The 288,358-nt window shown below is 44.7% G+C and overlaps 1 protein-coding gene across 2 annotated transcripts; it reads right to left on the bottom strand.

Annotated features, from left to right (window-relative positions):
- Window positions 1–65,738: 65,738 nt before the first annotated feature.
- Window positions 65,739–231,865, bottom strand: LOC147710721 (uncharacterized). 2 transcript variants are annotated; one of them, XM_086921446.1, is made up of 6 exons: window positions 231,473–231,865; window positions 129,874–129,925; window positions 94,127–94,314; window positions 89,284–89,439; window positions 72,120–72,230; window positions 65,739–66,404 (listed from the first exon to the last, which is right to left on the bottom strand). In XM_086921446.1, the coding sequence occupies exons 1-6, from the start codon at window positions 231,626–231,628 to the stop codon at window positions 66,291–66,293; spliced, it is 777 nt and encodes a 258-aa protein (XP_086777572.1). In that variant the 5' UTR covers window positions 231,629–231,865; the 3' UTR covers window positions 65,739–66,290. The 2 variants fall into 2 exon arrangements, with proteins under 2 accessions (XP_086777572.1, XP_086777573.1); XM_086921447.1 differs by lacking the exon at window positions 231,473–231,865 and adding an exon at window positions 231,236–231,416.
- Window positions 231,866–288,358: the final 56,493 nt, after the last annotated feature.

Below are 288,358 nucleotides of genomic sequence, written 5' to 3' on the forward strand. Positions count from 1 at the left end.
TTGTAAATAGTGCACAATAGGAGGCATGTTTTACGCTACCAATGCGTCACAAAAAGTGACGCATCGGATGCGCAAAACTGGCTCAAGGCCTCATAAATGAGGCCCCAGATACTCCTCATATTCATGGCACTCAACCCACTTGTCATCCTCCTCGGCGTAATATGCCATAATATAGTAAAGGAGGCTTGAAGGAGATTCTAGGGGGGGAGTAACCCAAGGGCAAAAGACCACCTGAAGTATCACTGTGTACAGAAAATACCAGGATCCCAGCAATTATGTGGAAAAAATAAAAGAAATAGTAAAATATTAATACAATATTAGTGGCAGGAGCTTGCCCTTATAAAACTCCCCTAGTGCAAGGAACTCGTCTGGAAAGCGCTCCAGTCAGCGTTAAATACGAGCTGGGGATTTGACAGGCCGAGATATGCAACATACGTGAAGAGCCGGTGACTGAAAACTAAACCGGCTCTCCGCGAATGCGCACAAAGAAGAAGGCGGGGCTGAAATAGCTGCCTGTTCCCTATGCGCACCGAAGTGCGTGGCTCTGCTCCCTCGCCATAGCCCCAAGTAAAGAACACTACGGAGGGGCACCAAAGCCTCAACCCCAAAGGTAGGGTGGCATGCACAATAGAAAAGGCAGTGCAGCGCACAAGAAGCTAAATAAAGTGATTTAGAGAAACGTGTATAACGGGAAGAAGGCAAAGCGTCACTCCCGAAATGTAAAACAACCGCGCAAACCCGCACACGTTAAAGGTAGCGCAGCGCGCTATATCTAAAGCAGAAATTAACAACAAAGTATCGTAGAAACACTAGAAATAAGCATATAAGCATGTAAACAAACAAGTAAATAAAAGTCACGTATCTCGCTGCAGCAGCAGCAAAGAAAGAGGAAGTGACGACAGCTTTGTGTACTTTTATCTGTGACATTGTATACTGATTGGTGCAGACCTGGAGGGGGTTGTCCTTCTGGGGTGTGCAGTTTAAAGTTTAACTCTTTTGCTGCTGTATTGTAGTAAAGATTGGGAAGCATAATTTGACCCTCTGTGGACTGACATAGAATCGGGGATACAGACAGCTCAGCCAGAGCTGCTACCTAACAAGGTAAGAAGCATGTACAGCAATGTGCAACCCCCCTTCCCTATCTGAATTCCCCAATTAGTCTGTGTGAATCCCACTCCAGTACAGGTTTTTGTAAAGACCAGCAGTGCATTATGGGAGATGTAGTCAGTGAAACACCTATCATGACAGTAATCACACTGAACAGCTCGGGAGGAACATGGCGGCAGGCTGACGCCAGTCACAGGAGCTCAGCGAGGCGGCGGTGCACACATATGCAGAAACAGCAGGGAAATTACTTAACCCCTTTGATGCTCATGACGAGCTGAGCTCATCATGAGACACGGTTGAGCTGTGCTGATGATGAGCTGAGCTCGTCATGAACAATGGTAAATCTGGGAATACAGCACCGAGGGGGAAAACCTCTAGCAGCCAAGGTGTTAATAAAGTCCCGTTAGACCTCCGCAACCTACACGGTGAGAATGCGATGCGCTATACTTCCCTCAGCACGACACGGAGATTAAGTGGTTTTTCTCCTTTTTTCTTTCTCTTTTTGGCTTCTGACTCCCGCGCTCCATGGCGGAGATACTAGGATCCAGTAATTGCGGATGGGCAGAGAGGTGGAGCAAACGGTGCAGGAGGCCGGCTCCGTAGCGTTGGTGCGATTTGGAGAGCATCAGAGCAGGCTTTGGAGTCGGGCACGGGCTGCTCTTGCCAACACCCGGTTCCGTGGGCTGGTGTGCAGGGATCATCCACAACAAACAGGAGGAGCACTCCCAGTGTGTCTTCCGGTATTACAGCATTCCATTTCACTACATCTGAATCCGGTAAGGTGGTTCCGAGCAGGGGGGGATCAGAAACTGGATTGCATGGATCTGGATTCCACAGTAGCCCATTTAGTTATTCCCTCGAGTAGTAGGGGGGAAGTAAGGGCAGCGTTTGTTGTGCAGAGTCACTCAGAGGGGACGGAGAGGTCTAGCTTGCAGTTGGACTCAGTGCATAAGGGGAGCAGCGGCAAAGGTACAATAGGGCCAAGTACGCAGGGCCACTCGAATGGGCTATCACCCCCTAGGAGAAACAGATATCAACTAAGGTCCCAACAAGAGCCTAGGACTAAGGGAGTTCTGGACCATTTGGAGGGGTAGGTGTGACCGCATTAACTCTGTGTAAAAGAAAGAAAAAGTCTGGAGACATTAAAAAATCAAAGGGCCCTAAGGCAACTCACCCTTTTCAAAAGAATACCCCATCTCTTAAAACGTACTTCAAAATCATGGAGCAGTTTGCGGGTTCAGCCGGGGCAGTGGACACAGCCATACCTGCTCAACATAGTGCCCCCCCCCCTTGTGCTTGAAAATCTCTATGCCCTGCTAGAAAGCATTGTGAACTCAGAGAACATGGAGAGCTCAAATGGGGCACATGAGGGCTCTATTGTGAACCCACCGGCGCCTAATCATGGTGATCGTTCCTGTCACCTCAGTAACAGCGCTACTAGTAATGACACAATAACTATCCCTCTCTCTTTGGGGGGGGTCTTCACCCCTTCTTGTTCTTCCTACGGATGGTAACATGCAGGCACACGGAGGCACCAATAAGGACAAGGATAGTTTAGGTTCCCTGTTACAGACATTAAGAGGGGACCTTAAGTCCAAATTTGAGATATCTGAAGTAAATCAGAAGGGCATACACAATAAGTTTGATGAACTTGAATTAAAACTGGAGGATATATGTACTGGTACGGGATCACTTGAGCTTAAAGTTTCATACTATCGGAATCTGTCCAAGGCAACTCCAAAGATATTGACACTTTAAAAACTCAGAATCGGTCCTTACAAATGGATATGGAGAAGTTGGAAATGCATGCCCGTAGGAACAATCTAAGGATCCTGATATGTGAAATTAGAACATTTGTCCTCATACAAGGTTAAAGAAGGTTCTTTTTGCTTAGCTCTATATGGAAGGCTTACATGGGTAGGTCATGTCTTATTAGGAAATGATTAGGTCACCTAAGATAAAATTCCTCTTCTGAAATGTGAACGGACTAGGCGGAAGTAGGAAGTTACTCCGGGTTTGTGAGTTTTTGAGGAAAAGTGAAGCACATATTCACTTGTTACAACAAACTCATTTGGAAGCTATTGAATGTAAACAAGTCTTTAGCAGATTAGGTTGGGCACAGAAAGTGTTATGTTCCAAACAAAGAGGGTGCACAAGAGGGGTTGCAATAGTGGTAAGGGCAAATAAGGGGATCAAGGTAGAGAAGTGTGATACTGATCAGTCAGGGAGATGGTTGGTCTCAACTCTGTCCATATGTGGTTCACTGATCACCTGTGCTGTATATTATGGGCCCAATGAAGACAACTCCGGTCTGCTCCTGAAACTTCAGACTTGCTTGTTATATACGTCAGCCCCAGTTAAATTGGGTGGGGATTTTAATCTAGTATTCGATAAACAACTGGACCGGACCTCTAAAGCGAGATATGGTGCACCAACTAGAACACTTTCAGTGCTTAGGAATGTCATGAAAGAATATAACTTGCCTGATATCTTAAGAGTAAAAAATCATACTATTAGAGAATTTTCATTCTATAGCAAAAAGTACAAGCAGTTTTCAAGGATTGATTATTTTTTAGTAGATCAGGGTTTGCTCGCAGAGGTAGGGTCCATCAGTTATATCCGAGCGATTATTTCAGACCATTCTGCTGTGGAATTGGTCTTTAGTCTCGGGATTAAGAACACAGAGAAAAGGTGAACCTTGGAAAGGACCTTGCTGTTGGACGAAAGGGTGAAGGTGGAGTTGATTGATAGATCAGGCGATTTTTTTTAGCTTTAATATTGGCACCTCTACTGAGCAGACAGTTTTGGAATATTTGAGGGGGGTCCTAAGCTCCATGATGATCCATAAAAGAAAGTATAGCAAGGAAACAGAATTAGAGGCTCTTAAGAATATTAAGGAGAATGAGAGGAGTTGCAACAAGCAGCTTTTTCAACCAATGGACTTATCCCTCAGTTGGAGAAGGAGTTGGTGAGTTTACAGGCAGAGTTTAATGCCAGAATGGATAAGATCATGAAGGACAGGTGAGATGCTAGCAAATTACAGAACTTCGCCTATGGTGAAAAATGCGGCTCCCTCCTGGCTTGGAAATTAAGAACAGAAAGGGTAAGAAATAACATTAAGAACTTGATACAAAGGGGGTCAGGGGTAATGCTATTAGAGGATGATAAAATCAGAGAGGAGGCAAGGACTTTCATGCAGGGTCTATATCAAGATGATATCACTCATGGACCAGGCGAAGTTAGGGCCTGGTTAGATATCCGAGATCTACCCCAACTGTCCGAATCTGATAAGGGTTTTCTAGCTTCCGACATATCGGAAGGGGAGATCAGAGACCAATTGAGGAAAATGAGTCGGGGCAAAGCTACTGGCCCGACGGTTTACCAATTGAAGTCTATTCTAGCCTTTTAGAGAAGGTGGTGCCGGTATTGAAAAAACGTTTTAATAAAATATGTATACAAGGCGAAAGTATTCCCCCATCTTGGTCAGAAGCAACGGTATCACTAATACACAAACAAAATAAAGACCTTCAAAAAATCGAATCGTATAGGCCAATCTCACTTTTAAATTCTGATTTGAAGATCTTTTCAGGTATATTGGCCACTAAGATGGCCAAAATCATTAAAACAATCATACACCCGGATCAGAGAGGGTTCATACCAGGGAGGCAGCTCAATGAGCTTACCTTCCAGGTGATCGGCGCAATTGATTTCGCGGAGGAGAGGAAGTTGCCACTTACCATCATTGCAATCGACGCCGCTAAGGCGTTTGATCAGGTTAACTGGGAGTATTTATGGGAGACCATGATTAAGTTTGGTTTCCCATTAAATTTCATAGGAGCCGTTAAATCTCTTTATCTGAACTCCAGGGCGAAAGTTTTAGTTAATGGGGCGCTTACGGGGTGGTTTAGTATATTTAGAGGCACCAGGCAGGGTTGCCCCCCTGTCCCCCTATTGTTTAATGTATATATTGAACCCCTCGTTTGTGCACTTAGAATGGATCATAGCATTGTACCCTTTAAAATTGCTGATTTGGAGCTTAAAACAGCCCTATATGCAGATGTTCTTCTTCTGTGTACCTCAAATTATATTGATGCAATCCCACAGCTATTTGAAATAGCTGAGGAATTTGGTAAAATATCTGGATACAAGATTAATAGAGAAAAAACTGAGGTAATGGGGTGGAATAGTACAGATATCATACAGGGAGCCAAAGAACAGATGAGATACCTAGGGATTTATATAACCCAGAAACTGTTGGATATACCAAGGATTAGTTGGCAGAAGGTATCAAAGGAAGTTTGTAAGCTACTACTGAAGTGGGGGAGCTTGCCACTGAATATTTATGGGAGAGTTAATCTCGTAAAGATGACGATCCTACCAAAAATAACCTTTCTGTTTAACACAATTCCACTACCCTTTAACTCCAAGGACATTGCCAGTCTTCAAGGGAAGATTGGTTCTTTCATATGGGCAACCGAAACACCCAGGATAGCTTGGAAGAAATTAAGGAGAGGGCTGAAGATTGGAGGTTTAGCCTTACCTGCCCTACTTTCCTACTGTTATGCCTTCCATTTTAAGAATTTTAGAATTTTGGCAAATAAATTAGATTATTCTGCGCAGGGCATGTTATTTAGGGCAATGTTATATGATCTATTGCAGGGACAGGAATTCTTCCTTTATAAGTTTGGGGACCCCAAATTTTACAAGAAGGTCCGCCTTAAGATACTGCTGACTGCTCTTAAAAATTGGTGACATATCAGGAGAATACTGGGGCTATCATAGTATACCTTACAGGCCCGACTTGGGATTCCCCCGGGACCCCTGATTGTCTGTTAGATCAACTGTCTCAGGTGCTTTTTTTTTTTTTTTAAAACCTTTATTTCGACAAAGCAATACAAATACAGGCCTACAACCACAGGGGCTGGTCAGTAACAGCGAATAGCGAAATCAAAAATAGTACACAGCTCATCAGACGACAACCCAGGGGTTCGGCAGTGATAAAATATGCCCATACGATGTCCTTGTGATGAGAGGAGGATTAATGAAAGGTTTCACTTTTTTTTTTTTTTTTAAAACAAACATAACAACATAATTCCGAGGTGACGTTTAAAGTGTATGTGACTGTCTCAGACAGCAGGGGGAGCGACCCAGTTAAAGGCAGACGTAAAAAGGATATGGAAACACAAGGAGGGAATGAAGGGGTCAGGAGCGGACAAACAGGTGAAGTACAATAGGATATAGACGCGTGGAATGCTCGGTCATGGGGGACAAAGGAATATCAGTGGTTTGTTCAAAGGGGGGGGGTACAAATCTCTCCACGGTATGAGTTCCATTGACCCCATATCCTCCCCCATTTCTTAGGTCGCCCACGGGCGATGTACACAGTTTTCTCCCTGAACATGCACCAATCCATGTTTTCCTCCCAAGTTGAAACCAGGGGTGCCCGCTGAGACCCCCACAGCTGGGCTATGTCTCTTTTCGCAATCATGTTGCCAAGGGTGGCCCATTGAGTCTGCGCTACGCTATAGTCATTCGGCTCCCACACGTTCAGCAGACACCTCCTGGCTTCAGGCAATAACGAAATACCAGTGACCTCTTCCATAACCTCATGCACTCGTTTCCAATACGCCACCACATCAGGACATTCCCACAAGATATGAAGAAAAGTAGCAAGCATACCACAGCCTCGCCTACACAACCCATCCAGAGAGTAATCCATGCGCATCAGGCGTGGACCCATGACATACACACGGTGTAAAATCTTCAATTGCACCAGCCGGAGACGCGCCGGAATCGCAACTTCCTTAGGGGAGGATATCGCGGCCTGCCAATCTTCGTCGTCTAGCTCTAACCCGTCACCAGTCTAGGCCCCACGAAGCTGCACAAGAAGATCCGAGCGGTCATTGATTAGCTTTTTATAAATGAGGGAGATGGTACTATCTGGGACATACCCGTCAAGCACCCTGTCCTCCAAAGGAGAGGATTCTCGGATAACGGTACCGGTCGGGAAGACTGATCCAAGTGCATGACGAACCTGCAGATACCGGAAGTGCTCTCTATCGCCCAGTTTATATTCTTGTTGAAGTTCCACGAAGGATTTGATCCTATCCTTGACCCAGAGGTCTCCTACACTACTAATCCCAATAAGATCCCATTTGTCAAACCCCTTCGTCCTCCAAAGACAGCCAAGTCTCTCAGCCGCATAAAGCGGAGTGGCTCTGGTCAGCCTATCTGTCCATCCCGTGGCAGCAGTCGCAGGGCCCCACACTTGTATCGCAACCCTAGTGGGACCGGTGAGATTTTTCCCCGCCGACCTAGAGTACAGCGCCCTACTGTAGTCTCCTCCCGGCAGCTGCCATCTATCCATCTCGAATGCCGGGTTAGGGACCGGACCATACACTGCGTGGTTGATAGCACTCAGTTGTGACGCCCAATAGTACCGTTTTATATCGGGCAATGCTATACCACCGTCATACCAGGGCAAGGTCAATTTCGCAAACGCAATGCGAGGTCGCCCGCCCCATACCAGCTTCCTCTGGAGGCCCTTGATCTCCCAGAAGTAACTAGCAGGCACCAGGTCAAGCGTGTTTTGGAGGGCATACAGAAAGCGAGGGAGGGACATCATTTTAAACAAGGCCGCTCTCCCAACCGGGGACAGAGGCAATCCGCACCATGCTGCAACGTCGGACCGAAGCCGGTGGAGTGGCGGGAGCAGATTCCTCTCATATTGTACGGCTGAGTCCAAGGAGATATAAATCCCTAAGTATTTAAAGCCGTCACGCGATACCGGTATCGGACAGACACGGGGCAACAGTGGCATTTCCGCAGTGAGCGGGTAAATGCAGGATTTAGACCAATTGATGGCCAAACCCGAGTTCCTTCCAAAGGAGCGTAGTACATCAAACAACACTCCTAGGGAGTTACGAGGGGAAGTAAGGTATAACAGAATATCATCGTCGTACAACGATATACGGTCCTCAAAGTCAGAGGACCATCTAATGCCCTTAAGCGACGGTTCCCACCTGAGCCACGCGGCCAGGGGCTCAAGAGCAAGCGCGAAAAGGAGCGGTGATAACGGACAGCCCTGTCGCGTGCCTCTACCTAGGACGAAAGGCTCCGAAGTCCTACCGTTTACAACCACTTGGGCCATTGGTTGTTCATAAAGGAGTCTGACCCAGCCAATAAAATGAGGACCAAAACCGAATTTAGCGAGGGCCACCCACAAATACGGCCATTCAATCGTGTCGAAGGCCATCGAGGCGTCCAACGAAACCAAAATGGCCGACTCACAAAGTGTCCCCGCCCTTGCCAGCACACCATGAAGGCGGCGTAAATTGAGAGCCGTATTCCTGCGAGGAATGAACCCGGACTGATCAGGGTGTATCAAATCACCGATAACCGTGATCAAACGATTCGACAAAAGTTTCGCCAAAATTTTGGGCTCGACGTTCAGGAGCGAGATCGCCCTGTATGATGAGCATTTATCACGAGGCTTCCCATCTTTGTGAATAGCTACAATGGAAGCCAATCTCTGATCCCGGGGAAGAATGTCAAGATCTCGCGATTCCAAAAACATTTGGCGAAGGTGTGGCGCCATTTTGTCTGGACACAATTTGTACAGCTCTATCGGGAGACCATTCGGGCCAGAGGCCTTCCCTGAACGAAGGGAGCGGATAGCAAGCGCTATTTCATCAGTAGAAAAATCCACCTCCATAAGCTCTCCATCAGACTCCGAAAGGCTAGGCAGCGCGATATCCCTAAGTAGCAAATGTGAATCCTCCTCTGGCCTGTCCAAGACCGGCGCGTAGACCTTCTGAAAGTGCTGAGCAAACACTGCAACTATCCCATCCGGGTCCACATCCCGCTCGCAGTCCTCACTTACCACAACGGGCACCACACGATTCAACCTTTCTCTCTTATCCAGCCACGCAATCAACTTCCCGGCCTTGTCACCAACATCGTACAAACGCCCCTGCTGCTCACGACTCATCATCCTTGCCGCATCCGTCACCAGCGCCTTGTAATCGGCCTGTTTAAGGACCAAAACATGCAAACCCTCGGGTGTGACCCCAGATTCCAACTCTTCTTCCAGAGACGTGATTTCAGTCTCCAGTCTCACCACTTCCTCATTCTTGCTTTTCCTCGCGCTAGCGATCAGGGAAAGGGCTTGACCCCGAACAACTGTCTTAAAGGCCTCCCACAGGGAAACCGGAGATGACACAGACCCAGCATTCTCCACAAAATAATGGTCTACACATTTAACCACCTCAGCCCTGGTTTTCGGATTGCGTAGGTGCCAGTGGTTGATTGGGGCAACCCGGCCCCCGGCTTCCAATTGCACATCAATCGTAAGCCAGAGAGGAGAGTGATCCGAAATCCCCCGAGCAAGATGACGAATTTCCCTCACAGAGACCATCTGCACCGCTGGCACCAGGATATAATCGAGCCTAGAGAGAATCCCATGTGCTCCCGAATAGAAAGTATATTGTGCCTGCCCAGGGTGTAGGTGCCTCCAGCAATCCACTAAACCCAGCGCATTCAGGAAGTTGCTCATCCATAACTGCGACCTCAAAAGAGTCCGGGGAGGGGGGGTGGGGTGACGATCTTCGCTACCACAAACAACCGAGTTAAAATCCCCACCAACCACCAACATACCCAGAGGGAAATTCAGCACCACTCTACCCAGATCAGAAAATGTGACGGACTGTAAACCCGGCGGGACATACACAGAAAGAATAGAGATCGTCTTCCCCTCCCAGCGACCCGTAATGGCCGCGTACCGGCCTCTTTCATCTAACACAGTGTCATCTATCTCCAAGGGGAGGGAACTCCTAACCAAGACACCCGCCCCCCTCGACCCAGTAGTGAATCCTGAATGTGCCACCAGACGGTATCCCCTTCTATTCAGTGCCTGGCAAGCATTTCCTATCAGATGTGTCTCCTGCAGTAATACTATATCAGGTGAAAGACGTTTTCAGATACTGTAAAACAATCCCCCGCTTGATCCTATCACCGAGACCGTTAACATTCCAGCTCAGCACCCGCAGCCCCCTAGCCCCCATTCCAAAAACATGAGCTGCGCTCCCCCCATAGAGAAACAGACACAATGATCAAAGTGTGCAGCGGAACAGAACCTCAGGATAAACAAAGAAACGAAAAGCCCGCCCCACCCCCAGGAAAACCCGTAGAACACACCCCCCACCCTGCACCCCTGCGTTAGACCCGAAAGCCACCCCAACTTGCAGTGTGCCTGTCGCCCCATTGAACTAATCTACGAAAAGAGAGAGAAAGACCCCTTAGAGGAGGAAGAATCCCGAGCCCTCCCACCCCCTAGCAATCAACAGGTCATGCACATAATAATAATCAAACCCCCGCTGCAAGTCTGCATAGGTGGCACGCCGGTGGGGACTCACACCACCCGTTCCTCCAGGCCACCTTCAGCTCCCGTCGATCGGTCCTGTCTATCATGATGTGCCGGCAAAGTGTCGAGCCAGTCACTGGCGACCTCCGGGCGATCAAAGAAGAGCACACGCTCCTCGTATTCGATCCTCAAGCGAGCCGGGAACAGCATGGCGTACTTTAGTCCCATGTCTCTGAGGCACCTTTTCACACCGGTGAAGCTCATACGCTGTTTTTGCACCGCCTGCAGAAAGTCAGGATAAAAGCTGATCGATGCATTATCAAATTTAGTAGGTCCATTGGTACGTGACGCTTGCAGGATAGCGTCTCTATCTCGAAAATTGAAAATCCTGGCAATAATAGGCCTTGGTGCGGCTCCAGTTTAGGCCTACCACCTGGGACTCTGTGGGTACGCTCCACAGTAAAAAAGTTGCTGAGTCCCTTAGGCGCGAGATGATTCAGCACAAGATCCTCCACCAAAAGATCCGTGGAGAGCTCCGAGGAACTTTCCGGAACACCAATAATACGGACGTTGTTGCGCCTAGCCCGGCTTTCGAAGTCGTCCAGCCGATGGGCAAACAAGTCATTTGATGATCGAAGAGTACGAACCTCCACCTGTAGATCAGATACATCTGTCGTGAGGCTTGCAGTCTTAATGTCCAGCGACTTGACCCGCTCGTTGGTCTTTGCGAGGTCCGTTCTGATGAGGTTGACTTCAATTGCAACCGTGTCTATTTTTGAAGCCAGGGTCTCATACTGCTGGCCCATCGAGGTCTTCACACCGGCAATGGCGCCCATGACATCCCGCAGTGTCAAGTCTTCCATCACAGGATAGCCATCTCCAGTCTCATCCGAAACTTTACCCACTCCACCAGGGGATCCCTTCGGGCGGGCGAAGCAATCAATAGTATTGGATTGGGCTACACCCCCTCGGAATGCACCCCTGGTGGCTCTCTTCTCACTATCCGACCTGCTCACCATGTTGGGTAGCTAGCCCAGCCGGGCCGTTCGAGATCTGGTGAGAATGGCTCCCCGCAACACCAACCAGCAAAGGCAGGGATGAGGGCAAGAGAAGATGAAATGTAGGGCCAGCAGCCGGGCGAGGCCAACAGTCGCAGCAGACAGCGAGTCCCAGTAGATGATGACCAAAAACGAAACCGAAAGTACCTCAGGGGCGACAGATGGATCTCATTGGCCGTTGTTGTTCAATTGCCACCTGGGTACTTCAGAGACTCGAGGCCGCGGAGGTTCGTCGGTGTAGGCCACAAAGTTCCAAGGTGCAGAGAGTCCGTTTCCCAGCGGCCAAATCAATTTCTGAAAAAAGATATTATGTCAGCAGGGCATCAGCTAATAGAACCCGTCGTCCAAATCAGGATATGTGGCAGGATAGATGCGGGAGGTGGAAAGGGTCTCGGGAGCCCTGTGCTCACGCGTCCATCTTGGATCCGCGCGTTTCTCCTCCCCCCAACTGTCTCAGGTGCTTAAATTAGCGGGTATCAGGCTGTGGAGGGACTTATGTAAAAGCTCACAGCTTATGAGCTGGGAGTCCCTCTCCAATTTGACAAATGGGACTTTAACGAGATTTAAGTTCTATCAGTCTCTGCTTGGTGGGCAACACAATCATGGGGCAATGAAGAAGATAGTATGCCTTCTGATTTTATCTCCAGAGTGGGCTTATGGAAGCGGGAGGTCTCCTTCTGGTATAAAGCTTCTATAGAAGCAGGGGCCTGTTTGGATTCCGAGTTGGAGAATCTTTGGGGTACTGTTCTTACAGAAAACCGGGAGGAAATTCGGAAAATTTGGTGCGAATTCTACACTATGTCTCAGACAGTGATTAAACCAGCAAATCTTAGAAGGAACCTCCTGTATACCACCTATAGAGTGTATTGGACTCCGGGGAAACTATCCAAGATGAGCACAAGGTTATACTACTGCCCCAGATGTAAAGATCAGGCTGTGGGCAATCAACATATGTTCATGGGTTGTCCAATGATTGCTTCATACTGGGCTGAGGTATGTGGTTTACTGGAGGAGGTTCTATTAAGACCAATTGAACTTGCCAATACTCTGTTTTTTTTCAGACTCCCATCGGATTATTGTATGAGTACCCCCACTTCAAAATTGGTGTTTTACTTAATAGTTATTGCCAGGAGGGAAATCTGTAGCGCATGGAAATCGGAGGCCCCACCCACATTTACGGACTGTCTTAAAAATATTATCATGACGAGTCAGTCTGATATGGCCTGCGATGAATCTAGTTGTAATAAGGTCTAGGCAGCCTTGGAGACCTGGAGGATAAAATAACATCAGTCCTATGATAATGCCAGAGGTTTGTTGTCCGGTCCTCCCTAGTAACCTGCCTCTTGTTTAGTCAGGAGAACGGGAGTGGGACCAGGAGGCAGCCCTACCTCTAGGGGAACTCTGCTTGCCGGGCACAGATATATCCAGGGTGGCTATCGATCTTGCTTGTGTGGAAGGCACAGAGAGATCCCATCTAGTTTATCCGGTCTGATGGCATGTATGAGGACATAAAAAACAAGCATTTACAATGCAACGGTTTCGCCTTACAAAAAGTTAGACACGCTTTCAGTTTTAGTAGAGGAGACCCCTTGCCTCCCACTGCAGCTGAAGCATTTCAGCGCTGTGAATTAACCCCCTCCTGGGAGAGTTAGCTCTACTTTTTCAGAGAACTTTTAAGGCATCTGCAAAGTAGACTCTGGCCCAGGGCCCCAGCCTTTCAAAGGGGGTGGGAGTGAAGGGGAGGTGTGGTGTGAAAGAGCCAGCTCTGTTCTACAGATTTTTGCGCTCATCACTTAAACTATTTCCAAGATTGTCTTTAAAAATTAATCTATTTTTTAATTTATTTTTAATGTATATTACAGACATTTTGCAGACAAAATGTGTTATACAAGGAAGCCATAGCTGGATGGATTAGTGAAAGTATGAATGGATGAGTGAAGGGGTGAATGGAATGATGAGGGAAAGGATGGATAGATGAGTGAATGAGTGGAAGGATGGATGAGAGAAAGCGTAAATAAATAGATGTATGTGTGAAACGGTGGATGTATGCGTAAGGGTGGATGGATGAGTGAAAGGATGGATAGATGAGTGAAAGGGTGGATGGATAATGAGTGAAGGGTGAATGGATAATGAGAGAAAAGATGGATGGATGCATGAGTGGAATGTTGGATGAGAGTACATTAATTATTTTATTGGTGGAAGTGTAGATGGATGTGTAAAAACAGGTGGATGTATTATTGAAATGGTGGATGGATCAATAAAAGGGAGGCTGATGCATCAGTCAGTGGATGGATGAGAGAAATTATGGATGCATTGATGTATTGATAAGTGAAAGGATGAATGAATAGATAGATGGATGAGTGAAAGCGTGGATGTAAGGATGTATGAGTGACATTTCACAAAATGGGAGTGAAATTAGGAAAGCAAGAGGGGGGTTCTAGAAAGAGGGTAAGGTAGCTGAAAAAAAGGAGTTTACAGGAAAGGCAGAGGAAGAAGGCGAGTGCTCAAGGAAACTATTCACGGAACCAACTTTACTCTAGCAGCAGTCTGGCTTTTCTGATTTCTGGCAGCCCCCAGGTTCAACTCTGAAATCCAGAATTCAGGTATTTGGGGAAGGTGCCTCAACTATATCGAACCTGCAGGGCTTTAGAACACTAGATTGAGGCAAAGGTGTTGCTACTCAAGAGAGACCCCGTCACTGTAAAGAAATAAGATTCTGGGTGCCGTTACTGTCCAGAGACCACAGAGCAGATGCAAGTCTACACTTTCTGAGACTTTGATTTAGCAAAGAGTGCTTGGAACACAGCACTGGTGTTCTCAGATGTTATAGCCATGGGAGAAAATCCAGCAAAATATAACTCAGGCTGCATCACTCATGTATTTGTGGAGTCCAGAGTCAAAAAATTGAAGCGGAGTCCTTCGTAGTATGAGGAACTGTTTCAAAGTTCAAAAAAATATCCAGTGAAAGAGAACCAAGGCAGATCCATCATCAGTGTGATCTAGAGGTACTAGTCATGTTAGTTACTTCATCTTTAACAAATAGGGCCCCGTTGCTTTAAAATGTATAAATAAATGTCGCACCATGAGAAAGCAGGGTGCCTAGGGAATAACGACCCTCTACGCAGCCTTCTGTCAGGGCAGCACTGTGCTTACTGTAACATGCACAAAAATGTAAGGCTGCTGCTACTTATTATGGTTCTATTTTGAGTAAATACACTACAATCATGGCTTTTTCAATCCCCGCATTGCAACACTTTCTTTATTACCGCTCTTTATCCATGCTGCCATCTTGGAAATGATCACCCCGACATGGCTGCGGCTCTTCATGTTCAAACCTTTATTAGCCTTCTTTGTCTACCCAGAGTGGTACTGGTGGTGCTTTTCTTTCAGTGTTGCAATGCCTTTGTCTTCTCATCACACATTTCTGCAGTATTGTCTTTGTAAGGCCTTAGTCAAAACTCTTAAGATTTGCCTTTTCATGACTTCAAAGGAATCCATTCATTGCCTGACACACTAAAAGTCAAGCTGATTTTTGAAAAGATTATGCCCAAACTGCTATAATTCCATAGCCACGCCTTTCTTAATCTCGGTTTCTGCTGCGAGTTGACTTCCTTTCAGTGCTAATAAAAAAGGCCTGACCTACATACAATTTTAGGGGAATTATCTCAGTGTGAGGTAATTGAATGGGACACTCAAGAACAAACTTCAATAAAAATAAATCACCAGATGAAGTTGACAGAGTGAGGGGGAGAAGAGGAAACAGAAGATGCGCTGTCAGCCCATCAGCCTGGGCACTGGCGTGCACTAATGTATTATTCTCTGGGTGAATGTTCTTAATGTGCTGCTTTGACAAGATAATTTCCCCTCCTGACAGGTCGATAGTGGACAATTACATGCCCTGAATGGCACATTTTACAACAAAATTCTCGGTGTCAGGCACAGTGCGCAATTAAGCTTTCTCCCACACTCTAATCATGCTGAAAGGTTGGAATTACCGGGAACAGGGTGAAACTGCCACAAAAAAAATCAATGCTGTACATGTTTTTAAATATAGCAACTTATTACTAAAGTGAATTTATTGTGTGGCTGTCTCAAAAACGACTCGCCTGTGCCAGCTGAATACTGCATGCACTGAAAAGTAAGTACAGAGCGAAGTTATTTTGCGCGTCTCCTGCACACATTACATGTAATGCATATGAAGCTGTTCTAGAGGCGGATTTGGCGCTCATTTCTCGCAGCGACGCGTGCACCAGACTCCATCCCAAAATAAACAAACCACACAAGTGTCAGACCTGACAAGAGTCCAAGGGGAAAAAAAAGTTAATTTGGTGAAGTGCCCTTCGCCCCCACGTGTCTGCCAAGGGACACAAGCCGGCTTTGGGAAGGAACAGCCAAGAGGGAGACAGTGCAGCAGGAAGAGACAGCTGCAAGCTGCGCTTGGCCGGTGACTGCATTGGACCGCGGGATGTTTCAAAACGAGAGAGTAAAAGAAAGGAAAAAGTCCAGACATAGATTGAGCAAAGAGGAACTAGTACACCTCCTGATCACAGAGAAGTGTGACGAGCGGTACGTCCGAGCACACGAGGCTCTTAACGTGAACCCGGGCAATGCCAGGGAGGATGTGCCAGGGAGTACATGCACACAGGTGGATGTTTAAGGAGAGCCCTAGGGCGCTTCAGGCAGGTGCACAAGGGCATGAACCTCGATTCCAGAAGGGGTGGGTGGTAAGGGCACATGCCGGCGGCAGAGATAGGGCACAGCAGGTCCACCCGGGTACATTTATTCAGCCTTCTCGTTCTGTCAGCCCTCGCCTTTCACTATCACAAGAACCACTGCCCTAATGCAAGCACGGCTAATGTCCCCTCCCGTGATCAGTAGAGTAATAAAATAGTCCTATATGGGGTGCAGCGGGACTTGGTGCCACTGCACCTGCTGCACGACGGATAACTACCCCCCCCCCCCAATTCCTGTCATCATAGTTACCTAAAACTGTCATAGCTCCCCCCAGTGACCCAGTGATACGCCAGCATCGCAAGCTGCACCCTCGGCCATGGGAGAACCGGTTGGCTGTCAAAGTAAAATGAAAGCAAGGTGAGGGAGTAAACAGCTCACTCTCTGGGTGCGGACTGTCATTAAAGCTACACGTGGGACACTCAGTGAGTTAAACAAAACTCATCCAAGGCGGAGATCCCACGGCAGGATCCGGCTGCTCACCCCGGAGGCACTCGACGCATGCACGGGCGGGGTGCCAAAACCAAACACTGCGTAAAGCAACCCATGACGTAGTGCACACTTTACACCCTGCAATGAGACCCAGTAGGCTTTGAAACCATTTGTCGCAGTAACTACAAATAAAAGCAAGCATCGCACAAGGCACTGGATTCGGGGACCACAACGAGCCCTTCCTCGGAGGGCTACAGAGCCGTCTGAGGGCAGCACACAGCTGCGCTTGCAAAGATCACACGGCACACGGGAAGCGGTGACTGAGTCCGGCTTCGGGAGAGCACACACTGTAAACAAGGAGCACGTGCACGGGGCTTTGGCTCTTGCAGCTTCACTGTCAGAGCCCTCAGTGCTACACTGCATTCTGGTACTTGCAGTTCAGGGTTTTAGAGGATTATAAATCAAAATTAGCAATGGCATACATTAAAATAAAACGTATAAGACAGAGTTAGTTAAGCACCCTGGCACGGGACAGCGGGAGGGGGGGGGAAGGAACGCACTCACCTGGACTTCTTCCGGAGGCCGTGGTCGGCATGAAATGAGGAAAACAAACAGCAAAAAAAAAAAAAGTCAGTTCCCGGGCCGCGCTGTGATTGGCTGACGTCACGGGGGTGTCCCGGGCCGGCAGCCAATCACAGCGCGGCCCGGGAATGACGTCACGGGGGTGTCCCGGGCCGGCAGCCAATCGCAGCGCGGCCCGGGACAAAGGGGCGGGGCTTAAAAAAAGCACCAGGAACGCCCCCGAATCGCGTTTTCGAGAGAAAGCGCGATTGACAGCCTCTGTCTCCCAATGGCTAGTCTCCATTTATGGAGCTAGCCAATTGGAAACAGAGGCTGTCCTAACCTCACTATTAAAAACAACAGATTTCGATCTGGGAGGGGCTTCGCCCCTCGCCAGGTTATGAAACCTAAAAACCAAGTAATCACACTGAACAACAAGACATGTGACACACGTCAGTGATAAGCAAGCAGAGGACATTGAGATAGTGTGCCAGAAATGTACATTTATTATAGCTATGTAGGGCTGCCGGACTACTGAGCTAATATACAATTTCCGTCTACAGGCAAGACATCGCAGAGGTTTGTTCAAGACAAGGCAGGAAGGGCACCGCGGAAGGAAAGAGCAGAGGAGGCCAGTGCAAGTGCAGGGCACACCACACCACCACCGGCATCACCACCACTGCCAGCGTCACCACTACTGCTAGCCTCACCACCACTGCCAGAGTCGCCACTACTGCTAGCATCACCAGCAGCAACACCACCTGCAGTGGTTAGACCCAGGAGGCATGCTGTTGCCACACTCCAGGAAATGGAGTCGTCCTTAACCGCATCGCTGCGGCAGTTATTTTTCCGCTGTGCGGCTTTTTTCTAAAAGCCGCGTTACATGACGAGCTCAGCTCGTCATCCGCACACGACCACCGTGGCTGATGACGAGCTGAGCTAGTCATCAGCAGCGAAGGGGTTAAAAGACCCCAGGGGGGTTAAATATCTACTGTACCAGTGGGTAGCAGTAATGCTGGGTCACAGTCCACATCAGAGAGAGCACACACAGGTGCCAGATGCTGCAGGGCACGGGAAACCAGTCCACCATTTCAGGGGGAGGATCATGGTGTCTTCGCAGGGCTGGAGGCAAATCTGGTCAAGGTGCAGCGCCTGCAAGGGAAGGCAATTTGGTCGGTACAGCAGCAAATGAAACACATCAACAACAACATGGTGAGCATTGAGAAGGGCATCAGCACTATGACCTCCATGCTGGCTGAGGGCATGAGGGAGATGTCTGAGGGCATGAGGGACATGTCCCAGTCAGTCATGCTGCTGTGCAGCAAACTTGATGAGGACAGGATGGCACGGTGCAGGGAGAGGCAGAAAATGGAAAACCATACTAAAGCAGTGAACCGCCTCTAAACAGCCACTTCTCTGCAGATGCTCCTTGGCCATGCAGGAAGGGATGGCGCACTGCAGCCGTGATGTCTCTAGGGGCCTTGTGAAGGTAACGATGGCACTTGAAGTGCTGCTCACAAGTCAGGCTGCCAATACTGGTCCTGTGGATTTGGGGGAGAGTGAGGAGATGACCAGTCGCAGCTGCATCACGCCCCCTGGGACTGAGACCCGGAGGAGCAGCAGACGGCATGGGGCTGGCACTGGATCCACAGCCAGTGAGGACAGTGTGCTGATGGCATACAACAGTGTTGTGCGTAGCCGCAGACGCTATTGCAGCCCACACTTCCTGAACTGAATTGGGTGTAGTAACCCATGACTTCCTATTAGGGCTGTCACAAATGTGACTGGCAAGTTGTGCCCTTTGTGTAGTGGCGTAGTGCCCAGATATTAAAACTACATCATTTACATACAACAACTGGCCGTGACTCCTTACTCACTCAGAAATAGTTGCGTGTGATCTCTGCCCATCTTTGTCTCCCATCTGCTGCTGGCGCCACTCCTGCTGCGTTGGGCTCTGGCTCAACAAATTCGTCATCATCATTCTCAGAGTCAGTCAGTTCAACTTCTGTACCTTTCACAGTGGCAAAGTAGGGAGTGAGGATAAATGATCGCAGAGCATATGCGCTATCACCTAGGTGAGAAAGAGAGTGTAATTAATTACATACACCAACACTTTCATCATCAGTATCCATCAGGGTGTGTCACAGTGATTTACCTCTATTCAACAAGGGGGAGCAAGGGTGAGGGGCGAATTCCACTCCACTGGGGTGGGAGGTCCAGCTACAGCAAGTGCCCCAAAACGTCAGAACAAGAAGGAGCTGTGCCGTTCCTCAGAAGGAGAAAGGTTTTAGTCACACTATGTAGGTGCCACTGGTCTTAGTAAGATCACAGTTGGGCATCCATTTTGTTGGATGTAATGCCCTCAAAACCCTTGCATGTGTCATGCTTCATCATCTGGGCTGCTCCTCGTTGGGTCGGCGGTGCAATACCCAACGGGCTCACCTCTAGGAGGGGCTCTTTACCGGAGATCTTTTTCTAACAGCCGTTTGGTGAAGTGCGGGTGTGGGGCCAGGGGTGTGTAGACTTGGGAGTGAGTTAAAATAAGGCTGGGAGTACCTATAAGAAAATCCTTCTATTCTGGGGGTCTCCTGTCTTAATTAAAATGTGTGATAACTAGCACTTGGCGGAATTTGATGTTCCTGTTTCAGTGCTGGCTAGTATTTATAGTGGTCAATCAGTTCAACTTCTGTACCTTTCTCAGTGGCAAGGTTGTGCAGCATAGCATAAGTTGCAATGATTTTGCAGCAGATGATGGGTGTGTACGGACGTGCGCCTCTGCTTTTGTGGAGGCAGCGGAACATGCTTTTTAAGAGTCCAAAAGTGTGCTCCACAATGTTGCATGTTGATTTGTGTGCTACGTTGTATCGTCTCTCACTCACTCAGGGTTGATGGTTTAGGTAGGGAGTGAGGATAAATGACCGCAGAGCATAGGCGCTATCACCTAAGTGAGAAAGAGAGTGCCATTAATTACATACAACAACACATTCATCATCAGTATCAATCAGGGTGTGTCACAGTGATTTACCTAGCAGGTATCCTTCTCCAAATTCTCCCGCAGCCAGGCGTGTGTAGATTCCACTGTTCTGGAAGATGTATGAGTCGTGGGTGCTCCCTGGAAATTTGGCCACGATATCGGTGATTATGTTGGCAGGATCGCAGATTACCTGCACATTTATGGAGTGGGTGGATTTTCTGTTTCTGTAGATATACTCAGTGGCTGCAGGTAGGCAGATTGGAATGTGTATCCCATCAATGCACCCTATGACATGCGGAAACTGTGCTGTTTGGTAGAAATCAGTCTTGGTTTTCAGCAGTTCCGTCTGTGTGTTTGGGAAGCTTATGTAGTGATGCATTCTCCGCATCATGGCATCCAGGAACGTCTTAAAGAAACGGAACAGGTAAATCTGTGACACCCCACCTACCGCAGCTATCACCCCCTGGTAACTGCCAGATGCAAGTAGGTGTAGGCTACAGAGCACCTGCACATGTGGTGGTATGGCGTGCACCCTTGGTGTTGGATGCTTCAGGAGTGGGTGCAGGTCCCTTATCAGGTCCAGGATGGTGTGGGGGTGTAGCCTGTACCTTTCATGGATCTCAGCCTCAGTCAGTTGGAAGAGGGTGATGGGTTGTCTGTAAACGCACTCCTCCCGTCTCCAGATCCTCACTCCTGCTGCCTGTAGCCGTAGCCGCCTTGCAATTACATAGAAGACCGCCATAGTGATCACACTGTACCGACTCCTAAATACTGAATTTCATGCAATTCGGTATTACCGATTTTTCCTACATCTCTTTTCTCATTTTTACCAATCCTTATTTACCGATTCGGTATTTGGATGTTTGGTGATTCCGAATCGGTAAATTATGAATCGGTAATAAGGAATCGGTATTTACCGATTCCATAAGGAATCGGTATTTACCGATTCCTTATTACCGATTCCTTCCCTACATCGCGTGTGCCTATTTACTGGTTGGTAACAGTGAAATTTACCAAATTTTGCTGTTACCGACCGGTATTGGGCCACCTGCATATGGCCCATAGTGCCTTAATCAAAGTTTTACAGGGATTATTTTGTCAGGAAGGTTTTCGCTGCTCCTTACTCCTTGGCAGTGGGGCACAATTGTGCTCTAAAGAAGTTGAAGAATTTCTGAAAGACAGTGGGATGTGTTGTATCCTAGAGGTTCTGGCTAGAACCTTAGATGTAGAATGTTGTTTAAGTTCCAGATTAGTGAAAGTGTTAGACCTGTGGATGGGGTGCTCCTGAAGAACATACAACTAATCTGAATTAATGCTTTATTACAGGGTTGTACATACAAACGTTCATTTTATCACCCAGAAATAATAGTATGACTGAGCTCTTTAACAGGACCATCAAAGAGTGAATCCAGTTAGCTAGAGTCAATAGACTTGATCTACAAGAACGCTTGGTGTCATACAGACTATTTCCATATTCTGTTACTGGAAAAAGGGCATTTAAATAATTTGGGGGCAGGAAGCTACACTCTAAATTAGAACCTTGGTGAATGTTTTGGAAAACAGGCATTGGCAAAGCCAATAGGTCTAGCCTATGTAAGAGCTATTGGCTTTGCCAATATGTTTTAGCCATGTTGTACACCAGCATGGCTAAACGTTAGTGGTGTATAGGAGAGTGAAGTGTCAAAGTGGAGCAGCGTAGAGTGTAGGGCGTAGAGTGTCGTTGAGTGGGTAGAGTGGAGAAGAGTTTTAGAGTGTCAGAGTGAAGTAGAGTGTCAGAGTGTTCTAGTGTGGAGTAGAGTGTTCTAGAGTGGAGTAGCAGAGTGTTGTGTAGTGTCGTAGAGAAGAGGGTTTGGAGTAGAGTGTTGTAGAGTAGAGTGGCATAGAGCAGAGTAGATTGAAGAAGCAAAGAGTGTCAGAGTGGAGTAGTGTGTCGTAGAATAGAATTGAGTAAAGTGGCATGCAGTGGCATAAAGGGAGTTTCAGAGCATCGTAAAGTGGAGTAGTGTTGCAGTAGTGTCAGTGTCATAGAGTGGAGTGGCATATAGAGGAGTAGAGTGTCAGAGTGGAGTAGAGTTTAATAGAGTAGAAGGCTGTGGGGTGGAGTAGAGTGGCACGGCTTAAAGTACAGTGGTGCAGAGTAGATTGGCGTAGAGTGCGCTGGTTGTGAGTAAAGTGGGCAGTGCAGTGGCATAGAGGGGAGTGAACATGGTGGAGTAGAGTGGCATAGAGTGCAGTGACATAGTGTTGATTGTTTTAGACTAGTGTGGAGTGGTGCAGGGAAGAGTAATGAGGTGTCAAGTAGAGTGGCAAAGAGTGCAGTGGTGTAGAGTGGATTGCTGAAGAGTAAAGTGCATTGGTTTAGACAGCAGTAGAGTGGTGTAGAGTTGAGTGATACAGAGTAGAGTGTATTGGCATAGAAAGCAGTGGCATAGAGTAGAATGGTATAGAGAGTAGTGGCATAGAGTACAGTAGTGCAGAAAAGAATAGAGTGACCTAGATTGTAGTGACATACAGTACAGTGATGTAGAGTGGCATAAAGTGCAGTGGTGCAGAGTAGATTAGAGTGCTTATTAGTGCAGAGGCATAGAGTGGATTGATCCAGAGTAGAGTGGTGTAGAGTGCAGTTTTTTTTTAAAGTTGTTTAGTGAGTTCAGTCAACACCGAAACACAGCTTCCATTACAATATATCAAATTCATGAATAATATAATAGTACATCAAATAGTATACAGTCATTAATCGCATGGTATGTTTTCACGTCGTCCTGTATCCAGGAGGGATCACAATTTCAACTGCACCACTCAAGTTGCCCATCATAACTCTAGGTTTCTTAAAACGTTCCGACATTACAATTGCAGTTTACCATTGTACATTTTGTATGTGCATTGTTAACCATTAACTCTAGTCCCTTCGTCCTATTTACCCTAATGTTCACTCGTCCGCCTGCGCATTTTGGAGATATTGCAGCAGGGGGTCCCAATAATCTCTTGGCCTGGATGCTTGTGGTAGTTCTTCTGCATAAATCTCTAAGGTGTCACTACAATATGACATATCCTTGAGCCAGTCTTTGAATCTAGGGGGGGTGCTTACTACCCCATCTAATGGCTAAGCGTCGCTTTGCTAGTAGAAGTGCCACAGCCAAGAATGTTCTTCTTTTGACAGGTGTTATCTTATATTTACCCAGTAAGCATACCCGTGTTGCGTTAGGTATCATCTCGGATAGCATTATAGTGAGTGCCCCCATTACTTCCTCCCAGTATTTGTGTATCTGTGGGCAGGCCCACGCCGTATGTAAGAAGTCAGTCTTCAAAGCCCACGCGCTAATGTTGCAAAGTGAACCAACTCCTCCCCCCTCCCTCCACCTACTTCCCGGTCTGCCATCCTGACCCCAACTGTCCATCCTAATATATGTAGAATATTGTCTCTATGCATCCTTCCTTAATGTTGCCAAGTGAACCAGCTCCTCCCCTCTCCCTCCACCCACTTCCCGGTTTGACGCGCTAATGCTGCAAAGTGAACCAACTCCTCCCCCCTCCCTTCACCCACTTCCCGGTCTGCCATCCTGACACCAACTGTCCATCCTAATATATGTAGACTATTGTCTATATGTGTCCCTTGTATTTGTTGCGCAGCAACCAAATCAATAGGGTCTGTTCGGCCTTTCGATTAAAAACACGCGCATATTGGACACGCACGTAATCGAAATCAAGGTTCTATATATATATATATAACCATGCGCAAATGTTGCGAAGTGAACCAACTCCTCCCCCCTCCCTCCACCCACTTCCCGGTCTGCCATCCTGACACTAACTGTCCATCCTAATATATGTAGACTATTGTCTCTATGCGTCCTTCCTTAATGTTGCCAAGTGAACCAACTCCTCAACCCTCCCTCCACCCACTTCACGGTCTGCCATCCTGACACCAACTGTCCATCCTAATATATGTAGACTATTGTCTCTATGCGCCTATTGTAGTTGTTACGCAGCAACCCAATCGTTAGGGTCTGTTCGTCCTTTAGATTAAAAACACACGCGCATTTGACACGCGTGTATTTGAATCCAACGTTGGTGCCTAAGACTGTTTTGCATATTTAAACATTTGGTAAACTGTTTATGAAAGCACCTAAGACTTTATCTGCACTTTTGAACATTGCAAGTAAGACTTTTGCAGCATTTTACAAGAACGTTTACAGTGAAACTTTATTGAACCATTGCTTGAGATACTGAAGACTTTTGATGTGTAAATCCTGGATGCACATGAACATTTATGTACAGATAGAAGAATGTGTAGACAATTATGCGATACTGAGCCTCTGATTATGCTGTATCCAAGTACTTAATCAGTTGGTGAAATCAACCAAGAGAAGTATTGGTCATGCCACATTCTTCATTTTTCTTCATTTATTTTCCGGTTAGCTGCATGTGACAAAGAACGTAAACGTGGTGTTAAAGGACATACAGTGTATAGAAGGAGAGTCTGTGAAACCACAGCAACTTATTTTCTTTTTCAGGTAATTGCATGAATAAGTTAGTGCAGTAATTTAGTTCTTGCTAATAGAATGTTAAGTAAGGCTTAGTTCGACCTCAAATTGATCAGTATCCTGGTGTGTCGTTGCAGATCTCCCTCCCCGCAGTACCCTCCCTTTCCCTCCCCTCATCTGGCCATCCTGATACTCTGGTATTAAAACAATACAGAGTCGGGGCTCCCTGAAAGTGGGCTTCTTGAGGGTACTGCTCCTGAGGAACTTGAACCTTGACAGAAGAATCCGCCCACGGATTGTCATTCCTCCTGAGCAGTTCCGCCAAGATGGCGTCTTTAGACACTATTTGTAAGATTTTAGGTGAAATGCAAAAGAGATTGGAGCTTCCAGATCAGAAACTGCTGCCTTGGCTACTCATGTTGCTCAATTGCAATCTCAACGGCTCTCAGATCTTACTCTACCATCAGCTTCACAACCTATTGTTAGTACATCCTCCACGCCAACAGTCTCTGTGACTGTCCCTCAAACAGTACCTTACGGTTAGATCACAGAATGGAAGACCGAAAAGGTGAGAAAAGAAGACCAGAGTTCAGAGTTTTTTCAAGAACAAAGTGTCCCTGTACACCAAGACTCTGTAGAACCAATGGACATAGGGGGAGTTAGAAAACCTTTAACTCAAGAAGAGAAAGATCAGCGTCGTAGGGCTGGACAGTGTCTCTACTGCAGAAAAAAAGGGCATTTTGTGCGAGAGTGTCCTAATAAACCAAAAGGACTTGGAGGCAAGTTTTCGAGCAAGGAATCCGAAAAGAGTCGGGGTAACTAGGCAGCTCGAGAAAAGGACAGGAGTATTTCTCGAGATACCCTATTCAATCTCCTGAACAATTATTGGCCAATACAGTACAGTCCACAGTACCTCATCTGTCCCTTAATGTTCTATTTGAAGTGGAAACTATTCATGAACCTCTTATGGTAATGGTAGACTCCGGAGCTACCGGCAACTTCATTGATTCCACTTGGTGTCATAACTTAACTATTCCCACAGTTGTTAAGGCTCGACCAGAGAATGTTCAGGCAGTGGATGGAACATTATTAACATCAGGTCCCATCACACGAGCCACAGTATCCATCACTATGACCTGTTGCTTTCAAGATCTTTGTCATAAGGAGTGTATTAGCTTTGACCTCATCGATGCACCTCAATTTGGAATAGTTTTAGGCATGCCATGGTTACCCCTTCACAATCCGACAATTGATTGGGCCAAAAGAACCATAGACTTTACTTCGGATTGGTGTAAACATGTATGCTTACAAGAAGAACCACCCTTGCAATTGTCTGGGTCACAATTTTTATCTCACAGCTCTGATCAATCATCGGTAGACAAATAGATTGCCACAGCAGCCGAACAGAATACTATTCTAACTGTAGAACATGAACCCTTTCGAGATGTGTTCAGTGAAAGCCAAGCAGAGGTTCTACCGCCTCAAAGCACCTACGATTGCGAGATTGAATTAATACCTGGAACTAAAGTTCCGTGTAGCTGAATATACACTTTAACCGAACAGAAAAACGCTCATTTAAGAGAATACTTGGGCAAGTATCTTCAGAACGGATTTATCAGGCCATCCAAGTCCCCAGCAGCCTCTTCTCTTTTTTTACCCCAAAGAGTAATGGTGAGTTGTGCACTGCATAGATTTTCGTGCACTAAATAACATCACCGTGAAGAATCGTTTTTGCTTACCACTGATATCGGTACTACTTGACCAAGTACATGCAGCAACTATATACACCAAACTAGATCTAAGAGGTGCTTACCACCTAGTCCGTATAAGAGCTGGTGACGAGTGGAAAACTGCTTTTCGTACTCGTTATGGTCTTTTCGAGTATTGTGTAATCGCGTTTGGGCTTTGTAATGCCCCTGCTGCTTTCCAGTTCTTTTTAAATTATGTTTTAAAGGAGTATTTGGATCATTTTGTCATTGTTTATATAGATGATATTTTGATATATTCGTCCTGTCAGTCTGAACACCAAAATCATGTCAAAACAATTTTGTGCACCTTACAAAACAATGGCTTGTTTTGTAAACTATCCAAATGTGAATTTCATACTACCAAGGTGGAATTCCTGGGTTTCATTCTAACTCCAAAAGGCATCACCATGGCAGATCGGAAAATTTAATCCATTCATGAATGGCCATCTCCTACTTGTGTGAAGAATATTCAGCGATTCTTAGGATTCTCCAATTTTTATCGGCATTTTATCCACCATTTCTCCACTTTGGCTAGTCCTTTAACTAAATTGCTTCAAAAGAAGGTGGCCTTTAATTGGACTTCTGAAGCACAATTGGCTTTTGAGCAACTAAAAAAGGCTTTTACAACCGCCACAGTTCTCCAACATCCTGACCCAAGTCATCCTTTTATTGTTGAAGCAGATGCTTCTGAAACGGCAATTGGGGCCATTCTTTCACAACGTAACCAAGACTCCCACGAACTCATCCAGTGGCATATTTATCCAAAAAGTTCCTTCCTGCTGAATTAAACTATACTGTGGCGGAAAAAGAATTGTTAGCCATTCGATCCGCCTTTAAAGAATGGCGTCATCATCTCCTGTGGGCTACATTTCCGATAACAGTGTTTACTGACCATCGGAATTTACAATTCCTGCGGTGTGCTAAAGCATTGACCCCAAGACAACTACGATGGACACTTTTTTTTGCAGAATTCAATTTTGTGATCACCTTCCGTCCAGGAAGTGCAATCACTAAAGCTGACACCCTATCTGGCTTAAATGATGATGAACTTTTAAGGCCTAAACCACGACTTGCAGTACCTATGATTAACACTAGTCATATAGTAGGAGCAACTAAGACTTTTCAGTTTTTGGAAGAAGTATAAAAACAAATGCCGTTAAAAACGCTGCTCTTTTGGGTAAAACAAGAACCAGGAAGAGCATCAAAGACAATCTTCCCTTTCAAAGCAAAAGATTTTACTTGCCTCCTAACCAATTACGCCAAAAAGTGTTACGATGGAGTCATGATAATCCACTAGCTGATCATCCTGGTCAAAGAAAAACATTAGAACTAGTCCAACGAAACTTTTGGTGGCCACAATTGAAAAAGGACACCATCACCTATGTACAAAACTGCGTGATATGTATTCAAGCGAAATCTGACTATACCAAAAAGGCCGGATACCTATTACCTCTACCAACGTTTGTGGGAGGATATTTCTATGGATTTCATCACAGATCTTCCTTAAGAACAGGGTTACTCTACAATTCTGGTGATTGTAGACAGATTATCAAAGATGGCTCACTTTATAACTTGTCATGGCTGACCAACAACATCAGAACTAGTCTTGCTTTTGTTACGACATATTGTCAAAGTGCATGATCTTCCAAGGTCTATCACTTCAGACCGAGGAACACAGTTTACTTCGCGACTCTGGAAAGCTTGGTGTTCTGCTCTTCACATCCAAAGCAACCTGTCCACCAGTTTCCATCCAGAGTCGGATGGTCAAACTGAACGAGTAAATCAGGTTATAAAAAACTATCTACCATGCTATCTCTCAAAAACACAAGATTCCTGGGTAGACCTGTTATGGGAGGCCTAATTCGCTTATAACAACCTTTGCCATTCCTCAACAAAAATGTCTCAATTTTTTGCAAACCATGGATACCATCCTCGGTTTCTACCTTGTATCACACCACATTCTGAAGACAGTATGCCGGCAGTAACCTCCAAAATGAAAAACATGACTAGAGTGTTACAATGTTTGAGAGCAAATGTCATGAAAGCAAAAACAATGTACAAAAGATATGCCGACCAAAAAAGAAAATCAACAAAACGAAATGCCAATACTGCACAATGGTTTCTTAAGTTCAACAAAACAATGAATCCAACAACTGTCCTGTAAAGACCACTATTTCAGTCCTGAATAAATCTTCAAATCAAATTGCTTTTAATTTTTCATCTCGTTTTACAAAAAGTTTCACTTTCACTTTTTTTTAAAGGATTTTTTCAGTGGAAGACTTCAAAACCTATTTACAAAAGGGAGCCCCTATAAAATACTAAAGGGAATTATCTACAAAGAATTTATGAAGGAAATTTATTTGTAGGAAACTTAATAATAGAAAAAAACAAAGGGGCATATTATCGAGAAAGGACGTTACATTATCGCCGCTTTTATCGGCAGGAAACTGCTGATAAAGCGGCGATAATGGGCTTGATAATATGCTCTATGAATTCTTATTGAAGCCCATTTTAGATGTAAAGATATGTAACATGGGCTTCGATTGGAATTCCATAGAGCATATTATCAAGCCCATTATCGCCGCTTTATCGGCAGTTTCCTGCCGATAAAAGCGGCGATAATGTAACGCCCTTTCTTGATAATATGCCCCAAAAATTTTCATTCATACTGTAAAACACTGCAATCGTTCTGTGTCACAATCATACTTATGCCAAAAAACACTCACTCATATATCCAAAGATTGAAGAAAGATGAAGAAAGTGTACCTCACCCAGGACTTTTTGTTCTACTTTTTCGTGGTGGGGTACTGAATGCTACCTATTTTGCACAGGACTGCCTTAATCAATAACATAGGCCCTCCAACATCTTGAACCCTTTTCACTCAATTACAAAAGATGGAACACTAGATTGGCCTATCAAACACAGGAGGTCGACGCGTTTCGAAATCCCCTTAGTTACGGGGATTCTCCTCAGGACAGCCGGTTCCTGAGAAGCATCGAAGATCCTTGGCAGGTTTAGCGGTCAGTTTTCCTATGTTTGCCGATTTTACTTTCCGAGCCTGCAGGTAAGAATCTGCATGTTTTATTGAAATAACGAGCTTGTAGCAGAAAGGCACAAACTATCTTTGTATCAACATTGAGGTATTAATGAACGTTTGCTATAATGCCACTTACAAAGGTGCCTAAGACTGTTTTGCATATTTAAACATTTGGTAAAGAAACGCCTAAGACTTTATCTGCACTTTTGAACATTGCAAGTAAGAGTTTTGCAGCTTTTTACAAGAACATTTACAGTGAAACTTTATTGAACCATTGTTTGAGATACTGAAGACTTTTGATGTGTAAATCCTGGATGCACATGAACAATTATGTACAGATAGAAGAATGTATAGACAATTATGCGATACTGAGTCTCTGATTATGCTGTATCCAAGTTCTTAATCAGTTGGTGAAATAAACCAAGAGAAGTATTGGTCATGCCACATTCTTCAGTTTCTTCAATTATTTTCCAGTTCGCTGCATGTGACAAAGAACGTAAACGTGGTGTTAAAAGACATACAGTGTATAGAACGAAAGTCTGTGAAACCACCGCAACTTATTTTCCTTTTCAGGTAATTGCATGAATAAGTTAGTGCAGTAATTTAGTTCTTGCTAATAGAATGTTAAGTAAGGCTTAGTTCGACCACGAACTGATCAGTATCCTGGTGTGTCGTTGCAGATCTCCCTCCCCGCAGTACCCTCCCTTTCCCTCCCCCCATCTGGCCATCCTGATACTCTGGTATTAAAACAATACAGAGTCAGGGCTGCCTGCAGGTGGGCTTCTTGAGGGTACTGCTCTTAAGGAACTTGAACCTTGACACCCTCATTGACATTTTTATGTGCCTTTTAGTGCTTTCGATTAACAATATGCGCATATTCACCACACGCGTATTCGAATCCAACGTTGTGTATATAAAAACATGCGCGTATTCGAATGCAACGTTGTGTCAAAATTTCAAAGCAATCGGTGAACAAACGAACAGTTACATTTTTATTTATATAGATTACGTAGTGTAGCAATATATTATTACATATTTTCGCAGTGCCAGCTGGTACCCCAAATATTTTTTGGGTCGATCAACCACTGACCAGCATGTCTTTAAGGTCAACACTAAAGCTGTCAGTCATGGCTCATTATAAACAGTGTTTACAACGAACTAAGACTGTTGGAAAGCGGTGACCCCAGGGGTCAATAGGACTCTCCTAACCACCTGGAACCTCCTCTCCCACAATTACTGCCGAGTCTTATCGAGGGGGGAGTCCCCACCGGGGAGGACTGATTGTACACACTGTCGACACACCACACTTATGGACGGACACCACACCGTGATTCTTTATCAAGAAAGACTTTATCAAGATTAAAAGTACGGAGCAATACACAGCGATCGAGGGATCGCGAAAGTCTGGTAACGAGGGATCGGGGAAGCGGGTCAGTCTTAGGGGGCCAGCTGGCACGCCACGCACCCTGCGCACAGTTCTCAATCCTCAAACTGGGGGGTACGGGGCTGGCGATGGGACTTGCTGTCCTACTCACTTCTGGTTCAAGATGATCGTGAGGGTAGCGTCGATGGTCCAGCCGAACCAGAGAGTTCGTCAAGCCGCGACGAGGTCAGCAGGGCTTGGTCAGGAGTACTCCGTCGTACTCGTAAGCAGATGGAGCCGTGACAGCGTCAGCAGGGCTCTGATGGTTCAGGTCTCGTGTTCCGAGAAGGGGCCGCGACAGCGTCAGCAGGGCCCCGATGGTTCAGGTCTTGTGCTTCGAGAGGGAGCCGCGACAGCGTCAGCAGGGCCCCGATGGTTCCGTTCCGTAGGTTCGATGATGAGCCGCGACGACGTCAGCAGGGCTCAGTGGGTCAGAGTCTATCCTCCTCAAAGTCAGCCGCGATCAGATCAGCAGGGCTTTCTTGTCCAAGATACAACTGCAGACTAGATGGAAGGCAGGCTGTCTTATAGTACTGGAGCTCTTTGATGTCCGGACCCTCAGAGGCAGGAGGCCGGAGGTCCGAGGGCCAGGCGCCTGATTGTCTGGGCGGTTGGTTCTTTGATGCTTTGGGGCCAGGCGTCCAGGGGATCCCAGACGCCCATCAAGGCCTGGAGCCAACTCGCTAGGAGGCCCAAGGTGCGATCGAAACCAGCCCCCAGGGATAGTTCAGGGGTGTGAGGGAAACCAGTTCCTCGGGAGGGGGCCGGAGGTGCGATGGAGGTCTTGGTCTCGGGTACTTGGGGAGTCGTTTACCCCCCGGGCGGATCTGGGCGCGCCGGACGCGCAGGCTTGGCGGTGGCCAGGAGTGGCCAGGGGCTGCCGAAAGGAAAGAAGGCATTTCAAAAGACAGTGGTCCCTAGTAGTTCAGGGATTAGGCAGAATTGATGGACATACACTCAATAGTCAGTATGACCTTTGTCCAGCAGGACAGGTTTTTATTTGAAGAGATATGGAAAACATAAAAGGACTTTTTACAAGGTGGGTACAACCAGTAACCCACAGGGGACAAGACAAAACAGGGGGGTAAACTTGACGCAACAAAGGCGGTCTGTGCTAGTATCTCAGTGAACAGACAATGGTAAAGTACAAAGCATCATTGTGAACAATTTTCTATTTGTAGGGTACATATGATGCTACTATGTCGACGGCGTTTCGATGCCTACACACAGATACATGGCATCATCTTCAGGACAAAGAATTAATTTGTTTGTCTTGAAAGCATAACAGTTTTTTGGGGCCTATAAGCATACATACAGTTATATTGGGGAAACAAAAAAAGGGGAGACAAAACATAAACATTGGTCAATAACAAAAAGACTAGGCATGTATATAAATCTGACCAGTGATCATCTGTGGCATTGTGAACTGTTTGTGGCAGTTATTCATCTTTTAGGAATAGTAATTTTGTGAATTGTAACGTGGTGGCGTGACAGGCTTTTGTTTCCATGCAACCTATTGTGAATTGTTTATGACAGTGGGGACAACATTTAAAATCCGACGCAGTGACGGAACTGTGAGGGGCGACGCATGAGATTAAAAAACATTCAATGAGCTCAGAGTAGGGCCATGCAAAGTTTAAAAACGGGTGGCGAGCGGTGTAAGCGGCGAAGTGTTGGTAACCGGCGGTTATGTGTAAAGATTTTTACATGCGGTTCAGAGGCGAAAGGAGTTTGTGAATTATCATTTAGCTCTACGTGATCAATTTTAAAAGGAAAGTAGCGCGAGCATACAGATCGTGATTTACCAATATTGTGGTCCACAAAGTAGTCTGTTAAGCAGTACCTATGCTTTTGGAATCAAAGCAAGTAAGGAAAATGAAGGGTTTAGGAGCACAATAGTATCCTGCCAAAAAAGCGGGAAAATAAAAGAGTGAGTAAAAACATATTGATGGACCGGTGAGAAGGTGATGAAAAGCTCATAAAATAAAATAATTACCAAACTCGGGCAAGGGAGCCTCTAAATACGAGACCGGACCAATCGTGTCTCACTGAGAAGGAAGAAAGTAGATTTATATGAGTTATGGTCCTCGTGGGGTATGGAAATGCCGATTAGAGCATTCTGCAGGTACTTACTTCCTGGTTTGGCTGCTCCTTGTCTATGCAGGATACAAAATGGCGGGAATCGCTGTCGTGCTCGTGCCTGAGGGCTAGAGGAATTCAGAAATGAAAGAGGGACTAGTCGTGGTGAGTATGGCGGCCATGCTGGAAAGGTGTGGGAGTGTTTAGAGATAGGTAAAGGACTAATCGCAGTGAAACTGGCGGCCATGCTGGAATGGTGTGGGAGTGAGGAGAAGAGGTTATATATAAAGGACTAATCGCAGTGAAACTGGCGGCCATGCTGGAATGGTGTGGGGGTGAGGAGAAGAGGTTATATATAAAACCAAGTGCAATAAACATTTACATATTTACATGAATTATTTAAGAAATATCGCGAAACCTAGGAGGAAGTCAGGTATGTATTACAGGGTGACTGATCACAGGAGAGATGTCCAATCTTCGAGACGATTGAGGCCTGTATGGATACTGTTGGTGCGCAGTATCCAGTGAAGTTCCTCCTTGTTCAGTAACTGAGTTACGTCCGCTCCTCTGGGTGGTGGTTTTACCATGGTGATGATTGTCCATGTCAGATCATTTTCAGTGTGTCCTTTTTCTTTGAAATGTTCGACAAGAGGGGCATTTGGAGTATGGCACCGGATCCTACTACGGTGTTGTCCGATGCGTAGCTTGACCTTCTGGCTGGTTTGTCCAACATATATCATCTTGCAGGGGCAAAAAATGGCATACACCACATTGATGGAGTTACAATTAGTGAAGTGTTTTCTTTCAAAGGAAATAGTGCCAAAAGTAAATGTTTTTCCCTCAATAGTGAAGTCACACACTATGCAACTGCCACATTTTGCATGACCCGTTAGGGCAGGTAACCCCCATGCATCATTGATGGTTGTTTTCAAATTAGGCTGAGGTAGGGAAGCTCTTACCAAATGATCTTTTACATTTTTTGCTCTCTTGAATGCAAAGATAGGGTGCTCAAGATTCAGTAGTCCGGCATTTAATACAGGCCAGTGTTTCAAGATGCTTTTCTTTATGGCATTAGAGGCTGGGGTAAAAGTGGTTACACACACTAGTCTGTCTTGGTTTTTCTTTGGTTTTGGTTCTAGCAGACTCTCTCTGGGGCAGTACCAAGCCCTTTTTAAAGAACGCCTTACTAGTTTTCGAGGGTATCCCCTGTTTCTGAGTTTTATGCTGAGAGTTTTTGCCTCGGAGAAATAGTCTTCTTTGAAATAACAGTTTCTTCGAATACGAAGGAATTGTGAAAATGGGAGTGAATCTCTGAGTGCTCGGGGATGGTGACTGCTATAATTCAGCAAGGTGTTTCGTTCAGTTGGTTTTCTCTGGAGGCTGGTGGTAAGGCGTCCTTCTGTATGTTTAATTTCTAAATCTAGAAATGGAATTGAGTCTTTATTCTGGGATAGTGTGTATTTCAAGCCATTACTGTTATTGTTAAGCCAATGTAGTAGGTGTGGTAATGCTTCCGGTGAATCGTTCCAATTCATAAATATATCGTCTATATATCGTTTCCACAGGGCAATGCCACTGTGGAAAGGATTGGATTCTGTCAGTATACAAGAGGTCTCAAGATGATCCATGTAGAGAGTCGCTAGGTTGGGGGCAAAAATAGCCCCCATAGATGTTCCACGTACCTGGCCATAAAATTGACCCTCAAAAAGAAAAAAGTTTTTTGTTAAACAGATCTCCAGAAGTTGAAGAATAAAGACTGATGGGACATTGTGAGGGCGCGGACGTGTGTTAAGAACTGTCTCAATCACGCGTAGTGAATCATATTGTCTAAAAAAGAACCAAGACAGACTAGTGTGTGTAACCACTTTTACCCCAGCCTCTAATGCCATAAAGAAAAGCATCTTGAAACACTGGCCTGTATTAAATGCCGGACTACTGAATCTTGAGCACCCTATCTTTGCATTCAAGAGAGCAAAAAATGTAAAAGATCATTTGGTAAGAGCTTCCCTACCTCAGCCTAATTTGAAAACAACCATCAATGATGCATGGGGGTTACCTGCCCTAACGGGTCATGCAAAATGTGGCAGTTGCATAGTGTGTGACTTCACTATTGAGGGAAAAACATTTACTTTTGGCACTATTTCCTTTGAAAGAAAACACTTCACTAATTGTAACTCCATCAATGTGGTGTATGCCATTTTTTGCCCCTGCAAGATGATATATGTTGGACAAACCAGCCAGAAGGTCAAGCTACGCATCGGACAACACCGTAGTAGGATCCGGTGCCATACTCCAAATGCCCCTCTTGTCGAACATTTCAAAGAAAAAGGACACACTGAAAATGATCTGACATGGACAATCATCACCATGGTAAATCCACCACCCAGAGGAGCGGACGTAACTCAGTTACTGAACAAGGAGGAACTTCACTGGATACTGCGCACCAACAGTATCCATACAGGCCTCAATCGTCTCGAAGATTGGACATCTCTCCTGTGATCAGTCACCCTGTAATACATACCTGACTTCCTCCTAGGTTTCGCGATATTTCTTAAATAATTCATGTAAATATGTAAATGTTTATTGCACTTGGTTTTATATATAACCTCTTCTCCTCACCCCCACACCATTCCAGCATGGCCGCCAGTTTCACTGCGATTAGTCCTTTATATATAACCTCTTCTCCTCACTCCCACACCATTCCAGCATGGCCGCCAGTTTCACTGCGATTAGTCCTTTACCTATCTCTAAACACTCCCACACCTTTCCAGCATGGCCGCCATACTCACCACGACTAGTCCCTCTTTCATTTCTGAATTCCCCTATATCTAGCCCTCAGGCACGAGCACGACAGCGATTCCCGCCATTTTGTATCCTGCATAGACAAGGAGCAGCCAAACCAGGAAGTAAGTACCTGCAGAATGCTCTAATCAGCATTTCCATACCCCACGAGGACCATAACTCATATAAATCTACTTTCTTCCTTCTCAGTGAGACACGATTGGTCCGGTCTCGTATTTAGAGGCTCCCTTGCCCTGGCTTGGTAATTATTTTATTTTATGAGCTTTTCATCACCTTCTCACCGGTCCATCAATATGTTTTTACTCACTCTTTTATTTTCCCGCTTTTTTGGCAGGATACTATTGTGCTCCTAAACCCTTCATTTTCCTTACTTGCTTTGATTCCAAAAGCATAGGTACTGCTTAACAGACTACTTTGTGGACCACAATATTGGTAAATCACGATCTGTATGCTCGCGCTACTTTCCTTTTAAAATTGATCACGTAGAGCTAAACGATAATTCACAAACTCCTTTCGCCTCTGAACCGCATGTAAAAATCTTTACACGTAACCGCCGGTTACCAACACTTCGCCGCTTACACCGCTCGCCACCCGTTTTTAAACTTTGCATGGCCCAACTCTGAGCTCATTGAATGTTTTTTAATCTCATGCGTCGCCCCTCACAGTTCCGTCACTGCGTCGGATTTTAAATGTTGTCCCCACTGTCATAAACAATTCACAATAGGTTGCATGGAAACAAAAGCCTGTCACGCCACCACGTTACAATTCACAAAATTACTATTCCTAAAAGATGAATAACTGCCACAAACAGTTCACAATGCCACAGATGATCACTGGTCAGATTTATATACATGCCTAGTCTTTTTGTTATTGACCAATGCTTATGTTTTGTCTCCCCTTTTTTTGTTTCCCCAATATAACTGTATGTATGCTTATAGGCCCCAAAAAACTGTTATGCTTTCAAGACAAACAAATTAATTCTTTGTCCTGAAGATGATGCCATGTATCTGTGTGTAGGCATCGAAACGCCGTCGACATAGTAGCATCATATGTACCCTACAAATAGAAAATTGTTCACAATGATGCTTTGTACTTTACCATTGTCTGTTCACTGAGATACTAGCACAGACCGCCTTTGTTGCGTCAAGTTTACCCCCCTGTTTTGTCTTGTCCCCTGTGGGTTACTGGTTGTACCCACCTTGTAAAAAATCCTTTTATGTTTTCCATATCTCTTAAAATAAAAACCTGTCCTGCTGGACAAAGGTCATACTGACTATTGAGTGTATGTCCATCAATTCTGCCTAATCCCTGAACTACTAGGGACCACTGTCTTTTGAAATACGTAACTGCCCAAGGTCCCTAGTGATATTCCTTTGGGTCTCCCTTGTTCTTTGAAAAAGAAAGGAAAGAAGGCGGCCGGCCGGCCGGGGTGGCCAACATGGAGTCTGATGGTCATGTGCACGGGTGCAGGCACGCGGTCTGGGGATCGTCTCAGGTCCGGGATAGGAGTGTCATGTACAGTTCTGGGTGGCCGGAAATCAGTTCCACCCGTAGATCTGGAGCTGCGGAGATCAGCGAGGACCACGCCACGAGGCCGGGTCCAACAAAGACTGAGAGCTTTGGCGTTGAGGCTGAAGGCAGTGCAAGTTACAGTGCTTTTCAACCAATTAGCATTTGCATAATGCAGCACTTTCACCCCTAGGGGGTACCTGGTCGCTGTGAATGTGATGTATCTGTCAAAGAGCCGGGTAGAAACACACAGAAAGAGGAAAGATAATAATCATAAATTACAGAACAGGCAAAATAAAGGTCAGAAAAGAGCAGAAAGAGACTAAATAACGGGCAAAATGAAAAGAGCGTGGCAAAAATAGAGGGCAGAAGTGGGCCCAAAAAGGTAGAAAAACAAGCAGAAAGAGAGCAGAAAAGACGGCAAAAAATTAGCAGAGGAGACACAAACCCGAGGCAGCAGAGCGTAGCGGACTGCGGGCAAGCTGGACAGGAGAACTGCTCCTGGCAGTGGGAAAGATATTTTTTAAAAACTAAAAATGTACTTTACTCACTCCACTGGCTCACCTCCTCTGGTCTTCTGCTTCAGTCCCTCGGCGCTGGTGTGAACTTGAAGTAATTGAATTATCTGCCCCAATTTAGACTCTGCTCTCATGCATCTGATAATGTTCAGCAGCATGAGAGCAGTGCCAGGATTGGCTGAAGCAGGCTGCCTCTACGCTCCTGCAGGCACTGGGTGCTGTGCCCGCCCTCCACAGCTGGCTAAGGAGGTTTTTACACTGCGCATGTCAAGCTGGCTGTCACAAGACAACTAGTCAAAGTGACATGCACAGTGTTAGCTGGTGGAGTGAGCACCACTTCCCTGCTGCCAGTCAGCAACAGAGGACCTGCCCCAAACACTGACTCGTGCTGGGGAAAGGTAAAAATAAAATGGTTATAAAGTTAATTTATTAGCATTTTATTTTTCACCTTTATGACTCTGGCAGCAGAGGTTGCAACACTCCTCTGCCCTAATGCAGGGGATGCCACTGTATTTTAGGGGTGTTCTGTAAGGAGGGTGGTTAATATTTTAATGCTGTGTTTAGGGGTAGTATTTCTTGTGGTTCCGAAAAAGGCCACTATATTGTTCCCTACTATATAATGTTTTCCGTAACGTAATTACTTCATAAGGAGGAGGCTTCTAGTACTGACAGTTGGAGAGGTGTTAGTCAATGAGGTGGTAATAAAAACATCATTATTTGACTCCAAGCGTACATCTCCTCTAGTAAGATATCGTTCACCTGGGTTTGTCAGTGCCCACATGGAGCCGGTCTTTCTGTAACAGTGACCCTTCCCTCTGCCTTAGGAAAAGAAAGTCCACACAAATCTTGACCCCAGAGAGGTACTCACAAACATAATTCTGAGCAAGTGGGAAGATAAATAAATTGTCATTTTGAGTCGGGTGGCTCTGCAAGTTTCCAACCATGAGCTGGCTTAGTTGTATTCCACATGAAAATAAGCACTGGTAAAATTAGATTGATAAGCAGTGAAGAGTGAGACTGTAATTTTCCCAGTCATAGCGTAGTTATGAGATTTAAAAAGCTATTAGTTATTTATCTTTTTTTGTATGATTAAAGGAACTACACAGAGACAAATGTTAAGCAGTCAGTTAATAACTTTTAAGCATTGCAAGGAAAAACAACCCTGGTCAAAATCAAGGAATTGTTTTTTGGGAAGTGGCACTGGACACACTTTGGATTTAATCAGTGCATTTGATATTTAATTTTGCTTTTTTGGTTTGATATGTGTAGTACTTCATGACATAGATGATGACTTGGAACCTTGCTGTGTAGCAGTTTCATGTTCCCTACTAAAATGTGGTGTGTGATGGTTTGATCAGTTGCTGCCTGGTGTTTGTCCTTGGCGGCTCACTCAACGACACAGCCAACAGTAAAGTATTCGTTTAAAGAAACCTACCTTGCTTCCATGTTTTAGCTGCAACATCTTTTTGGCGACGAGTTAGCCGCCTACTCGGACCCTCTTGCATAGCACTGAATTTGTAAAATTGATTGGTGGACACGTCACACTTTCTGTGCAGCCAGGCACAAACGGAAGCTTGAATGCAGATTGGAGAGGCTACTTTTCCAAGATGGCGCCAAAGAAAGGGTTGTGTGACTTTCTAGCAGTCTCATTTTTAAAAGCTGTCATTGAGACAGTGCTGGCCCTAATGATCTTCGAGGGCCAGCATGGTGAAATGCATTGCAAGGGTTGTGTTCCATTGCCTAGCTGACGTATGTTACATGCACTACGAGATAACCATTTTATGTTAGTACCGGAACCAATTTGTGGTTGGAAGGCGTGAAAGTTGTGGCGGACATTTTAAATATCATCGGAGGTGAGTGGACCTGTTTTTAGGGGAGGCACCACTCTGAGCGTCTGTGACATTGTATCACTTTGGGGGCAGATTGACAGGACCCCTGCGCCACCAGTACGTCACTTTTTGTGTCGTACCGGTGGCATATTTCACTGCTCCATATTTACAAGGACAGGAAAAGCCACCCTGCGTGGCAAGCCACTATGCATTGGCTATTCCAGTCCTTGTAAATATGGCCCCTTTACCACGCTGCACTTTGCGTGAAAGGGGTGTTCCATGGGTTTTGCTGTGGGTGTTCCCACGCAACACCCATGGAACCAGACAAATTTCCAGATTTACGAGGATTCGTAAATCTTGAAATGTGTCAGTATGCTACGCCACCCCGAGCCGCAACGAGGAGAAATGCTTTCATGCCTCCTTGTTTTTTCTTCTTTTAATGCGTGCCGGATTCTACAGCATGCATTGAAAGAGGAAAATGCCTGTAGTGATTGTTTTTGTGCAGGAAGGTGCCCCTTCCGGCATGAAAACAATCTCCCCATGACGCAGGCATCCTTGCACCATGGAGCAAGGATGCCTGCGCCAGCCCATGGCAGCTGTTTGTGCACCAGCGCGGGGGAGAGCACAGGAATACGACATATCGTTGTGAATATGTCGCATTCCTGTGCTCTGAAAGTGACTCACAGCGGTGCAGCCAAATGGCTTGCGGAGTGCACTGAGTCTCTTTCTCGTAAATCTTCCCCTGGGTTCTATGGCCGATGTAATCCAGCATGCTTTCAGATAACATGTGTATTTGGGCAGCGTCATCCAAAGCATATCCTGTCAACGTCTTGAAAGTGGCTCAGCTGTTTTCTCCGGCACCTGGCTTAGTTTCTGTGCTCCCCACTTGCTTACTGAATGCTGATACGCAAAGCATGTGGTGATCAACGTTATTTGCACAATGGGTGGGCACAAGTTTATGCTGTGTGTCCTGTTCCAAGCCTCGTGTGTGCCCTCACATTGTGTCTTGCCAGGTTGAGGTGAGAGAGTACTCTAGCGTTGCTATGCACAGCATGCAGGTACATTTTGGGAGAAGCTTCCTTTATCAACAGTGCTGATCTGCACAGCTGAGCCACATTGATCTGCACAGCAATTCAGCAGATTGTGTGTGCTTGGCTATAATCAACTAGTATCTATAATAGGGGTGGGCGGCCAGCTACGCTCCGTGCACGGAGTGTGCGTAGTGCCGTCTCCTACGCATTTTGCGTAGCGGGCGTAGCCAGGTGGCACTACGCGTGCTCCGCAGACGGTGCGTAGCCCGCCGCCACCCGCCTCCCTCCCGCCCTCCCTAAATACTTCAATAATGGCTAGAAAGCTTTTAAAAACACTTACTTTGTCCGCCGCGTCCCCGGGGCTCCCTCTCGCCGTCCCTGGATTCGCGCCGCCATTTAGAATACTAATGCGCATGCGTGGGTGGCCGCGCATGCGCATTTCTCACGAGAAATGCGCATGCGCGGGCGCCCGCGCATGCGCATTAGTATTCGAAATGACGGCGCGAATCCAGGGACGGCGAGAGGGAGCCCCTGGGACGCGGCGGACAAGGTAAGTGTTTTTAAAAGCTTTCTAGCCATTTATTGCAGTATTTAGGGAGGGCGGGAGGGAGGCGGGCGGTGCGTAGTGGGGCTACGCGGAGTGCGAGGGTGGGCGTAGTTTTGTGCCCACTTCGCGTAGCTCCGCGTAGCCCCACTCCGCACACTACGCCCAGGGTTAATCTATAATCAGATCAAATAGTGCTTGGCAGTCTAAATAAAATTGTGTGTGTTATTGGTTATTACCGATTTGTACAGCGTAATGTTGCAGAACACACTGTGAGTTAATTGTGTTGATGACTTTGCTTTGCATTGGAAGTAAGTTTTTAGGAAAAAAAAGTCTTATTTTAACGGTTTGGTTGTTTTTACGTATTGCTGTAATTGGCCTTTGTATAAACAATGCAGGCAGCAACACTAGAAATATCTACTTTTTCATTCTCTGGGGTTTGAAGGAAGAACAATATTGAAACATCTACCTGAGATACTTATTGATGGGGATGAACAATTAGATGAATATCAAGATACTGTTAAGAAACTCAAAGTTAGGTTCGATGTTCAACCAAGCTTGGTAGTGTTGCGTCACAAATTATTTTTAAGAACTCAAAACCCAGGGAAGGATGTGGACACCTATATTACTGCACTGAGGAGACTGGTTGCGGAGAGTCAATTTGAAAACTTTGCTGATCAGTTAGTAAGAGATCAATATATATGTCACTGTAATGATAAGGCAAACGTTGCTGTCCATGGGGAATCCGACCTTAGAGGAAACAATTTTGGTGGCTAAGAGTATAGAAAGGTCACAGTTGTCAGGCAATGAACTGGAGGATAAAAATACTGAGCCAGTAGCAGTAGTTAAGGTGAGAGGAGGAAAAGCTGGTAAGGATAACAAACAGGTTGATAAGTCATGATCAGTTTTCTTTGAAAAACCCAATTCACTCTTTTCTCAACAGGGTTTTGTTTTCGGTGTGGCTGTCATGCCCACGTGAAAGGGGGTAAACAGTGTCCGGCAAAATATGTATCCTGTATATTATGCAACAGACAGGGTCATTTTGCAAAGGTGTGCGTCAATGGAACCGTATTAGGCTGTATAAGAATCATTAAACAAGCATTTAAAATGCAATATGTCTCGCCTTTGATTGAGTTAAAGCCATTTGCTTTGCTAATGGTATTGTATAGCAAAGCAAATGGCTTTAACTTAATGAAAGGCGAGACCTACTGGATTTTTGATGCTTGTTGGTTTTCCCATTCCTCTAACTCATCTGTGACTATGCCCTCAATCTCTTCAGTGTAGTTTTGGATTGCTTTCTGTAGCAACTTCCTATGGATTCTATCTTCTATCGGGGTGTCCTGTAATAATTCAGGTAGGTAGTGTGGTGGTCCCACATGAAACTCTGTAATACTGAATTATGGTCTGAGAGTATCTTGCATACGTATTTGTCATGTCTGAACTCATCCTGTATATCGTACAAACATATCCAATCTAAAATGCATGGACCGTTGAGTTAAATGAGTATTCCAGAGTACCCAGATGTATTTGGTCTCCATGCGCCATTTAGTTCCTAGTGTGTTTTCTGCTTGAGTTTCTGGAATCGGTGGGTGTGAACAGTCCAGTCTCACATTTGACATGCAGTTACAGTCCCATCACAGCAGAATCATGAGCAGCCATGAGCCCAATTTCTTGCACATATATATATATGAAGTCGGATTATTCTGTGTTGGGAGCGTATATGCCACCCATTATAATCTCCTCCCCCTACAGTCCAGCCAACCGATGATCGATGTATATTTGCCTTCCTATTCATGTGAGTCAGAGGGTGTGAATGGTGTACTAGGCCTGATCCAGATTATACTAGTGTAGGCAGAATATTGTGTTGTGATCAATTGCTCTCTCTGTCTGCGCTGAAGCATAATCCCTTCTTGTTTTGTAATATGTGTTTAACTGTCATGCCACTTGAGTCAGCAACATTGAACATTCTTGTTATGTAGACCATAACCCTTAAACAGTTGCCTCAACTCCCATTCTCCAGGCTAGTCGTGTAACTGCACTCCACCAAACTATGAAACTTAACTTAAATTGAGTCAACACTCTGCTCCGGAGTACAGGCAGTGTCTGGTTGCATTATCGTTTCTCTGTAGACACCCACCACCAACTACATGTTTGCTGACCTGTTACTGCGTCTCATTACTGTATAATTTCTTGCTTGATCATTTTGAGTATGAGTTCTAGGTCGACCTCCCAGTCGATAACACCTTGGGGTTGTTCAGTTCGCTTCATCGTAAGTCATCTACAGTTCTTGGTGTGAAGGTTGGTGGTGCCTCTCCCTCAAAATGCAATTGATCAGTTTTTGATTCATCTTCATATAAGACAGGGGATGTTGCCCTAGGGCTTTGTGGCATCTTCCTGAGGAGGTGGGGGCTGACTATTTCAATTGCTGCTCTCTTTCTCCCTCCATCTGCCTCTTCGTGTTCTCTGTGAGAAGGGGCCGGCGTCCTCCTTGTGTTTCGATCCAACCTCATAACTCAGTCCGGTCTGTGAAGACCATTGCTTTTTTGTTTGCTATGGACATCAGTTTAGCTGGAAAGAGAAGGCTATACTTCATTTTGGTAAATTTTGGGCACTTCTCTCCCTCTGTAAAGGATGTTCACTAATGTTTCACCACCACCATTCAGTCTGGAAAGATATGTACCAATTTATTTTCGACTGTGAAGATGCCCTTTTCTCTGTCTTTGTGCATGATTATTCCTCTGTCTTCTAGTATCCATGCAACTACCAGTCAAGGTGGGTTGCCAGAGGTAGGTTGTTTCACTGGTACTCTATGTGCCCTGTTTGAATCATAGACTTTAGTCAAGCCCTGAGGAGCGACCTCAATCTTTTTTTTTTGTTGAAATTTTTGAAAACCTTTATTGTGCAAATAGTAGCATACAAATACGGGCCTACAACCAATCAGGCCGGCCACGAAACATACTGAAAGGCACGGAGATCATTAAGGAGGTTTCACGGCAGTCACCTAGTATATTGCAAACAAGTAGTTCAGTCGTAAAGGAGCTGAGCGTGACCGGCAAGTGCAGGATCAAAAAGGTTAATTTTATAGTAGAAATTATAACAGGATCAATTGCAGTTTAGTCATCCGAGTGCTCATAGCAGGCCACGAATCAAGCAGCAAAACATTAAGGCATCAGTAAAAACGGTTATCAGCAATAATCTATAGCAAACAGGATAAAGATGCCCATATTTCCAATCAATACCTCAGAGCCCACCACGTGCACATAGACCACCAAATTATTGTTCATTATACATGACTGAGGAATCAGAACGGCAAAAGGAGTTACAGTCATTCTCTACACTGACCCAGGAGATAAGGAAAAGGGGGAACACTAAAAAAGGAAGAGAAGAAGGAACGCCGTGCTGCTGTACGCGCCCCCACAGCGATAGGGGCAAGCAAAGTAACTAGGGACCACGTTATTGGGGGTGGGGCGTTCAAGTCAGGATAACGGTATAAGCAATACCATATAAAGTAAGAATACCTTACCCCCTCCCCACAAGCAATCGCACCGTGGGAAACACGCACAGCCACGGCGTCCTAAGAAAAGGACACAAAAGAGCCGTAGAAACAAAGGAACGGTCAGAAAAAGACCCCAACCCACCCACCCCACCCTGCACCCCTGCAGAAGGCTACGGCCTACCCCCCCAGCAGCGTGCCTGTCGCCCTAAATAGGAGACCCGAAATATAGGGAAAGTTAGAGAGAGAGAAAAAGAGATAAAAAGGACAAAAAGGAGAGAGAACCAGGGGAGAGGAAAGCCATCGGTCGAGCAATTCGGCCCCTACCCCCGCCATTACACACATCAAGGCAGCACCAAAACGAAATCAACATAGTCTTGGGTTATCATCAATCTTCGAAGGAATCGTCCATAGTATCATGGTTGAGGGCACTCCTCGTCTCCATCCACCAACCATTAGCCCTCCGGGTCCAAAACCGGCTCACCCCTGTCCTTTCCTGGCCATCGCTACCGCGCGTGGTAGAGTAGTGGGCAGCAAACAAAACAAAGTGGAGAGGCCGTATGATCGAAGCAGGACAGACCATGGGAGCAAACCAGAGGACTCCAGCAACCAGCAGCCAAGCAAGAACTCTTTGCGGCAGTCTAGACGTTTCAGCAATGACAACGGGAACAACAAACAGTGTGGGTACAGTCTCACCTCCCAGGAAAGTAGAGTCGTCCCCGCAGGATAGCACTGAGTTCTCGCCGAGGCAGTTCGAATCGGCAATCTGCGTTGTTCCCCGATTAATCGAGCAGGAACGGGCCCCGACACGGTGCCCGAGCCCGCACCTGCCACAGTCCGGGCGACCCCGGGGTCCGGGGCCGCCGGTGTATATTCTTGCTGATGCACAGTGACAGCACTCCTCACGGCAACAGATGGGGACAAAACAGCACTCACTCTGAGTCGAGCCGCGTCCATGAGGGACGGCCAGACAGCAATGGCGGCCGTCCCTCTCTCCGGCACACAGGCGTCGGGGGCCAAGGTCGCATGCAGAGTCTTTAAGGCGTCAAGAACATCACCAAGCGTGGGCTCCCGCTCACACGACCAGACCCCCGTACACTTCAGCGGTACAGAGTCGCCACCCTGGTTCAGCCTGTGACTCAGGGCACAGGCCGCCATCTTGTGGGTCCAGTCGCGTCTTCGTGCACCTCAACTGCTGGAGCGGGCTCTTAAGCAAGGCCACCGCGGGAGCCCCCTCGAGCCTCAGGAGTGGCAATCTTGGTGCAGAAAGGAGAGCCGCCAAAAGGGGGACCGCCAGCGCCACCGCCCCACGGGCGCCTCACGCCGACTCCGGGCGCAAAGCTTCAAGATGGCCGGACAAGGTAACAAAGGGGGGAGCCTACTACACGGTCTTCCCCCATCCACGGCGTGCCGCACCTCACCACGGGTCCCTCCGGCCGCTGGACCGGGCCCGATCCGTTGCCATCGGCATAACCGCACCATGGCCTCTCCCGGCCGACCTCTCCTCTCCACCAGAGGCCGCCGTCGACACCATCTTGCCGGCTGACCTCCACAAGCTAGTCCCCGGTCTCTGCGCTGCGAAGGCCTCAGGTCAAGCAGTGGTGTAACTTCGGATCCGCTGCTCGCAGGAGCCCCCGGGACAGATGGTGAGTACAAGCTTTCCTTCGTCTTTCCGAGTATGTCGTCTCGGAGCAGGATGCATATCAGGATATATGTGTTAGGCAGGAAGGCTCACGGAGCCGAGCTACATTGCGGCCATCACGGTCGCGAGCTTGGCTCCTCCCCCCAGCTACCTCAATCTTGAGCCATCTTTCAAGGCATCCCAGCATGTTTTTAGCTGGCACAGCTGGGTTGTGATGTGAGGATAGAGCCTGGAAAACGCAGGTCAAGTCAACAACAAGGATGAACTGTGATAGATTTTGGATCCAACCACAGCCCCTCTCTATTGGCTCCATAAACAACTTTGAGTTTTCGGTTATCAGCTCCACCAACCTCAATACACACTTCACTTTAAAAAAAACAAAAAAACATTTAAAACGGATATTCTTGGAAAACAATATTTAAAGTACAACTTTCACACTGCATGCATATCCCTTGAAGTCCCTTAATTCGGCCTATAAAACTAATAGGTAAAATAAAAATGTTCATTTAAAGTGACATCTGGGGATAACACGCATTAGACATAGACGTTGTCAAATGCATCTTTTCAGGGACCGTGCAAACAGTGGGCGTGTTGTCCTCTTGAAGTTGTTATGGCCTCACAAATCCGTGTAAGTCTCCAAAGCAGAAAGGGAAGTGACAGTGCTGGGGTCAGATATTGTACAATACATGGAAGCAGCTGTGAATTGTGAACTCTGGGTGTGTAAGAGCACGAGGATCAAAAAAATGCACACTGAAAGTTCTCTTCCTACTGTAAACGAGAAACCATTACTCTTTAGACTTTTTATTGAAAACATGAAAAGAAAACTAAACCGATGCAGATAAACAAAATGAAACTGAAGATGTGATTGCATCCGACACTGCTCTTTAATTTATGAAATTACAAATTACCTGACCTTGCCCAAGTCTTCAAATATTTAACTTGCAGATATTTGACAACCTAGGGGGGCTGATGAAACTCAGAAAATACGCCTCTGTCCCCACACAGCCATGTCTTCATTGCACTGGTTCCTAGTTCAAGAGTGCATTCACTTCAAGGCACTCGGTCTCGTGCACAAAAACCATTTCAGTCTGACATCCTCTCCCTTTCCAAATGCTTCAAGCACTACCTCCGAGGTCATGAACTAAAATCCATTTTTTGTAAGGGCTGCACGTGCCGGACCATAGCTGCCCTGTAACTTGATAACTCTATCAGCGATTAAGCCAGTGGCAGAAAAGATAACAGGACAATGGGCATTTTCACAATGGACCCCAGGGGAGGGGGGGGTGGGGGGCGTGACTTGTGTTGATTTATCCACATTGTGTATGGTTTTTCCCACTCTTCGGGTACACGGGCTAGGCCTTGGGTGTAAATGTGTTTCCACGGTGGCAAAGGAGATGCAGCACCCCAGATTTCATTGGGATACACTGAAAGTGTCGTGTGCTCTCGATGCACGCCTTATATGCTTACCTTACTGCCTGGTCAGACCTTCCAGAAGAACCACTGGATTAAAAAAAAAAAGGATTTTAGGTGCATGGACACAGCTTACAGTGAAACCTAATGCCAATCTAAAGGCTCTTTCTCTAGTTTTGTCGAAAACGGTTAATGACAGAAGAACGATCCCAGAAAGCTGTTCTCCATTCCGTAATCCACAGCACTAAATTGCAATAACCCTAAATGGCAGACAAGTCTAGCAAATCTGACGGCATGCCCTTTGATACCATTCTGAGTGCCTGTGGGCTCTGATTACGTCGAGTTTAGCTCTTTCAAATAATTACAATGATTCTTAACTTCCTAGCCTCTAATTGTAACCAACAGATGGCAGTAGTGCTCTATAAGCAGTATTAATACAAAAGTTTTCAATAGCACAGAATATATATACTCGGAGGTTACAGATGTAAAACTCGAAAACTCTGCTATTGATCAACTCCCCAGGTTTCCAATATGCTTATTCACCACTGTCTGTGGGCCCGGTTTCCTGCCCTTTGAGTTATGACTGTTTTATGCTAGCAAATAGACATGGTTAATCCTAGCTATGCCATGCTTGTAAACATATATACAGCAAACAATATCCCAACTGGTATTATTTTTGGACAAGTATAAAGGATATCTATACAGCATTATCCATCAAAGAACAAGGAAACTCAATTTGATTTTCATATGTGCTCAAGGCATCATTTTATCAACATTTTTAGGCAGGATAGGACAATTATAGTTAAAGTTAATATCAGCACTGTAATTAATAAATAACAAGTGACAGCCCAAAGATGTACAAGGTGCACAGGTGCAAAAAGTGGGTGGCACTACGGCGACACAAGTGACAGTGGAAGCAGCGTGAACAGCGCATGGTGTGTAGTGAAAGAATTATATAGTGATTAAAAACAAAGTGGTTTTTCAAACAGTTCAATTTTGTTTTACAATTTGGCAATTTTTTCAAGAACCACTAAGTAAGGGGCGCCTAATATCTTGCTGGAATGTCGACGGCGTTTCGATCCATATGAGTAAGGATCATCATCAGGACTGGGGGGCTGTAAACAGTGCGTAGGAAAACGAATTGGAAGCAAAGCTTGGGTACGCGATAAGAGAAATCTCGAGGGACGTCTCGAACCTGGGTGGCTATCGTGCCCGGAATCTCATCCAAGTGCCTGGGAACAAGAGTTGAGGTCAAGGATGTCCGTAGCCGTTTGGTCTGATCAGGGTTGAGAGTAAATCTCAGGATAGGAGAAGACACCAGTCAAGTGTTGGAAAGCTGTCCGGGAGTGGCTGGAGTGATCGGTTCCCCGATCGGTGTTGCGGGGTGTTGTCCCCTCCCTACCCCACTACTGCTTCCCGGGAGCAGCTGCCCCTGACAGAATTAACAAACATGCCAACATTTTAGAAGAAGAAGGTGTGAGATTAACGGTGCTAAACAACTGGAAAGATTCAATTAAAGCAACCTTCCAAGGTTGACTAAACTGGATTACGTACATCAGGGGAGCGGACAGCTTTGCGATGCAGTACTCTCCGTGGAAGGCGTCTTCCAGGGGTTTGTGGGAATCTCCACACAGGTCCCTTGTCCCGCTCAAACCCCCATGATTCAGACGGGACCAAAGCTTCCAGCTCTGAAAGAACTTCGGAACAGAGCTCAAGCCCACAGGAACTTAGACAACCGCGATTCAACCCTGAACTCTGTGCCGCGAAATGTCATGTGCTTAGCTAGGGCCTAGCTGGTGTACAATACACCTCCACACTGGACTTTCCTGTCACTCTCTTCTCTTCCCTCTGACTGCACTATCCTTTCCGCCTTTCATCGTCCTCTAAGTAACAACCATACCGTAACAAGAAATGAATATGATTGTATACAATTTATAAAATCCTAATAAAAACCAATATAAAAAAAATGAATCAGAAAAAATTATTCCCCTATTTACTTCTAGTGAAGCAGAGGAAATTTCAGGCGGTAGACAGCCAAAAGAAAGCCATTTTTGGCTTAAAAAATCGGGAGTCTGCCGCCTGAATCGGATGTATTGGCATGCATGCATGAATCCTGGGCACCAGTATATTCTTTGATTCCTTTGTCATCGCTTCATCTTGACTTGTTCGTTAGGCAATGCATTGAGAAATTTGTTTTTTTTGTTGTTAGAAAGTCGCTTGTGCTCCATCTGTATATTGTAACAGAGACACCACGTTGTAAACAAACAAAATGGCACAAACATGTTATTGCCCAAATGTTCCTATGGACATGCTGCGTGCCGACGTGTAATATCACTGCAGGTCTCAATGCATTGCCTAACGAACAAGTCAAGATGAAGCGATGACAAAGGAATCAAAGAATATACTGGTGCCCAGGATTCATGCATGCATGCCAATACATCCGATTCAGGCGGCAGACTCCCGATTTTTTAAGCCAAAAATGGCTTTCTTTTGGCTGTCTACCGCCTGAAATTTCCTCTGCTTCACTAGAAGTAAATAGGGGAATAATTGTTTCTGATTCATTTTTTTTATATTGGTTTTTATTAGGATTTTATAAATTGTATACAATCATATTCATTTCTTGTTACGGTATGGTTGTTACTTAGAGGACGATGAAAGGCGGAAAGGATAGTGCAGTCAGAGGGAAGAGAAGAGAGTGACAGGAAAGTCCAGTGTGGAGGTGTATTGTACACCAGCTAGGCCCTAGCTAAGCACATGACATTTCGCGGCACAGAGTTCAGGGTTGAATCGCGGTTGTCTAAGTTCCTGTGGGCTTGAGCTCTGTTCCGAAGTTCTTTCAGAGCTGGAAGCTTTGGTCCCGTCTGAATCATGGGGGTTTGAGCGGGACAAGGGACCTGTCTAGAGATTCCCACAAACCCCTGGAAGACGCCTTCCACGGAGAGTACTGCATCGCAAAGCTGTCCGCTCCCCTGATGTACATATGTGCTCAAGGCATCATTTTATCAACATTTTTACGCAGGATAGGACAATTATAGTTACAGTTAATATCAGCACTGTAATTAATAAATAACAAGAGACAGCCCAAAGATGTACAAGGTGCACAAGTGCAAAAAGTGGGTGACACTACCGCGACACAAGTGACAGTGGAAGCAGCGTGAACGGCGCAAGGTGTGTAGTGAAAGAATTATATAGTGATTAAAAACAAAGTGGTTTTCAAACAGTTCAATTTTGTTTTACAATTTGGCAATTTTTTCAAGAACCACTAAGTAAGGGGCGCCTAATATCTTGCTGGAATGTCGACGGCGTTTCGATCCATATGAGTAAGGATCATCATCAGGACTGGGGGGCTGTAAACAGTGCGTAGGAAAACGAATTGGAAGCAAAGCTTGGGTACGCGATAAGAGAAATCTCGAGGGACGTCTCGAACCTGGGTGGCTATCGTGCCCGGAATCTCATCCAAGTGCCTGGGAACAAGAGTTGAGGTCAAGGATGTCCGTAGCCGTTTGGTCTGATCAGGGTTGAGAGTAAATCTCAGGATAGGAGAAGACACCAGTCAAGTGTTGGAAAGCTGTCCGGGAGTGGCTGGAGTGATCGGTTCCCCGATTGGTGTTGCGGGGTGTTGTCCCCTCCCTACCCCACTACTGCTTCCCGGGAGCAGCTGCCCCTGACAGAATTAACAAACATGCCAACATTTTAGAAGAAGAAGGTGTGAGATTAATGGTGCTAAACAACTGGAAAGATTCAATTAAAGCAACCTTCCAAGGTTGACTAAACTGGATTACGTATATCAGGGGAGCGGACAGCTTTGCGATGCAGTACTCTCCGCGGAAGGCGTCTTCCAGGGGTTTGTGGGAATCTCTAGACAGGTCCCTTGTCCCGCTCAAACCCCCATGATTCAGACGGGACCAAAGCTTCCAGCTCTGAAAGAACTTCGGAACAGAGCTCAAGCCCACAGGAACTTAGACAACCGCGATTCAACCCTGAACTCTGTGCCGCGAAATGTCATGTGCTTAGCTAGGGCCTAGCTGGTGTACAATACACCTCCACACTGGACTTTCCTGTCACTCTCTTCTCTTCCCTCTGACTGCACTATCCTTTCCGCCTTTCATCGTCCTCTAAGTAACAACCATACCGTAACAAGAAATGAATATGATTGTATACAATTTATAAAATCCTAATAAAAACCAATATAAAAAAAATGAATCAGAAAAAATTATTCCCCTATTTACTTCTAGTGAAGCAGAGGAAATTTCAGGCGGTAGACAGCCAAAAGAAAGCCATTTTTGGCTTAAAAAATCGGGAGTCTGCCGCCTGAATCGGATGTATTGGCATGCATGCATGAATCCTGGGCACCAGTATATTCTTTGATTCCTTTGTCATCGCTTCATCTTGACTTGTTCGTTAGGCAATGCATTGAGACCTGCAGTGATATTACACGTCGGCACGCAGCATGTCCATAGGAACATTTGGGCAATAACATGTTTGTGCCATTTTGTTTGTTTACAACGTGGTGTCTCTGTTACAATATACAGATGGAGCACAAGCGACTTTCTAACAAAAAAAAACAAATTTCGCTGAAATCCGATTGCTGCATGTACAGAACATTGTTAGTGATAAGCAATAGATTGATTTATATATTTTTTTGATACATTTTATTCGATTTTGACAAAGGAAATACAAATAAATCAAAACATCATGAACAAATACAAATCTCATGTACAGTCTCATTCCTCCCCCCACCCGTTGCCCACCGCAATTCAAACCTTATTAAAAGCCATAGAATCCAAAGTTGATGGCAACCCATAGTGCTCCCACCATTTACCCTAAATTTTAGAGAATTTCTTCAGACAATATAGATCTTTTCCTCCAGCTTAGCACACCAGTCCATGTCAGCACGCCATTACTTTAACTTCGGGGGTCTGGTTGCTTTCAGGATTGTGCTGTCTCTGTTGGCTGCCAGGGCTGCCAATCCTACCAGAGCGCTATCTCCCCGAGACTCCCCCAAATCATCCATTATACACAACAGTGCCACTTTCGGAGTCAGTTGGATTGAGGTGTCCAGGATCGCCAGAGGGCGGTGTTATTCCCTTTGTTTAACATTCACGAGGCACGTTACTTGAGATTACTTTTTGGAGAGGCATTTATTTGGTTAATCCCGCAGAGAGCCTAGGACATTTATGTCCATTTTTTAAACAATTGCATTTGAATGTTTGGTGGCCATGTGTGGAGAGGCAAGGTGAGGAATTTGCTGATAAATGTGTAGTTTGTTTACTGTCCAATAAGCATTGGAAGAAAGGTCAGGATACTCCTTTATTGGCTGTACTGACAGTGTTTGGGACAAAATGACATCAGATTTTGCTGGGCCAATTGTTGCACTAAATTTTGTATGGGCGTGGGGGTGCACACCTTTAGCAAATTGATCTGCATTTGTTTAACACAAAAGTAACCTAAAGAGTCTAATGGTAATTCACGGCTGCACGTCCTATCAACACACGCCAACTAAACTGGTAATCCTAACAGGTACGCAAACCTGAATGCTGTGAGCACTGTCCACTTTGAACGAAAAAGTCCTAAACTGAACCATACATAATATAATCAGCACTTAACATAATGTATACTTTTCTTTGAGGTTTATTTCTCTGTACATAATGTAATTATATTGCATTACATAGGGTACCGAGCGTAAACTCCTATACATAGATTTGCTTTACAAAAAACATATCCAATCCAATGTAAAGTTTCACGGCAGCTCAAAAAACATGAACATTAAGAAAACAAACTTCGATGCTATGCATAGAAAGTTGCTTGTATTATTCAAACCGTGCCCGATGCATTTCGGGACTGCAAGGTCCCTTCCTCAGGGGCATGTCTTAACAACTAGTCAAATAGAGAATGCGAGATGTCTATGTAAATACGAAATGCAGATGACAGAAATCCGCTTCGTGATACGAAGTCAAACGGAATGAAAAGGTGGGCCCTCGGCCGCCCCGCCCGCATGGCGGTGCAGCGATCCCCTCTCCCCTTGCCTCCCGGTGGTGGGGGGCGTGATCTCCCGGCATCCAATGGTTACGCGGGAGGTGTGCGCCACACCACCGGTTGGCCGGCGCCCGATCCCAGACCCGGAAGGCGTGGTACAGACTTCTGGGTCAGAGAGGCGGGCGGCGAGGGGCGGGGGGAGGGGGCGGCCCGCCCTCTCCCCGCGTCCCCGGGAATAAAGGAGGGGGGAGCGCTCAGGTGGCCCTTCTTGTCGCCTGACGCTCCCCCACACTGGTCCTGCCCCGTGCCTCCTAATTTTCTGTTCTTATCTTTCAGGTCAAGGATTGCCGCTGGAGTGTGTGTGAGCATGACATTAGAAGCAGACAGTCGGAGCGTGGATCGTACATGCCGGAGCGTTCCTTTGGTTTTCCGGTGTACAGTGGATGTGTGGAGTAGAACACGCAGGCCGTCAACGGTAAGAGGAGAGCGGGGGGCTCGCATTTCATTGCTTCGTGTGGCCGCCAGGTGGGCCTACGTTAGAGTTTGGCCACCCCTAACAATCGGAATAGCCGGTGTGTTGCGGTCGCAGTTGCGTGGTGCCCATAGCCCCCTGCGTATCCTCCGTCTGGTGAAGGTACAAGGTGCACGGGTTTGCGAATCAGAGCAGTAAGAGTGTCGGACAGTAGACAGCAAAATGCCGGGAGCTAAGGGGGCTAAGGGGACGAAAATGGAGATGATGTTGCAAGCCTTGATGCGTAGAATGAATGCCATTGATAAGAGACTGGGTAAGGTTGATAGCCTAGAGGCTTGCGTGATGGAGAGGATTGATGATATTGCAGGCCCAAACGGCAGATTACCGCGCCTTTGCCCGATGGGGAGCAAGACCAAGAGATCGAGGCGCAGTGCACCCGCTCCTGCCCCTATGGCTGTTTCCACTACCCCCGAGCTGGTAGTCCCGGCTCCCGTGGCACCGGCTCCTGCCTTGCCATCAGGGGTCCCTCCTGTCGGGCCGGCCCCGCCTGCCCCCGTTTGGCCGCTTCCATTGCCTCCCGTGCTGGCACTCATAGGGCCCCCCCCGCCGGTGGTGCCGGCAGCAGTGCCGGATTCTGAAGCTCCGATCCCGCCCGAGCTAACTGCCCAGATAGCGGCTATACTTCCTTGGCTACAAAAGGGGGGTATGATGCCCTCAACGCTGGATCATACCGCTGAGGCGGCCAAGATGGTACAAAAGATTAGGGCAGCAACAGTTGCGAGTGAGGCTGCGGGCTCCTCCTCTTCTTCTGCAGGTATAAATCCCGCCCAACCAAATGGAAGCGACGGTGGACCGGCTCCAGTGTCCGGTAATGGTAAGGAGGTGGCTTTGCCTCTCTTGGGGGACGGTTCGATTTAGCGCAACATGTTTCTCGGGCGGTGAAAGAAATGATTTGGGCGGGAAAGTATATTTATATTTTCTCTCTGTTATTGGACAATAGGGAAATGGAGAATGCCAAAATACTTAAAGAATGGATGCACCCCAGTGAATGGAGAGTACAGTGTGCTAAGTTTAGGGTGGAGGAAACTCTGGTTAATTGGATCAGGGCCTTCTCCATCCTTACGGCTATCACTGTTGAACGCCCTCCTAATGTACTGGCAGCGATGGCTTGCTACCAGAGCAGGATTGTAGGGTGGAGCGAGCAGTACCCTGGGGAGGCATGGAAGGAATATGATGTAAATTTCAGGAAATCTAAGGAATTTGACTTGTCATTGACATGGGACAAGGTTGACTCGCTGTCATGGCATAAGCAGTTCTCGGGGAACACGGCCCCCGCCCAGCCCACTAGTGTAGCCAATGTGTTCCTCGCAAAACCCCCAGCAGCCCTTTCGGGCAGCACAGGGGAATGAGTTCCCAGGGAAGAATTGGGGGGGGCGGCGGGGAAAGGAAGGGTGTGTGTTGGGACTTTAATAAGCGCTCCTGTACTAGGCCGGCCGGCACATGTAGATTCAGACATGCCTGTGCAATTTGCGGTCACACCTCCCATCCGAAACAACATGCAGATCGAGAAATGGCAATCAAAGTCAGAGAGGAGGGAAGAAACCAGAATAGTGTAGAAGGCACGGTTGGCTCCTCTCCCATTGACGTCCTGGCAATGATCCCATGGTTGAAGAGATACCCAGACCACGCAGCGGCTGCTCTACTACAGGAAGGTTTCTCCCAAGGTTTCCAGATCCCAGCAGGGGGATACACAGGCAGCGCGCATTGTAAGAATCAGTTATCGGTACAGCATAACCCTGCAGTAGGGATTGCTAAGATTGAAAAGGAGCTGTCCATGGGCAGGATAGCTGGGCCATTCCTGGAAGTGCCAGTGCCCGACTTTGTGTGTTCACCATTGGGTGTAGTCCCCAAGAAAGAAAAGGGCGAGTTTAGACTGATTCACAACTTATCGGCACCAAGAGTGGCATCCCTGAATGATGCTATAGATGAGGGTATTTGCAGTGTGAAGTACACTTTGTTTGACCAAGCAGTGGAGCTATTGCAGGGGTTGGGGCGGGCACACTAATGGCTAAATTGGACATTGAATCACCCTTTCGTCTATTACCGGTGCATTCTTTGGACCACCACCTCCTTGGTTTCGCCTTTGAAGGCAAATTTTACATGGATAAATGCATGCCTATGGGTTGTTCGATTTCATGTGCATACTTTGAGACTTTTAGCTCTTTTTTAGAGTGGGTCATGAGACAGTCCACGGGCCACAAACAGTTCATGCATTATTTGGACGACTTCCTTTTCCTGGGAGCGGTGGGGACTCGGGAATGTGCCTGGGCATTGCAGGAATTTTGCGTGCTCATGCGGGCTTTCGGGGTTCCGCTAGCGCCTGGGAAGACGGTTGGCCCGTCCACCTGTTTGGAATTCCTGGATATCGACATTGACTCATTGGAAGGGTGCTTCAGGTTACCCAAAGACAAAGTGTTTAAGTTTAAGGCGGCCCTGTGCCAGTGCCTACTCAAAGACAAGGTTACCTTACTGCAGCTACAGGAGACGGTGGGTCAACTGAACTTTGCATTGCGGGTCATCCCAATGGCACGCCCCTTCTCTCGGTCGATTGACCAAGCCATGAAGGGATTGAGAGAGAAACATCACCGCACTAGGTTGTCATCCGAGGTTCGCCAGGATATGCGGATATGGACGGCATTCCTGGAGGACTTTAATGGCAGGATAGTGTGACCCGGCCCTCCCACGACATCAGCAGAGTTGGGTTTATGGACAGACGCTGCTGGTAGCATGGGCTTTGGCGCCATCCTGGGGACCAAGTGGGTCGCCCAGAGATGGCCTGAGGAGTGGGGGTCGTGGGGTTTGACCACCAACATCGGATTCCTGGAACTATTCCCGATATGGGTAGCATTGATGGTTTGGCCGCAGCACCTTAGCAATCAGTCAGCGGTGTTCTGGTTGGATAACATGAGCGTGGTAGAATGCATTAACCAACAAGCGACACAGTGTCCATTCATACTGCGCTTGGTAAAGGAGATTGTGCTACAATGTTTGAAATGGAATGTGATTTTCAGAGACAAACATATGCCAGGCGTTGTCAATAATGCAGCTGACGCCCTTTCTCGCTTTAAAATGCAGGTATTCAGGGAGCAGCTTCCAGCAGCAGACCCCTCGCCAGCACCTTTTCCGGTTGCTCTCTGGCGGATTGGTGCCCCAGACTACCGCACCTCGTGGCATCTAGCTTAGCCCCCAGGACCCAGACAGCATACGAAGGGGCATTCTTGTCTTACTGTACTTTCTTGGGGCACAAGTGGGAGGCTAGCTGGGCGCAGGACAGTTTTGCTGCATACCTAGAGTTGATGCACAGGGAAGGGCGCTCAGTGGCAGCTTCAAATAGGCACAGGGCGGCAGTTTCCTTCTTCGCACAAGCCAAGGGCATCAGGGACCCTACGAACACGTTTGTAGTGCGCAAGGCGTTGAGAGGCTGGCGTCGCATACAGGGACACTCGACAGATGCGAGAAAGCCGATTGGGCTGGTAAGGCTCACAGCCCTATTGTTGGCACTCCAGGGCGTCTGTAGCTCAACATGGGAGGTGCTGCTTTTCAAAGCTGCGTTCTCACTAGCGTTTTATGGAGCTCTAAGAATAGGCGAGCTGGTAGCAGCGTCAAAGGGTGACAAACTGGGCGGCCTTCAAGTGGCCTGTGTGGTGATCCAGGAAGATACAATGTGGGTGACAATTCATAGATTGAAAACCGACCAGGAGGGACGGGGAGACCATAGTGCTCCACCGGGGCTCGGACCAACCCTTGTTGCCCGGTCTCGGATGTAGAGGCTTGTATAAGGCAGCGAGAGGGTACGCTGGGGGGCACTATTGTGTCACACGGATGGTACGCCATTGACCAGGTATCAGTTTAGGAGAGTCCTGGAGCTGGCGGTCGCAAAAGCAGGCCTGGATCTTACGGACTTTGGTACCCATTCTTTCAGAATTGGGGCAGTAACTGAGGCAGTTGTAAGGGGACTCCCAGTCGAAAATGTTAAAAGGATTGGGAGATGGTCGTCTGAATGTTACAAACGTTATGTACATATTGACATGTTATAACATGGCGAGATGACTCATGCTTGGTATTTTCTGGTTTTGCAGTTTCTCGAACCTGTCACGAGGGGGAGGAACTCGCCGAATGTCGGCAAGAAACAACAGCATCGCAACACAAGCAACAAGAAGATCAACAGACATTGGTGACTTGTAAGTGTGAGCGGGAAATCCGTTACGTTCGCGGATTTTGCGGATTTTTGGGAAATCCGCAATCCGCGAATTTTGCGGATTTCCCGCAAAATCCGCAAAAAAAAATCCGCGAATGTAACGGGTTCAAACGTTGAACCCCCACTCATGCAACTATTTTACAATGGCGCCAGCAAGCTGCCAGCGCCGTTGTAAAATAGTTACAAAGTTAGCTTGCACAGGAATCACTAGATAAAACGAAGCAGGTGCTGCTTTATTTTATCTAAGTGCTTCCTGTGCAAGCTAACTTTGTAACTATTTTACAACGGCGCTGGCAGCTTGCTGGCGCCATTGTAAAATAGTTGCATGGCTGGGCACAGGTCTGCAGCTCACTCAAGGGACCCCTGCGCCCTTCGGGGCGATTGCATAGTAACACACACAATGTCGCTCGAACTAGTTGATGCTCAAATTCAGTGACTCATTCATTAGCCCAAAAACAATCGTGAGCGTCGTCGAGGCTGGACAGGTGTGCCTTCTTCCCAAATCTACTGTGGAAAATCAGCTGTGATGCTGGATAGGCTTTGCATCCTTGACTTTCACGAGCGCAATACCTGTGCTGTTCCTGTGACCAGGAGCTTCTTTCTCTTCATCTGCTGAACTGATCTTTCTCTGACCTTTTATTTACACAAGAGGCACATACCCTACTGGGCACATTGTGTTCGCACGGGTTTCTGCAAGTTCGCACGCGTTTTGTACAATTTCGCAATTTGCGAAATTGTACAAAACCCTCGCGAACTTGCAGAAACCTGTGCGAACATAAAAAAAAAAATCCGCAAATTCGCGGGGATTCGCGGATTTTGCGGATTGAGAGTTCGCAAATCCGCAAAATTCGCAAACGCGAGATTCGCAAAATTCGCCCATACTTAGTGACTTGGATTGTGGGCCACTCTTATGTGCGGCGCGCAAAAAAGTGTTTCTTTCAGGTGAAAGGAAGAGGAGGGCTGAGGAAAAGGGGTTCTCCATTTCCTTCTTTGGGAGGGGAGGCTTAGGCATCAGACAGTTCAAAGACTACTTTCTGGAACTAATCTCAGCAACCCTCCCCCCGTCAGTGGTGATACTTCACCTGGGGGAGAACGATTTGGCCAATCTAGGGAGGCGCATCCTGATGGAAGAAATCATCTCCACTGCGGGATCAACACACGGTTAGACAAATTATTTCGAGCCCCCGGTTGCAGACGATTCCTCACGGGTGTATTTGGGGAGAGCATTTCTACCTGCAGGACGGGGTGCACTTGACTGAGGCTGGGAATGTCCTGTGGTCGAATAACATATTAGCATGGCTAGAGGGATTTGCGAAGTGAATATGACCTTTCTTAGGAGTAGGAAGGGGGGAGGCCAGATCGTCGGGTAACAATGCTTGCCTGTGGCGGTAAGGTCATGACCGGTGAGCAGCTATTTTAAGGTCTGAGTGGGCGGCATCATCCTTTGGAGGTGTCCGCCCAGGGGGAGGAAGGGTCACTGGCACCTCCTAGAACTCCACTGGTTAAATGGAGTTCACAGGGTGGACCGAGTAATTAACGGGCTCGGCTGCATGGGTGGACCGAGTAATTAACGGGCTCGGCTGCATGGGTGGACCGTGTAATTAACGGGCTCGGCTGCACGGGTGGACCGGGTAATTAACGTGCCCGGCTGCGCATGCGCACCTGCGGTAAGGGCGCAGCTTGTAAGACCAGACACGTTAGATTTGGTTAGGAAACAAGCTGTATTAGAATCTTGTTAAGGTTAGCCGATCACATTTGTCGATATGATTGTATCTAATGTTCCTGAATATTTTTGCATACAAAATTGTATATTTTGTTTAACAATTTTATTATTTTGTATCTTAATAAATACGGCAGGGTCAATGTGTTCTGGGTTGATGTGGGTACACAGGGAGAGGGGCGGTAGCCGTCACTGACCATGTTAATAATCCATGCTGAACGAAGTGAGCAGGTCTGCAATAACCAGGTGGGTGAGCACCTGGTACCCGTGCTGCCCGCTCCTGCTACCGCCAACTGTTGCAGTGCCGCACAATATGTGGCGTTTAATAGTTTTGATAGATTCTTTTTACAAAATAGGTGTACTGTGATTTTATGGAATACATGAGTACTGAAGTAGTGATGGGACTTTTGTCTATGATTGGGAAAACCATCTAAAGAAATAGTAAGATAATTGTGTTCAGTTTGTCTCTAAGAAGATCGAAAGTTTTATTGGGCCTGAGCATAAGATTAAACATTATACAGTGTGTGTGTGTGTGTGTGTGTATATATATATATATATATATATATATGTTGATGTGGGTGTAGCAAAATAACCCTCGTAGCACAGCTAGTGTTTCCCCCTTCAGATTGATAAAAGGTAGAGAAGTTAAGACAAGCGTAGTACCTGCCCGACAGGACAAAAAGAAAATTGAAGAGAAAGATTTGTCTGGGGTTGATTACCATTCGTCAAGGGATGTTTTCAAGAGTTACAGTTACACAGAACAAGATGAAGTATTTTGACAGCAATCATGGTGTGAGGTCATACAAGAACGGGTTAGGCTCCTGGGTTAATGTTGAAAAATTTGAAGGCAAGAAAAAAGAAATCTGATTTTAATTACATGAGACCCCTTCAGATTTTAAGAACTGCCCATAATTCTATCGTGCTGGCTGATGGCAGGCAGTTGTCTATATCTCACTTGGTGTAACTGGATGCAGAAGGTTTGCCAAAACATGACCTCATTCCTCGACAGCAAGTCTTACAATTGTGTCCTGAATGTGTTTGCAGCAAGGGTAGCTCTGAGTACACTCAGGTAGCTACTGATGACTTCCCAGAGATGTCTGGAAATCCAACTATTTCAGAGCGATGCACTCCTCATGACAGTAATCTTGCGAGATCTTCCTTGGGAGGTCGGGATGAGAGGGTCCTTGACGTGTGTGCTGATACAAAGTATCTTGATGCGGGTATTGACATTAATGGGGCTATGAATAACTGTAATGTTAGTCAATCTTCTGGGGCCGGTCCCAATGTTTAGACACGTAGTAGTTGCATGAAGAGAAAGAAAGGTGTTCTCTATAGTAATTGCGTTTTAATTTACGTTTATTTGTGTTTTCGGATCTTTGCTTAGGAAGAGGAGTTGTGTCTTTTTAATTCCTTGTGAACTTTGATATTAAAATCTCAGTGTTTTGTAAGTTTCATTTATAGATAGTTGTCTCGAGATTAGCTGTTTGTTTACTTCTGCCATTTTAATTCGAGACCTCGAGCTGCACTGCTGTTGAGGGTTACATAGGTCCTTACTGGATGCATGCGGACGCGCTCTCATGCTCCCTAATAAATCTTTATATCTTCTTACCAACAAATCTGCCACAACGTCTTGTGAATACGAGCTCGGAGTTCACTACACATACCTTCTTTGACATCTGCATAGTGTATTAGCGAAAGTAAAGGCATGCACGACTACTCAGACAAAAAACACGATCTCGTACGCTTAAACTACATAAGGAGAATGCAAATTCTAAAGAAATCGTAAAAAACAAAAGAAAAATACATATGCACATCAATTAGAACCAGAAAAGGAGAACCTAAATAAAACAGTCAAATAAAAATTCAAACTCAGTAGTCTTGCTAACAAAAAACATGAAAATGAAGACTGTTCTTACACAATCTAAAAAAAGAGTTGCTTACTTAGGCCTAAGTCTAAACTGGCCTGCAGATGAAAGCTGTGTTTTGTATTCTTCCATCCAGTCCCAGTGGCACCAACCCTACGTGCATGCAGTGAATCAATAAAACTGTGAAGAGCACAAAGTCGAGTTACATAGTGATAGCCATGTGGTAAATAGTGTGGAATCTTCTTTTCGAGGAATGCGTTTATGGCAGTGCAGAGGTTACTTAAATAGGGCCATTTGGCTCATAAGTTGAGTGAAGAATTCTCTAGCTAAAAATAATTCTCATGTGATTCTAGTGAGAAAACACCATGGCAGTTGATAAGCAGTGTAGAGATTGCTTATTTTATTTCGTTAAGGAGAGATGGAAGAGCTGCTTGAATGATTGAAAAAATCAAGACAACCCTCAAAATATAAAACAAAAGCCATCCATCAACTTCAGCTTTCTTCTTCCCTGGAGAAAGACGGTTTTCACTTCCTTTCCTGCTCAGAATGTCCTACAGCCTCTGTTCAGGACCCCAGATGCAAGACAATCCGTCAGGGACTTTATAACCCAATTCTCAAAGAGTAGGATCTGCACTTGCACAGTTACACCCATTTAGGGGTACAGATTGTAGTTCACAAAACTTTCTTGAAGAATGCATGGACACTCGCAGTTGCCACAGGTTTGGAGGCATACGTCACTAAAACATTTTTGCCTGTGGTCCTGCCTTTCTACGGGCCAAATTGAATTCGTTGTACAAATCAAATCAATTATGCTTGCTGAAATTATATTGCTTTTGTGAAGTGGCACCCTTCATTTGTACTTTTTACCCACTGGGATTTCCCCCCGTTTATAAAATAACCTTTCTGGACACCATCCCCAGTTCGGCAGATTTTATCTCCCCCTCCGACCCTGGAAAATGGCATGCTGTTATCTTACGTAGGAATACAGGGCAGGAATAGATTTCCGACCATTCCTAGGGAGGGAAGGGATTTGGAAGAAAGATTGACAGTACCCTAGATTCCCTGGTTTGTGGGTGTTTCTAAATATTCCAGGAAAACCACACCCACACTCATCTTCCTTGGAGTGGGACTTATTGTCACTGTATCTTATACTATTGGCGGATGAGCAATGGGCGATATTATGCCCGAGTAAAAAGATTTAGGAATCAAAGGTCACCTTTTGTGATAACTTAACACTCATAAATCCATTTTTTGCAAGTGTAGAACAGATTTACACACTCAAATGGTTTTCAGAATAAGGCTGCATACCTTTCCACCAAACAGTTCCAGGGTGCACCGGCCTATGTTTTAATAAGAGAAACTCTGGACAGTGTGCCACATCAGCATAAAGTCAGCATGCAATTCAAAGTCTCTTTTGACTTGGGCAAGAGCCAGTCAAGCCTCCTGTAACTGCCTTGGCAGAGGGCAGTGAGTTCGTTCCCTACAATCCAGTTGGTGGCTATCCAGCAGCTGAGCTGTAAAGCCATAAACACTAGATGTATTGCATTTGAAATTGCCGTGCTTAACTCATTCTGTATTTTATCTTTGCATGTGATCGAAACAAATGCATTTAACTTCAATGACCCCCCAACCTTCGCCATTTCTTTCCACATGAACAATCTGCTCCGGGCTCAACTTTGAACATTGAGTAGAATAAATAACTATTCTTATGTTTAAAATTTGCATATCCACGACCGCTAACGTGGCAGCAGTAACCAAGAGACTGCTAAGGGTTGACATGTAAATTCAGCAGTTCGGTAGAGTTCACTCCTACCTAGCACTGAAGTAAACAAGTAAAAATATGTTTTGAGCATGGGCAGGTTCAGGCCAGCCAAGGCTGTTTGCTTCTGAAAAGCAAAAATCACAGCGGGTCAGAAGGGGAGAATGGGGGCCTTCCGGCCTGAGTCCAGTGTGCCTGGATAGAGACAATCTGCTTTGGAAGGCCCATTCTAATTATGGTGAACCATCCAATACAAAAGATGCAGTAAGTGCCTCTTTGAGGACGGTCCTCCAACAAGGACCAGGTATTGGCAGAGTTGGTGAAAGCTCCAAGGACTGTTAGTCAGCAGTTCTCGTGCCACAGTGGGGACCTTGCCATTTGTGCAGAGGCTTCTGTGCCGACTAACTCTAAAGAAGGTCCGCAAACCATATTGTTGCAGCAATGGGAATTAAGAGTCACGCTTTAGTATAAAGATTGAAGAGATGGCAGATGACCATGTGGTGGGAGAAAGGGTCATTATAGGGAGGCAGAGTACATAGGAGGGGCAGCGTAACATACAGGTCTACAGCTGGAGCAGCTAAGGAGAAAAGAAGCACATTGAATGAGAGACATAAATGGACACTTTAGAGCAAGTCGGATCCTAACAGACAAAGCCTAAATGAGAAAAAAACAGAGGGGGAGAGGCTGAAGATGATGGGCTGTGAAAAAAATATTATAAGAGTCCCTGCACAAGTTGGGAAATTTGCTTCCTGAACCAAAACCTTGATGTATGAGTACTTCATAGTAGGATTCGTTTGCTTCAAACTGTATGCTGAACTAACACATCTGTATGTTGCTATCACTCACAAAGCACCCCACCAATCCATACGAATGTTACAATTAATAACCACTCCCCCAGCAGGAGGCTTGTGACCAGAGCAATTGTTGACTATTTTGATTACATTACACATCAAGGTCAAGAGGTTTCAGTGCAGTCAAATCAACCGCCCCAATAATTGCAACATATCATAGAAAGAACTGGCTGTCGATACAAATTGGAGATATCACACCAATAGCATGGTACATCCGTAAAAATGGTCTTCCAATTTATGACAGACCCTATTGGTGTGATATCTCCCATTTGTTTTGGCAGACAGTTCTTTCTGTGATATTTTTGACCATTTTAATTGGACAGGTCATAGAGTGTTCTGGAAAAGTTTTTCAGAGTTGGCTTTAAGGAGAGGGTCCGATTCATGACTTTTTTCAGGCTAACCCCTGATTATCTGAATACTCACATATAGCACCACTGTACGGACATTCCTCTCGCGGGGATATCCTAAACATGTGGTATGACTTACCCCCAAAATGGACCCTTGATGAACAACCACGTCTCACACAAGAACTCCTGAATGTGTTCTTTTCTACATAAACATCAATCCTTTTCCTGTTTGTCGGTGTTGATTTGTGTGTTGTCCAGCTAGTTTTCTGAGCAGGATGATCAACCGAACAAAAATGGAAAAGGCTGACTGGATATGCAAAGATTAAGGTGGGATTTTATTCCTTTGCGCTCGCTCCCCACTTTGTAGCACTTCATTACTTGGTAATTTCTTACAAATGGGCATCATGTTCCCAATTTTTAAACCTCTCAGACTACAGGGATGAGGTTGTGCCCTCATATGAAAGAACATCAGTACATTGAGTCCCATTACGAAAACTTAAATTCTGAGACCACACCACTTATACCATTTTCGTATCACTCTTTTAGAGGAGAGTCATAGGCATTCACTCACAGAAAGATAAACTTCTGCAGGTTAATTGAGAGGACAGATTATTCTTAAAGGTAGGCTCCTTCTCACAAAAAAGCCTTCTCAAGTTCTGTGGCCACTGCATTGCATTCTCACTGCAGCTGTATACATCTTCAGACACCATAGTAAAGAATACCATCAAGGCCTCATTTTTATCCTGTTACTCAAGCAACCTCTATTCAAATCAGTTCATTTAACCAACCAAAAGAGGATGCCAGTCTTAGCTTTGGGAGCAGAATGGCTCTTTTCAAGTTCCCATAAAAATAATGCTCGAATAAGAAATTACAGATGCAGTTTTTTTTAGGTAGATCAGTGCAAGTAAAACACAGAAGAAGCCAAGTCACAGAGATCATTTTAAGTTTAACACACAGCATAATTCTCTCAAAATACTTTTAAAGAGACTGGATGTTTCCTGAAAATATCACATAAAAATACTTTATTATTCCTGCCTCCTCATGCCATGGGTGCTACGTGACATCAATGCAGGACACAGGGCTAGTGCCAGCGGTCTCCTGTTCTAGATTTTTGTTCGTTTGTGACCCTTTTGTCTAAATTTCTCACCTCGAGCGTAAATATACATTTTAAAATACTAAGTGCTGTCTTACTGCTGACATCATTGATAATCATTTGACTAGGATACTGTGCAGCAGAACCACATGTAAGTTCGAGATAGTAGGCAGGATGACTACCAGGGCACAGTCTCCCCTTTCCAGTTCAGAAAAGTGCCAGTGTCCTTTTCACCAAGTCTCCCGAGGAGTGAGATAATGCACGGAATGGCTTCCTCCACACTCATATCAGCCTGAAAAAAGAGAAATAAGATTTAAAAATATCTAAACATTGGGGCATAAGATATAAGAATATGTTTCTTGCAGGAAACATCGGTTCTTTAGGAAGGCAGTTTTGTGCAGGAGTTTCCTATGACATAATTCATGGATCTTGGAGGTAGCGGAATGTGTTGCAAAGTGTTTCATTAAAGTGTTGCAAAAATGTGCAAGCTTTTTGAAGTTTGCAAATTTTGTTTAAACAAGTTGCAGTAAACAAGGTACTGCATAAGAAGGTTTTATGTGAAATTACCGTGCAGAACCCCACCTTTTGTAGTAGACTCTCCCCAGAAAAGGTTTTGATACAAATTATTTAAAAAAAAAAATTCTGGTAAAAACATTTTTGTGGTAATTCTGTCTATCAGGCAAAGTTTTGTGAAGGTGAAAAAGTATTTGAGTTCACAAAAGTTCACATAACCCTCCCGCTAACACCCCTTTGTTAGAGACTTTTCGTGGCAAGGGGTAACTGTTTCGATTCGTACCAGCATCCATTGTCTAGTCATTGTGCATTTCATAGACTGCACAAACAGAGAAGTCCCTGTCTAGTTTATAATATCTTCACCATGCCTGAAAGGGTCTATTAAAGCATAAAGTTCTTAGGAAAGAATTCACAGGGTAAAAGGGGAATTACTTACCCTTAAAAAATTCTCCGATGTGGAATATCTCCAGGTAGGGGATCTCCCTGTTACTTAGTAATCTTGATATTGTATGTTTTACATATCTGATTAATGTACTTATGTTATGCTTTCTTTTAACATACACTCCATACTGAGGACTCACCTGTGGCAGAACATGGAATATTGGTGGCTGACTACTCCTGGTCAGTTGCAGGCTGACCTGCTCAATGCAGCTAAATTCTCTTATTTCATCTACATTGCAGGCTCTAGGGCGGTGCGACCGGTGCCACTGCACCGGGGGCTGACTTTGGGTGGGGGAGCCTTGTTTGAAAGTATATTATGGTTTTAAAAGCATCCGCTGCCTGGTCCTTGCCTCCAGCAATTTCGAGGCAGCAATAAAAATATCAAGATATCTCCAGTGATTAATGTTATTCCTGGAGAGAGACCAGTGTTTTTAGTGGAAGTATTGACTCATCGGAAGGTAGTGCAGAATGTTAATTTGCCTGCTGCCAAGAATATGTACCATGCAGATCACAAAGTACATATAATGTAAATAGGTCAGTGTGCTACTGCTTTCGTCAGAGAGATCCTTTTGTTACTCACAGTTTATAAGTTAACATCCTGATATAGAACCGTGACCTATTAAATGTCATCAAAGACCTGCATGCAAACTGAAAGCTATAGATTAGAGTGGTATGAATTTTTCCCAGTGGTTCGTCCGACAGTTGCAAAAAGGCTTAATTTGGGTAGAAATCAGTTCTTATTATTAAAGAGAACCTCCAACCTTGGTGTTACGTTTTAAATTCTGAGTTTGTGCTTCTCCGGACCAAGCACTCTTAAACTATACTGCCTACCAGTATGGATGACATATAACTCCTACACCTTGTAGGCTTCTGTCTTGTGTAAAATTTCTTTACACAGATTTACAGATGTATGATTGATTGTCTTTGTGTAATGTGTGCATGATGTTAAGTGCTCCAGGCACCCTACATTGGTATGAGTGGCGCTTTAAAATTTATTACATGCATTTGAGGGAGAAAGTGGTATGGAGACTTGAGGGGCACGGTCGGAGGGTAGTACTGAGGAAATTCATTGCTGAGGTGGTCATTGAGGGTCCAACAAAACATTGTCGCACCAGACGTCACCAGCGCTAAAGCCGACCCTGCTTGGATGTGAATTGTTTTACCACATTCCCTTTAATGGTTCGTGAGCAGAGAGAAATTCACTCCCAGCTTAAACAGGAAACAAGACATTTTTTTTAACTTCTGACATTTGCTCAGTGCCGGCTCCTCCGCTAAGGTAGAAGAGCGTCGCCTCACTGCTCAATAGGATAACTGAAATGATAACACCCTATTGTTATTATCATTTTAGTTTTCCTATTAGAGTCAGTGGCCTGTGGGGCGGCTGCAGCTGGGCATAGCAGAGAGAGGAGTGGTTTGCACTCTTTAAGGGAGCAAGACTGCTTGGCCTGCCCTCTCGGGCCGCCCAAGCAGTCATGTGCACTTTGCATGTTCCCTACTAGGCTGCATTACTCAAGCTGGTGAGGAACATGCAAATCCTCCCAGGCCCAGTTCGAGCGCCGAGCCGTGGTGCTCAGACAAATCTGGCTCAGGGAAGCCTTGGAGCTTCCTGCTGCTGACCAGAGCCAGGGTAAAGAAGATAGAGGAGAGACACGGCCGTCCGTAGCAAGGTAAGTGTTTTTTTGTTTTTTTGCTAGTGCCAAATCAACATTTTGCAATGACTGAGAGGTAGTTGGTACTTGACAATAGAGCCGGGCACACGTAGATAGGAGGAGTAATTAACTGATAGAAACACACAAGAAAAAGCTCATAGATAGTGTTGGATGAGTCTCGATATTTCCTGAAAATGAAGAATGTTCATTCTAGGGGTGTGGTGTGGAGGTCAAGCAAGATGTCAGTATTTCATCGAGCAGGAATGGCAGATACCTGATATTTCCTCAGCTTCCCTCAATAGTTTTGCCTCCAGAACCTGCAGCCTGATAAGGGTTTTACCCAAAGAGAATAGTGGCAGGATTCCCAATAAATGAGCTGTGCAGTTGCTGCAAGGAGGAGGGCGGCAGGCCTACACTGTCCCCTCCAGTGGTTTCCGGTGTTCTGCACCGGCACTTAATTGTCAACACTGGCGCTTGTGACAGTCTGCCACAAGGCGACACTGTCTGGCCTATTTAGAGAGGACTACAACAATTCATTATTAAGTCAATATACATTAAAATGACTATTACCTTGCTGTGAAAGCCATTTGTATAGCTTTGGGGGCCAAGAATAGTGTGAATTGTTACACTTGTAGGAGTGTGATGGTTAGTAGTTGTATTGGCACGGTCATTGGCAGCGCAGACAGGGGCAATGTGTGGTGCAAGCTGCAGTTGCCTCCTGACAAGAGCTTTGCACTTTTTTTTTTTTTTTTATAAATTAAGTACTGGTCCCCTTCAGCATAGATCAGACTAAGTGTGACACACTAGTTCCTTGTCCCACACTCAGACTGCTGCAGTTCACTCACATCTTTGTTGAGAGTCTGTTGGTCAGGAACTCTGCTGGAGGCGTTATAACTTCGCGCATAGGCTCTTACGGGCAGGAATCAAATGTCTGGCCATGGAATCCCACACTTAATAAACAATAATAGAACAAGAAGTTCTAAAGCATGCCATACTACTCTTTAGGGGCATATATTCACCAGGCATCTTTTTCAATCATATGAGACCATTATTTCCCATACACAGCAACACATGCTCTCATGTGGTGCAACTGTAGACTAATAAATGATGACACCTACCTTTATCGGGGAGTACTACCATGGCTGCGTCCTATGACCTAATATTGTGGATGAAATGGAGGTTTTATATATGGGCCATTAAAGATTCCTCCCCCCCCCATATATTAAAAAGTCGCTAATAGAATCTCCAAGTATGGTTCAGATTCACTTCCCATTTAAAATAATTTTTTGCTAGGCTAATAACTTTGGTGAAGTGTGACTAGTCAATACGTACTTTAGCCTTCGTTTAGCATGTGAGGCTAAGTTTCAGCAAGCCAAGTTTTGAGCAGATTCTTCCAGTGGAGAAAGAGATATGGGGGTAAGGCGAAGTGGTTGTCATCTTAAACCCATAGAAAAGTATGCTTTCTGCTACAGCAAAAACTCTTATTTAGAGATCTGAGGGATCCTAAAATTCTTCAGTGTGTGGATGAAAGTTTAAATACTGAGAAGACTTCCTCGGCTGAATATCATCAATTTGATGGAGAAAACAGAGGCAGTAAATTGTATTAAGTTTTTAATGTTTCCTTCAAAGATTGGAAGATTTCCAGGTTTTCAAACTCCACATTAGGGTCTGAATTTCTACCAACTGTAGTTCTGGTGGGTGTTGGGACAGGATAAAAACCCCTGTACCTCCAAAACATTTTTTACATATGGATATTATCATGGAGCCATTTGATATGAGAGTTCAGGAGAGGCATGTCATTGCTTATTCCATTTGTGATCTATGTAATCTACTCTATGATGGCATCAATTTCATTTGAAAGGTCATTGATGTCGTTGGAGAGGTTATCAATTATGTCATGTCTGAGGTCATAAACAGTGAATGGCAGGGGCCACCGTTATGGTGTACGTTTATTACCAGTGGCAGATTCTAGGGGATATTGTTTTTTTAAAAGAAATCTATTTTGGGGGAGGGTAGGACCCCCTTCTCAAGCCTCAATCCTTGTCAGGGTGAACCACAAAAGTCATTACATTAACTTGTGCCTAACCCTCTGGTAGCTTGGCACAAAAGCAGTCAGGCTTAACTTGCAGCCAATGTGTTAAGTATTTTTGCAGTACTCAAACGGTCATTAAGTGAAAACCCAGCACAAGAAAACTCCCACACCAATTTAGAAAAATAGAGAAATTCCTAAGCAATAAAATGACGCTATAATGAATTAAATCCAATCAGTAGAACCGGAGTTATGAATTTATAATGTTTTTAGTGAAAAATAGCACCTAAAAGATCAAAGTGCCAATTGGTGACACATACTCGGGTGAGAACGGGGGAAGGGTATAAGCTATGGCCGACCGCAATGGAGCGCAGTCTGGATACATGAAGTTGATCAGACCCTGTCTTAGCTTCCTCTGGACTTAGAAGAAATTTTGAAGAAAAATGTCTGAGAAGGTGAAGTTCAGCAGGGCAAGGCAGCCTGCGTTGTCCTAGGAGGAAAGTCGTTGTCGGAAAGTCACTGGACGAAGTCACTGTGAAGACGTTCTCACTTTTTTAAAGTTGAAAATCTTCAGCAAGACAAAGCCGCAGACTACAGATAACAAAGGCTCCACCCACAGATTTTGTGCCATGTGCCACTCCAACAGGGGCAACATTCAAATGCAGGCCAGCAAGCATCACACAAGCCAGTGATCCACACTCATTCAGCATTTAGACAAGAGAGTGGAATGCAAGGTGAGCCTAAGTCTATCTCTGTGGATGGAGCATCTCCTGCTGAAAGCACCTTCTGATTCAGGGGTTTTAAGTGAGATTTACAGGAATTTCAGGAGCTCAGATGACATTTTTCAAAATAACCAACTATTCCACTTTGTGAGGATTTCCGCTTATTCCGTTTAATGTGAACTATTTTGTGACAATCCAGCTCTAGTGACTAGAAAGCGGACGCAAGGCAAATCTTTGTCTTTGGAAGCCCAAAGTGGCCACACTTCACTGCCCAAACCTCTGCCCTGGTCACATGTGTCACTTCATATCATTTATAGTGTCACAGAAAGCCTGAAGCTTGAAACGTATACCTTCGCCATCACTATAAAAATAAGGGCTTCCAATGGTGGGCAATGGATCAATAGGTTTAACTGTAGTGTTTATAAAGCAGTCATCCCTATAAATTTCTGCAAAGTCAATTATGGTTCTCCCATTCATTGAGCTAGACAAGAGGAGGCTTTAGAAAATTCATAATTAGGGCTACCTCCCCTGCACAGACAGTACAGGCCGATGTTGAACCTTTCGCAGAACAAAAAGCAAAATCCTAACACCTCTGTGGTCGAGGTGCCACACGGCAATGCATTCCTTTCACTCTGCTTAAGAAAGGCACTTACTATACTGCCACCCATATCAGTCTTCACCCAGCCAGGGTGCAGCGACATGCAGAGGATGCCCTCCGATTTCAGATCTGCAGCAAGGCACCGCGTCACCATGTTCAGTGCAGTCTATGGAAGAAAAAGGTGGCGTGAGTGAGCATAACTAGGCAGCAGTAACAAACCGCCCGAATCCCCACTCCTCCTCCCCGAGCGCCGCTACTCACTCCACTAGATGGGCAGTCCCCGCTACTCACTCCACTAGAAGGGCAATCCCGCTACTCACTCCACTAGAAGGGCAATCCCGCTACTCACTCCACTAGAAGGGCAATCCCGCTACTCACTCCACTAGAAGGGCAATCCCGCTACTCACTCCACTAGATGGACAGTTCCCGCCACTCACTCCACTAAAAGGCCAGTCCCGCTACTCAATCCACTAGAAGGGCAGTTCCTGCTACTCACTCCACTAGATGGGCAGCTCCTCCTACTCACTCCACTAGATGGGCAGCTCCTGTTACTCTACTAGATGGGCAGTTCCGCTATTCACACCACTAGAAGGGAAGTCCCCACTACTCACTCCATTAGAAGGGCAATTCCCGCTATTCACCCCACTAGATGAGCCATTCCCGCTACTCACTCCACTTGATGGGCAGTTCCCGCTACTCACTCCACTAGATGGCAGCTCCTGCTACTCACTCTACTAGATGGGCAGCTCCTGCTACTCACTCTACTAGATGGGCAGTTCCGCTATTCACACCACTAGAAGGGAAGTCCCCGCTACTCACTCCACTAGAAGGGCAGTTCCGACTACGCACATCACCCAATGGGCAGTTCCTGTTACTCACTTCACTAAATGAGCAGTTCCTGCTACTCATTCCACTAGATGGGCAGTTCCTGCTACTCACTCCACTAGATGGGCAGTTCCTGCTACTCACTCCACTAGATGGGCAGCTCCTCCTACTCACTCTACTAGATGGGCAGTTCCGCTATTCACACCACTAGAAGGGAAGTCCCCGCTACTCACTCCATTAGAAGGGCAGTTCCCGCTACTCACCCCACTAGATGAGCCATTCCCGCTACTCACTCCACTTGATGGGCAGTTCCCGCTACTCACTCCACTAGATGGTCAGTTCAAGCTACTCACTTCACTTGATGGGCAGTTCCCGCTACTCACTCCACTAGATGGGCAGTTCCTGCTACTCACTCCACTAGATGGGCAGCTCCTGCTATTCACTCTACTAGATGGGCATTTCCGCTATTCACACCACTAGATGGTCAGTTCAAGCTACTCTCTCCACTAGATGGTCAGTTCAAGCTACTCACTCCACTAGATGGGCAGTTCCACCTGTGTTCATCAATACCTTTAATCTTAACTCTAAGGGGCTTGCAATTCATATCGCAAAGTAGCCACATTTAACCTGCATATAGTAGAGGGGTAAGTATATGCAGTAAGAAATAGGCCTGGGATAACCAAAGCACAACATACTGGAATTAAAGGAATTTTTGTGCTATTGGTTTGACTGGCCCCATATTTTAATGGTTAAAAAATGTGGCAATTTGTTGCATGGCTGTGCTGGCAGCTGCGCTTTTCATTTCCCATATTTTGCCAGTTCACTATTTCAAAGGAGAGCTGGGCATGGTATTGTTATGATAAAGTTTAAGGCATTCTTTTTCGCACCATATTTACAAATCATATACATTTTAAATTTAAGGCGATTTTGACCTTTATGTTTGGTTTAGGGAAAAAAGCACTGACATTTATTTACAATATACCAGATAACAAAGACAATGTTTTTTCAACAACTTTGGCTTTCTGAACTTTATACAATACTTTAATGTAATGACGATAAAAACATGATCTAGTTCTTGGAGTATAGTTGATTTGGGAAAAGTCTAAAGTTGATTAGCGTGTGATTGAAGAGTTCATGATGCCAGTCCTTTAAACGTTCATTTATTGTAGGTATTGAAGTCTTAAATTCGTTTCTGGATTATTGTGTTTATCTTATATCGATCGTCAATTTTAATAAATGAATGTATGCAATATTCGTATGCCACAGTGAAGCTGAGTTGAGAAACGCTTTTTTGCATGAGTTATGATATGTCCACTCATTACTGAAGACTGATTTCACAATTTCTGAAGACATTTCTGAATACTAATTTTAATAGATATTTTTTATTAAATCAACCAAGAACGATATTGAACTTTGAGTACGTCCTGGAGGTGTTCTGTTGATTTCTATTTTATCAGCATTGGGGTCTGTGGTGTTATCACATTAGAGAGCAGCTCTGTGTAGGTCCATATTCCTTAAAGTATTGTATTGCAATTGCATTTTATGTAGCAATATCTATTTCTGATCAGGAACGGAAGCACGTCAATTTAAGGGTAGAACACTGAACCATGGAGGAGTGCTTGGATGAAAGTGCTGAATTGCTGTGTGATCTATGTGAGTAGTATTTTTGTGTCATGTGTGGCTGACCATAATGGTGTGCTTATCCCAGATTAACAATGCAACTAAGCATTTAGTGGAGGGAAAAGAATTGAGGGATAGAGCGCATGTGCTTTCCATTAATCTACTGTTGTGCTCGGTTGAAACTGTCTCGATTGAGTCTACATGGGAACAGTTGATACAGCAGTCAGGGTAGATGTTATATGTAATCACCGAGGAATAACAGGTGAACAACACACATGCATGTACTGGATCAAGGCAGCAGGATAAAATGCCCTGCACTGAGGCAGTCATGGCCGATACTCTATTATGTAGTCAGATTAACACAAATGGAAGAGGGAAGGAGGAGCGCGGTACAGGCACTGGCCCAGTTCTGGGTGTTAGGTTACTTAATTTTTCCTAAAAATAGTAAATGTTTAGAAGAGAAAATGAGTAAACACTGATAGCAGGTCCTTGAACTGCCATCGTCCTCCATCACAGAAATGCCAGTCTGTTTTCTATGTCCATGTCAGCATGAAAACAGTACACCGAATAGAGGGGGGCACAGCAAAGTGATAAAAGAATCTTAAAAGTGTCTGCATTACTCACCAAAAAGTAGGTTTATACTTTACTTTCACCCAGCTCTGTTAATTAAAGTAATGGCTTAGGGACAAAGCTTCTTGATGAAGAATCTTTATATAGTGATGAAAGTAAATCAAATGCGAAGGCTGTTCTATCTCTAACCACCCCTCCCCCCCCCCCCAATCTGGTGTGATCCTTGCAGGTTGCCTGTAAGTTTCTGCTTCAATCTGGCTATACAGCTTTTTCGAGCCTTGAAACACGGTATCTGCTACACATGCCTAGTCATGGCACGTGAGCACAAGAGGGTATCCAGAGGGAATCTCACCATATGGCGGGGGTTGGGGTTAGGTGATCAGGGTAGCTGATGGACACAGTGGGCTAGGGATCACCTCATGATTGGGCATGCCATTTGTAAATACACGCACTAAACAATTAGTCACACTTTTGGATAAAATGACACCTAATACACAGAGGCGTGATGTTATTATATATGCAACACTGCATGTGTTTTGAATGGAAGAAGGAAGGGCCCAGGGCTTTGTCTGCCTCACTTTCAACTCTGACACTCCCTCCCTCGTCTCCAGATCATCCCAACTTTCAAAGGACTCCAATTTGCTTCGTCAATTAAGAACAAAGACAACGGTCGAGACCAGGTAGAGTGAGGCACAGAGACAGGGAGCAGGCCTTACATGGCATTAAACTTCAGAGCCGGGCTTATAAAATGTGATCACAGTACGTACTAATAGCATTCAACACATTTAATCGTGAGATTCTTTTAAAGAGATTTAATTTTATCAGTGTCATTGTCGCGGCACTCACTTCTATTGGATTATTCACCAGAAACTACAGTGCCATCTTTCCTCTCTGCCTCCACATCAGAAAGCTGAAAGCTTATTCAGGGTGCAACCTAAATGAGTCTTCTGGTTAAGAAGATTTTATTTCTTTGGAGTATCCTGTCTAAGCTGTGTACATGATACTCCACTTCTCTTTACTACTCTTCTCTACTGTAAAACTTTAATTCCCTGCATACCTACTGCTTGGCACAAGTCAAGCTACAGATGGTCCAGAACAAAGAAAGGGAAACCTGTGTATTGCTAAAGAGGGTTTGAATTACTGCAAATATGGCACATATGGTTTGGTTGTCAGTATCAAATTTCAAATCTTCGCTCTGGCTCACACAATTGGGAGCGGTCTGATATGCCCAAGAAGACACAAGCATTGTCAGAAGCTAGTACACTTTTTTGGCTCCACAGCAGCACAGGAACTAGTTTTTGCATGTTCTAAATTTTTTTAAAAAAGCTTGTGGTAGTGGGGGTTCCTTCGAGCGTTCAGTGAGCTGTCCAGTTTAAACATCTACCATTCCATATGAGTCATTCTCAAATTACAGGGTTTTTCGCAGGGCATCAGATACACCTGTTGAAAGATTGCTTCAATCATATGGCCCAGGATTGGCAGCTCTACATGGCAATATCTAGTGCACAGTACTTTTTCTCATCTTTTGTGTCTTGTACCTAGGCACTTTAAGCTAAGTCCTAGAGCCTAATGGCTATAATGTGTCCTTTGTAGCAGGCACAACTGTAAAGACATGAGTAAGGGGACAGAGCTGGCCTCTGTTGTATGTACATGTAAATGTACATGTATTTATATAGCGCAAATCGCCCACATCGCAAGCATCTATGCGCTTGCTTAGGGAACCCGTCCTGGTATTCCCCTGTGAGATACCCCGGCAGGGTATCCACAAGGTGAAAGCCAGGCATCCCGCCACGAGGGGCCATTGTGGAGATTAAGCAAGCTATTGCCCAGAGTCGCAGAGTGTGAACCCGTGAGTCCAGTAGGCACCGGAGCGAGAATTATCGAGTCCGTGGAATTATTGAGCCCAACCCCCGTCGGGGCGGGGAATTGAACCCTGGTCCGGGGCCGATCTCAGCTTCCGGGTCTGCCGCCTCTAACCCCTGAGCCACACTTCTCCACTGTTCAAGTTGGCTGCCCGGTGATCCACTTTGCCAACAGCAGGGAAACACTGCGATCAGTGTAGCAGGTTTTGGTACAGGCACTGACCTTATAACCAGGTAAGCAGTTCAAAAAGAATCAAAAATGGTAATGGTATTGATAGGGTTGTACACAAGGGACTCAGTAGTAGGAGTTGACAGAGTGGCACGATTCAGAAAGGGGATTTTTGTCAATCAATCAATCAAGAATGTATAAAGTGCAGCAAATCACCTGTGAGTGTCTTGAGGCATTGTGGTTGTTTACTGCTTTGTGGTCATCGGCTCATTCGAACAGCCGGGGCTTGAGGTCGTTCATGATTTGCTGGCTCGATGAGGCGGTCCTTAGGTGCAGTGGCAGGCCGTTCCAAGATTTGGCCGCCAGGTGTGAGAGTATTGTTTAAGTGCCCTGCAGACGTTGGCTCTTCTTCTTGTTTCATGTTTGGTATTATATTGTAAATATTGCATCTTTTTGTAACTTTTGTAGCTCTCTTAGCCATTGTACCCCCTTCTCCCCATGAAAGGTTGCATGTTGTATGGTTGTGATATGTCTGATATGATGAATGACTCCTTTATTGATCTACTGTCGAATATGTTTTATATGTTTGCTTTTTGAATATGGAAAAAAAAAAACAAAAAAAAAAAAGTTTTCCTTGATGATAAAATCACAAATAATAATAAAAGCTATTGACTAGCCCACGGTCTTGAATGTTGTTTCAAGTACTGTGTTTGAACTTATATTACTTTTCTGTTATCAGTACTGGCAATTCTCTTTTGTTATTTACTATGACGGCTCAGCCATACTGATTAGAGCCAACCCTTAGTTGCTTGTCAGGTGTGAGAGGGAGCATCCTCCACTGTTGATTTAGCAGATTTGCTAGAGGATGTCTGCGAGGAAGAGGGAGGCGGATTGAAGGTGCCTGGTCGGTTGGTGGAAATTCAAGCGTTTGTTGATGTATCCTGGTCCTTTATTGTACAAGGCTTTGTATGCATGGGTCAACATTTTTTTAACTGGAATCTCTTCTGGATAGGTATCTAGTGTAGCTTCTTGAGTTGCGGTATGATGTTGGTCTGTCTAGGGACGTCGAGGATGAGTCTTGCAGCTGAGTTTTAGATTGTCTGAAGTGTATTACCTTAGTCGAGCCTGATGGTGAGGAGGGCCTGAGGGGCAGACAGAAGAAACTATGTTTACCCATTTCTTTATAGATGGGCTGCTGTCCAAGATGTTTCCAAAGCTGCGGGCATTGTATTTTGGGGCAGGGGATGGGCTGAGTTCGGCAGGACACCATGCGTTGTTCCATGGTGAGGTGTTGTTTCCAAAGATCAGGACTTCCATCTTGTCAGAGTTGCGCTTGAGACAGTTGTCCTTCGTCCAGTCAGCGATGTTCATCATACAGCTGTGGAAGTTGGTTCTGGTGGTGGATGGGTGTTCGGACAGCAACAGAATGAGCTGGGTGCCATCGGCAGAGAAGATTATGTTGAGTCCATGCGATCTGATGGTGTTGGCCAACGGGGTCATGTACGTTTTGAAGAGGATGGGGCTGAGGAATGATCCTTGGGAGATGCTACAGATGATCTTGGGTTTCAAGGTGAATGGTGGGAGATGGATTCTCTGGGTCCTTCCGGTGAGGTTTGAGGCAATCCATTTGAGGGCGTCTCCCTGATTTCCGATGAGGTGGAGTCTGTTGATCAGGATGTGATGGGAGATGGTGTCAAAAATGGTTGACAGGCCCAGGAGGAGGAGGGCTGTTCTTTCGCTGGAGTTCAGGAGGGTCCCGATGCCATCGGTGGCTGCGATCAGAACTGTCTGCATTCTGTGGCTGGCTCGAAATCCAGATTGGAAGGGGTCCAGGAAGTTGATGTGTTCCAGGTGTTCGTGAGCTGCTGGTTGATTGCCTTCTCGAAAACCTTTGATGGAAAGGGGGACAGGGAGATGGGTCGATAGTTCTTTGGTTCTGCTAGGTCGGCGAATAGGTTTCTTCAGGAGTGGCCTCACTCCCCCAGGTTTCCAGTGCTCAGGGAAGAGGCCGAGTTGATGGAGGTGTTCAGGACCCTCATTAGCTTGTCACCAATCGTCTTGTTTCTGAGGTTGAAGACATGATTTGGACAAGGGTCCATGGGTGCTTTTGAGTGCACAGAGTTCATGATGGAGATTGTAGTTTGAGTTGTGAGAGGGTCAAAATGAGGGAGCAGGTGGTCAGGATTAGTGTTCGTGTGTGAGCAGACTAATGCTGTCGGCGGATGGGGGTTTGAAGGTTTCTTAGAGGACTTAGATCTTGCCGTGAAAGAAGTCTGCCCGAGTGTCACACAATTCTTCAGAAGGGGAGATGCAACTCTCATCTGCTGTGGGGTTGGAGAATTCCTTCATGATGGCGAAGAGCTCCTTGCTGTGGTTTGTGCTGGATTCTATGAGGTCTGCTTGGGCATTCTTTTTTGTTTCTTTCAGGCACGGGTGGTAATGGTTGAGTGCCATTTTGAAGGCGGTATGGTCTTCTGTCTCTTTGCTGGTGCGCCTCTTCCTTTCAATATGCCGGCAATCACATTTGGTGGATTTCAGCTCTGCGGTGAACCAGCTGGTTCTTCTGGTCTGTCCTATGGATTTGGCTGGCTTGGTGATGCAATTGTGTTGGTGCACTCTGTGATCCACTAGGAGAAGTTCTTAGCTGCCTGGGTTGGATGTTGCGTCTGGGAGGTGGGAGTAGAGAGTGTTGTTCCACTGGTCTTCTGATATCTTTTTCCTGTTTCTGCGTGTGGAGCTGTGGGGCATGGAGCCGGTGCTGGTTGGTTCTGAGATGGTAAAGTGGATGCTATAGTGGTAAGTTCAGGTGAGCTGTGAGACGTGGTTGTCGTACTTGACTCTGTTACTGGATGTAAAAATGAGGTAGAGCCTGTGTCTTGCAATGTGGGTGGAGTCGGTTACAAGTTGCTTGAGGCCAATGCTGCTCAAGCTTTTCAGGAGGTCAGTTGTGTTGGTGGTGAAGCGGCAGTGCTGACAGGAAAATGATTCCCTGGTTGTGCGTGGAGATGTGCAGCAGCACTGGTTGTTGTCAATGCGCCCAGGATCCAGGGCTTGAAGGTGTGTGTAGCTGTGTGGGGTGGGAGAGCCAGGGTTCTTAGCGCTGGGCGTAGTCTAGGCATGAACGAGCGCAGACGAACTTGCCTTTGGCACGTCCACGCTGCGTCCTCCTTATATAGTCCTGGGAGGCAGGAGGAAAAGCAGCGGGAAATACCAGCGGGAGCAGCGCCAAACAAAAACAATGAGAACATTGCAGAGCAGAACTGACAGTTACAGAAAAAAATCTTAAAATAAAGACTTTTAGTCCGAGTCAAATAACCAGCCAGCAATACCATGTCAGCAGGCGAGCAGGCAATCTGACCAAGAGGCCAGGAGCTGCTCACTGGAGCCGCGCTGTGAGCTCTACCTGAGACCTGGGAGGTGGGAGGGTATTTCAGGAGGTGGGAAGCGGGAGGGAAAGGCACAGGAAGAAATGGCAGAGTGCCGACAAAAACAAACCAATGGAAACTGTGCAGAACAGAGCTGACAGAGCAAAATCACACTACAAATGGGGAAAACAGAAATGTTGCACCCTAAAATAAAGACTTTTAGTCCGAGTCAAGTAGCCAGCTAGCTATACAGTAGCAGCGAGGGAGCAGGCACGTTGACCAGGAGGTCAGGAGCTGCTCCAGACCTCTGAGTGTGACAGACAAAGGAGTTGGGCCAGACGAGCAGACTAAGACAGTGGGGGTGCAGGGGAAGAGCGGGGGGACTAAAGGCATCAGTTACGGGGACACAAAGAATGGTGAAGGTAGTATAGGTAATAGAGAAAGTAAAGGAAAGGCAGAGTGGAAAAGAGGTGGACAATAACAAGATCAAAGAATTGACTTGGCGATGCAGCGAGCGCAAGGTAAATAGTTTTATTTATTTATTTACTTACTTTACTCCTGGATGTCGTATGTCCGACTCCACTACCTCCCACCCTGCCCTTCCCGCCCTGCCTCACTGCCCCGCAGCACTCCCTCTGTGAACCGCATGATATCTACAAACGAAAAAATATGCAATGGGAGGTACATAAAGGTTTTTAAGTTGAGTACGAGTTAAGCCAGAAGGCCGAAGGTACCAGTCACAACTGAGAATTAGACATCAGTGTTATTAATATATTCGAGTTCTGTTAGAAAATCCCACAAAGGTGTGTGGCATGTTTAAGAATATTGGCGTGATACAAAAGTCACATGTCACATTTGAGGGGTATGCATGGGTGAGGCAAGAGGATGAGTTCAGGGCTCGCCTGGCGGCAGATGCAGAAGGCAAATGGGGGGATCTTTATAATGATTTGTGCTCCATAACATGGGTCAGGTGATGCCAGCTCCCACAGTGTTTACAGCTAGCGGGCGGGTGTGTGTGTTTCAGTACATTCAAGGGTGTCACACCAAAAGGGGGGTTGGATCAGTGGGTAGAAGTAGAGTAGGTCAGTCAGGGGCATGTTGGGAATTTAAAGGGTTTCTTGTACAAGGAAGTATTGAAAATGTTGTCATGACACCCACATTTGGGAGGGATCCCAGTGGGCAAAGGCAGCAACCGCCCGCAAGGGGAGGGGGGCGGCTCTGGGACCCACAGGAAACTGCTCTTATGCCGGTTAAACTGCAGAGGTTAACATACTAGATAGAGAAGTATGACAAACCAGAGGATGCAGATTTGTTGAGGGAGGGATTTGACTAGGGATTTCCACTGGGAAATAAGTGACCACGAGAGAGACAGTGGGTGGAAAAAGTACAATCTGTGAAAGAACAGCCACAGGTGGTGAGGGTTAAGCTTCAGAAAGAGATATGGGAGGGTAGGATGACAGGCCTTTATGAGGGGTGGCCATTAGACACTTTGATAGTGTTCCTGATAAGAGTAGTCCCAAAAAAGAGAAGGGCCACTTCTGGCAGATACAACAGTTATGGTAGCCAGAGGGAAAATCATTGAAAAATTACATAGTGAACGAATGGTCATCTGTGTCCTAAATATTGGTTAATGTGGGAATTGAACTGGTGAATTCAATCAGTAGGGAATGGAGCGCAGATGGTGGAGAGCGACAGTAAGTAGGCTTTCCACTTGCTACCAGCACACACACCCTTGGTATTGAGCACCTAGGCATACACTTCAAAGGGAAGTGATATGAGGCTAAAGCACCGCCCATGGGCTACGCTATCTAGTGTGCCTTGTTCAAGCAATTCAGCACCTTTCTGCAGTGTTTATTCATGTTTGTGACAGGACACTGGACAGTAACGCTTTACTTGGAGGACTTCTTTTTTGTGGGGCCCTTAGGCTTGATAAACGGTCAGCAGATTCTGATGGAGGATGTGGGGGTGCCCCTGGCAGATGAAATAACAGAGGGCCCTGACTCAGTGATGATGTTATTGAGGAAAAAGATTGACACAGTGAGGATGGAAGCAAGGTTATAAAAGGACAAGAGAATGACAATTATCGCTCTTATTGGCACCATGCTGGACAAGAAAAAGGTACAGGTGAGAGTGGTGTAGGCACTGATGGGGCATTTGAATATCGTCTGCGTTGTACGAACATGCCGTACAACAGGTTGAGATTGTCAGCAGGGGTGAAGGAATATTTGAGGATGTAGCAAGCATGTTTGGAACAGTTTGACTTTGGGGGACAGGACAGATTGGAATATGCAAGTATTCTCGGATGCAGCCGGTGGTGCTGCTTTTGGGCTCTATTGGAAGAGGCTTTGGTGTGTGGAGCAATGACCCCAGGGAGAATGGAGAGAGGAGTATCACTTTCTGTGGTGGCTCTGTGGAGGTATCAATTTGTTAATAAAATCGTTTTTTAAAATTTGGACAGCATGGCAGTGGTACTCGTGGTAAAAAGGCAGTCAGCCAGAGACATGCAGATACTCAGGCTTTTTTAAGATTCGTATTGGGCTGCCTGAAGCACAAAATTCTCTTCAGAGTCAGCATGTCCTGGGGATTAACAATAAAATAGGAGATGCTCTGTCCGTTTCGCAGTGGCAAAGGTTCCATATGCTTGCTTTGGATTAGGATGGAGATAAGACACCAGTGCCTCAGGAGTCATGGCAGAAAGTTGTCAGAGGATTCTGCAACTGGTATCAGGATTACTGGCGCATTCCACAAGACAAACATAAGTGCTGGCGGGAAAACAAATATAAGGATTGCTCCTGCATGCAAGCAGTTGCAATTTTGCACCTCCCTGTGCATGGGATCAATGCCAGCCCTTTCGGTTCCCAGCATTGCACACTGGGTGCCCTGGGTGGGCTCCAGGGAACTCAGCATGGAGAGGCGTGGCCCGAGGAATGGGGGCCCCAGAGCTGAAATCAGCATGGGGAGTGGGGGCCGCATGGCCTCCCTTACTCCAGTTGGGTAGGCATTTATAGCAAAACTGTGGACTGTTCTTGGAAAAAATTAGGTTCTATTCTGGCCCTGATGCTCATTTCACAGTAATGAAACCTCAATGGGAAGCACTTACAAATATAGACATAGCAGGTGCCCCAGTTGAAGCTCCTCTTCAGTAAAGCACAAACAATAATAACTTCTTGGACTTCGCAAAGGCAAAGCAAGTGTTTCCTCTCATATGCCACGCTGAAAAACTATATGAAATCCTTAATGGAGGTGAATACATTGTTGATCTTTTGGAGCACAATCTGATCTGTAGTGACTGCGATGAGTGGTTTCTTTGCTCTCATCAGGAGAAAAGAGTCATGGTTCTTCTTTTTAAATACTCTGAGTATGTAAATGCCCAAAATCCATAGCACCACGCACACACCCACTCATAAATACACACAGGTACTCCCACATCCACACACAGACCCACACAGGCACTGACAGACCCACTCACACACCCACTGACGTACCCACATTGGCACTCACACACGCATTCACAGATCCATACAGCCACCCACAAAACCGGTTACACACCAACACAGCTACTTATGCACTCACAGACTCATACAGCCACTAACAACCCCACTCAATGACTCATACAGCTACTAACACACCCACTCAGACCCATTCAGCCACTCACAGACCCATACCACTCACATACCCTTTTACCGACCCATACAGCCACTCGCACACCCAATCACCAACCCATACAGCCACTCACACACTCACTCTCAAAGGTTACAGTTAGGAAATATAATTTGTAAAAACCTTAGAAATTCACACAAAAAAACAAAGGTTACAGAGATGTTACAGTTTTAAAATAGTAGTAAATAAACCATTAGAAATGTACTGAAAAAAACCTACAGGTTACAGGAACGTTATAGTTAGATCATCCCTCAGCACCACCCTGTTCAACATCTACATGACCCCCCCCCTCGCAGACGTCATCAAATCCCAGGGATTCAACATAATCTCCTATGCAGACCACACTCAACTGATTCTCTCACTCTCTGAGGATCCCTCCAACTCCAGAACCAACTTTTGCAAAGCCATTACCAATGCAGCCAAATGGATGAGAGAAATATGACTCCAACTCAACTCTGACGAAACTGAAATACTGATCTCTGGGAGGAACACCTCTGCATGGGACCACAGCTGGTGACCTGCAGAACTCTAGCCCACACCGACTGACCACTCACACAACCTCTGCATCATTTTTGACAGCTAGCTGACCATGATACGACAAGTTAATGCAGTCACCTCCTCCTGCTTTCACACATTTTGCATGCTCAACAGAATCTTCAGATGGATCCCAACCAACACCAGAAAGACCGTCACTCAGGCCATTCTCATTAGCTGCCTCGAATCCAGCAGCACCCTCTTTGCCGGCATCTCCACCCAGCTCCTCAGAACACTCCAGACCAGCGTTTCCCAAACTGTGATCCGCGGACCCCCAGGGGTCCGTGACACATTCTCAGGGGGTCCGCAGGACTTGATTGCCTACTGTCCTTGTAAAAAACTAAACGCCCATCGCCCTCATAGCACTTAAGAGGTGTGAATGTTGCTGGCGCCAGGGCGTTAAGATACAATACAATGCGTTATTGCCCTTATTTTACTACTCGTTTCTGCCCGTCACCCAAAGCTGAGCATGCGTTTCCTCCTCGGTTTGTGGCCAGGCCCAGGGCATTTTGCATATGTCCCCATTTGCGCTGAAAGTGAGGCACAGCTGTGCCTCGTCTGCCGAGACTGAAGAGCATTAGAGGCTGGAGCACCTCGAACGGGCAGGAGGGCGTTTCTCCGTTTGGAACTTCATGTAAGGGTTTCACTTGTGTGTACGTATTTACAGTAAAAGCGCACGCTCGCCTTTGGGACCTTATAAGGCAGGGTTAGTCCTGCAGCACATTATCAAGTTACGCTACGTTAGACGAGATTAATGCACTTTTGATAACGTACTGATGTCTTCAGGTTTAGTAATGGCAGCTGCAGCGTGGCCTAGCAGGTCACGTTATCATTCAATCACCCAGCTCTCAATACCGAGGTATTCCAGCCTCCTAATCGGCCTGATGGGAATCTGTTTATTTTAAATACAAGCGCCAGAATGAAGATGAGCAGAGATGTAGTCACTACAAATAGCATCATGGGACGGCATGTTTTTATATTTATGCAAGGGAGATAGGCTAAGTGACTGTAATAACTAAAGGGAATAATAGCTGTTTAAGTCTAAGAGGAGCACTTGCAAAAGGCAGCAAGATTTTTTATGCTTCAACTGTATGAAGGTTTACTGGTTGAACCTGGAGGAACCAGTCGCTAGGGTCTACAGGGAACTACGAGCTGCCCCTGTGTAAAACACCTATTTGTGTATGCCTGAATGGTTGTGGTATATGCTCCCTTATAAGGACCACTTAATAGACACTGACTTCGAAGAAAAGGCACTATAAAACATTTAAAGTGGGCCCCCAGCCTTCATCAAGAGGAAGCTAGAAGCACCAAGCATTGTCATAGTCGGTAGGCCCGGCACTGTCTGCGAGTTTTGTTTGTCACTGCTTATTTTGTTCTCTGCAAAACTTTGTTAGGGGGCTACCGGGGGACAAGTCAATATTAAAAAATCTTTGGTTGGAGGCTTTTGTGTCAAGAAATACACATGTATTAGAGTCCCTGGAAATAAGTACTATGCGCAAATTACAGCGTGAGATTAGCTAAAGTGGGCTGGCACACTGACTTGTGAATGGCGCAACTGTCCAAAAAAGTATTACTACAACCAAAATCTTTGCAAACGCGAGACCTGGAAGGCATTAAAGACTGCAAGAAAGAGGGGGGGAAAAAGTGAGAGGTAAGTAAGTATTATGAAAGAAGGTCGACTTTGTCAATAGACGGAAAGGTGGGCGAGTAGTGTCTGGGGAGAAGGGAAACGAGGGCATAAAGGGACAAAGGGTGAACAGAAGAAGATAATGATGCACAATCGCGGCCGAATTTCAGTGTAATTTTGAGTGACATTCAAATACTATGAGTGACACTTCAAGCATGCATAGGTTATCACAAGCACTTACCCACTTTAAACTGCATCAGTGTGAGTTCATGGCGCTCTGCTCCAGCCTCAGGCCATTCCTTCTGCAGTGCACACCAGGCGCGCAACGCCCATTGGGCTCAAAGTGCTTCAGTCCCCCCCTCCCCCCCCCCTGTTGTGTGTGGCAGCCCGGGCAGAGACAGCTTCCCGGGCTTACACACAGCCGCACCCAAGTACTTCACAGGTCTTTAAAAGACAATTTGCTTGTTAATGAGGCCAAGATGCAGCACCATCCTTCCCATTAAAAAGTTTTGATTTTTGCATATTTTTCAATATATAATAATAAAAGCTTTAGTAATGGAAACATTTATTTGGTGTGTACTTGTTTGTGTATTTTTTGCGAATTACTGTTTTAATTTTTTGAAATTTAAATTGTACAAATTGCTTGGGGGTCCCCAGCTTTCAGTAGTGACTCAGTGGGGGTCCTCAGGAGTCAAAAGTTTGGGAACCACTGCTCCAGACCATACAGAACACTGCAGCCAGACTTATCCTGGACCTCGCCAAACAAACCCACATCACCCCCACCTGAGAGACCCCACTGGCTCCCTATTCAGGAAAAATGCTAGTTCAAGATCCTCACACAGGCCTAAAAGCCCTCCATGACCTAGGACCTGCCTACCTCAACCATCGACTGAACTTCCAACAACCCTTAGACACCTGCATTCCTCTTCACTAACGCTCACACACATCCCACGCATCCGTCGCAGCTGTGGCCGCTCCTTTTCCTACATTGCTGCCAAGACCTAGAACCACCTTCCTCTCTAGCTCCGTAAAGCCGCCCTATCACTGACAGACTTCAGAAAGAGACTCAAGACCTTGCTCTTCACTTTGCAAATGCTGTTTGTTTGACCTAGAGAGGCGCATGTGGAAGTGAGAAAATATGTATTCATGGTAATACTCCCTCCACCTTCTTTTATCAACTGGGACATAACTCTGAAATACACATCTGTCCGGTGAAATCAGGGACATCTGGTCACATTGCTTGTAAACCCCACTTCACTGTAATGCTGTATGCAGCCTTCAAGGAGGCTTAGGAGGTTAAGGTCACTGGTTCTATGTTCAATGATGATGTAATGTTCTTAATTCCAAAAGCTGGCAAGAAGTGGTTCAAGTGTTATATTAACAGGCCATTGTCCTTAATAAATGTGGATATGAAAACCGTGGCTAAGGTTCTTGCCAATAGATTGGGGGAAATCATCCTATCCTTCATTCACAATTCACAAGTCTGGTTCATACCAAGGTAGTCGCCCAGGAACCATTTAAGAACCTTTGCTCATCTTTGTGGAAATTGAAACAACAATCCAACACCAAAATCGCCCATGAAAGGCTGCTGCATGCTTTGAGTGGAAATCTCTCTTTCAGATCATGGAGAGGTTCAGCCATAAACAATAGTTCATTTTGAAGATCAATTGGTTTTGCAACTTGTCCTTTGCCCAAATGAACTGTGCCAGGGATTTCTAGCATGACCTGTAATATCCTCTGGGGAACCACGGAAGCCAGCATCCATCCCGCAGTTATATCTACAAACAGACGGAATATCAACACACACCAACCAATTTAACCAGCTCTTTGGGCACTGCCAGATTGTCCTAAAGGCCAGTCCTGTCATGTGTCTTTGTTGAGCCATGAAGAAAGCTGCCATCTTTCACAATGTACATGTTTCTTAGGTTGCCTTCCCTTTCACTCAGTCTTTTACACACATTTTTGTGCGTGGCAATGTTGGATTTGCATCTCTGAAACTGCTTCACCAACAGATTCCACTTTGTGAGGCCATTATAATGACTCCTTGAACACCATGTACAAGGCCTCGACACACCTTGTGCAAATGCCATTCTATTTTTCATCCACAAGCCGACCCGGCTTTATATAGACCATAACAATGCTGGCATGCCTAGGAACTAGCAAGGATGCTTTTTTATTATAAACAAGCATTTCTGGTTTAGGTAGAGGAGTGCTTTATGATCATTGGTGAGGTCTCTACATGCTGAAGCATCAGCCCAGCAGCTTGCTGATATCTCTGCTAAGGGTGCCCAGCTCATGACCACGATGGGGACTTGCATTATTTCCTTCCAGGTAACAGGGATTGGATCATCCAGTACGGGGGTGTTTGGCAGAACAAACACACACACTAGATACTTAGGTTAGGGGACACATGGTAGAAGTACGCCAGATTTCTATATTGTGTTATATGCCTGCATAAATACATTGTCTTACACGAAGATGGAACTTTTTATTTTGTTCACAGTCGTAGTACTTCTATAAACTTTCATTTGCTTCTATCTATTGATCATTGCAGCACATATATTTTATACAAGAATCACATTGGTTCAATAAATAGAACACGTCCCACTGCGTATTCCTTGTACATTTCTCTGAGAGCAAGTGAGCACGAGTGACTGAGGGTTCTAGATCTGTTACCACAATTCCTGGGGGGGGGATCAGGGTTGTCATGATCAGTGATTGCCAAAACCATTCGCTACTCCACTAGGTCTAGGGGGGCATATGGTGGCACTGTGAGCTAGCTTGCTATAGAACAACATATCCCAAGGGGATACGTAGATTCAGTCTGGCACCATCCCAACGGTTATGCTGTCCAAAAACACGCAGTTCCTACCAGAGAGTGGAAATTACATGACAGTCTGACCCTGTAAATCATACCATAATAAGACACTTGATTGCAGCTTTGGAGCATCATGATGCCTATGCATATGCCAGGAAAATATATTTACCTTTGCGACTCTATAGGGGTAAACCTTGAGGAATATTTCTCCCTCGTGCACCAGATGCATGGAGCCAGAGATGGAAGACATGTTAATGATCGCTGCCCGGTGCCATCCCATACCATCGTGTTGCTTAGCTGCCTTCCTCAGAAGCGGGAGAAATGCCTGTGAAAAAAAGGAAACAAAATGTTTTTTGCGTGGACGTACAATATAAAAAAAAAAGGAGTCACCCATAAACCTATTGAGGACCTGGGTATAACTTGTAACAAGAAAACAGCTAACGGTATACCCACCCAAATGCATTACAGCGCTACCCATCAAGTGCAAACATGTGTCTTGTGTTGGGCACTAGAAAAGAAAAGAGTGCGCAAGGATTCTAGAAAGCCAAATGGGGGACTAAAGTAACTGTGACTGACTCTGCCTCTGCACTACCCGCTTTTCTGAGGCCCAGTCATATGGTCACCTGACCTGACATGTCACTGGCTCTGCCCTACCAGCCTTTCAAATGCACCAGTACAGTGGTATGCAAAGGCTGTTCATATTTACTGAACGTGTCCTAGGCTGGCAGCCCTCGCGGAGCAGAGGAGGGGTGGGGAAGAGCAACAGACAGGAAACCCAACGCAATGCCATTGGAAAGCAGGGCAGGAGAGAATGCTGGGTCTGTGGCCAGAAAGAGGGGAGGACGCAGCATGACAAGAGGAAAGTGACCACCAGAGAGAGGGGCGAGGCGCCGGAGAGGAGATTAAGGGACGGGGAAGGGAGGACAGGAAGAGGAAGTTCGGGAAAAGAGGCGGATGCTCGCCGAGAGCGGAGCATGAGAGCAGCCAGAGAGACAGAAGTACTGAGACAGCAATGGGGAGCAGGGCTGGAGAGCCGAGCTGCGGTCCGGAGGGCGGAGCGGCCAGGCACCGGAGCAGAGGAATGGGTGAGTGAGCGCCGAGCTCTCCGCCCCACCCCAAAACAAGCTGTCAGCCTAAAAGTGGCAAACACATGACAACTGCATGTGTGCGGTGTGACCTCTACCGCTCAACCTCCCCCACCCAGGCAGTGCTGCTGCTATCTGACAGCTGCCGGAAACTTTGCACGGAACTGTCAAATCAGATGGCTGCACAAATACAGAGAACGCCAAGCTTCTCTTGTGTGCGCTAGAAGACTCCATCCCCCTCCCTAATCCGTAGTAGAGAGTCTCAATGTCGAAGGATTAGATGATAGCCCATGCTTTCATTTCTTCAATCATTCAGGTGCGTTTCTCCCGTCAATAAACTTGAAATGAAGCCAAACTACAACTCCCAGCGTGCACTGTGCGTGCAGGTTAAAAACAAGTATCAAGCCACCATTGAAAACCAGTGGTGCGCGCGCACCACAAAGGAGCAGGGCCGGGAATCGAAAGTAGTGGTGCGCGCGCACCACAGAGGAGCAGGGGGAGGGAGCAAGGCGAACGTGCGCTGCTGGGCGTGCTGGCCAGCGTCGGGAATGGGCGGAGCAAAGGCGGGACATGCTGGCTAAAAAAAGCATGCGAAAGGCAATGCCAGCAGCGGAAAGCTGCTCACACGCACAAGCGTGTGAGCAGCTTTCAAAAACACCATACAAAAGGGCTCTGGCTGCACAAGCAGTTCTGCGCACTGCAACGCAGGCGCGAACCCTAAAAAAGAAGAAGCCAGTGCAGCTGAAGACGCTGAATAAGACTAAAGGTCCACATACCGAAAAAAAGACTAGTGCACTAACCATGAATCCAGTGTACAGTTAAAATCAATGTTATAACTAGGTGGAAAAAAAAGAAATTAGACTAACAGAGCCTGTACAGGGTGGCTTCAATAACAGAATTTATGGTTCACCATTTATACAAAATCTATTTTTGAACAAAGACGTATAATACATCATAAAAAAGGAAAAATAAACATGATAGACAAAATACAAACAATTCCGAATAGTTTAATCAATCTCTAGGACAATTTACAAACATATAAAAATGTAATCTATCCCCATGAATATTAGGCTAAAGAAAGGGCTTATAATCTAAAAGAGTTATTCATCGAAAGAAAGAAACAAATATCTGAATACATTACATTAGATTGAATATTCCGTCAGTATGTTTTTAACAGAATACCATTAAATCAAAAGGGCATCAAATAGCATATACCACATTACTAGATCTACAATTAGTGAATTGTTGTAAATGATAGGAAATATTGCCATGCTTAAATTTCTTTGTGTAGAACGTATGGACACACACTGACAAGTTTTTGCATTTGTAGTCCTGTGATCTGCGGTAAAGCCCAACTGGAAGTGATAATGGCCCCAACAGTCGAATTGCGTTTGTATCGACTTGCTGTCAGTCCACCAATAAACTTATTAAGTAAGATCATCAAAAGAAACTGGATAATGCTCCATTTTCATCAGCTATTCTCGGACCCCCCTCTATTTTCTTACAAAAGAGTATGTAACCGGGGAGATCGTTTAGTCCACGTTTAGTCCATGCCTTAACTTGGACTTCAAAGGAAAATGTCAAAAATCACACTTTCACTTCCAGTTGGGGTTTACCGCAGATTACAGGACATTAGAAATGCCAAAACTGTTCAATGTGTGACAAAAATAAATTTAAACATAGCAATATTACTTATCATTTAAAACAGTTCATTAATTGTAGATCTAGCAATGTGGTATACGATATTTGATAACCTTGTGGCCGTAAATATGGGGGCCGAACATCACAAATTATTTCTGCCTACACTGATGTGAACTCTACACTGGAATGACGGTTAGAGCACCAGTGTTTTAGAGTGTGTGAATCTTTAGCTGTATTTAGCGTCTCCTGCTTTACAGGTCTTCCCCTTTCTATCCTCTGCCCCTGTGCGCTCTAGTCTTTTTGAGCACCCGACACGAGACGCATGTTTTTTCGTGACTCTCTGAGCACCTTATGCGGGCCGACTCATTTGAACATTCTAGTCTTCCCTGAGTATTTCATGTCATATGCATGCCTCATTCCCCTTTTTATTTCTGGATGCCGGCACCACTTTATTGACATGATTTTCTCATGCTCTCTGGTTTGGCATTTTTCATTAATACTGGATTATCTACTTACAGTACTTTTTGCTTCCTTTAGAGTTTAGACCAATGCCATTTCCTTGGATATTACCATTTATTCATTTTGTCTTTTTCTTCTGTCTTTTGATCATGTAATATATTTTCTTTAATAAAATATTAAGGGCCATATGTATCAAAATCTTCTTTTGCGATTCTCAAATAGCGCTTTTTGTGAATCGCTATTTGAGAATCGCAAAACGCTATGTAAGTAGGATTTGCAAATAATTTTGCAAATCCTACATATTCCTTAATTGCGAATTGCAAATTGCGATTCCAACTAAGGAATACCTCCCCATTCATTCCTATTGGCCTAAAGGCCCATAGGAATGAATGGGAAGACATTCTCAATTTGCGATTCTCAATTAGAGAATCGCAAATTGAGAATGCAATTTCAAGGGTGCTAGGGTGTCAAAAGGACACCCTGCTGCACCCCTGAAATGTGCATGTGTGCACATGTGGCACTCATACATGCCCTAAGGGCATGTATGTGCGCCACATGGCACTTTGAAAAATGCAAAAAAGTGCATTTTTCAGAGAAATCGCAAATTACCACCAACTTGAAGTTGGTGATAATTTGCGATTCCTTAAGGTCAAATTGCACTTTTTCTATGTTGCTTACATTGCATTCAAGGAACTGCAGTTTGGGATTCCTTAAATGCAAATCGCAAAATAGGGAATCGCACATTTTGCGATTCCTTATTGTGCAAGGCGGTTTTCCTTTCATACATACCACTGAGCCCAAATGCGATCGCAAACGCCGAAATTCTATGAATTTCGGCTTTTGCATTCGCAATTTGGAATGATACTTATGGCCCATAATGAATAGTTGTTTGTTTGAATTATACCTATAGGGAATTGTTTTCTTGTTACAGTTTGGAGCGGACACAACGCCATGGCCTACATGCACTCAACTTAAACTCAACTCCAAAGAAATTTGCAACAAGAACAAATATAACACTAAATCTATTTTGGCTTATTCAATCTGTCACACACAGAGTGAGTTTTGAAATACCCTAGGGGTTCAAAAACCTGCTGCTCAGATCTTTGTTTATCCATTAATATCCAGCGTATATTAATGGTAAGATAACTGGTGGTTAATGCACATGCTGGCAAGATCTGCATACTGTCTGGTCACAGGTTTGATGGATTTGCAAAGGTTTTCGCTGTTTTTGAAAATGGTACGGGCTTGCAAAGGGAGCCAATGGAGTTCCATCAGGGTGGGGTGATGTGATCATATTTCTTCAGGCCTTGGATGAGACTTGCTGCAGCGTGTAGGATGCCCTTCAGGGGAATTAGCTTGTGTATGTGGTTTTGAAGAGATAATTCATTTCTCTTGCACATGCCATCAAAGATTAAACTAATATGGCTTTTGAGGTCATATTGTGGGATGAGAACCTGTTGCTCCAGAGCAGTTACCACTGGTGTTAATTTTTCCCTGCAGGGTTCCAAACCTCCGGTGGCGGTCCAAGGTTCTCATTTTACCTGCCTCCATCAGAACACTGCAGTCTGCTATTACAGTTTGATTACCTGCGATGTGTCTTAGATATAAATCGTACCCCAGAAATCCCCCGGAACAAAGGATGACCAACCTCTCCAGCATATGGAGGAAGTACCCTCATCCCTGGACTATTGAGGAAGACTTGTTTCACAGTACACCATTCATCTTCTGCAGAACATCCAGAGAAAAGTAGAGTCCATGACTCATTGAATGTATACATATTCCATCCAATGACACAGGCAGTGTCTTGGAAGGCCAACTGCCTCTCACCTTGGTGACCATGAGTTGTGCCACTGTGTTAGTTTCATAGACTTGTAGCATGGCCTCCATTGTGACCTGCTCTAGGCTGCCCATAATGTTTATGCCGGCGTTGTTGATCAAGCAGTTTAAGCCATTCTCTCCCACCAGAGCCTCTACTTGATGAACCAATGCTTGGCGGCTTTCTTCATTGACCACATCTGCAGTATGTAGAGAAAACAGACAGCGTCATGAAACAGAATTTGTAAGATCACCATAGCATATACGATGTGAGAACTATAAATAAAAGCTGGAAAGAGAAAAGATGACACGTGTGACAGAAAAATGCATGCCACATTAGCTATTATGGTCACAACAGCATTGACATACTGGTCTGTCGGTAGCCTCACTGTACTGGTCAGGGGGTCATTTGATTGCAATCATGCCTCCCTACAATGTTTGCATTCCCCAGCGAGGCAACCCTGGAGGTCAGGATAACCAGGAAGATCGTACTGAGATCACTGGACATCAAATCAACTGTGCCAGTCCATCAAAGAAAATCACGGTTAGATGCTAACATAGCTTAAACCATCTGTAACCGGAAAGCGTGGATTTTTACTCTTAATTACAAGGATACTGGAATCTGAGTTGAAATCCAAAATAGTATTTCTAATCGATGGAAGCACCAGGGACAAAATCACTGCACTTTGGGGCAAACAGCGTTCAAAGAGGGAAGCATGCTCTTAGGCACAACCTGGAAAGTTCCACCCCACACATTGTTTTGGCCATTCAATAACCCTTAATACATAATGCAACAATCATTCAGTCATTTTCTTTCTTCCAACGTAACTTCTGAAATGCTTTCCAACTTCGACTGTTGTTAATACTCTTAAAGTGGAAGAGAGGCCATAACATCTTTCAATGTCCCAGACCAATCGAGAAGCATTTTCACACTTTTGAAAACTAAGAGGAGGCTGAAGTTCAGATCCCGGGTTAAAAACATAAAAACATTGAATCACCCCGTCAAACCAGGCACAGCACTATTCATGACAGAATTTCTGACCTCATTATCTATAGACCTTGCTCAACATCATAGGCTGTGGGTAGAGTTCCAACCTTACAGAAACATATAATCATCATTCCATTTCCTACTAAATTAATTGCAGACACTCAAAACCTAACTTACCATCAGCCAACCTTTAATCTACATTTCCTTTGCAAAATCTTAGACAAAAGCGAGCTTTAAAAATACTTCCCCATAGGCAATAAGTTTGTTTTCCTTGTGGCATGCTCAGAATTGGAGTGGTATGTGTGAATAACTGTATGATAAAATAAGAATTTCAGTTATTGAAATAAAAATGAGGAATCATGAAAAGAAAACATTGAAACTTCATTATGTCCTGTGTAACCTGTTGGCCCTTATCAAGGGCAACATACCTAGTTTCTGAATATTTATCTTACCTAACCCTCAGAATGACTACCTGGTCTTAAATGTTCATTTCTTAAAAGGATTTCCATTAAATCAATACTTCTTTGGCGAAAATTTAAAGTGGAGAGGAACACAGTCGAGATGAATAACCACTACTGAAAACACCTAGAAACAGTTATCCTTGTGAAAGTACAGTTTCTCTTTTTCTGCCTATATGTTGTTCCTAAGGACTTTTTCAGGAAAGTTCCAGCGGTCTCAAGATCAGTTGTGAAAGGACATTTGCTTCTCATTTAAAAATTCAGGTAATATCCACCCACTCATATGAAAAAGATGACGCCTCAATTCTTATTATTTGTGACCCACATCTAGCTTGCTTTTTCCAGGTATAAAAAAAAAAATCACAGAAAAAGTGGTTATAGTTCAATTTCAAACTCAGTCAGAAGAATATAATTTACTAGTCAATGTCAATTTTGTCCTAAGCATTCTGAAGAGGTCTACCATTTTTCAGGCGATGGACGTCTTGCTTCAGGCTACTGATGATGTTGTACTTGCATGCTTATGCTACTGGCTTTCACAGCAATACTAATGTTCATTTGGCTTGGTTCATGGGCTTAAGAAGTGAAATCCTACTCTAATTTTCAACCATTCGCTTTGTATAGAGATAGGGTAATCGAGAGCCTCCCACACATTATTGTTTGTGCCATACAGTGTGCCTAAGGGACAAAATACAGTTTTCATGGTCTCTACCATGTACAGGGAGGCATCAGGGGATCCAGTGGCCCTTCTTGATGGTCTTGGAGAGTTCAATCTATTCTTGTGCACAGCTTTGATGCAGCTGGCCTTTAAGCACAATATAAATCTCATGAAGATGATGACGCAGGTTTGAGACTCAATCCCCTACAACAGTGTAGTTACTTATAGCCAAATGAAAAAATGTCTTAGCCTCTATCTGGGCTAACTCGTTCGGTAATAAGTGACATGGTACCTTCACCAGTGGATTCAGAAAGATTTTTACTAGATTTTAAATTATCAGTGCACATAAAAGGGCCAATTGACAAACCATTGTTAGTCTCTTCAAAGATGGAGCAAGACTTCTGCCAAGATTGATCATTTTTTCGCTCTGCTGTTACTTCTCTGGTGTACGCAGAAAAGACAATGTGCAGTACTGATGTGCACATAAATGTGGTAAACACGGGGGAGGAGCCAAGATGGCCGCGGAGACGGACGTGTGATCTCCCGGCTCCCCGAGCCCTTGCTTCCCGCACAACAATCCTGCTCCCTATCCTGTACTTGTGCACCGGCGGATTGATGGGGGAAGTTTCCTGATTCCGGAGGTGTCCCTCCGGTGTCTCTACCCGCCCGGCTGCCTGAGAAACGTCGAGAGTTGCGTAGGGGATGACCCTGGCCCTGGACCCGGGACCTGCTTCACAAAGCGCCGCCAGCGACTGCCGTGGCCACAGGGGCCGATTACCTTGGGGCGGTGCAGACCTCCTGGGCTGGCCGACGGGAGAATTGCCTTTTATGATAGGCGCTCTGGTGACTGTGACTGCTTGCCGTCGGTAAACCTGACTTGCTCCTTCCCACGGAGAAAAGCGGTGGGATACCAACTCATTGTTTCTCGCATGCCGAGGGCGCCTCAGTAGCCATAACCCCCTCACTGCCTCGCCTTTCCTGTGTCGGTCGGCAAAGAGCCCCCCCCATTGTTTGCACCCTGCGAATGCGGACCTGTCCTGCCTCGGGGGAGCGGATCATTTTCTCCAGGCGCCGGCTCTGCCTAAAATCGCTGTATGCTCGATGGTGGGATCATGAGAGGCGGCTCCTCTGTGGTAATGGCGGGTGGCGCCCTGGCTTCTGCCCGACAGTTCCGGCTTGCATCTACTTGGGGAGCTGACTTGACTGAAGAGGCTCATACCACGGAGGTAATGGAGGAACGCTCTCAAGTTACCCTCGCCTCCGTTTTCCTGGCTCTAACCGAACTGCGGTGTGAGTGGCGCACGTACTTGCTACAGCTGGAGGAGAAGGTCGATGGCTGCCTGTCTGGATCGGAATACTTCCTGCCCATCCTCTCTCCCTGCTCTGCTAAACAGCCTCCGCTGATCCCGATCAGTGAAACATTGTTGCCGGGGACGTGTGGAACTACTCAACAGCTTCGCGGTGTTCAGGAGCACGAGCTACAATGTTCCCGCTTCTGTATCGCTACAGTGTCTCTCTCCCCAACACGGAGAGCAACCCCTGCCACGGAGTTCAAGGGGCTGCTGCTACGACGTCTGCCTATCCTGCCTGACTGTGCTTCTCTTGTGGGGACTTCATTGTCTACCGTGCTGTGTGGTATTGTGGCTTTCATCATGCTGCTTTATTTAAGTACTGACTTTGGTTGGGACTGGCGAATTTTACTCAGTCCTCGGACTTTTCTCCATTGCCGAGTGTGGCCATTTAGTCCCTTTGTTCTCGTGGGGGTGGGCTCTCCCCTTCTTCTTGCAGGTTCAGGCTTCTCGGGGTGGGCGGGCGCAGGGGGACGTCCCAAATCGGGCCAGGGCTAGGCTTTACTTAATGTGATGGATGTATGGGCGGGCGGGGATCGGGTTGGGACTGCTCCGGCTTCCTTTGCCTGTTCCACCAGAATTGTTCCTCCCCTTCCGCATGACGCTGATCATTTATTCCACAACGCGATAGGGTTGCAAGTGGCTGGGAGTCCGGGAGATCGGTTACTGTGTGGCTCCTCCCCGCCTCCTTCTTTTGGGAGTGGTAGATCAGCTTGTTCTTTTCTTCCTCCCTATATTCAAGAGTGACAATTTTTCATTTCTTTTTGTCTTCTTTTTCCTTCTTTCTACATTTTCTTGCTGTCTCTTCCCCTTTCTTCCGGCTTCTCTTTCTTACTATATTTCGGGTTTATAGGGCGAAAGGCACGCTGCTAGGGGGGGGGGGGGGGTAGGCCATAGCCTCTGCATGTGTGTAGGGTGGGGGGTTATATTTCATTTTTGTTAGTTTCTATGGGACCTGTTTTTATTTCTTCTATGATTTTACCTTCTCTTGTCCATGTTCGGGCGTGCTGGGTGATGGGTGGCAGTGGAGATATGATTGGGTTGTGAGTGCTACTTTGTAGCGTAGATATTGTGAGACCATCCTGCCTGGCGGGGACTTGATTATCGATATACGAATTGCTTTGATACAGTAGCCAATGTAGTGTCCCACCTGCATGGACCTTGTTCTTCATTTCTTATTTTATTAGTACGGAACACTACGATCTGAACTCGATAGTTGCATAAAAAAACTTAAAATTTAACCTTCATTCCTCCTGTGCCACGGTACTGCGACGTTTTCTAGTTTTCCTTCTGCTGAATGTCCGCGGTTCTGCTGCATTACTGTGTCGCCATAATGTAAGCTGTAGTGCTAACTGAGAGTTCGTGGCCGGCCGGATGGTTGTAGGCCCGTATTTGTTATTTACTTCATGCACAATAAAGGTTTTCAAAAATTAAAAAAAAAAAAAGAAAAAAAAAAATGTGGTAAACACTACTTTCCTTTCTGAAGCCAGGCTCATTGCCAGGGAAACATAGTTTGATCACGTTCTACCCATATTGGGTCCTAGCAGTGTTTTTTTCTTGAATTTTGTGTTCAATTCAAATTGGGCTGAATGATCTGCAAAGTATACGTAGGAAATTGAACTACTTGGAATCTAAACTAATACTTATTGGAGATGTGTGTGTAAAACACAGCAAGCATAATTGCACTTGGACATTATCAAAATATGTTAATCTCAGATTGTGTTCTTCAAAAGGTGAAGGCATTAACACATGTTTTGTTGAGTGAGTTTACAATTACAGGAGTTCCAACAGATATTGTGTTGGCTGCAACAAGGTTGGCAAGGGAGTAGTGGTTTAGTGCATGTAAACGTTTTTGCGACTGGGAACGTTTTACACTTTTAATTTTGTGATATAATTTACTTACTTTTCATTTAAATCTTTGTATTTTTAAACCCAAAATGTGTGCAGTGCTCAGATTTTCTCAACATCACCGAACCAGAATTGTAAACGGTATAACCAAGAACAGTGATGTGACAGCTGTGACTGGGTCACACATATATCAAAACATGGTCATGTGCATATAGAAGGGCATTACCTTCCCATCAAACATCCTCGTCACAGTCCTAACACAAGGGGTCATCTCATCCCACCAACAGAATTTGGGCTATCCAAACCAAAAAACACAAAACAAAGTAATTTTGATCAGGCCCCTAAAATAAGCTCCTCCCTTTTACTGAAAGCAGGCAGAGCAGTCCCAGCTGTATCAACGCCCTGCTTTTTACAGTCTCAGGTACATATATAAAGAGGTCTATGCTTCATGCTGTGGTGAGTGAGTTTATATTTTTTATATTGTTAAATATACAGGTTTTCCTTAATCCTACCACTCTTACAAAGGTCCCCTGTGGCTGTACTTGAGCCAGGGTAGTTTCTTTAATCAAGTAAAACATGAAGGTTCTACTTTAGTGGACCAATATTGCTCACCCACCTTGTTGATACAGTGCATTCACTTTTCATGCTATTAAAGTGGAATTACTTTCTTGGTGAGCCTCTCTCCCTGTGCGGTGAGTCGAGTTTGGGGGCTACAGATGGCATTTAGTGATTGAGACCACAACTTCGTTTCAGGATGGCCGGGGTCTTGAGATCTCGGAAGGCCCCAATATCTCATCAACATAGAACACATACTCAACCATGATGTTCTGGGTAGGTTTCCTGGTAGCAAGATTGCTGTGCCTCTCAGAGCACACGTTCACTTTTTTTCTTCTCTCTCTCTCTCTCTCTCTCTCCAAAAGGTTTCTCCAGAAGGGACAATATGGCTTGTACAAAATGTAAGTACAAAATCTGTAATAAAAGCCAGTGCATAAGGGACTTATACCAAGCAGTCTTTATTAAGAGATTTTCAATCTTTTGCTTATCAAATGCATTATTTTGTTCCTGAAAATGTTTTGGCCCCAATTCTGTATCCTGGTACACCACATAGCTCTTTCAAAACATGATTTAGAGCCGAGGCTTGTGTCTAACTAAATCCCAGTGCCCCTCACAATCCACCTTATCCTCCTCCTAAGGCATAACTATCTCAGTCACCTTCCAGAGGTCAATTGCCTTGTGGGAAGTCATTTTCAAACTGTCTTCAGCATTTGCAAGGGTACAACGATTGACATATGTTTTTTTTTTAAAAACATCTAGTTACAGTGAAATAAAATTTTCTATCATCTAAATCATATATCGGTGACACTTTGTTTGTGGCGTTGAAGCCCTATTGTATATTACTCCCATCATCTCTGTTTTTCAAACTGTCTTCAGCATTTGGAAGGGTACAACGATGGACATATGGGTTTTTACAGTAGTTCACGATGGCTAGTAGATTCAATTTCACCAGACCCAAAGGATTTTTTCTTCCGACTCCTACTCTTCGTTGTTACATTCATCGTCAGGCTCAGCTCAGTTCCATTCATTGCATGTTCGACAAAAAGAGATAACTTCGAGACAAATGAGACACTGGGGTGTTATTTAATCATGTTTATGCTGGAGATGCCATCAGGAGATGTCAGGTATTTTTTTCTCTAAAGATGTTCAACTTCCCTCTTCATACTCAACCCCTGCCCCTTTTAATATAGTGATGCACCAGTCCATTGTGCTTTTAGTTGCTCCAGAAGATGTCTTAGCTCCTTAAACCTACTTGATACTGATCTTCACTTTCCCATTCACCAGAGCATACAAACATGTCTTCAATTCTGCTTATTGGGAAAACATTTCCACTTTCAAAATCGGACCTAAAATGTTGGCAACGGCCCCAGGAGTCTTCAGGTGTCCTCTGGTGGACAGTTTGCATCTACAAGACATTAGAACCTTTCCTTAGCTGGAGGATTGGGTAATCTGCGCTACTTCTTTTTCCAAGGCTTGCAATGAGGTTCAAAAGGTGTGAACAGCATTACAAAAAAGGGGGTTTTCATCAATTGGAAGTAATCCCAACCAAATCCTCAATACATCAAAGCAAATTCAGAAAATACATTGTTCAGGTCTTGCTTCACCCTCTGAGGAAGGTGAACTTGGTGAATTGTTTTGCATCTACATTGGCCAAGGCATCAGCCCAGTAGACCGGTTGTGCATACATAGTGAAATGGCAGCCTGTCTCCTGATGGTTCTCTCAACAGGTCTTCACCGTCACTGTACAAGATCACCAGGACCTTAAGTGGTGGCTGTTTCCAGGGAATCTAGATGCAAGGAGTGTCTCCAATTCCTTCCCTCCACCCCTGCAGGGTCTTTGTGCTCCAACAGAAGTAGAATATTCCTCCAACTGGAAGTAATTAGTAGGTATTTTCTATGTTCTTTTGGTCTTTGCTCTTCTTCTTTGAGCTCAAGCAGTACGAGTCAGGATGGACAATTAGGTAGCCAAAGCTTACATCACCATCAGAGAGAGTACAAGGTAGAAATGTTGGCAGCTCTAGTTTAGAAGGTGTGGCTTTGGGCAAAATTCTCTATTCCTTTACTGTAGTTTATCTCAGAAGGACTGGAAAAGAGCAATTAGATCATCTGAGTAGGATTTTCCTTCTTAATTTTCCAGTGCCGCTCTCCAGATCTTTTACAAGTAATTTCAGTCAACCCTGCTTACATAGGCTTGCCACAGAAAAGAATGCCCTTCTCTCTGAATTTTGTTTCCTCCATCTCCAAAAGTCTGAGGAACAAATTATCTGTCCATAGCTTGGCCCCAGGGTCTTCTGTACACATCCTCCAATTATATTGATAGTAAAGTTTCTTCAGAAAATAAGAGAGGACAAAGCAGCAGTACTGTTAGTTGATCATTATTGGCCAGGTCAGCCTTGGTATCCACAGTTGATACAGATCTTAGTTGGGCCACACTGGATAGTTCCAGTAATAAACTTAATAAACTTGCCTCTTCTATCCTATCTCCAGATATTCCAGTTTCCTTCCTCTGGTATCTTAACTTGGGAGTTTGTACCTTAAGAAGCTAATACTATAAAGGCAAAGATGGTCAAAAGAGGTTGCTATTCATATTCAATGAACGAGACAGCAGAACCCCCTTAGTAGTTTTGGCAGAACCTGCCATCATTTTGAGAATTGGAATTGTTCCAAATGTTTTAAGGCAGATTCTTGTCCCTAAATAAAGATCCTACACTTTCTTCTGCCGTTAGCATTTTCTGTGATCAGGATTCAATGGACAGATATAAAAACTTTCTAAGGTTCTTCTTTAGACTCAATTTATTAACTTATCTTTTCTCTCTTCAAAAGCTTTTTAACAGATAACTGTAGATTCCCCTGTTTCTCTTAGAATTTACCACTGGTTCTGCAAAAATTACCGTTTGAACATCTAGTTACAGTGAAATAAAATTTTCTATCATCTAAATCATATAAATCGGTGACACTTTGTTTGTGGAGTTGAAGCCCTATTGTATATTAATCCCATCATCTCTGTTTTTCCCAAAGAAGCTGATTCTCTGGTGAGATCCAGTTTTTGCCTAAGATCTCCTCATATTGTCACTGTTACTATTTAGTTTTGGCAGTTTTCATTCCCAATACTTCCTCTGAAGAGTAGGAATGATAATAGAGATTATCTGTTCAAATGTTCAAAGGGTTCTTTCTATACATTTGCCAAGGACAGCTGCTTTTCCTAAGGTAAGATCTGTTTCTGTTAACTTGATATAGTAGGTCAAGACCGAGGCCCAACTACAGCAATGCAGCCATAAATAGTATATGGATCAAGTTGTCTAACTCTATGTCATACCATAGGTTGTGCTCTACCAATCCAGGGCCAGATGGTAGCTTTATTAGGGCAATTTCCAATTACTGGGTGACTTTGAAAGGGGCCATAGGTAAGAGAGTACTGTAATGCTGCTATGTGGTCAACCCTTTCCCCATACAGCAAACGTTTATGACAAGATATATACATACAATTCAGATAGGAGATAATTAATCAAATTTTAGTTCTTAGTATGGTGATAAAATCAACACCATTAAGATGGTACTAATAGTATTAAGTAAACAAAAAGTCAGTCAGTGTGAGTGGTATGTAAAGAGACATTGTAAATTTAATTACACAAGAAATAACACCAGTATAAACAATAAACATTATTAAATGAATGGCTTATTTAATGTGGTCCTAATGAACACAGGATTCCACATAACTGCTATCTATCTTTTTGCTTCCGATATCAATGCGCACACTTTTATTTTTCAATCCTGTTTTCTTTCTAAATCGACTTAAGGTAGGAAGATTTGAGCTCTTAGGTTAATTTTTGACCTGCTTGTCAAGTTACTTTGCAGAATGCTTCCTCTCCACTGTCCTTGATGCTTACAGCCCAACTTAGCTTTGAAGGATTTGCTGGGCAGAATGTGTCTGACTCTGCATCAAGGGACAAAAGGAACTTCAGGTTTGCACTTAAATCTAGTGAGTTGGTGGAGTGTTATGTTGTGCTTACCTTTATTCTTTGTGTTTTGCTTTAAGGCTCGCGTTAGAGCGAGCCACCTTGTAGAATGTTAATTACTGCTCTTAGATTCGTATTCCATGAGAGGCCAGTTGAAGCCTTCCTGAGCTACTGTATAGCTGTGCTTCCTGGCTCCACCTGTTTTATCGTTTATCTCAATAAACCTTATGAGATATAACCTGCCTCCATCTCTACTTTACAATTGGCGACGATCGGGATCGACACCCTGCATCATACAACCTTGGATTTTTTTTTTTTCTACTCTTCATTTCCTCGTCTAACAAAGAAGAAGAGAATCGTTTTACAGCTCTACTATTTATTGAGCCATCTACATTCAACGATTCAAACTGGTTCGTATATTTACATTTCATTGTAACTGAGACTCACTGATTTCCAGACGCCGGTTGGTTGCGCAGGCCGGCATTTTTCAATCTGGAGCCGAGTTCCAAGCGCGATCTCTATACGCGCGACCACAGAATGCCTTACGTCTGACACACGCTCTTAGTTTTATCGCGTGATGACGTATTTGCGCTAAGGTCACGTTGCGTAACCCTGCGTGGCGGCCATTTTAAGTTGGTCGAGTAAATATCGGAAAATCAGTTACCGAGACTCTGTCACCGAAGGAACTCATAAAAAAAAAATATATAATCGACAAACGAACCTTATTGAACCAGCGCTATATAACCGGCGCTAGTCTATCCTTGGCTCACAACATTTGGATAACATTAATTCAGAAGGAGGTTAAAGATAAACAGGTGAGACTGTCGGGGCACTTGTTTTCCTTGTTAATCAACCAAGTGTTGTGTTTTAAAACGGGGTTACTACACAAACTCCTCACATATTTTTATATATATGGATTCTGGGGATCAATCCCAAAGTGAAAGTGGTTCTGAGGTAGTAATGGCTCAACAAAGCTTTGTTATTAGTCCCCCCCAACCCTTTTGGGCTACTGGTTCACAACCAGACATGAAGTGGGTGGAGTGGAAAGAGTATTTTAATAATTACATCTGTGCTATTGATGAGAATGCTAAAATGAAGCCGGAGCAAAAGAAAAGAATACTTCTACATTCCTTGGGTCCCAAAGGATTAATAACATATTCACGTATGCAGAAGTTAGCTGATGCTGATTCAAGTGAATTTGACAATGCCATTGCTGATATGGACAGATATTTCGCACCTAAAGTGTGTATAGGTGTTGTGAGACACAAATTCTTCTAAAGAAAACAGAAAAAGGATGAATTGGTAGATGAATGGGTTGATGACCTTAAAAAACTTGCTATTGATTGTAAATTTGGAGACTTACATGACAAACTTATTCGAGATCAGCTGGTTATGCACAACGACAATTCTCCTATTCAAGATCGCCTTTGGGTAAATGGCGATGCACCTCTCGACGATGTACTTGCAATAATGAGGAAATCAGAAATGTCGGGAAGATGCGCTACTGTAGTTAAAGATACTGTTAAAGATTCTGACAAGGCGTCATCGGCTGTCTTCAAAATCCAAGGAACACCTAAATATCAGAATAAGCAAGTTTATAACAAAAGTTCTAGTCAACCTTTTAAGAGCCAAGGAATGGATAACAAGTTGGAAGATAAAAAGTGTTACCGTTGTGGTAGCAAAGAACATATGGCTTACTACAAGTCATGTCCTGCCTTACGGAAAAAGTGTAGTGTTTGTGGTCTCATTGGCCATTTTAGCAAAATGTGCCGCAGGCGTACTAATGTCAAATGTATTTGGAATGAGGATGTATGTGTTGATGGAAGTAGTGATGATGAGGATGGTTGTGTTAAGAATGTGAGAGGGAATTACATGTTGAACATTACTGAGGAAGGCAATTATATGTTGAACATTACTGATGAAGCAATGGAGGGCAAACCTATCTGTGAAGTCTCTTTTGGTGGTGTTAAAGTTAAGGTATATGCAGATTCAGGATCTCCATATACGATTGTCAACGAGGAGATATGGAAAAAGAATTTCACACAGAAAATAGGGGACAAGTTAAATGCCTCAGATGTTAGTCCGGTAAGTTATACTGGTGGTAAAATTGAACTTTTAGGCTTCAGATGGCTCATCTTCATATTTAAAGGCAGGGTGACCAGGGGCAAGTTATACATTGCAAAAAAAGGACCCTCTGTTCTGGGGTGGTATGACCAGAAAAATCTTCATATCATTTTAGACCCGAATAGCAAAGAGAAGGTACTTGTAGTAGATGAGGGCAGCAAATTGGAAGATATTTTGAAGAGCAAATTCACCAACGTAGTAAGCGGACAGTTAGGCAAGCTTAGGGGTTTTGAGCATAGAATCATGCTCAAAGGCAATGCACAACCTAAAGTGCATAAGGTTAGGCCTATTCCCCTTTTGATAAGAGACGAAGTCAAAAAGGAGATTCAGGGTCTATTAGCTAAAGGTGTTATCGAGGAGGTAGACTCTTCGGAGTGGATTAGTCCAATAGTCGTAGCGAGGAAACCCAACGGAAAAATCCGTTTATGTATTGATTTACGCCATCTTAATCAAAATATAGTGATTGAACGTTTCCCCTTGCCCAAAATTAATGAAATGGTTTCTTCCTTAAGGGGAGCGACTTGGTTTTCCACAGTAGACCTCTCCGCTGCATACCACCAGGTAGTTTTGGATCCTGAGTCTAGGCATCTAACAGCCTTCATCACACCATTTGGCTGTTTCCAATTCATAAGGATGCCATTCGGCCTTGCATCAGCCGCGGCTGTATTTCAACGCCTAATGCACAAATTGTTTGGTGACATGGATGGCATTAGTTTCTTTCAGGATGATGTTCTGATTGCTGGCAATGATAAAGAGGATCATGACACCAAGTTGTGGAAAGTTTTTAACACACTTAGTTCTGCTGGTTTGACTGTTGAACTGTCTAAATGCAAATTTGGGGAAAGAAGTGTTTCATATCTTGGCCATATAATTAGTGAGGAGGGCGTCAGACCAAAAACTTCACTAATAGAATGTATTGTCAACTCACCTGCACCTGATTCTAAAGAAGGAATCAAATCCTTTTTGGGTATGGCTGAGTATTGTGCTAAGTTCATCAAAGACTTTGCTTCAAAGGTGTATAACATCAGATCCCTATTGAAGAAAAATGTGAAATTTGAATGGTCTAAAGAGTGTGAGAAAGAGTTTTCTGGAATCAAGTGGGAATTGCAAAAAGTGAGCGCCTTGTCTAGTTTCGACCCTAATCTGGATTGTTATCTGACAACGGACGCGAGCGACAAGGGTTTGGGCGCAGTCTTATCACAGGTTGATGAGAAGGGTAAAGACAGAATAATTTTGTTTGCATCCAGGGCCCTGTCACCTGCTGAAAGCAGATACCCGATTATAGAAAGGGAAGCCTTGGCTTGCGCTTGGGCTTTAGAACACTTTCGTGCATTTGTTTGGGGGAAAATGGTTCACATTAGGACTGATCACAAACCGTTGGTCCACATTTTATCCACTGATGGCACAGCTACTGCTTCTGCCAGGTTGGCAAGGATCTCTATGCGGATGAAAGAATACATTTACGAGATCACATATGTACCTGGAAAAGACAATGTTGTCGCTGATTGCCTGTCTAGACTTCCTTCCCCCCTGGAAGAATGCGTTGATGACCCTTGGGGAAACATTAGTGTGGCATTTATTCATGATTCTGGGTTCCCAGCCATTAGCAGGGAGGATTGGTTAAGAGAACACAATGCTGACAAGGAATTGGTAGAAGTCTCAAAGTTTATTTGCCACGGCTGGCCAAAGGAGAGATTTTTATCTGGCACTGTGAAGCCGTTTTGGGAGGTACGTTCTGAATTATCATTTGAGAAAGAGGTTCTACTGAGAGGGGACTGGATTGTTCCACCTTCTGGGCTAAGGAAAAAAATCTTAGAGTTATGTCACGAGGGACATTTCGGTATAGTAAGGACTAAGCTATCTGTTAAAAATTTGTTTTGGTGGCCCAAAGTTGACAGTGAAGTGGAGACCTTTGTCAGAGGTTGCTCTGTTTGCAGCTCTGCAGACAAGTCCTTGAGGACTCTTAGACCAGCTATGAGTGATGGACTCATCCCTAGCATGCCTTGGGAAACTATCGCTGTAGATATTTTTGGTCCTGTAGGGGACCCGAAGGAATATGGGTTGGTTGCCATTGATCTGTTTACCAAGTGGCCCGTAGTGAAATTTGTGGACAGAGTGGATACTCAGACTGTGTTGAAGTTTTTGGATAAAATTTTTATAGTGGAAGGTCTACCCGTTAACATCCTAACGGACAATGGTGTACAGTTCTTGTCCAAAGTTGCCCAAGATTATTTTGCGAAATGTGGGATTACACACAAAACGACCTCTTTGTACAATCCTAGCGGGAATGGAACTGTTGAGCGCTTCAATAGGGTCATTAAGGGGATTTTGCAAGCTGCGAATTACAAAGGTTTAGATTGGAAATTGGAAATACAAAAAGCTGTGTGGTCTTACAAAGTGACTTTAAATAACTGCACAGGAGTTTCCCCTTTTGTGATGATGCGTGGCAGGTTACCTAGGTGTAAATTTAACCCCGGTTGGTTATTCAAAGATAATGTCCAGCAGTGGTCACCTATTGAGGTCAAGAAAAGTTTGGAATTAGTGCATGACAAGAGCAAAGCTTACTATGATCAGCGCCATTGCGTGAAAAATGTCATTGTAAAAACTGGTGATTGGGTCAGGATTAAGAAACCGTACAAGGTTTTGAAAGGTGAGAACAAGTTTGATTCGCCTAAACAGGTTCTTGAAGTTCTTAGGAACTCAGTCAGGTTAAGTGACGGGAAGGTTTGGAACCTGAAAGATGTGGCTTTGGATATTTGTCAAAACCATGATGTGGATGAGATTGTGAAAGGCCAACTTACTGATTTTGATTGGGTTGAGGATTACTTTCAGGGCAGCAGTTTGCAGTCCCAACTTGCGCCTAATATTTCTCTGCCTCAATTAAGGGAGGGGGATGGGGTAACCGATTCTCCTGTTTCTCATGATTGTCAGACAAATGAATTCTCACATAAACCTTGCAATATTGAACAGGAACCCAGTTCAGTTGACACTGGTCATGTGCGTGATAATGTGCCTTCCCTTCCAATTGTAAGTTCCTCTTCTGTTAACAGTGACACTGTTTCAGCACCCACATTACCTGCTGTTAAAGTTTCCAATAGGACACGAGTGTTGCCTTATTGGCTTAAGGATTATGTGAAGTAGTTTATTAATTCCCCCTTTGTTTCCTTCCTCCCTTCCCTTGTTCCCTTGCCTTTCCCTTGCAGTTCCTTTTGCCTATTATTGTGAGGGGGGGGGGATGTGTTATGTTGTGCTTACCTTTATTCTTTGTGTTTTGCTTTAAGGCTCGCGTTAGAGCGAGCCACCTTGTAGAATGTTAATTACTGCTCTTAGATTCGTATTCCATGAGAGGCCAGTTGAAGCCTTCCTGAGCTACTGTATAGCTGTGCTTCCTGGCTCCACCTGTTTTATCGTTTATCTCAATAAACCTTATGAGATATAACCTGCCTCCATCTCTACTTTACATGGAGCCTCTCATTTCTACCATTCACAGCTTCAAGCAGGGCCTTTAACACCTTGGCTGCTAGGTGTTTTCCCCTCCTATGCTGACTTTTCGTAATACCTATTAATCATGACGAGCTCAGCTCGTCATCAGCACAGCTCAACCGTGCATCATGACGAGCTGAGCTTGTCATCAGCATCGAAAGGGTTAAGGTGGCCAGTGCACTCATTATGTGAAGAAGCTTACACCCCAGGTCACACTGCATGGTTTTTGAACTGTGGAAATCAAGCACAAACTCCTCCCCATGAATTCTGCCAAACTTCACCCTTTGACCCTACCAGATGGAGTGGGGTGAGCTCCACACTTTGAAGACCACTGCCATAGAGAGTTCATGAACTCTATTTTTGGACCCCTATAGTTAATCTGAGAATGTTCATCTCAAGTCTAAAAGTTGTGAGTTTAATTCCCAGTCTTTCTTGTTATGTCTGTGTGCTTCCTAAGTCTGTGGACTGGTCAAATCACTATCTCTCTTTCATTTTTACTCACAATAGAGCCAATAAATGAAGTTTAACTTGGTTTCAACTTTCAAGAAATGTTAGGTAGCCACAGCGTATTTGCAGAGGGAGGCTAAAACACATGCTCAATAGTGGGAGGCTTCAATAGGTGAGGAGTTAGTAAATGTCAATTCTTAAAAAGATTCAATTTAGATACCTAAAGAGCCAAATAACATAAAAGAGGCCTCCCAAGCATTTAAGTGTGAATGGATGTAGGATTATTGAAGGGCGGGATACCACCAGAACCGGGCACCTCTTCCATATTTATCAGGTCCTCTCTGATCGTTTTCTGGTCATGTCAACACAAGTTTGTTATTGGAGATCCATGACTTGTATTCTATCATTTCCATTAAAGTAAAGAGAAGCAAATAATTCACTTCCCAGAGCCTGTCCTCTTGCTACCATTTTTGTGGTTCTCTAATATAGCCTCTACATTACAGCTAGATAGTGTCGCTTATTTCACTTCCAACCTAAGGTGGTTCAGTGAGTTACTTTACTAGGATTTTCCTACCTACAAGTGATCCAGTAATAGCCGTCAGCTGCCTAAGCTTCTAATGCCAGGATATCTTCCAAGTCCAATCTACTTTTTTAACTGGTTTCCCACATACTAAATAGAACCATCTTTTAAATCATTACACTGATTCATGTCCTCAAAACGCTCTCTGGTATTCTAACACCAAATACAGAGTTGCTGTAAATGTTTGTTTCATCAGGGACAAAGATGAATTTCACAGGATGCTGTCCCCACTGATGACCCTCCTCCACTTCCACAATGCAACTACACCTAAAGGTCACAGTAACCAGAGGGACGTGGGTAACTAAGATGGTAAAATACTAGTATAGTAAGAAGATTACAGCTACATGGTTAAGGCACTTAGCAGCTTCTTCCAGCCCTAAACCTTTTAAGCCTCGTGGGAAACGTGTTCACTAGCAAGTTGTGTGCTGCTACCACAGTCTGTGCATACTAGCAGAATGCAGGTATGTAAACTCCAAACAAGGCCACACACATAAGGAGTCTCATATATATATATTGTTTTTTTTTGTGGGGGGGGGGGGGGGGGGGGGAGGGAGACACTGGAAAATAAGCTGGTACATTAGTCAAATGAATGACATCGCTGATTTGCTTTCCGGCCTCCAGTACCTAAGAGGAGTCCACCTTTTCACAGCAACTTGATAACCTTCCACAGTTAAAAGCATGAAGGGGCAAGTATATTGTTGTGGACTAGAGAGAAAAAAGTTACTTAGCTGTAACACCAACTGCACATCATGGGAATTTTCATAATATGTCATTAAATGTTTAATCATGCGGTGAATCCAGAAATACTTTTCCAATATAGAGATAAGATTCCGTTTTTTAGATAACAAACTGCCTGTGTGTAGTCTCTATTTTATTTATTGTGGGAAAAGAAATTATTGCCCCATAGGCAAAAACACCCACAGAAATCTAAGAACATTTTTAAAAAGCAACTAGAACAACCTGCTATTGTTTCTCTTGTTTAAAAGGAACACGTTTAATTCAATTGCTATCATATGCATACCCTAGAGTACAGAAAAAGATTCTGTGCATTAAAGACAATCAAGGAGTCCCATTATCCCACAAAGTGTCACATACCAGTAGCTTCTCAGTTTCATGTTGCTTTCTCGTTAGGAGGCTGCCACGTGCCAATTTGTACTGTACCCTTTGTTATACTTGGCAGCAGGAAAGTTTGTTTTTTAATATAACAATGATTCCTATGATAGAGAACTGATGTTCCTGGGGAGCAGAAACCTTTTCTTCTTGATCATTCGGATTTATATTATTAATAATTGGGAAAAAGTAGCTTAGTAGTTACATTAATCATAGTCCTCATCAAGTCATAATGGCACTATTCCCTATTAGGTCCAGTTAGGTCTCAATACTTTAAACCTTAGGGCAATCCTTGGTGGCTGTAGCACAGAGCAGACAGGCTTAACTTAGAAGAAAGTTTTAAAGCATTTATCAGTACCAAAACAGTTAAAAAGTCGAAAATACAACACAACAAAAATCCCACTCCAACCTATGAAACTAGAGCTAAGATGAATGAGCAAATAGACACCAAAACGACAAAAAGCAGATGTAGAGAACCAAAGATATGTTTTTCAAAGGTGTAGATGTTTCGAGCACAAAAAAGTGCAAAGCACCAACCCTAGATATCTGGTTGCGCTGGACCAGGACAATGTTGAAAGTTAAGGCTGACCACAATGGAGCATGGGCCGGATACAGGTACCAGGTTTGATCCAGTGGAAAGTTTTACCTTCTGCCTTAATATCAGGAATGGAAGTAGAAAATCCTCAGTGGGGAAAGTGAGCAGGCTGTGGACAAGATGGGTTCCATAAGGCCAGATAGCTGTGGGACGGAGACCCGATTAAGCCATTGGCTTTTGGTAGGAAAGTTCAGGTCATGAGAAATCTGTAATTCAGGGCCAAGAAAGGTCTCTCACTAGCTGGATACTTTTGGTGCCACCTTCGGGTTACAATTTCTACCTTTTTACTTAAAACCTCTTTTGGAACTTAAAATCCTTTCATCAGGCCAAATCAGCAAGTTGAGTGCCACTGGCAGTGCGACGTCAGCGGCTGCAGTTTGACGTGGTCCGGTAATAGCCTCTCTTTCTTTTGGCAAAATATTTGCAAATGTTTCTAGGTCCCAGCTTTTAAGGTTAGGCAGGAGTATACACAGATTTATCCAGAGGGTACTGGACCTTAGGGACACCCCTTAGGAGACAGGACACACTCCCGAGGAAGCCACCAGCAGGGTCCAGGAAAGTCCAATTTGAACTGGTCAGCTGGGCTTTTCAGAAATGTGGGCTTTTTCTAGCTTTTTGTGTCCCTGTAGCTTAACATGAGGCTGGCCGACCAGCCCTTGGAATCCACTTTTCTGTCCCTGGTTCAAGTGGGATCAGGGCCAGTCCTTGGGGTTTCTCTCAACAGGTTACAGTAGGTGCAGTCCTCTTTCTGAATTCCAAAGGGGGTTCAGCAGGTGCATTCCTTCTTCTATCTTCCTAGATCCTGCAGGAATCTGAAGAAGGTATGCATGTGTGACCCTTTATGCCTGACAATAGCTTGTGGCTAAGGGAACATGGAAAAAGTTCCCAGGGACAACCTTACACATTTTGACATCTCTTTCTAGGGGTTTTGCCCTAAACAATCCCACAATGCTCTTCTCTAAAAAAATCCAACATAGCAGAATCTTTCTTCTCCTTGGCAGAGCTCTGAGCACACCACTGAGGCCTGTCTAAGGAAATGAGAAATTCCATATGTAAACCAATGCTGGAAAAGGCCCCTATCCTTTCTCCCCTCAACTGGGGTTGGTGCCACTCTGCCTACTTGGACAATGGAAAGGGCAGGCCTTAGAGTGAATTACATCCCCTTTAAGATTGTGCATTTGATGGGCACATCCCCCCCTGGCCATCCTGTCAGGAGGAGGTCACACCTCCTTCCAGCCGAGGCCCCTTTGTTTCCCCGTCCTGGAAGCCATTCACCCCTTCCAGCAGATAGCCAGGTGACAGTTGGAGATTAACTCAGAAAAGGCTAATAGAGGCTTTAGGCAGGAAAATGGCAACTTACCAAAAGTCGCACCTTCAAAATAGGAATTTAAAATCTCATTTGACCATTAGATTCGATTTTAAATTCTTATTCATTTGAGTCCTTGAATCAGGGTTCTACATTTTTCGGAACTGAAGCTATGCAAGGTAAGGTATTATAATGTAACCAATTGCTTTTCTATGGCAGAGCCGGCGTTTATCACTTCCAGAACATGTAACTTTTACTTAAGTAGACACGTCCAACTTTTTAAATACCATGCCCTATGGTCATTTAGGTCCTACTTTAGAGGTGGCTTATCATTGTTAAAAGAAAGATTTGGCCTAGCATAAGGTTTTATTTGCCAGGATAAATTTGCAGGTTTAAAATTATTTGCTTTGTCACTATAGGGGTGGCAAAATAGGTGCTGCAGACCACCAGTGACATTTAACTTACAGGCCCTGGGTACACAGAGTACCATATACTAGTGAATTACAGGTAAGTTAAATAGGTCAATAAGGGATTAGCCAATTTTTTTGAGTGCCAATTTATAGGACTGACCGTGGAGTCCATCAAGGAGTCATCAGTCTTCGAGCATTGTCCTTTGCTCCGGTCCTCTTCCTTCTCGAGTGCAGGGCTGCAGGCATGAGCAAACTCCCTTGCCCAGTTCTGGCGCTGCTCACATGCAGCATGTGAGCAGCACCCCAATTGGAGGGAGCGGCCTCACTCTGCGCTCCACAGCACACTGAAGGCCTTCACTTATCCTCAACTCAGCGGGGGAGCCGCTCCTGGATATTTGGATAATATAAATCTGTGTTTAAGCATGGTATTGTCCAGTGTAACCTAACGTTCAGGTCACCTTTTCACCAAAAACTTTGTGAATACAATTTATCAAGGGCTTTCCTACTCTCAACAAGAGAACAGATATGTCCTATTACAGAGACAGAAGAGATCAGAGCTGAGCAGTTAACTCTTGAATACCATTTGCACAAAAATACTGCCTCCTGACATGTACGAGGATGAGGCAACAACATTTTCCATAGAAAAATCTAGCATGTTAAGTTACTGAATCAATACTCATATATATTAAGTACTTCAAGTGTGCAAGTTTCACTGCCAATACATCTCTAAATTTGAACTTTTCTATGCCCAACTGACTCATTATTTCAAATCCTAATACCTCAAAAACTACTGAACGAATTTGTACCAAATCAAAACAAACTGTGGCAAAGCCAACAGGCCTAGCCTTGATCAGAATGCAATTTATTTTTCTATTTTCCTTTTAAAATCATATGAAAAAAACATTTGACTAAATAAAAAATATATATTTTAAAAAATAATAAAAGTAAAGGAGTGGCCAAGCAACCAAGCTCGGTTACTAAAGAGCGCTCATTTTGCAGCAGGTGTGCATGTGATCAGGCAAATGCAGCCACTCACAGTGCAAGACAGCGAAGAATGAAGTGGGCTGACGAGTAACCCCTGCTGTAGGTGATGATGGGTGGAAGCAAAATATAAATAGCACTTTAACAGACAAATTAATGCAGAAGGCTGACTGTAAGCCTTTGTATGGATATTTGTATTTTTATTATGAATTTTTGGGGAAATCGAGCTCGTACAGCAGCTAAGCTGGTCTCTAGGCCAGACCTAATAAGAATGCTTCCTAATTGAAATTCTACTGTAATGCTACATTTGTTGTAACTCCATCTAGTTTGCTCTTCGGATATGGTTTATAACGATTTTGTGCTGTTAAGTTCAGCTTTTGCTGGTTATTGGTATAAATTGTGAATTTACAAACAGTCCATTGGAGAGGTGAATTATGATTTTCATGGCAAAGGTGCATATCATGGTTTTTAATGGATAAATGTATGAATTATGTTTAGTCAATTATACATACACATAAACACATTTCTTAATCAAAAAATTATGAATGAAATGTTATTTACATCAGGGGATGCGGAAAAAAGATAAACTGTAAAGTCATCTAAACAGAATTGAAACCTGAGCTCTCTCCAGTGGTATTAGAAAGGGCTTATGTTGCTGAGCCAGCCTGTTGACCAAAAACATGGATGTTAACTGTCTGAAAGAGCAAACTTAGACAATGATCCTCTACTCACTGTACTGAAGGTGTCGAGTAGAAAAAAGTTGTGATAAAAATAGACATAAGATTGCTCACTTGTGTTTTTAACAGCAACCCACGTGGGTAACATTTGGACTACCAATTACATTGTGTCAGCAATGCAACTCACTTGAGATGAATGCGTAATGAGGGGATAAATGGGGATCAGTGTTGCTGTTTGTCATGTGCTGCCTTTGAGAAATGACATCAAGTCTGAAACGAGTCAGGCTTGGCGCTGCCTTTTATGTTCTTTTCACCGAAGTGTTTTTTCCTGATAATAAACCTGCAACCTCTGAGAGTGCACTTCCCCTGGGAGCAACTGTTTGTTTTTGATTAATGCGGCCGGCCCGTCTGTGAAAGTGCCCCACTGCAAGAAGGAAAAGCAAGTCCCTGGTATGTTTGGCCTATCTAATTTTGCTTACGCTAAAATGTTGTTTGAAATGTTAATGTTCTGCTTAAATAACAACTTTCTTTTCAACTGGACTTTGTACAGACTGATTCAGGCGACAGCGATGGGCACCTACTTCGCCTCCAGCTATGCCAACTTGTTTATGGGCTGGTGAGAGGAGCAGGTGTCCAATGCACCCCAATAAGACTAGAAAACATGAAGAAGGTGATCCTATGGGTCAGATTTATTGATGACCTGTTTATAAACTGGCAAGATATATGTGTATATACATATATATATATATATATATATATATATATATATATATATATATATACACACAAACACATATTTATATACACACACACACATATATACAAATATACACTCACACACATACATAAACACCTACATATATATATATACACACCTACATATATACACACAAACATGTATGTATATACACACGCACACACACACATACAGACACACATGAATGTATGTATGTGTGTGTGTATACATGCATATTTATGGGATCCTTAAACTATAGCACCAGAGAAAGCAACAGGAAGGTTATCATACCCACAATAGGATATAGTGTGAACTAAGAAAAATAACCTAAGACTGTGGCAGAGAGGGAAGAAAGAGATGACAGGAGTGATAGAGACAGAAAGAGGGAGATATTTTTCAGGTCAGAAAATTCTAATATTATTAAAAATAAGCATAACATACAATTTAAGACATGCTACAAAATAGTACCTTAACAATTAGGAATATATCTATGTAAATGCAATATTAATATAATATTAGTAACTTACATAGACATATTAGAAATAATAACATGGTTCGTTTCTTTACTAATTAAAAGGGCCATTACAGCAATAGGTAGGGTAATAAAGCGAGAGTATTCTATATTGCAATACAGTTGATAATGTAAGAATCAAGAGTCTGCCACATATTAGAAACAAAGGTGGAGGAGTCCTAATGTGGTTTTAAAAGTGAATAGTGACAGTGTCTAAGAATAAGTATCCATTCTCACTATCCATTAAAAGATAATAAATTAGCTTCTTTCCAATTAAATAAATTGATTTAATGTTGGCAGATATAAGGAAATCAATTAGCTTACAGTGATTAGGAGAAGGTTGGTGTTTGATAGCGTTGAATCTACAAATAATTATGTAAAATGATAAGTAAGGGTGCAGCTAAAAAGCTGTTCAATAATGTTCCATACCTCAGTACAAAAATTGAAAATAATTGAGTCGTAAAGCCTATGTTTTAAAGAACCCACACTATTTTTTACAATGCCAGCATGCTGATGTGTAAATTAATTTGATTTTGAACAATTTGACTGGAGTCAACAATAGATGGTGGAGCATCAAGATCAGGATTCCATTGGTTTGCTATTTTACTAAAAGGGTAGTGATTATCAAGCTTCTTATTGATTGTAGAAGCTATGTGACCTGACAGACTAAAAATGCTTACACATAGCTCCGCACCAATATTTTAGCAGAGGGCATTAACAATTGAATTACATAGCAATTCCTATTAAAGAAGATCTGATTGTGGAAGGTGATATTTAGTCCTTAAGCCACTAAAAGAATACAAAGCAGCTCCTTGGCAAATATCACTGATATAAAATATACCTGCCTGAATCCAAGAAATCCAAAAGGATATTTTTTTATTAAGTTTTAAGTTAAGATTATGCCAAAGTGAAACTTTTTTAGAAAATCGAATGTTGACGGTAAACTCATTATGAGAGGAGAGGAATGGAATTATAGCAACAGCAATGATGGGTGACATTTTACCAACTTTGAAGTTGACCATGGTGAGAAATGCAGGTAAAGTAAAGGGATGTAAAAGGTTACGTCTAATATAATCCATTTAGGAACCGACAAAGGATTAAAAGATTGAAACCATAATGAACTCGCACAATGAAAAAAGACTTACAGTATTTTTTAAACTTAGGTGGACCAATACCAAAGTTTAATTTAATGGTTTGTATTGTTTTAATACTAATGTGTGCAGGTTTGTTTTTCCACATAAAATGTTTGATTAACTGATACAACTTATTAAACAGACTGGAGGAAAATCTAAAAGGTGACATAGATTATGTGTAAAGTATTTGGGGAGTAATAGCCTTTTTATCAAATAGAAGGAATGGGGTTATGGGATCTCAGGACCATCACAAATACCTCCAAGATCGCACTCCACTGTCTGAATTCAAATAAATATGTATCAACCTATTTGGAGATGCAAAGATTTCTGAATAGTATTCACAATCATTGAATAGTTGTTATTTATGACAACATCATTTCCCACTTATATCTACGTTGTTGTAAAATCAGTCTATATTACTATATTAGAGCTTCACACAACAGTCAACTCATGGTTCAAGGTACGATACTCTTCTTCATGGCTTTTTAAATCTTGTGTGAAGAATTTATATCCCTTGTGAAACAAAATTTCAATCATGATTGTTAATATAGATGGCTGTCCCATATCGGTATCAACAGTCCTGCCATCTCGGCACATCAAATCTTCCTTAGCGAGTGATCCTGTAAGTGTGATAATACTTTCATATTCCAGCTCATGTGTTTCTTAGAAACTTGTACAGTGATTGGGGCATTCCAAAGGTCTCACTCTCCCAATCTTGTTAATGCTCGCTCTAAATATAAACAAACTGTAGCATTTTACTTACTCTGCATCAGTTCATCCCAAAGCAAAGAGTTTAGTGATTTGGACTTTGTTCATTTCAGCTTGTAACAAAAGATTAAATAGCCTCTTGCCTAGCTAGGACTTGATTATTGATCCAAACTTTAATTGAACCCGAGTAGAGAGGCTGATCTCAGCAGCCAGAAAAATTGCCTATACGTCTTTATCATGATAGAGTAGAATGGCATCAGTGCCACACAGGGCTTCACTTCTATAGCTTATTTTTGGTGAAAACTTTGTCTACACTATGTTCACTATTGAATCTAATAGTGGGCCCTTCAAAGTTTTCAAGAGTGTTACGAATGCGGATAGTAGTGTTTGGGCAATCACATGGATATACTGCTTATGAACTAGAAATGACCCATTATAATTTGTATATTCTCTGGTCCCTTCAATGAGCTTGTTGTTTAAAAACCAAGACTTCTGCTTTATATATTTTTTCCTAATTACCATCGTTTTGGTTACATTCACATACTCCTTGAGTAGCCTCCCATCAAAGTGTGAAGACTGCCACATAATATTTTTTAAATAGTCATTTAGTATACAGATTTTAGAAATGGCAGGAAATCAGTAAGTAGGCAAACTCGGCAAACATTAATACCTTTAATTTTATTTTGTTTTTATTTATTTTATATGCTTATAAAGCGCCAGACTAGACCCCCGAAGGGGTATCTCCGCGCTATAACTGCAGATGGAAATGAGAGTAAAAGTGTGTCCAGGGATAAAGTGACATTAATAGCTGGGAAACAGGTAGGTTTTTAGATTTTTTCTAAACATCATATGGTTGGTGATTGACCTCAGTTCAAGCGGCAGTGAGTTCCATAGTGTGGGTCCGGTGTAGGCCAGTGCACGGCCACCTTGTCTGGTTTTCTTAATTCTGGGAATTTTAAGTAGTTGCTGGTTACTGGAACGCAGAGAGCGTCCTGGGATGTAGGGCTGAAAGATGTCAATGAAATACTTGGGGCCCATCCCCGTTAGGCTCTTGTGTATGGTACACAGGGTCTTGAACTGAACTCGCTTCTTCACTGGAAGCCAGTGAAGCTGAGACAGTAGGGGGCAGGATGGTGTCCTGGGTGGAACATTCATGACGATCCTTGCAGCGGTGTTTTGAATAACCTGCAATTTCTTGAGTTGCTCCTCGTTGGCTCCATGGAGCAATCCATTGCAGTAGTCAACCCTACTGATAACAAGAGCCTGCACCAGAGTTTTTCTGTGGTGATCCGGAAGATAGGGGAAGACACGCCTTAGCATCCCTATAGCCCGGAAACAGGTGCCGGCTACTTGATTGACGTGGTCCTTGAAAGTGAGTTGTTGGTCAAATAATACTCCCAAGTTTCTGACCTTACTTTTGGGGGTGGGGACAGGACCCAGTTCTTGAGGCCACCAGTCTGATGACCAGTGTGTCGTCGCTTGACCGAACAACATAACTTCGGTTTTCCCGACATTACACTGCAGACAGTTTGATGACATCCAGTCTGCAATGGCTCTCATGCCATCTGCAAAAGATCTTTTTATTGCAGGTGTAAGATTTTAAAGGGAAAAAGGAGTTGGGTGTCGTCAGCGTACGACACGGGGGTGAACCCGAAAGATCTTGCTAGGTTGGCAAGGGGGGCCATAATAGATGGAAGTCAAGTAATCAAGGAGGAAACAACAGAAAAGATATCTGTATAATGAATAATCTCTTTGCTAGGGAGCCGGTGGTAATAAAGTGAGCATGGTTGTAACCGCCTCCTCAGGAAGCCTCTTTCTGAGGAGGCGCTTCGTGATGGGAGATCGAGAAGTGCTCTGGCCAGAGCTAGAATCTCACCGCCTTCAAGACAAAATGGTCTGAAAAGCAGCTTAAAATGGTTCCAGAGGATTAAGGACCAAGTCACCATTTACATAAAAGTCAAAGAGATATCACACATTGTACAGAGATTGTAGTGCAGCAGGTAGGTGATGAAGCTTATAGCGCAGCGACCATCTTGGATTGCGCATGCTTCCAACTCCAGAAAGAGGGAGTTATTAGGAGGAAGTAAAGACACATTACCGTCTGAGGGTTTTTAAGAGACAACCAGCAAGCCTTCTGCCCTTCAAGGATGAAGGCATAAAGGCCAAGCAGAGGTTACAGTTCTGATGGCACGAAGACTTTTTACATACTATAGGTTGAATACACCTAGAGGGGAGGGGCCCATAAGCAATCTAGAGCAATTTTCTTGGCACGCTCTCCCAAGAAGAGCATTCCTGGCAGATAATGTAGGTTATTAAGCAAGTGGAAAAGTTTTGTCAGATCAGTAGAGGAATGTACGGGTAAGACAAGCCTCCAGGGTAATTTATCACAAGGAAGTTTGTTGAGGATTTGTTGGCACTCGCAAAGGTATTCATTTAGGAATAATTAGCTGGTAGTAGGACTACTACATGCCAGATGTATAAAGGAAAGTACAACCTAATTGCCAACAAAATCTGTCTGAATAAGTCCTATGTGGGTTCATTCAAGGACTGGGAGTGGTGGCAAAGGATAAACAGGCTTCATAAGCCACACAATAATTACAGATGATGCCCCCTTCCTGGGAAGTGATGGTAAGGGCAGGGAAAACTAAACAAAATGGTAATATTTCAAAAGAGGAATTGCATCTTGGAAATCGAAGGGATTCGAAGAGTAATTCACCAACACTAAGTATCTGGCTGTGAGAGGTTTTCAGTAAGGTAGCCTATGCCCATTAGTAGGGGGGATTAATTTGCAGAAATTTGTTTGCCTGTTAAGGGACTTTAGTGAGAAGAAGATGAAGATGAATCACTGTACATGATCTCAGACCTGAGTGCCTGTAGTCAATTGCTCCATTTTGCTTAACAAAAATTAAAATGGCCTAAAACACACAAAGGCATTTACATTATGTTTGGTTTGTAAGCAGCATGTGTTACGGAATACTCAGTGATCGCTAGTTAATTTATAGGCTTCTATGTTTGCATATATTAAAAATAGTGGCATTCTCAGAAAAATCAAGAGTACGCTGTGAGCTGTTGCCCTTATGAGCTTCACGATGTGACTAGTGTAAAGACCAAAACACAGCATTCTATTTGGCAAACAGCCCTCCAATTGGAAGGTAAGACGGCTGTCAGATTATGTTTGGGAGGCAAAGGCCTGGGAGGGTTACTGAACCCTATGTGTGAGGGCTGGGGTCATGGGCCACTGCTTTCCCAGGGCCAGTTCTACTATAGCTCTGCAAACTGGGCCAACTACAACGTTTTCCCCAACTTCATTCTCAGTGGTAGCAATGGAGAGCGGTCACAGGCTTCTCTTAGAGGTCCTTGTGAGGTTTTTCAAGATCAACACTCAACACCACACACTGCAGCACAATAAAATAAATGTCCAGCCAAGACAAGTACTTTATTAGACAGAAAGCAAAATACTATGCACTACAATAATTGTGGAAAACACAAATTATCGGTGTGTCTCTCTTAAACTTCAAAGTGGGACTCTCCTTTCCCTCTTGATATTCTACCCACACTTCCTCTCTTTTCCTCAGTGTACTGGTTCTCAGGAATGCCTAGTCCATTATGGCTGCAGATCTCTCCACTAAATTCTCTCAGGACATACTCTCAATGGCTCCAGGTTTGCTTCAGTCTCTCACATGTGTTTGGTGACATACCTAGGGGGGGGATCATGTTGAACATTCCTGTGGTGGTGTGCTTCCTGACGGTGGGTGGGACCTTCCCACGCGATATGCAACAGTCCTCCTAAAGGCAATCATATTTCCGGCGCACATCGATTCTGCAGCAGAAACAGATACTTCTGGCATAGGCCTTCCTCTGGGTACAGACAATCGCTCAGCGTGGGAAGGCCATGGGAATTTATTTGGTCCAGTCAAGCCTCCCCAGGTGAAGGTGACTGACCATCTGCGTCTCTAAGTGTGGAGCTCTGTCAATAGCAACACTACCAGGTGACACCTGAGTCATTGTGGAAGTACACTGACCGGGTGAAGAGATCTTCGGCCTCACAGCTGCCAGGCGCTTTCTTCAGCCTTGTACGGAAATGCCTCTTTTTCCATGATCAGTCCCAAGGTTTTGGACTGATACTGCTGGGTTTTCAACTCTGAGACTGCACTGAGCCCTGCTAGCCAGACCTCAGTGCCAGTGTTCTAACGCAGTACAAAATGTATGTTGAATTGGATGCTCCCAATTAGCGCAGTCTAACTTACTTATATGTCTCTAGTATATGGCACCTAGGGCACGTAAGACAAAGTGTCACCCCTAGGGCTGCAGCACTGGCTGTGCCACCCTGTGTGTGATAAAGTTTAAAATGACTCCCAGCTTGCCACTGCAGCCTGGAAGAGTATTTTGAAACTGCTAGTTCGACTTTGCCATTTAAACAAATGGTAAATTTCCTATGTCCTTTAAAAATGTATGTACAAGTCTCCCCTAAGGAAGGCCTATGGTGCCCTAAGGCATGGAGTTGTAAATTATTAAGTAGGACATATACTTTTAGTAGGTCCTAAAAACAGAACTTCCCAATTATAATTTTTGCAGTGGAGACGTTAGTAGCTCCTTTGGCTAACACAGTTTTACAGCCTGACCCCTTAGTCCAGCTAACCTCTGAATGGGACTACTAAAATGGGTACTTCAAGGTATCAAATTAATTGTGGCATTCACTACGACTTGATGCCCAAGTCGAATTTAAAGTCACTTTTAAGGAAAGGCAACTTTTATAAAATTGCCACTCTGTTGCTCAGTTTTCCAGTCGCCTTGCACAGTTTCTGGTCACCAGACAGCCTTCTTCTCCACTGAGGAGTAATGGGAAAAACTCCTAGACTCAGAAACAATAGAAGCCTGCTACAAGGAGAGGCGTTACCTCACCCTTGCGGGAAGCCACTCAGGGTGTTGGCCCAAAAGGGGAGCATAAAAGGTAAAGCTTCCTTTGGTGGGTAAATGACAATCACACTCCTGAAGAGTTACCCCTTTGTTCAGGTAGACAGGTTGGTGGTGGGAACAGAGAGAGCGATTAGAGAGAGAGGTAACCAGTGACCAAACCTGTTTTACCATGGGCATGGAGCCTAGAGGTCGCTACACATCAAGGGTGGGCTACCAAGCTCCTAACACCCAAGGAAGGGTTTAGACATCTTCAGAGAGGGAAGAATAGTGCACTCTGGGATTGCAAGATGCCACACTTAGCCAGACGTCGTCACAGGGAGGGAGGAATCCTGGTAGCCCATTGACTAGTGACCACATCATCCTCCCAGGGCACTTTTTGGACATAAATATATCAGCTCTGGCAAACCGGAACCTCATATAACAACAGAACAGGAGAAAGTAGTGAAGAAGGACTGCCCTCTGATCCCTGGACTTGGCAAGGGAGACTGCACCGACTGCTGGACTTCTCTTTGGTAGCCCAAGGTGCCCAAGGGAGGACTGTACCTGGGGCTCCTGGCTCATGAAGAAACCTCTCCTGAGCCCCAGACAGAAGAAGTGACTCCAAGGGTCAGTTGGCTGACCCCCTGAACCAACACCAAGGCCATCAAACCTGAAGAAGCCGACTCTGGCAAGTCAATAGCCACATTCTTTGAATCACTGCTGGCTGCCGCTGAATGACCCAAGAGACCAACCCTTGTGGTCAAAAGTTGCACCCAAGTCTGCTGGACCCAGGAGGGTTACCTGAGCCCAGATTGGTCACCAAGGTCAGACACCAGCCTTCACTAAAGGATACAGCTCGATCTGCTGTGTACTGAGATTGGTAACCCAGCCGCAGTTGGCCTCCTACTGGCTCAAATAGTACTTCGAGGGACACCGACCCATGTGGCCAAATCCACCCCACCTTACCTGTGGACCAAAGAATAACCACAAGGACACCTCTGTCAACTAACCAGCACCCAGGATACCCTTTCAGCATCCTCAGCATCAGGGCCACTCCATTGAAGTATATGGCAGTCTTGATGTAAAGTGTAGGACTGGACTTTAGGGTGCTTTGTGAACAAGTAATTGTCCAAATACTCTCTTTGACCTTCTCCCTGCCAGAATTGGATGCCCCACCCGGGCCAGAGTAGCCAAACACAACTTTTGCAAACTTTGCAAGAGTTTTTAAACGTTACAGTTACCAATGCTTGCTTGTACTTTGGACTAAAAAGCTAAGATTTACACTTTGCTTAAAAATCTATATCTCTGGTCGATTTTGGTCAACTTGGTGTCTAAAAATTCTATTTTTATACACTGGGGTCAGATTTATTTCGTATTGTGTGACTTTGTTATTTCATTATTTGGTGCTTCTAAATGCTTTACAATAGTTCCTTTGTTTAAGCCTTGCTGCTCAAAGTCACATCTACCCAGGGCTGAGCTAAAGGTTTTACAAACAAGCCTGACTGGACCCAAGACAGTTTTGCAAGTTTATTACACTGTAAGGTCGCAAAACCATCCCACATAATACACCACAATTCTCACAAGCGTGTACTGCCAGGAGGCGGTGCCCACAGATCCTTGGAGTAGGGCTTGCTCCCAGGCATGTTTGGGGTCGTTTTCTACTCGCAGGGAAGGCACCACTAAATTGCAGTCTTTACTTCCTCAGGCAGTCATAACTACATGGCATGACCTAGCAGTGTTGCAGTCACACTGTGAATGTTCCAGCAGGCTGCGGGTGCCACAGGCAGCTATATATATCTCTTTTAATCAGACCAGCCAATCGAGCACACAGGCTCCAGTGCCTTGTCAGTGGTGACAGTGCTAGCTTTTCTGGCACATATTGACATGGCTGCAGTTCCACTGACAAAGCTGCTCATATCAAAATGCACTTGTGTCGATATCTCAGGTGGAACGTCTCTGGTGGACGTTCTCTTGCACCAGGAACAGCTGCTACAGCTCCTTTCAACAGTATGCTCCTATTTAAGGGTTGGTGCTTCCCTTCCCTCAAGTAGTTCTTCTTGGGTTCAAGGACAAGTCAACTATTTTTCCTTCAGATCGGGCTCTAGGTGATATTCCCATCACCTCTAGGGAGCTGGCAGACACCAGCCCTTGGGAGCGCAGCGGTCCACTGAGTACCTTCTCCTCAATTTAAGAAAACTTGAAACTGTAACAGGTCGGTCACCTGCTTTCACTTTTATACATAGTTATCAGACAGGTATATGGATTCTCAGTCTGCCAGTTCAGTACCATCTTGTGTCGGTTGCCTTTTCAAATGTCCTTTACAGGCTGTTATTCAGACTTTACTGTCAGAAGCAACACTCATGGCAAAGGCTTGGTTGTCTTCAAACTGGAGCACCCACAACAGAGGTGCGCAGAGGTCTGATCAGTCTGCACCTTGACTCTCAGCAGCCAGATCGGAAGTCGATCAGGAAGAGACAGAGGGTTGAACCACTTCTCACGACCATTCACACCCCGACAATAGAAACTGAAATCCACCCTTCACTGCTGCCATCCACCAAATGGCGGCTCTAGGATGGCTGAATCGGAAGCCCTCTATATCAGAAAGGCCTATTCACATTTCTAAGGGGAAGCTGGTCTCCTCAACAGTGCCCAAATTCCCCCTCTCCAGTCTCAGGAATGTCAGCAATACACCCCGAGTGGAAGACACAACCTCACCTCCATCTTGTGCACATAACCAGGCGAGGGCCATCCCCAATCAGACCCACTGGCTTGGGTCACTGTGGTTCACCCATACACTGATGTACTGCACTCCATTTTACTAACATAAGTGCACAAGCTGAAGCACATAGGATCTTATTGTTAGGATTCCGGGTACAGCATAAGCAACAGAACTTAGTGAGAGTGGGCAACTGGCTTCCTCTCACATAACCCAGTTAAAAAGGCCTGGTCAGACAATCACTACAAAACATGGCTTTTTGCCACCTACAGTAGAAATAGGTTTCAAGCTGCGATTCTCTTGTCACACCCCATATGACGTTTTATGTCAGCAAAGGTCCCTGCCCAACCCTATTACCTATCACGAACATCAGAGGGATGCCTTTAAGTCTAAGTACTTTTGGAAGAAATGTTTGGAAACTCTTTGTGAAGGGTTGCTTTTAGAATCAGGAAAAAAGTGTGATAAAGCAGTACTTCTCTCACAGATAAGTGGCAAGTCAGTCAAAACGTTTCACCCTGATCTGTTAGTTCTATGTTGTTTCCCAGCTTCTGCTCAATCCCTTACAAACGCCACCTATGGAACCTTTCCCACCCAGCCTCCCATGCCCAGAATATGAGAAGATTCCACGTAGCATTAAGGAAAACGCCATACATATCATTAGGAACCTGAGCTACATTACATCTAATGTATGATTGGCAAGAAAACAATCAAATATAATAGTGCATTTAAACTGTACTAAAAAATCTCAGTCCAGACCACTTACGATTGTAGGGGGGATTATTCGCACAAAGGCATGACAAAAGGGCCAGGGAACACCGTGGCTGTTCATGGAAAAGACGCAATAAGCAATTCAAAATTCATGGTTTCCTTGGATTTCATAGTAACGTGTTGTAATTCTTTATCCCAATTCTCGTGTATTTTCTCTGTGTCTATAAGTTGTCAGTGCCTCCTTAAACTTAAAGACTAAGACAAGTCATTCTAAAGTAAATCATCAAAAGTTCCTGGTTCTCTGTGCCAATGCTGCATATGTGGTTCAAGCACAAATTTGGCTAATTCAAAACTATGCCCAGCCATAGGAAGAAATGCTTTAACTGCAAGAACATTGAACACTCACTTCTGTTTTTAACAACGGTCTTAAAAGATTAAATGGCCGGAAACATATTGCTGCAATGGAAAAAGTCAAGAAAGCAAAAATTAGAAATGACTCAGGGGGTGACACCAGGCAGTCTAACAGGGAATTAAAGAGAAGAAGGGAATTACCATCGGGAACAATGTACAAAGGCTTAAATCACAAGTACTCATTGAAGTACCTTGTAAGAAGATGCAAGAAAGTGCAGAGGGGGAAAACACTTAGGGGAGAAGCATATGCATGATTTAACCTGAACAACATTCAAGGAAGGCTCATGTCCTTCAGGATAAACTATGTATACACTAGTAACTCCATAACAGATTCCAAACCTTGCAAGAGGATTAACGTTCTAGAGGTGTCCACTCCAGTGCCATATCGAAATTCTCATCTCGGCAAGGTCTTCACTCTATGTTTAGCTGTAGAGGTGTGGGGTCTTTGAAAGGGTTTTATGACCACAAAGGAAGGGTACAGAGATTCCACTTGACCAGCATCATCTCGAGTCAGCAGCTCCACGCACTAATGATCTCATCCGGTGTTGTGTACTATGATTCTCAAAGGCAGTCTTGACAGTAAAGCCACAACGATGGGGGATACTCTCCTTCCTCAGTCCATGATCTCCCTTGTCTCTCACCACCGTGCCAATGTGGCTGGGGACTACATCCTGGAAAACGTCAAGACTGCAACTCTGAAAGTCCAAATCAGAATGCTTGCTCATGCTGCTTTGGATCATTTCCTTCCCTTTGTAGAAATTACCATTTCTCAGCCTCTTTTGTTGGCTATTGTTATATGGTTAGTGGGGGGGGGGGGGTCATCAGTGTGTTCTAGTGAGCTGGATGTTGGTGGCAAAAGGGGATTGGTGGAAAGTGGGAGATTATCACAATCCTGCTACAGTTTATCAAAGAGGTATTGCTCAAGGTCAGAGATGGTAACTGCTAGTTGGATAAGGTAATCTTCAGACTGTTATGGCTGAAACAATTCTACCCGGTCCAGGATGGATTGGGTTAGCTCATTTACCACAAGACAAACCTCTTTCTTTAGTTTATATTTTTGACAGCAGTATGGAGACTTCACCTCTGGGAACTGATTGGAGGAAGTGTGAATCTTAGACAGAGATATGTCAGCTTTCACCAAACACAGCAACTAGATGGATTGGTTTCAGTCAAGCCTATACAGCACATCCCCCACCAGAAAACATTAACTAGACCTCCATGAAAACAAAATCTAAGCAGCAACAAGGAGCCACACATCTCAGGTTAGAATATGCTTCTGAAAGGATCTCACTAAAGGCCGCCTAAGAAATAAATTAGGTGCACCACTGTAGGACACCATGCCAACACAGGAGTCACAACTAGTCCTGTAAGGCATGGACAGATCTGTTTGTTTTTGCCTCTCTTGAACTTTGCAATTGTCTAGAAAAATAGGTGCTGTTCCCCACCAGCAACCACAAGCTTAAATTGAGCACTGAAGGTAGAAGGTGGATGAAGGCAGAAGGCACCTCTGTGGACAACTCACCTCTAAGAGGTTCACCTTAATACAACCATGATGTTGCATCACTCTCCAAACTTCCAAGAATCATGGCACTACAGATCCCTGCTTTTAAGGCCTACAGGTGAGGCTTGAGAGTGCACCCACACATACAGGGGTATTTGCTTCAAACCAGTATCTTCAGCTGACTCAGTAGAGGGATCCAAACTTCAGACGATAAGGCCTTTAGGCCTCGCTAAATGATGACCCTGGCACCAAGCATTCCTGGCAGCGATCAGAAGCACCATGAGAACAGATTTTGTGAGTTGCAGATACACTGAGCTGTCAGAACCGGCACAAGGCTATATCCTCTTGACACTGATATTTTAGTAAAAATAAAATTAATAACACATCCTTTTGGGGTGGAAGAGTGTTGTGGTCCTGCCCTGTCTTATCACATAGCACACAGAAGAGCAGTCAAGGCTTCTATCCCATATCAGTTACAATAGAGAACCACCTGCCTCACTATTAGGCCTACATAAAATGATCTAGTAACAGTGAAAATCTAACATGTGGCAGACTTTTGCCCCGCCCTACGTGCTTTCAGTAGCACATGCCTCTGGAAAACAAGCAAATTACCTTTCTGGAAATTATGCCAGCTTTCTCTCTGCAAACTCCACTTCCAAGAAAGGGGAGTTGAATACAAAGAAACCAGAACCCAGAACCCATTTCTCAAATCCCATTAAATCAAGGATTACTAGATGTGCCAATACAAGATTCCCAACTAAGCACTTCTAAGTTGCTCTCTGGCCTTAGGAAACACCACGTTTTTCCATCATGGATTTCCATTTAGGATCAGGAAAACTTTGAGAGATAATGTCAGAAAACAAATAACAGAAGGCTGTGTTCAATGAAACACAGCTCACAAATTTAGCCCTACTCACCAAGAGGCAGTATTCGGATATTGCTGTATGTCTTACTAAGCATCTGAAGCTCCTAGAATAGAATAAAATTGAGAATTATGAAGTTAGTCTTGAAAGGGTCCTTTAGGGTCTAATTAAAACAAAAAACATCACTATTAATGTACTTACTTTTCAATGACTTCTAATGCACCCTAGATATTTTAGCTACATTGATACACCCGGCTCTTCACAATTTAATGTCTTAAGAAAGTCATGCATTGCTCCTCGCCGAAGTTAAAGCTAGCTAATATTTTAAAATAAGATCTATGTGATGCAGAGACATAGTTGAGTCAGTATGTGTGATCGCATGGCTTTCAGAGGGGTGGAGAAAAACTACAAAATATTCTATAACTATTTAGATGGCTTTTCACCTACAGGCACCAACATATAAAATATCTGGACCGACTCAAGACTCGAGAAATAGTTGAATTTGTTTTTATTTCATTTGTAAAACACAGATTGTTGACATTTGATCGAATCAGAAAAACATAACCCACTTGCATTTGTTTAACAAGTGGCAACAAACCCACACAAATCTTTTTGAGCACATATTCATATTATCCTTCATATCTGAAGCCCATAATGTTAGTGGTGAAGTATCAGTTCCCACCGATTTGTAAAACCTTAAAGATGCATTTTTAGGTCTTGCCTAGGCAGCGCATGCGCGGTTTCTTCGAGACATTCTGCATTTAGGATATGGGCTTGAAAAACGCCCATCTTTTTCATTGATTGTTGTTGCTGTCCTTTGGAAATGCTGTCTTTTCATTGGTGAACACACTTAGTAGTCCCTCCTTTTGGAACTTAATATCCTCCCATGAGGACTGCTCCTATTACATGTGTTCTTACTGTTCCGGATATTTATACTTAGAGAGAACAATTTTTTTTAGTTTGCCTGCATCTTTACTCATTAACTGTTCTGGTTACTTGTAAAGTGAAACTTTTGTCGCTTTTGCTTGCTGTTGCTTTATCTCCAGTGCCTCCTACTCACCCCTCCCACAACGGAGTTTTGGTCGCTTCATATCCATTAATCTCCCCGAGCTCGCAGGCCACTGCTGTTTTCCTATTTTATTTTGTTTCTTTATAAATACTTTATTTACATGGCGCACCGAGCCATGGGCTCGGGGAAATTAAAAAATCAGCCATTTATCACAGTATGTTTAGACTGATAGCAGACTCGAACCGGGATCGCCACCTCACCAGCCGACAGCTCATACTGCGGTGTCATATCCTTTGTCTAGTCATGTTGCAGCGTGCAGCACCATATGTGACCAAAAGAGGTCACAAGGGACACCTAGTGCTAAGACTCCCAGCCAGGGCTGGCTCAAGCAGCTCGTTCTCCACCATGAATTCCCTCACTACCACTCCCCAACAGTGCACCTCATCTCTCCATAGCCTCTCTTTGATGTACGCATGTTTAATTTTTTAATAGTGCTACTCATTTCACTCACATTCAGTTCTGTGATCTCCATGGTACACGTTCTTTACAGCAGGCACATTAACCCTCTGTGCTACTTTACGATGAGCCAAAACTGCCACTAGACAAATATCCGAACTCTCACCAGTATGAATATTAATCAGCAATGGGGCACAACAAGCATTTCCAGAAATGGTCGGAGCTCAACTCAGCCATTATGTGAGGAACAATATTTATGTAAATGGTGGGATGTGATACTTCCCCCAAATTCCAGAAAGCACAACAAGTTAACAAATTTCTTGTAGAGGATTTAGGGAGAGTAGACTTCTCCCCTGAGAATTTTTTTAAACTTTTGCGATCAAATTTACTGGAAGGCCGCAGACCCATATAGGGCATTCATGAAATATTCCAGTACTTTCATGGTGCACCAGGCAAGCCTGGGCATTCCTAGGAGTAGATCTAATTTTTTTGGGGCGTGGCTTGAACGCAGCAACGGGGCGTGGCTTGAACGCCGCACAAGATGGCGGCTTAACTGCAGAGCTCCATCGTCGAACTCCGATACAGACAGATAATACCGGTTTTAGCGGGCGGCTCTTACCTCCGATGACAGCTATTCCTTTTAAAACATGAGGTGAGCTGCTTCCGCTGTTTTTTTTCTTTCACCAAGCCCATTGAAGATTTAATTTCAGCGCAAATCGGCCCATTTTTGTACGCGGCCGCCATTTAGTTTTTCCTTTATTCACACCTTTACCGTTTTTCAACACAATGGCTTCCACAACTGCTTTTTTCTTCAAAACCACTTTTTAAAAAACAATTTTTCTTTCTTTCAAGTATATTTTCAGTCTACAATCAGGGTGACGTCCAGTTTATTGACTCTTCAGTTTTCTCTCCTTGCCTCATGGCTCTGAGGAATCGCCATTTTACCTTTGTGGAGCAAATCGTCTTTCGTGTTTCATAGCTTACTGCTTGCTGAATATTTCCACTCTTGAGACCTCTTTTTCTTTCAGACTTCTCCTTCACTGATTTTTTCTTTACTGCTGGTTTTGAGAGTTTGGTTTCATTTCCCTCATCATTTCACCTCACACATATGGGGAAATTGCGGAAGCTTAAGCTTTCTGCTGTTAAATCTGCTACCTGTTCAGACTCTGACTCAACGCTTCATGACATGGAGGCACTTCCTTCTCAGAACTCGGATTCTTCAATTGGTGCAGTTCCGAAAATGCAGTCTTCAAGTAAACTTCCAACAACTGGGTCAACAAAAGGTCTAAAGAAGGATCCTCCTTCCCCAGGTGCTTCTGCTTCTCGACTTCTGCTTCGATGGATTGAATTCTAGAGGAAATTAGTGCACTTAAACCATTCATGGAAACAACCACTAAGACTTTACAATTTTTACATGATAAATGGTCTTCATTGGAATCCTGTGTGCTTCTTGTGGAACAGTCGACGGAATCTCTTTAGACATCCTGTTCCCGGATATCTTCTTTGGAGGCGGATATTTCATTCCTTAAGAGGCAGGCGAAGGATTTGGAAAATCGGAATCGCAGGAATAACCTTAGACATTATGGACTTTCAAAGCACATTGAAAGATCAAATCCCACTGACTTTTTTCAATCCTTTCTTCCCAAAATTTTGGATCTACCTGCTTCTTCTAATTTCAATATTCAACGTGCGCACAGACTGGGCCCGAAAGTATCTAACAGACCCCGTGGTGTCATCCTGCTGTTCCTCCAATATATTGACCTTCTCCAAGTATTGTCAGCTGCCAAGTCTAAAAAACAGATTGCTTGGAAGGGTCACCGCCTGTTCCTTTCCCAGGATGTGGCTAAAGTAACAGCAGATCGCCGAAACAAGTTTTTGGATATGCATCCCCAGTTTCGTGCTCTGAATTCCAGATTTGGTTTGCTTCATCCCTGCCTCTTCAAAGTTACCTACAAAGATAAGACTTTTGATGATCCACACGTTTTGCAGGAATTTCTTCGCCAGCAAGGAACTGACACCATAGATATTTCAAGAAATGTTAATCTGCTGGTTATAATTTGTACTTATTGAGCTGTTTCTCGTCCTATTTCACTCCTTATGTGCTTTCCTATATACGTTTATATACTCATTTCTGTATTGTTGGATATATATATAAATATATATATATATATATCGCTGTCTGGTTAATCTCCCTCTTTCTTATTTCTCTACAGGTGTGCTCCCTTCCTTTTCCTGATGTTTCCCATAAGTCATGTGAAGTGCCATATTTCATCGGATGTTCGCTGAGGTTTGCTCTCATTGTTGTTGTCGTCGTCATCTTCTGACGTCGTCACCCCCGTTTTTCGTCTTTCATCTTTAGGTATAAATTTCAGTCATCTACTTTTGACTTGTACTGTCTTCTGTTTTACTATTTTCTTCCCTTTCTTTTTCCTTTTTCTCTTTCTCTTCCTCTCTCCTTTCTGCTTTCCTTGGCTACCTTTTTATCTTTTCATTTCTATCCTATGCTCAGCCTTGCATTTTCTTTTTCTCTACAATCATGCTCTTACTTTTTTATATCTCATTTTCTCTCGACAATCTTACTTTTTTGACCTAGTAAGCATAATATGTGCTCAGATTTCCTCTATATTTCAATTTACGGGTTGTCACTTGGAACGTTAAGGGTTTAAATAATCCAATTAAAAGGCAACGGGTATTATTCCATCTAGCCAGACATAAAGCTGATGTGTCCCTTCTCCAGGAATCCCATCTTTCTGAGGCTGAGGCCTCGAAATTCAAACGCTGCTGGGTGGGTCATGTATTTAATTCCCCAGCTGCGGGTAAGAAAAATTGAGTTGGGATCTTATGCCATATAAAGTTGAATGTTTCTATTGTTTCACAGGAATGCGATGTTGATGGTCGTTGGGTGCGTGTTAAGCTAAATATAGATACAATTCTTGTTGTTATTTTTCATGTTTATGCCACTACTGGTGTTGACAAGTCCTATTGGCCTGCTGTTTCAGGAAAATTGGTTACACTTAATGATGATTATATTATTTTTGGTGGTGACTGTAACCAAATTCTTGACCCTATTTTAGACAGACATTCCAAAGTTAAGTTTTCCTCCTCTAACATGCACTCGCAGTTTACTGCCTCTATTCATAATAATGCTCTAGTTGACATTTGGAGGCTATGTCACCCTGACCATAGAGAATATACTTTTTACTCCCCTTCCCATCATTCACAGTCACGTATTGATTATATTTTTCTAAGTGAATCCCTAGCTCAACTTGCCCTCCATTCTGATATTGGATCTATTTTAATTTCAGATCATGCACCTGTTTTTGTTGATATTAATCTTATTCCCTTTTCCCCTCACCCAGGAAGATGGAGGTTTAACAATTCTTTACTCCTGGACTCCTTTTTGTACTAAATGTACTGCCCTTGCCACTGAGTTTTTCATGATTAACCAAACCCCTAATTCCCCTTTTGTTATGGTGTGGGATTCTTTCAAATCAACTGCTAGAGGTTTTATTATTAATTTCGTATCACAGAAAAAAAAGTATTTAGAAGCTCAGCCGGCCCAACTTCTGGATAAACTCAAACAACTTGAATACACTTATTCCCACTCTAATACCGATTCCTCTCTTAAAGACCTTATTGATGCCAAATTTACTTTCAATAAACTTACTACGAACGCTGCTTCGAATTCTCTATTAAAATGTAACTCCCGTTATTAAGGTGGTCAGAATAAAATGGGGAAGTTATTAGCGAACTATCTTAAAGTACGAAAGAAAGAACAAAAATTGAATCTATTCAAGGTCCCTCTGGTGTTTCCTTATTTAAGGATAAAGATATTTTAAATGAGTTTGTCGCTTTCTATAAAAATCTTTATACCCCTGAATTTTGTCCTGAGTCGGTCGATCTTCATTCCTATTTTCGAAATATTCCCCCTCCTCCTTCAGATCATGTGGACTTTCTCTCCCTAGAATCTAACATTTCTCTTGCAGAAATTTCTCATGCTGTCTCGGTATTACGCCATGGAAAAGCTCTTGGTCCTAATGGTTTCTTAATTGAATTTTACAATCACTTTGCTTCCCTTCTCTTGCCAAAACTGCTGCTTTTATTTCAATCCTTTTTTTGATTCAGGCTCATCCCGTGGTTCGTTTCAAAAAGCTCTAATTTATTTGATCCCCACAGAGGATAAAGATCATTCTCTATGTAAGAACTATCGCCCTATTTCTTAGTAAATACTGATTATAACATGTTCGCCAAAATTTTAGCTCTTAGGATGGATCCCCTTTTGCCTGATTTAATTGATCCTGAGCAATCAGGTTTTGTTAAGGGTAGACTCTCTTCTGACAATTCACTCATCTTTTTTAATATTTTATGTAGAGCCCCCTCGCTTACTCATCCTTTAGCCGCTATCTCCCTAGATGCGGAGAAAGCATTTGATAGAATAGGTTGGGATTTTATGTTTCAGGCTCTCAAGTGGGCAGGCTTTCCACCTAAATTTATCTCTCTAATCTCCTTACTTTATTCAGGCCCTCATACGTCAATTTTTGCTAATGGTATGGTTCGGACTATTTTTCACTACAGAGAGGTGTTAGACAAGGTTGTCCTTTGTCTCCTTTATTATTTGCTTTAGCCTTGGAACCCTTTCTCACTAAAATTCGTCAAGATGATAATATTTCTGGTTTTCATTTTGGCTCCCAACAAGTTAAACTTTAGGTCTATGCTGATGACATTCTTTTATATTGTTCTGATCCACAATCTTCTCTTCCTTTCCTCTTGCAACAGGTCTCTCCCTTTTCAAGAGTGTCTGGTTATTGTCTCAACGTCGATAAATGTGAAATTCTCCCTTTAAATCCTCTTTGTCAAAAGCATCTTTTTGAACATTCTGGTTTAACTTGGCAACAATCAAAGATTACATATTTGGGAATTTGGTTTGCTCCTCTCTTGTCTGATACTCTTAAAATAAACTTTGAACATATATCTAAAAAACTGAACCCTGCCATTACCCGTTGGAACCCTCTCTTTCTCTCTTGGTGGAGTCGTCTGGATTCCATTAAAATTATGTTGGCACCACTTATACTATACACCATTTCTATGATCCCTATTCATATCCAGGATCATTATTTTAAGAAAAATGATTCTATTCTACTTAAATTCTTGTGGAAAGGTAAGTGCTCCCGTATAGCCCTTGCTACCTTGAAAAAGGATAAATCTACTGGTGGTCTTAAGTTCCCTGATTTTAAAACTTATCATCAAGCTTTCTCATTGAAACAGGCGACTCGTTGGCTTTCGACTGTTCTTCCTTTTTATCCTCCTCTCTGGCTTAAACTAGAATCTTCCTTTCTTACTCCTTTCGAGTTTCACGAAATCTTATCCTTCACATCTAACATGGCCTCCCTTTGTAACCCTATCATTTCCCACTCTCGTAAACTCCTTATTCCTTTTTTATCCTCCTCTTACCCTTCTATCCATTCTACTCATTTAGAACCTATTTGGCATAATAAACAGCTTAAGATCCGTAATCGCTCCATATTCTTGAACTCTTGGTATTCCCATGGTCTGAGATGGATTTCTCAACGTATTTCTCATAATCAACCTCTTTCCTTCATTGATTTGCAATCTCAATTTTCCTTGCCTTCTTCTCGTTCACAGTATAATTTGCTTCGTCCCATTCTTGTTCAATATCTTCAATCTTTGTCTGTTAATAATGACATTCCTAATACACTTCAACCTATATCATCTGCATTGGACCATTCCCCTTCCGCTTCTTTTCTTTATAAATCTATTACATTTTCAGTTGATAGACCTAAATCTAAGATTGAGTTGGCCTGGGAAAAAGATTTATCACAGTATTGGTCAACCCCCTTTAGGACAAGATCTGGTCGAAACTTCATAAAACCTCTCGAGCTGCCAGCACCACGCAAACCCTTTTTTTCATTTATAATCGGATTTTATTTACTCCCTTTATTTTTATCGACTTTTTCCTCAGACACTCCCTCTACTTGTTGGTATTGCCCATGTCCTTCTGCTGATTTAAAGCATATGCTCTTTGATTGCCCCCCTATAATCCGGTTTTGGAAACTTGTTTGGTCCCAAATTCAAAAAATCTTTAAAATGTCATTCTCCCTTCTCTATTAATAACATTTTTCTAGGTTCTCTCTCTCCTATCTACCCTCAATCTTCACAACACTACATGCTTATAGACCTTTTCATAGCTATTGCCTTTCACCTCGTTACCTCCAACTGGAAGCAAGCTCATGATGTCACCTTTCGCTCCTGCTGGTATGCGGTTTGTTTTAACCATCGCCTTGACACTATGGCTGAGATACCCGCCACCCCCTCTCAACACACTCCCCAAGGATGGGAAACCGGAAACAGTTCTTGAACTTTTGGAAGGCGGGAAGGGAGTTACCCTTCCCGGCCGTATTTATTAAAATATGAAACAAAATTAAAACATTAAAATAACAGTTTCATATTATGTACAATTTCATTACCACATTGCGATGTTTGGCTAACCTTAACATATCCTCTAATACAAAGGTTCTCCTAGCCGAACTAACATCCTACAAAACATTTACTTGAAATTTTGAAATTGTACATCCTAACGTTTAAGGGCCAACGGCAAGGTCGTAACCGGTGTCAAGATCCCTAACCCAGACATATCCCCCTCCCTTGTGAGGGGCGGCACGGAGGCATACCTCAAGTGCAACTACCAATTTCCCTTGACTTGACGGGGGCCCCACTAAAACTCGACGCCACTTAAAGGTCGTACGAGGCTCGTGTGAGGTATCTAGAAGGTAGCGTAGACCCCCCCCCCACACCCCACACAACTTACCACATCTGCCGTCGCAGACGTCCTGGCCCCGGGAAATTCACCAGGAGGGGGCTGTAACCCCTCCTACCCATGAAGGGGCCTTGACCGCCTTCCCTTTCCTTTCGGCGACCCATCCTTAGAAGGGACCGCCTCCCCGTTGAGGGGCCAATGGCCACCTCCCCCGAGCGCCCCCATCCGTAATGGGTAACGCCCACTCATAGGGATCTTCCAATTAGTGCTCACCGATCATGACCTTACCGCCCGACCAAAATAAATACGACAATGCTAACTAAATACTAAATGACTACATCTAACCAACAGTAGCAACAACAACTTTATACAAAGCATGCGTACTGATGAACACTAAAGCAGAATTACTTTATTTGCAAAACATAACACAAATCGACCATTCTTTATTGCATACTCAAAATCTTCACGATAATACCACAACCTGTAAACGAAAATCAGAGTTATCCATCAAACTTTATTAAAACCACTCGCTGTCTTCAGGGGCTGGTGGGTGGGTCAAAATTGGCTCTTCGTTCCGTCTCGAGCTCACGTGCAGCGAGGAGGTGCAGCTTCAGAGCACAGGAACAAGAGGATGCCTTCTGGTCTTGTTTCTCCTTTTATCCGTCTTCAGGGCGGGCGTAAACCCGCCCCTGCCTGCCCCAAGGGCGTGGCCAGCCGCGTTAGTGTCTAGGCCAACCCACTCGAGGGCGGGAAAAGGCGCGCCCCGGCTACACCGCTTCGGGCATACCAGCCGAGACTCGCCTCCCGCCCAAGATGGCTTCCCGGGGGGGATCGTGGTACTCTGCCATACGTTCGGGGGGACCGATTGGTCGCCCCTTTCCATATGGCTGAGATACCCGCCACCCCCTCTCAACACACTCCCCAAGGATGGGAAACCGGAAACAGTTCTTGAACTTTTGGAAGGCGGGAAGGGAGTTACCCTTCCCGGCCGTATTTATTAAAATATGAAACAAAATTAAAACATTAAAATAACAGTTTCATATTATGTACAATTTCATTACCACATTGCGATGTTTGGCTAACCTTAACATATCCTCTAATACAAAGGTTCTCCTAGCCGAACTAACATCCTACAAAACATTTACTTGAAATTTTGAAATTGTACATCCTAACGTTTAAGGGCCAACGGCAAGGTCGTAACCGGTGTCAAGATCCCTAACCCAGACATATCCCCCTCCCTTGTGAGGGGCGGCACGGAGGCATACCTCAAGTGCAACTACCAATTTCCCTTGACTTGACGGGGGCCCCACTAAAACTCGACGCCACTTAAAGGTCGTACGAGGCTCGTGTGAGGTATCTAGAAGGTAGCGTAGACCCCCCCCCCACACCCCACACAACTTACCACATCTGCCGTCGCAGACGTCCTGGCCCCGGGAAATTCACCAGGAGGGGGCTGTAACCCCTCCTACCCATGAAGGGGCCTTGACCGCCTTCCCTTTCCTTTCGGCGACCCATCCTTAGAAGGGACCGCCTCCCCGTTGAGGGGCCAATGGCCACCTCCCCCGAGCGCCCCCATCCGTAATGGGTAACGCCCACTCATAGGGATCTTCCAATTAGTGCTCACCGATCATGACCTTACCGCCACAGGTCCGGATAGTTGACCGGCTATCCGGACCCCCCACCACACTCCTATCTAAAGGTCATGTTTTAACATCTTTAGCCAAGCTATGAAGTCTCCTATGAGTAACTCATTCCCCACCCGAGACAAATGAACACCGTCCCCCAAATACATACTGTCATCATTAATACACCCATGCGAAATAGAATGCAGTGCATTGGACCGGAACAACCTACTCACTTTGTTATTAATTTTTCTCACCGAGTGATTTAAAGCAGAAACAGAAATAGCCCCCCGCCACACTTTTCGTGGGATCATATGGGACCACGCAATTGTGCACCCTGGAACTCTCCTCGCTAACCAACTTACCGTGGAAAGCATCGCCTCCAGGAGAAGTCGTCTACCAGTGGTGACCAAATCATTGCCCCCAAGATGTACTATGACTACAGACGGCGGTGACCTCGTCCGCCCTAGCAAACCCTCGAAAAATGATTGAAACTGGTCAATACAGAGACCGCCCTTTCCATAGAAGGACACACTGTACCCGTATTCCCCAGCCACGTGCACCATGTCACCTGCCTTGAATACGTCCGCGGCACGCCTCACGTATGAGTGGCCCACGACCCACACCTCCTTTTTCACAGCCGGTGATGTCTGACCGCTGTCCCGGTGTTGGGTCGACTGCATAGTCCGCCCCGCCTCGTAGGCTTGCGTAACTGAAAACCAAACAAAACAAGAAGCGTGAGTACATCATTCCAGCTTCACAACATGTGCAAACGCACATACCTTTTATAACAATTGGAGGACCAACGCCCCACACGTTTAACTTGTTCTACATTCAGACCCCTGGCTGTAGCCTCTGTAGCAGCCCCTATCCGAAAGGAATGGGTCCCAAACTCGCCCGGGTTCAAGCCCGCAGCTGTAATTGACATCGCAAGCACCCGCTGAAACTGAAACCTTGTCAGTGGGGTGGCGTCCGCGTGTCTCAACAAGGTCCCCCCCCATGATGCCACCCTTCGTGTTAAATAATCCTCTAAACACTTCACTGGGCACATGGACGACCCGGGAATCCTGCGTATAATTATGCAGTCGCCCATCCCGCTCTGATCGGTCTTGGACCTTACAAACGAGACCGTCATTGTCTCCCCTCTGATTTGAACGTGCTCTGCGCACAGCCCTCCCGTAACATCCTGCCTGTTCCTCGCCACTAATTCGCTTACCCGCATAGCTCCATGAAATGCCAGCGTAAAAGCGGCTCGGAATAACACTGTCTCAAAGTGAGATGAACATGTTGTAGGGAGTCTGGATAATAACTGGGCCAACCTATCCAAACCTATCGGGCGTCTCTCGTCTACTCTGCGACCCTCAAGGCGTTGCCACCCACGTAGCGCTTTTTGCACAACGAAAGACGCTGTCGGGTCCTGGATCCCATGAGCCCTAGCAACAAAGGAAATGGCAGCCCAATGCCTCTGGGCCGTGGCCACCGATTTCCCTGCCAGATGTAAAGACATCAGAAAGTTCACTACCCATTCCTCCTGGCCCCAAAGCTCCTCACTAGCAGTCCCCAAAAAGGCTAAATAGGACCGGAACGCCCCTTCATATGCCTTCCTCGTCCTGGGTGCTAAACTCTCTCCCACGAGGTTACGAAGTTCGGGGCACCGAGAGACCAGAGAGCTTCGGGAAAGGGTGCCGGCTCCGGGTCCGCTGTGGGAAGAAAACCCCAGAAGGCCTGCATACGAAAACGAGAAAGGGCATCAGCCGCCTGGTTCATTACCCCCGGGACATGTCTTGCTTTGAATAGCACATTCAATTGCATACACAGTAATACGATTTCTTTAAGCAGTCTCAAAATCCATTTGCATCGTGCTGCCTGGCTATTGATACACTCAACCACGGTCATATTGTCAGACCAAAATACCACAGAGTGATCTTTGAACCCTTCGGGCCACGTTCTCAGGGCCACCAAAATGGGGAAAAGTTCCAGGAAAGCAATGTTACTTGTCAGTCCACTGTCATGCCACCATGCCGGCCATTTTTGTGCAGACCATCGGGTGCCGAAAATGGCACCAAAACCTATGCTCCTTGCCGAGTCTGTCCACAGCCCCAACTCCTCAGAGGACACGGCCGGTTTGTTCCAGACGACTCGACCATTGAAATCCGCCAGGAATGCCAACCAAATGCGCATGTCCTGGCGGACCTCTGCCGAGAGCCTTGTGCGATGATGGCCCTCCTTCAGTCCGACCATGGCTTGAGCGATCGAACGGGAAAAAGGGCGGGCCATTGGTATGACTCTTAGGGCAAAATTCAACTGTCCCACTAACTGCTGTAATTGATGCAGCTTAACCTTAGATTCACTCATACACATTTGCAGGGATGCCCTGAACTTTAACACTTTATCACCTGGTAAACGGAAACAACCTTCTCTGGAGTCTAACTCGATCCCCAGAAACTCGAGGCAAGTCGAAGGACCCACAGTCTTACCTGGTGCCAGTGGCACGCCAAACTGATTCATCAAAACACAGAATGCGGCTAAAGCCTGCCCACATTCCGGATCCCCGGCTGCCCCCAGGAACAAAAAATCATCTAGATAATGCATCACATGTTGGAAACCCGTCTTCTTTGTGAAGACCCATTGTAGGAAACTACTGAATTTCTCGAAATAGGCACAAGATATCGAGCATCCCATCGGCATACACCTATCCATGTAATATTGACCCTGAAACATGAATCCCAGGAGACGCTGATCGTCTGGATGTACCGGGAGCAACCGGAACGCTGACTCGATATCAGATTTTGCCATCAGCGCACCGGGCCCCAGGCGATTCAAAATGGCTACGGCCTCATCGAAGGATGCGTACCGCACCGAACACACTTCCGGGTCTATCGCCTCGTTTACGGAAAGACCACGTGGGGCTGATAAATTATGTATCAGCCAAAACTCACCCGGGTCCTTCTTGGGAACCACCCCTAAAGGAGAACAAACAAAGTTAGCAACCGGGGGTACACTAAACGGACCGGCGACTCGACCTCGAGTAACCTCCTTCCGGATCTTTTCCTGTACCACAGTCGTATGCTGCAAGACCGATATCTGATTTTTGCATTTTTCCACACCCTGAAAGTCCCCCACTGGGATGCGGAAACCATATGAAAACCCGTTCCGCACCACCCCAGCGGAAGCACGATCCGGGTATTCGCTGAGCCAGGGAATCATTGCCAAGGTATCAATCGGGGTAGGTAAAGGCGCCCCTCGGACTATGTTAGACCTGTTTGGCACCTCCTCTACCCCCGTTATCACCCGTTTTAGCTCTGCAGGTGGACTCAGGATGGGATGATTGCCCACACCCACTACATTCGTGTCTAAATTTGCACGACCCCTGGGGCCTAGTACATTTGCCCCTGTTAAAGTTCCAACAAACCCCCTTTTTACCTGCATTGCCGGTAGGCCTTGAGTGATTGTCGGTACCCGTACCTGAGCGAAAGGGCGTCCCCGCATACTGACGGGAGGATTCGCCCACGTTACTCCCCACCAATGGCAATTTCAACATACCAGTATCCTTCATTTTGGACCAGGACACAGAATCATAACAATCCCAAGTTAAGTTTTTATCATGTTCTTTTGCTTTTCTGAAAATATTATCATAGCAGAACCAATGATTACCCTCGTGTGATACAGAGTACCCCATGATTCGTGACTGATAAATCGGCAATTCGGGTAGCAATTCGGGCCTTCGTTCTCCCAAGATCGATGTGAAAACCCCCCACGCCTTGCCCCAATTGCCAATGTTCTCATTTACCTTAAAGGCGGCCATCTTTGCGCGCCAAACACTCGGATGCATGAGGTCCTTCTGACCCTTAACATGCTCCATCTCATAATGATCAGTAAGCAACGAGAAGATGTTTACATACTCCCCTGCCCATATCTTTTCTTTAATAGCTAAAGGGACATGCTGGCCCAACTTCTCCCTTCGAGAGGGTGCCGACTCCTCCCTCGCAATCGGCAATGGTCGCTTACCTGCACCGGACGCTGTCTCAGCGACTAAAACCGTCCCTCGTGGCTTCTCTGCGGCCGCAGCCGGCGTGGATACCGTCGCTGCTTCCCGAGTTTCACGCAGTTGCTTCATCAACACCTGCGCGTCGACAGCCGTGGTGCCCTCGCTACCTTTTCCCAACCACGCTGCTAATTGTGCCGCCAGCTCGGGCGGCATATCTTCCCCGGACACGGGTTTGACCACAACGGGAATCGGATTCCCTTCCTCTGGCACGGGAGTGGGTGCTTCGAGCGGGACACTGGGACTCGGGATGTCTCCCCCAGCTGCTCCCCTCCTGGGCCTCTTGCCTTTTCCTTCCGGGGCTGCTCCCGCCAAAGGACGTTTCGAGCCCCCTTCCTCGTCTTTATCCATTCGCCTCTTTAGGTCGGTCACCTCTTTCATGAGAACACGCAGCATCTGGTCGGTAGTCATTCGCTTTCCCGCCTTCTTCGGCATTCTCCAACAAAGTATCTGAAAAACAAACAAGAACGATTACAACGCTCAAAATTGGCTCTTCGTTCCGTCTCGAGCTCACGTGCAGCGAGGAGGTGCAGCTTCAGAGCACAGGAACAAGAGGATGCCTTCTGGTCTTGTTTCTCCTTTTATCCGTCTTCAGGGCGGGCGTAAACCCGCCCCTGCCTGCCCCAAGGGCGTGGCCAGCCGCGTTAGTGTCTAGGCCAACCCACTCGAGGGCGGGAAAAGGCGCGCCCCGGCTACACCGCTTCGGGCATACCAGCCGAGACTCGCCTCCCGCCCAAGATGGCTTCCCGGGGGGATCGTGGTACTCTGCCATACGTTCGGGGGGACCGATTGGTCGCCCCTTTCCAAAATTATGTTTCTCCCATTTCTCTGGCAATTAAACGAGACCTACTGTGGCTCCCTTTTACCAATTATTTGTCTTTAGTTGCTCCCCCAACAAATTAATCTCTACTTGGGTCAGATGAAGTTCGAAAACACCATGATTCTCCCATTGCCTTTTTGTCATTTTTACTACCGGATTATCAGTCTTTTGTTTTAGTATTATTATGCTTACAATGTTATTTCTTTATGCATAGTTTAATTGACATTGCCCTAGGTTTACTTTGATATTTAGTAATATTTCTTCATAGTATATATTTTTATTGTGTTATCTATATGGTTGTATCATTTTGACTGTTTCTTCATTTTCTGTTTTCTGTTCTCTTGATTGTAATAAACTCAAACTTAAAAAAAAAAGAATCTAATTTTCTTTAAACGTCATGAGTCAAAAATGTACTTCCACTATACCAATGTCATCAATTTTTCATCAGTGAGATCCTTATGCTAAAGAGTACATTCATTAGATAGTACCAGAAATGTACTATTGATACTTCAGCCAGCCACAGTCATGGGTACCTCTAAAAATATCCTCCTGTATAGGCGGGTCAGGATTTTGGCATTGACACGACCTATAAAATTAGTACAGCACATCTTATGAGAACATTTACTTAAAAAATCAGTTCCAACATTTTGCTATGGATCCACTCCTTATGCTAAAAATTAAGTGCATCAGGTCAGGGGCTTCAGCCAGGTGTGGTGGGGAAGTGTCCTGTGGCCCTGCCGTTGGGTATGACTGGGCTAGCGGCTTTCTCAATTAGACAGTTTGAGTACCCACAGCCAATTATGGTGTCTTAATAGAAGCATGTTAGGGCCTGCAGTTTGCCCTAGGTAACACCCCCATCCCCATGCTATTAGTGCCATTGTCCAGTAAGGCTAGAATAAACCTCCAGTATGTCAGACCAGCAGCACACTTGCTCATACAACACACATACAGTCACACACACATTCACTATATCCCTTGTACTATTTCATACATTTGTAGTCTTACACTCACACACACACAGACACCCTGCCACTCACATTTGAATTAGTCAAACTGCTTTAATTGTGTTAGAAAAGCTTGTCCTGCTGCTTCGACAATACCTGCCTTACTTTTCAGTGAAGCTTTATAAAAACGTATTCTCTATACGCCATTCAAAAATATTAATATATTGCCTTGTCAGTGTTTGTTACAAGTGTGATGTAAATGAAAAGTGCTCTTCCTTAAAATAGCTGTACAGGGCTTATATTTGTTTCACGTATGGCTCAAGCAATTACAGTATTGGAAATGAAATAATCCACTTTCTAACATGTAATATCACAGAATCCAACTGATCTTATACATGTTTTCACTTCTTCTGCTACCATGGATTTTTACAATGTAAAACAAAATCTGCATGGTTCGGAATTAAGAATTGTGATGAATGGAAAGCCAGAATTGGCTGAAGATGTCACACTGTCCTCAATCCAGCACCCACCTTGTGTCATCCCACATTCTCAGTCCACTCTCCCCTCTTGCACCAGCCCAGTTGTTGAAGATGGAATGAAGTAGGAATCTAGCACTACGGAAAGGTCATCAGAGTTTTGTAATTTATATATGTGCAGAGCAAGAGGTGTGCTCATGTAAGTGATGGGTGATGGTGAATAGAGTGAGTGAGTGGTGTGATTGTAAGGTGAAAAATATGCCGATGTGAGTGTCGTGTGGTTTGCATGAATGCTATGTGAGAGAAGGGCCCATATGAGCGTCGGGTGAGAGGAGTTTCTGCAGAGTTAGAGGACTGAGTGCAGGGTGGTGTGAGGGGTGTAACTAAGTGGTGTAAATGCAGGATGAGTGGTGTGCCTGTATGTGGTGCACGGTGGGCGGCAAGAGTGAAGGGTGATCTGCAAGAGTGACTGGTGAGTGCATGGTAAGAGGAGTTAGTGCTGAGTGAGTGCTGTGTCCCTATACGTTTTGGTAGACTATTGTCTCTGTATAAAGGCAGGCTGAGAGGTTGGTCTCATTGAGTGCAGGGTGAGAGGAGAAAGTTCAGGGTGAGTGGTGTGTCTCCAGGGTGAGTGTTGTGATTGTTTGCACAGTGTGAATGCAGGGTGAGTGCTGTGCCCATGTGAGTGAAGGGTGAGCTGTGCGAGTGGCAGGAGCACCTATGTGAGTGAACAGCGAGCGGTGTGAGATTGTGAGAGTAGGGTGAGAGGAGTGAGAACATATTTTCTAGGAACATCTTGAATAAAGGGAGACTGTATGCCTTTCAACAAAACCTTTACTGATGTACACCCGATGTAAACCTTGGACTAGTATTTCTTTTGGGCCTTCTTACTCATGTGAAGGAAGATGTAGAATTTTCTTTTTCATGGAAAAGATCTGCCCAACATCAAAATCCTTGATGGTGTGTGCTTTGGCAAAGGGCTAGATAGGGTGTTGCAATGTTGAGTAAATGCATGCGGATTGTGATAGCAAGCAGATGGGAGAAGGAGAAGCTTTTGAAGTCTACGAAGTATAGACTCAACCCTATTTTATCAGAGGCTGACATCGTGAGCTGTGAGCATTCTTCCCCTGATTTGGCCTGCTGGTTCTGGTTGCTAAAATTCTCCACGGATGACGCTGGATCCATTTGCACTGGGGTCGTTTCGGGGCCTTTTGAACACAGTGGAGGTCTCCATTTGCATGGACTGTCCTCCATTTTGGGGTCCTCCTCTTCCTAGTCCCACTTGATAACTCAATCCTCAAAATTTTGTGCAGCAATTAATGACATTTTTGAGAATGCAAACCTTCCCTTAAGTAATCCTTTATATCCAATGGCAATTGTATGCCAAGAGTGCGTGCATGCAGATACTTTGACGTCCCATGTCACAGTATTGTAAAAATCTTCCAAAAGTGCACTTTCTAAGACCACCCATCTGTCGCACAGCTAAACGGGAAATCATGCCCTTGCAGTAAACCACTTCCTTGTAGGGTATCTATTTTGCTTTCATTATCCAATGATAACACCAACACTTATATCATTAATCTTCCTGCTTGTATTATCATCACAGAGACCGCATGATTGCACGATAATACTTCATTAATATCTTCAAATGCCTCCTGCTGCCAATCCAGGCTTTCAACAGTGACACGTAGGGCCAATCATTTTCCAAAGTAGGTTCATTACATGAATTATGCCCAATGCATTTCGAGCCTCAAGGCTCTCCATGAAGAGTTTCACTGAAACAAGCAAAAAACTGCTCAACTGACTGCTCAGTTTAAGTTTACTTTATACCCAAATGATGTTTCTGCATGTATTGCCTCCCCTCATTTACTTTCCCAGTCTAAACGTTACAAAGCCTTTGTGTGCTCAATGTAAATACAAATCCCCCTGAGTGAAAAATACAAACTTTGCGAACATGTAAATCACACTATTGTCCTCAATTAATGCCCAGGGAAACGTACTTCTGGAAATACTAATAGCCAATACCTACCACAGCAGGATTAACGGTAACATGAAAACTGACCTCATTTTCTACTCTAAATGCCCTGCAATATAGAAGTACATCTTCCTTCTCCATCTTCAAATTACAAAAACTCAAAATTCCCTATGGAAATAAACTCACCACTACCCCTACCCCTACCCCTACCCAAAACATTTTATATGTGAAATCTGCATGTCTATCTTGAGACCGGGGAACATACTAATTCAAGCGGCAGACCATCACCTCACCACTCACCTCTTTAACCCAACCGGATCCGATTATCCCACCTACCCCTTCCCTTACACCCCAGTACGTTTGCCCAGTACATTTTTGTGTGAAATGTGCATGTGCGGGCGCACGCACAATTTTCACAAGCATTATCGATAGGGCGAGGAAGAGGAGGACTGTAGCCCGGGAACGCTGCAGTACAGAGGTAAGTGTTTTTAAATGTATTTTTAATTAATGTTTACTTGCTTGTTATTGGTAGTGGTGGAGGCGGGGGCTGTAGCCCGGGAACGCTGCAGTACAGAAGTAAGTGTTTTTAAATGTATTTTTAATTAATGTTTACTTACTTGTTATTGGTAGGGGTGGAGGCGGGGGCTGGCCAATTCCGCTCTGCTGTGGAGTGTGCAGAGATTTGCCTTCTCCGCGGAACGTGGAGAAGGCAGATCTCTGCACACTCCGCGGGCAGATCGGAGGTCTCCACCCGGGATTACTAAAGACCTCTCCATCGTAAAAAATGACCTTGTGATACAGGCCAAGGTAGTACTCAATCCGACCCTGAGAATAGAGAACTTGACTGTGCCTGTGCTACAGACCCTAATGAGCACTCAACCTCCAATCCTCAATAGAAGTGGAACTCCTCAGCGAATCATACAACTCTAAATTCCATCAAGCAGACACCAAGCCTGCATCCACAATATCCGTAATCCTTGACACAAATAGAATTTCTCGAACTAGCATAACGCTCAGACCACCCGCTCAATACACCACCATCCAGACACTGCACTCTACTAAAAAATGCCCTTTCTCCCTAATCTGTATGCTCCTAAACTGCAGATCTGCATGAAACATGCCATAGAAATAACTGAGACCACACTTGGGAAAGAAGTTGACACTGAATTCCTTACGGAAATCTGGCTTATCGAGCACTCAACCCAGATTCTAGGGTTTGCTCACTCCACTTGGCTACTCCATCACCAGAAGAGATAGACCAGGGTGAACGGGGACTGGCTTGTGATCATCCACAAAGAGGAAACCCAACTTAGACCCCTACAGACCAAAAACTACTCAACCTTCAAATATCTTGGAGTAGAAAGGCACCACTCACACAAAACTCCACACCATCTATCACCCACCTGGTGATTGCACACTCTTCACTGAGGAACTAACCTGCCTAGTAACTCAGTTCTCACTAACTGATTCCAGTGACGTGCTCCTGTGTGACTTCAAGCTGCACTGGAATGACACAGAAGATACCATTATCCGTAACCTAAATAGTCTACTAAAAATAAACAACCTCAAGCAACTCAGTAATAAACAGACCTATAATAAAGGTTCAACTCTAGACGCTAATACTGTTCAATCTCAAATTACACTACATATCCTTCCTAGCACCATCCAACAAGCCCACAAACTGGGCTAGGAAAATCAAGTATATATTCCACTAACGGAGCTATAATCCAGGATCAGCGATCAATTAGATTCACAACCCCTCCTTCATACCGTTGATAAACCTCACAGCCCTTGATAGCTCATCGGTGACGGATGATCTTGACTAGGTTGCACCACTCACCAAAATAGATTGAGAAAAGTTATATTCAGATCCTGGTTCAACTTAGACCTTAACAACGAAAGAAGACAACTTGGAAAGACTGAAAGGTTGTGGAGACAGAACCCCTCACTGGCGCGCCTCTCACTACTAAGATCCAAACGGCTCTCCTACAAGAAACACTTTTAGGGAAAACCCCATTTTCTTTCGTAATCAACCCACAGGCAAGACTGGCACACAAGTCAACACGGAAACTTCCCCCTACCCCCAGACTTAACTAAAAACAGGAATGACCCAAAAAAGTAAAATATAGCACGCAAACTCCTTCAACTAAAAAACAATGCTAAAGGGAGGAGACATTTAAAAGAAATAATAGCTAACTTGAAGCCCACATCACCTGCCTAATAACTCAGTTCTCACTAACTGATTCCAATGACGAGCTATGTAACTTCAACCTTCACTGGAATGACACAGTAGATGCCATTATCTGTAACCTAAATAACCTACTGGAAATCAACGACCTCAAGCAACTCTGTAATAAACAGATCCATAATAAAGGCTCAACTCCAGCTGCTAATTACTAAGAGTGAACCTGTCCCCCTTTGTTCCATCCTGCCAATCAACCGCTTGGGCCACCATCAAATACTGTTCAATCTCAAATGACACCACATATCCTTCCAAGCACTATCCATTAAGCCCACGCACTGGGCTATTCTGTGTCCCAAAGTATGGACCGTTTTTGTACTGAGCACGATCTGTAACAAAATATACATTTTCTGATTACCAACACATACACCAGTTTGTCACGTCCTCACATCAACTTAGATAGTAAACATGTAAAAACCATCATCTCTGACCAGCCAATCAAAACTCAGAACCTTTTCAACAACAGATGTTATTAAGCACCAGTTCATGATATCTAGTTCTAGCCCTCATTCTTACCATAACCATCGACAATAACTGTTCCAATTTGAATCCATCTATTTAGTCATGACAGTCATGAAGAGGAAGCTATTCAATCTCTCGGTTACTCAATATCTCCAAAATAACAATTGTTCGCTACAAGCGACCAGCGATATACGTGCTCACCTCTCTACGGAAGTAGTCCCTTCATTTGTTTGGATACTGGCATACTGCATCAGCGCCATCTTGGTCTATCTATTTAAATATAAAAGAAGTTAAAGTAGGACTAAAACCAACGTCGGATTTGTCGTCCTAGTGAATCCCTGTCGCTATATTAGAATAGGCATGTAGTTCAAAAACACTATATTGGGACTGAGACCAACCTCGGTCCACTATTTATTATAGACTGTTGTCGCCATATCAACAAGCATTTGCAATGCAATAGGTCTCGCATTTGTAGGAGTTAGAGCGATTGGCATTGTAAATGACAATGTCTTTTACCTATGTGTTTTGGTTTGGAGTGTATTGGGTGTATGTTGTGTGGAGTGGAATTATATGGGTTGTGTTGGAATTGTTAGTTGTGGAATTGTGTGGTGTGAAGTTTGACATCAGCAACCAGTAAAAAGCCAGCTAACAGGAGCTGTCTTAACATTCACCAAATGGCAAGCGGCAGGAGAAACTACCGGCTGCTTGTCAACACATACAGATTACTTGATGCCTTTTATAGGCAGCGCATGCGCTACATACGCAAGACCTAAAAAGGACAAACAGACCAGTGTGAGGAAAAAGTCCCATGTCAGCCGGCTGCCACAGGTTGCCTGGGGGCTTCGAGTGACAGAGCGGACTGTGTCTCCAATGGAAAGGTGCTTTCTGGCCCTCTAAATGAGGCAGGGGGACTGACAAACTGGGGTTTGGGGTATCCATCCCTCTTCTGTCCAGTTGTAGGAGAGGTCTTGGCAGTGCTTAATTTTTAAACAAAGAAGTGCCAATGCCCTTTTCAGGAGGCACCGCACATTGCATCCGCCGGTGCTGCCAATAATCATAGCAGTACAGCTACTAACTACGACACTTCTAGAAGTGAGACACGTCAGACTATCCCAGGCCACTGAAAGCTATAAGAATGGCTTGTGGGGAAGGTGTTAGTCATTGTTAATGTATGTAGAATTATTAACCATTTGCGGTTGTGCTCTTTCCAAAATTAGACAGACAGCGCCACCATGTGCTGGATTGTCATAAGTGCCGGTGCCAAGCACCGGAAACCGCCAGATCAAATTAAGCACTGATGCTTCTCCATAGGTGTTAGTCACAGCTATTCACCTCCATGGCCAGTAGTAACTCATTCTCTTCCAAGGCTGCACAACTGGCGGCCGTGCACCTTCACTACTTGTGATAACTATTGTGCATATTGTGTAGCCACGAAAGCCTTTGCTAGCCATTTCAGTCAACAGTTATCACGTGTCAGTGAGAGCGACGAGAAGCGACTGTAAACGGACAGCATAAGACGCATTGAGGCTTCAAACACCCCTAACCCTCCCTGGGACCTAAAAACAACACGACACAGGGGCTCTCACTTTCAGAAGGATTGATGTGCATTCTCAGTGGCGGTATACAAGTGCAAACACATACACCCACTGTCTGACACAGATTACCGCCCGCAGGCACTGACAAAGCCAGCCTGCTTTCTGACACTGTATACGCACACAAACACATCTGCATACTGACACACACACACAAACACATCTCATTACGGACACAGACACACGCACACAAACATCTGTATACAGACACGCACACAAACACATGTGCATACTGAAACACTTACACAAACACTTCTGTATACTGACACAGACACGCTCACATGGATTAAAAGACGCACACATGCGTACATCAACATGTTCACTCTGACACTCAAGCACATCTGTACCACTTCCAAACCAGTATCCACGCACAATCATGTCTACACACCTACAATCTGACAGACAGGCACTGAAAAACACTCCTTTGCGCTGAAACCTAGACAAAAGCACATGTGCACAGTCACTGAGAATCACAGTTTACGAAAGAAGCACACTCATCGGCACACAGACATCTGTTTGGACACAGAGACTCACACAACTCCATGCTCTGACACACCACACAGTGCTCAGAGGGTACACAGAATCACACACTGACAGACACGCCCTGGCACGGACGGGCGTGTGCTGCCTGTCACACATCTGTTCACACACATGCTACAGTCGGCACTACAGACACGTGTGCTCACACTCCGGCTACACAGTGTCGGCTCGCTGTCGTCATTAGTGCCAGAGGGGGCTACCCCCTGGCAGCTGCAGCCAGTGAGCCACGTACTGCAAGCACTGCACAGAGGCTCCCGCGGAGACTCGCATGCACGTCTCAGGGGAGCCCTCTAGTCTTGGGCACCCATGAGTGCCCTCCCAGTCCTGCTGCTGTGCCTCCTCCTGAGTGCCCCGCAGCCGAGAGGAGGGGCTTCGGGCACAAACAGGTGAGTGCTGTAGCACCTAGAATCCCAGGATATTCCGAGAGTCTTGGTTTACAGCGACATATGTATATGTAAAAGGACCTGGCAGCGGGAGTCCACGTGCAAGAAGTGCACCCCAGTGTGCCATGGAATGTGCGCGATTTGCATATAACAGCACTGCGTGCAAAAAAGTGTAGAGCAATGAACATGTCTTGGCAGGGAGGTTTATGAATGTGCACAGGGGAAGTGAGCACAGTGGCTGTGTGTGCAAGAAATTGTACAACAATGAGCATGTCATAGTGCTAAGGGTAATATCTCGGTGTGTGCAGGAAACGTCTTAGACAAATTGCATGAATAACAAAGAGTACAGCACTGACTATGGTGTAGAACGCGCATGTGCTGCTGCCATGTTTACATCAGGAAGAGATGTGCGACAAAAAAAAGTGCGATCTAGCGGACGAAAACTGTAGTTAGTGGCCGCTGCTTCGGAACTACACAGAAGTCAGTTTGACATCAGCAGCCAGTAAAAAGCCAGCTAACGGGAGCTGTGCCAACATTCACCAAATGGCCAGCAGCAGGAGAAACTACCGGCTGTTTGCCAACACATACAGATAACTTGATGCCTCGTAGAGGCAGCGCATGCAGTGCCTATGCGAGACCTAAAGATGAGGTTGAAATGGGTGAAATGGTTTGAGTTTATAATCTGTTATGTAGACAACAAAGTCTATTTAGGATCGAATATAAAATGCAGATGTTGAAATGTGAACATAGGGACATCTATTGGTGAAACATTCAAATCTGCTAATTATAATGGGAAGAAAGGCTGCCTACCGCACCATCATGGTCGACATGAGTTTCCAAACGAATTCTTAATGAAACAGTCGTCACCGATTTAGTTATGGCATTGGTCTACAACCATTCTCATATTTGAGTTGTTATATGGTTATCAGTGTGCTAATAGTAAGATTACCGTCCTTTCATAAAACTAATTGACTAGTCAGACTCGAATCTGTCCCCATCCCCATCACCCAATTGCTTGATTGCGGTACATTACTGTATCCTTACTATGGACTACATTACTGCTCTACTGCTCTATTGTCCTGCATTTTTCTATATGATTGATTTTAACTCACATGACTTTCGTCATGTTCTTCTTGTAAATGTATTCTCAACGCATGCAAAGTGCTCCGAAACCCTTTGGTCTAGCTAGCGCTATATAAAACTCAAATAAATAAATATAGGGTCTTCGTTGCACTGCCACTGGAAACGCTGATCAGGATTGTTGACAGTGCGGTCATTCCTTTGAGCTCCCAAGGTAACAGGATGCATCACTTAAGGATCTCCAAGTTTGCAGAGAGGAAGAAGGGAATTTATTTGTTAACTCTTCATAGTTGAGAACCTTTAAAATACTTGAACAAAGTGTAGATTGTGCACACTTCATCCCTCTCTGGAGAATTCTATTTCTGTCCTTCAGGCTCCAGCATGACCTTTGGGAGAAAGGACATTCTGACACAGTATGACTTTTATGTGAAAAAACTACAAAGTTCTGAAAGTAGTTTTCCAATGTGTTTTTCCCTCAGGATGAGGATTTAAGGAAACAGAAGATATGGTACCAAGGTATCATCAGAAAATTATGTGCTGAAATTGGCATAAAACACTCAAGGCTTTCTTGTAATCCAGTTAATTTAATAATCCAGCAGCTTTTCAATTTTCAACGGAACTGCACTTTGGGATCAGGGTGTGCAGAGAGGCAACCTTAAAAATGCAATAACCCATTTCTTCCTCTAAAGCTGCCCTGACTGCGTGTCAGCTTTCTTTATTTTTTCATTTTGGAAGGAAATAAAAGCAGAAAAATCTTGTTTAATGTTGAACAGGCAAGAAAAAGAAATGGTAAAACATTCCATGATCCCACTCATAGGTAAATATATGAAAATATTCAGTGTTTATGAATATAAATGAACCCCATATAATGAAGAACTGTAAACTTCATAAAAATGCCAGCAGTTTCACACTGAAATGTGTGAAATGGCTACAGTACTATTTGAACCTGGTCATTGTAGAGGCCATTTTTCATTGAGTTGGTGTTACTCAGTGGCTGCTGGTGACCTTTGAAAGTGGTGAGGCGTAAAAGTGTGGGATGAGTGCCTGCTGGTAAGCGAGCGTAGCAAGCAAGCCTGACCATCGTAAGGAGAACCAGGGGGGGAGTTCCCCTCTCGACAACATGTTGAAAAAGAGTGGGCAAATGGTACATTTTCAAGCATGTTTGAGAAAGCAAGAAGGTTAATAAAGCAATTGTGAAAGTGTCTTTTCAGACTCCCAAGCCTGCCAATAAATCTACTTGCACTACCGCAGATTGACTGGTGCAGTACAAAACAAATCCTTATTAATCTAAATAAATCGTACCACTCCAGAAGCACTCAGTTGTGACGTATGTAGGAACAAGAAAGAAGTTTTCACTGTAAATCTCTCAGCCTGAAAGTGACAGTCACTCTTGGGCTGGCCCGTCTGGGAATAATGCAAAAACAGCAGTTGATGGACAGAATGCAGAACAATGTCATGTCTGGGAATAGGGCAATGCCAGAAGGGCTGTCTAAAATAGCCATTGTGGAATGATGTGTTGTGATCAGCGGGTGCTGGTATCTTAATGTTAAGTGCATTAACTCAGGCACATACCACCTCTCTTTAGCTGAGCGAGTTCTTTTACAGGCTTTAAAAAGCACTAATTGTCAAGAGTCAAGGTGCTGGATTGGTACCATCAGGGGCGCACTACCTTGTGGCGATAGGTTGTGGGAGGACTGGTGCTGCTCCCCGGCAGGGCAATTCTGGGTTGTGTCGCAGCCTGACTGTTCTTTGCAGGACCAGTTTTAGCACTGATGGTGCCCAGTGAGACAATGTTTGTTGGTACGCCCCAATGACCACCACCATTGCCACGGATTCCCTCACTACCACCCTTTAACAGCGCCCCTCAAGTCTCCATAACAATTCTCCCTTAGATGCATTTGGTTAGTTTTACAGTACCACACATACCAGTGTAGGGTGTCCAAGCACTTTACATCACACACAAACATACAGAGGTAATGAATCATACATATGTAAATCAGTTTATAAGAAATGTTACATAAGACAGAGGACTTCAAGGTGTAGGATTTACAGATATACCTTGTTCTGTCCAAACTTGATTACGCCACTAGCCTCTTCCACGGATAGGCTTTAACGACCATGAATAGACTACAACGGTTTCAGAACTCGGCTGCCAGACTACTCTTGCATATTAAACCATGAGACCACATATCCCCTGCCTTGAAAGCCCTGCATTGGTTACCGGTTGTCAGAAGATCCATGTTTAAGCTTCTTTGTATCACCCACAAAGCGATACATGGAACAGGACAGCTCTTCATCAGGAATAAAATCACCAAACACATTCAACAAAGGAACCGCCGCTCTAGAGTAGCACCTCGCCTCAATCAATCAATCAATCATTTGTAACGCGCACTACATACCCGCGAGGGTGGTCTCAAGGCGCTGGGGGGCCGCTACTGATTGAACAGCCAGGTCTTGAGTATCCTCCTGAAGGTCAGCAGGTCTTGGGTCTGTCGCAAGCTCAGTGGGAGGGTGTTTCATGTCTTGGCGGCGAGGTGAGAGAAGGATCTCCCACCGGTGGTTGTTCTTTGGATTCGCGAGACGTGGCAAGTGAGAGGTCGGCAGAGCATAGCTGGGGGTTGGGGATGTAGAAGGAGAGCCGTCTGTTGAGGTAGGCTGGGCCGGTCTTGTGGAGTGGCTTCTTGTGTGCATGGGTGAGGAGCTTGAAGGATATCCTCTTGTTGACGGGGAGCCAGTGCAGGTTTCTCAGGTGGGGGGAGATGTGGCCGTGGCGTGCTACTTCAAGATTCAGTCGTGCAGAGGCGTTTTGGATGCGTTGTAGTAATTTGATGAGCTTGGTCAGGGCTCCCGCGTAGAGGGCGTTTCCGTAGTCTAGTCTGCTGCTGACGAGGGCCTGAGTGACTGTCTTTCTTGTATCTGTCGGGATCCATTTGTAGATCTTGCGAAGCGTGCGGACTGTGTTGAAGCAGGAGGAGGAGACGACGTTAACTTGCTTGGTCATTGAGAGCGTTGAGTCGAGGAAGATTCCCAGGTTGCGTGCATGGTCGGTGGGTGTCGGGGCTGCCCCCAGTGCCGTCGGCCACCAGGAGTCATCCCAGGCTGAAGGGTTGGAGCTGAGGATAAGGACCTCCGTCTTGTCAGAGTTCAGCTTCAGACGGCTGGTCTTCATCCAGTCGGCGACTGCCTTCATTCCTTCGTGGAGGTTGGCTTTGGCAGTGATGGGGTCCTTGGTGATGGAGAGGATCAGCTGAGTGTCGTCGGCGTAGGCGATTAGGTTGAGGGCGTGCTGTCGGGCTACGAGTGTAAATGTTGAACAGCGTTGGGCTGAAGGAGGATCCCTGGGGTACGCTGCAGATGATCTCGGAGGCTTTGGAACGGAATGGGGGGAGGCAGACGCTCTGGGTTCTGCCGGAGAGGAAGGATGTGGTCCAATCCAGAGCCTTGTCTCGGATCCGTGCGGCGTGCGTGTAGTGTGCAATGGCAGACGGTGACGAAGGCGGCAGAGAGGTCTAGGAGGATGAGTGCTGCACTCTCGCCGTTGTCCAGCAGAGTCCTTATGTCATCGGTGGCGGCGATGAGGGCAGTCTCAGTGCTGTGGTTGCTGCGGAACCGTGACTGGGAAGGGTCCAGGATTCTGTTTTCTTCGAGGTATCGGGTTAGCTGTCTGTTGACGGTTTTCTCGATGACCTTGGCCGGGAAGGGGAGCAGAGAGATGGGCCTGAAGTTCTTGAGGTCTCTTGGGTCTGCCTTAGGTTTTTTGAGTAGGGTGTTGATCTTGGCGCGGTTCCAGATCTCTGGGAAGGTCACGATCTCGAGGGAGAGATTGATGACGTTGCGCTGGTGGGGTGCGATTGAGCTGCTTGCTCTGTTGAAGACGTGGTGCGGGAATGGGTCTGACGGAGAGCCGGAGTGAATTGTGAGCATGGTCTTGATGGTGTCATCGATGCTCACGCTGGCCAGGCTCGCAGGGGGTCGTGGTCGATGGTGTGCGGAGGGTCTGTTGTGTTGCTGTCTGTTGGAGCTGTCTGGGTGTTGAAGCTGTCGTGGATGTCTGCTATCTTGTGGTGGAAGAAGGTGGCGAGGGAGTCGCACAGGGCTTGCGACGGTGGTATGATGTTGGTGTTGGAGATGGACTTGGAGAGTTCCTTCACGATGTTGAAGAGCTCCTTGCTTGTGTGCATTGTTATCGAGGCGGTCTTTGAAGGAGGTCCTCTTGGCCGTCCTGACGAGGTGGTGGTGGTAGGGGATGGCGTCCTTGTGTGCTGCGTGGCTGTCTGGAGTTTGTTCACTGTGCCATTTCTTCTCAAGTTTCCGGCAGGCTTGCTTGGAGGCTAGGAGTTCTGGGGTGAACCAGCTGGCCCTCTTGCTGGTGTCTCTAAGGGGGGGTTTCTTCAGCCAGGCGAGGGTGTTGGTGCAGTCCTCGATCCAGAGTCTGAGGTTATGGGCAGTGTCGGTGTTGGAGGGTTCGGTAGTTGGGCTGAGAGCAAGGTTTGCGTGTAGTTGGTCTTCTGTGATTTTGCTCCAGCAGCGGCGGGGGATCTGTTGGGTGTGGTGGGTTTCTTGAAGGCAAAGTGGATGCAGCGGTGGTCGGTCCCGAGGAGTTAGAGGTGTGGCTGACGGAGACGTGCAGGCTTGAGGAGAAGACGGGGTCGGGCGTTGTGACGAGTTGCTTCAGTCCGAGGTTGGCGAGGTTATCAATCAGGGTTGTGGAGTGGTTGTTGTTCTCAAGGTGAAAGTTCAGGTCTCCGAGGAGGATATAGTCGGTGGAGGTCAGGGCGTGCATGCTGATCAAGTCAGCAATGGAGCCGCTGAACTAGGGGCGGGGTCCGGGGAGTGGGTAGACGAGGGTGCCTCCGAGGGTGGAGTTAGGGTCTCTGTAGATCTGGAAATGCATGTGTTCTGCGGTGCTGAGCGCGTTGTTGGTGCTAGTCGAGACCCTGATGCTGTTCTTGTGGACAATGGCGATTCCTCCACAGACTCCGTTGGTGCGGTCTCTGCGGATGATCTTGTAGCCGTCTGGGATGGCTATGGCAATGTCGGGTGCGGAGGAGTCGTTAAACCAAACCAGGTCTATGTCAGGAAGGTGACGTCTGGGGATGTTGTATCGATTAGGTCCCAGAGCTCGACGGCATGCTTGCTTGCGGAGTGGGTGTTCAGTAGTATGCATCGGAGGTGGTTGGGGTCTTTCTTGGCGGGTCGTTCGTCGACTCTGAGGCTGGTGTAGCTGCAGTTCCGGCAGGTGAAGGGGCCGTGTGTGCGTTTCGGAGCGGCCTTGAAGCAGGTGTGGCTCCGTTCAGAATTGAAAGCATGCAGAGTGCTGGCGTTGTAGTGGCAGCGGTCGTCGTGGCAGGTGCGGGGGCCGGGGTTCTGGCGCTGGGCGTGGTCCAGGCGCAGACGGGCTTGCCTTAGGTGCGTCTCTGGCGTGCCAGTGGCGCGACCATGCAGCGGCCGGCATATATGGGGAGCTGGGATGGAGAATCAGCAGGAAGGCGGGGGCAGCGAGTGGGGGTTTGGGGGCTGGGCCGCAGGGAACACAGCGGAGAGGGCGGTGAGGGACAACAAATGTAACAGAAGGAAAAAGGAACACATAAACAAGGGGAAAAATTAGTGACACAGAGAGCAGAAGGGCACAAAAAAAAACAAGTGGAACAGAGGGAAGAAGGGCACAAAAAACGAGTGGAACAGAAGGCAAAAGAGGCACAAAATCGAGGTAAAAAACGAGAGGCACAGAAGGCAGACGGGCACAAAAAACAAGTGAAACAGAAGGCAAAAGGGGCACAAAAACGAGGGAAAAACGAGTGGCACAGAAGGCAAAAAGGGCACAGAAATACCGGATAAACGAGTGGCACAGAGGCAAAATACAGAATACAGAAATACAGGGGCAGCTAAGAACAGAAGGCAGAACGGGCAGAGAGGCACGGGGGCAGCGAGGGGAACAGAAGGGAAAACCTGGCAGAGAGAGCACGGGGACATGGACCACGTACAGTCAGCGGGGGAAGACAAACAACAGCAGTCACAGACACAACAATAAAAATACAGGCAATACAATAAAAGCAATAAAGCGGAGGATGAACAAACCTACCTACGGCCTACCACTGGACACCAGGGATGAGGCGCAGGTGGTAGCCTGCGAGTGGTGGAGGGCCTCGAACTAACTTAGCAGCGGCAGCTGGGGAAGGGACACACAGGCGGTGCTGTGCGGAGGGGGAGCGGCAACCTGGTAGGTCAAGGGTCGCTCCTCAAAATCCCAAGATGCAAGAAAAAAAAACATGGGTGGCACAGCCTTCTCTGTTCAAGCAGCCAAACTATGGAATCCTTTACCCCCCAACATAAGATCAATGGACAACCACCTTATCTTCAGAAAACTACTCCAGAATGGGCTTTTCCCCACAAAAGCAACATACGCAAAAAGAAATATTAAGCGCATCTCTCTGTATATAAGCATGTATTTGCACTATAGATATCTACCTATATATGTGTATTACTTTGTATCAAGATGTAGAATAATTATGTTTCGAGAAATGTTTTTTTTTAAGTATATTCAATGCACTACCCTATCTCTCACCCTATACCTCTATCAATATATCCTCTACATCCACTCTCTCATTCATTCCAAACCCCATACCACTACTATGATCCCCAAAATAACCCTTACTAGACTCTCCCCTCTCTACCCCTCCTTACATCATCAGACACTTCTTTGACTATACTGATCTCCCAAACCAAGCCTTTCTAAACTCTTCCTTCTGACTCTTCCACTCCTAAACCCTTTTTTACTAATCCCACGCCTCCTCCTACTGCTATGACCTTAACAAAAAAAAATATATATCTAAATCCTTCACTCTCTATCCCTCCGCTATCCTTTTCAATCAAAATAACAGACCAACATGTCCACTTCTTAAATTTCATATTTCACTATACTAATTCAACACTAATTCTTTATGGATTCTGGAGTAGCGTGCCACTTGCCAAAATAGCACTTCAACACCCCATCAGGGTAACAAGCGCTATATAAATGCAAACCTTTGCCCCTCTATCCCTCGGCTACCTTTCTGAATTCAAATAACGTACTAATATCCACCACTCAAATTACTTTCATATTTCACTATACTAATTTAACACTGATCCTTTATGGGTTCCGGAGTAGCGTGCTACTCGCCGAAAAAGACATTCAAAACCTTGTCAGGGGTAGTAAGCGCTATATAAATGAGATTACAAATAAATACAAACATCCATACTGGTAGACAGTATAGTTTAAGTGTGCTTGGTCTGGAGAAGCACAAACTCAGAATTTAGATTGTAACATGTTTGGGCATTTTCTTTAATAATAAAAATAGATTTCTACCAAAATAAACCCTTTTTTGCAACATTAGGATCATGAAAGACTGAGGAATAATCTTAACACTCTAATCTATACCTTGCAGTTTGCATGCAGCTCTTCCATGATAGTTAATAGCTCACAGTTCTATATTAGGATTTTTACTGATAAACTGCAAGTAACAAAAGGATCTTTCTGACAAAAGCCATAACCCACTGACCTATTTACATTATATGCACTTTGTGATCTTCATGGTACACGTTTTCTGCAGCAGGCATATTAAGCCTCTGTGCTACCTTGCCATGAGTAAAAAAAAAAATCAATAGACAAAACTCTGATGTCTTTCCAGTAAGAACATTAGTCACCGGAGTTATTGTGACATTTTTATTGTTGCCTGAACATTGCTGGAGGCCTAGAATGCAAAAGCAGGTGCTTTTAAAACTAAACACAGCGTCCCTGTCCGAAGTCGGAAACCGGTGAGACAGCCTTGGGTGCTGGTTTTGTACTATATAAAAAAAAGTCGTGCTACGTCGTGGCAGGTGTTTGGGGCCAGAGCTCCACCTGTGCCTAGGGCATAAGACCAGCTCTTGAGTGTGGAATTCTCCACAGGTGCTTCTGCGGATGGCCTTGTGCTCACTGGAGGAGCGGGGTTTATGTGACTGTGCCAATGGATGTAATTGACAAAGAATTCCTCAGTGGGAGTGTCTATCGGGTGAAGTTCAGGGAGGAGTCCAGAGGTGCACACCAAAGACATTCATCTAGCGTGCACCTGCTCCGCGCCCTCTTCCTCTTAGAGGAACACCGCCATCACCGACTGCCCCGGACCGGTGATTCGCATCCTTGCCTCGCTTAGCTTACGAGCCTCGCCCTCGCCCCGATGGCTCCACTTCAGTCTATCCATCTACCACCGTGTGCCCAGTGGCTCCTTTGCCTATCTCTAGCCGCGGGACCACACTCTATCCTGCCCACCGTTCTCTCTCGGCCCCCCTCTTCTCCGTCTGCAGCTTGAGTGATGTTGTAAAGAATAACTGAAGTGAAGGAGTCGTAGTCAGAGGTAAGGATTTGGTAGATTTATTGCAGTACAAGTACGAACCATCCTGCCTCAGCAACCGCCAGGAACAGAATGCCGAGCATGGAATGCATACAGGTAAGAGAACAGAGAATTAATACTAGCTAACATTCTAAAAGCGGAGATGAGAGGCACAACATATCTCCTCCTCTTAAAGGGAAAAAAAAAAACACTAATAAAAATAAAAAAATAAAAAGACAAAAGAAAAGGAAGAAAACAAAAAGAAACAAGAAAGGGCAAAAACAAAGGAGCAAAACACAGTAGAGAATAAGTATTTAACAAATGCATCAAATTCCAACAACAATGGAAAAATCAAAATCTTACAAAGTCATCAAATCTCCTAGGAACACGACGAGTTCTCTTAAAGGAGGACTGATTAAAATTAGGAGTCATTCCTTCTAGTGACTCTGGTACAGAAGAACATTTCTTTGAACAGGTAGATGTCAGTAGAGAAGAATTAGGTAACTGCAAAGTACCCTGGGAAAGGTCTGAAGCAGACTGAGATCCCTTGGGAAGGGAGTCCCTCCTCAAGGACACATCCCTGGAAGACTGCACATCAAAACCCCCATCCGAAACTTCATTCTTGGCATATAAAGCAATCCTGCGGAAATTCCAATTTTGTCCATTATCAAGCACGACAAGCCATTTGTGAACTTCCTTGACTCTCATCGGATCGGAAAACTTGTTCATGCCAAATTCCCTACGGCCCAATTTAATCTTGACCAAGTCACCCACTTCAACTCTACCAACTTTTCCAGGAACCACCTTGGAAACAACAGAACCTTCGCACAACCACTGCGGGACCAATTTAGTTCTGGGAACTCTTCCACGCATGCATTCAAAAGGGACTAAATCAGTAACCCCATGAGCAGTGGTATTGTAAGACCACACCATATCCTCTACAGCCCTGCCTACATCCTTTTGCCCTTGCACAGACAACTGTATGGTACCCTTGACCAAACGATTCATTCGTTCCACCAAACCATTACCTTGGGGGTTGTAAAGGGAAGTGCAGATGTGTTTAATTCCATGATTGGCCAGGAAGGAATGCATAGAGGAAGACGTAAGCTGGGTGCCATTATCTGTAATTAGTATTTTTGGGAAACTCTCCTTCAAAAACACAGACCTCAATTGCTTTATAACAGCGTCGGTGGTAATGTTCCTCATGAACTCTACACATAACCACCGAGAGGACACATCAACAAGGACTAAGGCAAACCTACAATCAGAAGCTAAGGAATCCATGGGACCAATAAAATCTAAACAGATCTTATCCCAAGGCAAATCACTTGTGCTTACGATGGAGCCCTGTGAAGGAGGAAGGATCTTCAATCTCTTTTCACTCTCTTTGCACAAAAGACAAGACTCAACCCACCTACGCACATCATCGTCAACTCCAGGCCACCAAAAATTCTTTTTAATCCTCTTAAGAGTCATGTTTTGCCCAAGATGTCCCTCATGAGCTAAACAAAAAAGTTTCTTCCTAAGGGAGAAAGGTGGGACCAACCTCTCACCACGCAAAACCAAATCATCTGACGCACCCAGACTCAGCTCTTCTTGTAATTTAACAAAGGAACGCAAGGAAGGCTTAACATTCCCTTCCCTTCTCCACCCCAAACGAATTGCATCAACTAGCTCACTAAAGTCAGAATCTTCTAAGACAGCTTGGTGCCACTCTTCTCTAGAGATGGAGTGGAACTCAGGAGAACAAGCATCCTCGAAGGCAGCAATCAAACACACGCTCTCGTCTTCAAGATCCTCACAAGCACTTCCAGAAGAAACAGGAAGACGTGACAAGCAGTCCGCTTGTGTGTTTCTCCAGCCATATATGTGCTCTAATCTATAAGTATAGTCTTGTAACTTGGCAGCAAACTTCATTAGGCGGGGAGAACCATTACTAGCCCCACCTGGAGACAGGATTTTAAGGAGGGGCTTATGGTCAGTCCTTAGACAGAACTGCATTCCCCACAGATAGGTGCGAAAGTGAGAAACGCCCCATACCGCGGCCAGGGCCTCTCTCTCAATAACAGCGTAGAGGAGTTGAGGCAGCGAGAAGCAAACGCTACAGTCCTCTCACAACCACCACACCTCTGAGATAACACGGCACCAATCCCATAAGCACTTGCATCAACTGTAACGAAAGTGTCTCTGCCTGGTTCAAAAGTTGTTAAAATGCCCGCATTAACAACGTCACTCTTAATCAGTTCAAATGCTTGAGACTGTTGAGTTCCCCATTCGAAATGCACACCCTTCCTAAGTAACATTCGTAAAGGTTCAGTTTTGTGCGAGAAGTTAGGTACAAACTTTGAGTAGTACTATACTAAACCAAGAAAATACTTTAGTTGGTCTTTGTCAGTAGGGATAGGGGCACCCTTGATTGCTCTTAAAAGATCTTCTTTGGGCTTAACACCATTCTGTGATATAGTGTACCCCAAGTAGTCAATTTCAGTTAACAAGAACTGACATTTGTCTTTTCTGAGGGTAAGACCAGCAGTTGATAAGATTTGTAAAACTTTGGACAAATTGCAATTATGCTCAAGTTCGTCTATCCCTGTAATCAAGATGTCATCTTGGAAGAAGTGGACACACTTTAAGTCTTTGAATAGAGAATGCATCATACGTTGGAAAACGCTTGCCGCAGAGGCTAAGCCAAATGGCAACCTTTTGAACTGAAACACCCCCTCAATGGTAACAAAGGCAGTAAATTTTTTTGAGTCAGGGTGTAACACAACTTGATGATAAGCGGACCTTAGGTCCAGTTTACTAAAGAATTTAACCTTGTCCATTAAGAGAACCATTTCAGAAATGTTAGGCAAGGGAAATTTGTCAACTATGATATTCTGGTTTAGGGAACGAAGGTCAACACAAAAACGGAGCTTACCATCCTTTTTCTGTGTGACTACAACTGGCGAAAGCCATTCAGAAGCTTCCACAGGTTCAATTATGTCTTGCTTTTGCATATCATCAAGCATTTCCTTAACCTCCTTTCTAACGGCAATGGGAATCCTTCTTAAAGCATGTCTAACTGGAGAAGCATTTTCTTTAACCTTAATTTCATGTAAATAACCTTTCAGCTTACCCAAAGTAGGACGGAAAACGTCAGTAAACTTAGAAAGAACATTTTCAACACTGTAGAAATCTTCAACAGCAAGTACTACATCTTCGGACCTCGGGTCCAGAATGATATGTAAATCATACTGTTGTAACCACCCAAGAATGGCTGGGCCCTCTTCAGAAATGAAAACTTTGCCAATAGCCGATCTCCCTTTAAATTGAAAAGAAGCATCCATGACTCCCATTAACTTAATAACTTTCCCTGTATAGCCTTTTGGCATGAAGTCACTGTGTAGGAGTGGAATTGTTGGCCAATACTGCTTATACATACTGTAAGGTATAATAGAAAACATGGAGCCAGGGTCAACCATCAGAGTAACAGAAACATCATTGAGAATAAAGGAAGCTCTTGGCCTTTGTAAGACAAAATGAGCATTGTCATCATCATCCACACACAAGGACATTTCTTGAGAAACAAAGTCGTCTTCGACAAAGTTAACTCTATTAAGTGCAGGAGATTTGCATACCTTGCTGATGTGGCCACGCTTACCACATTTTCTGCAAGTTTTATCTCTTGCAAAACAACCTTGAAAATCAGCAGCATGAGACATGTCACCACAACGAAAACATCCCACAAATTTCACCTTCCCACCAGGATTGTTAGAAAAAGACCTAGATTTGGGAAGAAAAACTTTTGGTTTAGAATTAACTTTGTCTATATTTAGAGCAGGTTCTTTATCCGACTTGTTGATAACATTGACAGTCTCTTCCTTCTTGATTTCCAGAAGCCGCATCTCTTCCATGCATTTGTCAGATTCTTCGACAACTTTCGCAATTGTGATGGCTTCCAACAACGTAGGGTTTTTAGCTGCCCAAAGTTTCTGTTGCATCCTTTTGTTTTTACACTGTACTATCAGTTGGTCTCTAATCATCTGGTCAGCCATAGCTCCAAAGTCACATTTAAGAGATAGCTCTCTCAGGCGAGCAACCATCTGATCAACTGTTTCTTTGCCCTTCTGGGGAGCAGTGTAGAACTTATGTCTTTGCATGACGATGTTTATTTGCTTTCCGAAATATTTTTCCAACCTCATTTTTGCTTCATTATAGGGGTTATCGATGGGTTCACCATCTGCATTTAGAAGTTCTGGCAAAAATTTAAAGACATGTTGTCCAGCTTTCCCTAAGGAATTTAATAAAATAGCCTTTTTTCTGGATGCAGGAAACCTAAGACCATCTATGGCCTCAAGGTAATTTTCAAAGAATCCTAACCACTCTTCCCATTCAGTGGTAGGAATTTCACCTTCAATGAGGAAGGCAGGTGGAGGAGAAATCGTATGATTTGCAGTAGTTGCCATGTAAATATGTAAATAAGCTTCAATATGTACTTGTTGCGGATTTAAGCTGAGGCAGGTGAGGGAAAAAAAAAATGACAAAATAAAATGTACTTGTATTAAAATAAATGTAGAAAACACTGGTAAAAAGTAGAATGTATTTTAAATGTACTTGTCCAAGAAGAAAGTGCTTAATAAGCACGATTGGATTCAATAAAGTTCCTTGCCGGTAGAAAGAAAAAAAAAACGTGGTTGGCAAATCGGCATTAAATAGAAAGTCAGATTGCCAGTAGACAGAGATGCGTGGTTGGCAAAACGAATTCAAAATGGCCGTTCGACGTTGTGCGCGATGACGTCAGGGCGCATGCGGTGTCTCAGGCGGCAGAAGCGGAAGGCGCTCTGATGGGTACTCGCGCTGGGATGTGCGCGAGAGAATGCTGGTGCCAAGAACGTTCGCGCTGTGCGTTGCTTGCGCTGTGCGCTCGAGCGCTGTGCCCACGAGCTCGAGGGATGTCGGTAAATGCCAAAAAGTGCAAAAACAGTACCTCAAGAGTGCAGACTCCGAAGGCGACAGCGGGAAGGCAAAATGGAGAACAGTCAGCGCCAACAGGAAACAACAGGGAAACGCCAACCGACAGACGTGCAGTTCAACCTCCAGGAACAGCCGAGAACACCTGCAGGAACAGCCGGGACTCCTCAATGACGGGAAGGCCAAATCGTCGCCAATATGAAGTGAAGGAGTCGTAGTCAGAGGTAAGGATTTGGTAGATTTATTGCAGTACAAGTACGAACCATCCTGCCTCAGCAACCGCCAGGAACAGAATGCCGAGCATGGAATGCATACAGGTAAGAGAACAGAGAATTAATACTAGCTAACATTCTAAAAGCGGAGATGAGAGGCACAACAATAACCATACACGGGAAATATGCTTCAAAGGTTTATTCTCAACTTAAACCCTCTTCAGTCAGCAAGGAGCAGTAGACACTACTGTCAGCAGGCATTTCCCCTTCTACAGTGCTCCTACATTCTTGACACCCCCATGACAACCATTAGAACACACAAAATGACTCAAGCAGCGCTCGAGACTGATACACAACACTTCCCCCTTACTCCAAAAAAAAAAAAAAATAAGAAAAGTTTTATTATAGATAAAGAAAAAATATACATTTTTATAAAACTGTGAGCACACAATAGTGATACACAAAATGAAAAGTAGCAACTACAACACTACTAAACTAATAACAAAGCTGACAGTTATAAATGTGTGTAATATAATCTTCAAACTTTTTAGGCTTGGTACACACACGTTTAGCTCCAGACACTCCGCCCCCCTCCCACGCCCCCCCTCTCCCAACATTTTTAAGATGATCCTGACTAGAGCATCCTGGGCTCAAGTCACAACTACGAGCACTAGGCGGTTAACTGGAAATACTAGTGGAGTCATTAGATGAACACAAATCCTTTGTGTCATCATCAACCTAGTCGTAATTCCGATCATGCTTACTATTGGTAATGGATTCTTCAATGTGTCCTTTATATAAAGCAGTTCTGTTTGCATTCCAGATCTTCCAATCACTCAAAAGAACAGAATTACATAATATTTTAATTACTGTAAGAGGAGCAGAATATTTGCTTTCACCTTTAAGCACAAGTCTCCCTCTCTTTACTTTTACAGTATCACCTACTTGCAGCCTAATTTTGCTTCTTTTACTTGAGTCAGTGCGTTTTTCTACCAACATATTTTGTTTATTCTCAAGGTATATTCGAACATCTTTTACTGACCATGAAATAGGTTCTGTACACTTCAACCAACCCATGTTGTCTTTTGTACGAGCAGATCTCCCCCTCATAAGTTCAAAAGGAGAGTGATTAGTCTATACACACTTAGTGATTCTATATGCACTCACCATTTTCCTTAATTCATCTTCCCATTCATGCTCATTGCTGAAAGCCAATTCTATGATATTTTGAATCACTCTATTGAAGCGCTTAACACTACTGTTCCCCTTGGGATAATAAAGAGATGTGGTTCTATGTACAATGCCAGTTTCCTTGATGAATGCTTTAAATTGTTCACCCACAAATTGTCCACCGTTGTCAGAAATTAAGTCCTTGGGAAGACCTTCTCTTGCAAAAACCTCCCCTAAAAATTGTAATAAACTGTCAGAATCTGCTCTTTCAACAATTTTATACCCCAGGCCTTTTTGAAAAATGATCTATTATATTAAAAAAATACTTAGGAATATTCTCTATAGTTCTGACTGGACCTAAAAATGTCTACATCTATCCTCTCCCATGGCATACTGGGAACCACAAGTAGGTTTAAATGTGACTAAGCTCTTGTCAGAGTTGATACACTCAACACATTCACAAACTACTCTTTCTATAGTCCTCATCCTGGGATCATCACCCTCCGCCTGGGACGACTCCTGGTGGCCCCCGGCACCGCTCCCAAACCAACGGACCACGCACGCAACCTGGGCTTCATCCTGGACTCCTCCCTGTCGATGACCAGACAAGTCAACGCCGTCTCATCTTCATGCTTCAACACCCTGCGCATGCTCCGCAAGATCTTCAGATGGATCCCCACTGAAACCAGAAAGACCGTCACCCAGGCACTCGTCACCAGCTGACTGGACTACGGGAGCACCCTCTATGCCGGAACCACAGCCAAACTTCAAAAAAGACTCCAACGCATCCAGAACGCATCCGCACGACTCACCTGGACATCCCCCGACACAGCCATATCACCGGACACCTGAGAGACCTACACTGGCTCCCCGTCAGCAAGAGAATCACGTTCAGACTCCTCACCCACGCACACAAGGCTCTCCACGACCTGGGCCCCAAGTACATCAACGACCGCATGACCTTCTACACGCCCACCCGCCAGCTACGATCAACCAGCCACGCCCTCGCCACCGTACCACGCATCCGCAGGGCCACCGCCGGAGGAAGATCCTTCTCCTACCTGGCAGCCAAGACTTGGAACTCCCTCCCCACCCACCTTCGGCGAACCCAAGACCATCTCTCCTTCAGGAAGCAGCTCAAGACCTGGCTGTTCGAGCAGTAACTTACCCCTCTCCCCCAGCACCTTGAGACCCTCCCGGGTGAGTAGCGCGCTTTACAAATGCCGTGATTGATTGATTGTATGATTGATTATCTCGGTCAACTCCAGGCCACCAATATGACTCCTTGATTCTACATTTAGTTTTAACTATTCCCCAATGGCCTTCATGACATAAAGTGATGACACTCTCACGAAAAGTGCTTGGAGGGACTAGTTTACCACCTCTAAGCAAAAGTCCTTCTTCAAATGATAGTTAATTCCTAACTTCCCAAAATGGTAGTAACTCAACAGATAAATTTGTCTTTTCAGGCCAGCCCTTAAGAGTATAGTCAGCTACCGCAAGTAAAATATCATCCTTGGCTACACTGCTGATCCAGTCTTCATGTTTAATGCAGGATAATTCATTGGTAAATATACCTGCCACCAACCAATTGTCCCATTCACACATTGGACTCTCACTAATTGGTAAAGGACACCTACTCAGAAAATCTGCGATCCTATTCTTGACCCCTGGTACAAATACAATGTCAAGTAACTGCACTGAAAAACGAGAAATCGTGGGTGACACAATCAAACCATAAGATGTGATTACTTTGGTAAGTGGTTTATGATCAGTCCTCACAGTGACTCTCGTGCCCCACACAAACTGTCTAAAATGTTTTAGACCCCAAACACACCCAAGGGATTCTCTTTCGATAATGGAGTATTTCTCCTCTGTAGGGGTAAGGGCCCCTGAGGCAAATGCAATTACACACTCAGTACCATTGCATTGCAATTGGGATAATACAGCCCCCAACCCTTTCCCACTAGCGTCAGTAGTTATGAAGCTCTTTAGTTTAGGATCAAAACCCTGAAGTGCTGGCGCGGAGCAGATGTCACTCTTTATCCCCTCCGTGCATGACTGACATTCATTGGACCAATTGAAAACAGAACCTTTTTTTAATAACTGTCTGATACAAAACATTTTGCTGGCAAAATTGTGCACGAATTTTAAATTCTGCCATGTTCAAAAAGGACCTAACCTCTTCTTTATTTTGAGGTGCAGGAGCCTTCTTGATAGCATCCACAGGTCTGATTTTCGACGAATTCCGCAAGCACTAATTTCATGACCTAGGTAAGTAACACTTCTTTTAGCAATTTTAACTTAGATTTGTCAGCCGCTAAACCTTTGTTATTCAACATTTGTATAACTGTAAGCAATATTTTATCATGTTCCTCTTTGTTTTTCCCCATGACAAGGATGTCATACTGGAAAAACAGGACATTCTTAATGTCTTTAAATATTAGGTGCATTATGCGCTGAAACATCGCAGCTGCTGATGCTAACCCAAAAGGAACTCGTTTGAATTGGAAAGTGCCAATGGGAGTAACAAATGCAGTGAGATGTTTACTCTGTTTAAGGAGGGAATCCTGGTGGTAAGCAGATGTTAAGTCTATTGTGGAGAACCACTCCATGTCCTTGGTGGCGGATAACAATTCAGATATCTTTGGGAGGGGAAAAACATCAATAAAAATATTTTTGTTAAGTTCTCTTAAGTCTACACATAGACAGACCCGGCCGTTGGCCTTAGGGGCTACGACAAGGGGGGCAACCCAATCTGACGACTCTACTCATTCAATAATGTCATTATCCACCAGTTTTTGAATTTCACTTATGACCTCCTCTTTTATACCAAGAGGAATACTTCTGACCTTGTGGATGCAGGAAACTGTGTTTTCTTTTAAGATTATTTCATGCGAAAAACCATTAAGTTCTCCAACACCCCCTGAAAAAACGCTGGGAAATTTGGCAGATAAATCTTCCATTACTTCCTCGTCATCCAATTTCACACTCAAAACAGGTTCAGCACTTTTAGGATCTTAACGAATTTCTAGTTCTCCTTGATCCCACCATCCTAAAACGCAGGGACCAGAGAAAGAGACATAATGTTTGCATACTGCTGGTCTCCCCTTGAATTCGAACATAAGTTTGCGAAATCCTAAAAGTTCAATAGGTTCACCCGTATAGCTTACATGGTGAATATCAGGGCTTTCTAAAACAGAAGCATTTACAGAACAGAATACGTTTTCCCATCTGTCTCTATTAACAATATAATAAGGGGACCCAGAATCTGCCATCAGGGAGACTTGAACACCTCCAACCATGATTTCGCAGACTGTTTTTTTCCTATGCTTACTACCAGTAGCAATTTCATCCCTGTCATGGAGACAACATATGATGTTGTCATCATTATCAGAAACACCATTTTATTCTTCTTGTTCACATTCCTCTACCACACATTTCACAGACTTAGAATTATGGCACATGCGTACAAAATGACCCAATATTTTACAATATGCACACTTTTGTTCTAACGCTGGGCATTTCCTATCATTAGCTAAATGAGAGGAACTGCCACAATGATAAACATTTTCTTTGACAGCAATAGTTTCATAAGATTTCTCCATGACTCTTTGTTTTGCCATTTTTCTTTTCAAATTTGTCGCTGGAACGCGGTACAAACATTTTGATGACTTTTACACAATCTTCACTATTCTCAAGCTTGCTTTCAGTAATAACGGTTTTAGCACACCTAGATGTGAGTTCTGCTTTACTGATGATGGCGCTGATTTCTCGTAAGGAGGCATCCCCCATTAATCCATAACTTATCCTGAAGGTTCTGGTTATTACAGTGCATAACCAACTGATCGCAAATTAATTCCTCCTCAATTATGCCTAATTTACATGATAAAGCAAGTCTTCTAAGAGAAGCAATATAATCTTCAATCTTTTCATATGGCTCGTTTCCTGTGATAAAAATTCAATTTATGCACAGCTTTGCAAACGGTGGGCGCAAAATATGTATTTAAATCAGCAAAAACTGTTAAACCTCCAGGTCCCAAACAATGTAGAAGAATTTTCCTTTTCCTCTCAGGGGGAAACTCTTTGATTTCGAAGGTATTTTAGTAATTAAAAAGGTAATCCCTCCATTCTTCCCATCTTTGACCTGAAAGTTCACAATCGTTGATCATAAAAGGTTGCGGAGAAGGTAGGTTCATTGTAGCTGTAGCCATCCTGAATTGATTAAATTGAATAACCAATAGAATAATAAAGTGCGCTTAAAAGAATTATTTGCGCGATGCACTATGAGATGGAGCAACCACAGGAATTAATCTAAACTCAATAATAAAATAATCCTGAGAGGTAACCCCTTTATAAAGGACACAAAATCCTAAATATAGCTGGCACGCTAAAAATACCCAATAACTATACCCAATTGGCAAAATTGTGGAAATAGAGGAGAAATATAACTAAGTAAGGAAAATAAAACAGTACCTTAATTGATATGCAAGTGTGCGTATCACCGAAGCAGGTCAGGATAAGTATTACGATATCGAGAGGCGATAAAAAAAATATTGTAATAGGAGATGCAAATAGAGGCACACTGTAGGGATAAACGCGCACAAAAATGCGCTCCGCGAGTTCCTTCTGGAGAATCTGGGAAACAAGATGGTGGCTCGTAAGGTCAGACAAACGTGACCTAACGTGATGGCGCTTTACGCTCCGGGTTGTAGAATGTGGAGGTCGTCACTCACGTTGGCAGGAAGTTGCTGGGATGTGCCAGGAAGCATCGTAACAGTCCAAGGCTTGGGCACAGAACGAGGCCGTCACTTAAATGATGCACTAACCTCGCTGTACTGCTGCGGCTGGAAATGTCACAACCAAACTGCCAGGCACGTCAGCGGAGTTCGAACTTCGGTTGAAGAACAGTGTCACAACTTTAAAAGATTCGACCAGAGACGGTTCCAAATGGCGCCTGGAAAGGGCACATTAACTCCAACATAAGTTAAACAAAATACCAATTCTGCTTGTGGGTCCAAATCGATATCCCTCATAGTACTTAGATGTCGAATCTCAATTAAAAATCCATAAAGAGCTGTCCGACAAGTCGCGCAGGGCGGTAGAGTGGTTCAACCAAGGCACAAATGACGGTTCCACAAAACACTAGATCACCTGCAGACTCCAAACAACGCTTCTGTTACCTTAGGATGAGTAGGTGTACTGTTTCAAAAGAAAGTTCCTCAATTTGTTCCACAAATAGACAGTTTTGAAGAAAAAAAATCTCCTTGTGGTGTCTCGCCAGCGTGAGTTTGTAGGGTTTATGTCCATCGTCGCCATTGTTGTAAAGAATAACCACACACGGGAAATATGCTTCAAAGGTTTATTCTCGTCAGCAGGCAGCTCTCCTTCTACAGTGCTCCTACATTCTTGACACCCCCATTGCAACTATTAGAACACAAAGAATGTCTCAAGCAGCGCTCAAGACTGATACACAGTGACACCTTTGGTTACTTTTGAGACAACCGCTGCCCTCACCTACACCTTCTTTTCACCATGATCCCACTTCTTTTCCAAGTACTGGCACCGAGTTCCTCTTTTGAGGGAGCCAACCTCACTCACAAATCCCCACAACATTCTCCATATCCCGACATTTAAAACAATAAAATACATCTGTTCCAATGCATTTTGTGCAGAGGCCAAATGATGAGCTCCTCAACTCGGATGCCACCTGTGTGTGCTTCTTTCCACCTGGACGTTGGAGTGCATGCGACTAGTGGGGGTCCTTTGATACCTGCTGCACAACCTCCCACTCCCTAAAAGAGGTATGCATGCAGCCCGCTCTGCCATGTGTCCTGTCCTGGTCTCGCTCCCGGGGTTCCATGTCGCAGAATGGTACCGTAAGTCGGAGGAACTCCTCCATCTCTGAACCCTGGGGCTGCTTATATTTTGGATCCCACAGTTGTTCTCCGCCCCACTTCTCGTTTCACATTCCACCAAAGGTGGCACCAATGAGTAATCTGACTTCCAGAATTAGCAGCTAGTAGCTTAATATACACTCAACAAAGTTTTTAAATAAATGTACAGAGACATAGTACAGACAGAAATATAGCTGTGTTTACTCAGAGGGTCACTCTACTGCGGGGAGCTTCATTCTCAGAAGCATGCAGCGCTCATTCACCTCCAACCCCAGGGAAGGCGGAGCCCTCAGAGGTCATTTTTAAAGAGGACTCAGTGAGATATCGGTTTTAGTAGGAAATTCGATGGTCAGTTGCTATTTTTAGGGTGCATTAACGTGCCCCCTGCCAGTGGACCCTTCCTGTGCCCTGATCCGTTCCCATGGTGCTGTGGAGCAATGCAAGGCATCCCTATGGACTTCAGCTGGGACCGCATAACTCTGGCCACTAGATATTTTCAATGGGAGACTTGGGGAAGGTGGGTAGGGGGGACACGCAGTGCCACAAATCAGGCGGAATGTCAAGTACTAAGTCTACAGGGAGTAGCATTTTGGAGTGGACCACAAGCAAAGATGTTTGGGGTACAAAATAGGTGCGGTCATCGCAATGTGGGATGAATGAGGTCACAAAACAGTGCTCATCTGAATCATGAATGAGGGCCTTTTTGTGTCTCAAATAATCAACATATAGAGTTTGAACTGCTGGGTGATGCATGTCCTAAATAGGGTTGGGTGAAGAATTACGATCTGCCTGTGGAGTTTGCAGAGTTTTTCCCACTCTTCGCTCCATGCGGAGTTTCAAAAAACTACGCGAAGTGACGCAGAACAGAGTTTTTTTCCTTGAGCTGTTCACCAACAGTAAGTTGCCGAATGCTTGAGAGAAAAAACGGCACGCTAGACCTCCTCCTGGCTAGATTTCTGACTGCTCGCGTTGAGAAATCTACCATTCGCGTTGAGGAAGCTGCCTCAAGTAGAATGTCTACTTGAGAGGCACAAAAAAGCAGCGCCCTCTGGCGCGACGAGTAGTGCAGTATGCACTGATTTTACAGTACAAGATAAACTCCTGGTGCTAAAGATCAGTGCGAGCAGCGAGACTTAAACTCTGCTGCTGGCGGAACTCCGAGGAGTGTGGCAGAGTTTTTCTAGCACTTTGTGGAGTTCCGCGGAGTAAAACACCACAAACTCTGCCCAGGCTTAGTCCTAAAAGCGAGGCTTTGTGAATCACAGAGGGTTGGTAATCTAATCACATTTTAAATTAGAAAGGTGTAAAAACGCAGACATATTTCTTCAGGGGCGAACTTTTAAAATTGGTGAGGCACAGAAAAGCTTGCTGAGATGCTACTGGCTGGTGTCTCTCCCAGACGAGCCAGAAAGGGAAGGAAGCTGGTTAACTTTCTGCAGAAAATCCAACCAATCCCGGAGCTGTTCTCAGCAAGAGAGCAGCTCCAGGATTAGTTGGAGATGACCAACACAGCACTCATTTTGAGGATGGGGTCATGTGCCTCCAATCCCTTAGCTGTTTTACAGCACTGGGATTTCTGGCTCTGAAGTGCGCATGTCATCCTGCAATCATGCGGAATCTGTGCTCTCAGGAGGCGGGGCGAATCTCCTCCGCCCATTAGCAGAAACCGCACCTGGTGTTTTTGACAACTATTTAAATTGTACAAAAGAAGTGGAGGTAGCTACTAAACTGAGCAGGACTAAAGAACTGAATTATCAGATATTCTAGTAGTGCATGGTAAATTCTGCCACTTATATATCGGAGGCTTCCATTTTGATCATGATTACACAAATGAACAACTTTAATATTCAACTTTTCACACCTCAGTACAAAACCCCCCATGAACAGAATCCACCATGAGCCTGCCTCTGCGGTCTTCCCCTCCACAACTGTGGCTGCCTCCCACAACATACCACCATTTTTAATGTAAAAGTCCCCGCAGACAATATAAGCTACTGACACAGCAGCATACATCGAAGGTTCATTTACGCCTCATCTTTCTCTGCATTCTAGTACCTCGAATCTTGCAACGGATGAAGTGGGCTGACCTATAGCCCAATTCTGTATAGCGGTGGTTCCCAAACTGTGCACCGCGGCACCCTGGTGCACCGTTAGAAGAAGCCAGGGGCGCCACCACAGCTTGGAAAAGTGGAAAAGGTAGCAGGTTAAAGTTTGTAGATTGTCTTTGTGGCGCTGAGTAACCCATTTGGGATTGTCGTGGGAGAGTTAAGAAAGCCCCCTGTCAGGATCTCACTCACACACATATCTGGTGCGTCCGCCTCCCAGCAGGCACTAATGAGCCATGAATGAGTGTGGAAAGCACAGCACCATGTCCCATTCACACACAAACACTGCAGCTCTACGGGGCTGCCTCCCAGCCGGCTTACAGTGCACCACCCACCCTCCCCAGCCCTCTGATAATATAACATAGCTGCCCATGGGCAAGAGCTCGAGCACCGATGGGCCCGCATTCACTATTGAAGTGCTTTACCATGAGGAGCTCCGACTAGTGCCCCTCAGGACCCGCCTCGCAGATTTCCTGTGCGAGCCACAGTGCTCCTGAATGCCGGATACTTTCTGCCCCAGAGAAGTGCACCACAGTCTGAAACCTCCCCCTCACTTCCTGGCCTGAGGCCCCCTATATTCTCCCCAGGCCCCTTAGCTGCGGTCGTCCAGATTAAAGTGTCAGAGCAGCTACAGCTGAGCCATGTGTTTGGGAGCCACTGCTGTCTGAAACTTCACTTGAGGGACCTAGTGAGTTTTCCCCTCTAGCAATGCCGGAGAGAGTTCTCAACGGAGGCCCAGCATCATTGAGAAAAAAAGTTGCTAAATTACCAAATTCACTGTGGTAGGTGTGCAGATGTCCCGGTCGCCTTCGTGTTGTGCAGAGTACCATATACCATGTATTTGGAGTGCTGGTTGCTGCTACTTGTACGTCTGGAATGCCAGAAACCGGTCCTCGGAAGTTTGTTTCCGGTCCAGGGAAGACATGGCTTGGCAGTTCGGGCTGGACTGTTCCCATGAGGCACAGGGTCAGACTGATTTGCATATAGCCATGTCTGAACTGGGGTGGCAGAGTGGGCTAAAGAACGGTGATGGATTAAACCCAGATCTTTTGACTGGGTGTGAGCATTTGATTGATTCAGATGCTCCGTCCATCACCACCCCCTTTTGTAACACTTTTGGCCACCATACGTGTGGCAGGGTATGCTCAGATGTGAGTCCCTTGCTCACTTTGCCACTGGATTCAAGCAAGCCGGTCTGAAAACGGCTGGAATGCCAGAAACCGGTCCTCGGAGGCTTGTTTCCGGTCCAGGGAAGACATGGCTTGGCAGTTCGGGCTGGACTGTTCCCATGAGGCACAGGGTCAGACTGATTTGCATATAGCCATGTCTGAACTGGGGTGGCAGAGTGGGCTAAAGAACGGTGATGGATTAAACCCAGATCTTTTGACTGGGTGTGAGTGTTTAATCAGATGCTCCGTCCATCACCACCCCCTTTTGTACCACTTGTACGTTTATGGCATGGCTTCGTGATTTCTGTGATACGGGGGACTTATGGTGATATACATATGGTTATGCTTTGGGTAATTCTTCTGTGTTATGCATTACCTAACTGCTGCGTATTTATGCCCGGATGTGTGATATATGTTGTTTTCCTCACATTTCCAGTAGCCATTGGAGAGAGGGTCTCACATTTGAAAGGAGCATACAGGAAGGAGATATCTCAAATGTAGAAGTAGTGCACAGGGGGGGGTTGTCACAGCTGGTAGTGACACAGAGAGGAAGGGTACCTCTGACTTCAGGGATAAGGGTGCATTTGAGCACCATCAGGGACTCAGACTAGGATGTGCATCAAAGCACCTTCTGGGACAGAGTAGCCGTGCATTCCAGCCATTTCAAATCAAAGACAGTGAGTACCTTTGACCATTTCCTTATGGGCCATGGTGGTGCATCTAAGCATCTTTAGGGATCAAACTGAGCATCTAGGCATCTTTACAAGAGTGATGGGCCGCTAATCATGTTCAGGGACATTGAGCTGAATCAAAACATCTTAGGCACGAGGGTAAGTCCACACTTCAGAGTTCCGTTGTGCTCCAGCTAGGTCTCTGCTCCAAAAATACCAACACATACGTACAAACAGAGAGATGCACCAAAACACATGGAGGTAAAAGGAGGTGAATAGAAGCACTAACAGAGTCACGGCACAGTGAGAGTAACACAGGCACCTGAAGACGCAGGAATGTTTCTATGCACTTACAGTCACTTAACACTTAAAAATGAAAGCAGTCTTTAATAATAAACTTTATTTTGTTACAAATATAAATTATATTATGTTCATCGGCTACATCCCAATTATTTTCATGGAAAAAAATGAAAGTACTTCTTAGTCCGGGCTTACATCCCCCCACCTGAAAAAAAGTGACATAATGGGGAGCCGCGGCCAATGGCCAATAGGTCAAGGGAGCCGCAGGTCAAAAAAGTTTGGGAACCACTGCTGTATAGTGTGTAGGGGTGGGCAATAAATTGTGCTTTGCCAGCGGAGTTGGCGAAGTTTAGTCCACTCCGCTTTAAGCACGAAACGCGGAGTTCTGGCCAAATTCCACCTACTACCACATAGAGGAGTTTCTCACATATGACTTGCAGACGGTATGTTGGTGAGCGAGATTTGGCATCGCCTAGCATGACTTTCGGTCATTACGAGGACACCGGTGAGATTTCCCCAACGTGGGTGGTTGTGGGCAGTTGCGACTGTGCGCAGTGCTTGAGCTGCTGCTCGAGCAAAATCAACTTGAGTAGTAGTGCCCTTTGGCATACCACGTGGTGCTGTTTGCACTGATTTTTGAGCATGGAACGTGCTCCCAGCACTAAAAATCAGCACAAGCATCACAACTTTCCTAATTCCGCCTGTTCGCGGATCTCTGCGGAATGTTGAAGGAACTCAGCAGAATTCCTCAGAATGAAACTCCCCGAGTTCCGCACACCCCTAACTATGGTAGACAGAAATAACATGTAAATGACTCTTAAAAAGACCAATGGAAGCAGAGGACTGACCTAAAGCCTCTATATGCATACCTTTTTATCATGAAGATTTATCCCCAGAACATGTGGCTTTTACGATTTAAATCCGTCACTAGACCATAGCTAATAACCTCTTCGCCATAAGCAAGACCCCTACAAGTGCAGTGTGCATTTGTGTTATTTGGGCTTGTTTGAAGGTGAACGCCTCCTCCCCACACCCACCCACCCACTGCTTTCTTTAAAGGATACCTTTCTTTCAGTGGCTGAGAGGGTGACCCCTGAATCCCAGAAAGTATAAGTCCTGTTTTATTCCGAACTAGCAGCCGGCCCCGACGTTGTCCGGGGTAGAAAATGTAAGTGTGTCAAACTCACATGCTGCATTTTATGCTGTCAAATGTCTCAGCCCCCAGTAATTCAGCGATGTCCTCAGTGCAGGTAGTTGAGCCCCGGCACATATAACAACAGCTTCCAGCCGGTTTCGCAAGGTTGCAGTGGGTATTTCATTCGCAGCCAACGGAGGACCTTTAATGCAGCAAAAGTGGGAAGGCGTTACAAAGCGCAGTGCACGTGGGGCCCAAATCACCTCCTCAATGCTGCTCCAACAGCCTGCTATTAAGTCCCAGCAACTTTCTCGCCTTCACGATCTGCCCGCACTCCGAGTCAGGTATCTCGGCAATCAGGCTCACAGCTTAGTCCCCACCTTCAGGGCCCCCAAGCAGCCGCACACGGGCCGCGGGTACAGACCTCCGGCAGCAGGCCGTGGCCCGAATCCCAGGCCCCCAACCACCTCTGCAGTCGTGGGCCAAAGACCGGTTCACACCCACCTACCTCAGCCCACCGTGGGCGCCACCGCTCCTCGGCCTCCGTCTCCGGGGCCCAGCGCAGTCTGCCAAACGTCACCGCACTGCCTCCACTACGGAAACGTCAGATCACCGCACCAGAGTCTTCAAAAAGGAAGCTGCAGTGCTTTTGTTTGTAGTACGCACCCATTTACACGGCCATATACGCCCACATCCATAACGCCTCGCTGCGGCCACGAGACGCCACGCCCCTTAACCTCGCCCACGACGCGCCCAGTGGAGTTAAGGTGGCGAACTTGGAGGTTGATGAGACGCCACGGCACGCCACCACACCCCACAATCACGTCACGCCCAAAAGGAACTACTTTCCCCCCTATGTTCTTTGACCTTTCGAATGTATATGGTGGCCAGATGTATAGCCTATGTCCATCTGCGGAAACTACCCTTTCCAATGGTGTATTGGGTGTTGTGTTTGGTGCTGTAGTTCTTGAGTTTATCCGCCTCAAAGGTTTCCAGTTCTCTCTTTATAATAGTAGTATAGATAATGACTATGAATCTCCGTCATTGTCCGCTCCACCCACCAAAAATACATAAGTAAATTTGGCATCCTGCTTCTCATAATGTAACAAAGCTGTATGACACACTACGGTAAAAATAGACAAATGGCACACGGACAATAAGGAACCATGGCACCCTAGCACAATAAGTTAATGTACGGTTAGACTGCAAAATCAATATTATTCAAAGGTGTTGCGGCCGATAAAGCGTGTGCATACAAGCACACCAGGCCATTGTTTCCAATTGGCAGAATCCTACCCTTCTTTTGCCAAATAATAAAATAAGCCACAAGGAAGAACACTAATCTGAACTTTTTGCTTAAAAGACCATAAAAACACAGTAAATTAAACCAACATTAAGTCATACATAATTACTCAAATCCGAATACAAGTCTACCATTACAACCCCTGGCTGCTAAAGAGTCGAATGAAAACCTGGAGAGCTTGTGGATTTAAGCATTAAGTGGCCATATTTTCTGAACGTTTTTTGCAATACTAATAGTTAAAATTATTGTTTTGACTGGGACTGTTTCCTTTGTTGTGATGAGGCAGTAATTACATCACAGATGTTCCCACTACCCTCCTAGTAGAGAAATATTTTGGTATTACATATAGTGGGCTAAAATGCAGGGAGCCAGACTGAAAAAAAGACTACTAACTTCATCACAATCAGACCAGGAACAATAGAAGCCTGGGCAAGTAGCCACTTCATCCATCCCTTCTGGTATTCGGGAGACTTAGCCCTTGGCACTACCCAGTGGCTTCCCATAAATGTCTGATGTTTGCTTCCTATAGGTAGTGCCACTGGAATTATGCGGCAGAGGAGGACCAAATTATGCAGCAGGGTCGTACAAATTATGTGGCAAGAAAAGACAAATTATGCAGGATAATGCAGCTCATTTGTACACATGGTAATGGTGTCCAGAAAAAGAGTTTGCCTTACTAGAAACAATGTAACACCTAAATACAGCAATAAGTAACTTAAAGATGAGCAGTCAAATTTTGTGAAAAGCGTTTCGGTGCGTAGGTACCTAAATCTCCATATGCTTTGTAACTTTTGAGCTCTTTGAGCTAGAAACACATTATTTGGGGCCCTGCCTATAGGCTATTTGAGCAGTCCTCTTTGGAGAGTTCTATATAAGAAAGCGACCAACCTTTCAACCCTGCTATTAAGTTGCTCAGGTGCAGTGGCCCGCACACCGGTTGGCTGTTCCCCTCCTTGCTGAGACGGCTTCATACTAACCCAAATCAAGTCTGGTTCGTTGACTGGCACTCCTTTTTTTCCCTCTTGTAGAGGATCCTCGCGTTATTCGTTGCTGCTCGGTGTAGCGTTATGGGACAAACTAGTCCTTTCAATGCACCCACAATCCTTGAGTGATATATCCCCTTGCATTATTATCAGGATCCGAACACCCTGCGTGGATTTTGCCGATTTCAAAAAACAAATTAAACATACCCTGCCCCCTTTTTGCGTTTTTTCTCTTTTTTTCTACTTTCTTGTGCCTCGGGTCTACTGAGGCACAAGATGGCTGCCAACACTTCCTGGTTTGGAGTGTTGACAGCTGATTTAGGTGCTGACGCTGGCAGGTTACGAGGGGCGCCATCTTGGGGGAAGGAATAGGGCTGCGGTCCAGTAGTTGGACGCTTCCTACCCGCCTCCCACTGGATAAAAAGATGACACCTCCCCGTCCGCGCAGCGGGCGGGCGCTGCGGGCTCGCCGGCGGCGCGCCGGCGGCGCGCCAAAGGCAAGCCCGTCTGCGCCCGTCCGCGGCAGACCTTCGCACGGGGCCACTACCCCTGCTCATTTCTCCACAAATGCTGGCCCCAAGACTCAAATCAGGTACACTAGAAGCGACCTACTCGCCCTCCGCCCCAATGCTGATAAAAACTGCCGCCATACTATGTTAATGGATTTTACTATGCCACACTGTGTGTCCTGTGGTTACTCCATTGGTGGGGGGAGGAAAGATGTAGGGAGTCTGACAAATATGAAGCTGATGTTGTTAAACTGTAGATCCCTAAAAAAACATAAGTTAGAGATATACGATTTGATATTAGAGGACAATCTTGATGTGCTCCTCTTAACGGAGACATGGTTAGATGAGGCCTCTACCCCTGAAACCCTGGAAGCAGTCCCCGCAGGATACAGCCTGCTCAGAATTGATAGAGAAAGGCAAATAGGGGGGGGGGGGGGATTGGCAATGATTTATAGAAGTGAGCTACACTGCACCTTAGAAAAGACCACACTGCCCAATTGTGAAGGTGGTTTCTTCACGATAAAAATTAACCCCAAAAATATTATTAATGGACTCCTTCTATACTGGCCCCCTGGCAAGGCTTCACAGTTCTGCAATCTTTTGACAGAACTGATAACTATGTATACACTGCGGTATAAGAAATTTCTTGTATTAGGAGATTTGAATCTTCACTTCGAAAATCCCAATTGTAAGGTGGCACAGGATGTGATAGATGCAATGAAATCTCGGTCACTTAAACTTCAATCTAAGGCCCCGTCCCATCAATGCGGCCACCTTCTAGACCCTATTTTTGCCAACTGGGAAGGAATTAAAACTGCCACGCCATTGCAAATTGTCTGGTCAGACCATTTCGCCATTCCGTTTGAAGTGGAAGTTAGCCCTCAGGACGGCAGTGGGATTAAAACTAAGTCTGTGAAACACAGAAACTGGAAGAAGTTGACGCCAGAAAATTTCAAATCTGCCTTACTTAAAGATCCTCCGCCCCCCAGCGACACCCTGCTTAAGGCCTGGGATGATTATGAGAAATGGGTGTCTAGGGCTCTCGATACAGTAGCACCCTGGTCATCCAAACCGCCCGTTAGGAAAAATAAAAGTGCCCCCTGGTTTTCTAAGGAACTTAGGGTAGCCAAAGCCAAGTGTAAAAACACTGAACGTCACTGGAGGAAAAATTATAATCCGGAGGATAAGCTGTACTATAAGAGGGAACTAAAAATCTATCATAAACTAGTCAGAACAGCCAAAGGCGCTCATTTTAAAGGGCGTATTGAATCTGCCAAAAATCCTACTAAAGAACTTTTTTTGATCTACAAGGAACTCACCACTCCAACTAGACTAGAGGCTCAGGATATCTACACTAATGAAATATGTGAAGATATCACTGATTTTTTCATTAAAAAAGTGGATTCTATACATGCCACCTTCACAGCCGGCATGCCGACTAATGACTCAGCTGTGAAAAGTGTTGGTGCTACAAGGGCCTATCTGACTCACTTTACAGTTCCTGAGAGGACAGATTTGCTCAGCATTATGAATGGTATTCAGTCCGGCTCCCCCCTCGATGTGATTGCCACCAATCGCTGTTAGGGAGTCATCGACTGCATGATTGGGCAATTTGAACACTTGATTACCCTATCCTTTCAGGAATGCCATGTGCCTGATGTATGGAAAATGGCACAAGTAATACCCCTGAAAAAAAAAAAGCTAATATACATATTTCCCAGCTACAAAACCTCCGTCCTATCTCTCTCCTTCCCTTCTGCGGGAAGGTTGTGGAGAAGATAGTAAATAGCCAACTTATGAAGTTTGTTGAGGAGAACTCTCTTCTCCATTCTACGCAGTCAGGGTTCAGAGCAGGCCACTCTACGGAGTCGGCAGCTCTATTCTCCACAGAATGTTTGAGACAACTTGCAGATGAGGGGCAGACAGCAGCGTTGGTATTATTAGATCTGAGTGCAGCTTTTGACACCGTGCTGCACTCAAAGCTGCTGTCTCGCCTCTCAGACCTGGGAGTAGATGGGCCAGCCCTGAAATGGATTGTATCCTTCTTAGAAAACAGAAGTTTTCAGGTACATTGCCCTCCTCACAAATCATCTATCCACAAACTGAGACATGGGGTTCCACAGGGCTCAAGTTTGAGCCCCACGCTATTTAATCTTTATATGGAGCTGCTAGCCCATATTGTGGAAACTTTTGGTGTGGATATCGTCACATATGCTGACGATACCAAACTCATAATTAAACTCTCCCACAATCAGGCAGAGGATGCCAGCAATTTTTCCAACTGTATGCGCTCTGTGGCAGGGTGGATGCACAACAATTGCCTACGCCTTAATGGCGAGAAAACAGAAGTGCTGATAGTGGGTAAATCCCCCTCCGCCTGGTCGCAGGCTTGGTGGCCATCAGAACTGGGCGCGTTTCCCCACCCTGCAAACTCGGTTAAAAATTTAGGAATATGGCTAGATGCGGAGCTTTCCTTTAAGCAACAAATTAGCAAAATTACGGGTAAATGTTTCGGAATCTTAAAAACTCTCCGTAAAGTTTTAGATCTTCTCCCCATCAGTGCCAGGAAGATACTCATCCATGCCCTGGTTACTCCACACTTGGATTACGGCAATGCGCTTCTTTTAGGACTAAGCCGAAAATGCCTACATCAATTACAGTGTGTCCAAAATGCCACGGCCCGCCTGGTATTGAACCTCCCTCGCAGGGCCTCTGGTAAAACAGCACTACGAAAACTTCATTGGCTCCCTATTGAGGAGCGCATTAAGTTTAAAGCTCTTTGCTTTGCCCATCGCATTGCCCAGGGAAAAGGGCCTAGTTACCTGCGCAACCTTTTGACCATCCACCGCCCCACCAGGAACCTTAGATCCGCTGGAGCGATGCTGTTTCAGCTCCCTCGCGTACATAAGACCAGGATGGGAGGTAGCTCCTTTCGCTTTCTTGCAAGTAAGCACTGGAACAATCTCCAGTTAGACTTACGCATGGAGCCCTCAGAGACAATATTCAGACTCCAACTCAAAACTTTCCTTTTTCCAAAGTAATAATGGTTTCGCAGTCCTGGATCCTTACGGGCCCCTGACCTCAGCCTCTTCGGGATACTGTAGCATTTCTTAGCACGGGGACACACTGTCATAAGTGTAACCAGGCGCTCTATAAGTGTTTTTATTATTATTAATTAGCATACAGCTCGTGCTCGGCAGGGTGCGCGGATCCTCTGCGGCCATAGATATATATGCAATTTTAATTTTGATTTTCTCAGGAACTACTGAATGGATTTACACCATTTAACCAAAAGGCACGACTCTGAACCAAGGTCTACCTTTCTGCCAAATTTGGTGCAAGTCCATTCAGCAGTTCGGGCTGTAGCTGCGACTAAAGGTTCCTATGGGAAATTGCATTTGGAAACACATTTTGGAACCCCCTTTTATCTCGGCCCCCACTTGACGAATCACCCAGAGACTTTCAGGATAGGAGCGGACTGGAGCGGGCCATAAGTTTTGAAAATTTCGTGAATATTCGTCTACCGGCGCCAAAGTTATTCCAAATAGAATGTTGCGGATTTCCTATGGATAATAAGTCCTAACTATAACTACCTACTGGCAACCGCCAGTAGGAGATATATATATATATATAATGTATACCAGTGTAAATGTTATGTGTTATATAGTCTTTTGGCTATGTCCATCTAAGCAAGTGTCATGTGACACGGCATGGGTGATTTAAACCATTACCGCAGAGCGCTCTTTATGTGATCAAGGTCACGTTATGTGGCCGAAACGCGTAATGACATTGAGTGAGCTACAATAAAAAGCACAGAAGCAAAAAGTGGAGTTCATGCCCGATTGTTTATTCGAAATAAGAAACGTAAGGGATTGAGCATTTATATATACATATACATCTATACTACTATTATAAAGAGAGAACACAAACCTTTTGGCAAGGTAAACTCGGGAACCACAGCACCAATCCACACACCCGATACATTGTACAAATTGTCAGGGTGTGCAGATGGACATAGGCTATAAAAAATAAAAATAAAACGTACATTTAGAAATGTAACTTTTAAAAAAAAAGTAGTGCCCTGAAAGTAGCGCCGGCCGCGACGCTGCTCTGGCTGTGACGTAGCGCTGGCGACGTGCCTATGACGAGGAGGAGAGACATGGAGCTGCGGTGAAGTGAGCATGGAGCTGCGGTGAAGTGAGGAGCGCGGGCGCGTTATGACGAAGAGGAGCGGCGGTGAAGTGAAGATCGCAGGTAAAAACATGGATTGCCGATGCACTCTAACATTGAGTATACAGATTGTTCGGTAACAATTCACAACAATTCAACACCAATTGACAGAAGTGACAAAAAACTCCAACAGATGCGTAAATCTTGGAGTCTTTAATGCAGAATACAGCCAGCCGACACGTGTTTCATCGCCTTCGCGATTCCTCAGGGCTGAAACAAACAATTGAATAGCATCTAGCATGTGTTTTGAATAAATGAATTTTACATACATGACCATGGTATATGGTCTTAAAAACAATAATTGCTTCCCACTGCAGTGAACATACAGTGATTCTTTTCAAATTTATTTCACTAGTGCCACCACAACACATCCGTGTCGAAAATAGGTGTATAATAACGATACTCTATATGGACGTGCTTATAAATGGTGGTGATTGTGATGGCTGTGTGTAGGGACAAAAAAATATATAATAATGTACCCGGGGCGGCAAGCAATGACAACTGTTTTACGTCGCAGCGGAAGAGTCCTATCCGTGTGCGGCTCATTCATCCTTCATGCCAATTGATTGTGAAGCAGTGAAAACATGTGTCATATCGAAAGCATACCTAGATGGCCGTGTCAACGTAAAAAAGGTCTGCATATTGGGATAAAAAGGGAAGACAAAACCGAAAGAATCTCATCACTAACTACTTCTTATGGTGGTTTTTGCGGCAAGAAGTTACCAAGGTAAGACTGTCTGCCAAGTACAGAATGCAGACTCACCGCTCAGCTGGTGATAATTCCGACCCAGCCGGGCCCTTGACCAGTGGCACTCGGTTCGAGTGTATCCAGCAACGGTTATAATCTTTGTTTCTGTGACAGAGTAAAATAATACATGTCACCATAATTGCGCAGTATTAAATAATCACCACGATGCCCTAAGGTAATCATCCCTTATATGCCCAATGTCACTATGATTATCCAACTAGTTTCAATTTATTTATAAAATACCCACGAAGAATTTCCCATTTGGTGACTGTATATCCTCGTATTTCTCATTCTATGGTGACTGTATATCCTCGTATTTCTCATTCTAAGGGATTCGGTGCGTATTATACAGTCCAGTCTAAGTTCCATCAATCTACTTACATGTTTATGTTAACAAGTAGTATAAGAGGGGCTCGGAGGTCACCCGATATATTTCACAAGGTTGTTTGATGTTCCGTTTTCGAAACGAGTACTGTTAAGAGAAATTATATTTAAGTAAAGACATTTTTATAAGTGACCGGTACTCGGTAAACTCATGCCCTGGAAGACCTTTGCTTGATCTTACCTATTAGCGTCTTGTAAGAGGATACCGGTTGCGGTCCCTATCAAGCGGACACCAGGCTGGAATCGGAAAACGAATCTGAATTAAAAACGATTCCGAATACGGAATCAATTATATACTCTCTTAGTCCCTCTGTGTTAGCGGTCGCGTGATTAACTTACCCGTGTGCCGCTCTCTCAACGTGTCTGGCGGGTTCACCTTCTCCGAGCTCTGTTCCTGTTTGGACACGTGACTGTGTCCAAACAGACGTTATATGCGTCCTGACGTGACGCGTTCCTAGGACCAGACCGAGTGTGAATGAGACAAAACGTCCATGTTGGATAGTCCGTTTAGCTCAATGTAGATAAGAGCATGTCCGTTTCGAACAGGTAGTTGATGTGAATGACGGTATTGAAATATTTACATACCGTGTGAAAATAGGAAAAACTAAATTGTATACAAACATTGTTACACTTGTGCGATTGGTTAGTCTTTGTACAATCATAAAAATCATAAAAACGCTCGAGGCGATCAGAACAATCAGTGTATATTAACACTGTCTGTTGGTGGACATGGTTTCTTGGGAAATTAGGTATTACCAAATCTTAGACTCGTGCTAAAAGTGCAGCGTGACACTAGGATTTTGACATAATTCTCCGTAGAGTAGTGTGCACCGTGGATGGATATGAATGATCTAATAGTGAATAGCCCAATCATACCGTGACTTCATGTAGATTCTTATATCAATTACTATATACAATCATATTATTTACAGTGTCATTTGATTGTTTTCCAGATCTCATAATGGTACCATTTCGTGCAGGAGAGTCCTCCAAACGTTAGGAAAGATCTATGTGTCGAGAAGTCTTCGTAATCACAAACACAATTCTGCAACATTTGTAAAAATCATGACAATCAAATGTAAATGTGATACCGTAGTACATTGATTCAATCTCCTAGAAAGTATTGCATTTCCTGGTCATAATTTAATCCTAATTCTACAGATTTTAAGCGCATAATCCAAATTGCTTCAGTGCGCCTGAGTCTCAATTCTCGGTTTCCGCCTCTTACTGCCAAAGATACAGTTTCAATCCCAAAAAATTGCACAATTTTGTTTCTTTTATCTTTTTGACAGGAAGCCACGTGTAATGCTACTGGATATTTCGGATCACAATTAACAATAGCTCTCATATGTTCCATCATTCTCTCTTTCAACTGTCTAATCGTGCTCCCCACATAATATTTTCCGCATTCACATTCAATAATATAAATTACGAATTTGGTTGTGCAATTAATGTTACTCTTTATAGTATAAGATACTCCATCAGGGCCCATGAAACTTGTTGTGCCATGTTTGGCCCATTTACATATACTACAGAATCCGCATTTGTGAAAACCCAGACCACGTTGTGTCAACCAATCAGCACTCATTGTGTCCCGAGGTACTGTGGGACTCAACTTACTCCGTAATGTGTTGCCTCTTCTAAAAGAGATTTGTGGTCGCTCTGAAATGTAATTAGTCAATGCTTTCTCAGATTTCAATAGACTCCAATGCTTCGTTAGGCTTCTCCGTAAATCAGAATGGAGTGAATTGAAATCAGTGACCATTCTTATGCATTCCTTTTTGTTGGTGATTGACTTATGTGTGGTAGCCAGAGTGTCTACTCTACTAACCCTCTTGACTCTTTTTTCAGCTTTTTCAATAATGTTGGTTGCATAACCCCTAGTATGGAATCTTTCCTTCATGCTTGTGAGACATCTCCCGAACTCACAGTCCTCACTACAGTTCCTTCTTGCCCTAATGAATTCGCCAAAAGGTATGGCGTTGATCTGGTGTGGGGGGTGTGAGCTCGAGGCATGCAAGACTGCATTGCATGCTGTCGACTTTCTGAACAGCCTACTGTGCAGACAGTTGGAGGATATGTAGAACTCAATGTCTAAGAATTCTATATTCGTTTTGCTCCAATTCATGGTGAAGCTGATCTCCCACGTGTTATCATTCAGGTATTTAAAGAAATCATGTAAGTGCTCTTCTGAGCCTGACCAAATTAGGATGCAGTCATCAATATATCGACCCCAAAATATTATGGAGTCGATATATTGAGCACCCCCTTTGCCCCAAATTAAAATCGGCCTCCAGTGCGCCCATGAATAGGTTAGCAAACGAGGGTGAGATCTTAGAGCCCATGGCCACTCCTTGCTTTTGGCGGTACCAATTTTTGTCACACATAAAATAGTTATTTTTTAGGATCAATTCCGTCATTGTAGACAGCATCTCAGTATGTTTCCATAGCGTAGCTGGTCTGTTAAAGAGAAATTTGTTGATAGCCTGCATACCCAGATCAGTATTAATACTGGTGTACAATGACACCACATCCATCGTAACAAGAAGAAAATCTTCTTGCCATTCCATGTCTGCTAGGGTACTCAGAATATGCTTAGTGTCCTGTATGTAGGAAGGTAAGTTTCTGACCAACGGGCTCAGAAAGAGATCCACGTATTCTGCTATTCTTTCAGTGGGGCCCCCTATGCCAGAAACAATTGGTCTCCCTGGTGGAAAAGGGAGATTCTTGTGTATCTTTGGCAAGGTGTATAGCCATGGATATGTCAGTCTGAACACTTTTAAGTAGAGGTACTCCTCCTCGTTTAATAACCCAGACTGTTTCCAATTTAACAGATGTGAATTGATTTCCATTGTCAATGGACCAATGGGGTTATAAGTGAGGCGTTCATAACCCAATTCATCTTGCAACTGCTGACCAATTTCTCGTTGATAATCAATACGGTCCATTATCACTACGTTCCCTCCTTTATCCGCCTCTCTTATGGTGATGGTGTTGTCATTCATGAGTGTGGTGAGTGCTACTCTCTCCCCAATGGTAAGATTATCTTTATATTTAAACATTCTGTCCTTGCGTAGACGATTTAGATTGTCAAGATCTTCTACCACACGTTTATGAAAATTGTCTATGGCATTGCCACCATATGGTGGGAATCCATTTTGATTTGGACTTCAGCCCACTGACAATGCTGTAGTCAGATTCTATATCAAACTCCTCTAACAATCTGTCCATGTCTAGAGGAGAATCTTCCATATCAGTCAATGACAAGAGAAGGTGGGTTGCATGTACATCATTTATTGACAGAGACTCAATGGTGCTTGGTACAGGTGTATTTCTAACCCCTCTATCCTTTTTATCCAAACCAAAGAAATGCTTTTTAAGTTTAAGGTTCCTCACATATTTGAACAGATCAATTTTTAATTTGCAAATATCCCCAGTTGCATATGGGTTAAAACTTAGACCTTTGCTTAAAAGGGAAACCATATCTGGAGTAAGGTGTAATTTGGAAAGGTTGATCTCCTGAACTTCCCTAGTGTCTGCACCATCTAGTTCCTGTTGGCCCCTGATCTCAGTTTCCTTCTGTAGTCCTCTGAGCTTTCGTCCCCTGCCCCTCGCAGATCGCAGGTAGGCAGCTCAGGTAAAGTAAATGCTCATTGAAATCAGGGCGGGAGGCAGTCGGGCCGGGAGGGGACGGGAGCGGGTGTGCACAGAGGGACAGGCGGGAGGGAGTGGGGGCGGGAGGGAGTGGGGGCGGGAGGGGGGTCGGGGCGGGAGCGGGTGTACTGCCCCCAGCCCCTTTCTGCCCCAGGCAACGCTGGGGCGGGCTGCTAGTATATATATATTTTGGAAAATCGCCACGCTGCAGACTGCCACTGCATAAATCCAAAATGACGAGGAGTGAACCCAATAGTTGCTGGTGCAAACAAGTGAATTTATTTCATGATTGCCAGCGCTGCCGCCATGACGCGTTTCGCCTCCAAGGAGGCTTGATCACATATACATACAATATATATATATATATATATATATATATATATATATATATATATATATATATATCCTCCACGCTAACAGCTTTCATCCCACACCACTCAAACAATCCATCCCATATGCAGAATGCCTAAGGATGACTCGAAATTGCAGTACAAAAGAGGGGTTATCAAAAGCCAAGACAAATCTCTTTTCGAGATTAAAAGAGAGAGGGTACTCTGACAAAACATGCAAGGTTGCAGAGGTAAAATGTAACTCCAAAACCCGCCAGGAATTACTATTCCCAAAAGAACCGGAATCTGGGGCCGCCGCACCAGAGAGACAACCACCTAGGTTAATCACAAGTTTTAATCGTCACCAAGCCAACCTTCGCAAAATACTCAGAAGGCATTGGCCGTTGGTTAGAAATGACACAACCATAGGCAGAGTAGTGGGCGAAAGACCACTAGTGTCTTTCAGGAAAGCCAAATCGATGCGGCAGCAATTAGTCTGCAATGCCCCAGCCATACCCAAACAAAAAGTCTGGTTCCAATCACAAAAAGGCTTTAGAAAATGCACTAAATGTAAAGCCTGCACGCATGGCAAAAATACTACCAGTATCACAGTACCCTTTCGAAAGCAACCCTACCATTTGAGGGATCACTACACATGCAAAACAGACCATGCTGTATACATGCTGACATGTGTATGTGGCAAAATATATGTAGGGTCGACCATTCACCCAGTGCATGTTAGGGTGTTGCAACACCTAAGGGCAATAACAAACAAGGACACAGCTTACCCTGTAGCGAGGCACATCCACGAAGTACATGGTGGAGATGCCAAAGGCCTAACCTACTGCGTCTTAGACAGTGTCCCAAAAAACGTTAGGGGAGGCAATCGCAAACTTGCATTGCGTCGTCTGGAATCCAGATACATAATTCTGCTGAATTCCAAGATTCCCGCAGGGCTGAATGCCGACGAAGCCCTAAGTGTGCACATCTAGAGCAGCTCACCTTTCTTTCCCGAGTACCCTGTAACATCGCATAACAGTATACGCGATAAATTTTAACTAATCACTATTTTTTTGCCACATAGTCATGTAACACCCTGAGTAGATGTGAAACACCCATAAGGTTGTTTTGACACACAGTGGTTTCTGTATGTGGGAGACACCATCCGCAAGTAGGAGAATCAATGCGCACTAGCGCAAGACCGTACTTCTCCTTTTGGTTTAACAAACAGTAGAGGCTCACTCACCGACTACACGAGGACGCTTGATGTAACTGTAACTTGTCCTGCCTCTGCCACTAGGCCAGCAAACCGATGTTAGATGCAACAGAGCCCATTTGTGTGAACCGTGATCCATCTAACCAATCACGGACAGTGGGTGAACACACCTCCCCTCTGATACGCCTGATCCTCCATGACGCAGGTAACATGCAGGGGGACACGTAACACAGAGGTTTCTCCCGCCAATGCCTTAACACATCAATCAATAAAGTGTGTGAATTATATGGTTTAAAAAATGTACAGAATATGATTACTAATATGGTATAAATGTGTGTCGATTTCATGCCAAGCAATGGAACATTGAAAATGTACTATAAACGTCAAAGTATGACGGAAGTAATTGAAATAGGCACGTAATTGTGTGGGTGTAACTCGTAGTCACCATGGCAACAAACCAATGCCAATCAGGGATGACAATCATGACTCATGTGAAATGTTGAAACATGTATAAAAAGCGTTATTTTGTTTAGTCAGATGTTAGTGAGCAAGGCGGAGGTTGCCGCCGAAACGCGTCTGAGCAGAAGTTGATGTAAAATAAACACCCTTGAACTAAGATACACGGAGTCAGCGCCTTCTTGAATGGTGAAGTTTGGTTTGGTATCGATACTAAGGGCTGGAGTCCTGGAGCCCTACGCTGACCCTCCTCGTTCTGGCTGCACTGTGTCGTAAGGACAAACCTGTGGTGGACTTTTGGAGAAAAGAGACACACGGTGCCCCCCTGGATCGGAAAACGGAGAGCCCAGAGGAACCTGTGAAAACATCTGAGACTGGCATCCCTGAGATTGACGGTCGCTGGAGGGCAGTCGGCGATTTCTGGTAAGCCATGACTCGATGCGATTAACGGGAGCGGGCATAAGGGAGTGATCCACTGGGAGAGTGAGCCTAAGTGTGGTGAAACCACACGGGCAGTGTATCTGTACAAGTGCATTTTTTACTAAATCGATCAACATGGCTGCTGAGTGGGAAAAGGAAAGAGAGGAGGCTGCACTGGACATATTCACTGATACAGACACAGGGAAAGGCAATAAGACCAAACAAAGTGCTCAACCCCAACCCAAAGAAAAGGATGAAACCAAAATACTGTTAAATGAGTTGGAGAAACTTCGTAAGAAAGAAGTAGCGAAGTGGTGGGAAGTCAAATCGCTATCCAGGTATCTAGATGTGAATAGAATACCCAGGGGCTTGAGAATATTAGTAGCACCAACTTATGAAGACCCCGACCCTGAGATGCTGCAAATGTGGGCAGAAAACAGTGCTAAATCATCGGAAAATATGTTGAAAATACTGATAAAATTTGCAGCAAGTGACAGGGCTAAAATGATCACACGAATTGAGGAAATATTGAAGGAACTAGATACTAAAGAAAACAAAGACGAAATTGCTGAAAAAATGAAAGAAATACAAACAAGATTAATCAAACATGAGGCGGAGATCAAAGAAAGAAAAGCTATCAAATTCCAGAGGGACAGGAATGACTATCTGAATGGTAGAATATATACCTTTGCGAAAAAATTCGATCAGAATAGAAAACAACCCCTACAGAAAACTCAAAATGACCAAACAGGGGCCGCGGAACAGAGTGAGAATGAATTCAGTTCCGAGTATGACACAGATAATGAAAACAATCAGGGTGCAGAAGGTCCAACACCAACTCCAGCAGAAGAACTAGCTTTTTTACGCCTACAACGCCTCAGAACACTGCGCCCAAGAAACACACTAAACCAGGGAGCAGAACGAGGCATGAACAGTCAGACACAAAAGCAAAAACAAAAAGCAGGAGGAGAAAAGACAGGAGATGGGGGACAACAAGCACAAAAGGAAGAAAAACAAAAACAAAAACAAAAATACAGATACAACAGGCGCCGATGAATAACACAGAAAAAGATAACACAGTCATAAATCTATCAAACATGGAGCTGACCAAAGAAGAACTGGAAATTCTATCACTAGGCCTGACCTACTGCAGTGATACAAACTTTGACTATACGCAAACAAGGATTGATCTATTTCTTTATGTAAGAAAACTTAAACTGCAAAAATATTTCTACAATGGCAAAGCGAGCACCACGGATGCATCATTGAGCAATGAAACAACCGAAATACTTAATGTTGAACATATGGAAACACTACAGAATTTAATTGACTTGGAAATGGAGAATGAAAGTACAGATGATGAAATCACACCGAGTGGAGCAGCCCTGAGGTCAGATATAAACATCTGGCAAACGGTGAAAACAGGCTTTAAACCTAAATCAATATTCATGCCAGCGATGCCCAAAGACGGTCTGGATCTCTTTGCGGAATATGTAATAAAAGATTTGAAAGAACTCTCCATTCTGAGCACCAAGCAGAGATATAAGAAGAATGAGGATCACAACAGGAAATATAAGGCACTAATGGAAAAAATCAAAGCCAGGCCGGACATCGTAGTCAGATGGTCCGACAAAGGTGGCAACATTGTGCTCTGGCCGTTGGAGATGTATAACACAGAGGCACTTGGTCAATTGCAAGACAGAGAGTGTTATACAAGGATAAGCCCAACCCACTTAATAGGTATCCAAGAAAGATATCATAATGAACTGTACAAATGGAGAGGGAAGGGCTTGCTAAGCAAAAATGAATTTGAATTTCTTAAAACAGATTATCCGGTGACAGCACAACTGTATTTAATCTCAAAGATACATAAGAACGAAAAAGTGCCACCGGGGAGACCGATAATCTCCGCAATAGGAAGCCTCTTTGAAAACACGAGTATATTTATTGACCAATTTCTCCAACCTGAAGTCAAGAAGCTACCGGCATACATAAAGGACACAGGAGATTTCCTGAAAAAGATATATGATGTCAGGTGGAAAGAGAACTATGTATTCTTGACATTGGATGTCCAAGGGCTGTATACCAGCATTAGGCATAAGGATGGACTTAATGCCATAAAACATTTTATGGGTAAAAGACCAATTGACCAGTATGAACATACTAAAATGCTTCTGGAGATGACTGAGTGGTGCCTCACTAATAACACCTTTATTTTGGATAAACTGTTTTATAAACAAATCCAGGGTTCAGCTATGGGCACTTGCTTCTCCCCCAGTTATGCGAATCTGCATATGGGCTGGTGGGAGGAGCGAGTACTGATGACCCAACATCAGGAGACAATGGGAAAGAATGTAATTGTTTATAAGCGGTTTATTGATGATATTTTTATGTTGTGGGAGGGGAGTGTGGAAAGTGCTAACAGCTTCACAGACCGGTTGAATGAAAATTCACTAAATCTAAAATTTACGTGTAATGCCAGCAGGGAGAGTATTCAATTTCTGGATGTGGAGCTTTTTGTAGAAGATGGTAAAATACAAACACGCACTTACCGCAAGCCCACTGCGGGCAATACAATCCTCCACGCTAACAGCTTTCATCCCACACCACTCAAACAATCCATCCCATATGCAGAATGCCTAAGGATGACTCGAAATTGCAGTACAAAAGAGGGGTTATCAAAAGCCAAGACAAATCTCTTTTCGAGATTAAAAGAGAGAGGGTACTCTGACAAAACATGCAAGGTTGCAGAGGTAAAATGTAACTCCAAAACCCGCCAGGAATTACTATTCCCAAAAGAACCGGAATCTGGGGCCGCCGCACCAGAGAGACAACCACCTAGGTTAATCACAAGTTTCAATCGTCACCAAGCCAACCTTCGCAAAATACTCAGAAGGCATTGGCCGTTGGTTAGAAATGACACAACCATAGGCAGAGTAGTGGGCGAAAGACCACTAGTGTCTTTCAGGAAAGCCAAATCGATGCAGCAGCAATTAGTCTGCAATGCCCCAGCCATACCCAATCAAAAAGTCTGGTTCCAATCACAAAAAGGCTTTAGAAAATGCACTAAATGTAAAGCCTGCACGCATGGCAAAAATACTACCAGTATCACAGTACCCTTTCGAAAGCAACCCTACCATTTGAGGGATCACTACACATGCAAAACAGACCATGCTGTATACATGCTGACATGTGTATGTGGCAAAATATATGTAGGGTCGACCATTCACCCAGTGCATATTAGGGTGTTGCAACACCTAAGGGCAATAACAAACAAGGACCCAGCTTACCCTGTAGCGAGGCACATCCACGAAGTACATGGTGGAGATGCCAAAGGCCTAACCTACTGCGTCTTAGACAGTGTCCCCAAAAACGTTAGGGGAGGCAATCGCAAACTTGCATTGCGTCGTCTGGAATCCAGATACATAATTCTGCTGAATTCCAAGATTCCCGCAGGGCTGAATGCCGACAAAGCCCTAAGTGTGCACATCTAGAGCAGCTCACCTTTCTTTCCCGAGTACCCTGTAACATCGCATAACAGTATACGCGATAAATTTTAACTAATCACTATTTTTTTGCCACATAGTCATGTAACACCCTGAGTAGATGTGATACACCCATAAGGTTGTTTTGACACACAGTGGTTTCTGTATGTGGGAGACACCATCCGCAAGTAGGAGAATCAATGCGCACTAGCGCAAGACCGTACTTCTCCTTTTGGTTTAACAAACAGTAGAGGCTCACTCACCGACTACACGAGGACGCTTGATGTAACTGTAACTTGTCCTGCCTCTGCCACTAGGCCAGCAAACCGATGTTCGATGCAACAGAGCCCATTTGTGTGAACCGTGATCCATCTAACCAATCAAGGACAGTGGGTGAACACACCTCCCCTCTGATACGCCCGATCCTCCATGACGCAGGTAACATGCAGGGGGACACGTAACACAGAGGTTTCTCCCGCCAATGCCTTAACACATCAATCAATAAAGTGTGTGAATTATATGGTTTAAAAAATGTACAGAATATGATTACTAATATGGTATAAATGTGTGTCGATTTCATGCCAAGCAATGGAACATTGAAAATGTACTATAAACGTCAAAGTATGACGGAAGTAATTGAAATAGGCACGTAATTGTGTGGGTGTAACTCGTAGTCACCATGGCAACAAACCAATGCCAATCAGGGATGACAATCATGACTCATGTGAAATGTTGAAACATGTATAAAAAGCGTTATTTTGTTTAGTCAGATGTTAGTGAGCAAGGCGGAGGTTGCAGCCGAAACGCGTCTGAGCAGAAGTTGATGTAAAATAAACACCCTTGAACTAAGATACACGGAGTCAGCGCCTTCTTGAATGGTGAAGTTTGGTTTGGTATCGATACATATATACATATATACACACACACACACACACACACACACACACACCCACACACACAAAAAAACGAAAGATGAGCCGAGTTACAAGCCCAAGCCAATCTGGAGCTACATTATTGGTCAAGATGGGGTCGAAATGAGCACTCGTTTATCAGAGTGACCTTTGAATGTAGTAATGAGCTAGTTTTGACGACCACAGTAAAACTTTCTCCAAAAGCTTCATATAGTTAAAGTTTACGTTGGTCTTGTGTAAACAATGAAATATTTACCTTAGTTAAGTCAATACTGAAAAGGTTGAAATACTGAGAAATTTCGGATAGCAATGAAACAAACAAACATCAGGTAGGAAAATCCATTTAAAATAAAAAAAGTGTCAAAATGCAGACTTGTAAATTACACCTGCCCATTTAAACTCCTTGGATTTCTCACGAGCTACCTTTCCACTCCTTCAAAAATCCAAGTCTGAAACGAGTTTTAGTATGCATGCCAAATTACAGATGCCCTTCAGGTTACAGTTATATCTCTGCACTCTGTGCATTGTTCACTGAGCTACCATACTATTGAGGGATTTTGCCACAACAGACAAGCGTACTAGAGGAGTTCTGCATAGTTTTATTTTTTCAGCGTCCTCCTGCCTGCTCTCACGTTTAGTTTAAGAACATTAAGTTGCACAATTCCCAAACGAATTCAAGTTATTTGGCTTAAAAATCCGAACCCACCCCCCTTTTCCATCCTGCTCCTACTGTTTTGTACTCCCTGAATAAATAAGATAGGATAGGATAGGATAGGATAGGATAGAATAAGATAGGATAGTATCTTGTAAAGCACTCGAATGCCGAGGTATCTTGGCTGAGTGTGTGAGAGCAGAGAAAAGCTGTGCTGTAGCCTCAGAGGTTTGGTTTGCTGTGCTCTAGCCTCAGAGGTTTGGTTTACTGTGCTCTAGCCTCAGAGGTTTGGTTTACTGTGCTATAGCCTCAGAGGTTTGGTTTGCTGTACTCTAGACTCAGAGGTTTGGTTTACTGTGCTGTAGCCTCAGAGGTTTGGTTTACTGTGCTGTAACCTCAGAGGTTTGGTTTACCAGGAAACAGCCAGGTCTTCAGCGCTTTTCCGAAAAGCATCAGGTTGGGTTGACCTAAGCATGTGTTTACTCACCTTTACTCAAAGTCAGATGCGCCGCAAGCAGAACAGTGCCCAGTCACACAGCCATCCGCGGCAGTGGGACAGAAACCTCTCTCTTGGCTCTGGTGGGTAAACTTTCGTTTGGTTTCAGAAGCGCTTTAGAGCATCTGGCTCCTGGGGCTGCCTTGATCAATGAGATCCTTTGACCACCAAGCACACAGACTGGGACAGATTAGAGAATACACAAGAACTCAGACTGCAAGACTCACAGCGCAAACGCTGTTGTGTACATCATGCTATGGTAAAATGTAGTGACAGAACGAAATTTTATCTAACACTGGATATGCCGGTGAACCATAGAAGATTTTTAATATATTTTCGACTTAATAGGTTCCTGCAGCTTGTAGCAGGATGGCATAAGCCACATGGCCCTCCTGTATGTTCATGTGATGAGTCTTCTGCACTAGACACTTTACACATCGTATTAATTTGCCTTAAATGGGCCAATTTGCGTCATATGTATATACGCCTATTATTTGCACATCTGAATTTTAAACAAGCAAGACCTGTCCTTTTATATCTACAATTTTTTGAAAATGTTATTGTTTGTTGGTATGTGTCCAGATTTTTATTAGCAGTATATCACGCTTCTGCTTGAGCTTAAATTGCATAGTACGTATTTAATGATACTAATGTGTGTTCTTAAATTGTTTGTAGGATTGTGTTTACTGTACTTTTATGATTGCTGAAGCCAACCGAATAAAGTAATTATTGATTGAATGATTGACTGGGCTGGAGTTTTTATACTCCACTCCCTCACACCACGGTCATATTTAGGGAATGTGCCAGTAGGCTGGAGGTGGCTGACACACGGGACGCTGATACTTTAAGAATTCTGGTGGTATCCAAGGTAAATGGATTAAGGAACCATCTGGGCATAGCAGTAGGATCCTGCCTTTGTATTTGATTGAGGACGTTGCAGCCCTTCAAAGCTTCTCATGTCACCGTGTGTCATTGAAGATTTTTAACAAGATATACATTTTAATCGTGTACCCGCATCGGCGTCTAGTTGCAGTACCGTTGAGACTGTTCTGGTTTACTCACCTTATTGTGTCATTAAGCACTGAGCAAGATTGCCGGTGCCGAGAAGTTGCCTATCTCGCTGGACGAGAGATGGTCTTTTAAAACATAGGAGATACTTACCCAGAGACGCCATGTTTTGATGTTAATCCCTGAGAAATTTTGGGAAGACATTTCATGTAACCCTGATGAAGGTGGTCTGACTAGATGATCCACTGAAACGCGTCGCATAACAGAAAGGAGGATTGCGTTTTAAATTGATTGGAAAGTAATTCTGATGTTTTGCTGAATTTAATTTTCTGTCTATACCTCCTTTTTTACCAATAGGAATTTATTGTTTCCTTACTGTTAATGTCTTTCCCTGTCTTTTTAAATTATTGTTGAATCATTATTTTTTAACATTGCATTGTGTAACAAATAAATTGTTCAGTATTTTTCATAATTTCGTTTGTGTTTGCATTTTGCCTCATTAGTATAGTATTTTGTCAGTTTATTTGTTTCTGTCCAAATTGTCTGTTGAACGTTTGTCATTTTAACAAGGTGTCCTAAAGGGATTTTTTGCTTGACTTAACATATTTAGGGAATGTGCCAATTCAGTTCCAGTGCATGAATGGGGTGGCTGTGCTGCTCTGGCATCGTTTTAAGATCCTCTCCTCACACACAATTACCAGTTACTTTATGTCCTCTCTAGAACTTGGTTCACTCGGTGACACCAGCAGTTCCGGTGCTGAAGACTCAGCAATCATTACATTGTGCTTCACCCTCCTCTCTCTCTTTAAACATATTGGGTATCCTCATAAGGTGACAAGTCAAAACGATCAGACCTCAAAGCCATTACAACAGGTCAGAAACTAAATCTACTCAAAATCCTGGAGTCACCAATAAGAATAAAAACTGATGTCAATGTAAAAATGGATATACTCCTTCAAAGGCTCACACCTCTAAATGATCTGCCAACAGAAATAACCCTAACAGACATCATGCAAAGTGAAATCCAAGGCATCAGACGGCACTTCAGTTATCTGACAAGCAGACAGGAGGATAAAGCCACAGGAGAGATGTTGAGATGTATCTGCTGAAGCAAAATGGAGCTCTCTCAACAAGAGTCACAACACCAGAAGAAAAAAAACTGATTGAATTGGTGGACAGGAACAGTGGTGGAAGTCTTAGAATCTTTGGCCTACAAGAAGGCTTGTACCTCCAGCTCGGAATTTCTGAAAACTTGCATACAAAAGGTGAAAGGAATTCTTTTTGGGCGGGTCTTTGAAAAGGAGAGGACTCATAGAATTCCTTTTGGGAAAATCTCATCTGAAAATGTAAAAGCTGTGAAGCATCTCATACAGATTTTAAGCTCTTATAAGACAAGCACAATGAAGAGAACTGGAGACAAATGAAAAGGCTACCAAACTTCAACTGGAATGGTGTCAAACGACTATGCCAAAGAGACGGGTTCGCACAGGAAAGGCTTTCTAGCACTAAGAAAACATCTATCTATTCACTTTGCATTTGTAGGGCGGTCACGATTCAAAAGTATCCACAATAAAAAGTCCATAGTCATTTGCAAACCAGCTGAGTTGCAGACATTCATATCAAACATTTTACAGTCTTCATTGGTCACCTGAATCATACCATTTTCCAAGGAGGCAGTTCTGTTTGATATCCAGCCTGGCTGATGAGTTGAAACTATTACAAATGGTTTGTATCCCACAAAACACAGTTCTCACATTATGTTTGACAATATCTCTGTTAATTCTACATTAAACCTCATATCAGGCAGAGGCTCTTAGTCTCGAGGTTCTCTGATGTTAGCACAAGTTCATAACCCTACAGCACATGTAGGCTTCGCTATATATACACTGTGGTACATATAGTACAGTTTTCACATTACTGGCTATAAGCTATGACATAAATTCCCTTTAATGTACATATACATTTAATATTTCAATACCATTCAATACTGATGTTTTATCTAACGATATTCTTTGGATAGCAATGGACTAGGATATCGGGAATACAGCCACTATATAAGTCTTTGTTCATGACTGTTAATTGATTCCTACAATCAGTTACATGGAAATCTCTCATGGCTTAAGCACAGTTTAATGGTTCATTTGAGATATCTTTTGTTGTATAGAACTATTAATTTTAAAATCAACATTATTTTGTCCAACAAGGTTACATTGTTTTACGATTCTTGTTATTAATACAGCAGAATGTAAGGACATACATTTGTTTTACGTTTTGTAGTGAAATGTAATCTTGGGTGTTTTTTTTTTAAATATTCAACCATAACAGTTGAGGAGAAAGATGGAGGGGTCATATTGGGAAACTGATCAAGCTAATCTTTCTTACCTCAATTGTATTTCTATCTCACTTAATTTCCTCCCTTATTCTAGCTGCTAGCATTCATATGTTGACTTATCTCAAAGGTTACACCATAGTTTTCTGATATCAATTGTAAGGAGGACAAAACTGAGCAATTTTGAAACCACTAGCATTACAGGTGCATACACATAATTCACACAAATGTGGCTCCCTCTATAGATTGGTCTTCTGGGTTTGAATCTTTGCCATCATAGCACCTGTGACAAACCCCAACTTAAATACTTTTATATACAAATGCAAGAATGAATAAAGAGAATATGCAAGGTGCTATCCTCAAATGGGCAATATTGAAACCATCTCATGGGGGGGGGGGGGGGACTTAATTTTGTCCAGGGGCAAAAATCACTGATAGAATCCTGAATACGAGATTTAAATGTAAATGTAAATGTGTTTCGATTTATATAGCGCAAAACACTTTAACCCAGGGGTCTCAAGGCGCTTGCTTAGGGAACCCGTCCTGGTATTCCCCTGTGAGATACCCCGGCCAGGTATCCACAAGGTGAAAGCCAGGCATCCCGCCGCGAGGGGCCGTAGTGGAGATTAAGCAAGCTATTGCCCAGAGTCGCAGAGTGTGACCCCGTGAGTCGAGTAGGCACCGGAGCGAGAGTTATCGACTCCGTGGATTTTTGAGCCCGAGACCCGCCGAGGCAGGGAATCGAACCCTGGTCCACGGCCGATCTCAGCTTCCGGGTCTGCCGCCTCTAACCACTGAGCCACGCTTCTCCACTTTAAGGCAATGAGTCACTTGTGCTGACTATTTCCTTATGCAAATCCCATAACCATATACCAATTTCTACCTTGGACATGCCTGTACCTCAATTGAATACAGTACTGGTACTATCATACCTAAAATAGAGGCAGAATGACTTCCTTACGGACAATAAAGAAACTAAAAAGCAGATAAAGAAGAATATACTTTTTTTTTTACGAAAACAACAATGAAGAGGCATCTCCAGAAATCAAGTGGGGTGCTCTCAAGGCCACAGTCAGAGGTACGATGATTAACTTTGTGGAGCCAAAGAATACAAATATCAATGTAAAACTTGAGGACTTAAAAAAAGATCCAGATTGTAGAACACAAGTTAATACACACAAAAGGTTTAGAAATACTGCCAGAGCTAAAAAATAAGATAGAAATCTTAAATATGAATACAACAAAATCTCAAGTGCGAAAAGCATACAAAGGAGTATTAACCGCATCCGCGCTAGCGGAATTCTGCTCCTGCGCTGAGATTTTCAAAAGCGCATGTTACGTGACGAGCTGGGCTCGTCATCAGCGTGCGAGGAGGCTACGCCATGACGAGCCCAGCTCGTCATGAGCGTGGAAGGGGTTAGGAAACAAGGTGAAAACACCCTACAAAAGTAACAAAGCTAGAAAAATTCTGTCAAACTTCTTGAAATATAATTAAAACAAATCAACCATTCTGCCAATCAATGATAAAAACAACATCACTCAAACGCTGATTAAAAACATTCTAGATGTGGGGCATGGCCTCGAGGGGAATGGAGAAGGATGTATCCCTCTCGCTTTCTGATGGCCCAAGGCCCATCCATCACCATCCATCATGGAAGAACATGATTGAAAGGTCCAGTGGCTGACGAGGATTTGCCTAACACACGGGCAGACAAAGGAGGGCACGTGACACGCCTAACGGTTCAGGCTCAGCACCTCACCAGGACCTGGCGCTCATCCGATATGTCCTGGGTGCCATCTTAACAGGAGGCCCGCAGCCCGCGCCCCTGGGAGAACACTGGGTGGATCGCTTACCAGCCGTTGCATGCCGACTAACCATCATACCTGTGAAGGAGGACACTGGCCCAGCTCTGACTGGTCCTGATCGGCTAAGCTGGTGTGAGAACTGGTGGCTGAATCGGTGGCTGGGATTGGGGCAGAGTGGCAGAGCACAACATCCAAGGAGGAGGAGAGCTGGGGGGCCCACGGGGGCACCCTGTGTCCGGACCCCCACACCAAAGCTAATGAACACTCCTCGCATCATTCTGCCCTGGTATTCTCTATGGTGGCGGTGGGTCCTGAAGTCTGGAGCAGAACCACAATCCAGCCCCTCATGGAGAGCCCTTACCTTTTCCAAATGGCCACCCCCTGAAGACCACGGCCCCAAGAAGACGACCCCTCCAGTGGGCCAAGTGCACTATGTGTTGGCCTTCGCACAGTGTGGCGCACACGGTTGGGCCCAGTTGGCCCATTATCCATTTTGACTGTTCTCGGTTTCTTTACACAGGTCAATCTCTCTCATGGGCGGGCATTACAATTATACACTAAGGTCACAGACAGGAACCGAAGTGGTAGGTACCACAAGCACTGTATTGGTAACCTCGCTGCCCCCCCACCGGCACTCTCACTGAGACAATAAATTGATATCCCTGAATGTTCAAGGTCTAAACTCTCCCAATAAAAGCAAACAAGTTTGGCGATTCATTCTACAACATGATCCAGACGTACTCCTCTTACAGGAGACCCACCTGTTGCAAACAGATTGCCACCGCATGGCATACCTGCGATATCCAAATCATTCCTGGGCATACACGACCGCAAAGACACTTGGGGGGGGCATTTTGTGCAAGGCGGTTTCTATTCCTCCATCACTAGGGTAGTGCGGGACAGGGAAGGGCGATATCTGCCACACCACATCCTTAAGGTTCAACGAAAACATACTCTACTTAACATTAATGTCCCTAACACCTTCCAGGACACACTCCTCAGATGGGTTTTGAGAGAGCAGCAGTAGGGGGTGAACGGAGACATCTTGGTGTGCGGAAATTTTAACTTGGTGTGGACCTCCACTCTTGACCGCAGCGGAACCACCTTCCAAACCACAGGGGTCATGTCACTACAACTCAAGCGCAATGTGGGCAACCTGGGCTTGGTTGACATTGGTGCTATAAGCATCCTGATACTAGGGTTTACTCCTTTTTCTCATGTTCACTCTTCCTACACCATTATTGACCACATCTTTGCTACGCACTCCTTCCTCCACCGCGTTCACGCCATGTAAATGTCAGATATCTCTATCTCGGACCACCCGCACGTAGAAATGATATGAGAGGGCGCCACTTGTGTAACCAATGCCCAGCGGCCCTGGAGTCTATCGCCACACCTCTTATGAGATCCAATGGATGTTGCCGAAATTCGGAAAAGCATCACTGAACACTTCTCACTTAATGATCTCCCCAACCTCCCACCACACTCTCTTTGGGATGGTTTCAAAACCACCATCCGAGGCACAATCACAGCTATCGCAATCGCGCGGAGGAGAGAATCTATGCTAGCTGAGTCCAACCGGACATCCAAAATTAAACAACTAAAATAGCAGGATAAGGCTACCCTTTCCCATTGCACCAAACGACAGCTGGCTGTGCTGAGAGGCCAAATTCCTACACATAGAACGGAGAGGGCAGAATGAGCACTCTTGTAATTAAAACAGTGCTATTATGAGGGAGGTGACAAGGTGGGCAGGCTCCTGGCCTGCAGACTCTGCCAACTGTGAGTTAGGGCGCATATTGCCAAGCTGCGACCAGAGGATGGTGGCTCGGCGACAGCAGGAGACAAACTTAGAGGTTTTACGAATATTATCAAAAGCTTTACTCACAGGATGAACCCACCCCGGAAAGTCTTAACTCGACGCTTGTGAATGAGAGCCGCTGTCTTCCTGCCATGCCACCCTTAATGATGAGCCAATCATCATCAAGAAGCTTAAGATGACGGTGAGTGCTCTCCGTATGGGTAAGACACATGGCCCTGATGGTCTCCCTTTTGCCTTTTATCAGCTCTTTCTGCCTGACCTGCAAGATCACCTGATCTGCTTATTTAACTCCTTCTCCTATATGTCAGGAATAACGCCCACGATGGCCTCTGCCGAAATCTCTCTCATCCACAAAGCCGGCAAGGACCCTGCCTCTTGCTCCTCCTACAGCCCCATTGCTCTACTTAACACGGATGCTAAGCTGTTTACCAAAATATTAGCACAACGACTGGAGCCTTACTTCCCAGGCTTTATAGATCCAAACCAGATTGGCTTCCTACGCCATAGACAGGGAGGGGATAACGTCAGCAGAAAAGCACACCTGGTAAGAAAAAGCAAATTGCCATATTTTCCCCGCATGCCTTCGCTCCCTAGATGCAGAGAAGGCATTTGATAAGAATAATTTGTCCTTCTTATGGGCGGTCCTTGAAAAGATTGGATTAGGCACAGGAATTATCTGAAAGATAATGGCTTCTTATGTGGCACCAGAGGCTAGAATCTGGGTTAACTGGCAGCTAACAGAAACCATCACCATAATTCGAGGCACACAACAGGGGTGGTCATCTTCCCCCTGCTGTTTGCACTGGTAGTGGAACCTATAGTTACAAGGATCTGCTACTCGGATGACGTGAAAGGTATTCCCTTCGGGGGAAACAGCACAAGGTAGTCTTTTTGCAGACGACATCCTGACTCAGCCCGAAATCTCCTTCCCAGGGGTGGTGGACTGCCTCCAGGTTTACGAGGAAGCATCAGGCCTCCGGATAAATATGACTAAATCCTCAGTGCTTAACTTGACCATACCCCCCATCCCAAAGACCTTCCGTCTCTAGAGCGTCTGGCCCACTTTCAGTGGTCCCCTCACTCGATTAAATACTTGGGCTCACTCTCACCCCTAAGCTCTCCACCTAGTCACATGCTAATTGGCCATGTCCACACCACCCCATCCTGCCTCACCTCCAGAGATGGAAGCCTCTGCATATGTCCTGGCTCTGGCGTGTGAACGTCAGTAAAATGAACACACTACTGTGAGTCCTCACTCTTTTTCAAACACTGCTTACACCAATCCCTCGAGATGCTATCTTGCGTTTGCAAAAAGTGTGCAATTTTATCTGGAATGGCAAAAAACCCAAATAGCCAATGTATTGTTAATGCTCCCACGTACTAGAATATTACTGGGCCGCCCACCTACACTACATCTCTGAGCGGGTGGTTCGGTAGTGTGACAAACACTGGTTCCACATTAACAGAGCAGTGGCGCGCCGTCCACAGTGGGACCTAGCATGGCTGCCCAATGATGCCCTGCTGAAAGTGCGTACATTGCTACTCCCACAGTGCTTGATATTTGGGACAAAGTGTCGCTTAAGAAGGGCCTGACCTCCTTTCCCTCCCAAACACACCGATTGCATGCAACCCTGACTTCTCCCCGGCGCTCTCTCCCTCGTCTTCCCGTAAGTGGAGCAATGGGGAATGCCGGACGCTTAGTTACCTATTTGTGGGAGTTAACATGAAGACTTTTGCACAGTGTAAGGTGGACTTCCAACTCACAGACGTCCCCCGACTCAAATGCTGACAATTGCAGCATTGGGCACTACACTCCTCGGTGTACCCCGTGGCCATCCAACCATTTAACTTCTTTGAGACACATGTCTGCGCCATCGCGAGTTCCAACCAACTCATATCCAATACCTATCAGGCTCTTTGGCACTCTGCACCCCCCCCCACCCCCCCGCACACACCCTCATCAGTCAGCATGGCAGACTTCTGTGCAGACTGAGATGATGCCTAAACAATGGAAGACCCTATGGCAGACCCTCACAAGTCATATCACAGTCTCTCACTTAGGGAAACAGCTTACAAACTGATGTTTCAATGGTATCTCACACCATCAAGTCTGTCTGTCATCTACCAGGGCACATCCTCTCACTGTTGGCACTGTAAGGACAAAAGGGGGGATTGTCAGCATATCTGGTGGTCCTGTACGGTTATAAGAACTTACTGGGAAGAGATTCTGGGCCACATTAAGGAGATCGTAGGATTGCCCATTCTTGCCTTATACCCCATCGTCATTCTAGGCATTCAGCCCTCAGATCTCTGTGCTACGACTCACGCGGACTAGAAACTCATTAGCTATCTCCTTCTCGCAGCACGCCGGGGCATTGCACTTAGATGGAAACAGAAAAACCCACCCTCTATGTCGCAATGGTTCACTGCATCTGGCACATCATAGCCATGGATGGGATATCGCACACCCTGACACACACAAAGTTTCAACGTACTTGGAAGCCTCTCATCCAATACCTAATGTGCATACAATTCACTTGCTTTAGCCCTGTGAGACAGTGTTTGCTCCAACTCTTTGACTAGCCCACCACATGCAGTCCACCCTCATATTTCACATCACTTCTTCACCCGCAATTGAGGGTGAAGGGATACCCCGCGAGATACAAGGGGCATGGCTTGCCCTCACCCTGCCCTCTCAGCTGCCGACCTCGACCGGTTTCTATGCTGTTGAAATTATTAGTTACACATAAATATAAGGAGCTGCAAAATGCCCTCCTTTCTACACCCAAGGTACACAAACGGCTGTAAGATGGCATGCTTAGGCAACTATCTCCCAAAGGGCCACAGTCCTTCTTGCGCTGTTACAGCATACCAGATGCTTATTAACCATAAGCTAACTGCTTAGGCTAGCGCAGATGATTCTACATGTTCCATTGACCACCAAGGGCTGCTTACTGTTGATCTCCACTAAAAGTTAACACATAATGCAAACTGTAGCTTCCATGATGCTTGCTTAACGTGTGGCGGAGTAGTGTACCCATGAACCGCCTGGACTAGCTAGTCTTCATATTATTATAGCTTGTAATGTGTTAAATGCGAACTGTGACATTGTTTGACCTTTTCCTCTTCGTTCTTTCTCTTCACCTCATTGGCTACTACGAACAATCGTATATGTTAAGATACACTTCCTTGTTATGTGGTTAGCAGTCTAGTAGCTGGGTGGGCGGAGCTAGCTGGGGTGGAAGGGAAGAGGAGGAGAGTAGACAGGATGGGGCAGATAGAGTAGGGACAGGGACGGGATAAGAGGTGTATAATAAAGCTCGTGAATAGCTATCCAAGTGTCTGTCATTATTAGTTAAAGGACACTACATTCCTTATCGACTGATTGCTGCAGAGAGGGGTCAAAAGTGTACTGGTGGTGAAATGTATGTTGTCTATGTTTTGCTTGTTGAAAATAAACAGAACTGGGGTTAAAAATAACATTCTATACGCATGTCACGTCTATCGAATCTGTACAACACAAATAGGAAATTCACATCAAAAGATGGCAAGAGATGCTTGGAGAAAATGTTGCCACTTACTTTACTTGCAGTGGGAAGAAGTATATTGTATAGGTAAATATCATGAAATCCCCAATGCTATAGAATCCTTAAACCTGGCTAATGCTCCAAAGCCAGATGGCCTTAAAGGTATGTTTATAGATTGCAGAACATAAGTAAAATATTAGCATCATGATTAGAAATTGAGCTGCATTCCTATATACATCCTGCACAATCTAGGTTTATTTTTATCGATTATTTCCCATTTTTATGCAAGGAATAAATACATAATTCTACAAAATACAAATGAAAGAATACTTTTACAAGAATACTAAACAGAAAATCTGAAGAGCAGCAATTATATACACAAAGAACCGAGAAAATGCAAATGCAATAAATAATAAAGCAGGGGAAGAGACAAATATAATTATGCTCAATTGCCTTTTAAATCCAGTCCGTAACGGGTCCCTAAATTTTGACTCCCATTGCCTTTTTTTCTCCTCCCCTTAATCTTGTAGATTGCCATTTCCAGGTTATACATCAATAAAAATCTTGCCCGCCAAGACAAAAAAGACGGAGCTTCAGGGCTGATCCACTCCTTTGTAATACACGCTCCCACAGTTGCCATACAATTAAACAAAAATGACGCCGTAGCATTAGATCTCGTGTGGGTGATTGTGTCAGAGCTCAGCCCAATCAACACCAATTCTGTGGTAATATCTATTGTTACTCCCATTAGTAATCCCAAAAAGCGTTCTATGGATATGAAAAATTCAGCTAATTTTGGGCAAGAAAAAAACATATGGACTGCATCTGCAGCAAACAGCCCGCATCTGTTACAATTAGTCCCCGCAGATGTGGCCCATTTGGAGATCTTTTGTGGAGTGTATTACAGATCGTAAATAACCATATAGGGCTGAGTACGCATCCTCCCGGTCAACAGAACCTTGTTTGCAAGACTTAGCGAGTCTGCAACATTAATCCCTTCTTGCCCTAACTTCACAACTCACTTATCTAGACAAGCCTGTATATCATCAGGAAGTACCTCAATCAACTGAGTATAAAGTTGACCGATAGGTGCTTTCCCCAGCTTGTCAATAAGCGGAATTGTTCTCATTTGGTGTTCCAACCCTGGACCTAATGAATTTAGATAGTTACGAATTTGAAGAAACTTATAAAAATCATGCTTAGGAAGGCCATATTTTGTTTGGAGCTCAGGGAATGATCGAAGCGGGCCTGCTTCACATAGATCCCCTAATGTTACAATTCCTTTTGAGCACCATCTATAAGAGATTTGGTCACGGAAAATCAGAGGCAGTAGCTCAGCGGCAGAGAAGGGAGTGTATGCGTTAAGGTTTGCAACCCCCAGATGTCGCTTAACTTGTCTCCAGATACGATAAGCAGAATTAAGAATCTTGAATTTAGTTTTTTTTAAATAGCTAGGCTCTAGGATTTTAACAAGGCAACAGTTGGCCTCCTCCCCCAGACCCACCGCATATATTACTGGACTATGGCAAGGCAAAATATTGACACGCTCCCCATCTATCAATAAACTTATAAATTGCAAAGCAGTAGCCCAATAATATAGCAGGAAATAGCCCCCTCAATTTTTTGGCAGAACCATCTTTATATAGGCCCTTCTCTGGCGTCTTTAACCCCATAAAAATCTGGCACCGAACCGCTCTAGTTTTTTAAAGTAAGAGCTCGGAAATTCGAGGGGGATTGTTCTAAACATGTAGAGCAGTTTAGGAAGGTCGAGCATTTTTAGAATGTTTAATCTTCCTTACAAGGATAAATGCAGGTGGTCAAGTCTCTCCAAAGTAGTATTCAGTTTAGTAAGGACTGATTCCATATTTCGCTCTGGTATCTTGCTAATTGGCAAGGAGATTTTAATCCCTAAGTAAGTGAATTCAGAGACAGTTGCAATATTTAGCAGAGGTTCTTCCCCTATTAATGCGATCTGAGTTTTGGAGATATTAAGCTTGTAGCCAGAAAAAAAGCCCAAAATTAGTGGCCAGCGACTCGATTGCTGGTAATGCGGTGGCAATGTTACTGGTAACAATGACAAGGTCATCCGCATACGCTAGAGCTCTATAATCTGTATGCTGTACGTCAGTGGTTCCCAAAGTGTGCGCCGCGGCACCCCGGTGCGCCGTGATGAGATGCCAGGGGCGCCGCGCCGCTGTGCAGGATGTGGGGAGTGTTTGAAATGCCACCTCCAAAACGCACGGTTAAGACATTGGCGGAGCGCGTTCTCTCCACTTCCTGTTTTCATTCTTGAAATCTATTGCATCACAGGCTGCGATAAGCTCACCCACATTCTTTAAGAGCGCCCGACCAGACTGGGTAGCTGTACCCCCCCCCTTCTAGCTTTAAACATATCCTCTCAGTCACCGGCTGCAGTCAGCAGAGAAACTGCTGAACCTTCAAATCCCAGGTTATGTAATGTCCTGCTTTCTCATGTTATATATTAAGACTCTCCTTTTGAACCAAACGAACCCCCTCTCCACAATCGGGCCCTCCGTGGTGCCTGTAAATCAATCGCAGCAGACTAATCATAACAAGGGGTTGTATGCCGATCCTCCGTCGTGAGGTAAGGCAAGTGTACACATATTTAGAAGCTTTCCATCGGATTCAGGGAGGTTCCGATGTTTCTGAGTGCTAATAAAGATATAACGTACTACTGTTACACAACTTGATCTTAAAGTGCTCGGGTCATGTTAATAGACCAAACCGCTCTGGCAGTCACCGTTTTCTTAACAGAAGGTTGCATTTGATCGTCGTGAGACGGGTTGCTTGTGTGGCAAGTACGGTTTCCAGTTGTGGAAGATGTTACACAGAATGAATACAGCTATAAGACGCAAACACCACATGGGTTTGTAGAAATTATTTAAACTCCTAAGTTTGTTTCTTCACTGTATTTGAGTAAAAATTCAACCACATTTATCACATGCGCAGCACTAAAAACATACTTCGTCGCCTTTCAAAATATTTTGGTTTCTAGGTTTTGAAATCCAAGATGTGCGAAGTGCATATATGAAGACTGGTCAGAAGGTATGTGTACAGAAAAGGACAATTACTTCTGTATTGTAATTGGATTTACATATTGCTTACTACCCATGATGAGGCGTTGGAGGTATTTATAACTGGCAGCACGCTACACCATTACCTGATGTTAGTGGTTATTAGTAATTGTTGGTTATTGAGGTAGATTTGTGCTCTTAGGAAATTTTCAAAGGCATTTCTGCCCGTTTCTTGTGGTAGAATACGTTATTAGCATTTAATCGGCATTATTAGAGATAGTTCATGTAAGCTAATCATTGGATGAGCAGATAGGTTAGAGGAATTTGAGTAATGTTAGATGGCAAAGAGAAGTGATTAGTGATGAACGTTGAGTCAAACTTGGAAGGTTAAATAGGGTAGAGAAGGTGAAATATCGTTAGACTGCAAGGAATGGTTACTCGGAAGTAAAGTTTGTGATTTGTGAGGAGAGGTACGGTTATGTTGCTGAACTAAGTAGAGTAATGAGGGCAGGCATTACAGACAGGAGGCTACTGTATTAAGGCATGTAGAGGATGGACTGTAAGAAGAGGATTATTCAATGGAAAAGGAGAGAATAACTAGCTATAAAATCAAGGTGTATTTTCGTGCTGGGCTTTAGGACTATAGTGGGAGTAGGTATTTAAGATAGTATGCAATCAGAGGATGGATAAACAGCAGAAAGAAGGTGGCAGGTGATATGTTGGTGCTTCTTTATGTAAATGCAGGGCTTTAAGTGGGATGAAAAAAACTGGGGGGTCTCAAAGGGGCGTGGCCTATGTAATAAGGGGCGTGGCTTAAAACACTTAAGCTAACAATCTGTGCTTAGCATAGTGTGCTGCCTGACCCACCGGTAAAAAAAATGGTGGGGAGCCACGGCCAACTGCCAATTTGGTCAAGGGAGCCACGGGTCAAAAAAGTTTGGGAACCACTGCTGTACGTGAATGGGTTTGAAATTGATGGTCCGATTTAGTTTTTCCAAAAACAAATCAATATACAACGTAAATAGCAGCGGTGAGCACCGGCACCCTTGCCATGTACTGCAATTGATTGTGCACAAGTCTGACTCTCGACCCGCTATCCGAACACAAGCAACTGGTGACAGATACAATGCCTGGAGCATTGCAGGACCGAAGCCCTTCAATCTTAGGACCTCCCACATAAAAGGCCAGGAAACCCTGTCGAATGCCTTTTTGGCATTCAACAGGGTTATCCCGATTATAGAGTTAGTAGCTTGTGCCCAGGCTATAAGTGCTATTAAGCGTCGCACGTGATCCGCTGTGTCTCGACCCAGGATAAACCGGACAACAGTTTATCTTTTTTTAGAAACACAGTAATGATTGATTTCTGTCAGGATAGAGGTGCGTTCCCCTTTTTGGGCAGCCAAAAGAGTGGTCATGAGGTCCTCTCTAAGCACAGAACGAAAAGTTCGATAAAAATCTAGCAGGATCCCATCAGGTCCCACCACCTTTCCTGCCAACAGTGAAGCTAAAGAGGCTTCTACTTCATCCCAGGTAATATCTGCCTCTTGTTCTAACATATCTTCAGGTGTAAGTCTAGAGATTTCAAACCCGCTGCAAAACTCTGTAACTTTTTTTCCCCACTCCTGACAGGGAGAACAAATATTGTTAGCTGCAGGGGTCTCAGATCTAAGGCCTTCCGCCTACCCTGTGGCGTTCCCCAGGGCTCATCTCGGAGCCTTATCCTCTTTAATGTGTATGTGACCCCGCTGGCCAAGCTGGTAAGATCATTTGGGTTCCAGGCGATTTCCTATGCAGACGATACGCAGATCATTGTTTCTATCTCCAATGACCTGCAGTTGGTAGCAGAAAAATTTAACCAGTGCATGGCCAGCACTATCTGGTGGATGCAGAATAACTCCTTTAAGATCAATGCAGAGAAAACGGAGGTCCTAGCTTTTGGTTCGCAAACCTCAAACTGGTTGCTGAAATTTTTTTTTTTTTTTTTTTTTTTGCTGAAATTTATTTTATTGTTGCATCAAAGTATATAGGTACAGTGCAATTGATCTGCTGACGTGGCCTCAACATTCAGCCACGAACAGCTAAGCGTGCAACGTTTTCTAGAATCTATATAACTGGTGCAAACACACATTTTCTCAAACAATCAGTGTAGATCGTACAAACATGTCCGCTGGCCGGGAAACAGTAAATCTATATCGCCGATAGGGCGGTGGATAGTAGCAAGTATGTTGGATCCCGCCTTGAAAGCGCAGGATCAAGGCCTGTACTGTCTATGTAGTGGTGGCACCTGAGAACCAGGGGGACAAAAACCGTGGGTGGGAAGTATGTGGGCGCTAACAGGGTCTAATCAGGGGGATACTGGCGACGGGTGTCAGGGGGGGCCTCGGGGCTAGGGGGTCTGTGCCCCATGGGAGGGGGGGGGGGAAAGGAGGGGCGAGCAGGGGATGAGTACCCCCCAGGGATGCGGGCATCGAGGTGGGTGGCGTGGCATACGAGAGTTTGTGCAGGACGGAGAGGGTACCGGGAGACGGTCCCGGGATGTTTGCTACCATGTGGAGGTCATGGATTCCCTTGGGTGGGGGGGAGGGGTGGAGTAGGTTGGTCTTCTGCATGCGTGGATTGTCGGAAGCTGTGGAGGAGCATGGCCCATTCCATGGACAAGGGAATTTTGCGCGCGCCCCTGGCTTCTTCCTCTCTAAGGGCATCCTCTTCCGCCGCCGCCCATTTACCGACTGCACCCTTCCATGCCGCCACTGAGGGACCCTCCGGGGAACGCCAGCGCATGGCTATACACCTGTTTGCCAACAGGAGTGCTAATGACACGAAGCGTTTACAGACTGGGTCTCCCCTGGGGATATGAAAGATGCCTAGTGCACTGGACTCCCATGTGGCTAGTGTAGTGAGACCCGTGAGGTCCGCTAGTGTGTCGTGTACCGCCCGCCAAAAGGGGTGAAGGCTGGGGCAACTCCAGAACATGTGCCGAAAATCCGCCGTAGGGGAGCAGCATCTGGGGCAGAGGAATGGTGTGGAGGGATAGAACTTCTGTAGTCGCGCTGGGGTGAGGTATGCCCTGTGTAGGATGTAGTATTGGATGTTTTTGAAGCGGGCGTTTCTAGAGACGCGTTTTGGGGCTTCCAGGGCTTTAGTCCATTCAGAATCGTGTAGTGCGCGACCTATGTCCTCCTCCCATGTGGCTCTCAAATTCGTAAGGGGAGCATGTGAGAGTTCCCGGATTGATTTATACAACCAAGTAATTAAGTGGCGTCCCACCCCCATGTGTAGGATTGTGTGTATTACTGGATGCGTGTCTGGCTCGCCAGTGCAGAGATTAAAATGGGGCCGGTATCCATCGAGTAGCTGTCTGTATCTGAGGAATTGGCCTGGGGGGAGTCCGTATTCAGCGGTCAGGCGGTCCAGCGATTTTAGTTGGCCTTCCTCGAAGAGCGATTCTAGATCCGTGATGCCACAGAGTGACCACTCGGTGAGCAGTGGAGCGGTGAAGTAGGAGTCCTGCCTGGGGCTGCCTATCAGTGGTAGTAGCGGGGAGTACGGAGGCCTACTGGGGGACAGCCGGTGGATTCGCATCATGCACCGGCGCGCTATTGCCACTTGAAGGGGGTATGTGCGCCGAGGCTTGGTGCCCGGGAGGAGGAGATGGGTGAGTTCTGGGGTTGCGATTCTGCCGGCCGAAGTGACCGTTTCCTGAGGGTAGCGGTCCGCTGTCCAGTAAGACAGCCATTGGAGTTGTGCCGCGAGGAAATACGCCTCAAAGGATGGAGCCCCGAGTCCACCCTGCGCTGTGGGAAGCTGGAGGGTTTTCAGGGCAACCCGGTGTCGGCCCTCGCCCCAGATAAGGGTACCTAGGAGGGAATCGACAGCGCGGAAGAAGGACCTGGGCGGTATAACACCTCAAACTGGTTGAACGCCTAGTGGCCGGCAGATTGGGGTCCCCTCCCTGTTACGGCTAAGACAGTTAAAAACCTGGGGGTTATTTTTGACGAGGGCTTGACCTTCGAGTCTCAGGTGACAGGCACTGTTAGCATCTGCTTCTGTATTCTGAAAACTCTTAGAAAGGTGCTCCTGTATATGCCAGCAGCACTGCATCGACCCACCATCATTGCACTAGTCACCTCCCGGCTCGACTATTGCAATGCCTTGTACCTTAATATCAGCACGGCCTCCCTGAACAGGCTTCGGGTCATCAACACGCGGCTGCCAGGCTGATCCTTAATATACCTAAACGTCAGTCAGCAAGGGAGGGGCTTCGTACTCTGCACTAGCTCCCTATTAGGAAGCTAATTTCTTTCAAAGTCCTGTGTACGGTCTACAAGGCCTTCAATAGTAAAGGCTCGCAGCAGCTGAAAACCATGTTTAAATGGTACTTGCCTGGGAGGACTCAGATCATCCTCCCAAAATTCTGCAAGGTCAGAAGGGGCGGTAACTCCTTCTCTGTGGCAGCCGCAAAACTCTGGAATACCCTCGTTTCCTCTATCTCTCATGCGGATTCACTCCCTGTGTTCAGAAGGCTGCTGAAGACTTGGCTTTTCTCAACATAGTCAGCAGCTCTGCGTTCTCCTCTCTCTCCTCGACCACCAAGCGCCTTGGCACCTACGAGTATTAGTGCGCTTTATAAATCCTCATCCGATCCTTTATTCTGCCCAGTCTATGCCAAGGTCAACCGGATATGGCATGGCAAACCAGTTACAATAACAACATGAAACTATTGTGAGTGAATGCAGTGCATTGAAATACATTACTGTGTCCATGTTGGAAAGCTTTCTTTGAGAACAGCAAAACCCCAGATATTTGATTAAACGAATAGGACTCTGCTTGACTGCGTACATTGTAGAAATAATGAACAGTGAACATGCAGGAGGAGACATCCATTTTGAACAAGATGATGTTAAAGCCTAAATTGAGACCTAGTTAACATAAGCCAGAAAATATATTTTAACAAGGCATAACAAATTCAGTTGAAGTCGGTGTGTACATGTAAATTCCAAAGTAAATCCACATTCTGCACATTGTTAATTATGCACAAAAATATAAAATGCACAAAAACTCTAACACAAGAACTTCTAGTCATTTCCGCATAGCTCTTGCCCGGGATGAAAGCAATAGATTGCTCTCAGCTGCCTGACAGTCAAAATCATTCAATTATACTTGTGGAAATATAGCACAAGTATGCCCTCTCCTCCCTCACATGTTGACATATGTTGACGTTATTACTCACCCTCGGGTTACATTTACTGACAGTGTCTCCCCTTCAGGGATCTTTTAATGTTCCCTGCTCTTTGAACGAAAACTATTCAATTTTACTTGCAAAAATATAGTGCTAGTCACGCCCCAACCCTCGAAATTTGCTAATCTCATTACTCGCACTCTAGTAAAGTGTACCGACAGTGTCTCCCCTTCCTGGACCTTTTACTGCAGCTGTACATATGCATAATTAACTAGTTGATGCTACACTCTCCTTCTAGCAAGACTCAGGCGCTGGAAGTAGGGGGTTGGCTTGGGTGCTACAGCACTCAAAATAAATATGCTGGAGTTCAGAAATTGAAGGAGCAATAAAGAGGCCTCTACATTTAGGTTTTATATTCTTTCATTTGCGGTGCCTTCAAAGACAGAGGTAAAATGGCAGGCTCTGTCTTGTGACAAATTGCTGCTTATTCTTTTAACACGGTGTAAAGCGAGCTCTGTGACAATCTTGCTGGAGTGCAAAGGACCTGAAAGGAAAAGCTACAGGGTGTCAATTTTATTTAAACAAGCAACATTTAGATGCCTGTAAATGACTGTACACATTTTACAAAATATATCAGCGGCAGATATTTTTCAAATTTTTTGTAATTCTGAAGTGTGATGGAAACAAAGATTTTAATAGGATTACAACAAATCAAGACACTTTTCTTGGTGACCCACAAATTATAAATGTTTACTTAAACCCGACTGCATATTATCATTTGTGCACAATATAGTTTTAGCAGTAAAATTGTATGTCTTTGCAAATTTAGTAGGCATTTTAAAGGGAAATGTGCGGTCTTTAAACGACAGTTCACTACGACACAATGTCTTAGTAATATATTTGCAATCACCTGCTCCAAACTGCTACATACCACACCCTTACCACTCTCCTGTGATTGGACAAGGCTCATTTGTTACACTTGTTCTTTGTGTACCACTTGGATTTTTCGCAATCCCTATGAGCCCGTTGATGTAACATTGATGGCAGTACCCCCACTCTGAAAATTGCTGCAGAACCACTGGCCATAGGTATACAGCTCAGTAGGCCCATTCAGGGCAAGATGAAGGGTGGAATTGTTCTAGCTGTTGGCTGTGCAAGCCCATATAGGGCGCAATTGAATTTGTTGACGAAATATTATAAATATATGGAATAATGTAACAGAACCTCGTTGTGAGCGCAGGAACTGTGGCTTTGATAATTGTCTGCAGAGCGTGCTGTAAAAGCGTGGCAATGTAGGCAAAGAGGTATAATTTTCGCCTGTGCAGTAATGTCTTTACCACTTAAACATGGTGCGATCTATTCTGTGCTTAGCCCATCACTCCCATACAGGGCACAAGGTGGAATCACGCTGTTACTTTGTTACCTTGATTAGGATTGTGAGCGGACTGTGCTAGCCCATGCAGAGCGCGTGCAACGTCACAAAGTTATGTAACAATGTATCAGAACATCGCCATGTTACATGTGCCATTATGCTGTAATGTTTGCCTCAGGGTTAATTTTCACCGCTCCAATATGGCGCATGTTACTCTCTGCCTGACCTGCAACTCTGCCCGACTCCTAATTAACCTTCAATTTATTGTGATGTTATTTTGAATATATTGAGGCGAGAACGCGGCGCTGCCAACACTGAGGAAGGCGTACCGCTGAAACTCGTTTGTTGTTTACTGTGTGCCAATAAATCCAAAGGAGTACTATACCATGCGAGTGCTGGTAACTCTGTTTATGTGCTAATATATATATATATATGTTTCCTTGGGTGTTCAACTCACGAGCACCACATACAGTTGCATGCAGTCGAGAGACATCAACACTTCTCCAGGTAAAATCTTCAACCTTCAATACCTTATTTCAATTTTCTGTGTTCTCATATTCTCCATGCATAGGGCATTTACACAATTCCTTGTTCCATACCAGAATGGACCGACGTGTTTCAGCGGATTGCCTTTTACTGGGTCTATAAGATTATGAAAAAGAATCGGAGGATCCTAAAATCAGATGTCGTATAGGGAAAGATCTGCCTATACATCCTTTGATTAAGTTCAGAAAATCATGGTCGATCAGGGATGCCCTAATAGAACGTCATTTACCTAGAGAACAGCGAAATGGATCGCTCACCAATTGCAAGGTTTCTTCCCAAGCGGCAAATGCAAAGCTTGTGGCATAGCAGTAAAGTATTCACCTATGAAGTTCCGCTTTAAAGGAACTTAAACAGATTAAGCAATTCATGAATTACCTTACTACACACACACTGTTTATTGCCCAACATGTCTATGCTAGCTGAAATATGTAGGGAGTACCATACACCGAATGAAACAACGACTTCTAGAACACATGAGAGCGATTAATAGCAAGGATGTAACTTACCCAGTGGATAGACACTTTGAATCTTACCATCAAAGCAATAGGAATCTGCCTACATTATTTTTTCTAGGACAAGTACCTCATGATGTGAGAGGTGGGGGCAGGGAATTGAAGCTTTGTAGATTGGAATCAAGATATATATTCGATTTACAAACATAAAACACCCATAGGTTTAAATAGTAGTGAAGAACTTGGGGGTTCACTTATGAAAGCTGATATAAGACTAATATAAGTCACCTTGGAAATGGAATAGACGAGGTAACTGCATACATGTAGCACAAGCATGCCCATATAGGACAAAACAGGTCCGTAGGTTTCTTAGAAATGCCCATCTGTGGGCAAGCTAGTAAGCTATTGAGTCCCCCGGGTAAAGATGATAATATACCTGTGAGAACAAGAGCAGAATATCTATTTGAACAGAAGCCCATACAGGGCAAGATTAAAGCTAGCGGGTCGAATTTCCGAATATCGCCTATCTGTGGGCATGATAGGAGTGAGGGGGGGGCTAATAATTGTCAAATTACAGAAATATTGAGTGATGAACATTAAAAGTAATAAGTACAATTAAGAATGTTGAAGCACGAATTACAAGAAACATTTCTGACATATGGAGAAAGTATACATTTTTATGCTACCAGATGGCACTGATTTTTGTGTATAAACATGGTCCGTCTTCAATGTCATCAGTATGACGTAATTACGTTTATTAACAAAAAAAACAGAAAAGAATGCTGGCCCCCAATGTTGATGAAGACGCTTTGCCAAAACACATCTGTGTTGTGTGCATGAATAGTCCAATAAAAGGATATTCTTCCGAGAGTGCTGGTCAAATTTCTGTTTGGAGCATATACATATATTTTTTTTCACTCCCTTGCACCGATTGGATGCACTCCCGGTCGGGTGCCTTAGTCGCGGCAGTGCAGCCGCGTTCACAATTGCCGCTCTCCCTACGTATTTTATCACTGAAATAGGCACTCAAGACTGTCATTTTGGCTCAACCGCTTTTATTTTCAGCAAAACACAACGCGTTTCAGCATCAGCCTTCGTCAGGTGTTTCTGCTAGTGCGCCAAAAAAACGATATTTTTATATATGTTTTCAGTCAGCAGCCATACTGGCGATCACATGATTTACTCGGGCATAGAAATCGACAATGGACTAAAAGATTGCCGCCATATTGAGTTGTTACGATCTATATATACAGACAATAACGTGTTATTTGATATATTCACAATTAATTTACAATTTGTTATATAAACATATTTACACTACATTCGGCGAATACATGCCACAACGTTATTCAGCCCGTTTAAGGTTAACTTTTAGCCGTGTATCGGCAGGGGTGCCTCCAACTTTCGTCGTTAGCACCTTTGTCACTATCTCGTATTCCTAGTGACAATATCTTGCCATCGATCGGCTTAATTCCCATATATGTGATCGTTAGATGGTTGTTGTTTTTATATTTTTCAACAAAACCACATTTTTATTCCTTACTTTGTTTTCTATATCTTACAGACTGGGATTCATATTAAACTATTCAAAGCTATTCTATTTTCCTATGTGTATTGCCAATTCTTCTCCACCATTCATTCCATTTGGATGTTTGGTTTCCAGGTCTATAATAAATCGAGACTCCAGCCTCCTCAATTTCTTAGTTCTATCCCCTCCTCGTACATTGGGAGGAACCTGATCCAATCCAAAAAAAATACAATAGATTCCTATTGCTTTGATGCTGTTCGGCGAAATGCCTAGCCACAGGGTAACTGGCATCATTCTTGGCAATCGCTCTCATGTGCTCTAAAATTCGAATTTTCAACGGATGGATCGTGCTCCCAATGTACTTTTGCCCACATGGGCATACCAGGCAATATATTGCATATTAGGAGTTACATGTTAAGAACTTGTTCATGAGCCTCAGTGTTTTTCGTCCACTATAACGTGGCTGAAACCTATGTTTTTTTCAGTGAATTTCAAAGGTTTTGTAAGTGATAGTTTTTAAATGTATTAATTGTAATATTTTTTTATACCGATTTACTACATTGTTTTAAACTATTTACTTTTAGATCTTTTATTTTCTAAATCACATTACATATTTTTAATATAAATTGAAAGAAAAAAAAATTGAAATATTAAAATTGTAATATTTTTGTATTTTATAAATTTATAAATATTTTATATAGTAGGCAGTGATATCCTATGGAAGGAAATTCAAGTTACTGGTAAGTACGGTTACAATTACTTTTCAGGAACAGTAGTGAGCTGAAAGATGCAGCACTGAGGTCTCTCCTGATACCAGGGGCCCGATGTAGGTAAATCTACATTTACCACTTCATGAATACCGAATCATACCGAATCGGTATTTATGAAGTGGTAAATTAGAGGGGGGGAGGTGTAGGTATTTCAGATTCGGTAAATACCGAATCTGTAAGATTCGGTATTTACCGATTCTGTAAATACCGATTCGGTATCCCCCATTGCTTCCTATGGGCCTTGTTGCCCATAGGAATCAATGGGCATTACCGAATCGGTAATTACCGATTTGTGCAAGGGTGCAGGGGGTGTCACTTTGACACCCTCCAGCACCCCAAAAAAAGGCATGTGAGCCATGGGGCACACAGATATGCCCTAAGGGCATGTCTGTCTGTCACATGGCATATGTGTGCATGCACACATGTGCATGCACACCTGGATTCGGTATTTTAACACCCAATTGGATTGGGTGTTAAAATACCGAATCTGAAGGGCCTGTGGGATTGAAAGTAGTCCCACCTACATCCCAAATTTAAAAAAATAAAAAATAAAAAAATAATTCGGTCAAATTACCGATTCGGTATTTTTGCGATTCGGTAATTTTACCGAATCGGTAAAATACCGAATCGGACAAAAAAAAGGTCCCCTACATCTCAGTAGGCCAAATACCGGTCGGAAACGGCCGAAATCGGCCGTTTCCGACCGGTATTTGGTACCTACATCGGGCCCCAGGTGAGTAAATCGGAATTTGTAGTTTGGCTGATTTTAGAGGAATATTTGTACGTTGCAAAAACAAACTTTTCTGGTGAAAACCACACAATAGATTCCTCTGGAAGGAAATACAAGTTACTGGTAAGTACGCTTAGATTTACTTTTCAGGGTCTGTACTGGGTTCAAAAATGCAGCACTGACGTCTCTCGTGATAACAGGTGAGTAAATCGGAATTTGTAGTTCGGCTGATTTTAGAGGAATATTTTGCTCAATAGTGAAGGAATTGGGGAATCAATTCCTCTTCAATCCTGAGGTCCTCTGTGAGCCAACTAGCCCACCAGGTACCTCCAGTATGAGCCAGGGAGCTGCGTTGCAGAGAGGTGTTCAGAGGGCACGCCCCCTTTTTACAACTCTCTGCAACGCAGCTCCGTGGCGCTTACTGGAGGTACTTGTTGGACTCGTTGGCCCCTAGGGGACCTCTGGATTGAAGAGGAATTAATTCCCCAACTTGAACCGCCTACAGGGCATGTTTGCACACATATCACCTCAAGCTCCACCCCCTACCTTCACCACTGTGCAAACGCGCCCAGCAGCATGTTCCTTGTTGGGGGATTAAGTCCCCTTGCATACTGGGGGTCCATGGGGGCCAACTAGCCCACCAGGAATCTCCAGTATGCGCCAAGGGGTTGCGTTGCAGAGAGGTGTAAAAAGGGGCGTGGCCGCATTACACCTCTCTGCAACGCAGCCCCCTGGCATGTTTGCAGAAGGGGAACTAATTCCCCTTGATACTGGGGGTCCCTGGGGGCCAACTAGCCCACCAGGAACCTCCAGTATGCCCCAGGGAGCTGCATTGTAGAGAGGTGTTCTGAGGCCACGCCCCTTTTCACACCTCTCTGCAACACAGCCCCCTGCCGCGTTTGCAGAGGGGGAACTAATTCTCCTTGCATACTGGGGGTCCCTGGCGGCCAACTTGCCCACCAGGTACTTCCAGTACGTGCAAGGGAGCTGCGTTGCAGAGAGGTGTTCTAAGCCACGCTCCTTTTTACACCTCTCTGCAATGCAGCCCTGTGTTGCGTTTTCAGAGGGGGAACTAATTCCCCTGGCATACTGGGGTCCCTGGGGGCCAACTAGCCCACCAGGAACCTCCAGTATGCGCCAGGGGGCTGCGTTTCAGAGAAGTGTAATGAGGCCACGCCCCTTTTTACACTTCTCTACAACGCAGCCCCCTGGCCCATACTGCAGGCTCCTGGTGGGCTAGTTCGCCCCCAGGTACCCCCAGTATGCAAGGAGAATTAGTTCCCCCTCTGCAAATGCGCCAGGGGGCGCCTTTTCTGAGAGGTGCAGGGAGGGGGCGTGGCCTCCTCCCGATCCCGTTTTTTTTTTTTTTACTTTTAAGAAAGGGGGCTTTTTTTTCCCCCAGGGCCTGCCCCATATTTTTAAGTTTAAAAAAAAAAAAAAATCCGGAAGGGGGCCGCTTTGCCCCCCTCCTGTGGCCTCTTTTGGCCCAGGGGCCGGCCATTTTTTAAAAAGATTTTTGGGGGGGAGGGGGGCCACGCAAGAGAGAGCAGGCCCCGGGAGAGAGCAGGTTTCCTGCTCTCTCGAAAACCAAAGCAGTTTGCTATAGTAGGGTGGGAGCCGCGAGGCTCCCGCCCTACTATAGCAAACAGCAGTGTCCCGGGGTAGGCACTGCAGGAGCCGGCCCTGGGGGCTGGCAGTCCCCAGGGCCATCAAGGGCTCCAGGAGGGGGGCCCGCGGCCCCCCTCCCAACAGTTCAAAACCCCGGGGTGGTGGTCCCCGGGGCTGGGGGGGGTCCATCACAGACCCCCCTATTTTGAATATTAGTGCCCCGGGGAGGTGGCAGTCCCCGGGGAGTGTGGGGGGCTTCAGCCCCATTACACACAGGGTTTTTTTTTTAAAGAAGCCCGGGGGGGGGGGCGGTCCCCGGGGCTTCTGGGGGGCCATGAGCAGACCCCCAGCTTTTCGCGATTTTGCGATTCACGAAAAAAATTGCGAAATCCGCTGGGCAGCGCGATGGCCGCGATATTTGCTATTTCGGCCGCGATATTTGCTATTTCGGCCGCAAAAAGGTTCTCCTGGCAGTTATGAAAAAAATGGTGGCTTCTTATTGGCTATACGCAAACACGTCACTACGTGTCTCCGTACAGCCTTAAAATAGAATAGCAGCCGGGAATCATTTCCTTTCATGCATTTAGTGACAAGGACGAACACTGCCTAGGCTAGGCCCCCTTCGAAGAGCGCATGCTGTGTGGAACCCAGTCGTCAAAGAGAAAGAGTGCGACCGCACTCAGCATTCACCGACCCCCCACCTCCCTGATTTGGAGGAGCGTCTCGAATTATACTGTGCTTCCTGCAGGACACAAAGAACAGTTTAGTAAACTAACAGGCAATGTAGTATTGCGAAATGAAGCAGATAATGCACTTTTGAAATCACGGCACAACACGTGACAGAAAAACCATATGGTGCTCCTGAAGGGTTCCCTAGAGATGGGAAAACAATGGAAGAGTCCTAAAAGTTTCAGCGTGACAGCGGCTCCTAATGCAGGCTGTAACAGTGCCAACATCAACATGTCAGCTGCTGGTAGCTTTCACTCGAGTGGGCAGAGGAAGCACTCGTTTGTCATCAGTGGCTGTACACAAATAGTTACAGAACGTCGGGCAGTGCAGTGCAACACAGCACAATTCAGAATGTGTGAGCGGTGCCGATATGCCACCACTCAAAGGTTTGGTTAAAAGTAGGAGCCTTCTACTTCGTTGACATCAGCGGTTCATTCTGTTTAGAGATATAAAGGTGAAACCTCATTTAATACTACAGTAACTGTTACAACAGATCGAGCAAACTCTTGTTTGTGACACTTATTAAATAGTACTGTACTATTTGAATAATTTCCAATTTATTAACATGGTCATCAAAATCCCACATTTAGACGCCATTTCATTGGTGTGATTTTTATTTTAACGTCTTAAAAATGTTTTATTACCGTTTGTTCGCCTGGTTTTTGACTGCATGCTATATTTGTCTGAAGAATGCCATAAAGGACAGCTGTGACATCATATTGTACAGATCCTGGAGGATATTGTGGCATGAATTCACAAATTTAGCGGCACAAATATGGAAATTTAGAGGGGTGGGAGCTTTAAAGGACAGGTGTTCTCTGTCCTCAAGACAGTAGAGACTACATGGCAGCTGCTCTCTCAGGCGCTTTTCATCGGTTGCATGGGGTGCCTGCTGTCCCATATAGGTATAACTGTCCCCTGGCCATTACTTTACCAGCCTGCCCATCATTTCTTTTCCAAGATGACTAAAACAAAATAGAGATATTCAGGGAAATCAGGTATTTTCTTTCTCCCTTGAAATAGGATTTGAAATTGCAAATATAAGAGGAAATCACTCTAAAAGTCTTTTAGAACAACAGGGAAAGACCTAGGTTTTTTTGGGGTGGGGGGGGGGGGGGGTTGGTCTCGCCTACAGACAGCTTTAGCGAGACCCTCCAGCATTTCGTGATTCACAAAAGAATTGCGAATTCAGCTGAGTAGCGCAATGGCAGCAAAATGTACTATTTCGGTTGCAAAAAAGGTCTCCAGAAGGCATGAGGTAAGGATTGGGGCTGTGCACAGCTGCAGAACTTTAAACATGCCTATTTCAAAGTGGAATGCTCTGCTAAAACAGTATCCATTGATTTAAGGCTGAAAATGAATGATTATGAGTAAAATAAAGTGCAGCAAAAATGCCGCTAAATTTCCATATTTGTGCAGCTAAATTTCCAAATTTGTGCCGCTAAATTTGCAAATCTATGCCGCTATATCCTGGGGGGTCTGCATGAGCCCCCCGAATACTTTTCATGGCACACTACTAGTTAAGGAATGGAGTCCCCCTGACTTCAGTGGGTCCTTGGGGGGGCAACTGCCCCTCCTGTCACCTCCAGTAAGTCCCACACAGCGTGATTGCTGAGAGCTGGTCAGAGAAACCACCCATTCTCTCCACCACTCTACAAGTGGACCTCCTGGTGCACTACTTGTGGGGGGATAAAGTCCCCTTGGATGCTGAGGGCGCTTGGGGGCCAAGAACCACTCCTGTCACCTCAAGTAAATCCCTTCTAGCTGGATTCCTGAGAGCTAGTCAGAGGCCCGACCCTCTTTATCCACCACTCTGCAAACGCTACTATTAGTTAAAAAACCATAGAAATTCATTTAATAAACCAAAGGTTACAGGGACGTTATCATTAGGAAATGGAATTTATAAAACCTTAGAAATAAACTGACAAACTGAAAGGTTATAGGGACGTTCTAGTTAGGTTAAGATCTAACTCATATAAAACCAGTGAAATTCAGCAGTTATAGTTACCTGAGCAAACCATAGTTTATGCCCCTGCAATGCACTGCTCATGACCTCACATATCACATCACTCATGAGTTCATGACACTATCAGTGACATCACTGATGACATCTCAAATTATATCACTGTTGACATCACTAATGACGTCATCCACAGAACCACTCACACACCCCGTACAATATCTTGTATGCCCACTCCCACTCAACCACTCACAGACCCACACAAGTACTCACACACCCACTCACTCCTCCATAGAGGCACTCACACACCCACTCATATAGCCACTCACACAACCACTCACCCATACAGCCACTCATTCAACCAGTCACTCACCCATATAGCCCCCATACAGCCACACACTCACCCGTCGGGCTACTTACACACCCACTCACTCACACAGCTCTCAAAACAGCCACTATCTCACCCATACAAGCACTCACACTCCCACACAAACATTTGCATATTCATTTGCACACCCATGCAAGCACTCAAACATTTGCTCACTCACCCACTCACCCATATATCCTTTCACATAGACACTTACTCTCCTATACAGCTACTTACACACCAACTCACTTAACCAAACACCCACTCAGACACTCACTCACCCATACAGCAATTTACACACTGAGTCACTCACTCATACAGCCATTCAGACACCCACTCACTCACCCATACAATCACTACACACCAACTTACTCACCCATAAAGCCACTCACACTGCCACTCACTCACCCACACAGCCATTGACACACCCACGCACTCACCAATACTGCCACTCACACAGCAGCTCACTCACCCACATGGCTACTCACACAGCCACGCATCCACCCCTACAGCCACTTACACACCATACACACACGGATACATACCGTCACACAGCCACTCATATAATATATGTTAGAAGTGGTATCACTCTGTAGTAGTGCATCTAGTATACTCATTTAACTTCTGTATTTATATTAGGTAAACTCTTAAAAACATACTCACAGGATGATTTCATCAGTGATGTCACTTCCCATGTCACGAGGGATGTTTTATGTGAGGGCATAAGCAGTGCATTACTAATGTGTAAATTATAGTTAGTTAGCTCAGGTAACTATAACTGCTGAATTTCACTGGCTTTGTAGCCTAACTGTAACGTCCCTGTAACCTTTTGTTCATATGTATATATGTATAAAGGTTAGAGGGTATATGTGTGTGTATAATATATATATATATATATATCGCGTTTTGCTTAATCCTCTCCCCACTTGACAAAGGCAAACGCCAAAACGTGGCGTCCCTGAAAGTTTTGGTGCACAAAAAATCCGTTGTGCAGTTTCCTGGTGTGCCACCTCTTAATTTTTCCAGTGGGGAGAGGATTAAGCAAAACGCAAGATACGGGGTGGCTACTGCTGCCTGGTGTCACCAACATCGTGTGGATAGGAGAACCGCCAAAAGCAGCGATTTGGAAAGAAATATATATATCTCCCAAAGGTTACAGGGACGTTATGGTCAGAAAAAATAAAATACAAAATAAGAATAAATAAATATATATATATATATATATATATATATATATATATATATATATATATATACACACACACATATACATACATACACACACACTATATCGCTCTACACCCTTATATCTCTGTGTAACATGTTGTACTGCCCACTCCACTCAAAATAATAACAACATGTGCCCATGTTGTTTAATACATGATATCTGTAGGGAGCTTTAGTTTCGATGTTAGAATTGCAAAATGTCACATAAGTGTATTTAGGCTCGAAGATAATAAATCTCTACACATCCTTATCCAGAAACTGAGTTTTGGAGATAAATGTTACCAATGTCTAACTTGTTTTGTCATACATCGAAATATTAAGGTTCGAGTTGCCCTGCTGAGAAACCACCTGGGGACTTGCACATTTGCCAGAGTCCAGGGAATCGGGTTTCCATTCTACATTGGTAAACAATGTATATATAAGAAACAGAGAATATTAATAAGTCATATGGAACATGAGAGAATCATGAAACAAAGAATATATATTTTCCTTCAGTTACTAGAAAAACACAGAATCTTAAATAAAAGGTTTGACTATTACACAATGTAAAGGGACTCTGTTTACCAACGTCAGAAGGATGAAAATCCGAAGGGAGCTTGCAGAATTCGCACTCCTGACCTGCAACTCACGCATGCTTCAGTTCACTGACCCATCTTGGCAGACAGAAGCTTCCGTATATTTGAATGCATTTACAATACGTTTTCATTACAAGGGTTCAGTTACTTTCTCGTACTCACACACACCCTGAAAGTATTGTCTACACACAAAAAGATGTGTGCGCAATTACCCACTGTCCCAGCTCATTAGCCATGCGTAGAAATGACAAGATGGCTTCATGTCACTTTAGCGTGTATATTATCATGCGGTTTGCTGGTCCAAATGGTTCCATGAAAATGAACCAAGGCTACAACGCCCAGAATACACCAATAAATATCAAATGTTAAATCAAAACCCACAACTGGTCAAATTGTGCCCAAGTCACACGGAGTAATCTGGTCAGTTTAGTCATATGTCAACAATGAGATGTGTGCCGCTTACGCAACAAAAAGTTGTTCTAAATGAAAAAGGAACTAAACGTTCCCTAAACAACGTTCTTGTCTCAACTGTACAGATACCAATTTAAAAACACAACACTTTAGTCAAAAAATCTGGAAAAGTACCTCCAAAACACCGCCTAATCCCAACACAAATTAAGACCCCCCCCCCCCCCCCCACACCCTTACCAATCTGTTGCCACTCAAATGTTGGGTGCACCCATGCTTACTTTTGTCCAGCTTGAAACGCCCACCATACCCACATTTTTCTTCACACACAAGTGAGCAAACCGTAAATATCCATATTTTTCCTGCACATTGACACCCGCGCAAACGGACCTCTTTTTACCGCTAGAGGCGTGAGACAGCGCAAATCCCTAAACTCTGAGGCGTTAGTTACTTTTCCCAGTCAGGGTCTCCCTGCCTCCTACCGCAGCCCACCCCACCTCAACTCCACGCCTCCTGACCTGTGCATTCTCCGGGCTCCGGCAGGTGGCGATCACGTAGTCCAGCGCGGGCTGCAAAGTGGCCAGCGATTTAACTAGCCCGAGTCCCAGCCCTCGGTTAGAACCAGTGACTACCACAGAGCGGCAGCGGCGCGGAGGGGTCTGAAGGGCGGCCATGGTACGTGTGGTACAACAGAGCCGATCTGTCCCGGGTGCAGTCTATAAATACAAGTTTTAGGGTCCTGTGGGAGGAAGAGGTAAGGAATGGATCAGAATCCGTCATACAAGGCCGAACCAGCCGCTGGTCCAGCTCACCCGGACCGTACCCAAGAGGGCCTGACAACTAAACCATCCTGGTACCTGCTCGAGCCACTGGGGCGCTTCCTCTTACCCTGACTCCACCCCTGCCTGCCCGCCCTTGACAATGAACGCTCACTTTTACTTGAGGCCACGCCCGATACGCGGGCGTATGCCACTGGTGTCTCTGTACGCGTCTTCCACTCTGACCATTCTACATCATGACCTCGGCTCCTTGTGATGCCTTGAGCAGCGCACTCTGTGCTTTAAACGGTCTATGCTGTCAGATAACTAACCGCAAGTTTTTCGTGTGATAGGGAGCTCACCAGTACTTCTCAGCCGTGGTGAAAAACGTGTAATTGCAATGTGTGGATATATTGCCCCTTCTCATCAAAAAAACATGGATCTTCGATTATCCGTGCTTCCATTAAGTCTTTCAAGCACTGCGCCAAGAACTCAGCACACAGCATACATAGCCTTCTTAATTAAAGAAATAAGCGCGTGGTTCCAAAGTTTTTCTGGTCTCCTCTCCCGCAAAGTGACTGTGTTTCCGAGTCCAAGGTCTGCATAGTCTTGATCCGTGCTTTAAATGGGAAAAAAATAATTGCAGGTACTCACCAAAAGGAGCAGTGGGCGAAATTTAGGGCGGGGCTAATGGGGGAACAAGGGGCGGGGTTAGATTTTTGACCGTGCCAAGGTTGTATGCACGAAATCTGCATGCATTTTATCAACCGCCTAAGCATTACATGCTGCTTTAGCCTGCCTTAAATCGAACCGGTGGCCTACAGCCCACTGAGCCATCTGTCCAGTACTGGTACTCTTATGTAACATACTGTTTGCTACCTCTTACATTTAGTTTGCTTTAGATACTTGCGCAAGTGCCACCATTGCCTCATGTAACGTTTGTTCTTGTGCTGGAATGTCTGCCATTTATTGCAGTATTATACCTCTACTTGTACTTTGTATGCTTTTGTAACCTGCACACATATCACTTTTTCCTCCTGTAATGTATCGTTTGCTACCTCTTGTATTTTGTTTGCTCACAATAGTCACTTTTGCCTCATGTAACTTAACGTTTGCTTTTGTAATTTGTTCACTTGTAATTTTCTCCTCATGTATCATTACTGTTCCTATTGTGAAGCGCTCTGACACCTTCGGGTAAAGTCCGCGCTATATAAAAACGCATAAAATAAATAAACAAGTCTCTCCTGGAACATTTGTAAACCGGAGTTAGGGCCAGAGCTGACAACGTCTGTACTGTGGAACCAGGTGCCAATCTCCCCATTTTTGATTGGTCTTAAGGTCTGTCCAAGGCGAATGAAATAGGAATTAGCGAGTGTGGAAGTGGAAGTGTGCAAGAAAGCAATTCGGATACGCGGCAACTGTAAAAGCCTTCCATACGTTCTTTTGTTATGTGCTGAATAGTGCCTCCCACCGCCACCCATTAGATTTTACAGCCCCCTCTTAGTGCCCACTGTGAAAGATCTTTGGATAAGCAAATGACTCAGCAGACAAACCTCTGCTCTGATTTACAAAGCAGCTCACGCTGGGTCCTGGTGACGAGCTACATTGATTGATTGATTCTGTGACGTGCTTGAAAGGTGCTGCCATAGTATAACTTGAGGGATAAAGGGAGCGCGCTGCCTCGGTTAAAGTCAGATCCCCATGAGTACCGGTACTCTCTTTCTCATAGAAAAAAAGTGCTGGTACTCAAGGGGAGAAAATGAAGAAGTGCCGGTACTCAGTACCGGTGAGTACCGACTCATTTAAAGCACTGGTCTTGATTCCACCGTATGCCTCTTTCTTCCACCACCTGGCTGCCTCTTTAAGGCACCCTTGCACGTTTCTTTTCACCCTTGCCTGCTCCCTCTTGTTATTGTTTTGCCATCTCCCACCCAGAGCTGTGAGTGGGACGAGCCCTGGCAGGTCTCAGGCTCAGACTTGGCAGTAATTAAACTGACGTTGAAAGCAGTCCCTATCGGGATCTGTATTCAAGACCCTAACTGGCAAAGAGGCTGATCGATTACTCGATACAGACTGTAAAAAACCCTCATGGTATTGAATGTCAGTGATACAATCCCTGTTTGCATTTCATATATTTTACTTTTTCAAGATGATGTATTTCTGCATTTTCTATGCAACACTTGACTTTTGTACTGCATACTTTCAGTTGAGTCACCTTCAGTTGTGAGTGGGTGTTTGTGTCAAGCATGATTGGTAGCTCTGAAGCGGAGGCAGAAGGCAGTACCAGTTTCTCAAAATGCCTTTCAGTGGGTCATAGAAGTGTCAGACTAAATGCACATCCAAATTTTGGCCTCTCTGCCGCGCGCACAGAGCACAATCACATATGTGCCAGTGGGAATTGTGGGAAAGTGTGAGATATGAAAATGTAGGATTTCAGAAACATGAAGTGAGAAAAAGCACATAAGTGTCTCGGAGTGAGAAACTGAAAAATAATTTGTTATGAAGGGGAGAAGGGAGCATCTGAGATATTCTTAAGGCAACTAACCCTTCAATCAGTGTTGTAACAATAGCCCCTGCAGCCCTACGGTGCAGGGGGCCCCTCTGGCACTGTGCACAGGTAGCTGGCTCCAGAGCTCCTGCCTTGGTTCGAGCATGGAGATCCTCCTCCATGATCTTTGCAGGGCCACCCCTCAAGTTTCGTTATGCCACTGTCTTCCACAGCCCGTAGTCATTTTTAGTTAACGGTCTCGTATTTCAAGAATGTAATAATTTCCAATTCTAGTCATTTACAACAAAATTGCAGATGTTCATTTATCTGCTACAGCTATCAAGCATCAACAAAGCCACTAGTGCTGGCTTGTTTTAGGTACATGTGTTAAATGTTGTGCAACATAGAGAAGCACAGAATTACTAGTCAGGCGGCAAGCTATGTGAAGTATAGGATTTTTATGTATGTATTTTAAGCCACACCCTTCATTGCATAGGCCAAGTCTCTTGGAAAGGATTTCTAATTACCCATCTTAGGCCACATCCATTTCAGAGACCCCTCTTCCCTCCCATTTTTCAGTTTCCGTTTTTCAGACCAGTTGTTGTTCAGTTCCTGAAGCAAAGGCACTCCTAAGAACTGTATTTTATGTTCACGACACAGCAGGGCACATGGCAGTTCCATCACCATTTGGCCTCAAGGTGGAATATCCATTGCAGAGCACCAAACATATGACAAAAATCCCCGCAACACTAACAGTATGCCTCCAAATACACTGGAAAGTAAAGAGCGTATAAAAGAAAGAATCACTCCAAACACAGTCTGGAACGTACTGACAATGTCAGATCCAATTGCTTTAAAAAAGTGTACCACTCCAGCCATATTTGAAGCATTAAATATGTTGTGTACAAGCTCAACAAAATGTTGAGGTTTGTGCGCAGTAGCAATTGTATTCCGGAGGAAGACCTTCCAACTTAGAGATCAACCGTCTCTCTAGCAGAGGTCAACACGACATCCTTTTGAAACAATAAGGCTTCTAGTCAATGTAATTTATCAAAGTTAACGTTAAAATTAGCAATTGAAGGTCATACTGTAACTTCTCTGACTGTGTGGGCGGGAATAATACATTGTTGCAACAGGTCATAACCCTAGAAACCGTCACCACATATGGTACTCCTGGTTTCATCTAACAAAAACCTTAGTTGTTCAGAATCAAATAACTCCCATTTAAAAGTAATTGGAAAACTGGCCAAATCAAGGCAGCAGGGGTATCCTTCAGATAACGTGCAAAATTGCCCATGGCCGCATCACATGTGCCATAAAGTGTTACCTCCTTACAGTGTAACAAATGACCAAACAAAGTTTCACATTCACTTCTGGTGAGGAAGATTTCAGTTTCTCCATTTTGACATCTGTAATTGAAAGGCACCGCAGTACCACTAGTGCACGTTCTTGCATAGGGGGTGCAGAAATACATAGAGGAACAACATGTGCCCCCCTGCATGCACTCGCATGCACAGGGTCAAGAGGGGGCTCTCTAGGGCACCCTTTCTTTCCTCCCTCCCCTAACACTTTGTATCTAGCCACTTGAAAATGTTTCATACAAGATGTTAAATGAAACATAGAAATTGGTATTGAAATACATGTGTGGATTAACCACACAGAAGATGGTGTTTATTATGCTACTGTATATGGCAATTTTTCTAAATGCTCAATTCTTAAAATTATGCAAGTTGCATCTTTATTGACCATTTTTTCTGTGAGCATGTTAAATTATAAGCCAAAAATAAATCAGTTGCGTTCAGGTATTTTCAAGGCACGCAATTTGATTTTAAAATCTGCAACGCCCAACTCAATTACATAATCGATCTAAGCTGACTTTTACCATGTTGTAAGAGGGACACTTTGCTTTGTATTATATCAAATGCAAATGACACACTACTATTCAAAGAATGAATGCAAGTTGACAACATTGTAATGCCGTTATCCACAACAGCCAATGCCTTTTCCAAATAGCATTTCAATTTCTTGTACAAATTCAGTAGCTTCCTGCTGGGAAACTTTCCAACTTGTATATAGCATATAGAAACGGTTTAGAACATGGTGATCTAGGACCTAACAATACATCTTGTAAATCCATGTTATTGGAGAGGAGAGACAAGTGTTCCTTAACTGCAGATAAAGTTAAATGTTGTAACCATTGCTGGCATAACTTCCTTACACTGTAGACAGTAACCACTCCTGAATGTTGTGTCTGCACATAGTGTGAGTTGAGTCAGATAGCTTTGAAGCCCCTTGTATTCTTTGACAAACATACATGACAGCCATTAATGTCTATTGGCCACACTACCCATCCCTCTGAACCTGAAAGTGAAGAATTTTATGTGTCATGTTGTTGAGCTGTTCTGCAGTGAAGATTGCAAAGGGTTGCCAATTGTCAAAACGTGCAATGGAGGGAATGTTTGGTGCATTCATGTCTCTTCATTTTAGCCATACCCAAGTCGGTTGTTTTTTGCACTATTTTGTTCAGTAAAATCATTTGTCTAGAGATTAGACAAGCTGTGACAAATCTTCATTGCCCTGCACTTGTCAATTGCATGTTCCCCAAATTGAATTTAAATCAATGTTGTCTTTCCAAAATTCATACCTGGTATGGACAGTTGGGAAATAAATGAATCAGAGTAAATTAACTTTATATCGGTCTGTATATTTTTCTTCACAGGGGGTAAGTTTATAATAATAAGACACTTGGTCTAAGGGGTTGCTGCTGGAAAAATATGCCAACTTTTTCAGGTATGTTTTTGAACTACCCACTGGTGGTGTTGGGCAATATTCCCATTATGAATAATTAAAAACTGCACATGGAATACTACCTCTGTATGAACAACGGCGTGCATATTGATGATAAAACATTTCACCATAATTAGCATAATTCATGTACATAATGTCCGCATCAAATACTGTATATGACTCTAATTCACTAAGAAGTGCGCTTTTCACCCTCTTGAGGCAACAGCCGGGAGGTCTCTCTTTCCCTTTATTTTTAATTTGTGGTACTTCGCGATATTCGTGATACTTGCCATTTTAAAATATACAGTATATTGAACCTGTGTGTTTAGGCTTGATTAAAAAGCATTTTAACTCAGGACACTCTGTGGAGACCTCCTAGAGATCTCTCTCCCCCTCCCCTCGCCACAGGGCCACTCTCAGCTGAGTACCGACGCTGAGAGCTGGTCTCGGGCAGCCGATCCCAAATCAGCGGCCATATTGGGTGTGGGCGAGCGCGATGATGCGCTCCAGCTGCAGATAAAAGGACTCAATTGTGCGCGTTCGCTTGACTAAGAAGTGCGCTTTTCACCCTCTTGAGGCAACAGCCGGGAGGCCTCTCTTTCCCTTTATTTTTTAATTTGTGGTACTTCGCGATATTCGTGATTTTTTTTTGGATTTTTTTTTAAAATAATTTTTATTGTAGTCACACCAAAACAGGCAATTGCATAGATATTCAGCACCATAAATTTGAGCAGTTACATAATATGATTCGTTGTCTCATACACAGCCTTCGTGCCCACAACCCGGGGGTTGGGCGGCGATGATTTCACGGCTCTCCCACGCCTGATGTTAAGAATAAAGGAGTAGCTGGTTTCCGGATTGTGTGCATGACTACTTTTACAACTTTGCCAAACAACGCGCTGAGCCCCAACTCCCATCCCCTGCGCTAAAACCTGAAACCCCCCCTGTCCCACCCCACCCCCCACCACCTGTCTATGGCCCTTGTAACGATCATTCCTCCGTTCCTGAAGTGCTTTCTTTGTCTCCCCTGTATGCCTGCCACCCCTAGGGCATCAGCTTGCTCCTTCTACCCTTCCTGCCTCGGGGGCCTCCATTTCCTCGTCTGCCTCGCTATCTCTGAGTGCTTGTACCATCACTTCCCATGAGGTCGCAGTGTCATCCGCCCTCTGGCTAGGGGTCCTGCGCGCAAGCTGGTACCTGTGTGTGCTGTCAGCCGTCGCCCATTTCAGAAATTCCTGCCGCCACCTCCGGGGAGTCGGACCCACCCTCGCTTTCCAGTTCCTAGTGATCTCCCTCTTAGCCACCATCAACCCCATGTCAATAAACTTGCTCGTGAGTTTGTTTTTGGGGGTATGAGGGAACCAGTGTAAAAGTCACTCCGCCGGTCCAAAGGCGATGGACCTTTCAGTTACTTCGTTGAGCACGTCGCCTATGTCCTGCCAATAGTCCCGAAGGGCCGGGCACGCCCACAGCATATGCACTAATTCGACCCCCTCTTCCGGGCACCGAGGACAGGTCGCTGTTACCGCGCCGAAATACCTCCTGATCCTCCCCGGGGTCATGTACGCCCTATGCAGTACATAGTAATGTATAAGTTGAAATCTAGCGTTTCTCGTGCTGTTGCGAGCCCTACGGACAAGCTGTGCCCACGTCTTGTCAGGTATGTCTTTACCCAGGTCCACCTCCCATTTGGCTTTCAGTGTCGTAAGAGGAGGGAGATTCTCTCTCACCATTCTACTGTAGAGGCACGTCACCGCCTTGATTGTACCCGCTGACATCATGGTGTATTGGCATGCAGCCGCCGTCTCGGGTTCCTCTAGCCCCGTGCCCCAGTGGGCCTGCACTGCCCTGGTTACTGCCGCATGAAGTAAAAAAAACCCTCTCGGGATGTCGAAGCGCTCCAGTAGTTCTTGGAACGGGAGTAGCGTACCATTTTCATAAAGGTCCCCAATCACATGCACCCCCGCCTCCTCCCACCTCTGTAGATGTGGCCAGTCGCCGCCATGCGGTAACGCTGTCAGCATGCCCAGAGGGATCTCCGGTGCATATGGGTGCCTAGTTCCCGCCCTCTTCTGTGCTCGATTCCAGCATTGGCGGTACGTGCGTTGTTCCAACGACAAGTCCCGATTATCTATCCGCTGCTGGAGGGTAATATACGCCAAGACATGCCTGGGCGTCCCCCGCAACCTTTCGTCTTCCGGGCCCCTGAATACTCGTGCCACCTCCTGCGTGAAGACCTGCAGTTGGGCCGCTAAATAATAAAGCTCAAAGTCCGGCACCGCCAGTCCCCCTTCATCCTTCGGGCGAGAGATTGTTGCCAGCGCCACCCTGCACTGCCCCGCTCCCCAGATGAACGTCGTGATCAAAGATCGGAGCTGCCTAAAGAAGGAGCTAGGTATCCAGATTGGGAGCGTCCGAAAGTAATACAACAATCTCGGCAGGGCAACCATCTTCAACAAGGAGATCCAGCCTGCCACCGAGAGCGGCAACGTGGCCCAGAAGGCCATACAGCCCTTTAGTCCTCGCACGCACCGCCCCAGGTTGCCCTCAAGCAAGTCTTCCGCCTTGTGGTAAATATGGACCCCCAAGTATTTAATACAGGCAGGTTCCCAGGCTAACTCCGACCGGTGTTGTGGCCGAGCAGCCCCCTCCAGTAGCGGGAACATCTGAGTATGTTACACCATGCCAGCTGCATCCCGCAGCTGAAGTATGGGTGAGCATCGCCTAGTGGGGTTTGAAAGCCAGGCCAGAAGGGTGCCCGCCTTATCTCCGTCTACGTGGGAGCGCACACATAGCGCTTATTGTCAAAGGCTCGGAGCCTCTCCACTTCAGTGGCCACCACCTCCCTAGCCGAGCAAAGCGTCTCTTGGAGTTCCGGGCGCCCGGGCCGTTCCCTTTCCGCCTCCCTCAGCTTGTCATCCGCCTTAGTCAAATCGCTCAACAACACTTTCCGCACGCCTACATAATCCTTGATACAGATACCCCGCATCAACACCTTAAAGGCGTCCCATTCCGTTGCCCTGGAGGTCGCCATCCCTTCATTCTCTGCGAAATATAAATCCACCCCCTCCGCCAGGGCCGCCCCGAATAGGGGTTCTTCCAGAGTCTCAGGCCTTAGTTTCCAGGTCGGGACCCTGGGCTTCTCCGCTACCCACGCTAGCCGGATCAGGAGTGGATTATGGTCCGAGATCGTTCTCGACAGGTATTCCGACCCTGTGACGTACGGCAACACCCCCCGGGAGCATAGTATCGCATCCAATCGGACATGCAAATCATGTAGCCCAGAGAAAAAGGAGTAATCCTGTCAGTCGGGTGTTGTCCGCGCCATACATCCATCAACTCCCAACTCTCCTGCCACTCCCTCCTACCTCTAGATAGCCTGTGTACCTGGGAATCATGCAGTGGGGGGTGGGATCTATCCAATGAGGGGTCTGCAATGGAATTAAAGTCGCCCCCCAGCAGGACCGGGCCCGCCAGGGAGTGAGCCAGCGTCCCCGACAGTGTCGCAAAGAAAGCCAGCTGGTCAGTATTCGGGGCATATATACTAGCTAGTACTACATCTCTGCCTTCTAGCTTCCCCTCCACCACCACGTACCTCCCTTCCTGGTCTACCCACTGGCGCGTGAGTTGGAAAGGTGTGCCTGCTCTAATCCAAATTAGTACTCCCCTTGCATAAGCTGAGTAGCTGGTGTGAAAAATCTGGCCCCGCCATCTCCTCTGTAGCGCCGCCCCCTCCTGTTTTGTGAGATGCGTTTCCTGCAGCAGTGCAATATGCACCCCCCTCCGCACTAAAAAGGCATGCACTTTATGTCTACGCTGCATGGTGTGTAGGCCCCGCACATTCCAGGTTATGCAGTTCAAACGATTCGCATTAGCCATTGTCCCAATGATCCGGCTGAAACACTCTCTTCAGTTCCTGCCCTTCGACGGTGGTGGTGCCCCCCCTGAACAAAACAAAACCTCCCAACTGTCCTGCCCATGACATACCCAGGGTCAATGACTTCAAAGAGAGTAAACAAACCCCAACTGTGGAACCCCCCCCACCCCCAGAACAGGCCCCAATATCGAAATATCAGTCCCCATCCAAACTCCCGCGCCTGATTGACCCAGGTCTCAACTATACAGCCGCAGCCGTGGGTGCCTTAAGGGCCTACGGAGCGCGGCCTCGTCCAGAGGGGGGCTGCGCTGCCCACCTCCCCGCTCCCTCCCCAATTCCCCATGATCTTCCTGCTCTGAGCCCCCCGGTGTGCCCCGACCCTCGTAGGCATGGAATTATGGGTCCCCTCCCAGCGCCCCAAACATTACCCATTGTCCTCTGCTGGCAGTTCAGATATTCAGGATCTCATCCGCCGTCTGCGGCGTCACCAGCGGCCCTTCGGTCCGATGAACCCCAGAAAGATCCGATTCCGAGCCCGATGCCGAGACATGAGTGTCCGAGTCCGTAGCACATTTAGAGCCGGGGCCCTCAGCCCGCCCCAGCTTCCCCACTTCCAACAACGCAGCCTGCCGTTCTGCTTCAGTCTGGGAGGCCGTCGGCCCAAGCTTCACCTGCCTCCGTTTCCTCAACCTCTTCGATTTCCGCAGCCGGGTTGGCGAGCGCTCCCGCTCCTTTTCCCTCTCCTCTCGTACCTTGGCACCATCAGTTCCTGCCTTGTATGTCTCCCACCAGTCCCAGGCGTCCGCTGCCGTGCTAAAAAAGAGCGTCTTGTCGTCCACCACCACCCGGAGCCTGGCTGGGAAAAGCAAGGAGTAGGCGATCCCTTCAGCACGCAGTTCCTTTTTGATTGTGAGGAAGGAGGCCCGCTGCTTCTGCGTCTCAAAGGTAAAATCTGGGAAGAGTGTAACCCTGCTGTTCGCAATCTGGAATGGGCCATCCTCTCGGGCTTTTTGCAGGAGCAAATCTCTGTCCTTGTGGTGAAGCAACTTGGCTATGATCGGTCTGGGCGGGAGCCCGGGCTTGGGAGGCCCAGAAGGGACCCTGTGGGCACGCTCCAGAGTGAAGAATGGCGAAAGTCCTTCCGGTGCCACTACCGTTTTCAGCAATTCATCCATGTAGGCCACCATGTCTCTCGTCCCCTCTGTCTCCGGCACGCCCACGATCCGCACATTACTGCGCCGGCTCCTATTTTCTGCGTCCTCCGCACGCCTTTCCAGGGTGCGTATGCGGTCCAGGGCCTCCGTTAGTTTACCCTCCAGCACTTTGTGAGCGGGCGCCAGGTCTTTAATCGCAGTCTCAGTGTCCTTGACCCTGTCCTTCAATTTATCGTGGTCCGCCCGGAGCAGGCCCAGCCCCGACGCCACCTGCGCTATATCATTGTGGAGCGCGTCACGTGTGGCCGTTATGGCGTCCAAAATGCGATCCTGCAATCGCTGCAGGTCCGTCTGCTCAATGGGGCCACCCTCCGCCACATCGGACGACGCCGCCTCCTCCGCCTTGGACCTCGGCTTCCGCATTGCGGCCGGCCTTGTCGCTTACGTCCGTTCAATGGCCTGCGCCCCCCCGGGCCTCCGCAGCGTGTTCAGCTCCAAGGCTCAACGGCTTCCTGTTGCGCAGGTACTGCTCTTCTGATGCAGCGTCTGCCGTGGTAAAGGGGGGGGGGAGGAGATCAGGGCCTCCGGTCAGTCCCCCTCGATGCGCGCCCCCTGGGACCTGCAACAACCTGTCCTTGTCCGCCTGGGCTACTACTTCCGTTCCGCCGCGCCTCAGGGAGCTTGTTACCGCCGAGGTCCCTCCGTGGCTCTTTGGGCCACTCCACTTTGTCCCCGCAATCAGCGCAGGGGGGGGCGGGGGGCCCTGGGGATGTATTGCACAGTGTCTCCCCCTCCGTAGTCTGCCGCTCAGGTCTGCCCCCGCTCACCTCCTTGCATAGCTGGGGCTCGGTCCTGGGTTACATCTCGGCATTCCTCCTCCCGGCATCGGAAGCCGTCTGCCAGCCCCGCCTGTAAGGGCGCACCCGGGCTATCTCCTTTCCCAGCGCTCGTGGCCGCCGCGCACCGCAGACGGGGGGTCAGAGAGTGTCTCCTGCACTGGGGGGGTTCACCGCTGGAAGCCTCGAAGTCGGCGGTCGCGCTCTCTCAGAGTGTCCCAGCAGTGTGATCAGCCGGGTAGCCCTCGGTCTTCTAGGGCTCCGCCGCGGCCGCCATCTTGTGCGCCGTTCTTCTTTCTCCGTCCCGGCGGCCGCTATGATCGGCGGCCGTGCTCCTCGAGGCCGTCCCGCCAGCTGCTCAGAATGTGCCCCGCCGGTCACCACCGTGTCCTCGTGCGGCGCCGGGGCACACGCGGGTTCTCCGCCACTTTTAGCAGGATTAATGAGGGGAAGAGGCACGGAGCTCTAGGCTCACGCCGCCATCACCCTCGGCGCTCAAGCCACGCCCCCTTCGCGATATTCGTGATACTTGCCATTTTAAAATATACACAGAGTTTATTGAACCTGCGTGTTTCGGCTTGATTAAAAAGCATTTTAACTCAGGACACTCTGTGGAGACCTCCTAGAGATCTCTTCAATCAATCAATCAAAGACATTTATAGAGCGCGCTACCTACCCGTAGGGTCTCGAGGCACTAGGGGGGGGGGGGTGCCGCTACTGCTCGAACAGCCAGGTCTTGAGCTTCTTCCTGAAGGAGAGGTGGTCTTGGGTCAGGCGCAGGTCGGACGGGGGGGAGTTCCAGGTCTTGGCGGCCAGGTAGGAGAAGGATCTTCCTCCTGTAGTGGCTCTGCGGATGCGTGGGACGGCGGCGAGGGCGTGGCTGGCGGATCGGAGGTGGCGTTTGGGAGCGTAGAATTTGATTCGGTTGTTGAGGTAGCTCGGGCCTTGGTCATGGAGAGCTTTGTGTGCGTGGGTAAGGAGGCGGAAGGTGATTCTCTTGTTGACCGGGAGCCAGTGCAGGTCTCTTAGGTGTCCGGAGATGTGGCTGTGTCGTGGGATGTCGAGGATGAGTCTGGCTGAGGCGTTCTGGATGCGCTGGAGCCTCTTCTGGATCTTGGCGGTGGTTCCGGCGTAGAGTGCGTTGCCGTAGTCCAGTCGGCTGGTGACGAGGGCCTGGGTGACGGTCTTCCTGGTCTCTGTGGGGATCCACCGGAAGATCTTCCGCAGCATGCGCAGGATGTTGAAGCATGACGAGGAGACAGCGTTGACTTGCCTGGTCATGGAGAGGGAGGAGTCCAAGATGAAACCCAGGTTGCGTGCGTGGTCCGTCGGTTTGGGTGCGGTGCTCAGGGCGGGGGGCCACCAGGAGTCGTCCCAGGCGGAGGGCGAGGAGCCCAGGATGAGGACCTCCGTCTTATCTGTGTTCAGCTTCAGGCGGCTCGTCGTCATCCACTCGGCTACTTCTCTCATCCCTTCGTGCAGGTTGGCTCTGGCGGCGGCGGGGTCGCTGGTCAGGGAGAGGATCAGCTGGGTGTCGTCGGCGTAGGAGATTATGTTGAGGTTGTGTTGTCGTGCGATGGCCGCGAGGGGGCTCATGTAGACGTTGAAGAGAGTCGGGCTCAGTGATGATCCTTGAGGGACGCCGCAGATGACTTTGGTGGCCTCTGACTTGTACGGTGGTAGGCGGACTCTTTGTGTTCTTCCGTCGAGAAAGGAGACGATCCATTCCAGCGCCTTCTCCTGGATTCCGACGTTGCTGAGGCGCTGCACTAGAGTGCGGTGGCAGACCGTGTCGAAAGCCGCGGAGAGGTCTAGGAGGATGAGGGCCGCCGTTTCCCCGTTGTCCATCAGGGCTCGGATGTCGTCGGTGGCGGCGATGAGGGCGGTCTCGGTGCTGTGGTTGGCACGGAAACCGGACTGCGATGGGTCGAGGGATCCATTCGTCTCGAGGAAGGTGGCCAGCTGTTTGTTGACGGTCTTCTCGATGACTTTGGCAGGAAACGGGAGGAGTGAGATGGGGCGGTAATTCTTGAGTTCGGTGGGGTCTGCTGTAGGTTTCTTTAGTAGAGCGCTGAGTTCGGCGTGTTTCCAGCTCTCGGGGAAGGTGGCGGTGTCGAATGAGGTGTTGATGATGTCTCTTTCCCCCTCCCCTCGCCACCAGGGCACTTTCAGCTAAGTACCGACGCTGAGAGCTGGTCTCGGGCAGCCGATCCCAAATCAGTGGCCATATTGGGTGTGGGCGAGCGCGGCGACATGCTTCAGCTGCAGATAAAAGGAAACGGTCATGCCTCCGCGGCCGGACGGGGCAAGGAGCCATTACCCCAAGTCCTTTAGACAAAAACTCTAGGAGTTATGACAACACTACTTTATATCGGCTAAGACCTACTGAGCTGACGAAATGTCAACATACATTGGACCCTGCTAAGTCTCCTTTATTATGCCAACATTGTCATAGGCACTTTAAAAAGCACGACCACCGGGATAGAGACCATACGTCCACTACACTTTATAATCTAGCACTTCTAAATTGCAGATCCTTGCCAAAACATTGCACAGAAATAGGACTTCTAATTGAAGAATTGGAATTGGATGCCATATTCCTGACCGAAACCTGGCTCCAAACAGGAAATGAACCAGACCTCGTTCGCGCCCTACCTTCAGGGTACAATATCTGTAGACTAGACCGCAGCACAGGTAGAGGTGGAGGACTAGCCATTATTTTTAAGGATAAGTATAGCTGTCGCCTCCTGCCATCAATCTTTACAGAAGGAGAAACCTTCCTTTCTCCCTAGAGCTATCTTCTATAGACTGTTTATCGGGCACTCTGATATATCGCCCCCGGAGACGCTCATGTATTTTATTCCAAAATTGATTGATCTAGCCTCCGAACAAGTGATAACCATGGCCAATTACACCATTTTAGGAGACTTTAATATTCATCTAGATGATGTCTCTCTGTCCACCACCAATAATCTCCTATCTGGCCTTCAGGTTTTAGGCTTGGACCTAAAATGCCCACTTCCTACTCATGAGAAAGGCCACTTACTGGACCCTGTATTCAGTAACCTGCAAAATCTTACCTCAGGAGATCCTATCCCTCTACCCTGGACCGACCATTTTTTAATTCCTCTGTTCTGGGTCACGAAAAATACGCGATAGGCACCTCCTCTCAATGTAATATGCGATCGAAGTGGGGTAAACTACCTTTGGATAAATGGCAAACCTCTTTAAAAGCCACTCAAACTGTAATAGGAACTAACATTGAAGAGGCAAATACCAACTTTAATATCTGGATCCAAAATACGTTAGACTCCATTCTCCCGAAAGTTATTATACAGAAATGTGACAGGAAAAACACCGCACCTTGGTATAGTCCTCAACTAAGACTGTTAAAACAAACATGCCGTAGACTTGAAAGAACCTGGAGAGCCTCTCCATCGAAAGACACAAAAGATATATACAGACAAGCTATTAGGAGTTACAAAAAGGAGATAAAAGAAACACAGGCTAAATTTTATGAGGAAAAAATAGCCACTGCAGCAAATTCTCCCAAAGAGATCTTTCGAATAGCGAAAACTCTGATTAATCCGACCCAAACATCCCCCACTAAAGAAGGAGCCCTGGAACGCTGTAACAAACTCGCAGCATTCTTTAAAGAAAAAATAGAGACTATTTACAACACCTTTCTCCCCACCCAAATTGATACAGATAGTCAGCATCTTACTAACTTAATCGGAGTGCCTATCTTAGACCATCTGGACCCTCTGACGCCAGAGACACTCAATACAATCATTGGTAAAGTTGTCTCAGGATCTCCGACAGATGCTGCACCGCCCAAACAGCTAAAAGCAATAATTAATTCTGTCCAAACCACCATAATGGACATATTAAATCTTTCTCTTTCGACCGGTATAGTCCCCTTATTATGGAAGTGCGCAATGGTGAAAGCATTGATTTAAAAGCCTAGTCTGGATCCCTCCATTCTATCCAATTATCGGCCAATTTCCCTCCTGCCTTGGCTTAGTAAATTGGTCGCGAAACATGTAAACAACATTCTCACCAATCATCTCGAATCAAACAGTCTGTTGGATGACACACAGACTGGATTTCGATCTAACTATGGTACGGAGACTGCACTGTTGCTAGTAACAGAAGAGGCAAGGAAATTGGTAGACGAAGGAGGAAGGGCAGCTAACATCTTGTTGGACCTCAGTGCAGCGTTCGACCCTGTCAAGCATTCCATCTTGACCAACCGCCTCAGAATGAGCGGGGTGTCGGGCGCTGCACTGAATTGGATTGCCTCCTTCCTCAGTGATCGCCATTTCCAAGTCTTTGAGGGAGATACAGTCTCATCTGTTCAGCTGTTAGAATGTGGGGTTCCTCCGGGTTCGGCATTGAGCCCAACACTATTTAATATTTACATGAAGCCACTGGCAGCTGTGGTACATCCTTTCGGCATTAAGATCGTCAGCTACGCAGACGATACCCAACTGGTGGTATCGTTGGGCCAAGATACGGGTTCGTCTGATAAACTGACACCCTGCCTTGAAGCAGTAGCCGGATGAATGGAGGACTCTTGCCTCCGTCTTAACGAAGAAAAACCCAAAATCATGTTGTTGGGCAATGCTGCCCCTGCCTCCATCATGCCCTCATGGCCCACATGTCTGGGTCCAGCCCCACCACCCAAACCGCACATAAAGAGTTTGGGAGTGTGGCTTGATGACAAATTGACCTTTAACCACCAGGCCACAATACTATCATCAACATGCTACACCCTGTTAAGGATGATGCGAAAAATTCTCCCTCTCCTCCCTTTTGTAGCATGAAGAATCCTGATTCAGGCCTTAATTCTTTCCCGGCTGGATTATGGGAACTCACTATACCTGGGAGCTCCTCTGTCCACCATTAACAAATTACAAGTGGTACAAAACAGTGCAGCCAGACTACTCCTCCAAGTCCCTAGGAGACAATCGGCCAAACAAGCTCTTCGCCAGCTACATTGGCTACCAATGAATTCTAGAATTCAATTTAAAACACTGTGCATAGCTCATAAAGCCATTTGGAAAACAGGCCCTAAAATTCTCCACTCATTAATACCACTCTACCTACCATCTAGGTCGCTCCGATCTAGCAACCAATTTTTAGCCTCCACTAGAAAGATAAAGAAAGCAAGATGGGGGGGCCGCTCCTTCTCACATCTAGCGACTAAATTGTGGAATGCCCTCCCCCAGTCTTTAAGAGAGATGCATAGCCTGACTGTCTTCCGCAAACACATGAAGACACATCTCTTCAACTAATGTCTTCATTGAATTGTCACTCTTGGTTCTGAAGCGCTACGAGGCCTCCGGGTAGTCTGACGCTATATAAATACTCTTTCATTTCATTCAGAAACATTGATTTCACTGTAGTGACATCTCAATCATCAGACAAACTTCCAGGAGTAATAACATCATCCATACAAATCTAATACACATAAGGAATTTGCAATGTTTCTGTAGGACCACAAATATCAAATGGTACCTTATCCCAAATAATTCCATCTGTGATGGGAAATACAGAAATTTTCACAACAGACAAGTCTCTTCACACTTTATGGGAAGAAGAATGATTCTTCAATACCTCGGTTACCATTTAAACCTTTAAACAGCAGAGAGTTCTGGGAGATAATGTCCATTTAGGAGCAAAAAAAAAACTGTTACAAATCCAATACAAATGAAAAGAAACACAATAAAATACAAATCAATAAATATAGAACATGGTGGTAACAGGTAAGTCTGTTTTAGCCAAAACATAATTGTTCAAATCCCATGCAATGAAGTGTGTGACATATCCAAGGAAAAGTCATCAGTGTCGGCAAAGGAGCCAAAAACAGTCTGTGCAAAAACTGGGACCTCACAAGGCAAATTGGAACTGGTTGGTTCCTCCAAAGGTGGTTGGTAATAAGCAACTTCGTTTCTAGGAGTAACAATCAAAGACTGTGAATTCACATAAGGGGTGTTTACTGTGTTAGCAGTAGTAACCAGGAGTAGCAAAACTTCAGTATCTGACGTCTCCTGCTGGGTAGTAGCAATTTCTGTATTATTTAATGCTTGTAGAGAGATTTCCTGAACACGAGTGAGAGGAGATAGGTAACTACCCAGGAACCCTCTTGGCCTACTGTGTAGCAATGTCCACATGATGTGATTTGACCAACTCAATAGACACAACCCGTTCTCTTTACAATCAGCAAGCAGTGGCAAAATCATAGTGCCCCACAATGGCAAGGACTGGCACCGGTGTTCTGAATGATCAGCCAAACTCATTTTTATTGACAATCATTTCTCAAACTAGATCACCAATCTTTGGAATCCATACGAGTTGATATTTGCACTGTTGCTTCTTCAGTGGCAGAAAGTTGAGTAATTTCATTGGAGCGCTCATCCGGGAATCTTGTAGCTCCTGTAAGGCAGCAAATCGCTCATTGATGTCAAAAGGCATATCTGCCGCCACTGTGCCAGGATTATCAAGGTCTTGAAAGTATGTCTGGATGCTGAACAGAACTTCATAGAGAGTCGGCCGCCCAAGGATCTGCTACGCAGAATATATTAAGCTCTCTGGACTCCATACAAGTGATGGATCCAACTACGACCTGAACCTAATACCCTAGCTGTTAAAGGCTGCATTTAAGTCACAGTTTTTCCTCTCTACTATTGAATTTTCCTTAGGATGATAGAGAGAGGAGTAATGCACAGCCACACCTAGGATGCCCATGGTATCCAGGTAAGCCCTAGAGGCAAACGCTGGCCCCTGGTCCGAGTGGAATGCAGCTTCTACATATGCCCCAATAACGACTTGTAGATCTTTTATAACAGTTAGAGCATCAGCAGATCACTGTGGCCACACCCATAGAAATTTAGAATATGAATCCAATACCAAAAGAATGAATTTAAAGGAACCATCTGAGTTTAGAGTTCCGCAGTGGTCAAAATAAACACAAGTCGATAGTTTGCTTTAGACGAAGAGAGGTGTCTGCAGTGGGCGAGCTGCGGTGGAACTCTTCATTTGTTGACAAATGTCAAAGCTGAGGACATATTATTTTGTCCGTTTGTATAGACCATGCCACCAATAGCGTTACTGTAGTAGTGAAACTGTAGCTGTCACACCAGCATGGGAAAATGCTAGCCCCTCATGAGCAGGTGCAATTAATTCTAGCCTGCAGTCTGAATTTGGTATAAGTTGATTCCCCCATTCCAGGAATACAAGCAAAAGGTATGTTCTGGGTACTCAGTAGGTAGGAGTATTTTGCTAGAAATGTTTTAGGTAATGGGATGCCAGTACATGAGGCATTGACAGCTACGAGGACGTCTCCATCCGCTCTCATATGAGAACATGTCATTCCAGCTACCACAGCAGTCTGGACTGCAAATTTGCTGCTTCATCAGCCAATGGATTTCCTACAACGTGTATTCGTACAGGTTGGCGACCTTTCCCCTTTGCATTTATGCCTGTTAGCATTCTCTTTTGAGTCTCTAAATCCATTCAAGTGCCAACAGTGTAGATGCTCATTAAAAGACTGGACACAATAATACAAATCACACACTATGAGTGTGGGGAATTAAGGATCTATATTTTCTAGTGCCAGAATTAGAGCTTTCAGTTCAGCCAGCTGGGTGGTACAATCCCCTAGAGATTGTGTAAAGGTTCTTGAGGGTGAAACTCTCCATTCCTCATGAATCCACACACCGCTGAGAAAGTGGCAGAGTATTGCTGTTTAGTTCCAACAGTGGGCTGGGCTGAACCATCAGTATAAACATTGAAGTCATACTGGTCAAGAGGCAAAACATCACTGGGCACAGGGTATTCTTGTTCATATTGGAAGAGTTCTTGTGTTTGAAGTATGTGGTCAAAGACATAGTCTACATCAGCACCTGTTAAGGAGGTGGCCCACTGTACCCATCTAGGATGTAAGGCTTTCACGTTAGGAGCGCTAGCCTTTGTGACAGCCGCTAGGGCTGGATTGGGAGTAACCACAATTATACGTTTTCCCTGAGCCAACAATCTTTCCTTTATAACAGCTGTCTGAAGTGCACTCAGTACTTTTTCTGTTGGTGCAAAACGCATTTCCACATTTGAATATAAATGCAATTTATATGCAATCGGTACAGTATCACCTTCATTGAACTGTAGCACGTGGCTCCCACAATTATGGGGTTTACCAAATTTGTGTTGTTGACACGTGTGTAAGTATCTGGATGCAAGTATGTCTTTTTGCAGTGTTCTCAGAATCTGTGTTTGATCTGGTGTCCAATGTGTGCTTGAGAAGTCTGGGTGTATTAAATCATAAAACAGTTTTACCCATTGTGCATAATCTAGTATGTATGTTCTACCAAAGTTAAGAAAGCCCAAAAGTGATTGTAGCTTTTTAATTGTATTTGGTGGTTGCAAGAGTGCACATTTCACTAAGAAATATGGAGCAAAGCCTTTTCCTTAGTTTGACAACTTGTATCCTAAGAATAGGACACTGAGACAAGCAATTTTTGTTTTTTGGAAGTCGAATTTGTAGCCTTGTTCAGCAAATCCTACAACTATGTGATCTACACTGGCTAGATGTGTGTTTAAGTCATTATCCATCAGGTACATTTCATCGACATAGGACAATGCTTTGGAGTCAATTTCATTTAAAATTGATGTTACTCAGGCAGAGGACAGACCAGGGCTATTCTTATACCCCTGAGGAAGTCAACAGAATCCTTTTTAAATTCCAAAAGTGGTGAAGGTTGGTTAAATCCTGCTTTCAGGTGCTATATTTTAACAGAAAAAGCCATTTGAAATGTTCAAAGTTATGTATTTTGTGTACACTATATTGTTCATTAGTGCTACACTGTGGCATTTTGAACTGAAAATATGAATGCATGACTGTTTAAATGGCTTTAGTCTAAGTCTGAATGGTATGAATGATCTGTTTTTGCTACTGGAAGCAAAGGATTGTTCACTGGTGAGATACAAGGCTCAACAATGCATTGATATTCTAGCTGTGTTCGAATTTCACTAACTGGGCATTTAGCTTCATGCTTAATTGGATATTGTGGTTGCACTTGCGGATGGGACCTTATAGGTATAATATAATAAGGTAAGTCTTTATCCCGGCCTACATAATTGCAGTATAATGCCGGGGCTTGTGCAAGGGCTCATGCAGGTGTCTAATCCCTTTAGCCAAGAGAATGTCATGGGTAAGTGTTACATTCTCACAAAAAATACTTTAGTGGTATGAGGTATATCGCCCTCAATTTGTATGTCCAAATCAAACAATCTGTATGGAGATCTAACCTGCTCATCTGGGTGTTTCTACTTGAATAAAATCATTAGTTGCTCTCACCACCAGAATCTCTTGAAGAACTGGCGTACTATTGTGAACTCCGTCACACTGCAGAGCAGTGTCAGAGCCCACTCCTTGTTCTGAAGAAGTGTCCCCCAATACGTGTGGCATATTTAACAGAAATACCTGCCACTTTCTACATTTTAAATTGAGGCTTTTGTTGTGGAAGTTTCTTTTTCTTTTTAGGTCGAGCCGGAAAAAGCATGCGAAGCATGAGTCCAAGCTCGACAACTAATGTTGCTGACTTCTGGGAATGTGAGACACGAGTCGGCCACGCTCTTTTTGTGTCTCAGATTTGTCTTTGTGAGCGCGCTTTTGCTGCTGGCTGCTTGCTGTTTGGGCGCGCTTTCGCTTTTGGTTAACGCGCTCAATTAGAAATGAAATGCTTACACTTTAGAGTCACCCAAGGGGGGAAGTTTGCAAGAAGCTTTTTTAGTTATTTACAGCAAGTGTAGTGATCTTAATTTGTCTTTAAGCAGCCAGGTCTTGTAAAAGGCTTTCTCATTATTATAACGTGAAAAGGCTTTCCCTTTATTATTACGTGTACTGCTGTTGTCTGGCGTTCTGGTGTTTAGAACGTGCTTGTGCACTGCTGCTCGCTGGCGTTTTGGTGTTTAGAACCCGCTCAGTTAGAAATGAAATGCTTACACTGTACAGTCACCAAAGAGGTGAAGTTTGCAAGACGCTTTAAAACAGCGTGATCTGAAAGTGCTGTTGTCTTTGTGGCGGCATGCAAAAGGTGTGCAGATTTTTTTTTGTTACTTTGTACGAGTGCGAACAGTCACCAAACGGGGGGAAGTTTGCAAGACGCTTTAAAACAGCGTGATCTGAAAGTGCTGTTGAAGAGCGTAATGGTCTGAAAGTTGGCGCCATGCCATATCCATTATTTTCTTTCTTATATAGTAATCGTGTTAAAAGCCTCACAAAAGTGCCTTGATTTATATGATGCTTTGGGGTTAAACTTTGCGCCATGCAAATGTAATCTCAAAGTGCCGCTGAAGAGCGTGATCTTCTGAAAGTTGGCGTCATGCCATATCCATTGTGGGTTTTTTTTGTATTGCTTAAACGTTGCCAGATGTTCACTTTTCTTCTTACAAAGACTGGTCTTTACTTTACGTGTATGCTGTATTCAAGTGAAGGCCTTTTACATATGCTTAGTTCTTATGGAACGTGTTTACATGTGCCGCATCCAAAATGTGGTAGCTTCTACAGCATACAGTGCAGTCGCCATGTAAACGTAGGCATCACGCTTAGGTAGATACAAGCTGCGTATTGTATCCGCAGCAAAAAAAAGTGGTGCACTTAAGTCTTTAAGTGAAATAAATGATCTACCGTCATATACACATAGGCATATGCAGCAGTAGAATAAAGAACTTACTGCCATGCAAACGTGGGGATTAGTTATTAGGGCTTTTGTAAATAAAGAACCTACTGCCATGCAAACGTGGGGATCAGTTATTAGGGCTTTTGTGTTTAGGGCCTAATACCATCTGCACCATACAGTGCAGCCGCCATGGAAACCTAGGTGTAGTACGAGTGCGAAAAGTCAGCAAAGGGGAGAAGTTCGCAAAACGCTTAAGTAGATATTATCCGCAGCAAAAAATGTGGTGCACTTAAGTCATACACACGTAGGCATATGCAGCAGTGAAATAAAGAATCTACTGCCATGCAAACGTGGGGATCAGTTATTAGAGCTTTTGTGTTTAGGACCTAATACCATCTGCAGCATACAGTGCAGCCGCCATGCAAACCTAGGTGTAGTATGAGTGCAAAAAGTCACCAAAGGGGGGAAGTTCGCAAAACGCTTAAGTAAATATTATCCGCAGAAAAAAATGTGGTGCACTTAAGGATTTGAGTGAAATGAAGTATATTTGTCATGCACACGTAGGCATCTGCTATTAGGTCTTTTTAAAAATGAAGCAGTGAAATAAACAACCTACTGCCATGCAAACGTAGGCATCAGCTATTAGGGCTTATTAAAAATGCAGCATTTTTGCGGTAATATTAACAAGATTTTCATCTTCGGTTTTAGTGTCTTACATTTGTTTTATTGTTAGCCTTTTGTATGGTACAGTATATTGAAAGCTTTACGAGGAGTAAACTACGTCCTTAGTTTACAACTGGTGCCAACAGGAGTTTAAATATGTCCCATGTGTGCCCTAGCCATATATTACCTTTCGTAAATGCAATTTTGGAGCTAATTTTGTACCTGCATGGCAGAGCCAATGTAATTAATGCGTACTTTTGCAACAAAATGTTATTTGCTTGCTTTCAAGAAAACGTGCTTTTGTGCAACAAAGCAGTATACCATGTTTATTTATTTAAAGCTTTCACCCCTAGGTAACACCATGCAAATATAAGGTGCACTTTGCCACAAGCTGCTTATGAACAACTTCTTTAGTGCCTAATAACATCTGCAGCGTATAAGCTCTTGCTTGTCGCAAATTAGATGTACTTTTAATAACATCCTATTTCTTACAAATGCAGTCCAGTTAACTAACAAATACTAAATATTCCTCTGAAATGCTCACAAAACAAAAGCTCACAAAATATTGTATTTACTATTCTTTCAATCAAACAGAAACTTGCCTATATTTCCCAGCATCTAAATGGATTTCAGGAAACGAAACTGCTTCAGGCCTATCGTTCACCTTTGCCCTTTTCATTTACATTGACACTTAGCAGACAAGATCCTTTCACACTTGGGCATTTCCTCACTATCCCTATGCATTTCTTTACCATGTGCCTCTTGCATTTTATTGCCTTTAAACTCTGCTATCTGATCGCAAAAAACGTACTTAAACAGAAAGCTTTACCAATTGCTAAACACATCGATACTTGCCCTGAACATCGACGAACTTTTAGATTTTATTCTATCGTGATTTCTCCACTTTGGCTACACGCTCCAGAACCTTTGGATTTCTTTGACCATCTATTCACAATAGGTAAGTTTCTTTTCGCCTTTTTTCACAGCTTTTAAAAAAAAAAGCTTGATTCCACTTACATTTCAATTAATTTAACATCGTTAGTGCAAAGTTTCTAAAATAACACATTTGTTACCATTATTACATATGCATTGCAGATAACAGTTAAAGAAAATTCATTAACGAACCCACGCATGTATTGCAGATAACAGTTAAAGAAAATTAATTAATGAATGCACGCATCTTGTACCGTTTTCGTTGCTTTGTCTGCTATAGCTAAGTAATAGATTAGAATTAATGTAATTGTTACATTACATCGTACCATTATAGTAATACAAAAATATTTTTTTACTTCCGGAAATGTTCTATTTACAAAAAAATAATAATTTTCTACATTTTTTACAGCATTTATTGCACCCGGATACTTGCCAGCAGCGTTTACTACAACAATCCCCCAAAAAATACTACTCTGCAATCAACTTTACCAACAACAACGTAAGTACAGAGAGGCATTTTTTATTCATTGCTGAAACTATACGGACAATACTAATTTCATGTGCCGTGACTAAAATATCAACGCGCTCCGTTATTTGCTGAAAGGCTTCTTCCTTGTACCTCTAATTTTGCCTGCGCTCTGCTACAGTAATTATATTAAAGACTGCATTTGGTTATGAGTATACAGCAGCCGCAAAAGACGTTTTTCTGTTATTTGCTAAAAGGCCTCTTCCTTGTACCTCTAAAAGGCCCCTTCCTTGTATCTCTAATTTTAACTACGCTTGACTACAATAAATAATTTGAGAACTGCATTTGCGTTAAAAGTAGACAGCGAAACAATAATAATTTCATGTGAGGTGACTAACCTATCAACGCGCTCCGTTATTTGCTGAAAGGACCCTTCCTTGTACCTCTAATTTTTGCCTGCACTCTGCTACAATAATTATATTGAAGACTGCATTTGGTTATGAGTAGACAGCAGCTGCAAAAGACGTTTTTCTGTTATTTGCTAAAAGGCTCCTTCCTAGTACCTATAATTTTAACTGTGCTCGGCTACAATAATTATATTGAGGCCTGCATTTTCATTATAGGTAGACAGCGATACTATACGTATAATAGTAATTTAATGTCAGGCAACTCAGATACCAACGTAGTCCGTTATTTGCTGATAGGCCCCATCCTTGTACCTCTGATTTGAACTGGGCTCGGCTATAAGAATTATGTATTGGCGACTGCATTTGCGTTATAAGTACACGGCAGCCGCAAACAACGTATTTCCGTTATTTACTAGAAGGCCCCTTGCTTGTACTTCGTTATTTGCTGAAAAGCCCCTTCCTTGTATGTCTAATTTTAACTGCGCTCGACTAAAAAAAATATATTGACAACTGCATTTGAGTTATATGTACACGGCAGCCACAAACAACATTATTCCGTTATTTGCTGAAAACCCCTTCCTTGTACCTCTACATTTAACTGCTCTAGGCTACAGTAATTATATTGAAGACTGCACTGGAATTATAGGTAGACAGTATTTTGCTATATTAGTTAAACTTTGCCAAAATACACTAACAAAAAATGTTGCCAGCTGTATGTGGCGAACATTTCATTTCTATCCTCCCAGTTGCACTATTTTCTTAACAAAACAAAACATTTACATATTTGCATGTAAACAAAACATTCGCACATACATCTAAATATGCTAACAATTCATAGAAGATACATTACCAAGCAGCAAGACACCGCGAACGATACGCGACACTCCTTTCACAGCCACAGCCGTAACATAATACAAATATTTACATATTTGCATGCAGAAAGAAAAATTCATACATACATCCAAACACACTAACAATAAGTAAAAAATCCATTACCTTTTAACTAAGCATCACCGAGCACACGCGACACTCTTTTGACAAGCACCGCCGTAACATAATAAAATTTGTACGTGCATTAATTGGTGCATTACGTTACGTAATGCAATACTACAATATTTTTGGCTGGGCAAAAATTACTTTTTAACTATGCATCACCGAGCACACTCGACACTCTTTTGACAAGCACCGCCGTAACATAAAAAAATGTGTACGCGCATTAATTGGTGCATTACGTTACGTAATGCAATACTACAATATTATTGGCTTGGCAAAACGTCTATTGCAAAATTTACGTGCAAGTGAAAGGAACTAGACCGCAACATTTTTAAAACAAGATTACCGTTTGACAGTAATTTTAGAGCCACCATTTTATATAAGCTTTTTACAATGTGCAAACATATAACACATACACATTAAAGGATGCATAGTAAATTAAATACAAATAGAAAATCTAAAACAGACTCCAAAACAGATTTTACATGAGACTGCAGTTGCAATTTGATATACAATCGCTATTTTATTTAATATGCTTTTGCGCTTTCTTTTAATTTATCGCTTACAAATCAGTGTTACGAATATTTAAAGAATTCTAATTTATTATTCGCAAACAATGTCTTTTATGTTGCAAAGCATGTGCATTTGCCTTTTAATTACAATTTTTAACTATTCTGAATAGTGAACCCCAAAAGTACGTTTATCCTAGGGCCCTAAATTTCTTTAAGCTGTCCCTATGTATGCCTTTGAATGTTTTTGAATTATACATATACAGCAAAACTATACGTACAAGAATAATTTACTGTGAAGTGACTAACACTAACGCACTCCGTTATTTACCTAAAGGCCCCTTCGTTGTACCTCTAAGTTTAACAGCGCCCAGCTAAAATATTTATATTATCAACTGCATTTAAATTAAAGGTAGACAGCAGCCGCAAACAACGTTTTTCCGTTATTTACTGAAAGCCCCCTTGTTGTACCTCTAAATGTAACTGCGCTCGGCTACAATAGTTATATTAACTGCATTTGGGTTATACCTATACAGCAAAACTATACGTCCAATAATAATTTGATGTGAGATAGCAACGCGCTCCATTATTTGTAACAAAGGCCCTTTCTTGTACCTCTAATTTTAATTGCGCTCAGCTACAATAATAATATTGAGACCTGCATTTGGGCTCTACGTAGACAGCAGCCACAAAAGACGTTTTCCTGTTATTTTCTGAAAGGCCCCTTCCTTGTACCTCTAATTTTAACTGCGCTCATTGACAATAATTATATTGGGGGCTGCATTTGAGTTCTACTTAGACAGCGGCCGCAAAAAACCGTTTTTGGGAATAAAGATGCAATTTTACGTATTTGTATATGGAAAAGTGTAAATGTCTCTGCACCAAACTTTTCATTTCTATCCTTCAAGTTGCGCTTCGAAAACAGATTTTGCATAGGACTGCTGCTGCAATTTGCTATACGATCGCTATTTTATTTAACATGCTTTTGCACTTTTTTTTAATTTATCACTTACAGATCAGTGTTACGAATATTTAAAGAATACTAATTTATTATTCACAAAAAATATCTTTTATGTTGAAAAGCATGCGCATTTGCCTTTCATTTACAATTTCTTAGCTATTCTAAACAGTGATCCCCAAAAGTACGTTTAGCCCAGGGCCCTAAATTTCTTTAAGCTGTCCCTATGTGTGCCTATGAATGTATTTCACTTATAGCTAGACAACAAAACTATACGTACAATAATAATTTACTGTAAAGTGGCTAACATACCAACGCACTAACTTATTTGCTAAAAGTACCCTTCCTCGTACCTCTAATTTTAACTGTGCTCAGCTAAAATAATTATATTGGCAACTGCATTTGAATTAAAGGTGGACAGCAGCCGCAAACAACATTTTTCAGTTATTTGCTGAAAGGCCCCTTCCTTGTACCTCTAAATGTAATGGCGCTTGGCTTCAATATTTATATTGGGAACTGCATTTGAATTATAGGTACGCAGCAAAACTATACGTAGAATAACAATTTGATCTGAGGCAACTAAGATACCAATGCGCTCCATTATTTGCTACAAGGCCCCTTCCTTGTACCTCTAATTTTAACTGCGCTCGGCTACAATATTTGTATTGGAAACTGCATTAGCAGCCGCAAAAAAGACGTTTCCCCGTTATTTGCTGAAAGGCACCTCCCTTGTACGTCTAATTTTAACTGCACTCATCGACAATAATTATATTGGGGACTGCATTTGCATTTTAGGTAGGCAGCAGCTGCAAAAGAAGTTTTTCGAAATAAAGATGCAATTTTACGTATTTGTATGTGCAAAAGGTGTACATTTCTCCACAATATGAATGCCTCCATAAATAGACCTTTACATATTCCACCTACACCGTAGTTAATATTACTACAGCACAGTATTTTGCTATATTAGTTAAACTCTGCCAAAAGCTAATGCAAATATGTCACAAGCTGTATGCGACGAACATTTCATTTCGAACCTTCAAGTTGACACTCCTTTCACAACTACGCCCGTAACATAATACAAACATTTCCATATTTGCATGCATACAAAACATTCATAAAAACATCTAAACATACTAACATTTAGGGGAGAATACATTACCTACCAACTAGGCATCACCGAGGACACGCGACACTCCTTTCACAAGCACCACCGTAACATAATAGAATTTTAACGCGCATTCATTAGTGCATTACGTTGCGTCATGCAAAGCTGCAATCTTATTGGCTGCGTAAAACACCTATCACAACATTCACGTACAACTCGAAATTAAAGCCGCCATTTTATGTAAGCTTTTTGCGAATTGCAAACATATAACAAATACACATTAAAACATGCACAGTCAATGAAATGCAAATAAACGCGGCAAAATACGATCAGGAACTAGATTTTAAATAAAACTGCAGCTGTAACTTACTATCCCATCGCAATTTTATTTAATATACTTTTGCACTTTCTTTAAATATATCGCTCACAAATCAGTAGTACAAATATTTATAGTACAGTAATTTATCATTAACAAAAAAAAACATTTATGTCATAGAGGATGTGTACTTGACTTCTCGTTACAACTTCTTAGCTATTCCGAACATTATGCCCAAAATGACGTTTACCTCGGACATAGCTGCAGAGGTTTCAAATGGTTATGTGTGACACTTTCAGGATGTCAGTAAAATTATGAATGACATTTCAACAACTAGTAGTAACAACTTTGCCCTTGCAAAATCCATCAATAAAGAGGAGGGGAGCATATAATACATTGAATTACAGCAACAAAAAAATTTTGAAAATGCTGCAAAGTCCCAAAAAGGCATTAGGAATCAGGCTGAGAGACGGAGAAGTCCCGGGCATAGCCAGTAGCTAGTCCATTGTACTGGTATAATTTTACTGACGAGTCTCTCTCAACACTTACACAGTTGTTTTGAAGTTATTAAAAAAAATAACCAGTTTAACTGTAGGACGCCTAGCATAATTAGTTAATAGACAAAATGAAAGTTCTACTCGGCGTTCCATCCACTTGCTTCAATAACAAAGTATTTCTGATGCACTTCAACTCAAGTTTTAGTTAACCATTTGTGTATGACACGTATAGGTCCTGCCACCAAAAGCCTCACACACGGATACCACCTTCAAGATGCACTCACCCGCCTCCCCTGAAAATGGAATTTAATTGCGTAGTATGACTAAAGTAAAGTACCATGTATTGTGATTAGTAGAAGTCAAATGACTATTTATGCAGCACAGAAAAATCAGTTTACATTAGATGAGCAAACTTGAGAAAGGTGTCATGCCGGACATTTTGTGTGTGACGGCATTTCACTAACTATGTACAAGTTTGTGTATGGCTACCAGTGCAAAGTGTGGCATATATTTGCCTTGAACTTGGAGAAGGTCAGAATGCAAAGACAGAGACACAGATCATTGTGACATTTATTGCCAATGACTAGCACTCCATTTATACCCCTTTCTAACTTCAGAGCTAGGAACTGCACACTTACGCAAGAGCAGCTACATTTCAGGCAATTGCAGTCACCTAGCTCGCCTCTCCCTGTTGTGACCAGCCGTACGTACCATGCTTGCTCAGACCGGCTGACTCAGCTGTACAGTCTTGGTGCTCTGGGCAGCAAACTAATCACTCAGGCCGTCACATTTTGCCTGTGTGTTGAAAGTGGTTCACTCTGCCGCCCTCCAGTGGCCATGGTAAGACAGACTAGATCTGTGTTAGACAAGTATGTTGCAGCTGCTGTGGGATTAATTACCGCGCTGCCTAAGGCGTGGTCAAGACCAGTCTGCCTGAAGCCATTTCAGAGTTCAGCTGCTGCCTGCCATGAACTCACAAAAGTGAAAGTATGCTATGCTAGCGCACAACGATTTACTACAGACTGCTATTACATTGCAGTCAGCGGCAATCTCAGAACTCAACCCCCAAGAAGTCTCCCATACATCACGTACTGCCTGCCTATGCCAATGTCACTGATGCTTTATAGTGAAAATGCTTAATGGGCACAGGTTCTTTTATGCGTAACTTCACATTTCAGTGCAGTGATGCAAACCACCACACTGAAAACGTTAGCGTCACACCTGAAGCATGATTATTGGCAGTGCTTGCCAGGGTCCTCAACTTCTCAAGCTATCCAATGTATGCCTGTAGATTTTTGTATGCACAATGCTACTGTGCTTATGGAAACCTGCTACCTTAATTGCCCTACATAGTACATTACAGACTACTAACAGTCTACCTTACTAAGCCAAAGCACCATTCCACATGTAAATATCTTAGCTGTGCAGATACTTGGTAGGGCTTGCCATGGTCCTAAATTTCTGAAGCTATCCCAATGTATGCATGTGAATGTCTGTATGCACATTGCTACTGTGCTTATAGAAAACACACTATGATCCCATATGGGGAGATGCATAAACGTTATGCTGTATTAATATTATTGCTAATAACATATTTCTGCAAACATAATTGTGCATGTTACATGGTGTGCTAAAAAATTACAATTCATGTTATATTTGCATACACATAGTGCTGTATTAATATTATTGCTACTAACATATTTCTGCAAGCACAATTGTGCATGTTACATGCTGTGCTACAAAAATTGCGAAGTATGTTATATTTGCGCTTGCGCCATAATTCAGACATAAAATTCTTAACTTATTAAATAAACACCCAGTATACTTACATCCATTGAAATACCAACTACTCCTAATTTATTACCAATTGTGCCACAAACTACACACACTCTCTATTTACACTATCTATTTCTCTCTGTCACTCATCTTTCATACTTTTTATCTTTCTAAAATACTCTTTTCTCTCACAATTCATTCCTTTCACAGACTCTCTATATTATACTATCTAACTCCCTCATAATGTTTTTTCTTATACTTCTTCTCTCTTATACTCTCTCTCTATAAAGCTCTCTCTCTGTTGCAGTCTATCTAACACTATTTGCATAGTGCATATTACATGCTGTGCTACAAAAAAAGTGAATAAAGTCATATTGGCGCTTGCACCATAATTCAGACATGAAATTCATCTCTCATACTTTTTACCTTTCTAAAATACTCTTTTTTTCTCTCACGATTCATTCCTTTCACAAACTCTTTATATTATACTATCTATCTCCCACATACTCTTTTTTTCCCATCTTCTCTCTTATACTCTCTCTCTATAAAGCTCTCTCTCTGTTGCAGTCTATCTAACACTCTTTGCATTACACTATCTTTCTGACACACTCTGTTTCTCTTTTGTACTATCTCTCTTTTACATCATCATACTCTCTTACACCAATGTCTGTTTTATACACTCTCTATCATACTCTCTTTTTTATGCTCACTATCTTAGTCTAGCTCATGCTTTCTCTTTACAAGCAGGTTCCATATAAACGTTTACTCTTCTACTCTTTATCACATACTCTTTCTATCATATTATAATTATCTGTACACTAATGCAATGATATTATCTCTTTTTTTGCATCTCACACATTCTTACAAACATTCTCTATTGCACTCTTAATCACTCTTTCTCTATGTAGCATGTAATAATATTGGACTACATAGTGCTTATACTGTATACTCCATAAGGTACACTCAAACTGTATAGCATACAATTATTTTTTATTAAATTCAATTTCAGTAGAAATTGTATTGATCTCCTAATTCTGCATGACTAAAAAATACTGCACTCATTCATATGCATACTGATTACTATGCAAAAATGCAATCTAGTCAGTTAAAATGTTTACATTTTACAGCATGCTGTATACTTTATAACTGCTTACACAACATACTCATACTTATCTCAATTTGCACAGTAATGCACTACTACTCCTATGCACGTACATACTAAGCATTGCAACAACTAACAAACTAATTAATTACAATGCTCACATTAAACAACTCTACTATTACTTCCACATACAGTAACATTATCTATAAGATGCTCTAATATTTCAAAGTAACTTGTAAAAATGCATTAAATATATCACTGTATAATTTAGAACAGATTATATAAATATATGCTTAAACAAAATGTTTAATGAAACATTATTTTGTATTACAGGTTATTTAAAAAGAAGCTACCAGCAAGGTAATACAATTTCTATTATGATGAATAAATGTAATTTAAAAGTCACTATATATATACATTGTTAGGTTGCTTACTATTTTATGTTAGCCATAGTTTATAACGCAGACTACTAGTAAGACATTACTTTTAATGCAAATTACAACACAACATTAGTATATCACATACATAACTGTGAACATTAACACTTACAAAATTTCATATAAAAAGTAATATTAATACACTTATCAACAACAATTAATTTTAATACAGTGTCATATATAAACAAATTAAAATGCATAACACCATACAACCTCAATACCATCAAGCACATGAATTTTTTTGCCAAATTCAAGAGGCAAACAATGCTTACCAAATAGTTTGTTTGCTATTATTCACAACCATAATCAACTAATATATATATTTGGGATGCAGAAGATTTGCATTATATAATGGACCTTGGAGATGCATTATATATACAGATGCATTCTATTACTAAACAAGATTTTATGCATCCTGATGAACTACCAAAATATATTACACATGGAAATGATATATATTCAATTACACTTGGGCAAGCATACTATGGTAACATATTTAAATGTTTTGATTTGGCATATCCAGACATAGCAGAAGCATTAAATCTATCAATAACACATTCTGGAGTCTTACTTTGCATGGTTATGTATGTCATTTCCATATTTAAAATGAAGATAAATATTTTATTTTTGATTCACATAGTCGAGATAATACTGGGATGCCACATCCAAATGGCACATGTGTAGTACTGTAAAAAAAATTCCAAGATGTAGTACATTATTTTAGCAGTTTAGCAAATTACATAAAACTAAGTAATGCAGTAGATGTCCAATTTGAATTAACACCAATAAATGTTAAAAAGATACAAACACAATCATTTGAAAAAGCTTTACGAATAGAGCAGAAAGCTACAAAAGATAAGACCAAATTTTTTTTGTACATAACACAAACATTTTAGCACAGGCAAATAGTAATAGTAGCAAAACTGTAGAAGCAACAACATCCAAGTTACAAGAAGCACAGACTTATATTAGTACATATGCACAAGCATTAAGTTCAATATTAAATACAGTACCTGAAACTGTTACACAAAAACAAACACATAAAAAAGACATAACGCAAAAAGAATTAGTTATAAAGTCCCTAAAAAAATTAAAAGCAGCACACTGTTAGAAAAAAATGTAATACAAACTACAAATATAGACAAGCAAACAGATGCAAGCATACTTACCACTAACTTATCATTTACTGAACAAATAGCCAATGTTACAATATCTGACCAGAAAGTTCCTTGAAAAAGAAAACACTAGACAAAATATAATTATAGAGAAGTCATTAACAGCAAGTACACTAACAGATATTAGCAATCATAAAGCAAAAAACACTACTAAAAAAGTCATGATAGTAATGCAATACAACAATCTGCAGTATACAAATTAGATACAAATGAAACAAGCGTTCTTAATATTAAACATAAAAATAGTGACATAGTAATAGAAGTAAATTGTAACATTATAGATTTAGAATTGCAAGAAAAACAAATGCATAACATATATATTTGCAATCTTATATTTGCTATTATTTATTGTCGAAGTACAAATACAGAAAAATGGACTGCACAAGATATGCATAATATAATGCAACTTAGCAAAACAATGTATATGGATATGATAACTTTCTATAACAAACAAAACATAAACATTGAAGATCTGCCTAGTTATGTTGAGTATAATAATACAATATATTCAATTCATATTCTAAAGCAACAAATACATACCATGTTAAAGAATAATACATTAGAAGTAAACATAACATTAGCTTTAAATGACTCTATAATAATAGTTCTAAATCCACTTATAATTGTTATTATTAAAAGTAATGACAACTATTTTATTTACTATTCATATACAGCACAAATTAAGCAAAAATCAGGTAATGATTGCACACCAATGGATATACATTATAGTGAAAAATCATCCAGTACAACTATAGCTGTTCTGCCTGCAAATATTAAAAAAAATGTTAGTAACATAGAAAATGATAGCAATGTACAAATAACTGAAAACATAAACAATAGCATAATACCCGATATACTAATTAATGCCTCAAAAACTAAAGCATCTATTGAAAGCAACATAAACAAAAATGTTATTCCAATTGGAAATCTTAATACAGGTGCAACACAAAATATAGATGCAAATATATTAATAATATTATCTATAATAGATGTCTTTCATAATGAAATACAGTATGACCCAAAATATATATGTACTATTTGTAACCAAATGTGGCATAAGCAGACAGTTAAAGATATATGTAATATTAATAAGCAGAAAACTTTCTTGATATGTAACATTAGCGATTATCAGACAAATTATATATGTGAAACATGCTATAAATAAGTAAAAATAAAATACCACCATGTTCAGTTTATAATGGAATGAGTTTTACTATTATACCACCTGAACTATATTTGCATAATTTAGAGGAAAGATTAATGTCTCCAAGAATACCTTTTTTGCCAATGAAAACATTGCCAGGTGGATTTCAAAAAGCATTAACAGGTGCTGTTGTTAATGTTCCAGCTGATGTTATGACAACTTTACAATATTGCATAGACAGATTAGTGATAGTATGACAATACCAATTAAATTAAAAATAAAGTTACGTTATAAATCCTACACACATTATGAAAATGTAAGACCTAACAAAGTAAAAAATGCAGGTTTATGGTTAGCTTGCAATAGTGATTTGTTTAAAGAATATGGAATAACAATAAATCCAGATTGGGAATACACACCATATCAAGAAACTAGTAATACAAATACTTCTGAAACAAATAATACTTAAAGTAGTGCAGATGACATACCTGTAGGCAATTTAGATACATTATTAACAAATGAAACAATTACAACAGATAACATCAATGTATTAAATGTAGCTCCTGCTGAACCTAATACACCATGTGGATTATATGAAGATAAAGATTCTGAATATTTAGCATTCCCAACAATTTTTTGTGGAAAACATAGACCAGCTAATGAAGATAGACATATAGCAGTACATTATACTACAATATGTAAATGGGAATTAAGAAGTTATGACAAAAGAGTAGCTAATTGTATAACAAATATGTTTTTTTAAATAAAAAAAATTGCACATTAAACAAATACAAGACAAAATATTTATATCACTTAGAAAATATTTTACTAATGGCAAACTTATTACAGTGAAAGATATAAAAGACAACTTACAAAGCATACTACAATAAAACGAAGGTTACAAAATATTAAAGACACTACGAAGTTCTCCTCCCTACTGGGAAAATTGCAAGAGAGATCTGTTTGCAATGATAAGACAATTATATGGCCGGGATGCCTGTTACCCCCTCCCAACACAAATCCCCAAGGATGGGAAGACGGACGCAGTTCTGAACTTTTGGAAGGCGGGAGGGAGTCACCCTCCCGGCCATATTTATTAAAATATGAAACAAAATTAAAATATTAAAATAAACGTTTCATATCATGTACAATTTTCATTTATTACATTTCGATGAAGACATGTTTATTAGCTAACCTTAACAAATCTCTAGTACAAAGGTTTTCCTAGCCGAGTCTAACATCCTGCCAATGCATACTTTCTAAATTAAAATTGTACATCCTAGCATTACGGGCCAACGGCAAGGTCGCAACCGGTGTCAGATCCCTACTACCAAAACTCTCGCCCTCACGGTGTGAGTGGCGGCCGCACCGAGGACTGTACCCTCTGTGCCAACTCCAATTTCCCTTGTCGTGCGGGGCCCCCCATTTAACTCGACGCCATCTTAGAGGTCGTCCGAGGACCCGTGTGAGGTGACTGTAAGAAGGCAGCGTGGACTCCCCCTCCCACCCCACACTGTCTATCACATCCGCCGTCGCGGATATCCGGGCCCCAGGAAATTCGTAGGAGGTGCATATAGCCCCCTCCTCCCCTGGGGCCTATGGCCGTCTTCCCCTAGGCAACCCATACTTAGTGGGTGCCGCCTCCCCGTGGGAGGGGGCAATGGCCACCTCCCCCGGGCGCTCCCATCCATATTGGGTGGCGCCCCACTCTAGAGACCTTGAAATTACTGCTCACCGATCATGACCTTACCGCCCGACCAAAAAATAAATACGACATTTGATTACCTACGAAGGAGAAAATTATGCTGTTTAATTGCAATATTTGTCAATGCTACGAAAAAACAGTACATTCAGACATTCATCATATCACTAAACTGGACCTCCGTATCCTGCTAAACAAAGGGGAGAAGATGTTATCAAGAGGAGAATTACTTTATTGCAGTACTAGCATTGCTATAAGGGGCTGGTGGGTGGGTCAAAATTGCTCCTTGTTCCGTAGAGGGCTCACGTGCAACGAGTGGGTGCAGCTTCCAAGTACAGGAACAAGAGGATGCTTCTTCGGATTCCCGCTCTCTTTATCCGTCTTCGGGAGGGCGTGAACCCTCTGCTGGTACGCCTCCTGGGCGTGGCCATCGGTGTAGGTGTCTAGGACAACCCCTCCTGGGCGGGAAGAAGGCGCGACCCGGCTACGCCGCTTCGGGCATACCAGCCGTGACACGCCCCCCGCCCAAAATGGTTTCCCGGGGGGATCCGGGCCCCCAACCATACGTTCGGGGGGACCGAGTGGTCGCCCCTTTCCATATTCCGGGATGCCTGTTACCCCCTCCCAACACAAATCCCCAAGGATGGGAAGACGGACGCAGTTCTGAACTTTTGGAAGGTGGGAGGGAGTCACCCTCCCGGCCGTATTTATTAAAATATGAAACAAAAATAAAATATTAAAATAAACGTTTCATATCATGTACAATTTTCATTTATTACATTTCGATGAAGACATGTTTATTGGCTAACCTTTAACAAATCTCTAGTACAAAGGTTTTCCTAGCCGAGTCTAACATCCTGCCAATGCATACTTTCTAAATTAAAATTGTACATCCTAGCATTACGGGCCAACGGCAAGGTCGCAACCGGTGTCAGATCCCTACTACCAAAACTCTCGCCCTCACGGTGTGAGTGGCGGCCGCACCGAGGACTGTACCCTCTGTGCCAACTCCAATTTCCCTTGTCTTGCGGGGCCCCCCATTTAACTCGACGCCATCTTAGAGGTCGTCCGAGGACCCGTGTGAGGTGACTGTAAGAAGGCAGCGTGGACTCCCCCTCCCACCCCACACTGTCTATCACATCCGCCGTCGCGGATATCCGGGCCCCAGGAAATTCGTAGGAGGTGCATATAGCCCCCTCCTCCCCTGGGGCCTATGGCCGTCTTCCCCTAGGCAACCCATACTTAGTGGGTGCCGCCTCCCCGTGGGAGGGGGCAATGGCCACCTCCCCCGGGCGCTCCCATCCATATTGGGTGGCGCCCCACTCTAGAGACCTTGAAATTACTGCTCACCGATCATGACCTTACCGCCCGACCAAAAAATAAATACGACATTTGATTACCTACGAAGGAGAAAATTATGCTGTTTAATTGCAATATTTGTCAATGCTACGAAAAAACAGTACATTCAGACATTCATCATATCACTAAACTGGACCTCCGTATCCTGCTAAACAAAGGGGAGAAGATGTTATCAAGAGGAGAATTACTTTATTGCAGTACTAGCATTGCTATAAGGGGCTGGTGGGTGGGTCAAAATTGCTCCTTGTTCCGTAGAGGGCTCACGTGCAACGAGTGGGTGCAGCTTCCAAGCACAGGAACAAGAGGATGCTTCTTCGGATTCCCGCTCTCTTTATCCGTCTTCGGGAGGGCGTGAACCCTCTGCTGGTACGCCTCCTGGGCGTGGCCATCGGTGTAGGTGTCTAGGACAACCCCTCCTGGGCGGGAAGAAGGCGCGACCCGGCTACGCCGCTTCGGGCATACCAGCCGTGACACGCCCCCCGCCCAAAATGGTTTCCCGGGGGGATCCGGGCCCCCAACCATACGTTCGGGGGGACCGAGTGGTCGCCCCTTTCCATATTCCGGGATGCCTGTTACCCCCTCCCAACACAAATCCCCAAGGATGGGAAGACGGACGCAGTTCTGAACTTTTGGAAGGTGGGAGGGAGTCACCCTCCCGGCCGTATTTATTAAAATATGAAACAAAATTAAAATATTAAAATAAACGTTTCATATCATGTACAATTTTCATTTATTACATTTCGATGAAGACATGTTTATTGGCTAACCTTTAACAAATCTCTAGTACAAAGGTTTTCCTAGCCGAGTCTAACATCCTGCCAATGCATACTTTCTAAATTAAAATTGTACATCCTAGCATTACGGGCCAACGGCAAGGTCGCAACCGGTGTCAGATCCCTACTACCAAAACTCTCGCCCTCACGGTGTGAGTGGCGGCCGCACCGAGGACTGTACCCTCTGTGCCAACTCCAATTTCCCTTGTCGTGCGGGGCCCCCCATTTAACTCGACGCCATCTTAGAGGTCGTCCGAGGACCCGTGTGAGGTGACTGTAAGAAGGCAGCGTGGACTCCCCCTCCCACCCTACACTGTCTATCACATCCGCCGTCGCGGATATCCGGGCCCCAGGAAATTCGTAGGAGGTGCATATAGCCCCCTCCTCCCCTGGAAGGGGCCTATGGCCGTCTTCCCCTAGGCGACCCATACTTAGTGGGTGCCGCCTCCCCGTGGGAGGGGCCAATGGCCACCTCCCCCCGGGCGCTCCCATCCATATTGGGGGTCCTCTCTAGGGACCTTGAAATTACTGCTCACCGATCATGACCTTACCGCCACAGGCCGCATAGTTGACCGGCTATCCGGCCCCCCCACACTCCTCCTAAAGGTCATGCTTTCTCAAACCCCTTAGCCAAGCTATGAAGTCTCCTATGAGTAAAACATTCCCCTCCCGGGACAAGTGAACCCCATCCTCTAGATACATGTGATCCCCCCCGAATGCATCTATGCGGAATACTGTGCAACTGCGCTGAGCAAAACAACCTACCAAGTTTGTTGTTGACCTTTTTTACCGAATGGTTCAGAGCTGACACCGAGAGGCCCCCCGCCATACCTTCCTGGGAATCATGTGGGACCATGCTATCGTGCATCCCGGGATCCTTCTTGCAAGCCAACTAACAATAGACAAAACTCGCTCGAGTAGTACTCGTCTCCCGAGTGTCACCATGTCATTGCCCCCCAGGTGTACTATGATTACAGATGGCGGTGACCTCTGCCGCCCTAAGAGTTCCTCGAAAAAAGATTCAAACTGGTCAATACAGAGCCCGCCCCTTCCGTGGAAGGTCACTCTGCACCCGTATTCCCCAGCTGCGTGAGTCGCGTCACCTGCTTTGAATACGTCCCCGGCCCGCCTCACGTATGAGTGGCCCACGACCCACACCACTCTCTGCTCAGCCGGTGATCTCTGACCGCTGGTCCCCTGGTGCCTGGTCGACTGAAAATTCCGCCCGCATAGTATGCTCGCGAAACTGTAAATCAAACAGAAGACAAGAAGCGTGAGTGCATGTAACTTGACTTCACAACATGTGCAATCACACGTATCTTTTAAAACAATTCGAGGACCATCGAACTGTTTCACCTCTTCAGCACTCTGACCCCTGGCTGTAGCCTCCGTAGCAGCCCCAATCCTAATGGAGTGGGTCCCAAAATCGCACGGGTCCATGCCCGCTGCTGCGATTGCCAGTGCTAACACCCTCTGAAACTGAAACCTCGTCAGTGGGGTGGCATCAATGTGTCTCAGCAGGCTCCCCCCCACGTATCCGCCCTTCGTGCCAAATATTCTTCAACGCACCTTACCGGGCACATGGGGGACCCTCGCATGCGCTGGACAACAATACTGTCACCCATAGCCCTTTGATCAGTCTTGGATTTGGCTATTGTGACTACCATTGAATCACCCCTAACCAGGATGTGATCCCGACACAGGCCTCCCCCTACATCTTTCTTATTCTTTGCAACCAGCTCGCTCACCCGCATAGCCCCGTGGAATGCTAATGCGAAAGCGGCCTGGAACAGAACTGTCTCGAAATGGGAGGAACATGTCCTAGGTAGAGCCGACATGAGCAGGGACAACCTTTCTAACCCAATCGGGCGCCTCTCGTCTACTGAACGACCTTCCATGCGTTGCCACCCACGCAGGGCTTTCCTTACCACAAAGGACGATGTCGGGTCCTTGATACCATGTGCCTGCGCCATGAATGAAATGGCGGCCCGGTGCCTATTGGCCGTCGCTACCGATCGGCCTTCCCTGTGTAATGCTACTAGAAACCTTAGGAAGCAATCCTCCCGACCCCATGTGTCCTCCCCTGCCAGACCCAAAAATGCACAATAGGAACGAAACGCTCCTTCGTATGCCTTCCTCGTCCTGGGGGCTAAGCTTGCTGCCACGAGGTCTTGTAATCCGGGGCACCGAGTAACCAGAGTGCTTCGGGAAATGGTGCCGCCGTTAGGTCAGCGGAAGGTAGGTAACCCCTGAAAGCCTGCATGTGTGAACCAGAGAGTGCATCAGCAGCCTGATTCAGTACACCCGGCACATGTTTCGCCCTGAATTGCACATTCAGTCTCATGCAAAGTAGTACAATTTCCTTAAGTAATCTCAATAGCCACTTGCAGCGTGCTGCCTGATTATTTATACATTCAACGACAGTCATATTGTCGGACCAAAATACCACAGAGCGATCTCTGAACTCTTCCGGCCATGCCATCAGAGCCACCAAAATGGGGAATAACTCGAGGAACCCAATGTTACCTGTGAGACCGCTGGTGTGCCACCACGCCGGCCATGTTTGCGCCGACCATCGATTACCAAAGATGGCGCCAAATCCCACGCTCCCCGCCGAGTCGGTCCACAACCCCAGCTCGTCCGAAGACGCTGGCGGTTTGTTCCACACCACTCGACCGTTGAAATCCGCCAGAAATGCCAACCATATGCGCATGTCCTGGCGAACCTCTGCAGACAGTCTCGTGCGGTGGTGTCCTTCCTTGAGACCAACAATCGCTTGTGCTATAGAGCGAGAAAAGGGGCGCGCCATTGGTATTACTCTTAGGGCAAAGTTAAGCTGACCAACTGCTTGTTGTAACTGATGGAGTGTAACTTTCTCCTTGCTCAGGCACAGTTCGAGGGAAGCCCTGAATTTCGCTACTTTCCCTACCGGCAAAAGGAAACATCCATCCACAGAATCAAGCTCAATTCCCAGAAACTCAAGTGAAGTGGATGGCACTCCGAATCCCTTCATGAGGGAGCAAAAATCCTGCAGCGCCCGCGCACAGTTTGTGTCGCCGGCTGCCCCCAAGAACAAAAAATCATCCAAGTAATGCATAACATGGCTATGGCCAGTGGCTCTGATAAATGCCCATTCCAAAAAACAGCTGAATTTCTCAAAATAAGCACAAGAGATGGAGCAACCCATTGGCATACATCTATCCATGTAATAACGTCCTTGGAACAAAAAGCCTAAGAAACGCTGATCCTGTGGGTGTACCGGGAGCAACCGGAACGCCGACTCGATATCTGACTTCGCCATCAGCGCTCCGGGCCCCAGGCGATTTAACATAGTGACGGCATCATCGAAAGATGCGTACCGCACCGAACAAACTCCTGGGTCAATCGCATCATTCACCGAGAGACCCCTTGGAGCAAACAAGTTATGGATCAACCTAAATTCCCCCGGGTCCTTCTTGGGAACCACTCCTAACGGGGAACAGATGAAATCCGTTACCGGCGGGTGCCAATATGGGCCAGCAACCCGGCCAAGGGCAACCTCTTTTGCAATCTCCCCTCCACAACCGCTGGATTATGCTGAGCCGACAGTTGGTTCCTACAAACTGGCTCCCCACGAAAATCCCCCGCCGGGATGTGGAAGCCATATAGGAAGCCATTCCTCAACACCCCGGCGGAGACATGATCAGGGTATTCGTTTAGCCAAGGGATCATTGCCATGATATCAACGGGGGTAGGTAGCGGTACAAAATGGCCCCCTTCAATCTTGTTTGGACCCTCCGCTACCTGCTGTCCCACTATTCCTGGATCTGCAAGAACTCTCGGGGTGTGATGAGCTCCCACACCCCGCACATGCATGTCTGAATCTACATGTCCCTTGTGGCCTGCTGCAATTGCCCCTGTTAAAATTCCAACAGACCCCTTTCTTACCCCCTTCCCACCAGTCCTTGTTTGGCGGTCGCCACCGGGGCCCTCTCGAAAGGGCACCGAGGACTGGTAGCGGGGAGGCTCCGACCCGTTACCACTTAGCGAGGACGACTTCGTCGCGCCCGGCAGTAGCTGCTTCTGCCAAGAAATTGAGTCGAGACAATCCCACGTCAGAGATGAATCGTGCTCCTTGGCCTTATGGAACTTCAAATTGTACCCCATCCATTCATTGCCCTCAATCATTTCATATAAATCCAGTATTCGTGTTTGATAGCAAGACAATTCGGACAGAACCTCGGGTCTACGTTCCCCCATGATTGCAGTAAACATTGCAAAGGCCTTAGCCCAATTTGTGATTGTCTCATCCCCCCTGAATCCCGCCATTTTTGCTCGCCATACACTCGGGTGCCACAAATCTTTCTGTGCCTTAATATACTCCATTTCGTGATGGTCAGTCAGCAGGGAAAACATATTTACATACTTATCAGCCCATATCAATTCTTTTGTGGCCAACGGTATATGTTGAACCACCTTCTCCCGTCTTGAGGGCAACGACCCCTCCCCCGCCATTCGCAATGCCTGCTTACCCGGCTTAATCGTTGTTCCCGCCGTTTTCTCTACGTCTGGTGCCGGTCCTTCCGAGGTCACCTGTGGGGGGACAAGAGGGAGATTCGCCTTTGCGGCAGCTCTAGACTGCCGTAACTGCTGCATTAGTAACTTGGCCTCTTTGGCCGTGTCTTCAGGCGCCGTAGCACCCCCTAACTTTTTGCCGAGCCATGCGGCCAGCTGAGCGGCTAATTCCGGAGGCATATCCTCCTCGTTGGCGGGCGTAACAACAACCGGAATCGGTTGACCCGCGTCTGGGATTGGTACCGGAGCCTCGACCGGACTGGCCGGGGTCGCCGGGGGAACCTCGGGAACCGGGACCTCCCCCCCTGCCGGCCTATTCCTAACCCGCTTCCCCCTACCCTCGAGGGCAACTTTCGGCAATGCCGGGCCTATTACCTTCTTCGGTCTACCCGGATTGTTCATCGCAGCCATCTGCTTCTTCATGTTTGCCACATCTCTTACCAGCATGCGAAGCATCTGGTCGGTTCCGGACTTCTTTCCTGCCTTCTTGCCAGGCATTATTATCGAGTGTCCGATCTACGTCGATCAATACGGTCCTGAACCCTGAGCCTCGAAGTCGCTGAAAGAGAAACACAAATATTACAAGTTCTCAAAATTGCTCCTTGTTCCGTCGAGGGCTCACGTGCAACGAGTGGGTGCAGCTTCCAAGCACAGGAACAAGAGGATGCTTCTTCGGATTTCCGCTCTCTTTATCCGTCTTCGGGAGGGCGTGAACCCTCTGCTGGTACGCCTCCTGGGCGTGGCCATCGGTGTAGGTGTCTAGGACAACCCCTCCTGGGCGGGAAGAAGGCGCGCCCCGGCTACGTCGCTTCGGGCATACCAGCCGTGACACGCCCCCCGCCCAAAATGGTTTCCCGGGGGGATCCGGGCCCCCAACCATACGTTCGGGGGGACCGAGTGGTCGCCCCTTTCCAGGTATTCCAACTTTTTTTTAACTTGATCAGCAGCAGAAACAAAATGGTACCATTTAATGAACATACTCTTATGTATAAAAAACAAAAAAGAATGTACCAGAGAAGAATTCAAAAGTATGTCTTGGGAAACAAAATGCAGTTTAATCCAACAAGACCCGATAACATGTGCACGGCACTTTGATTATCAAGTAAGTAAATTATTCGACTGTATTTTATTTCACAAAACAAATCCAATAGGTAAAATAACAGATTACTTTTACAGAGTTGAATTTCAAAAGAGAGGATCACCACATATACATGCATTGCTATGGATAGATAATGCACCACAGTATAGCGTAGACAAAGATGACAAAGTGATTAGTGTTTATTAACAAACACATAACATGTAACAAAGCAGACGACACACCTTTAGACTCTTTACTTCCATTACAAAAACACAGCCATACTAAAAATTGTCGCATTAAACATAAAAGAACATGCAAATATCAATTCCCAAAATATCCTATGGCATGTACTATGATATTAAAGCCATTAGAATTAGAAAACACAGATACTATGTTTAAGCAACTCATAGATGTTATTCATTCAACAATGAATACAGAACAATTTGCAACTTACACATATGAAGAGTTTTTACAACATATGCAATTAAGTGAGAAACAATATATAACATGCATACGATTACAAATAAGCAAAACAACTATTGTTTTAAAAAGGACACCAGCTGAATGTTTTATCAATAACTACAATAAAATAATTTTACAAGCATGGCAAGCTAACATAGATATACAATATGTTCTAGATGCATATGCTTGTGCTGTATATATTGTGTCATATATTAGTAAATCTCAGCGTGGACTAAGTAAAATAATAGAACAAGCTGCAAAAGAAGTTTGCCATAATGTAAACATTAAAGAACAATTAAAGTACATTTGCAATACATTTTTTAATTGCACTGAAATTAGTGCACAAGAGCCAGCTTACCTTATTTTGCAAATACCATTAAGGAAAAGTTCAAGATCATTTGTATTTATCAATACAAGTATGCCAGACAAACGAACATATTTAATGAAAGACATCAATACAATCAATATGCTGCCAGAAACATCAACAAAAGTACAATTTGGCAATGTAATTAATAAGTATAGCAAGCGCCCAATAACATTAGAACAATGTACTTTAGCTGATTATGCATCAAAATATAATACAATACAAAAAACGAACAAGAAAAAAGTGCAAAGCACCTATGATGACTTACGTTTGGAAAATAATTTTTATAGATCAGATGAAGAACTTCAAATAGATGAATTAGTTACTAACATAAACAGCAAAATATACACTCAACGTAAAAAAAAACAAATAATACTCTATCGTAGATTTAGTAAAGTTGATGACCCTGAAAATTATTACAGAGCATTACTAATGCTTTTCTACCCATGGAGAATAGAGACTAATATAATTTCACAAAAAAGTACATACTATGAAAGATACTTACAAGTACAAACAGAAGTAGATAAAAACTATTACATATATAATAAGCAAAACATATTGCTTAATGATGAAGAAACACATAATGATGACAATATGCTAACACCACCAGCATCACCTACAGCAGCAATATCAAAGATCAGCTGAAGAACTTCCAATAAATGAATTAGTTACTAACTTACACAGCAAAATATACACTCAATGTAAAAAAAACAAATAATACTCTATGGTAGATTTTGTAAAGTTGATGACCCTGAAAATTATTACAGAGCATTACTAATGCTTTTCTACCCATGGAGAATAGAGACTAATATAATTTCACAAAAAAGTACATACTATGAAAGATACTTACAAGTACAAACAGAAGTAGATAAAAACTATTACATATATCATAAGCAAAACATAATGCTTAATGATGAAGAAACACATAATGATGACAATATGCTAACACCACCAGCAGCAAGGACATGATACCCGAGCACTAGCGTGCTGAGGACTCGCACGCTGTAACGCCTCTGCAGGCTGCGCTACTCGCATTTTAAACTGCCCGTTTTTTATCTTGGTTGAATTTACTTTCTTATTCCCTGATTTTAATAGGGTTTTCCTGCCCCTTACCTGCACCATCATTGCGAAAAACACCGCTGCTTAGCGGGTCCGGGTCTGTGGGCTCTCAGCCTGTTTGTTTGTTTGTGACGCCATCTTGGGTGTAGATGTGCCATTCTAGAGGCGCCTGACCGAGCGCTCTAGTTGTGCGGCTGTCCTCCGCCCGCCCTTCTTAAGTCCAGTCCTCTAGGGGGTCAGCTAGGACATGATACCCGAGCACTAGCGTGCTGAGGACTCGCACGCTGTAACGCCTCTGCAGGCTGCGCTACTCGCATTTTAAACTGCCCGTTTTTTATCTTGGTTGAATTTACTTTCTTATTCCCTGATTTTAATAGGGTTTTCCTGCCCCTTACCTGCACCATAATTGCAAAAAACACAGCTGCTTAGCGGGTCCGGGTCTGTGGGCTCTCAGCCTGTTTGTTTGTTTGTTTGTGATGCCATTTTGGGTGTAGATGTGCCGTTCTAGAGGCGCCTGACCGAGCGCTCTAGTTGTGCGGCTGTCCTCTGCCCGCTCTTCTTAAACCTTTCCTCTAGCGCGCAGCGGTGACTCCTTCACTGCGCCTGAGTCGTGCCAGAGTCCTGCCCGTCTGCGCCCGTCAGCGCTTAGGAAGTGCTACGGCTGGGCTCTATAGTTTTGTCTCATCTGTGTCGTTTTCCTCTCCTTCTGTAAGTATGTACTCTAGAGCCGAGCTGCTTCGTTTACATCCTATTATGCTTCCCTGTTCCGATATTTCTCTACATCCTCTCTGCGGCCCTTTTCAGTGCCCTGGGTGTGCTTTTCTTCTTACATCCCCGGTTCCTACTCTTGCACATAGTTTAGTCTCTTTAGGAGCTTCCAACAATATTGGCTTTCCTCAGGTGAAACCTCAAGATTCATATGTCCTTAAGGTATGCCATCTCAATGTGAGATCATTGGTTAAGCATCATCTGGATATCTATAACCTACTAATGGAGGAGACTCCCGACATTCTTTTCATGTCAGAAACATGGTTACACGATGAAGCTTTGGCGGCGGTTAATTTGTCACTCCCTCCTGAGTATTCAATATTCACCCTTACTCGTAACTCCAGAGGTGGCGGTATTGCGGCTGCTGTTAAATCTTGTTACCTGTGTGCTTGGAAGGCTATGGACATAGCCGGTTGCGAAAGCGCCCATTTCTCTGTCTCTGTTAGCCACCACTTTACCTTTTCTGGCCTGCTTATTTACCGGCCCCCGGGTCCGGATGCTGCCTTTAGGGCAGCTCTTCCAGATGCAGTTAGTTCACTGGCTCTAAGAGCTGCTAACTTTAGCATTGTCGGTGATTTAAATCTCCACTTTGATTCTCCATGCTCCCCTGCGGCTAGTAGTACTCTTGCCGACCTGGAGGCTCTCCAGTTATTCCAGTTAGTTGATCACCACACCCATGTTGGTGGTCCTATTCTGGACCCCATTTTTACTAACCTAACGATGGTTAAGGTGCTGCCTCCGAGGCCCATGGCCTGGACTGATCATCATTTAATTGAATTGCACCTTACGATTAATGATTCACCCCTTAAAGCCTCTATTCCTATTACTCTCAGACGTCCTTGGAAAAAACTGAAACTGGCCGACTTCCATCAGCTTCTTGGCTCTTACCCCTTGGGCCCTTTTACTGATGTGGAGTCTGGCTATGATCTTTACTGCAATTGGCTGATTAAAGCCTTAGACAGGTTGATTCCAATCGCTGAGAGTAAACAGCGGCGTACTGAATCCAGTCATGGTACGATGACTTGCTTCGGCTCCTAAAAAAATCTTGCAAACAAGCTGAAAGAGCCCGGCGTAAATCATATCAGCCTGAAAGGAAAACTCAGTACCTTGCTAGTATTAAGAAGTACCATAGAGCGATCTGTAAGGCTCGTGCTGCCTACTTTTCTCTTGAATTTAGTACTAGCACTAACCCGACCAAACTAATATTCAAGGTGCTTAAGGATCTTACAACCAGCAGAGCCCCATTTGCTGAGATCTGATCCTCCTCCCACTGTGAGGATTTGGCTGCTTTTTTTATTGGAAAGGTGGAGGCCATCTACCGCTCCTTCCCCGGCTCTATAGGGTCTCCGGAGAAACAGATACCTGCTTCGAAAACAACTTTATCTTTATCTCACCTCCCAGAGCTTTCTATGGAGGCATTTAACACATTTGTAGTGAAAGTTAATCAGGTTCTCCTATGGATCCTTTACGACCTGCTCAATTCAGAGAATCTGCTTCTTTTTGCCTCCCTCCTTTATGTGATCTTATCAATCTGTCTTTATCCTCAGGCTCCGTCCCGGGCACCTGAAAACAGGCCCAGGTGATTCCCATCTTAAAAAAACCTGCCCTGGACCCACTGAAATTGGAGAATTATCACCCTATCTCTCTTCTCCCGTGGGTAGCTAAACTGACCGAGGCCCATGGTAATACCATCTTATCTAATCATCTCCATTCTGCCAATACATTAGACCCTTCGCAGAACAAGTTTCGGCCCGGCCACAGTACCGAGACTGCGTTACTCTCAATGGCTGAACATCTACGAATGTTGGTAGATTCTGGTCATACTGCGGCACTGGTTCTTCTTGATCTCAGTGCCGCGTTCGACACGGTCTCCCACGATATTTTATTACAGCGATTGGTTGAGGCGGGTGTCGACAACATGGCACTTGAATGGTTTCGATCTTTTCTATCTGGTCGTACCTTCAAGGTTGCCACTCCACCTTTTGAATCTAAACCTTATTCGATTGCCCAGGGAGTTCCGCAGGGATCGGCTTTTAGCCCCACTTTATTCAACCTCTATGTGCAGCCGCTGGCTGCTGTCGCCAAGCGTGGGAACCTGACTATGGTGTCCTACGCTGACGACACGCAGCTGGCGGTTGCAATAAGCGGGGCTTCCGATCTTGAGGCAGCTAAGTTCCGTGAGGGGCTTATCTCAGTGGCCCGTTGGATGACTGATAATTACCTTCAATTGAACGCCAAGAAAAACGAGGTGCTCATTGTTGGAAAACAGAGTCATCTATGGGGCGACAATTGGTGGCCTTCAGGGCTCGGTCCTATTCCCATCCCTGCTACTGAGGTTAAAAATCTAGGGGTTTGGTTCGATTCTAAACTCAGCTTTACCACCCATACTAAAAAAGTTGCTGCTATGTGTTTCGGGACCTTGCGTAAGCTCAGATCCATTTTTAAATTCTTTGATGCTCCTACTAGACAGCTTATTGTACAAGCTATGATTCTGTCTAAGTTGGATTACGCCAGTTCTCTTTTGCTTGGAGCTAATCAGGCTGAACTCTCTCGACTTCAACGCGTTCAGAACGCTGCCGCCAGGGGTCTGGTAGGCTTACCAAGATTCTGCTCAGCCAAAAAAATTATTCACAAGCTCCACTGGCTTCCTGTTGCTCAGAGAATTAAGTTTAAGTCTCTCTGCCTTTCGTTCAAAATCCTGATACACTCTTCCCCTCAGATTCTGGAGCATCTCATCTCTTCATATGTTCCATCACGGTCTTTGAGGTCCTCTGGACTACACCTGGCTATAGTACCGTGTTTCAAGAGGTCTAGGATCGGCGGCCGCTCCTTCAGAGTGCTTGCTGCCAAGCTATGGAACTCCCTTCCTGTTCATATCCGTGCGATTGACGGACTCTTGGCGTTCAGGAAGGCTGTTAAAACTTTCCTTTTTCCTTTAGATCCTTAGTGTTGTTGTGTTCTGGTTCCTGCTATTGCTTTTGTCTGGTTTTATGTTCTGTCAGCGCCAGGACGCCCCTTTGCTGGGGCATCTGTGTGCTCTACAAATCCGGCTAACGTAACATCACCTACAGCAGCAATATCAATAGATGATAAAGAAACTAGCACACAAGAGTATCAAAAAGATGTACAATATGACCTAGCACTAGATTTAGGAATTAGAAGTATAACAGAAGAAGATTTATTAGTAAACCATATACTACCACAAGAAGAATACAATAGTATTATGCAAAATTTAATATCTGAACAACTAAATTTTATATATCACCATTTGATTTGGCTAAAAACAAAAACAACATATTTCTTTACTTTTTGTACTGGTGGTGCAGGAGTAGGCAAAAGTTTTCTAATAACTGCACTTTATCAAACTTTACTACGATACTACAATACTAAAGCAGGAGAAAATCCTGACAACATTTATACATTACTTACAGCACCAACAGGAAAAGCAGCACATAATATAAATGGACAAACATTACATAGTTCATTTAAAATTCCAGTCTCTCAAACTTTAACATTAAGCAATTAACACATGAAAACAGAGGTACACTACAAAGTAAACTAATGCATTTAAAAGTATTAATAATAGATGAAATATCAATGGTAGGCGCAAATATGTTCACCTTTATACACAATGGAATGCAAGAAATAAAAGCATCCAACTAACCTTTTGGAGGAATATCTATATTAGCAATTGGAGACTTTTACCAATTAAAACCAGTTTTTGATACATATATATTTGAAAACTCAAAACAAATGTATGGACCATTAAGTACAAACTTCTGGCAAACACATTTTAAATTATATGAACTCACAAAAATTATGAGACAAATAAATGATTTACCATTTGCACAAATGCTTAATAGACTAAGGATAGGTGAGCATACAAAAGATGATGTGCAAACATTAAAAACTTGCGAAATAGAACCAGACTCAAGTATAATACAATCTATACCATGTATAATGTCTAATAACAACGAAGTTAATGAAGTAAATAACAATGTTTTAATGCAACACATAAAAAACTATCCAATGTATACTACAGTAGCAATAGATACAGTAGCAGCAGACCTAAGTGACGAAGTACAAGAAGCAATATTACAAAAATTGCCTGCAAATTCAACACAAACAATGGGCTTGCCAAATATATTAAATATTGCCATTAAATTACGTTATGATCTAACTTCTAATATTGATGTAAATGATGGTTTAACTAATGGTGCAACAGGTATAGTTGAATATGTAGATAATACAAATAATATTCCAATTGTTGTTTGGGTACATTTTGACAATCACAAAATAGGCACACAAACAAGACAACAAAACAAACACCTGTACAATACAAATATTTCTCATACTTTGACACCAATACTACCAATTTTTCGACATTTTCAATATAGCAAGAAATTTATAACAATAATACGGAAACAATTTCCATTACGCCAATCATCTGCACGCACTATACATAGAACACAAGGTGAAACAATAGAACCATTATAAATACATTTTAATAACAGCAAAACACATCACTTACATTATGTAGCAATCAGCAGAGCAAAGTCTTTAAAAAACATATATATTTTTTACGCTTATAACAGCACCCCCTGTGTGGGGAATATTGCGGGACTGTCACTTGTATACTTTCTTTGCTTTCCTCTCTTTTTTTCTGCAAAATACTAAATAAAAAAAAAAACATATATATTAAAAATATTAATGAAAGTAAAATATTAACACACTTAAAAGTTCATGAAGAAATGTTCCGCTTAAAAACATATATGTTGTTACAAATATCTATAACACAAATACACCAATATAACAAATGTTTTACAATTATAGCACATAACATTAGAACATTGCAAAAGCATTTCAAAGCAATGAAAGCTGTTACTAATATATTAAATGCTGACATATTATGTTTAACTGAAATCAATATTACGCACAAAACACCTTGCAAAACATATAGTATTGATCATTATAATTGTATGTTATTTGACACATTTTATAACAAACATGGAATAGCTATATATTACAAAAAACAGCATATGATACATCCCATATTTACAACAGAACAACAAATTGACATTTTGCAATTCACACAAACAATCAACAACACACAATACCTGATAGTAATTATATACAAACCGCCCAAAGTTGCAATACAAGCATTGTTAACAATATTAAGTACTACATGGGGGTGTGCCACGGCGGCGTTCGGAATGGCCGCCTTTCCGTGAAGCTCCTCCATGCGGGCTCCTGACGGCGGCAACTGAGATGTAATCCGCCACTCCTGTTCCCTACATCCTTGTGGATCCGAACACTGATGTCGCCCCGACCATCTGAGTGACTTGAGAGAGCGCGGGAGCAGCCTGTGGAGTGTGCACGGTGCAGGGGGAGCGGGGCCTTCGGACCTCGGCGCCATCATCTCTAACTGCGCCGGATCCCTGGTGAGTGCCGCGTGGTGCCTGGTCGCCGGGCCTTCGCCCTTTCGAACATCTCCTGTGGGTTTCTCGCGCGCTGCCCATCTGCTGCGGGCTCCCGGGTGGGGGCTACCGGTTCCCGGTGCAACCTCAACCCATTGGCCTGGGGGGGGTGCCGGGACCGGGGCCTCGATTTGCGGGCCGGGTGCTGGGTGGCGGGCGGGGACTCTCGCTGGAGGACGGCGGGGGTGGGGGAGTGCGGCGGCTAGGTGGCCGGTGGGCGCTGCTAAGTGGTATTCGGCAGCCCCGCTTGGAAGCACTCGAGGCGATCTTCTAATCCCTCCATTCCTCCTGCTCTAGCGACGGGAGAGGGGCGCTCCCCACCCCGCTGAACACAGTGGGTGCACGTCGTACTTGGTGCGCTGCAACTCGGAACTGGGCCCCTGTTGCGACCCGACACCATAACTCTCCGCGCGAGAGGCTGACCTGGTTCTCGTTCGCCTCGGCTGTGCCCAATTCACAGTCCGACACTGAGGCCTACCTGCTTGTGGAACTGTCCGGAGCTTGGTGTTACTCTGCCGCTCTCCCCCATTACGAGTTCCCCACACAGCCGCTTCCAGCTCAATTTCGCCTTCGGGGCTACCGTGGAGATGGGGAAGAGAGACCATAACCAGAGGAAGCTTAGCTTCGACAAGACCCCCCTTCTCGCTACGGACCCTCCACCTGGTTCGGCAGCCGGAGCTTCTAACTCGACAAACTTTGGTGACGCCGTGGCTATGGTCGCCACAATGATGGGCGTAATGCGCGCTGGCTTCAAGGCGCTTGACACCGGCTTCGACAGCCTAGAACAAAAGCTAGCGGACATGGCCTCCAAGGTGCAGGCCCATGACAGAAGGCTCGACGTGGCTGAATCAAGGATATCGGACATAGAAGATGGCGCCTCGAAGTCGCTTAAGAGACTGGAGCGGGTAGAGAAAATACTTAAAGACGTGGCCATCAAAAACAATGACTTGGAAGCGCGTAGTAGGCGCAATAACATTCGCATTCTTGGCGTGGCGGAGACAACGGCCACGGGCCGGTTCGACACATTAGTCGAAACCCTTCTCATCAAACTATTTGTCAGAGACACCTTCACTGCTGGCTTCGTTGTTGAGCGCGCACACAGGTCTCTGGGGCCTAAACCTCGCACTGGCCAACTGCCACGACCCATTATCGCCAGAATCATGAACTTTCGTGACAGCGACGCAGTGTTACGTGCGGCACGTGAGACTGGGGAAATACAGTGGCAGGGCAGCAAGCTGTCCTTTTTTCCCGATTTCACGCTGATGGTCCAGGAGGCTCGTCGCAAGTATAATGGAGTCAAATCCACCCTCCGGAACTTAGGACTGAAATACGGTATGTTGTCCCCAGCTAGGTTGAAGGTGGATGTGAACGGCAGATTCCGCATTTTTGACTCTCCCGTGGAAGTGCAAGATTTCTGCCATGACTACAAGAAGCAGGGCTCATCGGCAGCTTCTGGTTCAGCGCCGAACACTCCGCCTCGTAACGACACACAATCCAATGCTGACCTTTTTGCTGAAACTGGTCAGGGCTGACCACTAAGCGTTTATTAATTTTTGCACCCCTCTCGTACCACTGTCTATTGGATGTAGTTCCTCCAACGTTAATTGACTGGTCTCCGGTTTGGAAACCGCTTGTTGGGTTGCCCGCTTGGAGTGGCGTTGCTACCCCCGATGGCGCAGGCCTTGTGGTTTGACTTTTTTGGGGCATTACCGATTTTTCTTTTGCAGGGATATTGTTTCTTTGAAAGATCATTACTTTTTGTAACTTGCACTGTTGTTCAGCAATTGTTTGGGGATTGCCTCTCGGGGGATTCTGGGAGGCTGGGTGGTGGGTGGGGGTTGGGATATGTTTTGTTTCAATGGTCATACATGTTGGCGAGAAGATGCGAGTATCATTGGAGTAGACTATCATATGCACACTTGCTGACTACTATCTTTTCTGTGGAGTTATGGCCAGGATAGGCTTACAGTCTGGCCCTTCCAGGCTGACCTTGATGTCTTGGAACGTTTGGGGTTTAAACACCACAAGATAACGCAAGCAGGTACTGGCTTATGTGGCGCGACTTGGGGTGGATATTCTCTTTCTGCAAGAGACTCATTTGGTGCAGCCGGACGCAGCCTCAGTGGCTAAGGGCTGGGGGTCATACAGGCTGTTTTCCTGTTATAGTAGATACGCTAGGGGTGTAGCAATCATTGTGCACAAACGTGTCCGGTTTGTAATGACTGGCAGCAAAACTGATGAGGAGGGCAGGTATGTGCTCATAAAGGGAGTGTTGTTTGGATATAAGATCGCAATGGTGGGAGTCTATGGGCCCAATGTGGACCCCCCCAGCCTTTTTCCAGGACCTGCAGATGACGCTGCTCCACTCTGACATCGATTTGTTGGTTCTGGGGGGAGACTTTAATGTATTAATGAATCCTGACAGAGACAGTACTTCTCCCTCTCCTGACAGCAAACCCGGGGCCCGCTCTGTTCTGGCGGAAGTTTGCTCCCACTTTTCCCTAGTGGACATAGAGGCTAGACTGCACCCCCAAGCACCTGCTTATACACATCACTCTGGCTTCCACAATACTAGCACTCAAATTGATTATTGGCTCCTTTCCCCGGGAATTGCGGGCTGGGTGGATGGCCTTGCCACGTTGCCTCGCACCTTGTCCGACCACTCTCCCATTGTTTTGACATTAGCGGTCCCCAGATTGGGGGGGTACGAAAAGCAGTGGCGATTTCCTGGTAGGGCTCTGCTGGACCCGACCTTTAAAGAGGACATCCGTGCTGCCATTGACGATTACTTTGACATAATGACAGGTTCCGTTACCTCCTGGGCCACGTTATGGGAAGGTTTCAAGGCCACAATACGCGGGGTTTGCATCACCAAACAAGTAGGGTCCCTGCGGGAGATTCGCTCCACCTTGACTCGTATTGAAACAGATATCACTATGATAGAGAAGGAGATCCTTGAGGATCCCTCGGCGGAACGTGAGGCTAAACGCCTTGGACTACTTTTAGAATTTTGGGATGCTCAGATAGGGAAGTGAAGTTCATGGGTAAGCACTACACTGCGCGGCAGTACGGAGAGGGAGACAGGCCGGGCAAACTATTAGCGCAAATGCTTCGTCCGCCACACCAAGCAGCTTACATTACTGAAGTGATTGATGCACAAGGTACATGACAACATTCCACTCCCGATGTATCCAACACCTTCTTGTCAGACTACAAAACCCTTTACACTTCCACTCTCACGGGGGAACACCGCAACCCGGGACTGTACTTGAATGAAATAGCCATGGTGTACCTAGAAAAAAACATGCAGGAGTTTTTGGCCATGCCCATTGAACCGGATTTTATAATTGAGGCAATCGACTCATTGCGGAGCTCCTCTGCTCCCGGCCTTGATGGTTACTCAGCTGACTTTTGCAAGGAATATGAGGAGGAACTTGTCCCTAAGCTCCTCGAGGTATACGCGGAGGCACTTGAAGCGGTCCTTCCACCTACGCTCCGGGAAGCGGTTATTGTTTTACTACCCAAGCAAGGCCATGACCCCTCTTTGTGCAGTTCCTACAGACCCCTGTCCCTCTTGAATTTGGATTACAAAATTTTGGCCAAAGTCCTTGCAATTCGCTTAGAGCTGCTCGTGGAAACTATCATTTCACCGGCTCAGTCCGGATTTGTCCCACATAGATCCACTTCCCTCAATCTCCGGACATTGTTTTCTGTTTTACATAGAATAGAGCCCTCCACACCGGCTGCAGCGGTGTTCCTGGACGCGAAGAAAGCGTTTGACACCCTGGAATGGCCCTTTTTTTGTCAATTATGAGAAGAATGGGGATGCCTGCTATGCTCGTGGCGACGGTGGAGTTATTGTACTCGGCTCCCACCGCCCGGATACGGTTGAACGGCACCATTGCTGAAAGCTTTACACTTTCACGGGGCACCTGGTCCTGTTCATTATTGCGATGGATCCCCTGGTGCGCCATTTTCAGGAGAAACATCTCCACCGGGGACTCCAGTTCCGCACCGGGCCGCTATTGGACTCGCTGTATGCCGATGATACTGTTTTGTATGTTCGGACTCCTCAGTCTAACTTGGAGCCACTGTTGACGGAGATCTCCCGCTTTGGCGAATATTCGGGCCTTAAGATAAATTGGCGCAAATCATCCATTTTCCCGCTCACCCCCTCCACCGAGCAATGGAACTGCTCGTTCCCTCTGGAATGGAGCACTGACTCCGTGAAATATTTGGGTATCCACATCCACCTTGACACGGTGTCATAGTCAGATTGAATTACGGCCGCGCCCTTGACTTTTTGGAAGACCACACGGATCGCTGGATCCGCCTCCCACTGTCTATGGCTGGTCGGATTGCCATCGTCCAGATGATTGTCCTCCCCCGTTTCTTGTATTTATTTAACAACATTCCGATCCCCCTCACAAATATTTTTTTTACACAACTTCGCTCCTCACTTCTGCGTTTGATATGGGGCGGTAAAAACCCACGAGTGGCCTGGCGCACGTTGACACTCCCTTACGAACGTGGTGGATTCAGAGTGCCAGATTTTTTTCTTTATTACCTAGTGGCCAGAGCTCATACGCATACCCTTGGTTTCACCTAGACGCCAGGATTCCTCATCTGAGACCTGAGGCTGACTTGGCACTCCCAGTGGCCCTCTCTTCCATTCTCCCTAAGGGACTCCCCTGAGACCGCAAGACATTCAGCCTTTGTCCACTACTTGTTGGGCTTGGGGTAAACTA

The sequence above is a fragment of the Lissotriton vulgaris genome, chromosome 5 (genome assembly GCF_964263255.1).
Source record: "Lissotriton vulgaris chromosome 5, aLisVul1.2, whole genome shotgun sequence".
NCBI lineage: Eukaryota > Metazoa > Chordata > Amphibia > Caudata > Salamandridae > Lissotriton > Lissotriton vulgaris.

Bases quoted from the DNA above. Each gene is read 5' to 3' on its own strand.
- LOC147710721 (XM_086921446.1), bottom strand. From the start codon at position 231,628: ATGGCCGCCCTTCAGACCCCTCCGCGCCGCTGCCGCTCTGTGGTAGTC. The intron at 129,926-231,472 runs GTCAGGAGGCGT...ATTCTATTCTAG, and splicing joins GGAGCCCGGAGAATGCACAG to GAGCTTCAGATGCTTAGTAA. The intron at 94,315-129,873 runs GTGAGTAGGGCT...TACATACTGCAG, and splicing joins TATCCGAATACTGCCTCTTG to ATGTGGTCAATGAAGAAAGC.